Source organism: Xiphias gladius, chromosome 9 (assembly GCF_016859285.1).
Source record: "Xiphias gladius isolate SHS-SW01 ecotype Sanya breed wild chromosome 9, ASM1685928v1, whole genome shotgun sequence".
Taxonomy (NCBI): Eukaryota; Metazoa; Chordata; class Actinopteri; order Istiophoriformes; family Xiphiidae; genus Xiphias; species Xiphias gladius.
The window spans coordinates 4,767,280-5,054,830 of NC_053408.1; the positions used below are offsets into that span (position 1 = coordinate 4,767,280).

The 287,551-nt window shown below is 42.0% G+C and overlaps 12 protein-coding genes and 1 long non-coding RNA gene across 33 annotated transcripts; 6 read left to right on the top strand and 7 right to left on the bottom strand.

Annotated features, from left to right (window-relative positions):
* Window positions 1–15,119: 15,119 nt before the first annotated feature.
* Window positions 15,120–17,767, bottom strand: arl4d (ADP-ribosylation factor-like 4D). 2 transcript variants are annotated; one of them, XM_040136295.1, is made up of 2 exons: window positions 17,658–17,767; window positions 15,120–16,583 (listed from the first exon to the last, which is right to left on the bottom strand). In XM_040136295.1, exon 2 carries the CDS (start codon window positions 16,452–16,454, stop codon window positions 15,849–15,851), a length of 606 nt encoding a protein of 201 aa, XP_039992229.1. In that variant the 5' UTR covers window positions 16,455–16,583; window positions 17,658–17,767; the 3' UTR covers window positions 15,120–15,848. The 2 variants fall into 2 exon arrangements, with proteins under 2 accessions (XP_039992229.1, XP_039992230.1); XM_040136296.1 differs by lacking the exon at window positions 17,658–17,767 and adding an exon at window positions 17,044–17,624 and having other exon boundaries at window positions 15,120–16,479.
* Window positions 17,768–20,403: 2,636 nt separating this feature from the next.
* Window positions 20,404–27,217, bottom strand: tmem106a (transmembrane protein 106A). 7 transcript variants are annotated; one of them, XM_040135695.1, is made up of 9 exons: window positions 25,030–26,163; window positions 24,668–24,830; window positions 24,377–24,440; window positions 23,583–23,736; window positions 22,657–22,797; window positions 22,520–22,563; window positions 22,324–22,377; window positions 20,873–21,023; window positions 20,404–20,675 (listed from the first exon to the last, which is right to left on the bottom strand). In XM_040135695.1, the coding sequence occupies exons 1-8, from the start codon at window positions 25,138–25,140 to the stop codon at window positions 20,912–20,914; spliced, it is 843 nt and encodes a 280-aa protein (XP_039991629.1). In that variant the 5' UTR covers window positions 25,141–26,163; the 3' UTR covers window positions 20,404–20,675; window positions 20,873–20,911. The 7 variants fall into 7 exon arrangements, with proteins under 7 accessions (XP_039991629.1, XP_039991635.1, XP_039991632.1 ...); XM_040135701.1 differs by lacking the exon at window positions 25,030–26,163 and adding an exon at window positions 27,060–27,217 and having other exon boundaries at window positions 20,404–21,023; XM_040135698.1 differs by lacking the exon at window positions 25,030–26,163 and adding an exon at window positions 26,303–26,484 and having other exon boundaries at window positions 20,404–21,023.
* Window positions 27,218–28,891: 1,674 nt separating this feature from the next.
* nbr1a (NBR1 autophagy cargo receptor a) lies at window positions 28,892–41,106 on the bottom strand. 5 transcript variants are annotated; one of them, XM_040135692.1, is made up of 22 exons: window positions 40,997–41,106; window positions 39,921–39,983; window positions 39,780–39,798; window positions 38,848–38,870; window positions 38,137–38,319; window positions 37,654–37,731; window positions 37,339–37,562; window positions 36,887–37,006; window positions 36,342–36,641; window positions 35,841–36,000; window positions 35,153–35,449; window positions 34,442–34,543; window positions 34,162–34,237; window positions 33,861–33,971; window positions 33,509–33,688; window positions 33,187–33,357; window positions 32,808–32,962; window positions 31,539–31,966; window positions 30,951–31,036; window positions 30,442–30,529; window positions 30,176–30,275; window positions 28,892–29,361 (listed from the first exon to the last, which is right to left on the bottom strand). In XM_040135692.1, exons 5-22 carry the CDS (start codon window positions 38,287–38,289, stop codon window positions 29,173–29,175), a joined length of 3,018 nt encoding a protein of 1,005 aa, XP_039991626.1. In that variant the 5' UTR covers window positions 38,290–38,319; window positions 38,848–38,870; window positions 39,780–39,798; window positions 39,921–39,983; window positions 40,997–41,106; the 3' UTR covers window positions 28,892–29,172. The 5 variants fall into 5 exon arrangements, with proteins under 5 accessions (XP_039991626.1, XP_039991627.1, XP_039991624.1 ...); XM_040135693.1 differs by lacking the exon at window positions 40,997–41,106 and adding an exon at window positions 40,852–40,962; XM_040135690.1 differs by lacking the exon at window positions 40,997–41,106 and adding an exon at window positions 40,337–40,592 and having other exon boundaries at window positions 35,201–35,449.
* A 12-nt stretch (window positions 41,107–41,118) lies between these two features.
* On the top strand, window positions 41,119–46,930 carry psme3 (proteasome activator subunit 3). The gene is made up of 10 exons (XM_040135702.1): window positions 41,119–41,297; window positions 42,837–42,869; window positions 42,998–43,060; window positions 44,094–44,198; window positions 44,307–44,355; window positions 44,594–44,712; window positions 45,167–45,303; window positions 45,461–45,515; window positions 45,902–45,988; window positions 46,153–46,930. The coding sequence occupies exons 1-10, from the start codon at window positions 41,256–41,258 to the stop codon at window positions 46,231–46,233; spliced, it is 771 nt and encodes a 256-aa protein (XP_039991636.1). The 5' UTR covers window positions 41,119–41,255; the 3' UTR covers window positions 46,234–46,930.
* A 2,082-nt stretch (window positions 46,931–49,012) lies between these two features.
* On the bottom strand, window positions 49,013–53,697 carry LOC120794419 (glucose-6-phosphatase-like). Its single transcript, XM_040135497.1, is given in 6 exon segments — window positions 49,013–50,567; window positions 50,898–51,013; window positions 51,140–51,258; window positions 52,236–52,344; window positions 52,441–52,637; window positions 52,639–53,697. Coding segments are annotated over 6 exon segments (1,071 nt in total). The 5' UTR covers window positions 52,660–53,697; the 3' UTR covers window positions 49,013–50,058.
* On the top strand, window positions 50,483–57,239 carry g6pc1a.2 (glucose-6-phosphatase catalytic subunit 1a, tandem duplicate 2). Of its 5 annotated transcripts, none has more exons than XM_040135493.1 (7): window positions 50,483–50,651; window positions 50,892–51,329; window positions 52,217–54,211; window positions 54,329–54,438; window positions 54,900–55,020; window positions 55,416–55,531; window positions 56,297–57,239. In XM_040135493.1, exons 3-7 carry the CDS (start codon window positions 53,979–53,981, stop codon window positions 56,797–56,799), a joined length of 1,083 nt encoding a protein of 360 aa, XP_039991427.1. In that variant the 5' UTR covers window positions 50,483–50,651; window positions 50,892–51,329; window positions 52,217–53,978; the 3' UTR covers window positions 56,800–57,239. The 5 variants fall into 5 exon arrangements, with proteins under 5 accessions (XP_039991427.1, XP_039991429.1, XP_039991430.1 ...); XM_040135495.1 differs by having other exon boundaries at window positions 51,134–51,329; XM_040135496.1 differs by having other exon boundaries at window positions 51,177–51,329.
* Window positions 57,240–61,375: 4,136 nt separating this feature from the next.
* Window positions 61,376–67,927, top strand: LOC120793999 (zinc finger protein 2-like). Its single transcript, XM_040134503.1, has 3 exons — window positions 61,376–61,594; window positions 63,761–63,952; window positions 64,874–67,927. Exons 1-3 carry the CDS (start codon window positions 61,423–61,425, stop codon window positions 66,541–66,543), a joined length of 2,034 nt encoding a protein of 677 aa, XP_039990437.1. The 5' UTR covers window positions 61,376–61,422; the 3' UTR covers window positions 66,544–67,927.
* A 2,117-nt stretch (window positions 67,928–70,044) lies between these two features.
* Window positions 70,045–174,057, bottom strand: LOC120793998 (ankyrin-3-like). 2 transcript variants are annotated; one of them, XM_040134501.1, is made up of 45 exons: window positions 173,962–174,057; window positions 166,136–166,237; window positions 165,079–165,177; window positions 162,211–162,309; window positions 157,647–157,745; window positions 152,572–152,757; window positions 148,091–148,189; window positions 146,873–146,971; window positions 146,660–146,758; window positions 146,148–146,345; window positions 144,686–144,784; window positions 142,970–143,068; window positions 140,437–140,535; window positions 139,170–139,367; window positions 136,004–136,102; window positions 135,641–135,739; window positions 134,441–134,638; window positions 133,895–133,993; window positions 133,266–133,364; window positions 133,010–133,108; window positions 132,748–132,843; window positions 131,710–131,782; window positions 131,082–131,141; window positions 123,598–123,721; window positions 117,720–117,822; window positions 115,243–115,349; window positions 112,324–112,548; window positions 106,387–106,541; window positions 105,036–105,247; window positions 103,655–103,862; window positions 102,305–102,401; window positions 101,983–102,211; window positions 101,164–101,289; window positions 99,750–99,872; window positions 98,470–98,551; window positions 87,324–87,398; window positions 85,488–85,619; window positions 85,124–85,267; window positions 78,152–78,830; window positions 77,836–78,028; window positions 77,338–77,421; window positions 74,827–74,910; window positions 74,169–74,426; window positions 72,074–72,145; window positions 70,045–70,502 (listed from the first exon to the last, which is right to left on the bottom strand). In XM_040134501.1, exons 1-44 carry the CDS (start codon window positions 173,995–173,997, stop codon window positions 72,098–72,100), a joined length of 6,021 nt encoding a protein of 2,006 aa, XP_039990435.1. In that variant the 5' UTR covers window positions 173,998–174,057; the 3' UTR covers window positions 70,045–70,502; window positions 72,074–72,097. The 2 variants fall into 2 exon arrangements, with proteins under 2 accessions (XP_039990435.1, XP_039990436.1); XM_040134502.1 differs by lacking the exons at window positions 70,045–70,502; window positions 72,074–72,145; window positions 74,169–74,426; ... (3 more) ...; window positions 78,152–78,830; window positions 131,082–131,141 and adding exons at window positions 99,182–99,208; window positions 113,704–113,736 and having other exon boundaries at window positions 85,113–85,267.
* Window positions 113,704–118,726, top strand: LOC120794001. The gene is made up of 3 exons (XR_005708074.1): window positions 113,704–113,773; window positions 117,477–117,889; window positions 118,277–118,726. It is a non-coding gene; the product is annotated as an uncharacterized LOC120794001 (long non-coding RNA).
* A 1,738-nt stretch (window positions 174,058–175,795) lies between the features above and the next one.
* On the top strand, window positions 175,796–181,157 carry LOC120794000 (microfibril-associated glycoprotein 4-like). Of its 3 annotated transcripts, none has more exons than XM_040134505.1 (6): window positions 175,796–176,294; window positions 177,563–177,775; window positions 178,743–178,817; window positions 178,979–179,075; window positions 179,566–179,733; window positions 179,926–181,157. In XM_040134505.1, exons 1-6 carry the CDS (start codon window positions 176,289–176,291, stop codon window positions 180,174–180,176), a joined length of 810 nt encoding a protein of 269 aa, XP_039990439.1. In that variant the 5' UTR covers window positions 175,796–176,288; the 3' UTR covers window positions 180,177–181,157. The 3 variants fall into 3 exon arrangements, with proteins under 3 accessions (XP_039990439.1, XP_039990441.1, XP_039990440.1); XM_040134507.1 differs by having other exon boundaries at window positions 177,639–177,775; XM_040134506.1 differs by lacking the exon at window positions 178,743–178,817 and having other exon boundaries at window positions 175,797–176,294.
* A 73,485-nt stretch (window positions 181,158–254,642) lies between these two features.
* acsl5 (acyl-CoA synthetase long chain family member 5) lies at window positions 254,643–265,557 on the bottom strand. 3 transcript variants are annotated; one of them, XM_040135224.1, is made up of 22 exons: window positions 265,425–265,557; window positions 263,225–263,317; window positions 262,322–262,487; window positions 262,069–262,180; window positions 261,078–261,142; window positions 260,879–260,980; window positions 260,683–260,782; window positions 260,087–260,265; window positions 259,923–259,955; window positions 259,777–259,828; window positions 259,484–259,557; window positions 259,257–259,334; window positions 259,019–259,153; window positions 258,772–258,906; window positions 258,592–258,687; window positions 258,036–258,108; window positions 257,652–257,740; window positions 256,802–256,918; window positions 255,937–256,080; window positions 255,725–255,826; window positions 255,298–255,369; window positions 254,643–254,798 (listed from the first exon to the last, which is right to left on the bottom strand). In XM_040135224.1, exons 3-22 carry the CDS (start codon window positions 262,475–262,477, stop codon window positions 254,661–254,663), a joined length of 2,052 nt encoding a protein of 683 aa, XP_039991158.1. In that variant the 5' UTR covers window positions 262,478–262,487; window positions 263,225–263,317; window positions 265,425–265,557; the 3' UTR covers window positions 254,643–254,660. The 3 variants fall into 3 exon arrangements, with proteins under 3 accessions (XP_039991158.1, XP_039991157.1, XP_039991159.1); XM_040135223.1 differs by having other exon boundaries at window positions 262,322–262,490; XM_040135225.1 differs by lacking the exon at window positions 265,425–265,557 and adding an exon at window positions 264,994–265,012 and having other exon boundaries at window positions 262,322–262,490.
* A 1,215-nt stretch (window positions 265,558–266,772) lies between these two features.
* gucy2g (guanylate cyclase 2g) lies at window positions 266,773–281,583 on the top strand. The gene is made up of 22 exons (XM_040136274.1): window positions 266,773–267,114; window positions 268,860–269,208; window positions 269,336–269,445; window positions 270,301–270,483; window positions 270,609–270,753; window positions 271,266–271,401; window positions 271,488–271,591; window positions 271,742–271,908; window positions 272,038–272,178; window positions 273,234–273,317; window positions 273,588–273,692; window positions 273,931–274,002; window positions 274,594–274,750; window positions 274,874–275,029; window positions 276,156–276,333; window positions 276,528–276,668; window positions 276,869–277,061; window positions 277,811–277,985; window positions 278,370–278,468; window positions 279,113–279,204; window positions 279,309–279,416; window positions 279,575–281,583. Exons 1-22 carry the CDS (start codon window positions 266,773–266,775, stop codon window positions 279,668–279,670), a joined length of 3,333 nt encoding a protein of 1,110 aa, XP_039992208.1. The 3' UTR covers window positions 279,671–281,583.
* A 312-nt stretch (window positions 281,584–281,895) lies between these two features.
* tectb (tectorin beta) lies at window positions 281,896–285,810 on the bottom strand. Its single transcript, XM_040136003.1, has 9 exons — window positions 285,744–285,810; window positions 285,204–285,394; window positions 284,319–284,470; window positions 284,137–284,209; window positions 283,822–283,925; window positions 283,615–283,698; window positions 283,349–283,511; window positions 282,370–282,448; window positions 281,896–281,969 (listed from the first exon to the last, which is right to left on the bottom strand). The coding sequence occupies exons 1-9, from the start codon at window positions 285,808–285,810 to the stop codon at window positions 281,896–281,898; spliced, it is 987 nt and encodes a 328-aa protein (XP_039991937.1).
* Window positions 285,811–287,551: the final 1,741 nt, after the last annotated feature.

Consider the following 287,551-nt stretch of genomic DNA (forward strand, 5'->3'; position numbering starts at 1 on the left):
TAAACCACGAGCCTCTCAGGATACACATGTGTAATCTTATTGGCCAAAAATGGATTAAATTCAGTCAGTAGTACACTATTAGACCATAAACTATTAATGAATTTGCCCCAAACTAAACCGGGCTTACACCAATTATCATTCATCAGAGTGTAATGGCCCAGTGCCTCTGCTTCTTACAGTACATTCAAACTGCATATTATGCTATTGTTGCTAATGGTGTATAATGCATTAGGGTTGTTGACGCCCAGAGTTAAATTAGCCATTCAAATGCTGACACAGAGCTTGCTGATTTTGCAATACTATTGCCCACTTTTTTACTGTTTTCCGAGAGAGAAAAGCAGGTCTGATTTTACAGTAGACTCACTTTGGAAAAAGCGAAGGTAGCTCGTTGTAAGGGATTAATTACGACGACGCAGTCTCACGTTTCGAATCAAACAGGCCTGAAATAGCTTGGTCGATCAACTTGGTTAATCAGTGCTGCTCATTTTAAATGCTGCCATACTGAGGCTTAAGTGAGGGCAGTCAAACAGAAGCCTCTAATCCAATCAGGGAGGTTTGGACTGAAGGGCCAGTTCCCTTGAGGGTTTTTATTGTTTGTGAACATGCAGAAGCTCTTTCTCATGGTACATCTCCGTATGTTGAAAGCTATTTTGTGACGATAAATCATAGGATTTTTAAGATAAATGTCAATAATAGGTCAGATTAAGAGTGCAACAGATTCGAGTTTCCGTTAAAAAAATAATCTATTTTTTCACTTATATTATTGGACAATGTCTTTAAGTTTTTTTAAACTTATAATGTTAACTTTTTTGCTGAGAATATGTGAGTGAGTGGCTCATTCCGGTCTCTAGACAGTGGATCAAGAGGTTTATGATCTGTTTTCAAACTGAATAAAAAAAAAAGTAGAGATTCATTTTAGATAGATCACTTTTTAAAAAAAAATAGAACAAAATCTAGTTTCCTTTCATTGGTAATTTTGGGAGACATGCGATTTGGCTTTCTTTCCTACCACGGTCATACCTGTGCATTAAACATGGAGCTAAAGCCAGGACGTTGTTAGCTTAGCTTAGCATAAAGACTGGAAACAGGGGGAAACAGCTAGCCGACAGCCAGTCCACTTGCTGTTTTTACGCTAACAAGCTTATTTCCCAAAATGCCCCTAAGCACGATACCCTCTTTCGTTTAAGTCTCAACAACATATACATAAACTAGGTGAGAATGCCTGTTCTTCTTTTCACCCTTTTTGCTGCACATTGTTTGCATTGTCTTACAGTTGTTTTATTCTCTCGTTCCTTTCAATTCCCTATTTTGTTGCATTGTCCTACCCCCGTTTATCCCTGTGATACACGGCTGTGTGCTACGCTTACGCTCTGAGCACGGCGAGTCTGCGACTGTGTAATTTCGGTCTGCTTGCCCTTTTTTGCTGCTGTCGTCAGTTCTGTTTTGTTAATAGTGTGTCGTTGAAATGGGATAAACTCCTAAAGTATTAAAATATTTTTCGACTCTAATAGACTTTGTTTCCTATTGTGTCTACTCGTGGAGTCTACAATAAAATACTGTCTTAAAGGTATGTAGACTCAGATGGACTGCTTGGTGTGTCCCCCCTACCCCCTGTATAGCTTTAAGGTTGGAAAAATCATCTAACAGTAGTCCACACTATCTAACAGTATCACATATTCTATATTCTGTATAATCTTGTTCAAGCTGTTCATTGGAGCTAGAAATTTTTATACGGAGTAAAATACAATATTAACACCCCAAGACTTCACGTGTTTTATGGCTGCACCGCTTTTTTAAATAAAAATGTCCTTTGCATAGTTTTCAAAAAAATTTCCCCAAAATTTAGCCTGGCATATTTGTGAAACTTCGACGTGTTTACTATAATTGAATGCACAGCTCTGTGGACTTGAAGTTTGGCCGCACAAGCAACCTTGAGATTCTCGATGTTTTTTCCGCATGCGAATAAATGACGTGATCAATTTTAATGCCGTAATAGTCGTCGCACAGTACATCTACTTGTCATCATCTGAACAAGAACATCTCTTCCGCCAGCGTGTGGAAATTACCCGCGAACTACCCGCGTGTGCTTGGTATCCTTTCGGTCATGTCAGTGTGAGATTGTAAAATAATAGTCATTTTGCACCACGGAACGGGAGGTACTGGTGTCAGCGAGCACCTGTAATTGTATCCTCCTCTCTCTTGTACTCTCTGTTTCTTCTCTGCACCGCAGTGTCTGAAGCTGGCAAGCACGGTAGTGCGTAACACGAGACCGACTTTCTCTGCCCCCACCCCGCTTCACCTTCTGAGCTGTTGTCCCATGCCACACGCTGAGCTGTGAGCTTTACAGCTGCAGCTGACGGCGATGGGAAAGTTCTGCTCTTGCTCTGTGCTGCTTCTTTTGCTTCCAGGACCAGAAAATCAGATTCAAATAAGCAGTAAAAAGCAGTAAAAAATTATATTTATTCTCCTTCTTCTTAACAAACATTCAGTGTATTTTTCCTGCTAACCTCCTGCCGTTTTTCACCAAGCTGCTTCGTTTTATATATCTCAGTATGTGTGCTTTAACACACATAAAACACAGCTGGTGAATAATGAATGGAATGGCAAACTGTGGTCTCTACTGCCTTAATGGAGCTTCGGTGCGATGCAAAAGTCTGAGACTACTTTCCCATTCAAGTGAATGGTAAATTCCTACTCTGAAATCCTCTGCACTTCCCTAAAATTGCAGTGTGCCCTTGACAGAATGACAGGGTGTTTAGTCGCATTCACAACTAATGCCCGAGGTGCTTTTTTTTAGCTGTCGCACTCTACAAGTTTCTATTCAGGTTTAATAAGTTCCTAATGAGAGAGGACCAGCGGAAGCTGTTTAAGTCAATCTCCTCTGCACAGTTACAGATCATTGGATGCTCCATTTATGGCGATTTAAATGTGCCATGGGACATATTCCAAAGAGCATTCACACAATGGCTTTCCATTTACTTCCTCCCTTCTCCTCTCCTATTACAGTAATGGAAGCGGGGGTGTCTCAGGCAACAAACAAAGGAAATGCACAATAGTTACGGCCTCCCCCTCCTCCCCTTGAGAAATGGCATGATGGTTTCAAGCCTGTACCCTTGTGTCATTAGAAAATAAATAAATAAACTGCATGCTCAGTCGACAAAGACCAAAACAACTGGTGCCAACTCTCTGTATTTCACCACGTTGCACCATGTGAAAGAAATAATAATATAATTGGTAAACGGGTTATCGAAGGGTACCAAATAAAGGCAAGATGCCAGATAAAGATAAAAAAGTAGGAAAAGATGTGGAAATGTTATGAAGTTTTGAGGTACTGATAAGATGGAGTTCACTAGTACAGACCTGTGCAGACATCCACCCAAGACAGTCATCATGTAAACTGTGGTTACAGGGAAGGTCAGTTTACTGTGGACCCTGCAGCGAAGATGATAAAAACGTTTTAATTAATATATACAAACACAACAGTTTAATGTCAAAACAGGGGCTGCATCCAACAATTGTTTTCATTATTGATTAACCGGGTCATTATTTTTTCAATTAACAAAAGTAGAGAAAAATGGCCATCACAAGTTCCCATACCCCAAAGCCTTCAATTTTTTTGGTTGAGTCCAAAACAGTCCGAAACCCAAAAATATTTAATTTAGAATAACAAGAACTAAAAAAAAAAAAAGAGAGTACCAAATAATCAGATTTGAGACCAGAGAATATTGATCTATTAATGAACTAATCATTTCAATTAAATGGTAAAACAATAATAATATAAAAGTGTCAAAAAAAATGGTAACAGACAGACATCAAAAAGACAGCTATTTATCAAGCAACTGGTATCATATAATCAAAAAAAAAAAAATAAATAATAATAATAATATATATGATCAAATATACTTATAATGTGTTCAAGTTCACCCAAACTCCATCCATTCAATGCATCAAAATAGAAAAAGTATCATTCAAATCACTCCCATTCAAACTGCTAAAAAAAAAATCAAATATTAGCATAGGTCTGCTGCCGCTGCTGGGAAAATTAACATTTCAATAAATACCAACCTAATACTCTGAAAAACAGAGGAATTCACAAAGGTTCAAAACACAAAAAACACATCCTTGTGGAAAAAAAAAATTAATATAGTGATAGCTAGTCTGCAGCTGAGCTGCTGAGATTAGCCGTTAGCAAGATTCTTCCTAAATACCGTCCCATGAGATTCACAAATTCATTCAAAAACAAAAACACTCCCTGCTTTATGTAAAAATTGTGATATATAGTAGCGCTGCTGCTGCTGGGGAGAGGCACATTTAGCCGTTAGACCACCCCCCTAATAAATACCGGGAGATTCACAAAGGACGGTACAATTCAAAACACTCCCTGCTTTGCGTAAAATGGCGATATTGTGATAGCTAGTCTGCCGCTGCTGAGAGGGGCACATTAGCCCGTTAGCAAGGACCTTCCTAATACCGTCCAAGGAGATTCACAAAGGACGGTACAATTCAAAACACTCCCTGCTTTGCGTAAAATTATGACGCTGTGCCAGCAAGTCCGCTGCTAGCGAGAAGAAAAAAGCGGCGCGTTAGCATGTTAGCAAGGATCTCCGTAATGCTCTGATACTTCAAATCACTCACCGCTTTACATGCGGAGGCTGATAAACAACTACTTGTTTAATCACATGTGCTCTAGCAAACGAAGATAACCTTCGAAAAATGGATGGGGTTGTCTCATTTCACAATTTGTGTTTACATATTTGTGTGCACAGAGTGAGTTTTATAAGATGTCAAACTCAACTGATACTAAGAGCATAAAATGTTCCTATCCTACAAACCCGCAGAATTTTCTCCTGCTTGACTTATCATCCATTAGCTCTCCTGTCTAGACGGGACTTAAGGCTATTTGCGACCTGCTGGTCTCATTCCACTGGTGATCCCTGGCAACACTCCCAGTTGAAGGCCTGTCTAACAGGATTAAAGCAACGCTGGAGGACTTTGTGTATGTCACCTATGGACATGCGATTAAACACACAGCTACAACACCTGGGGTGCTTGATGTGAGGCAAGTTAATAAGATAGAGGTCTATATTAATGGTGTCAGTAATTTTTCAGTTTTATTATCAGCACACGGGAGAAACAATGACATGTTACACCACAAAAGTGTTCTCATTCTGTCAACATTCGTCTTTATGACATTTATTCTGTACAGAATATAATCGATATCATGAGATTAATATACATATAGGGTAGGAAACAAGCTGTTAGAGATATTAGAGATAAGGTTTTGCATTTGGAGAAATATAATAACTATTATTTGCTTTTTTGCGGAGAGTTAGACGAGAAGATCAATACCACCCTTGTGTCTGTACGGTAAATGGGGAGCCGGGAGATGGGTTAGCTTAGCTTAGCATAAAGACAGTGCAGAGGGAGAAACAGCTAGCCTGGCTATGTCCGAAGGTTCTTGTACAGACTGAACAAACGAGCTGTAAGGTTAGCCTTAGAGGCACTGGTATGTGGATTTTGTTACCGACAGAGCCAAGCTAGTTGTTTCCCGTGCTACCAGCCTTTATGCTACGCTAAGCTAACAGGCTCCTGGCTGCAGCTTCGTATTTAATGGACAGATCAGAGAGTGGTATCAATTTTCTCATCTAACCCCGGCAAAAATATAACATTCAGTTTTTGGAATCACTGTTTTATATTTTTCCGGTTTGATTCCTCTCATTGAATGAACTTGAATGAAAATAAATCACCTACCCCCCCTAAAAAAGGGTGAAAAATATTTATCTCCCAAAATGTCTAACTACGCCTTTAGGAGCATGATATTGAGAGACACCTTGATCCTACATAATGCTGGTAGATAATGAAGAAAAAGATTTTTCTATAAATTCTGTAATCACAGAAAGTGCCATACTGTATCTTGGCTTTTTGATTATTTGCAGTCTCATTTAGAATTAAGTGGTATACAGAATTACTTTGGGATGTGAGGGAAATAAGGATGAGACGATTGTATAAGAAAAAAATCATTTAAAAATCATTTTAAAGACATTGTTTTTGGCCTCTTTTGTTAATTGTCTACTTTTTGAGCACCAGGAATACAAACTAGGGCACCGGCCTCTCAAACGAGCTGACAAAGTGCAGACCAGGACAGTCCAGTCCAAAACATGAGCAAATGGTAACTATGCCAAACCATTTTACGGCCAGCTGCTCTTTGTGCATTAGAAACTCAGTTAGCGCCAGATTGATACAGATTTGAGTGAATGGCCACATCTTCTTTTGTCATATCAGCACTGATGGCTGGGTTGTCCTGTGGAGTCAAGGGCCCTGGAGGACTGGGATTTTAGGGCAGACCCTAAATAAAAAACCTCCATAGCACAGTACTGATCCAGCTACCCTGGTTTGGAGTGGTGGCCTGACATTCTGGCCAACTTCAGACCCTCGAACAGTGAAATCTTTGATAGAATAACATGAAAAAGCAACAAAAGGAATGCCGTGATGGCTTGTGAAAGACTGGAGCATGGCTGGGACGAACAAAAGGCCACTATGGGTGCCTCGTTTGGGAGAACAAGCCCCAAATACCAGATCTGATCCGCATGGGTTCCCCCTCACAGCCTTGGTCAAGATTCCTGGGTTCTTCTCTCCACAACACAGTTTCCAGTCCATTATACACTCACAATGAGAGTTACTAGCAGTCATAAGTGAGATATTCTTGAACTGAGTGACAAGTTTGACAAACAATTTAATCATGAACAAGATGAATAATTAGTAATTATGTTTAGCCTTTTGTTGTTAATGGATGGCCACTTTTCTGATTTAAAACTCACTCTATGTGACTAAAGGAATTAATAAAAAACTCCCCTCATCTGTTCACACTTCATACAGGAATCTGACATTTGGACTTAATTAAGCATATTAGCATATTTGCTATTTAGCACTCAACACTAAGTGTAGCTGAGGCTGATGGGAATGCCAATGGCTCTGCAGGTATTTGGTCATAAAATGAGGTGTTGGAAAGTGAATTTTTGGCCTGTTTTAATGGCAGTAGCAAAAAATTCAAAAATACAATTCATCCTTAGGGGGACATGAATGTCAGAACCAAACTTTCGGGACGTTGAGTTTAGATCATGTTGTTGATTTCTGTTTCCAACGTCAAAAATGATCTGTTAAGCTCAATATTAGAGAACTGGAGTAGTTAGTTAATCCCCTGCCGGGAGTCTTCTAAGCAGATCTGGAAGACCAGTATTTACATCTAAAGCTAGTTTTGAGCAAATATTTGTGAAATGTTTTACTTAAAAAAACATCTGTCCTCTTTTCACGTATGAACGTAAATGATTTAGTGAAGAAAGTAGGGAAGAAAGAAAGAAAGAGTGACACCCAACGCTGGATCACCAGCCAGGCAAAGCAGGCAACAGCCCCGGGGCCCAAGACCCCCAAAAAATATCTTGTTTGTCTCGAAGGTTTTCAGTTTGCTATCATAGATGTAAGAAAATTAGCAAATATTCACATTTAAGAAGCTGAAAATTTTCCACTTTTGCTTTAAAAAAAAAAAAAAAAAAAATTAAACGATTAGTACATCATTAAACTTGCCAATTAATTTTCTGTCAATCAACTATATCATTAATAGAATTGTCATTTTAGCTTTAATAGTGGGTGGTTTCTAAGTACCTGAGGAAATAATGAGCCTGCCATCTATCCTGAGGGTTGGATAGATGGGGGCACAACAGCAAGTTTTTGTCCCAGGGCCCCCCACAGGGTTAAGCCGGCCCTGGTGACACCAGAGAGTGCGAAAAGAGAGCTATGCATGGCCATCCACTCTTTGACAGTGTTCATTGCCATCCAACACAGGCAGAGAAAAAAAAAAAAAAAAAACCTCCCCAACACAATTGGTCAGATTTTTTTTTTTTTTTTTTTTTGCCACGAGCTCCGCAGCTCACGTGTAGTCTCGCTCCCACATGCCCTTCCTAGCTGTACAAGGCCGAACAAATCCCTGACGCCGGCCATTACAGCTGGTCCAGCACCCACGGGAGAGGCACAGCACAGGGGTCCCACACTCGGTGGAGCTCTAATCTTGATCGGCCAGGCAGGACGTAGTGTCAACAAAGGCCACGCGGGGTGAGACAGTAAGACCTCGAAGCTGGAGTGTGTGTTTGCAGGGGATTGAGTCATCATTTCCTCGGACACAGCTGTGGTTCACTGAATTTACAGAGAACAAAATTGTCCTTAATATGAGTTAAGGGAGACATTAGCCCTGACTGATATCACTCTCTCATTCAATATTCCCTGGATAATAAACATTCAGTTGTTTACCCCATAGCTGAGGTGGAATGCCACTAAGTACATTTACTCAAGTACTTTACTTAAGTACAGTTTTGAGATACTTGTACTTTGTACAGCACTATAGACTTTTGCTACACAACATTTCAGGGGGGAAGAATTGTACTTTTTACTACATTACATTGTTTTTACAGTTATAGTTACTTAGCAAATTGAGATTTTACATGCAAAACGCGTACATAAAGTGGTTAGAATTGGCTGTAACTTCAGCAGCTCTACCATTAAAATGCTGCTTACGCGTTAATGCATCAGTATTAATGATCAAATAATATAATATATGGTTATATAACACTGAGCGGTGCTATTCTGCTGTACTTTTTTGATACTTTTTTGATTGCTGATGATACATCTGCGAAAAAGATTTGGAATGCAGGAATTTAACTTGCATTGGTGTATTTTTCCAGTGTAGTATTGATACTCTTACTCCAGTAAAAGATCTGAATACTTCTTGCACTTCTGCTCTGCAGGGAGTAGTAAAATGATATTTAGGACACATTTTGCAGTGTAGTGTTAAGGTTAATTTACAAACCCAGCAAACATGAAGCATCGCATTTGTGGGAATTTGAAAACGACACTGTGAGAGTGGAGAACCAAAACAGTAAAGCTGCGGGACAGACAGCTAAACAGTGGGTAGAAACTCAATATAGAGCTCCATAAAGCCGAGGGGAGCCGCAGATTCATCTGATAATTCTCTGTCGGTTCTGCACAACGAGCGAGACCTTTCACATTGTCACGCTCTTTTCACATTGTCGTTATAAAAATATCGACTTTGGCTGCTTTAAATAAATATCTTCTACTTCAGTAGTCTCTATGTATTGTTGTAATCTATGCCTGGTGTCGCACCGAGTCACCGTTGTGATCTTCAAGACCATCTTTGACAATCGAAATTATTTATGTCTCCCGCTATCACATTAAATCATTCTATTGCATTAAATCAAGCACATAATTGGGAAAGTCAGCACATTCCCAGATGCGCACACTGGCAGGGTGACACAAATAAACAGCTCTGATCTTGGTGCAGCGCCTCACATCGTGACTGTTCCACAGCAGTCAGTCTGGGTTGCTGCTCGGAGAAGCCTGTCTGTCCTTAAACAGCAGTAATAGCCGGGATTAAAAAGAGCTGTTGGTTAGTGGGCACCCCGCTATCTGGCATGCGCCAGATGGGTCTCTGAGTAATCCTAGTGTGGGATCAGGGGTAGACCCACGGTGGCAGTGTGGGTGTACAGAATCTACACTGGATTAATCGCTGCCAAATTAAAACAACAGAAAAGACATCATAAAACCTTACATAGATGTAAAGAAGGTTCCCAGTCGCCAGATTAGTGGGTAGTAAGCAATTCCATGTAATCGTTCAAAACACAACAGTAGTGTGATTTGCCAGATGTTTAAAGGCGACACCATTTTGCATCGCTTCACAAGCGCCGCGCATCAAGAGGAGAGACGCACGGGTTGTTCTTGAAAATTGACTGATCCGAGCTCAACCCTTTGAGACTCTACGTGGAAGCATGAAATCATTCATGAAATCATATTTATACCCCCCCCCCTGCAGCGGAACACATTATGGAAAAGTTTGGCCATAAAGGTTAAATCACAGTAAATCTGTGGCCCTTATTTTTTTCTTTGCTCCCCTTGAGCAGTGACTCATCCCTACCTCTGAATCTGCAAGGAGAGACGCATATGTATGAATTTGAATAAATGTTGCCTGACCCCTGATGTGATATCCTTTATCCAATAATAAAATATAAATGATAACTGTCTTTTAGCCACTGGCAAAGGATGAATGAAAGAGACGATCATATCCATATGTTTTGGTGAAGGGTCCCCTCAGAGGTAAAGGCAATATGATACAAACCCAGGAGACCCACCCACCACCCACTTTGACATTGTCTTTTTCACGACTAAGAAATACGGCCTCGGTGTTTGTTCCTTCGTCTCTTATAGCCCAGAGGGAGAGAGACAGCCCTATGTGGTAAAGTCAGGCATCAGTTTCCCTTGCAATCCCTTCCTATCAATTCCATCCTGCAGGCTTGGCTTTAAAGGCCAAGTGGCAGTTTTACGACCTTTCGGAAATAAAAGCCACAGCAACTAATCCAGCCCTCCCACCAAACATTGCCCCCTTTGAACCCTAAAAAGATCTTCAGTCTGCACCGTGTCTAGTACTAACAACCAACTGTCCTCTGCAAACCCCCCCCCCCTCCCTTTCTCTGCATCCCCAGCAATGTCAACAAGGTCGATTTCCTAGAAAGGCCCTTGTTGGTGTGAAATTTTTCACACAAGACAGAGCAAAGGAGGGTGAAAGAGCAAACAAAACAGAGGTTGTAAACAACTTTAAAACCGGTGATTAAATACAGACAGAGAGAAGGAGATAAAGAAAAGAAAAAAGAAAAAGATGGAAAAAGACAGAGACACAAAAAGTGAGATGGTGATCTCAGGATTCCAGTATTGATCTGAGCATCTTTTTCTAATCTCCCTGCCCCCTCAGTAACCTCAGCTGGATTGGACATCCAGCCACAAAAAGCAATTTGACCCCCACTGATGCCCTCACAGGTCACCCTTTAGTGACTGCTGACTTCGGGTTGCTATGGTGACGAAAAATTATGTCTAGGCCCCGGTTGGACGGGTTTAGAGGCTTGGATGTGTGTCCAGCGCCCCGTTGCTTTTCATCATGGGGGCTATAAAAAGACTATAACAGAGCATTATTGCTCTGTTGTTATTTATCTGGATTTTTTTTTTTTTTAGTTTTTACAACTGATTCCCCACTGCAGTTCGTGTATTGTGATTTGGGGAGAAGAGGAGGAAACATTAGGGCCATTTACGCTCCTGTTTGTGGCCATGCTAGCAGAGCGTGGCTGTATGGATGGCACTGTTGGTTGGTTCATCAGTCCACCGTTTTGTTCCAGACTTCAATATCTCAACAACTACTCGATGGATTGCCGTGGAATTTTGTACAGATAAATATGGTCCACAGAGGATGAATCCTACTGACTTTAATGATCCCCTGAGTTTTCATAGTGCCACCAGCAGGTCAAACTTTTCACTTAGGGGTGCCCCGGTAGCAGAAAGGTAAAAACTCACCCTGCAACATCCTTGGTTCGATTCTAGCCGGAGACCTTTGTTGCATGTCAACTAGCAAATATAGAAAAAAATGCTTTAAAAAAAACACAAACTTTTCACTTTCCAGTGAAATATGACAACATCTATTTATTGGATTAGTTTAGAATTTTGAAAAATGATTCATGATCCCCAGAGCATCGATCTATTGCCACCATAAATCTTATGGACACTTTTTAGTGAACTGTCTTAACAACTTTAGAATGGTTTGTGATGAAATTTGTTACAGACACTTGTGTTCCCCTCGCGGGGAGCTGTAGTAACTTTAGTGATAATTTGACTTATCCTCTAGCACGATAAGCAAGTCAGGTTTGTCCAGTACTTTGGTTTATGCCTGCAAAACTAATGGCATTCCCATCCTCTGCTTTGTGTTTAGTGCTGTTAGCATTGTCATTGTGAGATAGTTAGCATGCCACTGTTGGCGTTTAGTTGAAAACACTGCTGCGCCAAAGTACAGCCACTATAGACATAGCCTTATTTAATATTATTTCATCCTTATTTAGCCATTCAATTTACATCTGAAAGAAAAATCTGTATACCACTGAGTAAGAATGAAAATGAGCTAATATATGATTTCTCTGTCATTGCAGAAATCTTATTCTCCATTCCCCAATTTATCCACGGTTCTTATGTAACACTGCAGTATACTCATCGAACTTTTTCTGCTAAACATTAGCATGATAGCACTGTCACCGGGGAACATGTTATCACGTGGATGTTAGCATTTGGCTCAAAGCATTTTGTCCAAATGCGGCCTCCACACCCGCTTGCGTAGCAGAGTTTGTATAGTGTGTGATTCCACTTGCCACAGTTTTCCGTAATTTCCAATTTCCCAAGGTTTATTGGCTCAAGGGCGCCACTGGTAATAAACGTTACCAGTTCATGAGAGACGCGCCGGTGGCGGGTTGCAAAGCTCAGCACTGTGTACAGATACAGTATGATGGATTAACATCAGTATGTCCTCTGCAGGGATACGTGTGCAGTGTGATATTGAAATGCTACCGAGAAGTTGCCTGAGGGAGCGTAATACACTATGCAACCAGCTAGCTAGTCATCCTGCTGAAACCATTTGTTCTTTTGTGGTGTGCTGTGTGCGACTGACCAGTACATGTATTACTGGCGAGTATATTTATCCTTTTCCTATCCACAGAATAAATGGCAGCACAGAAACAGAAGCGAGCCTCCCGTCCATCATTCATTCATGATTCGACACGATGCAGAGTCAAGGGGTTGTTTAGACAATTAGTCTTGTTTGTAGCTTTTTACGGTTAGTGCCCCTTTGCAGTCATTGCATTATCTTTTTTTGAGGAGAAAAGGAGGAGACAATAGGGTTGTTCGTGTCCTTTGTTTGACTTATGTAAAGTAGTGTTTCTGAAGCCCAGAGGTGAGCCTGTGTCTTATTTATGTGACACGATTCGAGGGATACACCTGTCTTGCATGTGACTCCACCATCGAAGCCCTGACACGTAATCCCCATGGCTTCCCTCTCCTGTGTGTTCCTTGTCAGCCACCATTACAGCCTGGAAGACAGGAGGCAAGAAAGAGACAGAATAACAGGGAGTCTGTACAGTTTGTGACAGAAACATGCAAAAAGAAAAGCAAAGAGAGAGAGTGCCAAAAATGCACACGCAGCTCACTCTCATTTTTCCCCCACTGGATGTATCAAGGCTCCGTTTCAGCAAGTTCGTCTAGAGTACAGTGTACTGTATGCACAGCAACACCTTTCCTTAGCTGCAATACAGTGTCTTTTACACCTTTTATTCTGGGCAGAGAATCTCAGACGCAGAATGCTTGGGTGTTTTTCTTTGGCTGAGTGATGCCTCCACATGCCCACAGAGTGTCTCAGCTGTTGAAAACACCACATCACGATGCTAATTTATTCAGGGACCAGCTGCTGTGTCAAGATGATTCTGCAAAAGACATCCTTGAAAGTTTTTAATTAGCTCACCGTTGTGAATAATGGGGACGTGAAGGTCACACAAGTCAGGATGTAAGTGCTGGCGTGTGCTTGGATGTGTGCGTGGGTGTGCAGGTTTCTTGCTATATTATATATGCATGTATTTATCTCTGAGTAGGCAACAAGTCATTATTTCATCATGTGGAGCAGGACAAATACGCAGTAGAAGCGTGAGCAGACAAGACACAAGCAGAAATTGACAGTATGCAGGTCAACACTGTGTGTGCTGTAGATTGGACCTTGTATTTGTTGCATAATATCATATTTGCATGGCAACTTAAAGAGATTTGTAGAAAAGCAAGAGGATTAACACCAGTTATGGACGACAGTTACAGAATTGCCCTGCATAGCTCTAACAGTTTCCTTCCGGTCATGAAATGTTTCAGCAATACTGATAACATGTAACGTGACGCGTCAGAAATCTGGCGTTCTCTTAACCTTCAAGGAATTTGAATGCAAAAACAAACACGGGGAAGTGTTTGCGACGGAATATTCTCAATATACATCATCCTGAAATGAAATAAAAGATTATGAAAAATCAACGGTTTCCTCTTTCATATATTCTCCTGGATGAAAAGTGTGCAAATGTATTTGGCATCCAACATTGCAGACGGCAGGAGACCGGGAGGTCATGTTGTGTTTGCTTGCACTTAAATCGCCAGGCATCCTTTACTGTTATTCTAGCTGCATATATACATGCGGTGACATTATTTCTTTGAAAAACTGCAACTTGGGAACACTTCCTTGATCAAAGTGGTGTCACAAAACACATAAGTATGACCACAAACTACTGCAAGCAGGAGTCGTTACTATCGGACATGGTGTTCATTGACTTACATAAAGTGGTCTCGACCCATAACAGCATAACTTCATCCCTTTTTTGGGTTGGATCAACAGTGTATCAGCCGCACAGTAAAGCAGAGCCTCTGCTGATGATGGTCTCAGGTGGTTCTGTCCAACTTGATAACACACGCAAGAGGACTCAACTGCCTAACCTCTGAACCACCTCACCACTAATTGATGCGGTTACACTGTCAGCAGCTGGCAGACTAGCAGGCCAGAATAAAAGTAAATGGATTGTTTTGGCTTGTGAGGGGGGAGGGGCATGGGGGAGGGGGGAGCTGCCCCCTTTGACAGCCCCATTTGCTGATTCAGCCATGATCAGGGAAAAGGATCACAACTCAGGACTTCAGAGTTTGGATGGAGGCTATCTTAAAATCCAATAAATGTCTATTTCAGATCGTACAAATATTTAAACGTGCAGTAACAGATCTTTTGGCCATTGGGGGCGCCAGAAGTTTTGAAAACAACACTATTGTGTTTTCTCCTTTTTATTTGGTGAATTTATTGCCGATTTACATACCTTACAAATACTCAGCGACATTGTCATTCTGTAAGTACAACATTCACTCTCTATTAGCTCTGTTTTGGGTCTCTACCAACTCCTGAAGAAAATATCTGGAACTTTAGCTGCTAAATGCTCCGCTATGTCCATCAGCTCGTCACTAACTTTGTCTTTTACAGAGCAAAATCAACACTAGAGCTGTGAAACTGAACCAAAACAGTAAAGTCGTGGACCAGAAAACCAAAAACATGAGCTTCATATAATTTGGTTAATAACTATATTTGATCAATTTCTTGGGCCCAGGCCTAAACCATAGGATGTTCATTCACTTAGCTCAATTAACTACAATATAGAAAGATAACAATGGATGTTCTGTACAGTGGTTCGATTTATTAAGTCTTCAGTGTTACAAAAATGTACAATTTGTATGAACACTATTGTTATAGTAAATGAAACTTAACCTCTGTGGCCACGGAGGGAATGCGCTTAGGATGTCCGTTCCATGGCAAAGAAATTTAATATCATTTGGTCCTCCATCACCAACGAACTCTGTTTCATTTCACATCATTTGCAAAAGACGTCTGTCAGTATAGCACAAACACAAAAATGTGGAATAAATATTCTGGGAAGCATCCATACATCGTGGAACAAAAACAGCTGTTTAGTGGAGTATAATCTGTGCAAGCTTGTGAAAGAATATAAAGACATTTTAAATTTTGTTTTAGATTTTTCTTCACCAAGTACCTGCCACATGTATGTTAATGTGTTCGTATATTAGTCCTACACTTAACAGGCAAATGTCTTACTAGAAATCTTCTTTGAAACAAGTGTAGAAAAGCACTTAGAGAAGACTAACTGCTACCAAGGTTTCCTTTAAATCGTTATCCTAAGTATTCAAAGGGGAGCTGCACGACTGCAGAACAAAGAACATGTCAATACTGCTTCAGTTATTATGAGCAAATCCATTTCTCCTGACCCCTAAGGCCGAGTGTAATTGTTGTTTTGTTGGCACCAATCGCTCTCCCATTAAATGGGACCATTAAGCTTGGAAGTGTCTCAATAGGGGATAAATCTCTTGGGGTAATGTCCACAGTGTGAACCGAGAGTTCATCTCTTTCTGTTCCTGTTGTGCTTCACCATCTTCTTCCTCTTCAGGATCATCTCGTACAGTTTCTCCAGGCCCGGCTGGAGTCCCTGACCGTTCACGGCACTGCAGCTCTGCACGTGATGCAGCGTGTACATGCTCAGTTCATGGACAGAAAGCAGCTTCTCCACCTCACTGACAGACAAGGCTGAGTCCAGGTCCTGTTTGTTGGCCAGGATCAGCACAGGGACCCCTTGGTTCTCTGAGGTGCGGGTGATCTTATGGAGCTCCACTTTGGCCTCCTCCATCCGCTCCAGCTCAGTGGAGTCCACCACAAACACCATCCCGTCCGTCCGCCGGGTGTAAGACTTCCAAAGCGGGCGCAGCTTCTCCTGCCCGCCCACATCCCACACCTGGAAGTTTATGGCCCGAGACGCCCCCACTGCCACCTTGATCTTCTCCGTGTTGAAGCCCTTGGTGGGGATCGTCTTCACAAACTCCTTCAGTTTGAGCCTGTACAGCAGAGAGGTTTTGCCGGCTGAGTCCAGGCCGATAACCACCACGTGCAGCGACTGGAAGTTTGGCAGGAACGGCGTGTTAGGAGCGATATCGGTCAGCTGGTTCCCCATGATTCCAGCCAGCGATTCACACCTACTTAAGTGAGGTGACGTGACAGACTCCTGATTTAATCCTTTTTCAGGAGATTGGCATTTGCCTCCCTGTCCTCGGAGGCAGATGGGATCAGATGGTGTGGAGGCCTTATCAAAAAACACGCAAACACACACACACGCACGCACACGCACGCACGCACACACACACACACACACACACACACGCACACACATATGCACACAGTGAGTTAACAGTCAATGAGAAGACAATGGGTGGTTAAGAAACGTGTGTTTGCGTTTCACAGTGTCCTACAGAAGAGACACTGACAATAGATAGTGGTAATCATCAGTGGAGACACATTGCAAATTACTTGATGCAATTTCATCCTATCAGCACGGCAGCTTCTGTTGTGTCCACAGCTGAGATTTAGTGCCTTACTTGTCCCCCCAAACTTGAGTCCGTTCAAATTCTCTTTTAATGATATAAAACAATAAATATCTGCGGGGGGTTTAGTGCCACATTACAGAGCCGAACAACAGTTAATTGGATGTCTGAGGTTATCTAGTTTCTTATTTGCTAAGGATAATCCTCTTAAGACCTCTAAACCTGAACGGCTTTTCTTGCGCGGGGCAGACCGATTTCAATGCAGCGGATGGATAATATGCATTCACTGGTTCACTCTGCCAACTGCCTACGAGGACTGCTGCAGCAGCACTAATCCGGTTGTTGTTGACATCCCGATACCCATCAAACAGCTGCCTTTGGACAGAGTACAGCCCCTGCATGTTCACAGGAAGATATTACTAACTTATGATCATCCTGCATCCTGTAAAAGCATCATTCTTCATGGAGGCAGAATGTACTGTCACGCTTCTGAATTGTTGATTTCATTACTTCACTGTATTTGAAATGATTCTATTGGGAATAAGCCCCCTTAGTTTTCCTCCTCTCCTGCACGAAACCTACCCATCTTAGTTTGGGTTGGACGGTTTAAAAAAATAAAAATAAAAATAAAAAAATGTCATTCATACAATTGAACTAAATAACTTTAAGATATTCTAGAGCCTGCAAGATCAACTTTAAGGGATTAACTATGAGATAAAATAAACGGTTCTAATAAGATGATTTTTAAAAATGCGTGCAGTTCACACAGCCCAGAAGAATTGGAAGCATTAAAAGGAGAAAATGTCCGCCTGCGTGCACATGGAAAACATTCATACCTTCTAAATGCGCGGTGAAAGCATCATCCACACCAAAATGAACGCAGCCATAGCCAACAGACGACGTCTGTCCCGGCGGTCACATTCGCTCCCGCTCCCGCTCCCGCTCCAGCAGCACTGAGGAGATCCGGAGGGACCCGAGTGCACGGTACCTAAAAGGTCTGGTTGACGTCACGGCCACCTGGACGGCTAAACCACGCCCCCTGCCGGTCGTCGGCTGCACACGCACCCCCCTCTACACCTGAGCGAGGACGAGCAAGGGCCGCGGCGTCTCACCGAGCTACCGCTGCTCCTGCAGGTCGACTGGCTTCATTAAAGCCTGGTGTTTGGACAAAACTGTCTCAGATATAAAGTCCTCAGTGGACACGAATGAATGCAAGAGCAGGAAGCTTCAGCTTGTGCTTCTTGAAGTGGCTCGTGGTGGATCCTGAGCCCCCCTTTCGCGCTTTCAATTCGCATCCGGAATTTGCCGATATTCGGTGGGGTCCATTCTCCCCTCCTGTGCCGCTGGCGGCCACGCAGTCTCAAAGCAGACCGTTTCCATCCCAACGCTTAACAGTTGGTGGGGGGGTTTACTAAGTACTGTCTACATTGTCTTCTAACAAAACCCTGTGTCTCTACCCTGTGTCCACCATCAAGAACTCGAAGAACGGGAGCAAAATATGGGCCTTGTAGAGCCTTCTGTAGATTTTATTTGTTTTTCTACACATTATATTGAGAAAACGTTGGTTGAAGACAAAAAAAAACCCATTTACATCTGTACTGATACTAATAATAATAATTATAAGGTCATTTTGAGCGTCTGCAACTCCAGGAATCTAAAGTTTCTCAGAATAAGATGTTTTTTGTTGTTTGTTTTTTTTATCAGAGTTGCAAACATGCAGTCTACCCACACAACAAAACTCTTTGATTGGATATCAGTCGTGAATCTGCACATGTCATACTTCCACTTTGCGGAAGAAGTACTCTCATCCTTTACTTAAGTAAAATACCACAATGTAGAAATACTCAATTGAAAGTAAAAGTCCTGCATTAAAAATGTTTTGTTAAGTACACACGTATCTGCCAAATTAAGGTATAAAAAGTAAAAGTGCTGCAGAATCACCCATTAATGTGATTATTATTAGTTTTCTTATAATATTGGATTATTATTTCTGATGCATAAACATTTGAGCAGTATTTTAGTGCTGTAGATTGGACCTTGTATTTGTTGCATAATATCATATTTGCATGGCAACTTAAAGAGATTTGTAGAAAAGCAAGAGGATTAACACCATTTACGGACGACAGTTACAGAATTGCCCTGCATAGCTCTAACAGTTTCCTTCCGGTCATGAAATGTTTCAGCAATACTGATAACATGTAACGTGACGCGTCAGAAATCTGGCGTTCTCTTAACCTTCAAGGAATTTGAATGCAAAAACAAACATGGGGATGTGTTTGTGATGGAATATTCTCAATATACATCATCCTGAAATGAAATAAAAGATTATGAAAAATCAACGGTCTCCCCTCTCATATATTCTCTTCTCCTGGATGAAAAGTGTGAAAATGTATTTGGCATCCAACACTGCAGACGGCAGGAGACCGGGAGGTCATGTTGTGTTTGCTTGCACTTAAATCGCCAGGCATCCTTTACTGTTATTCTAGCTGCATATATACATGCGGTGACATTATTTCTTTGAAAATCTGCAACTTCGGAACACTTCCTTGATCAAAGTGGTGTCACAAAACACATACGTGGGTTGGACGGTTTAAAAAAAAAAAAAAAAATGTCATTCATACAATTGAACTAAATAACTAAGATATTCCAGAGCCTGCAAAATCAACTTTAAAGGATTAACTATGACAAGATAAAATAAACGGTTCTAATTAAATGATTTTTAAAAATGCACTTGGTCGCCAGCAGGCCATTGTAACGACTTTCTAGTTTAACCTATTGCAATGGATCATATCAAATAAACTTATCACACATTTTATGTGACGATTTTATTCTCAGTCTGCTAAGAAGCAAATAACCACAGCTACAACATGAATGTTGTGGAGTAAAAAGTACAGTATTTCCCTCCGAAATGTAGCGGACTAGAAGTATGAGGTAGCATAAGATGGAAAGTACAAGTACGTCATAATTATGCTGAAGAGTACCTGAGTAAATGTACTTTGTTACTTTCCGCCACTGCTTAGCTGCATAGGCTAGAAAAAGCACTTGCTTTAATTGTTTGTGTGTGAAAGTGTGCAGCAGTATTGCAGCAGCAATAACAGTTTAAAGGGCCTCCACTTACCTTGGTATCCAGCTATTGAGAAACTGTTTGAGTCATTTAAAAAAAAAAAAAAAACCTTCCCCAAACACATCGTCGACAATTTTTATAGGGTCCAGTAGTGCAACAGGAAGTAGCTCTGGTCAGAGTGAGGTCTGAACACACAAAACCAAAATGATACGCATGGCCAGAAACCACCAGGGGTAAGTGAGAAGGTGCAGAATGTGAAGAAACTGCGAAATATGCTTGATGGTAGTGACTCTCGTGAGGTTATCGTGGATTAGGGTATATACCGGGAGGTGCATTGAGTGCGTGCACGCTGTTTTGACTGACCCTCCATCTGGCGGGGAAAGGCTCCTCTGGCACTGAATCCTCGTTGGGAACTAATTCAGTACCACCCAAACTCAATGGGGACCAAATCTATCATGCAGGGTCTAAGAAAGCACCAGCGAACAAAATGAAAAAAAGAAAAAGTCTAACATACGGAACTTTAAATGCCACTGTTTAATAAAGTGCAAACGACGACAGACAAGATCATCGGAGATCAACATCCTCTTTACACAATGTGTGGAATCCTGCCAAACAATTTAACTGTTTCCAAAAATGCTGTGAAATCTGCTAAAATTTGAACAAAATGACTTAAAATGAAAATACACAACTTTCACAGCTTGCATTTCAGAATTGTGCTTGTTTCACACAATTTTATGAGACAGCTTTGCCCATAATATAGATTTACAAGCAGCTCTCAAACGAACTGGAGCTAAAAAAAACAAAAAAACAAAACAACATTCATTCTAATTCATAAGAAGCATCTACAGTTTTAATTTACGACTTTGTAGTGATTGATTAAAGTCTTAAGGTATGCTAAAACAACATACAGAATAAGATAAGATATCATTCACACATTCACATCCCAAACAAAGGAGATAACGGTACGATTGCAGGGAGAATATTCACCATTTCACACCCGACACTTTGGTGTTTTTCATTCTGACGTCATCCGCTCACAGGATGTGGGATCGTTGAGTTGGTGCCACAGTCGATGTACTCAAAGCTGTTCAGAGACAGCTGCTCCGTGTGGGAGAGGTAGGAAATATTCATTGTCATTCTGGGGGAAAAAAGAATTTAAAAAAAACAGCGTGAGAGGCAGTTGGAGCCAGGGTCTTATCTGTCGGCTGCACTGATCAATAACTTTTTTTTGATATTAACGATGGATCAAATCACTGCGTGACACGTGAGAGGGGCGGCTCGTAGTGACGAACCCAAACGGCCTCTGCCGTTCCCCTGGACTCTATAGAGCGCTTCAGCATCTTTTAGCTCACTGTTCTTTGGATTGCGGGCCCGCAAACTCCACTCTCATTAAAACTGGTTTCCAGCCACTGCAAGCAGCTGTTTACATGGAAAAAAAAAAAAAAAGCTCTGCTAAACCCGCTGTACGCAACCCGCCCGGCACCAAACGTTGGCATTAAGCCGCTACAGAAGCCGATCTTTCCCTCAGGAGCCGGTGGAGACCAAAACCGAGCGGGAAAAGAGAGTGTGAATATGGGTTTTGCATTCACCGGGCGGACGCAAAAACAACTCCACATGAAGGCTCACGTGTCTGCTGGTGTGTTAATAACTGTCTGCTAACACGTTCACCACAACAACTTTATGAATTGATAATGCGTCAACATTTTTGTTTTCGGCTCGTTCTGCCGCCCGACAAGATGAATGCAGCTTTGAGTTTTATCTCAACAACACGGCTTAACTGTTCTTTTATCCCTGTTAACAAGAAATACAATGTTGTCCCAGGTGGCACGGCATATAAATAAATTAGACCGTGCAACTAAAAAAGAGGAAATGTCATATTGTGGCCAGTTTGTATGGTCACGTGCGTCGGAAATGACTAATATCTTGTTTTTCTGAGGCTTAACTTCCGTCGTGGCCTCTGGTGGGTTATGTACCGCCAGTTGGAGCTGAACAGAGGAAACCTCTGCAAATACTGGCAGTTTCGGATGCTATCACCAGTACTTATCACAAGTGGCTTTGCACAAAGGCCAGATTATTTCATGTACACGTAAATACTATGTCAGCCTCAGGAAAGGTTTGCTGCCATTTCTTTTGCATTTACCTGCATCTGGAGTTCACATGGGACCCATTCAGATCCTTGTAGGACACCCTTGACCACATTTTTTGGTTTCAGGTCTCCGCCGAAAAAGCGAAATTTTTCGTGTCTCTGTCATCTTGGCCTTTGTGTTATCTCAAGGGAACGTTTTAGAGTTGAATGATTTGACTTGGAGGGATAAGACCACTTTTTGAAACTATTTTGGGGTTGCGGTTTATGACCCGGCACTGCACAAAGCGGTGCCTTGAGACATGCTAGAGAGCCAGCCTCTTCCCCCAAGTCTCAGATGGAGATTGACACTTACTGCAACTCCAGAAATAACGTGTGAATCTTGATCGTGCTGGACTTGCAGTAACTGCTGAAAGAGACAAAACAGCTGATTTGTGGACGTGTGTTGAATTCCTATAAGCAAACAACAATGGTGGACGTAGTATTATATCATTCTCATAGAATTTTGTGTCAGAAACTTTTTTATGCGCTGTGGTTTATTTCAAACTTACTTTAAGCCTTTATCCACAATAGGCAGGTTAACTTGAATGGTGTACTGCAAAAGTTAAAGACGGCGATTTAAGAATGTTTCTGCATGACAAAATATATAAGCGTCATATTCTGATGCGAATCCTCCTGAAAAACTCACCGACTGCTGCGATCGGGACTGGATGGCGGTCAGATTGGATATCTTGGTATTACCCACAACTATGTTGGTGACCAGACTCTGCACGTTAAAGTCGACGATCTGAACGGGGACAAAGTTCTCGTTGGTGATGTTGATGAGATTCTGGAGGGGAAAAACACACACACACACACACACACACACACACACACACACACACACACAGCTGGTCAGGTGCACTCACCACACCTTCCCATCATTAAAAAGTCTCAGGGAACTTTGCCCGTCACATAACCGCCCCCGCTATCTGCGGTCTGTCATATGTGATTCAGGCGCCACCCCCCCCGTGGACGGTGTTTCGACACGTACGATAAAAAGACAGCGTAGGTTCAGGTACAGCGGTAGAAAGCACACAGTGTATCACGCTGTATTCATCTTACCTGTGTGGAATGATATACCCCGTCTGTCCCGTGTTGTACACATACACACTTAAATCTTTACACCGGGTTAGTTATAGAAAAGATTTTAAATTTCTGCTGCAAGTTTATAAACCACCTAAAAGCCTCAGTATGCTCGAAGAATATAAAAAAGGCCAGGGTAACTTATTACTCAACTACAACTGCATTGAAACTGTATTTCTTGTGTATTATTTTCTGTCATTCAAGTTCAAGTTCATTTTATTCTATCTCTGTGTGTATTCTATTTCGGTATCTATTTCCCTTAAAGCAACAGTCGCACATTTCGGAAAAACAAAATGCTTATTTCGCTTTCTCGCCGAGGATCTAGACGAGACGACCGATGCCACCCTCCAGTCTGCACGCTAAATGTGAAGGTCAGCCGGGAGCAGGTCAGCTTAGCTCAGCACAAATATTGGAAGCAGGGGGCAAACTAGGAGGCGGCACAGGTTTATGTGACACTGGCTGCACTCTCGAGGGGGACCCGTCACTCACCGAGACCTGCATGTCCACCGCATCTGGGCTGAAGTAGACCGTGACTGACAGCACGGACACCGGCGTCAGCGTGACGCTCCGGGGGAAGAGGAAGAAGAGGATCAGGCAGCAGAGGAGGAGACACACGGCCATGGAGACGAACACGTACATCTTCCTGAAATGCGATACGGACATGCAAAATTGTTGTAACACGGTGCCACATGTCTGTGTCGCGCGTGCGGGACAAAAACACACTCAGACTAATTCCGTTTTCAGGTACTTGCAGGGGGGCGAAAAATATATTCGGCTATATTTACACCTATTGCTCACTCACATGTTCGGGACTATAAAAGGCGCACACACACACACAGTGGTGAAGGGAGCATCCACCATCCTTTACTTAAGCAAAAGTAGCAAAACTGCAATATAAAAATACTCCATTAGAAGTAAATAGCCTGCATTGAATGTTAATACATATATATATATAAATGTCACTATTATTTGTTATATTATTATTATTATTATTAGCTATTTTCTATACAGTTAGGTAGTTTAATCTGTAGCGCTGTATTAGATCTTATTAAGAAGTCGTAATTTGTAAAGTAACCAGTAACTGAATCCATGTAGTGGAGCAGAAAAGAACAATATTTCCACCTGAAGTGTGGCGGAGTAGAAGCATAAAGCAGCATGAGATGGAAGTACTCAAGTGAAGTACAAGTACCTCGGATTTGTGCTTGAGCACAGCCACTGCACACACACACACACACACACACACACACACACACACACACACACACACACACAATGTTCCTTACGTGCGTCGGGGTTTCAGCCTAACATCGTTGCATGGTATTACAGCCACCAGCTGGTCTTCCTGGCCTGCCAACGCCGTGAGACAGTAGAAAAGACAGTCAGAAAAACGATGTGAAAGTGGACACGCAAGAGTCAGATGCACACACACACAGGCGAGTCTTTCAGTTGCGCTCGCTTCCCCTTTGCTGCCTGATGGGAAACGGAATAGCTGTATGAAAATGAGGAGTCAAAATAGCGGAAAAAAAATTTAAAAAATCGATCGTCCAGTCATTTTGTCACGGCAGAAAACCAACCTCTGGGAATTCGCCCGGTCCCACGACATGTGGGGCAGGTGTCGCCCGTCGAGTTTCCATTCATGGAGCCATAGGGAGGAAACTGCTTCAGCGTCTTCGCCTTCTCCGTCTCCTTTGGCAGCTCGGGACTCTCTTTGGCTCTGCTGGCAAGTCCCATGACACTCTGTCGAAATCAAAAGTCCCGTCAAATAAAAATAAATAAAGACAGAGAAGAGAGATCACATTGGCTGGAAACAAAAGCACCTAAAAGTCACGAAGCTTTACAGCGTGTAAACTCCGGTTTCCCACAGAAGCTCTTCCCCTCTCATCCCCTTTTTGCCCCCCCCGGCGGTCACCTTTGACACCGGCCCGCTCTCGCTCACCTTTAAAATGACCAATAAAAGCTCCATTCGTGCGCGGCACGTCGGGACGCCAGCAGGTGTGAGCAGGTGGTGCGGCGGCGGGAGAAAACAACGCTGCCCGGTCGCCCTCATCGGTGTCGGGCGTGTTTGCGCGCGGACGGCCTGGGTTTCCACAGAGGAAGAAGAGCAACGCTTGGTGTGGACTTTTCCCCACGTGATCAACAGATGTTGAGCCAGAGTTTCCGGCTTTCGGCTCTCAAGGCAAAGGAGAGCTCGACATCAGCTGTTCCCCGTCACCCATCTTGTCCGGTTGCCCGTTGGATAACACACATATATACACAGGCCTTCCACCAGCCTCTTCCTTGTAACGATGCCATTATTAGAACTGAGTGTGTAACGTGGTTATTTATCGGTTCTTCGGTCGACTGCTCCGAACAGTCGCATAAAAACTAAGAAATGTGTGTTTTCTGTTCTTTATCTTCTTTGAAAAACTACTCTTGCACGTAAAAGGTGCGATTTCCAAAGAAATAGCCTAACGATGAAATGTGCACACTAACGATGAATTTGCACTCCTTCCCTCTTCTCTATGAGGAAGCTACACCGCCGTGTTTTCTTTGTCGCCTGCACAAACACACAGACGTGCAAGGCTCCTGGAGAGCTCCACTTCATCCCGGCGCGGAGTGTTTGATCGTTGGAACGCGACTTGATCCCAATTCAGAGTTTTGTTTTTTCGGCCTGTCTGCAGTTCAACTTCCCCTGATGTCGGGAGGCAGGTGGGTTGTTGTAAAACTTAAAAAAATAAAAATAAAGATAAAACACAGACTGGAGTTTGGTGCCCAGGCCCGATCAGCGGCACCGTACGAACCCTCAGGTACATTCAGCCACCTGATAGAAAAATCTGGAAGTCGACTGGGTTCACACTTCACACACCGGAACCCCGAGTTGGACCCTTGTTATAACTAAGTACGTTTACTCCACCGCTGTGTTTTAGGCCACTTCTACTCCACTGCGACTCGGGGGGGCTACAGTACTTTTTCTCATTACATTTATTCTACAGCTTTATTTACTGGATATTCTGCAGATTAAGGTGTAACATACAAAAGACATCACGATTCTCTGACGTCTATGGATTAAACTAGTGAACAGTGTATACAAACTTTCCAATTAGCTCCACGTAGCTTGTGAAGTATACAAACCGTGGCTGTCAAGTCTGACGCCGCCGTCTCGATGTGGCCTACGGCGCTTTCGGGGTCTCGGCGCGCGGAAGGGGGGCTCTCCTCACCTGCGCACCTACCTCCCGACGCGACGCCACAGGTCCGAGTCTCGGCCAGTGCGGGGCTCCTTTGTTTGGACTCGGTTGGAGGTCTTTAAAGCGCTACATCGGCACTGGCGACAGGCCGGACCGTCCTCACGAAAGCCCAGAACCAGGTGGGAGGATCACTTCCTCCTTCCTGAACTCGGTGAAGGGCTGTCGTCAGTGGCAGGCGGGTCACGTGCGCCGCTTCTGATCGGTCCTGCCCTGCCCGGTGCAGTGTTGCGACACATGTTCAGGCACAAGACACTAGTTAAAATAAACTCGATTATCCAGATGTGAAGAAGCTTGTTTTTTTTTTTTTTTTATAACTCTGGAGTCTTATTTCAGCGCACGGCCGGATCAACCCTGTTGTGGGGCCATGGAGGGTTAAAAAAAAAAAAAACACACTGGCTTCTGGGGCCCTTATGACCGCGGCCCCTCACCTTGTGCCCTCCGTGCGTTGTACCGTATATGTGCCCCGTGATCGGACGACGCACCCGTCGAATACGCGGCACGCGGCAGGCGTTACCCGCAACTGACGCGCCCGACCGGCGCTGTCCGGCGAAGACGCACGATCGCATTCGTGGCCGTGGGAAAATCACGACTCTCGTCCGGAGCAAAGGAGAAAAACATTTGACGTGAAAGATTCTCCACATTGCGACATCGTTTCTGTTTGTTTGTTTGTTTAACGATGATCATAATCATTCCCCGGCCTCAAGGTAAAAAAGTCACCATTTTGGGAAACCTGCGTACTTGCCCCTGGTGGAGGGTCAGACGATGTCAGGTCGTGAATCCGATGGAATTCATTCACCCTGCGAAGAAGAAACTGAGCTCTGCGGGCCGGGGCGATGGCCGCCCGTCGTGTACCAACACCGGCCTTTCCTGCGGAGGTAACCGTAAAGCGACAGGATCCTGCCGCGGGTCAAAGCGATAAGCGTGTTTCGCAAAATGTCCAATTTTTGCTTTAATTAACTTTAACTCTAATTTACTTTAATTAAATGACACGCGACATGTCCGCACAATACAAACTAAATGAATTCAGTTCTTACAACTGGCTTTGGACTCAAGATTCAGTCTCGAGATTATGTTATTTGATATATTTGCACTTTAGCTTTTGCAAATTCTTAAACAAATGAGCAAATGATACTGTGCACAGCCAGTAATAAACAGAACCTGGGGCTTTTGGGGCCTCTTGGGGATCTGGGGCCTGCTCGGAGGGGGGGTTGTTGCCTGCTCAGTAATCCAGCCTTGAAGCACACAAAAGGTCATCGAAATACGTTAAAGCTCACTCTGTCAAATCAGTACCGTGTCGTTAACCTAGTACAGAACGGCGTGGCACGACCCACATCTGGACATTTCTCATTAACAGAGGAGCGGAGAGACAAGAGGGATGTGCAAATAGTTTATTGGCGGGTTGACAGTCGAAGGGGGTTTGATGTGTGCACTCTGTGGCAGAAGAATAATTTGACAAGCAGAGTAGATATATTCAGAATTATTCTCTAGAGCACGATTCTTCAAATCATGGGAAGCCGTCCACATAAGAAAGTAGGGTTCAAAAATCCTCAACCACACACACACCAGGGGAAACAGAAACATACAGTAACGTAAATCTACACACACACACACACACCACAAACAATGTCAAATCATCATATGTGTATTTCAGTAAACTAAGAATCCCCTTTCACGAAGGCAATTGAATGAAATAAAATATACTTCGTTCCACTACGAGATTATGGAATGTGTTGTTAGAGACACCTACGCTTGGATTAGTACTAAATGAAGGTTTTCCGTTGGTGGTGGAATGACGAGGCGTGAAAACGCAGGCAAGGGATTTAAACGATGACGCGAAGCGGACTTTTTTTTCCCCCCCACTGAGACTGTGCTAAGACACAAGAACACGACTCGTCTCTAAAGCCTCTACCTGTCATGCAGGTGTCTCCTAAAAAGCAGTAGAAAACATCGGGAGTCCGGACAGTGATCCGTTCGGACATTAGTATACATTCCACATGTCAACTTCTAAAATAACAGTACTCTGATACAGAAAAAGATTGCATTGTTTAGGCAGATTTCACTACGATAAACCGAGAAAAGTCGTAAATATCCGGTTGTTTTTCCTACTGCCGCGCTGCTGACTGTTAACACCCAGAATATCCGTGTAGCTCCAGTAGCGTCGTCCTCGACGAGAGCCGGCGTCTCCGAACATTTCTACCTTTTCGTGACGTTCAGCGACATTCACTTTCACGGCTCTGGTTCTGAGAGGAATCTAGACAAGCCCCGGCGAAAGACAATTACTTTTCAGCGCAGAGGAAGCAGCCACAACAGCCGTACAAACACTAAGATGAAGAGCTGAATTACACGGTTTTCGTCCATTCAGAACCACAGCTCCTACACTCCTTTCGACCGACACGATAAAGCTCTATGGCCCAGGTAAACAAGGCATGGCAAAGGTTAACCACTATCCGTAATAATTCACAAGTGTATATACGGTTAATTTCATCAAAATGTTGAAGCTAAATTAAAGGCAAAGGCAGGAGAAGCCGTTCATGGATGCTCGTTTCTTTCTAATCAACAGTGTTCAAAAATAAATGCTCCTATTTCTTTTTCTATTTCAACATTTGACATGGTTGTCTGTTTGGTCCAAATAAACTCTCCACCCTTTGAGAAATCAATCAGTTGCATGAATCATAAATAGGTTCTCTTTGTCTCTCCTTTAAGTAACTCAAAATAAATCCAGAGACTGGAAAGGGTGAGCCATTACACGGGTCATAATCTAAATATTCTCTTTATATTATGTTTAAAAGTCAAATAAAGTCCCTCCCACGACACTTTTACAGCCTTACAGTAGCTTTCTCACAGCTTTCCCTCCCTCAGTGCTGAGCGTCGACAGCTTCGTTCTGGCTGTCCTCGGCCATCTGCACCAGCTCGTTGACGGTGTGCAGCAGACTGTACCCGTGCTTCCTCAGCAGCTGCTGGTTGAGGCACTGGTCTCTGAAGCCCATCTCCAGCAGCATGGCCATCATGGAAGGGTCCTGTCTGGTGGCTGGGTCGATGCCTCGCTGGATGGCGGGCGAGAAAAACGCGTTAGGAGGAGAGCACTGAGCGGGAGAGTTGAGGTCAGTGGAGGGTAAATGGAGACGAGAAGGTGAGCGCTATTGTGGTCGTGTCTGTCCATCCCAGGTGCCTAAACGTGACACTGAATGTTGGTGTGATAGCAAGAATTAATTCAAATTCAACCCTGCTGCTGCATTACACTCCTTGTAACTACAGCGTAAAAAGACTTTGTTTACCCAGAACTTGTCTTGTCAGGCGGCATGCGCCCCCAAGGCTATGTACCTCTCTAACAAAGCTTCTCCAGCTTAACATTTATTGAACCACTTGTAATCATATACTTAAAAATGAACCACTGTGTTAAGGGAGCTTGTTGGCAAGCTCTGTACTGCATGGTGGGAAGGACCGTAAAACTAAAACAATGAGCTGAAAGACACCAAAACACTCCATAGAGCTGAGGGGAACTGCAGAGTTGGGTGATATTTCTTGTTGTCCCCACAACAAACATCTTTCATATTACGTAGAAAAATCGGATTCATTGTCAATATAAAAATATCGATTATAGCTACTTTAAATAGCTATAATCATTATTTTGGGGGAGAATACTTCCGTTATGTTAACTCAAAAAGCCCCCACAGGATCCTGAGATACTGGAAACGTGACATCTCACACACCAGCTCTACCCAATCAATTTTGGCATGTTTTGCTGTCATGTAATGAAGCTTTGAGTCACAACTCTTCCCCACTCTGGACGTCTTCCTCTGCACGTTGGCTATACTTTTTTTTTTAAAAGTGTGGACATAATAACGCTGTGTGATGTACCTGTATCGCACAGTTTGGTCCAGTGAAGAGGGCCTTATAAGCGGACGCTGCCACAGAAAGAGCCCCCTTGACAAGTCCCTCTGTGATGCCTCCTTGGCCCCTGGTACAAAGACAGAGATGTGGTTGCACTGGGTTATGTAACCGTACTACAAGGAACAACGTGTTCCAGTTTTCTTCATTGTCACAAAAAGGCACAAACAGTAGATATGACAATTTCCTTCACAAGAGCGAAGCGTCGTCAAGTTTTACTTTTTGATATATAGCACCTTGGCTGCAGCGCGTTGCTGGGTCTGGGGTTGTATGTCTCAAAGGCACTGGATGCTGAGCCTGCTGATCTGGACAGACCAGATGACACTGCAGAACAAATAACACACGCAAACACACATAACATTAGAGCCTTCTGCTGAAGCGACAAATCCTGAGAGCCTGCAGGCTGGCTTGCTTCCTGTCATAAAAACCAAGGGGCAAAATGTGTTTCCTTTCTGGCCTCAACCGAGCCAACAACTCTTCAAATGACAAAACCGCAAATTCAGGCCAACAGTGTGAGTCAAACAGTAGGATCTGAGGCAGCACTGTAGTTACACTATAAACTTTTCAATCCAGGAATATGTCTTATTTATGTTTTGCAATATAGCGGCACTGAGTGGAAGTTAAAATAAAAAACACTGGTAAAGATGTTATGCTGACGCTGTAGTGGCTTGTGTGCCATGCGTGCCAGTTCGCACTGTGACACTGTGATGTGCTTGTATCCAGCGATTCAAGTATTAAAACTCACCATTTAGGTGGACCCTTGGTTGGCACGGCTCATATGGTTCACAGGCTGGAGGACTGTGGTCCTCAGCCAGGTACAGTGCCTCAGACCTGAAAAGACAGTAAACGACCTACAATGAACCCATATAAGGCTGTAGCAGGGGGATAAAAATGACAATGGACAGAGCTCACTTTGGGGCTTTATTTAAAAACCTGAAACCAGGAATTAATATGCATCCATTTTAAATAGCAAAATTTGATTTTCCTTCTGTTCCCAGAGACATATTCCAAGCTTTTTTGTTCCCCTTGCAACTGGAGCCTGATCTGACCTTGACAGTTTCTTGCTAAACTTTAATTAACATTAATACTCGGCTTCCATATGGATGCTCGACCAGCTTCTGGCACATTTCACTATGTGTATTGGTAACTGACAATGTTAGCTGAAGACAGAACACATTTTTTAGCATGAGAACATAAAATTTGGCAGTAACTCAGTTTAAATTGCTCTATTTCTTTCATAATCAGATAGTATTTTTTGATGAAAATGCACGTTTTGTGTGTGTTAACAGACTTCTGAACTACAGAGGATCATTTGACTGAGCCCCCATCTGACCTGGGTGAGTAGAGGGCCGGTGGGGACAGCAGGAAGTCAGGCAGAATCGGCGGTGGCACCACTTCAGGGGTGAGCGTCACGGCGTCCAGCGTTTGGGAAGCGCACAGCATCTGGTTCACGCTGCTGTGGATGGGAGGGACGGGTGGAGGCCGGGTGTTCACTGGTGAATCCTCAGCGGCGACCACCTCCGTCCTCTCCTGCCTCTCTCTCAGCGGTGCCGCCCTGCCCGACTCAGAGTCGGAGTCGTCCTCTTTCTCCTGGTGTACGTCTGGATCGGCTGCGGTCGCGGCAGCAACGGCGGCGGTGTCAGGCTGAGACATGGCGGAGCTGTACATGGACTCCCCCAGGGGACGGCTGGTGTCAAAGCAGTCTGGGAGGACGATGATGTAGTCGTCGCATGAGGAGACTGAGGAGGTCTGGCTGCTGACCTGAGCCACGGGAGGAGAAGATGGTGACATTTACGGACGTCATTACATGAGAAGGACAACGCTAGCACCTCTTACAATATGTTTCTGAATATGTTTTTTTACTGGGATGAGAAAATTCTCCTACCACATATTCTAAAATAGAAAAAAAACTTTATTTGACCCATGCTTAAACTAGAGACAGGCCTTAATTTATAACGCCCCCTGTTCCCCAGTTAATGCAAACCCAAATCTTCCTCCATGTCTACCTTTGGTCTTAATAAATGCACTGTGATGCATTTATTATTATTCCATCAGTAGAGCAAGAGTCATGCCAGGCGTTCCATTTTGCCTTTTCCCCTGAACGACGTTGAGCTTGAGCGAATAAAGCTCAACCCTTCCTCCAGAATTTCCACCTTAAAAAATGTCTTGCAGCCTTCCATTATTTGATTATGATTAATATTTGAATACCGGCCTCGCATTAGAATTCACAACCTTTCTTAAGCTGACAAGCAGACAATCTAAAAACCTCTCTCAATGCGTGGTCACAAAGCTAAGAAAAGGGCTGTTTTTTTCCTTAAAACTCATAAAAAGGGAAAGTTTGGAGACAGAAGGTTTTCACAGAATGTGTTACCAGTGCATTAAAGAATCTCCTGCAAGCTTAAGAATTTCAGGATTTTATTATTAGTTTTACCGACAGGTGAAGGCAATGAACATGAATGCAGCGAGTATAAAATAAACTTAGTTTTAGGTTTTTGTCTTCTCTAGCAGTCTCCCTCTATAAATCTAAATCTTAATAATTTATGATCTGCTTTGTCCATCAAAACAAAATGCAAGTGTTAGTATAAAAAGATTGAATCCTCACCTCATCCCAGTCTTCTCCCTTGGTTCCACCCTCCTCTTTCTCTTCTTGAGTGTCCTTGATGTTTTGCATTTCTTCCAAAATCACGACTTCTTCATCCTCATAATCATGATGTGAACTGATATGCAGGTTTTCATTCGCTGGTTCCAGGAGAAGACCTTATAAAGTAAAAAAAAACAAAAAACAAAACACAAGCACCAAAATGAGCATCAAAATGTTGCAGGTGAAGCGCCATTAATTAATAACTACAAGAGATGTGATATTGAACGGTAATCACAAATGTTTTAAGATCAGTTAAGGCAAAGAAGTTTTTGAAATATCTGTCAAAAAAAAACAAAAACTGAAAAATATGACGCTAGAATCCTGGAAGCCATTGTCTAACCTGGCCTTGTCTCCTCTTCTTGGGTGGTCTGGTTGAGACCTGTGCTGGGAGGCAGAGCTGAACTCTCAAGTCTGACGGCACAGATCTCCTCATTTCCTTCGTCTACCCTCTCCTTCGTCTTCTCAGCCTCCACTGCTCTCTCAAAGCAAAAGCTCGTACCCCGGGAAACAACTGAGATATTTTACAGAAGAACAAACAGTGCTTAGTACCTCATTGTACAGAAACCTTTGAACACAAAACAAATACACTATACACGGGTTGGAGAGATGCTCTTGGAATAGAATAAGACGGCGTGATTAAGGACGGCGCAGTGGCTCCTCACCCTGTGGTTTGTGGCTGCTGTGATGAACTCTGCGCAGGGGTCTGTGGTCGGGGGCTTCCTCCAAGGTGAGGGAGCGGATGACAGTCTCACAGAGGAACTGGGCTCCACTGATCTCCTCCTCCCTCTCCTCCTCCTGGGTCACGGGCTCTGAAAGCTCCCTCTGCTGTCCCAGTTTCACTCCTGATCAAAATACAACAGACTCTAATTATTACATGCTGCCACATTTTGCCTGGGCTGACAGGACAACTTTTTACTTTAGTTGCATCCACTTATCCAGCAACCGTCTGCATCACAATTCCTACTATTAAACGCACACATCTCTTGGGGTTTTCTACTACTCAACTCATCTCACCGAAAAGTTTTTTGACCCCTGTGACCTCTGTGTCTTCTCTTATTTGTGAGGTTATGGCCTTCTCCAATACTGGTGCATCATGGGGCAGTGGGGATATGCAGGGCGTCAAATCTACAAAATTTAGGTAGAACAAACACAACACAGTTTTTACACCTATGTGTTAATGTTAAAGAGAGATGTAGCCACAGTTCCTCCTACAAAGGCGAAGGCAATTCTTGAAGGAAGGATGTTACACAGTAAACAGCAGAACTGTCTCACAGCTCACGTTAATCATGCCTTTAGAGCATCATATGTTGCTTACCGACGGGAGTGTTATTAGGAACCTTCTCCAACTCTTGCGCTATATTTATATCCAGCAACTCAAATGACAGTAGATCCTGAAAAAGAGCAGATGTAGATAGAATGTAAAATACTGCGTTTCACACCATTTTCACCCTATTTTCCCAGTTGAAATTTGGCTTGGTTTGATCAATTAGCCTATGCGCAACTTGAAGCTCAGGCAGTGCAAAGGGAGTATTGACTGAAACCACTTTAAAACCATGCTTTTTGGTTGATGAATGACAAGAGCTTTGAGTGTTCACCTGTGCAGTCAGCAGGTTGACCGAGGGGAAGTAATAGTCTTCACAGCTGAGGTCTACAGACCTCATCTCCTTCTCCTTCTCCACTGGCCTCGCCTCCTCCTTCTGAAGCACAAACAAGAATGGCGTCATTAGTGCCACTTCAGCGTTCATTCAACAATGGCCATTTCTATTATGATTAGGAGCGTTCCCACTATAAATTATTATTATTGGTGTTTCAGTGTTTGAAAATCTGTATTATCCAAACGCTCTTGAGATACATTCGTCACAAAAACCACTGTGTTCTTTATATTACATTTTTCCATTGTTACCCTGGAAACTGGACACAAAAGGTCACTAAGTATACTGCCTTATACCACCATGTTCATATTGCCATATTTAGGCCTGAAACTAACAATTCTTTTCATGACTGATTAATCTGTCAGTGTTTTCTCTAATCATTTAGTCCATAAAATGCTGGAGAACAGCACAAAAATGCCCATCACAACTTCCTGAAGCCCAAGTTGACATCTTCAAGCTACAACGAAACAGAAAACCCTCACATTTTGAGACCAGGAGACGGCAAATGTTTTGTCTTTTCCCTTGAAAAAATGATGTTGATGTTAATTAATCGATTATATACAAAATTGTTGATGATTAGTTTTCTGTCGATCAGCTAATCACTCATTTAACTGGACCTTACTTATCTCAAATAATAACATAATCTAGATTTACATGTAAACAGGCGTCGCTGTACAGGGTGTCACTGGTTAGCAGACTTGCCAGTCTTTTGCTCTGATGTCCGAGTGTGTTGCGGCTGTTGCCGGGGTCGACCACGATGCTGCACCACACACGCGGGCCGAACTGACACCCGCAGTGCGCCAGCCGCCAGTGGGAGGTGTACGTCCCCTCCATGACGGGAGCGACAAAGGCCACGCTGACCACCCCCACTTGCCCGGGCAGCAGCAAAGGGACCGGCACCTCCCTCCTCTTCTCCGACGCCAGGCCGAGGTTTCCCCACATGAACACTAGCTGGGTGCACGCACACACATACACAAAACACAAAATAGAAATACGCATGCGAAAAAGGCACAAAGACAAGAGCATGCAACCAAAGTCACACGACAGAAAAAAAATGCACACAGGCAAGTGAGGGACACGCACACACATACACACACACACACACATATATTCAAACAATGACAGAGACTTAAAAACTTAAAACCACACAGATTCAACCTAATTCAAATAATAAACATCTCAGACAAAAAAAGAGCATTAGTTGCTTTAGGCTGGGTAAGAAATCTTAGCTGGTGTTAGTGGATGAGAAGAAGCAATGAGCTGAGTGGGGGCTCAAAGTGGAAGTGAAGCGGGGGGGCAAAGAGAGAGTGGAACCTGTCCTCTCGGTGGGTGGGAGGGGTACCTTAGTCTCTGAGGTCCAGCTGATAGTGCCCGAGTTCCTCATCTTCCAGTATTTGATGAACTTGGTACCTGGCTCCAGACGGGTGCCGTCAGGCAGATTTTCATCCAGAAACAAGGCAGCCATTGTGGGCACCAAGGACGTGTGCGAGACCCCGGGACCCCTAGTTTCAAGTGTACAGAGCATTGTTGAAAATAGCCCTGGTTTCTTATAATACCCATCTCTTTTGTTCTCTACGAATCAAAAAAGCAGGACCCCAGATTTTTTTGCAGCTCAAAAGCACTTTTTCTTAGAAAATCTATGAAGCAGCAGCAGCAGTTTTCACATTGAGGTAGTTCCAACATTTTCCACCACCCCAGAGCAGCCAGCGATACACTTATACAGACTAGATTACAAAGATGGCATATTTTGATTTCTTTTCTTGGAAAAAAAAAGACTTTTTTGCATCCATGCTGGGTTCGAGGTACCCAGCACTGTCGGACGCCCTTCCGAAGTGGCGCTTACTCTGGACTGGAGGCCTGGGGATCAGGGACCGGGGCAGGGATGGGACCTTGGGCTGGGGCTGGACCTGAGGCTGTTTCTGAGGCAGCAGGAGGGGGCAGGGCTGGGACCTGGGTGGATGCGGAGGCCATGTTTGTCAAATTGGCTCTGCCTGAGGTAGAGGGCCCACTCCACTGCAGCCCCCTCTTCTCCAGTCTCAGTTTCTTCTTGATTTCCTTCACTTCGGCTCTTAGCTGCCTCCTTTCTGCTTTGAGGCGCTGTCGCTCGGCCTTGCGCACTGTCCTGTCTCCTCGCCTTGGGAACCTGGTTTGAAATGTCATCAGGAACACCTATTTGTTGACTATCAAATGTTTATTTTCCAAGAACAAAACGCATTCACACTCACAATTCATGAATTACAGTAATCTGTCTGATGAAACATTTTGTAATCCTGCTTTGCATCTAATTCTATTAATATTTTCCTCCATTAAAAGGGGCTAGCACTGTTGTAAGTAAAAATATCTGTTTCAAGAGGTAGGTAGGATTCATCCTCAGTCTTGGGGTTTTACCTTAACTCTCCAGACATTCCATGCTCAGGGATGGAGAGAGGTGTCTTGGTTCTTACGAGGTTGTGGCTGGGGTCATGGCTATGTCGGCACATCTCACACAGGATGCAGGACGGGCACACACTGGCAGGGAAAAAGCCAAAGAAAACGTCATTATCGATTCTCATAAGGCCGCTTAAAGAACACAGAACATGCAAAAAACGAAAAACATAAAAAAGCATGTCGTAGACAAAGGATAAACTCATAAAGGTGAAATGGTCTATAGGATCAACAACAGTAAAAAGTGACATGTTCAAAGTATCACCACTGTCACGTATTGATTCACCAGATGATACATTCTCTGAATTTGGGAAATGTGTTTTTCTATATGGGAATTGAATGTTCCAAAAGTGTCATAGTTAACCATTTTCTTCTAAATACTGCATATTATACTTTTTATACTCTTCCATGCCTACCTGCACTTGTAGGCCCCCTCAGAGGTGAGTTTGTTGCAGCTGCTGCAGTTTGGGGTGTAGCCGAGGGACCCACTTGAGGTGGAGGGACCTGGCCTGGGCCCTATAGGTCCACCACTAGCCCCACTGGCCTCATGGGGCCCATCAGAGGATTTGTGGGTACAGCACTGCCCAGAAAAGTCACTGCACATCCTTTCAACTACCTCTTTGACCACCTCGTCCTTAAACTATGAAAAAGACCAAAGTCAAAAACACAAAATAAAACAAAAAACAATCAAGCCTCGTACTTATAAAAAAAAAAGTTCAATAAAACTTTACCTTCTCCATGTATGATCTAAACCACATGGGAGGGGGCTCATCTTCCGATTTGTTCCCCTTGTTGTCTTTCGCTGTGACCTATAATCAAACACATGAAACTTTCATCAGTTAAGTTAGATTATATGAAATATGTAAGCTTGATTTAAATCAAATTCCCCTACATGCGTTCAGCAGTAGTGGCTCCCACAAACCCTGTAAATTTCCAGCACTGCCAGTTAAATGCATAGGCAATAAAAAAAGCGTTATTTTCCCTTAAGATAAACTGATTTGAGGCAACAACTACATTGAAATTATTTCAGAAACTATACACGGCTATTAAACTAACATTAAAACTAATGATGGAAATTTGTTAGAGGTGTGGTTCTAGAACAAAAGTTTACTGAAGGTCGTCAAAGCCAAAAACACCGTAAAACACTGCACATGTGAGAATCTATAAGGAGAAGAGAGGGGAGGAAGAGGAGGAGAATCCATTGGCTTCCTTACAGCTTCTCGCTCCGGTGTGACCTGTGTGCCCTTGTCCACAGTCTTGACCCTGGAGGGATAAGGAGGAGCAGGCCGGAGGTCTCCTTTCAGCTCCTTCACCTCCGTCTTCAGTGGGCCTCCGCAGGCCTGCCCTTTCATCTTGTACACGTTCATGTGTAACTGGTTCCCCTGCTTCTCTGCACTCTGGGCGGAAAATAAGCCGAAATCACATACCACAGGAGACTGACACAAAAATATGCAAAATGCAAATGCCACGTGTAACATATACAGGAATGTCTTATATTGCTATCACATGACTTTTGACAAAATAAGCTGTTTAGGATTCACTATATCAATGCACTGTAGTTGTGTTTGCCACGTTTGTCATTTATATATCCTTGCTATTTGTCTTCCTCTGTGTATTCTGTACAGCGGTAACTATGTGAATGCTCCTACACTAGAACTACTGCATAATTGTAATGTGTTTATGTCTTAAGCACAGTCATGTCTGTATGATGCATGAGGTCGTGTCATACTTTTGTCAAGTACATAGAGAGCAACAGTCATGTAAGGAGAAGTATTTTCTTTGACTGAATTTTGACTATTAAAATGTTCTAGATTCTGCATGATCTCTGCACTTATTCCTCTGTTAATGGCCAAGGCTTGTGTTATGTGCCGTTAAATTCAATCCTGTCTTCACTTTTCTACAGAAATCCCGCTCTGCCGCAGTACCTTGATGGCTTCTTCGTATTCATCTGAAATAAAATACAAAATAAATCAGCAGTAAGTTCCTTGTACAATTACCTAGTAACCAATTCAAGTTTTTATATTTTGTAATTACAGTTAAAGCCTCATATTAAACGTTTATCTCACAAATTTGTGTTTTAGTTTGTATCATATTCCCAGACATAAACAAAATTAGGGATGCAAGTAATGATTACTTGAAATTTTTTTCACAATTAATCGATTAATTGTTTGGTCTATAAAATGTCTTAAAACAGTGAAAAATGCCTATCACAATCCTCCACAAATCCAAAGTGACATCTTCAAATGTGTTTTTTGCCAAACCAGCAGACCAAAACCCAAAGATATTTAATTGATATAAAACAGAGAAAAGCAGAAAATCCCCACACATCATAAGCTGGAACGACATCACATTTGGCATCTTCGCTCGAAAAATTACTCAAATGATTATTCGATTATCAAAATTAGGGCTGCAACTCATTATCGAATAATATGCAGATGATGTCTCTGCTTAACTGATTGTTCAGTCTAGAAAATGGAAAAATAATGGAAAAAAAAAAAAACTTAACAATTTCCCAGAAACCAAAGTGACATCTTCAAAATTTAGTTTTGACCAACCAACTCTCCAAAGCCCAAAGATATTCAGTTACCTGTCATATAAAGCAAGGAAAAGCAGCAAATTCTCACATTTGAGAAGCTGGAATCAGCAAATATTTCTCATTTTTGCTCTTAAAATGATGGAAACGATGAATCAATTGTAAAAAAAATAGTTGCTGATTAATTTTCTTCCAAGCGATTAATTGTTGCAGCTCTAATTTATATGATCCTTCTATTAAATGTCAGAGTTAGTGTTTTGATAACTTCAGCTCTACTTTATAGGCAGACAGCTTGTGATAAAAAACACAGAAAAACAACCTCACCTTGACTGTTTATACAAATCTGAAAGAATGAATGAGATCAGAATGAGTCCGCGAACATACAGCCGGCCAAAACATCATGATAATTCTGCAATAAATGTAAAAAGACAACAGCAGTGCGCATAGTTATGTACACTCTCTTACCTCCTCATTGTCCTCATCAAAGTATTTCACTTGAAAGTGGTTGATCCCAAAAGACGCTTTGATCTGAGAAGTAAAATGTTATGAGACAGCACGTTATAAAACCAGAACTTTTTTTTTTCGCCTCACACGTATTATGAAAACATCAATAATGGCCCGTTGGGAAAAGAAATACCTCCACAGCCACCTACTGCACATGGATAAACAAAAGCAGTAAAGCAAACCGAGCAGATTTCCCTTTCCCTGCGTATTTTCCAGACGCGCTGGCCGGCTTAAAAATTAACTTATGTCCACGTTGTGTCGCAACAGTATCGACCGTCCTTCAGGTGGTCTATTGTTTACGTGTCTAGGCCATGTCTGGGCCTGCTTCTCGCCAAACTGCGCCAGCGTTTAGCCGACGCGCTCCGCTAGCAGCTTACCCAGGCTTCGACCGATTCCCACTCCAGCTTGTCCAAATCCTGAGCCAGAAACCTCTTCACATTCCCCCGGAAATTGACTTTGATAGTAACGGGGAGCCCCATGTCAGCCGTTCAGGAGCGGATAGTGGCTATCATTTGCGGTGACACCGGCCCGTGTGATCCCCGTTGCCCTCGACTGTCTTCTCTTGTTTACATCGTCAGCTGCGTCTAGAAAAATACGGTGACGTTTCCTCTGCTCCCTCGCGTGAGTTTATCGGCGGTCGGTAAACCAGATTAAAGGCGCATTACCGCCACCTAGCGTCTGATTCGGCGGGCCACAAGTAAAGTTGGGGCGAAGTTGGGTCGCGGCGTAGGACGTTCAGCGAGGTTCCGCCTCTTCTGCACCGCCCGTTGCTGCGAAACATTCTAGTCAAAGTCATCGTTTGGGATTCATGAAAATAAAAAAAAATAAAAATAAAAATAAAAAAGTCTACAAAAGACCAGGTCAAGCTTGAAATCCCTACACGTACACTTACCGATCCTGGACTTGATTAGAAAGTAGTTGACATGTTTAAAACACGGTCTCAGGTTTGTGTAACCTTTATTTCTATTTGTGAAAACACGCCAAAAAAAAAAAAAGGGTGATTTCACACCTTTTTGTCAAATCGGACAATAACACACCTAGAAACTAGGTCTATTGTAGACCAGGTCTAGCAGGTGGCGGTTTTCACGGTCCATCCACATCACCCGACGACCCGCATCCTCTACCGTTTGGTCTCAGTTTGCGCGCACGCGCAGTGAGAACAGCGCGTCATGTCGCGTGTCAACGTCGTCATCTTTAAGCTCCACACAAGTGTGGCTGACAAGTAGCAAGCCACACGTTCACAGGTGAGTTTGATGCTGTTGGGACAATCGCTATTCGCCTATCTGATCACATAAGATGTCTTCACTCCTCAAGGTGGACAATGAAATTAAAACCAAGGTAAGGCTTGACAGTTTGTACGACGTGTTGTTGTTGTTGTTGATGTTTCCATTTGCTCACTAGCCTGTTAGCCACAATTTGTAGCATGATCTGAGAGGCTAACGGCAGCTAACGGCTGCTAACCGGCCGGTTTCCCGCCTGTTACGGTACACCTGTCAACCTTTCTAACAGGTGCTGTGTCACAGTGACGTTAAGCTTCATGGGGAGTGAAAAGTTGAAAGTTAAACGTTACGGCGCTGTGTGTATAAGTAACAGCTGCTTTTGGTTGACCACATGCACAAAAGAAGGCCTTAGCTACCTAGTTAGCCAACTCTACCGGCATCAAGTCACCTCATTTTACAGCTTCTACCTTCTCATCATCATCATCATCATCATCATCATCATCATCATCATCATCATTATTATTTTTATGATTATTATTATTATTATTGTTATTGTTATTATTATTATCGACTAACAGTAAAGATTCAAGTCTTGCAGAAATTACACTTTAACTGTTAACATAAGATACTCACAAACATACAATTTAACCCTGCAAACACAAACGCATATTAACATATCAAAGCGACCAACATGATTGTAAATGAAAGTTACAAAAAATAGATGCGAGAAAGTAATAGAATAATTACTACAAATGAATAATAGATGCTAAAATTATATGTAAAGAGCAAAAATAAAACAACAATAATTAATAAAATGATAAGAGTTAGAGCAATTATTCTGAGAAAACAGTTTCAGGCTTCTCCAACACGGATAAACAAAGAAAGGGCCCCACACTTTATAAAACTTATTCACTGACTTTTGTGTGGAATAACAAACTTTTCAAAGTATTAAAAATAACCTCCCAGTTACCTGTGAGATTTAGAATTGACTATAATATTTTATTTTATTTTTTTCATTATTATTGAGTGGGAATGGGAGGGAGGTGCATACCTTGTTTGGTTTTAGTCAAAACCAGCTCTTGTCGGGGGGGGGTGCCAAATACAGAAGCCTGAGTGTTAGGCTCAGTTGGACATTGTAAGATTTCAGAGGATGTTTGGAATACTGATTTCCCCCCAAAAAAAAGGATTAATGAAATAAAAAAAGAAGTTAGGGATGGGCCTTAATATGACCAGAACAAATGAAAGAGTGACGCCGGGCACGTCTGCCTTTGTGACAGATAGGATCCACCACAGGGATAATTCTAGCACTGACGCACCAGCCACATTTATAGAGCCCATGGAAATAACCTAGACCACAATAATCCCACAGCAAGTCTAATGAAACTTGGAAAGCGTGTAAATAGGTTCATCCAGGTCAGTCGGCCAAGGCCCGATTACCAACTGGGCAACTGCCTAATGGGCCCCCAAAAGTTCAAATTGCTAAAAAGGTTTTAGCAATTTGATTAGTTACAAATGTATTAAGTTATCTGCACCAATAAAATGCAATATAAACTACAGTGGGTCATGCTTTATTAGCTATTTATCTAGGAGCCACAGGTTAATCTGGCCATGGTTTCAGTTTATCTGATATTTGGACTCTTGTCTTATGCGTTTGCAGGTTGATGCATTCAGGGAACGTATCACTGCAGAAGTAAGTATCGATTAACTTGTAAAAAAAAATGTTTTGTGAGCACTTTTACACACACATACACACAGTTATCAAAACTGTTTGGTCTTCAAACAATTAAATTAAATCAGTTAAATTTGTATTTCTTTCAGGCAGAGGATCTAGTTGCAAATTTTTTCCCAAAGAAGTTACTGGAACTTGATCATTTCCTTAAGGTCAGTAAAATGTTCATTCAGCTAAACAAACATTGTATAGACTAAGATTTGTGTACATATTGGTTAGGAGTGGGTGATATGGATTCAGTTCTCTTATCATGGTATGTAGTTTTATACACCGCAAACTTTGTGGGAAATCAGCTGAGAAACTGTTCATGGATAGTTGACAGTGAAAGTTCATTCTCGCCTGTGTTGGCTGAAAAGTTGTTATGTGGATGAGAAGTGCTCAGTATATCTACACTTTCATGACAACTTGAAAAACTCAATCTGCTGAGGAAGATCCTGTGATATGGTGCGACTGGTGGGCCAACTGTTAATTGGTAAAATATCTAAAGTGGCAGCGATTAGTTGTGTTTTAATCCATTAGTCAATCGATAGAAAATTAATCAGCAACTATTTTGATAACTGAATAATGTTGTTTTTTTCTTTTCATTTTTCAATTCCAAATTCCCAGCATTTTCTAGTAAAATAATCAAATGTGATGATTTGCTGTTTTTTTTTTTTTTAATCACACCTTATTGTAAACTGAATATTTTTGGATTTTGCAGTGTTAGTCAAATAAAACAAGCAATTTGCTTAAATCATCTTGGACTTTGTGAAAGTACAGCACGCACCTTTCAATATTTTTTTAAGATAATTAGAGCTACAACTAACTATTGTTTCCATTATCGATTAGTCTGCCGATGACTTATCCAGTTAATCGTTTTGTTTATAATCTACAGTAAACAGTGTAAAATGCTGATTATACTTTAATCAAATAACAGACCATGATGAAAAGCATCCAGTACTTATATTTGGGAAGCTAGAAATAGCAGATATTTGACATTTTTGCTTTGGAAAAAATAACTAAAATGATCATTTAATTATCGCAATACTTGCAGATTAATTTTAGGTCAGTCAAACGCAGTTCTGGTGTCGATGGTTTGGCAAAATATCTGACATTTGATGATTTTGTATAATCACATGGTAGATATCGTCATATTACCCAATCCTAATCTTGTCACGTCACAAAGTAATTTCCTTGTTGTTACAGGACCCAATCATAAACATCACTGAACTGAAGGAGATACACTCGGAGATAAACCTCACGGTGCCAGACCCCATCCTGCTCTCAAACCTGCACGATGGACTAGAAGCGGTGAGGCTCCATTTTTAGAGTTGAATTAAATCCTCAGTCCTTACAATAAGTGCTGTGTGTAGAGCAGAGATGAGACTGGTGTCTAATCCTGTTCTATATGTTTCGCAGCAAAATGCCAAAAAGAGAAAGCTCGAGGACGGAGGTGGGGAGGACATGGGTGAGTGTAAGACTATTAAGTGGATTAAATAGATTTAAAGGAATAGAATCTTTGTTGATGGATGATCACAATATTAACTAAATCCCAAAGTCAAAAATATTGATTTGAATGAGCCTTTTTCTTACACCTAAGGGAAGATTGTATGCCAGCCTCTATATATAATAAACATTCCCTGCCCCTTGTGTGTTCGAAAATGCAATCCTTTTACCATTCTTTCTCTGCTTCCCCTGTCTCCCAGTGACTGGCACCAAGGTCTTCGTCATGCCCGGTGGGATGATGAAGAGCAACGCAAACCTTGTTGATCTTATTGAAAAGGTCAAGCCAGAGATCAGGACACTCATAGAGAAATGTAACACAGTAAGTAATGTCTCTGACCACGGACCGTACTCCCGTCATGTTGCTTTCAGGACTGAGTGCCAAGTCACAAACTGGTGTTACAGCTGGAAGTGTGTCAAACAAGTGTAGGACTAACGAAGACTTTTTGATGAAACGGGGGGCGGGCGGGTTTAAGAGGAGAACAATTCTGATTTCTTTAGACCTGTCAGGTGATTCAAACCTTAATCCATAGAATGTCTTATTGGTCGAGACTAATACAGGGAATTTGATCGTAAATAACAGATGTGCTTACCTGTTGTTGAACAAGGTTTTTCTAGCTTCAAGCTTCAAACATGTGAATGCATGTAGAGCATTGCTGCTAGAAAAAGAAAAACGTCTCCTCCTTCCCAGACGATTGCTGTACATTTTGACGTGAACGATAGCATTCCAGATGTTGCTTTCTCCCTTTTCTCAGCAATTTTCTTTTCTTCTACAGGTCAAAATGTGGGTTCAGCTGCTCATTCCAAGGATAGAGGACGGCAACAACTTCGGAGTGTCGATCCAGGAGGAGACAGTAGCTGAACTCAGAACAGTTGAAGGGGAGGCAGCATCTTACCTCGACCAGATATCAAGGTTTGTAGAAAATGCGATTATATTGTACGTGATTCATTCTGAAGCATGAAACTGGTGCCAAACAAGGTCCCTTAGCAGCTACAGTTTGTTTGGTTTGTTTACTTTTCTGAGCCATTTAACAAGTTTAAGAGCCAAAATTTTGTCTGTCTTCTTCTAGATACTACATCACAAGGGCAAAGCTGGTTTCTAAAATAGCAAAATATCCACATGTGGTAAGTTCAGTTCAATTTTATTTACATAGCATCAAATCATAACAGAGGTTATCTCGGGGCACTTTTCATGTACAGCAGGTCTAGACCGTACTCTTTATAGTTATATTTACAGAGACCAACATGAATATTATTTAAAAATAATCAAAGCACAAAGCTGGAAAAGTACAAAACACAGAAAGCAGTAAAGTGTCTATACATCATTTTAATTTATTCTGGTTGCAATAAAAGTCCAAGAGGCTCATGTTGTTTATTAAATCTATAATACTCTTGCTGCAGTAAATGTGCATATTTATGTGCAATATGCCAGAGTACGATAAATAATAAAGACATCATCCATATACATCTGAATGAATATTAACGTAGAATCCACTGCGTTTTTTTAATAGGAGGACTATCGGCGCACAGTAACTGAGATTGATGAGAAGGAGTACATCAGTCTGAAGATCATCGTTTCGGAGCTCAGAAATCAATACGTATGTCATGATCTTTACTTCTCATCATTTTTATCCATTCAAGTTTATTTCATACCAACATACAGACGAAAAGTAATTAGAAATATTTCACTTTTTGCTGTATTTTCCCTCATGATCATACTGTCTTGTGTTTTTTTTTTTTTTTTTTATTTTCTTGAATGAAGGTAACGTTACACGACATGATCCTGAAGAATATTGAGAAGATCAAGAGGCCTCGAAGCAGTAATGCTGATGCATTGTACTGATGTTCATCCGGCCATCTCAGTCACCCCTACCCCCCCCTCTGCACCCGTTTCCCTGCCATGCCTGTTGAGCTACAGTAGTCAGCCTGGCCCTGGACCTCAGGCTTACAACTAGACATTCACCTACTTCAATACAATCAACACACAGCCCTGTACAAAAACATAGCTTCCATAGACGGACACAACGCACATGTTTTTGTTTTAATTGTAAAATATTTTTCTTGTTTTAAACCCTTTGAAAACATAAATATTCTCTCAGAAAAAAGGGGAGATAGATTATAGACAACAAAAAGCGCTATGTATTTTTTAATTTTAATTAAACATTTTGTCCTCAGATCTTTGTGAAATCGCTTCATTTATAGCTCTTGAGAAAAATTCAAAGCAGGGTGTTTTTTTTTTTTTCACGCCCACTGCTTCAGTGAATGTTGGTTACTTGCTTTTGGTTTTTTGTTTTTTAAATTCAAGTCTTTAATTAGACTGCATTTTCTTTATAGGAGATGCAACGAAAAAGCTGGGTTTTTTTTTTCTTTCTTTCTCGAATGTTGTACATTACACATTATAGTCATAACAAATATGATTATTGAGCAGGTTTTAGGTCCACAGGCTTATTGGTTTTCAGTGAAAATTCATAAGTCACCGAAGCATCGCTTATGTTGAGGCATTGATTCTATTGAATAAAGCATTTTTTGATAAAGATTTAGAACATCCTGGCATTTCTGTGGTTGCAAAGATTGTTTACTGAATATCAGATAAAAGTAGATGAGGTTCTTTATGCAGGTATCCAGAGGCTCATGCACAGGTTTGTGTTAAGGCACACAGTAACATACCTTATTAGAACTGAGGGAAACATTGGATAGCTGTGTGTCCTCTTCACCTGCAGGTGTCACCGTGGCACGTACCCACCACATCAGGAGACTTAACAGCTGGACAGGAGATGAAATTTAAGAAAGAAAAAAAAAAAAAACTGCAATTGCTACAATTTACAGATATATTTGATTGTGTTTAAATAGAGTTGTTAGTAATATGTGCAATTAGTTCTGACTTAAAATTTTGCAAATGTTTCAGTCGTTAAAACCCCAGAAAATCGCATTAAAATTGAATCTGCTGCCTGTCGGTGGCGTCACTGTGGTCATATATCAATATATGTCAAATGCTATCTTTGATGTGTGACCACACACACACAACTGCCCGGCAATTACATTTACGCAATTTATCTTATATGTTATGTCACACCAGTAAGAGCCAAGTCACAAAAACAAAACAAAACATTCAGTAACGTGAAAATACTCCATGACGAGTAAAGTAGTACAGAAGTATTATCAACCGAATGTACTAACAATATCCATAAGTACTTGATCCACAGAAAAATGGCCCCTGTGACTGATGTTTGAATAAATGTGATGTTATTAGATTGTTAATACAGGTGCACCAGTGTGTAGGTAGCATTTTACTGCTGTAGCTGGTTTATCTACTTGAGATACAGTAGTTCCCAACCCAGGGGCTGTGGCCCTCCCAAGGGTCACGAGGTAATTGTGAAGGGTCGTGAGATGATTAGCGGGAGAGGAAAGAAGTTCAGCTTCACAAATGTATTCATTTTTTCTAACTTCTTTCTGATATTCCTCTGTTTTTGTCAAATATTGGAGGGTTTTACCACCTTCAGAGGGGAAATGTGTGGAACTGCTAACAACTCATCTGAAACATGACGAGGAAGCCAAACCAGATGCTGTTTTTTTTTAGTTTTTTTTTAAGGGTCACAAGCCTCAAAGATTGGGAACCACTGGTTTAATCTTTAAGAACGTTTTGTTTTTTATAAGCTTATTGATTTTTTTAATGTAAAATCTGAAACTTGACTAGTAAGCTGTCAAATAAATGTAGCGGAATAAAAAATACAATATTTACAGCATATACGATCTTTTTTTTTGTAGTTACTTTTTGTCTCTTTTGGGGTTTTTTGCTTCTCCTTATGGTCAATTTGCATCTATTTGTAGTCGTTTGACTTACTCCCCCAACAAGAAATGTTATTTGTCATCTGAAACAGAGCTCAGTAATCTGTCCGTGAATGCAGAATGAATAATGTTACAAATGTATTTTAAGGTCAAACCTATCTGGGTGGACCTGAATAAATTCAAGATGGAAACACTGTATTACTAATGTTGACTACATGTGACAAACTTAAAGCGAGGTTGATTTTTGTATGCCGTTGTTTTTCCCGATGAGACCCCGCAGTGCACATTTCTGGTGCTTATCTCTCTACACGGTCACAGAGGAAAAACAATCAGTTTGAGCTCACTGTTGTCAGTGTGAGCTGATGTAAACAGTGTAGCGTTGCTCAATGTGGCTGACGGAGTTGTGGTGTGTGTCCGCTCCCGCCGACTCCCCCTGCGTCTGTCTCGCGCACCAACAAAGCAGCCTGCCCATATAGACCGGCACAATATAGATGTAGCTTCATGAGATAAGCACCGGAAGAAGAGTCAAGGGGCCCCCCCCTCGGAGATAAGACGGTTAAGAAGGAGACTTGGGATTCGCTGGTGGGAAATGTCGCACGGCCACGGTTATTATGTCATCCAACGGTCTCACCTCGACCCTGTCTCCTGTTCTGTGTCCACTTCAGATTAACCATGTTTTCATTTGTAAAATAAGGTGAAAAAATGTCAAAGTACGTACAAGTACGACGATGATCGCCAGCCGTTAGCCGTCATATTTCCTACTTTTCTAATGGCTACCTGAGTGACTTTGGGTGACCTGCAATTAATTAGCTGAGTTGCAGAGGTGTGTCTGTTATAACCCCGCTGACCTCAGCACCACACATCCGACGATCCTTCTGATATGTCGCCTGAACAATGTACTACCTTCAAAGCCTCAGGGGACACACGTGGTGACTGCAACGCTTTCTGCCCCTTGACCCTCCGTGTCTTTTTGGACGCTCATGGCTGTGGTGACGGGAGCGTGCTCGGGTTAATATTTGATGGTTTTTCCTGCCGGGGAATTAGTCAGTATCAGTCTGAGACATTCGGGGAAAACTGAAAGGGCAGCACCGCACATCTAAAATAATTACGACTCTTCTCTGGTTATAAAAGCAGATTTTATTTAAATTTATATAAATTTCTTTTCCTCAGCACTTTTGCTTGCTGAGGTGACCGTACGTTTGTGTAAGAACATTTTTTCACATGAAGTGCGTGCGAAGTGTGTACTCGTTGTACTCGTGTGTGTTGACGTGAAAGGAGCCTGCAACGTGTGCGGACCTTTTTTCTGAGAGAAAACACAGTTTGCCGTAGACAAATAGCCAACACTGGAAGACCTTGAAGGCCAAATACAGAAAAAAGTTAGGTTATAACAGTAAACAAACATTTAAAAATGTATTTGCTTTTTAAAGCAATTGTTCGCAATTTGAGGAAATACACTTCTCCCTTTTCTTGCTGAGAGTTAGATGAAAAGATTGATGCCACTTTCATGCCTATGCCTAAGCATGGAGCCTGAGCCAGGAGCCGCTTACAGCTTATCTTAGCATAGCTGGCTGTTTCTCCCGTTTAGTGCATACAGGCCTAAGCTAACTGGCTGCTCGAAGCAGTAGCTTCATATTCGGCACACAGACATCAAAGTGGTATCCGTCTTCTCGTCTAACTTTTGGCAAGAAAGTGAATAAGTATATTTAGCAAATTTGTGGAACTACAGTAGATAATCCTTTACATAACTGATGGCCAGGCCTGCACAATACCTCCAGGGACAGTGCCCAAAAATCTGAATGTCCTAGCGTCTAAAAACAGGATAAACAATCCTAGTAAATATAGAAAACTACTCTAATAATTGACTTTAAAGTACAGGTTGAAATCACAAGTTCTTGTCTTCTCTCTTTCCCTTGCAAATCCCATTGAGAGCCCAAGGCACCAGTGTGGTTGGGATTAAAAGTGCAACTGCACTCTTTCCGAAAGACAGGAAATAGAAAGTCGTATGGTTTTCCGAGGAAAAGGTGCATCCATCCAACAGTTGAAGCAGGAACAAAGACATAATGATACATCCCATCTTGGAAGCGGCACTTGTGTTTGTCCTCTTGGTCTCAGTGTAGAGCGGTGAGTGCAGGCCCAGGCCCAGGCCGAACAGGGTGCCCATGTTACGCAGGAGGTTGGCGAAGGGCGTGGTGTCCAGGTGGACCCACTCGGGCCTGACGCACAGCTTCTGGGCTTTCTCCAGGGTCCACAGCAGGTCCACGCCCAGAGCTTTGAGCAGGAGGTAGAAGCCGACGGCGAAGGAGGTCAAGAAGAGGGTGGTGTAGAAGTACTGCTTCATGCTGGCGCTGTAGATCCGTCTCTCCTTGGAGACCAGCTCAGTGACTAGTACACCTGACTCAAAAACAGAACAGGGTCCATCAGACTCCACGTTTATAAAGCCTGTTGGGCGAGTAGAGGTGGTGTATATGCTTTTAGGTGAGTGATGGTTTAATTGCATGTATGACTCAGTGAAACCTCATCCCCAAACAAACTCACAGTGATGGAAGAGGTAATCATGTCCTTTATTTAAGTAAAAACTTTTACCCAAGTAAAAATGTTTTTCCTGAAAGCTATCTGCATGAAAATGGAAGTCAAATTGCCCAAAAAAACCTCACAAAATCTGCTTTTTATTGGTATCAAAAGGATTCAGATAACAGTCTTGAATTGTTTAGGTAGACTAACCTGTAATGACTCCAGCAATAACCTGGTGTGGTAAGTGGGCAGCCATGTAGACCCTAGACATGCAGACCACCAGCTCCACCAGGCCCATTAGCATCCACAGGCCTATCTGCAAGAATCTGACAAGAGAGTGGGTACTGAACGTGGGCCCCAGAGGATCAGAGGACAGCAGAGTTGAGGGTTTTTATTTGACTCCCAAGAGCCATTTTTCAAATAAATGAATGATTGTATTACCACAGACTCACTTGTAGAGTAAAGGGGGGCATCGCTTCTCCGTTGCAGTAGAGAGCAGCGCTGTTACCATCACATACCAGACGCCGGCTGCACCCATGGCATGACCTGAAGGACTTCCTGCAAGAGCAGACTCATTCTTACTTAAACAGACTCAAGCAGGCTTATCCTCAGGCTTTATAGGCTCCAGTGTCATCTCCGGAGGTGAGTTTTCACAGGCAATGAAGTCGTCATCATTTGTTGTAAAGATTCATTGTACTTATAATGTCCAATTGTAGAGTGAACGTTGTTGAAGCGTATTAAGTAAAATCTTGACGAGCAGTATAAATTACCTACGTGGCTAACCTGTGCTCATAAATCTTAACCATGCACAGTCATCTGAGTTTATCTGTTTAAAATTAATTAAAATAATTACAAGGAAACGGACGGAAATTGTTCAGTTTGAGAAACTGTTAACTGGGCCAATAATGGAAGTAGTTGCCGGATAATTTTCCATCAGCTGACAAATTGATTAATCAACTAATTGTCTCAGCTTTAATTGTATACACTGTTGGGTAGTTTAATCTATAACAAAGCATCATACTGTATTTTATATGCTCTTCATATGTTTTATATGTAGAATCTAAATTTGAAAAGTAACTAATAATTATAGCAGTCAAATAAAAAGAGTGGAGTGAAAACTATAATGTTTCCCTCTGAACTGTAGTGACGTCGGGGGTATAAAGTGGCAGAAAGTACAAGTACTTGAGTAAATGTACTCAGTTACATTTCGCCACTGCATGTGTGCGCACAGAGAAGGAAAAACCGGAGCAAATGCAATCACTGAACCACTGACAAAAAAAGGAGCCATTACGCAGTTCAAGCCTAAGTTTCTCTATGCAGATTAAGAGATGAAAAAACGTTATAAAAGGCCAACGGTACTGGAGTTTATAATTCAAAGGGGAAGCCATGTACACAAACACCTCAGATATTATCGGAGAATTAATTAACCAGGGTAATGGTTCACTGCACCAGATAATTCTAATCATTCTAACAGACAAACTCAATCAGCTCCTCAAGAAAAGACAGTCATCGCATGTGATCCGCTGCAGGTCTGGTGTGAACTGTAACTGGTCCAGTCTCACACGTGATGGGGAACTGCTGCAGAGAAGGGGCCGGAGCTGCTCGGTAAAACTGGGTCTCGTGAACCCACCAGTAGGGTCTCTCCCCAAAAAGAACCCTGCCGTGGAGAGACCGAGGGACTCAAACTACAACTCTGTCTCTCTCTTCATGTGATTTTTCGACTTGACTTCACCGTCGCATTCGAGCGGATTACCATTTCAGCACCAAGTTGAGCCAGTCTCCGATGACAGCCACCCAGATGAGCCTGAGCCCCGTGTCCCCCCGCAGGTGGAACCAGACTGGGAACAACCAGAAGAACGCGGTGTGCAGATCGGCCACTGTGGACGCCAGGCTAAACAAGCCCTCGTACCTGCTGTATCTGGTCTGCAGATGGATCGCAAGCTCAACCCCCCCAGCTGTGGAGAAGATCCATGATATCACAGCCCAGACCTCTGATGATGGTGGATGATGAGGATGATGCACTGAGTCCGGGGTGTTTTGCCTTTTTTTTTTGTTGGTTAGGTTGCTGCCAGGTTCTTTCAGGCAGTCCTCTCTGCTCTGCCACTGTGTGATCGCCATTGGACTTTACTCAAGGCTAGCAAATTTGTTTCCCTTTGGGACAGTACAGACAGGTTCCTTAACCTTTACACCCCCCTGAGGCCCCTGAGAGTAAAATCCAACATCACAGACATCAGCTGCAGCCCCTCCGACGGATCACAGATTTCTAGGAGAACCTTATTTTTCCTTCGATCAATGAAAATAAAGTAGCTTCCGTTTTCACTCCAAACCATTTGCCAGTGAAATCCATTGATCTTGGCTGACAATTTATCTTCTGCGTCATGTGAATGGTGTTACAGTTAATCACATTTTTCCTCCTACTTGTGCTTGGGACCCACGACGTGAAAAATGATAACATTCTCACCACCGCCATGTCCCTCGAAAGAAGATAAGAATATGAGCTCATCTGCGGGGATGTCCCTGCCACTCACATTTGTCGCAACAGAGCAGAAACTTGAGCTCGACCTACAACCTGCCAATCTGCTCCTTCTGTTTTATCAGCGACTATCTCCTCAGCTTCTACTTGGTCCAAACCCAGTCATTTAATCATTGATCTCCTTATGTAACCTAGAAATGGGTTACTCCATCGTTCTGAGCGTTCTGAGATGTTTTCACCAAATCATCAAAAAAACAATTGCATAACCGAGAGATTATTACTCAGCGGCTGCGTGAATGTGGAAGAAATAACATGGAAAAAGTGTCCCTTACTGTCAGTTTTGGTCCAAACCTGAGCACTGTTGAGTACATTCTAAGAAATAAAGAAGACGTAGCTGATATTCAAAAAATACATTACAGCTCAATTAAAAGCAAATGTCACTCTGCAAACTGTTGGTTTGTATATGATTGGTTTAATTTAGGTCACAATTGTGAAACACAGCCACTGGTCAACTGACTTCCTCCCTCTACGTTACGTACAGTGGTTCAGTGAGAAAGATACCGATTGACGTTTTTTTTTTTCTCCTGCTATCTTTTCCACTTGTTTGTGTGACAAGCCTCCAAAACTCTCCTGACTCCCAGCGTTTTATTACACATGTGCAAGGTCCAAAGATCAGTGTGAGCATGCGTCTGGGTAGTGGGTCCCGCTGGTATAAAACTAACAAGCCGTGTCACTGACAGCAACAGTGCCTGGTTTTTCTTCGCTCTAACTCGCTCACTCTTCGCCAAAGTGAGAGTTCTCCCCTGCTCGAGGCCGAGATGCTCAACGCTGTCATGGACGCCTTGCAGGGTTTCGGGGTGAGCACCACCCACTACCTGCAGACCAACTATCAGGATGCCCAGGGCTTGTTTCTCTGGGTGTCCTGGGCGGCTGACCTCAGGAACACCTTCTTTATCTTGTTCCCACTTTGGTTTCACCTGCGGGCCTCAGTGGGCATCAAGCTCATCTGGGTGGCAGTGATCGGAGACTGGCTCAACTTGGTGTTTAAATGGTGAGTCGAGTGCATCTTTGAATTTGCGTTTGTGAGCAAAATCATGTGAAATCAAATGTTCTTGACAATTTTTCCTAAAGATTATGACAAAGTGCATGTTTCTGTTGCGTTCTTCAGGATTCTGTTTGGGGAGAGACCTTACTGGTGGGTCCATGAGACGGCTCATTATGCCAATACTGTCCCTCCTCACATTGAGCAGTACCCCATGACCTGTGAGACTGGGCCAGGTGAGAAATGCCACTGTACATGCATGGCTGGAGCAAAAATGAGCTGCTGTGTCTGAGAGCTTTAGAGGAGAAGTGGGGGTATTGTATCTTAATTGTATCTTGATTTGAAAAGTAACTGCCAGCTATAGCGGCCAGATGATTGTAGTGGAGTAAAAAGTAAAATATTTCCCTGCAAAATGTAACAGAGTAGAAGTATAAAGTAGAACAAAATGGAATAGTCTAGTAAAGTACGTCAAAAATTGCCCTTTAGTGCAATACTTGAGTAAATGTATTCAGTTACTCTCACCACCGTCTCTGATAGGAGTAAGAGAAAAACAAGATAAATGTTTGGTCCTTGTTCATTCATTCACACATTTAAGCAAAATGAATGAATGAAGGATGCAGCTTGCTGTGGTCCAAGATTAAGTTCTGCCTGCGTGAATCAGCCACTGACACCTATCCTCTGTGCTTGTGGTAACCAGGCAGCCCGTCTGGACACGCCATGGGAGCTGCAGGTGTCTACTACACCCTGGTGACCTCCATCCTCGCCATCACGACCAGCATGAAGAAACATGGCAGCAAGAAATCCAGCGACAAAGAATGGTGAGTCCGAGAGAATCTACAAAACCTACAGCTTTGCTCTGTTGTCCCCACTGATGTCAGGGTTGTTTACCATTTTCTTCCACTCAGAGCTTATCATTGTCGACACACTATCTGTCCTCACGCTGGTGGTTGATCATTGACTTCTGAGAACTATTGGGCGGAAAGCGGGGGTTGTGCATGGGTTGTTTTGACGTCCAGCCAGCTGAAGTTCTCATTATGAGCAGAGAATAACTGTGTTGGTTGTTATATTGCTTCAAAACGTTGACTTGCTGGTTGACCGGCAAAGGCCGGACTGATTTAAATCAAACACCCTCTGCGAATTCAGCCCGTCTTGTTTTGACGTTTGCATTTTCCGTAACAGAATTTGTAATTTGTTTAAATGTGAATTTTGACAGGTATCTGAACGCCATTCTGTGGACACTGTTTTGGGGAGTCCAGGTGTGTGTCTGTCTGTCCAGGGTCTTCATAGCTGCCCACTTTCCCCACCAGGTCATCGCTGGTGTCATCACAGGTCAGTATGGTCATGTTTTAATACACAATTTCAGTAGACGATTGAATAACTCATTAGGAATAGATTAAGAATAATCGTCAAGCGTGAAGGTTTGGTTTCAGAAGGGGGGCGTTTGGAGGGTTTGGGGTGTGTGGAGGTACAGTGAAGTGAAAAAAATTGTGTGTATAAATCGTGCACATCACAAATTATTATAAAAAGCTGGTGACTGTGATTTCCATAATAATGGTAGTATATCAAAATATAGAAATACTCTGTAAACCTCTGTATTTTAACCGTACTTAAAATAATTTTTTTTTTTTCTTATTGATACCTGATACTTTCTGATCTGATGTGAAATTCTAGCATCTTTTTGGGCAATATTAGTTGTCAATAAAAAAAAGATTCAGTGATTTTTTTTTAGTTGGCAGTGCCTTTTTTCAGCCCTCATTAGTGTTTGCAGGTATTCATAAAGTCCAGGAAGGTTGGGCAGCCTGTATGTAGCATGAGAGACAAACCCCAGGACAAAAAAGACCATTTAGTCTTTTAGAAACCATTTAGTGGCATCACTCTTATCAATATTGTTATCAACTGGGCGTTTCTTGCATTTGGACCGTGGTGGCTGGACAGTAAGAGAACAATATTCAGTGAGACTTCAGCAAGCAAATCAGCCTGCAACAATAAAAGTGGGGGGTGGGCGTTTCCCAAACCATCCCCAGAAATTACGCCCTTGGCTTAATATATAATACATGGTATTGACCTGGGTTTTTCAACGTGTTTTGTTCTTAGGTATGATCGTCGCTGAAGCCTTCAACAGAACTCAGTGGATCTACAGCGCCAGCATGAAGAAGTACTTCTACACCACCCTCTTCTTGACCTCCTTCGCCGTCGGCTTCTACCTCCTGCTCAAAGCTCTGGGCGTGGACCTGCTGTGGACCCTGGAGAAAGCCCAGATGTGGTGCGTCAGGCCCGAGTGGGTCCACCTGGACACCACGCCCTTCGCCAGCCTCCTGCGTAACATGGGCACCCTGTTCGGCCTGGGCCTGGGCCTGCACTCACCGCTCTACACCGAGACCAAGAGGAGCGGCAGCACGCTGGCCAGAGCAGGGTGCATCATCAGCTCTCTGCTCCTGCTGCACCTCTTCGACTCATTCAAGCCTCCCACGCACACCGCCGCTCTGTTCTACCTGCTGTCCTTCTGTAAGAGCGCCACCGTGCCTCTGGTCACCGTCAGTATCATCCCCTACTGTGTGAACGGAGCCCTGAGCCTGCAGAACAAAAAGGAACTGTGAGCAATGAACTCAGGTTATAAAGACTGATGAAATGGAGGTGCAGGGTCTCTTCCAGATCATAAAAAAAACTTTCCTCTGGTGCTTAGTGAATTCATATGTCTAACTGATCCTCAGGAGAAGCGGGAGAGGCCAGTGGGAAACTGTGACTGGTGGCATTTGGACTCTGAACTCTGTGAGTACTGTGTGGCGCTAAGTGAAAGCACTATCCAGGATGCCCAGCGGCACTTCCCAAGACCTATTCGGAATTTAGAAAAATATGATAATTACAATTGTTTCAGAGTCCTGGACAAGGACAAACAATGAAAATGAGTCTAGCAAGAGTCATTTTCAGGACCGTAACGGTGACTTACAGCTTTGATATGCTATTTCAAGTGTAATAGTAATGTTTTTTTTAAATGTTATAGAAAGTATTTTTGAAACAGTATTGAATATTTTTTAATAAAAATCTTAAAAACGTATTAAATGACTTGGTTCATATTTTACTGCACCACACAATTACACTGGACTGCATCATGATTATTTGGCCATTAATCAGCATTTACCTCCCCAATCACTAAACTAAAAACACTTCATCACGAGTAAAAGTCTTGCATTCAATATTTTACTCAGGTCAAATAACAGCTGTATCGTCAGCAGAATTATACGTCAAGTATCAAAAATAAAAGTTCTCATTAGGCAACATAATGGCCCTAAATTTGCGTTTTCAAATTGTTATAACTGATAAATTAATGTCTAAGCTGCGTTTTAATGTTGTAACTGGTTGAAGCTGTGCTATTTTTGACTAATATATATAAATATATATATAAATATATATATATAATCTATACATGCACTGCATATAAAATCTTTATCTTCATAGTAACTAGTAACTTCAGATCATTATACTGTAGCTTACAGGTTTTCCTCTGAAATATAGAAGAGTAGAAGTTTAAAGTGGCAGATAATGGAAATATTCAAATGAAGTACAAATACCTTAACACTGTACTTAAGAACAGTACTTAAGTAAATGTACTCAGTTATTTCCCACCACTGCCGCCCCTGTAATCCATTTAAATTCAATGATAAATTACCATATTTCCAGTTATTACAGAATTTAACATAGCTTTGAGCAATGGTGGAAAGTACTTAAGTACATTTACTAAAGTACTGCACATAATTATAATTTTGATGTACTCTAGCTTTACCTGGGTATTTCTTTATTCATTTGATTACTTTAGTTGGTTGTCAATTTGCAGATAACCAACCAATAAACGTGGTGATGAAATGGGCCATTCTGCACAACGAGCACTTTTACTTTTGGTACTTTAAGTTTTCGATGCCAGTACTTCTGCACATCACGTTGCCATGGAGTCGGTTAGCTAGCTCGCTGTGGGCTACAACTTGAGCCCCCTTTTGTTTTTTCGCGCCTCCGCGCCGGCCGGGGCCGGAGGCATAATGTTTCCAGCTTGTTCCCGTCCGCCGGTCCCAGTCTCGCGAACGCGATTTTCTCAGCAGGAGCAACTTGAGGGAGTTTCTTCATATTTGGCGCAAACTTTCACGTGGACTCAGGGATGAAATGATTAGATTTTGGTGGACAAAGGTCAAAGGTCAAGGTCACTGCGACCTCAGAAAAATCTTTTTTGGCAATAACTCTAGAATTCCTACAATAACTATCACAAAATACACATCATAACTTTTGTTAAATTCTTTCAAAGTCTTCACTTCATATAGTATATGAGTCCTGACAGACATGGATGTAAACTGCAACTGGTTCGCGGAGGTATAAAGCCATGAGGTGGTAATTCTAGTTTTCTGACTCTGACTGTAGTTAAACCCGTGACTACTGTAGTAAACCATTTTGTCCTGGACAATAAGTGAAGTAGATTTATTCCCAAATGGGTCATTTAACAGAAATACAAACACACACACACACACTTCCCCCCCTCACAGGCATCCCATGCTTGATAAAGATAAAATTTTTGCAAAGCCAGAATGAGATGTAAATCATTAACGCAGCACCAAAGCGCTGGCCTTTAGTCTGACCTGCAGCAGTGACTTAGACCCACACGTCATACAACTGTCTGTGTGTCAGCCAGTGCACATAAGGCAAACGGTGCAAGCCGAACATTCAATATTTGTCTATTTGCGTTTTTGCAGAGGGCACACATGACATCCCCTGATGAACCCCGAGTTTTGAGGAACGATTGCGTGTCACTTAGTTTATGGCCCAAAAAGCCTGATGTTTTTGCGAAGCGGCTTGACCTTTGGCGCTGACAAGGCCTTCCCATGTCAACGCAATTCATGGGAAGTGACACAGAAAAGCTTTCTGATCGATAGATAGAGGCAGGTTTGCAAAATAGTGTGATAAGGATAAAACAATATGTATAAACAGAGAATGCAGTTATTAACATTTATGAAGATAAGAGCTATCTCAAATATGTAAGTATATGAGCACTTTGTGAAGTTTATAGACACTAATGTAAAAGGATTTGCTGATCATCACGGTCTCTATGCTTCATGTAAATGGAAGTAAAGATTTAACAAAATATGCACGCAGATGTGACCATAGGTAACTACATGTGAGAATTACTGTGATTACTTTGATTATTACTGTAGTTAAAAGTAAACCAACATTAATTATCTACCTGTCTTGTTAGACACGAATATGAAACCTCGATTTAATCAGGTAATTTCATTGAGAAACATAATAGGGGAAAAAAAACAAAACACATGTGCAAACGAGGAACATAGCCAGACATAGCAAAGGCACACACAGCATCAGAGACATGAATTGAATGAATGAGGGATTTTTTAATTTTTTAAATTTTTTAAATTTTTCGTGTCATACCAATAAAATGGTCCATCCTAAATGGGTCCACATGTCAGAGAGTAATACCACATACAGTAAACACTTTTAGCAGCGGATTTTCAGACTCATGCTGCACCTGGTTCTTGAAAGAACAGAAAGTTAAAAAAAAATTCTGCACAGAAACACAATAGATAAGGAACATGGTTTAAAAAAAAAAAAGCTACCTTCACAGAACTTTTTTTTCTTGATTGACCAGGCACAGTGCAGGTCTTCTGACACAGCAAAAATGTTTTTGTTTCAAAATTTCAGCATCTTCCAACAGAAAGTAACTTTATTTTGTTTTTTTTTGTTTTATTGAATAATCCCTCTCTAAGAACGTGATATGAAGGATAATATAAAATGAAACGCATTTAATTCTCTATTTCGTTTAGCTCATGTAACTGACAAAGCAGATCCCATTCTCCGATACCAAGCAGTTGCGTATGAATTTAGACACATTAGGCGTATGAAAAGAGGAAAACAAAAACAAAACATAACTCCTCATTCACAGTTTAACTGCTGATCCTGCAGCTTTGTGCACAGATCAGAGTACATGACCACATGAGACCTGTGGGCTCCACCACACGTTAGCATTAATACCCGGCCACGATGTCAATACCCCGCTCTCTAAACTGCAAAAGAAGCAAACTACAGATTCTGCCGACAACAAGGGTTGACCCAAATTTATCTAGCAGATTCGAACTGTTTTGTAGTGCTGGTTAATCTTTTTAGAACTGCAACAATTAGCCAATTAATCAATTAGTCAATAAACAGCAATTTTGATAAGCTGATAAGGATTTTAAAGCAGAAATGCCAAACATTTGCATATTAATCAATGAATCAATGAAAATAAAACTTTTACTCTCTCTTTCTTGATCTCCTGTTGTTGTTTTGTATCACTGGGTTTCAAAATTTAGTAAATTAAAAAGTTCAAAATCTTCTGTGTGTAATAAAGTCTAGTATATTATTCTTTTACAAGACTGTGCAACTCTGTATTTTTCACATTGTAGGAAAGCAATTAATGAGCCAAGGGCAAATGTTATTTACAGGGGAAATTACAATAAGGACAGTAAAGAATACGTAGAAATACTATGCAATAAGTTGCAATTTGCAAGCTTTATACCATGCAATACCCAAGGCCGATGTACATAAATGTTTTTTATGTGCATTAATTTAATATTTGCGAAAAAAAACTCCCCAGAAGAGTGGGATAGTAATAAACACAATAGTAATAAAATAAACAGTAATATAATGCAGTAAAATACACTGTAATAAAATTTATGAAATGTATATGATATTATTATAAAAAATATAGTATATGCACATATATAATTCATAATATAAAATAATATATATAAATACAACTATATATGAAATAAAATTAAAATCTAAAAATGAAATAAAATAAATAATAATAATGCAAATAAAATTAACAAATAAAATAAAATAGAATAAAACTAAATAATTATTAAATGTTTTTGCAAAATAAATTCAAAAAATATATTTAAATATAAATATCAAAAATTAAATATAATGTATATTTTTGTTTCTGAAAAAACAGAAAAACAATTGAGATAAATATTTGGCCATAAAAACCCAAAACGCCATGATAAATGTTTTTTATTCCCTCACAAGGTAAAACACCTGAACTCTGACCTGCAGTGCGTGTGGGCGAACGGAGGGTGGCGGTGGAGCGCCGTCAGCCGAGAGACCGACAGGAGAAGAAGGAGGCGGCGGGCCGGCGGAAGCAGTACGACGCCTCCTTACCTGAGCTGTGAGTCCGTCGGCCGGAGTGGATGTGCGGGAGCAGCCCGGAGCCGCGGAGCGTTCCCAGGCCGGAGGAGAAACACCTTGGTCGGCGCGACATGTCGAAAATGCCGGTGGTGAGGGCGCTGGTCGCCGAGAGACTGGCGGCGGCCGCGGAGGAGATATTGGAGGCGGTCGAGGGGACCACGCTGCACGCAGCAGGTTTGTAAACACAAGAAGGGACTTGTTTTAGTGAGTCAACTTCTTACCTCCGAAGGCCATTTGCTTTCCCTATTACAGGGTATCTGATGCTCAAAAAAGTCTTAAAAAGCAACGAATTCATTGCCCTTAAAAAAAGGCCTGAGAAGGTATTAAAGTCATACATTTTAAGTCTTAAATTTCCTTTACAAGGCTCTTGAATAGGGCTGCAAATAACCATTATTATTATTATTATTATTATTATTTTTTTATTATTATTATTATCGATTCATGCCAGTTGTTTTCTCGATGAATCGACCAGTCGTATGTTCAGCACAGTGTCAGGAAACCGTGAGACATGTCCATCCCAGTTCCCCAAAGCCCAGTGTGGCGCCTTCGAAAGTCAGAAGCAGACTGGGAAAACCAGAGAACACTCACATTGAGAAGCTGACACCAGAGAGACAGAGAAAAAAAAGATGATTATAAATCATATATCGATTATTATTATTATTTTTCTGTCAACAGACTAATTTACTAATCCATTAATCCTCCTAATTGCTGCAGCTCTAGTCTTGAGTCTTTTTCTTTTTCTTTTTTTTTGCTAGTTACATTAGTTATAACTTTTGGCTGTCGGGGGACAGTAGCTGTAAACCTCAGTGTCGATTTGGGCTAAAAATGCAAATTAACCATTTATTTATTTAAATTTTTTTTTTTTTAAGTTGGTTAATCCCTCCACCTGTTTCTGTTGGTCCTCTGGGCCCAGGTATGGACAGTTTAGGAGACAGTGGGCCCCTGGGCATAGACAGGTGTGAGGCCCACAACCACAAACGACGCAGATGTGTTAGCTGTATTTGTTTTTGTTTTGTGCCTCTTTGTCGTTGTTTTGTGATTCTCTGTGTTCATTCGGCATCTCTTTGTGGTCGTCTTCCATTTCTTTTGGTTGTTTTGTGTCTCCTTTTAGTTACGTAGGTGTACCTAATAAACTGGGCAAACTTAGTTCATGTTTCAGCGTTTAGGAGGTTTGACATCACGATCAACTCTCTACATGTCGAGTGAAACTAGTCCGCTGAAACAGCCGTTTACCGTTAGCCATGTTCCTTGTATGTGCATTAACCCCCCCACTATGGTAGTTAACTGGGAATTTTCGCCTTGAAAATTACCAGTTAACTACAGTAGCGGGGGCGAACAGCACCAAAAAATGAATTGACTTAACCCACCTAACTGGCCCCAGTGCTGGGCAACTGTAACAGCACTGGGGCTAATGTCAAGAAATAATTCAGATTTCTGTCAAGTGTTTTGAGCAAACCATCCACTGGTATTAAAGGGTAAGTTCTTGCACAACAGATTAAATTTAAACAAACAAAAATCCGTTAAGACACTGGGAAGTAGACTGAGCAAAAACTAATGGGGTCTAATACACCAGTCTGTCAATAGATCCTCCTCCATGAAGGTTATAATGCTCAGTTTGTGTTGAAACCGTGTTAAAAGAAGTGTTGACGCAAAGAAATGCTCATTTTGGAGGCTGCAGTGTGTGGAGCCGTAGAATTGGTTTATGTTTAGATTAAGAGGTTGTTCCGTTTTGGTCTGCACTGAATGGGCATGCGTGGGGTGGACAAGTTATTAGGAACACCCGTCAGTATAAAATGAGACTGACCTTTGTTTGGGTGCATCCATTAGACTTGTCACGGAGTACATTTTCTCTCTTACCCCCACTGATGTCTGGCCATGCAGTTCTGATTTAACATGCACAAGTGTTTGAAACAATGTGTTTTTCCAGAAAAAACATGACCTGCAGATTTTATACATATATATAAAATAAATAAATATAAAATTTGCCTATTTGGCCCCCACTGTTTCAGAATCTCTCGTTAATGTCCCCAAAGAGGGTGACCAATAAAGTGTTGGCTTCAAATTCACAAATTGAATATAGCATATTAAAGCGCCATTCTATCAAACCAACCTGTATTTTTTTTTTTTTTAGCTTAATCTCCACACAAACCTTAGAAAGGAAGAAATAATAAGTACAGCAATACAAAACAATCTTGGGTGGGTGGGCAACTCAACCCAAATATAGACTGTATTTTGGTAAATGTGCTTGCAGCGGAATTATTTAGGCATTTGGGGAAGAGTGGCAGTGTGATTGTGTATTTTTATTTAGATTTTTTGATTTTTTTTCCTCCCTTCCTCCAGAAATGTCACCTGAGCAGCAGAGGGCAGCTGTGCACAAGCGACTGTCGGTTGTTGCTGACGAGATCTTTAGGATCCTGGAGGTAATGATGGGCGAATACGAGGAGGAGGTCTCCTGTTCCCGGGGGGACATCGGCCGGCAACGTCAACTGCTGGACATCACGTTGAAAACTGAGACAAATCTACACAGAACAGGTACACTGTACGTCAAATCGTGTTTATACGGCAAGAATTAGTAGCTCTCTTGCAGTTGGAATTGTTTATGTTTCTTGCTGGTACTATTAGCTTGTAGTTTATCGTTTGTGATAAGTTAATAAATGATTAGACACAGCAGAACAAATGAAAGTGAAATTAATGAAAGTATAGGGCGACACTTTAATGTAAGGATCCATTGTTTCCTGATCTTTTTTTGAAGGTTTCCTTGAAAGAAACATGTAGTTTGGTACTAATTCCAGGAAAACGCAGAGACGCTAATTTAGTTCAGTTAGTTGTGCTGTGTTTATTATTGACCTCCACATGAACGTCCGTGACAGAAATCGCTCCACATCGACCCCAGCGAATCGTTATTACTCATTCATTTATTGTTGGAAACGTCGCTATCACTGGATTTATGCTGAATTGTGTGTTTGTTTGCGGACACGTTTCACATCTTGCTTCTTTAGCTCACCCTCTGTCTTCTCTGAAAGAAAAAAGCCTCGGACTTACCAGGCGTAGTTGTAGATTCATTGCACCGAGGCCCCTGCTACACTGTCATTCTGCTCTTTGTGTGTAAATAATGAGTCTTTGACAATTAGCACTATCACTATTTTAGGCAACATGAACAGTGTGATATGAATCTTCAGTTGCTGACAAATGTTCTGCATTGTGTAGAATTGCATCTATTTATTCGTTCAGTCGTTTGTCATTTGGCTACAGTTTCTCGCAGGCAGTTGTGAACAGCTTCGCAGCCGCAAGTGTGACTGTGTAATTAGGTTCATTTGACTGAGGTAACTGCAGTTGTTGCTCACGCACACACACTTTTACAGGAAATACTATCATGGCCCCGGGTGCTGGTATTTATTGCCGTTTACAGTATTTGAATTCCAGGCTGAGTTTTCTCTTTGATCTCCCCTTCAGACAGGCCGCCGCTGTCTGGCTGGGACACTTCCTCTGAGCAGCAGAAGCGGGAGCAGAGCCGGAGCCCCGGCCGAGTCCAGAAAACATCAGGTCCACCACGGTTTAAAGACGCGTCGACGGAGACAGACTCTGAGTTCATCCACGGTGGGCCCCCGCGTCTTCACCGAGCGCGAAGAGCGGAAAAGGGCGCCCCAACTACGATGGAAACAGAGACTCGAGGAGAGCGCCGCGGGCTGCCACCTAGCGACCGCGAGGTTCTGTCTTCAAGAAATTCAGGAGCTGGGAGTGAGTGTAATGATAGTGATAAAGAGCCGAATGAGAAAACGCCGTCTTCAAACAGAAGAAGAGCATTTCAGGGACTGAGGCAAAGTCAGGGTGCAGACTGCTGCGAAATGTGTGGGAGGCCTTTCCACAAAGGTGCCGGTGGGAAGAAAATGAAAACGCGCGCAAGCAAAATCGCTGCGACAGACAAGAGCCAAACGACAGGACGGAGCTGTTGCAGGGTATGTGGAAAGTTTTTCCGGTACAAACGCTCTTTTCAGAAACATGTACTTAAGCACGGGCAGAGCACAGATCTGTGTGGAGTCTGCGGCAAAAATCTGGACTCTGACGAGAGCTTAAAGGTGCATTTACAAAGACACAACGAGGAAAACAGCTGCAGGGATCAAACGGAGGACAAAGAGTCAAAGGCCGAGCGCTCGGACGCTGAGAGTAAAGTGGGCGACAGTGACGAGGACTGGAGGGAAAGCGAGGGAACTGCGAGCGACGATGGAGACAGCGATAAGCATGAGACCAAGGAAGGACCTGGTTTACGAAAGACGGAGTCAAAAGCAAAAATTCAAGCATCAAACAAACCTAAGAGACCTAAGAGCAAGGACTGTAAGGATTTATCTCATCTGAAATACTGCTGCAAAGTGTGTGGCAGGTCTTTCTGCTACAGAGCCTCTTTCCTGAAACACGTGCAAGAGGACGAGAGGGATACAGATCTTTGCGGCGTCTGTGGGAGACATTTTGAGACCGAGGAGAGCTTGAGGCTTCACCTGCAAACTTACATCCGAACCAATGACTGTGAAGTTTGCGGCAAACATTTCGACGGCCACAAACAACTGGAGATGCACATGAGAACCCACACGGGAGAGAAACCGTACATCTGCAGCGTCTGCGGCAAAGCCTTCGCTCAAAACGGAAATCTGATGGGGCACATGAGAGTTCACACGGGGGAGAGGCCGTACGTTTGCAGCGTGTGCGGCCAGAGCTTCAGCTTCAAAGAGTACATGATGGCTCACATGAGAATCCACACCGGGGAGAAACCCTTCCTGTGCAGCGTCTGCGGGAAAGGGTTCAGGCAGAGGGGGACCCTGAAAACGCACATGATGATCCACACGGGGGAGTCCACGCACCGGTGCAGCATCTGCGACAAAAAGTTCTACAAGAGCGGGGCGCTGAAAATCCACATGCGGTCCCACACGGGAGAGAAGCCGTACCTGTGCAACGTTTGTGGGAAGAGCTTCACCGCGAGCAGCTCGCTCACCAAACACATGGGCGTCCACGAAGGGGAGCGGACACACTGCTGCGGCGTCTGCGGCAAAGGATTCTTGAGGAAAGAGGATCTGAGAAGGCACGTTCAGACTCACGGGGACGAATCCGCGCAGCTGACTTTAAGTCTTTAATGCTGGCGTTGGTGCGGCCTGTTTATAAAGGAATAGCTCAACGTTTTAGGACACACGCTTATTTGCTTTCTTTTCCGAGAGCGAGAGGAAAAGGTCGATATCAGTCTCAGGTGGAGCTGAAACAATTAGACGGAAAATTAATCGGCAACAAATTTGATAGTAGATCAATTTGATTGTTCAAGCAAAAACCTCACTGAGCTCCAGCTTCACAGTTGTGAGGAGTTGCTGTTTTTCTGTCATATCTGATAGAAAATTGATAATTTGGGGGTTTTGGACTGTTGATCTGACAAAACAAGACATTTGAAGACAGAAAGTTTTAGGAAATATGCATTTTTAGCTTATTTATGGGTGTATTTAATGCTTTTATTCTGTCAATCTCGCTTTTATGTGATCCTTAATTATTCTCTTCACATTTCAACGTAAGTCTGTTACATGTGTTTTGTAACCTCGAGACTTTATCTTCTGCCTGGTGCTGCTATCATGTCCAGGACACCACAGTAAAACAGATTTATAATCTCATTAAGGCCCTGTCCTGGTTAAACAATCGACTAGTCGATCAACAGATAATTAGTCAGCAACCGATTAATCCTTTAAATCCTTTTTCCAGCAGAAATGCTTGAAAAGATTTGACTGGTCCATCTTTTCAATGGGGAAAAAGCTAGTCTGGCTCTGTCCAACGTTCAGAAATAAACCTCAAAACCTGTCTTATTTGCACAATTGTCAGAAAGAAAGCAAATAAACAAATATCCCTAAATGTTGAACTGTTCCTTTTTAAATGACCATGATTAAAAATTGAAACAGCGAAAGGAAAAGTGTTGAACCAAGGCCGGTTTGACAGGCTTTCCTAATAGTTCTATGCACATGTCCTGCTATATTCAGTAGAAACATGCACATGAAGACTGACTTTGCCAAATCACATGTATGTACCACACAAGTCGAACAAGTCTTCGTACCTCGTGCCCCCTCAAGGTTTTTGCTGCACTCGCTGGACTCTAGAAGATCAGAACTGTTTGGTGCCTCGGTTGCCAATTGATCCACCTTTGAGTAGAATGCTTAACGATCTATGTATTGTTTATCATACCAGATATAACCAGTTATACGTCTTTGATAGATAAAACTAAATATCATACGTATGTGTCTTAGTCTGATCATTTACCAAAATTACTATGTTGAACATTAGTCTGGGGGGAGATGTTACACGAAAATGCACGTACAAAATATCAAATGTTTGTTTTAAGCCAGTTTTTTTCATCTTTTCCTCTACTCATGAAAGGAAATATAATGTCACAATTGAATAATTTCACAGCTTTTATTGTACTTTTCTTTTCCATAAAGTGTTGCTACAGTATATAGTTTAAAATCATAAATAAATACAGAAATCTTTCCTTTTGTTGTTGACTGTTTAATGTTACATTTTTTTTTTTTTTTTTTTTTAGATGCAACCTGAGATCAATTCCTCTCCTGCTCAGATGTAAATGAACTGCTTTAAAAAAAAAAAGACAGAAAACAGATACAATATAAGTCATGAGGCATTTACGCCATTTAGTCAATCAACAGAAAATTAATCTCCAATCATTTTGATCATTGATAATCATTGATAATTAAGTCATTTTATTAAAGCAAAAAAACCCAAAACATTCACCGGTTGTAGCTTTTCAAATGGGAATATTTGCTTGTTTTCTCAGATCTACACTAAACTAAACATCTCACGTTAATTTTGGGCTTAAGGAAATTGTGATGGCCCCAATCCAGTTCAGCCAATTTCCTTTTATTTCACCCCTATTTATATAATTCTACATTATAAATATATTAGATTGTTGTTCATTTCCCCTGAGCTATAAAGGATTTCACAAAACTAAAATGAACTTTTTACAAAGTGATAATTATTTATGTTCTTGCAGAGTAGCCACTAAAGTAAGGATTAAAAAAAAAGAATATATGTATGTATATGTGTGTATATATTCGTATGTGTGTGTATGTGTGTGTATGTATGTATATATATATATATATATACACACACGTGTGAATATACATATATATATATGTATGTATATCTATATGATAGATATGACACACACGTGATCAGTTACCTTTACACTTTGCTGTAAGTGGGAGTAAGTCTCTTGATAAATGTGTCTGCATTTTTGAGCGTCATTTGTAGAAGTTTGATAAATACGGACGCTGGTGTGGCTGTTTGAAAACCCCCCTCAGTTTTAGCTGAGGTTTGTCCCGGTTGAAACCACGAACCCGCAAAAGACAAGACAACAGGGAGAAACCAGCCTGACTCACAGACGTTCAGTTTAAACACAATTTATTTTTTTCTGCTTAAATAAGTACTTGGATCATCCAGTGTAGGCTATGTTGGTTCGTCATACATGTTGGTACCAGATTTATCATCAACAATGGATGCGTAGGGTGGTTTTGTATGAAAAAAGACAAATGGAAAAAAAAAAAAAAAAAAACAGATTTACACAGGAACAGAAAATCTGATTTTTAACGTGTAATCGATACTGTGATTTATTTTTGTGATTTTAGCCATTAATAAAAAGGACCAGATTTGGGCAATGGGGCTAAAAATTAAGTCCTCCGTTCTGATGAAATTACAACCAATTAAATAAAGATAAAAATCATCAAACTGTCAAATAAAAACAGTCCCCTTTTTTTTTTTAAAACCACAGCAGACCTAAAAGCCTAAACTTACACTTCTAGTATGCATGATGGTCGTACAGATAGACAGGATTTACTTGATGTAACACACACACATACACACACACACACACACGCACACGCACGCGGGGCTGCTAGCAGTTTGGAGATAATGCAATGTGCCAGTCTGCAGGTTACATTCAGGGACACTCAGTTACCACCCTGAAGCGTAAAAAATGAAGCTTTGTGATGTTGCTTGAGTGTGGAGTGTGTGTGAGTGTGTGTTTTTTGTAAAAAAAAAAAAAAAAGTAAATAAAATAAAAACAGTAATAGATGACAGATGGTTAGGTTATTATGAGTGCTCACACAGACAGAAGTACCATCAAACCCTCTCTAGGCGTATTACAGTGCTCTGAATTAGGAGAAACAAAAGAAAAGCGTTAAAATAAAGTGACGTCACATGCAGCAAAATATCGTTTCTCTGAAGACAATGTTCCACAGACAGAGCAGAAGTAGCTGTTGGCTTTAAAGTAACGTCCATTGTTTAAAATCAAGCGTGTTTTTTTTTTTTTTCTCCTCTCCATTCGTTTCTCATTTACATACAGCTTTATTTTTTATTTTTTTTATTTTATTTTTATTTTTTTTAAATATTCGTCTGGGAAGAGCATGTCAGGTCACACGCTCAAGGCTGCTCAAACAGTGTCGACCTCTCAATACAAATGCACCGACTCTGCAAAGCTTCAACAACTCAAATCAGTGCATAAACAATCTGTGAAGCTACTGATTTTTTTTTTTCAGATTTTTATACAGTGTCATTTATATACAACAAAATCACCCATTTATTATTATATTTCATTTTTTTTTTTTTTTTTTTTAAAAAAGAACCACATGGTGCACCCCAATACTGTGGGTCCAGGAGGAAAAAATAGACCATATAAGGCGAGTGTCTGAGTGAATCACAAGTCTTCCTTTTCTGTCAGCAGGTTTCTTCTTTTTTTTTTTTCTTTTTCTGTTTTTCTTTTTTCCTGTTTGCACCGTCTTTGGTCTCAGACGCCTTTCATTCATCCAAGATAAAAGAAAGTTCCAGCTCACGTCCATGCGTGTCCTTCGGTGTTGTGAGTTTGGTGACATGCTCATGCGAAATCAAAGAAAAAGTAACTTGTTTTGCGTTGTCTTGCTGAAAACCATGCGTTGTTAAGTGAAAGCGTCGGACACGTTTTGGCCGATTGACGAGGCTCCTTCGTTTTCAGAGGCTCCAGTCCGGTTTTCCCTCCCAGGGTGCGTCTGGTGCCGCAGGTGGACGTCTTGTGGACCTGGAGGGTAGAAAAGATCACAAACTGGTGGTCAGAATCGGAACCGTGCGACTGGACCGATGCTATAAATATTCAGCTGATACTATCCATAACAGTGCTGAAATGATTAATGATACTGGTTGGTCAACAATCATTGCATTAATTTTCCAAGCAAAAATGCGAAAAACATGCTGGTATCTGCTCTTTCTCTGTTTTATATCAGGTAAAAAACATGAAGATAATTGGAGTATCCTCAAAGTATTTGAGTTTTGGCCTGTTACTTGGACACAACAAACAATCTGAAGACGTCACCTTGAGCTGTGGGAAAACGTAATCGGGAATTTGAACTGTTTTCTGACACTTATATAAAATGATCGAAAACAATTTACCGATGAACCTACGGTGAACTTTTTTGCCTTCTTGGCGAGAGTTCGATGAGACGACTGATACCAATCTCCAAGCTAAAGCCAGCGGGTGATTAGCTCCAGGGTTTCTGCAGAATTCACCAGATTCAACTGAAGACTTTTTAAAGGCCTTTTCAACACCACATAGAATACAGGTTAAAGCGGGAGTTCGGGACTGTTACATATAAATGAACGTCCGTTACATTCATTCAAGCCCTTGCTGAACAAGTCCACATAGTACTGATTTAGCCTGTCGGCGCCATGCCCATCTCTCTGCATTTTGCAGTGTCCCAAACTTTTAAATCGGGTGTCTGTGGCCACATCCCCGAGCTGCGCGCCGGTAGCGATGCAGGAAATGGGAGGAAATGGTGATGGGTACGTTTTACTGTCTTCCAGTGTTTTATAAACCAGACGATTAACTGGTAATGAAAATAATCGTTAGCTGCAGCCCCATTAACAATGATGCCTAATAATAACATTGATTAATTATGAAACATGACCTGGACATTGATAAGCAGAAGAAATGCATGGATGGATTAGCAAATTAAAAAGTATAACTAATTAATAATCAAGGTCGGATTTGTTGAAAAATGCAAAGTTTTTGCTAAAGTCACATACAGGAACATTTTATCGCTAACGTTACTACCTGCAACGGGCTAGCAAAAATTAATTAACTTGAAACTGAAGACTTTTTAATACCTTCCCAGGCCTGTTTTGAGGAACCTGAAATAAGTGCTTTTAAAGACTTTTCAAGACCTGCAGATACCCTGGAGCTTAGCTTAGCATAAATCCCTACAAGGTGGGATTTTCCGGTAAAGCCCTAACTGCGCTGTTATTGAGGCTAGCTGCTAGCTACTCCCAGTCTTTGTGCTGAGCTAGAGGGACACTAATCTTCCCATCAAACTCTCAGCAAGAAAGGTAATAAAACGATTTCCCAGAATGTCAAACTATTGCTTAAAGCACTACTAACGAAGTGTGTTTTATTTTATTTTTTTCAAAAAGACCGTTTTTTTGAACAGGTTTAACACTCAGAGAAAAGACAGATTTGTTGCTTAATTAATCTTAGTGCCAAACTACATTGACATTTTCAGAGCAAAACTGGGAACCATTCCACTATTTGACGCTTTACAGATTAATATCTATTGACCTCATGAAAATATAACAGTCAGAATGTTATTAACCTCTTACCAGGTTCAGTGTAGAGCTCCACTGTTATGACTGACTCCTCTTCCCTTGTTTCTTGTTGGCGCCGTCTCCAGGCTTGAGGGGAAGCGGCGAGGTTCATCGGGGGGAGACAGGGAAATAAGAGTTAGTGTTGTGCTCAGGCTACATGTGACCCACGTGTGTTAATGAAGCAGGGTTCAGCTCAGCCACTCTACGGCGGGAGATCACAGGCATCATGCTGGAAGAGAGACGAGTTTTAAGGAGAGGAAAGAGGGTGTTAAAATGACTTCTTTTACACGTTTGCACACAAAACCACACGTGCTTGTATCAATACATGACAAAAAAAAAAAGAACTAATCATTTTTTCTACATTAGTTGAAACACTTGTGATATTAGTAGTTCTCAAGCCCAACCAACAACCTAAAAAGGCACAAAGGCTATTGTTTTGTGTTGTGACGCTAAGCGCTACTGATGCACTGCAGCACAGAGGAAACACACAAGCACGGTACAACCACCGCAAACGGCAGAACAACCCGACCGGACGCGAAGGGCCTCGGTAATGACCCCGGGTTGCCCATTACACAGCACCTGAACGAAAACTGCGATCCATTTTTATCCACACTAGCATAACCGCCAACAGCTCAGATTAATGCTGAGATCAGTCTACATAATGCCAGCCAGCGGGATCCCATGACTATGACTACCGGGAAAGACAGGTTCCCCACGTAGGGTGCCATGGTCTCGGATGCTTCATGAGGCCACGACAGAAAGACTTCCGTCTTGTCATTTTCTGCCTTTTTTTCTTTTCTCTTTCTGCTCTCGTCTAGTTTCATATTGTCAACGGTCAGCCGACATCCAAATGTGGCACAAATTTTAACCACATTTCCAGAAAATCTGCAAAGGAAGGAGCTGGTGCATTGAGATAAACAGCAGGTGGCGCTACTTCTCCAGTTGGGTTGGATTAAACTATTGGAGAGGGAGAGGGTGCGACAAGATGAGACAATTAAAAGAGTGTGAGTCAGACCGCAAACCAATGAAATCGATGTGGAAGACAAGCTGGAAATACGGCATTTCTGTTTGTTTCGTGCGTTAATTTGAGGAATGTTACAAACTCCTCATCACATCCGATGTCTTCGTCTCTTCAGTGGACGTTTTAGTCACATGCTTCACGTACGTCACGATCTATTCGCTAGGTCTGTTTCCATCACTTATTGTTGCGTTCTGCTTTTATCAATACACCAACTTTTCTACCTCAGCCAAGCGTAAAAAGTTATTTCTAATATTTCAACTTTTTTTTGGAACTTCCTGGGTTTCCAACCTGCATATTTATGCGCAAATTGAAAATGCGCATTAAAAAACAGGTGGACAGAAACGCATCTCTGGTCTCGGATGTCTCATGAAGCTAAAACGGCACCATGCTCACCGTGCAAACTATGACTGGTCAGGGATCGAGGTGTAGGCTGACATGTCCTGGCTAAGTGACGACAGGAAGTTTAGGCGGCATCTCCTATTTTGACATAGCAACCATCTCTCTCAAAAAAAAAAAAAAAAAAAGAAAGAAAAAGAGTAGCCTGATCTCAGCAGTACTCCGCTCCAGAGCATGATGAACTAGCCTGTAGCTGCGGCTGTGAAGTCTTTCACTACGGATAACCCAGCATCGAAAGAGCTCTACAGACGAAGATCAACTCAGAGAATACTTTAACTAATGAGCCTTGAATCAGAATAAAACGGCCCAATTCTCAGACTGTACAAGAGAAAGTGGGAAATGGGAGAAAAGGAAAATATCTGGGTATATCTAGTTTTCACCGTACTCGACTCTCTTCACCAGCCTCTAGTTTCTTTTGGCTCACTGCTGTTTTATGCCAGGCAGGTAGAGTACACTCTGCTGCTGTACCTGGCACTGACGAGTATTTGTGCTGAATCACACCAAAGCAATGAGCTAGAAGTGGCTAAAAGCTGTGGAGAGCTGCGGAGCTGGGAGGGTTTGGCTTTGACTGATTCTTTCACATTACTCTAAGTGATTTGATTGAGTGTTTACATATAATCGCAGCTTCATGCAGGTGCAAGTGGGCCAGGATAGCTCAGGTGACTAAGGTAGAGGGTTGGTTTTAACGCCAACCTCAGTTTTCGCTCTCTGGGCCTCCTCTCCAGACCTCTCAGCCTTGTGGCCCTGTCGGGAGCGCTTCCCTCTCCTCTTGCCCTTCCCCCCTGTGGCTCCTGCTGCTGCTCCTGCGGAAGAAGCAGCATCTGCTCCACCACCACCACCACCACCACCACCGCCGCCGCCGCCACCGGCTCCTTCTTCTGTAACAGTTTCGCCTTCACTTTCCCTCGTTTCCTCTGAGTTGACAATGCGGCGCACCACCTTTCTGATCACCTGCGGGGGGCAGAGGCATGTCAGGGAGAGGACGAGGGGGGGGAACGCAGGAAAGCATTTTGAGAGGAGAAATAATGGGAAGAAGGTTGGGGAAGGGGAAGTGTGTGTCTATAGGTGTATGAGATACAGTAGCATGTGTTAGAGTCTGTGTGTTACTGTGTCAAAGTGTGTGTTCTTGCGTTGGTGTGTCTGTCAGCATCCTGGTGGCACCTGTTTGAGATGATAGACTTTAAAACTATTTCAAAAAGCTCTGCCTTTTTCCATTTGAAACACTGGTGTGTGTTCTGCATGTATGTGTGTGTGTGTGTGTGTGTGTGTGTGTGTGTGTGTGTGTGTGTGTGTGTGTGCGCGCTGTGGGATAAGGATGCGACGGGTAATGGTGGAGGGTGAGGATGGTTACTTTTCTGGTGACCAGATTCCCCTCTTCATCTGTGAACTGCTCCTCCGTCACAGACTCTCCCGGAATGTTTCTGGCCTCCTCTCCCTGGGGGGAAGGTTTAAGTGTGGACAGAGGGAGATGAGAAACGCAGGGATGGGAGAGGCGGGTGGGAAGGATGGAGGGGTAAAGGTCCAGGGTGCGAAGAGTTTTGAGAGGTTAAGCGTAGGATTGTTATGCAGAAAATACAGCAACATTTCTAAACAGACGTCAGCCTGCCCGCCACAGCCGCTGGGTTTCCCGCGGTTCCAATCGAGAATAAAGATTTGAAAACCTCACAGCAGTATTCCTCGGACGTGACAGGTGCAAAACCAGCGTTAGCGGTGGTGAAGACTGGGGCAGTCTTTTTTTTTTAAGTGCAGTTTCCTTGTTAAAAATGCTCAGACAGACAAAAACATATCCTAAAACCAAATGCCCTTTCCTCCACTCTAATCAGTGACAAAACGGGACGTCTTAGGATACTGTGAAGCCGTTTGTGCTATTTTTTTTTTTTTTTTTTTTTAGCAGTGTAAGAGTTTTCTGAGGGGAGGGGCCCTTTGGAAAACCCAGCTGACGCTAGTGCATTACACAGGCTGACTCAACATGTTACTTGTGCTTTAGCAACCAAAACTTCAAGAAAAAACAAAAAAAAAAACCACAAGCCTGCAGTAATCAGAGACAGGCATTCATGCTACAGTAATGCGAAGTTGGATATCCAGATATTTTATCATCGTGGCAAATGCTTTTTCTTGGCAGAATCCAACAATTTCACGAGGATGTGTCCAGAGGGAGAAAAAAAAATAAAAAAAAAATCTATCACTTCAAACGAAAAAAAAAAAAGCTTCAAACTTTCAACAGCAAACCTGATCCAACTCTGCTATGATTGATGACCCTGAAACCTGTGTCATGCCCATGAAAGAATCTGGTAGCACCTCAGTCAACAACGCTAAAGGCCACACACATGTAACACACTGTCAGCTCAAAAACGAGGCTCAATTTACACAGAGACGTTTTAGACTTGCAACAATTCGTCGATCGCTCGATCGACTGAAAATTAATCAGCAACACTTCTGATCATCAATAAATCTTCCACGATTTTCTGGTTCCAGTTAGTCAAATGTAAATATTAGTTAGTCGCTAGTTTCTCTAGTTTTTCTACGATTATAAGTCGAATACAAGACATCACTTTGGCCTCTGTGAAACCAGGGTGGATATCTGTCCACGTTTGCTGACATTTTATAGACCCAGCGATTAATCACTTAATCAAGAAAATAGCTGTCAGATAAATCGATAATTTAAAGCAATCGTTTTAATCCGACATAAGTAATATGTTATTTGTTTTGTACGTTTCATATTAAGCTTCTACAAAACAGTAAAACATTTAACAACAAGGGCCACCTCCAGTATCTCTGCTAATCCATCAGAAGTGGGCTGATCATAGTTGGGCAGATTTTCAGCTCCTGTGGAAATCCAGCCTCAGAATTATGCTCACCAGTGGAATTTCATATATGGCAGCACATCCAACACTCCACCTGCCAGGTAGCAATGCCAAATACCAAACAGCATGGCAAGTAAAGTAGTGGCTCACACCAACAAGCAGTGAGTAGCACGTCATGATACAGCAAGGCTAAACATCAGCACTCTCTCTCTTAAACTCATACACACACACAAACACACACACACACGCACACACACACGGACACTCCCCACTGCAGCTACAGTCAGGTTTCCATCCAAATGCAGAGCAGTTTTTGACCCAATACTCGGAAAACTGGCAAAAGGAAACGCGGATTGGTATTTGTTTCCATCCATTAATGCCATCTGTATATTGAGAGCTGGGCTAATCCAGATAAACAGTAGGTTGTGCTCATTCTCCTGTCGGGTGCCATTAAACCATCGCAGAAAGAGAAAACCACGTTGGAGAGCATGTGGAATGCTTGATGGAAATATGGCATTTCTTTCTGTTTCATGTACTAAATTGAGGCAGTTACAGTGTTTCATGTGCACATGATTTATTCGCTAAATCTGTTTCCATTGCTCCTTGTAACATTTTGTTTTTATTAACGAGCAGAGTTTTGCACATCAGCCAATAATAAAAAACAATTTAGTGATATTTTGACTTTTTTTTTTAACTTTTCACTGTTTCCACTCAGGTTTTTATTGTGCAAATTGAAAATTCTCATATCAACATTTGGAGGTAAACCCACTCCATGATACATTCTCTTTCTGTCACACTTTCTTACTCTTAAAAAACACTATAGCTGCAAACATACACACTCATGTTACCAAGTATGTACAGAAACATACAAACTCATACTTTCTGTCTATAAAACACACCAATGCTGTCGAACACACCTGCACAGCAGGTAACTTTTGTTCAATCTTTCTATACATCTCTGTGACTCACTCTTCTTCACATACTTGCACAGAGTCATAGAGCTTATACTAGTGCACTGCACACTAACTCCAGCTCTCCACACACCGGGTCTCACACACCTTGAGTATGACCCGTCTGCGGTACACCCTGGTGGTGACAGTGGTCTCCTCGTCAGAGCCGGACTCTTCAGCTCTAACGCCCCCCTGACGAAGGCAGCCCAGCAGCAGTGTAACATTAATGACCCCAGTGTGTTTGTGAGTGTGTGACAACTCAATACTCTGTGATATCCTTTGAATGGTTAAGATTATTATGTTAAAAAATTAAACATTGGAGCAATTTTGCCACTGAAATGAATATGATCGAAAGAGACTGGAGTGCTGGTTCGTATTCCTGGTCTCTGCTTAAACGTTTTAAGCCCACTAATAACTTATTCCTTGAAAGCCTGTATATAAGAGAAAAAAAAAGATGAGGCCTTGAATTAAGGCAAAATAGATCTGAAGACTTTTTCAAGGCCTAGAGACACCACAGTGTGTCTTTGTGTTTGTGCATGGATTTAAATAAAAAAAAGAACAAAAAGAACAAGTAAAACAGAATCGGTCTTGAAGAACGACTCTCACCTGGACTTTGTGCTGGGACCTGTCACCTCCCTCCTCCTGGCCTCTGCTTGGTCCCGCTGTGCTGCTTTCATCCTGAGATCCTTTCCTCTTGGCCTCCTTTTCCTTTCCTTCCCTCGCTACGTCAGTTTGACCTCCATTCTGTCTGTCGGTCTGAGCCGAGGGCTGCTCCAGCAAATCAGCTAGATTTTCGGGGCTGGGGGAATAAAATATAGAGAGGAGATATATTGAGCTGCTACCACAAACCTGCTGGTGTGAGAGTAAACCTTGGTGTCTAAATCTTTGAATAGGAAAATGGTAGAATAAAACCAAATCCTACCTGCCCTCCTCAGTGCCAGGCAGTGATGAATCTATGATCATGTCGGACGTCGCACTTCTCCAACCTGAAACTGAACACACGACTTTTTCTGCTTGCCGTACTTGTTCAAGGATGGCATTCACCCTCTCCTCTGTCATCTCCACATCCTCGAAGCCTCCCTCCAGCTTGATATCCTCCAGCAGACTCTGCAGCCTCTCCTGGGTCATCTCCTCTTCTTCTTCTCCCTCTTCTTCCTGCCTTCCATTACCTTGACCAATGTCTGAGGCAGCATCTTCTTTTTGGTTTCTCTCCAAAGCAACATCTTGCCCTGCCTGCAGTTCTTCTATCCCCTTTCCTGACTTCTCGACTGCCCTTCTGTCATTATCTGGCCTCTCATAAGAAAACATCCCTGTCTTTTCTTCCACTCTCTCCCCAGTGGTCAAGGTTGTATCTTCTGCCCCAACAATGGGGGGCTCTGGGGCATAGGAGACAGCGCCTGGGGCGATTTTGAGGCGGTCACCGCTGGAGATACTGGTGGTCTGAGTGAGAGAGAGTTCGCTAGGTCTAGTAAGCGTGGTTTTGCTAGGGGAATCTACGCTAGCATCACCCTCGCCAAAGAAGTCGTCTGAGCGTAGCGGGGTGGGGGGCTCGTAGTTCAGGTCTGAGGGGGTTTGCAGCTCCAGATCTATATTGTGGTATCCTGGGTGGATGGCAGGAGTAAAGGATTAGAGGGGTAAGGGGATCAAAGAGGGAGGGAAAGAAAAAGGAGGGGAGGAAAGGAGGAAGGGAAGGAGAGGTAGAGTGGTGGAGGTGATGAAATGAAAAACACATCACATCTAAAGGTAGCATTTTTTTCAAAAGTCACGCAGATGTAACCCAAATAAACTTTAAAGCTGCATTAACTGTTTTTTTCTGGCCACTTGGGGGTAACGGAAACAAGCTGTGAACAGAACATTGACAAACTTTCACTTTATGAAGTTGTAATGGTAAATTTGCTAATAAACAGTGGCCTGTTTAGACATCCTGCAGACACGCAGCAACATTTGAACTCATTTGGAGTTGTGTTTGTGTTCACAATTTCAATATCCACTCTCCTTTTAGTTCTGTTTTTTTCTCGACCAACTTGAATTATGTGGTTCTTTAGCAGCTAAACGATCCACTATGTTCACAGGTAGTTGCTAACTGTGTGTACCTGTCTTCTGGTGCTGGGCAAGTATAAATTAATTCATTAATCCACTCCAATTTAGCTCTGATTTGGTCTCCACCAGCTCCTCAGAAAATATGTGGATCTTAAGATGCTTGTGTGGTACTGTTAAGGAAGCGTACAGTGGGTTTGTCAGTAATTTTTCAATAAATAACAGCCGCCTCATGTTGACGGAAGTTAGGTAGACTAGAGTTTGCAGGCTGAGATATCAAAACACAGAGCTTAAAGTGGCTAAAAACAACGTTAGCGACCAGCTGGTGAATATAGCGGCTCATTTAGCAGCTAAAAAGACAGATACTGCTCTAAGGAGTTGGTTGAGAGCAAAACAGAGCTAAAAGAGAGTGAATATTGGACTGCAATTCATCAGGTGGCCAGAAACAAAACTTAAAATGAATGCTAATGTTGCTTCATGTCTACTGGATGTCTAAATAGGCAACTGTTTCCTAACCTGTTAATCATATCAATTTCATTAGCTGATATGTCGGTGTTGTGTTTACAGCTTGTTCTGCTGCCCCTAAGTGGCCAGTACAAATCAATTTATACTGCTTTAAGGATTTCCCTTTTTCTCAAACAAATGGGAACTTGTGTGTGACTGATGAACCAGTACTGCAGAGTAGACACATGACCAGATCACAACGAGATGGAAACAGAGAAATGAAAGTACCAAAGACAGAATATAAAATGTCAGACAGAAACTTCACATATACTGGATCTATATAACATTTACTTGAACATTTAGTCACACTAATGTCATCTGCAAGGTTTCTCAGGAACTGTGAGAAACCTCATATTTCAAAGTGGCACTTAAGTCAGCCACGCCTTTTGTAAAAGCAATTAACTTCAGACCCAGAGTCACAACCAGACCTACTGATTCTTCAGTGGGTCTTCATTACAGCACTTCAAAACAAGCTTGACTTCAGCTTATCAGCCCAATACTTATTGCAGTTAATGAGCACAAGCTTGAGCAGAATCCAGGTTGATTTAAACAAAAGGCAGAGAGGAGCAAAGCAACCAACAGGCATCTAAATGTAGACCTCAGGAACAGAACGATCTCGTCTGAAGTAAGGAGGGACACCAGGAGGTAGGGGAGAGGGTGGAGGGGAGGTGGGAAGTGAAGGGGGAGAAGGTGAGTGGTGATGTAGGGGAGGAGAAGGGGAACGATGAGGTGGGATAGAGAGAGGGGAATTGAAGGATGAAGGGGAAGAAAAGGGCAGAAGCGTAGAAGTTGGAGGAAGAGAGGGGGGAGTAGAGGTAAAAGGGGAGGGGGAAGAGGGAGTAAGGGGAATGTAAACAGGAGAAGGTGACAGAGGAAGAGGAGATGGAAAAGGGGGAGAGGAAGGACCAGATAACAAGAGGGAAGGGCAAGAAGAGGGAAGAGGGGGAGGCGATTTAACAGGTGTAGGGGAGACAGAATGGGGAGGAGGGCGGAGAATGAGAGGAGGAATGGAGGGAGGAGGAGACGAGGGTAGACAGAGGGAAGAGGAGGGAAAGTGAGGGGGAGAGAAGAACGGGGAGCTGCTAAAAGGACTTTGAGGGGAAGAGGGAAGGGGCGGGGAGTAAGGCAGAGAGACAAAGTGAGGGAGGACAGGAGCGACAGGCAGGAGGTAAACAGCAGGCGTTGAGGGGGGAGACGGGAAGTGAAAAACAGAGGAAGGAGAAGGGACAGCAGGAGGGGAGGGGAAAGAAAAAGAGGTGATTTGGCTAAAATAAAAGGGAGGAGAGTAAGAGGAGACAGAGGTAATGGAGGGAGGAGTAGCATGGAGAGGGGTGACGGGCAGAGATGTTTGAGGATACAGGGGGAATGTGGGAGATCTGAGAGGTTTTGGAGCTATTTCAAATATCACAGAAAAAAACAAAGAACAACTGTTAGACAAGACTTGGATGAAAAGACAAACACAGCATGTAAAAAACCAAAGCAGTTAATGCACAGACAATGAACTGAACTTATGATTGATGGAGGTTAATGTTAAAGCTGCGGAAGCAAAGATATTGCGCACCAGAATCGTGGGATTGCTTAGCTCAGGCAAGAATAGGCTTCCTCGTCAAGAGCAGTAGCATCAAAATCCACCATTACAAGAGAGTAAAAAAATTAAAAAAATTAAAAAACATTTAAAAAGGGGGGGTGGGGTGGGGGCATAATTCACATTGTGGCTTTGTCTTGCATGATGACAAGCTTTGGGATCTAGGTGGTCTAGGGTTTGTTCAGCTGCCAGAAGGAAGATGTAGGATGGGAACTGGGAATATTGGGTCATTAGAACAAAGTCCCCCACACTCTAAGAATTTTTTGGCTACCTTCAAAGCGACTACTGAGTCCCAGTTTCATTCTACATACTAATTGCATACAGTATATACTATGTATCATTTACTTTTTTACTAACAACATCGTCACTCCTGGATGGTACCCAAAGAAAAGCTCAGGGAAGCAGCTGCGAGCTTCTCTTTTTAATGGAGGTGGGCCAGTTAACTAGATTCACATTTGCCAGAACAACCCGTTATTCTTCATCCTAGAAGTCAGTTCTCTCGTAAAAGTCAAAAGTACTGTTTCAAACTACTTCCAATAAAATGTAAATGTCACATCTGTGTGGCTTGTCCAATTCTGTTTTCGAGTGCCTTGTCTTCTTCGCCTCATGTGAAAACAAACTTCAACAAGCGTCACAAAGGTGAGATTTATTCTTTTATCAGAAGTGTTTTCAAACTGTATTTCTCAGTTTTACAACAGAAAGGAACTCGAGGATTCAAGTGGTCGCTTTGGCAAATGCATGTCTGGTTGACTTCAGCACCGCCGCTTGCTTTTCTTTTCAAACACCTTTTTGGAGCTGTGTCGCCACAATTGTGAAATTATTCAAATTTTTATCCACCGCAGTTCTTCTGTGCACTGCGTTTGGGGACAGCGTTGTACATCAACAGCCAACTCGGAAATTAAGTGTTCCCGTCCACATACTGACTGAGTATCGTTAATTTAGCCACTTTTCAACTGTAAACACACTCAAAACCTACTTAGAATTAGTATGGACTTGGGATGCAGCTGAGATTCTCCACACTACCAAGGGTACAATTCTTTTTGAAAAATACTGAATTCCTTTGTTTTTTTGAAATGTTAGCATTTTTTTTTTTGGGCCGACAGTTAAATTTAAGTATGTTGTTTCAAAAATAAAATCTGAATCAGCCTTTAAAAACCACATTAAGGTTCATTTTTGTGTAATTGTAGTACGTCAACTCCTCCTTAGGCCTGTAGAAGCCCCTACATGATCTTGGTGTCCTCAGTGGTAGCAGAGGTCGTGTTGAAAGGGCCTGGTGATTGGTGATGTAGTAATGCTGACGCTTGCTAAATAGCTGTTGGTGACATCCAAGTTTGTGCAGAGATAGGCATGAAAGATCCGCAACTTTTTGATTCCAAGTTCAAGTGGTGGGCAGTCGTTGCTGCTGACGGGGAGTGCTGTTGTGTTTCCAGTCTTACTCTAGTCAGCCTGAGCTAAGCAGTGAGGGATAAGGGCAGAATCTACAACTGGATCCAGAAGTAGTTGTAGTGAGCAAAAGTTAGCCGTTGGTGGAAATGAGCTGGTTAGTGATGCTTAGCGCTGACAAGGGAATTTGCTTTAGGAATCGGTCACTCAGAAGCAAGAGGAAGAGAGAGGAGGAGGAGGAGGAGGAGGAGGAGGAGGAGGCGGGGGGGTCTGCTGGTCTCAAAGCAGGAGAAGCTGCAGCGGAGCGTAGAGGCTGGGAGGCCTCGGAGGAACCCAGGAGATGACAGGTACAGTACAGCTAACAGCAGTGACACGCAGGCATAATTATACACAGCACACGTTTGGAAAAAGGTGTTTCATTTTCAACCCATGTGGAGAGTCATCTGGGGCAGAGCGCATCCTGATCGGCGCGTGCCACACAGAAACACTCGTGGATGTGTTGAAAAGGCTCCAGCCATTGGAAGGGTGTTAACAGTGTATTATTGTAAGTGACTGACATCAGAACAGGCAGCCTCTCACACAAAGCCATAGCCATGCATTTTGTTGATCTTTTTATCTATCAAATGTTGGTTTCACTTGAAATCATCTTAACAAAAGATCATCTTTGCCCCAGTTTTGGTCAAAGCAAAAAGCAACACTGATCCTTGTGTTCAGATGACTTTTGGAAACCTAATTAAGCACATTTGCAATGAGGCCCATTTCAGAATTTTGTCTTGAAGTGTGTCTTCAACACAAGTTACAACTATTGATTGCAGAAGAAAGACATTTTTATCTTTCCCTTGTTTTCTTGACCTACAAAGAAACTGCAATGGAAAAATGGAATGGAAAAACCAACATCTGTTTATATTCAGTGCACCCCTGGATGTACAGACAGTTATCACTGGATTATTCTGACACTGAATTAAACTTAAAAACGTGATGATTCTGTGGGCAAGTTCTGAAGTTTTAGAGTGTCTTTTTGCTTTGATTTATAAGCGGATTTATGGACATCAGAGATAATATATTCTTTGAAAGTGTAAGTCACTGAATCTAAAACGTGTATCATGTCTGTGATACACATACTATCTGTACGGATTGAGCTGTGACTGTGGGAAGGAGTATAATTTTTGTCAAACGGCAGCAATCGGGCACTAAGGGTTTTAAAGTACCTTATAAGTACCTTAACTGCTGTGTGTCACAGCCACTGCTGCAGTTCCAGTGGTTGACTGTGTTAATAAATGGCCTTTATTAGTGGGACAAACTACAATAATCGACTTCCTGTTGTTTTCAGAACACCTGCATGCACCTGCCCCCCGTTCCCTTCACGCACTGTCTTTGCCTCTCAGCCTTTAAGACCTCGTTCCAGAGTGATAAAAAGCCCCATTTCTTCATAAATTGTGTATTTTGTAATCTTCTCTAAGTAACAAAAGGCACATTTTCATCAGACTTCTGAAATGGCCCTCATTGGGTCTGTCAGAATCAGAGACAATTAGTGGCTGCCACATTCAATTTTCAATTAAGAAGAAAGAGAGAAATATAGAAAGAGGGATGAACAGACTTGTCATACTGCTTAAAGCAAGCATGCCATTACTATAAATTGGTTGTTTATAATTATGTTTTTATGTATCTTGATAGCCCTTCACACGAATCGATAAAAGGAACGAAATTTTAAACTTGTGACATACACATAAACATAACTATTGTTGAACCAAATTAAGAACCAACGCCCTGACCCAACTGAAAAATGTGCTTCATTCATTATCTTATCAACAAGACTGTCATTACATTTATCAGATGGGACAGAAACACCGATTCATTCACAGCTTACATTTTCTCGGGTCATGCTTTTGGACAACTTAACGAAAACAGTCACACACACTAAAAAAGTCTCATGCGCCCAAACTGGTACAGATTTCCCTGCACTAAATTAAAATCAATAATGTTTGAACAAGTAGGAACAAATTTTAGAGGTTTTCAAATATACTGATACTCGTCCAAATATCTATCGCTTGCCATTAATGTTCCAATGACTGAGTGCTAAAAAATTAATTGCACTGCCCAGTGTTGGAAAACTAACAAGCTGACTGGGGTGACTGCTTAATGAAGACGACTCTAATGCTATTACTACCTGCTGGTCCATTAACTAAGAGCTCAATGAACTTGCTGGAGCATTAAGTCTTTTTTATTAACTTCTAATAAACTGCAACTGTTTGGTCAAGCCTGATTGGTTCCGTATTTGTTTACACAGTCGGGTCTGACTATCTGGCCAAGAGAGGAGGTGAAGAAGGGTGAAGGGACAGACTGAGAGATAGACTGAGAGTTCAGCTAGGGTGGGCTACACTTTACCATCGGACTGATCCGGGAATACTGCGTTATCATCGGCAAAGCAGCGTGTGCCTGAAATGTTACCGTAGTCAAATATGGGCCCTTCCAGCAAAGTCACAATATCCAACCGATTGATCTTAGTCAGCACCGCGGTTAAAGCATCCGCTAGACGGGGAGAGAAACAGAGAAATTACACTGACAGGATCTTTTTTGCATGTCACATTTACATACCACAACACATTAATATTGTCTTAACATCTATACTGAGATATGACAATACCAGCTTGGAAGACTAGACCTGGATATGTACTTCGATGGCCATATACATTTCTCTCTGAAACGCACACATACAGTACAGGCACACGCAAAGACACACACTGCTTACTTGTGGCATTTTTACCGTCCCTGTGCACCCATTTCTTTAGGAGCATGAAGCTCTGTGCTGTCAGGGAATTGGGATTCTCCACTCTGATGAAGTTGATCTCTTCCACAGAGAAATCCAGCTCCCTGGCCAGCTCTGCAACAGCAACAAACACCACAAAAAATAGTTTTTTGTTCTTAAGGCATTCAAACCAAAATGAGGCATTTTCGTTGGTCACTGGGTGGGGTCTTGGCACTAAAACTGCAAGGCTTACGAGTCTTATTTCTAGTGAAGTCGCTTATGGTAAAAATTTCTGCTCTGACAGTGAGGCACTGTCATATATCACTCATCAGGTGACATGTTCTGTGTTTGTCAGCGGCTGACAGAATTTAAAAAAAAAAAAAAAAAAAATCGTAGAAATAAATCACAAAATTGCATAAAACGGAGGTAATAGTATTAAAATGTTTCCTCAAATGCAGCAACTTTAAAACACAGGCCACAGGAGAAATACTAACATGTGCAGCAATGGACAAAAACAGCACTGATAATTAGTCATAAAAAACATATGTGGAGAGGGTGACATTTTAAATTAGATTTCAAGTTTGCGGCATTATAATGACATTCACCTTGCAACTGATTAGTTCTTATGTTACAGGCTTCACCTGACTGCTTATGAAGCAAGAAGGTGATGGACGTATTGTTTAACTGATGAAACCGGGGCACTGAAAACATCACCTTGACATGTGTCAACTCTTTCATTTTCATTTTATTTCCTTAGTGCTCATTCACTAAATAACTGTAACAGCCAAACCCTGTGCCAAACACAGTCTAAAGGAAATGAAGGAGTGAAATGCTGCCTCTCTAGACAAGCACGCGGGCTACGAATCTAAAACCAGGAGGACATGATGTGCAGCAGATCTGCTTGTTCACTGCAGTGCTGCAACAGGAACCCACATTAAACATGGATTAGATTCCTTTCCTCTGCTGAGCACTCAGTCAGTCACTGGACAGAGAGGCACACAGCTACAGCTATTCGCACTCATAAACACTTCAGAGGATGACGGTGCACCCACTCACACAGGCGTGGGGCAGTGCTGCAGTGCAGGTGGTCGGGCTGGGACTAAACTGCAGAGGCCACACCCTTATCTCTGCTCAAGGATTATATATACGAAAATATCATCACGCCGTTCCACTAAAATACACTCAAACACAAAGCTGCATGACATGAAAAGAGTAAAAATATTGTTGCTATACTATCTTTTTAACATTAAAATTAATAATACATTTATTATAAAATGTATTATTTTTCAGCCTCCGCTCTTAATATGTCTCAACATGGGTTGAGTATGTTTAAATTTCACAAATGAAATTGAAAAGTTACAAATACAATTTGAGTTTATGTAATTTTTCTACTTAGATGTTGTATTGTGCGTGTACTGATGATGATGTACGTGACTATAAATGCCACTGCAGTACTGCTAAGTCATGATATTTTATACTATACGTCCACCAGATGGCAACAAACACTGTAAAACATGTGGTTTGAAAGCCGAACTCGGTCCAGCTGAATCATTCACACATGGGTGCTCTTTGAAATTCACATAATGAATCGTCTTTGTTGCGAGACTGGTGTCATATCCAGTGAACAGACTGAACACCATCCAAAGTGAACGAGTTTTAGTCTCGGCTTGGACAATAAACTGATTCGGATGAAACTGATTTACTTCCAACATTGCAGCTGTTTCTCCATGTCATATTGAATACCATAATAAATACAGTATCCATGCCTTGCTTCGTGCTTGTTTTTGGCTTTTGTGTTTTACAAAGTGTGAAGAAAAAGCGAGATGTGTGTAGACTCACCAGTCCAGCTGAGTCCAAGGTGGTCAGCTACTATTGCCATGCGGAGGTCTGTTCTCTCACAGGGACTCTGAGGGCCTGTGTGAGGAAGCAGTGTGGGGCAGGACACAAACAATTAACGTGTAGTATTGTGACAACAATCCCCGAATTCAATGACTTTATCATAAAATGGCTGCAGAGGGAATCAATGACATTTAATGAAAGAAAGAGATTGGGATTGTGAACTGAAGTCTGTTACAGACTGTTGACACTAACGTGGTTTAACCATAAGACCTACTAAATACCTAGTTAATGAATGCCTACTTAATTAAACTGATTTGCCCCCTTTTTTTTTTTTTTTTTGCCATTTTCTGTTGTGATATTCATATGAAACATAAACACCAACTTTAGCTCACCGTCCCATGTCTCACCTTTGGAAAAAAAAGATAGCTTTTCTGGCCAGACTCTCCTCAGTGATTCAGTTTAGATAATGGATTATCTTAGTATAAAGACAGAGGAATCAGAGGGAGACAGCTAAAGCTAAAATCAACACCTGCTTATTAGCACTTGTTTAATCCATAAAGAAAACCAGAGTTTAAAAATGATCACTCGTATTTTTACACTGGGATACATGTTGGACTATTTCTTGGCCTCGAGGCAACGCGCCCAATAAATAAGCTGATGAAGTGTAATTTCCCAAACTGTCAAACTATTCTTTCAAGTTTTACAATGGTCAGTCAATAGGGCTATATTCTGTTTCTTTCTCTTATTTATTAAGTCTCGTGCAATGCAGATGTGCCCTCTGGATGGGGAAAAAAAAAAAAAGTGCTGTCATAGTGGAGATTTCCATACCATCTTCACTAGACTCGCTTTCATACTCTGGCTAACAAGGACAACTAAATAAACATAAGGTAAACACGGAACATCAATTGAATTAGATTATTACAGTAACTACTTTTTTGGGGGCTAGCACTATTAGACAACACCAGTGAGACAGCTGGTAATACAAAATACAATCACAAGCATGAGGATCTGTGAGGCCAGAAAAGAAAAAAAACAAAAGTCACATTTTCACACTAAAATGTTTGATGTTCAGTAGTATTAGTATTAGTAGTAAGAGTTCAGAATTAAAGACTTTTGCATCACATCACTAAAAACAAACGATCTACCATCAGGCAACATTCCCTCCCACTGAAAAAGAGCAATTCGTGGCTTCAACTTGAAATCAAAGGTAATCCAGCTGCACAAGGCTCTCCACCAAGTTACAAATGACACCCTCCTGTGCGGCCGATACTCACGTGATTGTCAAGTTCAGCTGATGAATTGTTTTTCGCAGTGATTTCAGAGAGCAAAAGTACCACCAAATGATATCTACAAACCAGGCAAGCAAACCAAAACAAGCACAAGTTCATATTTTCCCCACACAATCATTTACGTTTAGGTCTTAATCATGTCTTGAGTGGAAGTGATTGGTGTGGTGTCATGTGGTGAGGTGCAAGGCTACCTTAATCTCAGTGTAAAATGAAACTGAGGATGCCCCACAGTAAAAGAAAGGAACGTATACTCACTCTTAACTTAGCCGCTGAAGTGCGCTTACTTGCAAACCGATATGGATACTGATTTTGAAATTGTAGTTCCTGTACCTGTTTTTCTTTACCATAGAGACATCACTATAGTCTGCTGTAAAGCTCTCATTAGCTGATTATTATTTCTATGAGGTAATTAATCCAGTGTCGTAGCACATTTACAGACTGCCATTTCCCTAACCTATCTTTAACATCTGACAGTATGAAATTAGGGAATCAAGGATGAAAAAAACTCACGCTTGATCCAGAGACAAATTCTGAGTATTGCTAATTGAGTCATCAACTCTCCGTGTTTAAGCCTTCACTTCTTTGTCTAAATCAGACAGCAAGGCACACAGATAACAAGAATGACAGGAGGAAGAAGTGACAGCTACATTTACAACATCACATCACAAAGCACCCACAACAGCTACATGCATCTCATAGAGAAAGGTAAAGTACAACAAGTGTTTAGAAAGAGGTTACAAACTAGTCTCGTTCTCCGTGACAGGAGCCGTGATTGGTTGATCAACCTGACTCCCTTCCTCCTTCTGCTCTTGCTCCTTCCCTCCAAGTGTCCGCCTACTCTTCCTCCTGCTCCTCCTCATCCTCTCACTGCTGGCCTGCTCAATCTCAGCTCTCACATCTCTAGTAGATGCTGTTGATGTGGTGGAGGTGGAGGTAGAGGTGCGTGAAGGGCAGGAACTTCTAGAAGCTCTAGATGGTTCTGACAGGGAAGTGTTCCTGGTAGTGCTGAGGCTGCAGCTCTCTTCGTCCTCAGTGGGCAGTGTTTTCCCCTCTAACTTTGTTTCAGCCTTCTTGGGAATTGTTTGGTCCAAAGTGTTTGCTAACTGGCTACAGATAGACCTTGTTTTAAAGTTGCTCATTTCACTGTTTTTTCTCCCTGTCTCATTTGTGCTACTTCTGCCTGGGGTTTTCACTGAACTGTATCTTTGGTAATTGCCAGATCTGCTCTTAGTTAGCTGTTTATTACCCCTGGTAGTTTTAGTGCTTCTATCACTAACTGCAGATTTGGTTCTAACCTGCTTCTGATCCCGAGAACAAGACGGGTATTTAATGGCTTTCATTACTGGGATTCTAGATTTAGGAAATAAATTCTCAAAAGGGTCCAATCTTACCCTGACTTTATGCATTTTATGTTTCCTGACTTGGAATTTATTAACATTTCCTTGTGCCTTGTCTTTCACTATTGGTTGACTTTGGCTGCATAGTTTGCCATTGGGCACCCTCACTGGTAACCTGGACTTGCATATCTGGGCTTTGATATCTTTGGCTGCTGTGTTTGTTATTGCTACATTAGGACAAGTCCTGCCTTCCCTGCTGTCCACCTCTAGCTGGTTAAAGGACGCTTCTATCCTGCTGATCTCCTGCAGTCCTGAAGAGGACAACAAGTTGAACACAATACTGCCAGCCTCAATGACATCTGAATGGATATAATGGGAGACTGGGATGTTGCTACTGGTATTGCTGCTCCATGTCTGGGGATTGCTTATCTGTTGTGAAGGTGCGGAAGAATAATCTTTACTTTGGTAATAAATGATCTGATTATCTGAGGTCCAATCCAAATGATCCGTATGTTTTGACATTCCTGAAGAAATTTTGTGATTTGAAAAATAATCTGTCATGCCTGATGTATTAAAATTAGAACAATCTATATAGTTTGAGGTTACGGAATAAGAACTATCTACAGATGATCCTGAGGTTATTTCATTAGAACAATCAAAGGTGCCCGTTATTTTACATTTAGAATTGCTATTTGAAGCATCAGAGGTTTTATGAGATGACGACTTGAATCCTGCTCTAAAAGTGGAGAATTTAGGCTCAGTGTTGGAAGTTGAGTCTATGCATATGCTGTAACTGCCAGCTGGCTTTGATATTTCTAGCTGGACAGTAGTAGTCTGAATGGAAACTTGAGAAACTGTTGCGGTATCTGCGGGATCCTGAGTACTAAATTGTTCCCTGTGTTGTGATGAGGCATCTACCTCTGAGTCCCTGACACTGTACCTGCCCGCCGAGTAGTAATGCTCACCAATCTGAAAAAACTGGAGCCTCTCCTCCACCATGTCCCTCTTGCTCATGTCAATCGCACCACTGCGTGTCATCTCAAACATCTTCCCTTCATGGAAGGGGAATGGATTTGGCTCGCTCGTCGGCGTGCTATCGTCTGTTGGTGTTCGGGCTGGGGTAGTGTCTGGTGTTGTGGCCTGAGACTGTTCGTCCACTGCTAGTCCAAAAGGCTTAGGCTCACCATTGCTTCCCCGTGTCCCTCCCATGTCAACGACTTCTTCTTCTCCACCTTTACTGGGCCAGGGGTCAAAGTCCAGCCCTTTAGTGGCCACTGTCTTAAAAGGAGAGTTAAACTCCTCCTCTAACTTATAACTGAAGTAAGTGTCTGAAAATCCCTCTTTATCTGAGGGTTTTTGTTCCTGACTTTTAACCCCATCTTTACTAACAGCATCAGGTTTTCCATCATTTGAGGGGGTATCTTTTTTGAAAGTGTCCTTTTGACATTCTTCTGGGGTTTTCTCCTCTTCAATTACTTCCAGTTTGGTCTGGGGAAAAGAGCGGTCAGAGTGCCTAAATGTGTCTGTTGCCCAGACGTCCCTTCGACTGTCTGGAAGACCAAATAGCCGTAAATCTGCCTGCTCACACAGGCCATCATCCTCATCCTGAAGTTCATATCCATCTAGGGAGTCTATTTCTGTTGCATCTGTGTCATGAGAAAATTCAGCTGTTGTGGCTAATGAACAGTCTGTTATTGACATGTCATTTCCATTTTGTTCATATTCATAGTCCTCTCCTTTGCCATTAGAACCTTTAGAGCCATTGGAACCACTGGAGCCATTGGTCCCACTATGAAGTTCTTTGTTGTTTCCATTTTTGTCAGGTTTAGGGGATTTAGATGTCTTTTCCTTCTCCTTCCTCTTCTCCTCTTCTTCAGGAACTTTGAAAGTGAATTTCTTACAAGGAATTGGTTGGAAGATTGACTCATCCTCCTCTTCTTCTGCCTCCTCACCATCTGACTGACTCTCATCTGACCCAGGAGGCACCGGGGAAGGGGGCTGGATTCGTATAATTGGCTCGGTCAGCAGATGCCTGTCATGTTCTTCCTGTAAGTTCACCTCCATCATTTCTGTCTCAGTCTCTGAAGAGGCACAGGAATCTTTCCTCTCTTGGTCTGAAATTTCTGAAGCTGAGTCCAGAGGAGGAGGGGGAGGGAACTCAATATAAGCGATACCTTTATCTTTTGAGATTTCTTGATGCCCCTGCCCTGTTATTTCATCATGCCTGCCATTGCATGTTGTTTCTCGCTGGTTGAAACTATTTACTAACTCCTGCTCATTATCATTCATTTCTGTTTCTGGCTTATTAGCATTAGCGAGGTCTGTTTCTTGGATGGCATGAATACCAGTTTTCCTTTCTGGTAGGGCCTCTTTAAAAGAGAAAACAACTTTGCCTTGGTCATATTCCTCTGATTCCTCAGATATCTCCATGATGGGACTGGGTTTCCCTGGCATGAATCCCATAAAGCCATTAGGGGTCCTTGTCGTGAGGTCATAGCTGACTTCCTCAGAGCTAGGGGTCTCTGGTGTAAGGGGGCTTTTCCCTGAGCTGTCTACGAAAGACACTTGTTCTAGTGTGTCATCATCTGGGCTTATGGGGCTGAGTGCTGAGTTTGATTTCTGTTTGACATTGTACAGTGTTCCTTTTGCCTCCCTCTCTGCCTGCCTGCCCACCTGGACACTGACATAAACAGGTAATGTTTTGATGCCCTTGAAGTTTTCTTTGGTTGTTATAGCAGCTGGAGGGGTTATGACATTCTCCAGCATTTCTCTAGTGCTAGGAAGATTATTGGAGTTGGAATCTTTGGGTGCATTATCTAGAATTTCAAAGGTTAGATTTTCATCTGTTTTTGCTGAGGTTGTCTCAAGACTCATCTGTACTTTGCTTTTAGATAGTGTAGGTATCTGTGAGGGTTTAGTTATTGTCTGTTTCTTTGTGAGGTCATTATCTAAAGTCAAGGATGTTGTTCTTATAGGAATTTGAGATTCTGTCTTTTTTCTGAGATTTTTGTTTAGTGGTTCCTCACCATCTTTTTTAGGCAGTTCAGCTACTACTTCTTTAGAAGCAGACTCACTTTTTGTGATTTGCTGGTATTTTTTATCATCACTATCTTTCTCTAGTTGTCTAGCAGTGTCATGAACAATAGGTGTCTGAACTTTCTGACCCTTATTGCTTTCTTTAATTTCCTGAGTAAAACTGGAATGGATATCTTTCCCTTTAGTAGTTAATATGTCAGTCTCAGTTTCACTAATTTGTCTTTGCAAGGAGGCCTCTGGGATGTTTTTGTTTACCAGTTTGTCTCCTGTATGTTTTGGGCCTTTAGATGTTGATAATATCAGAGCAGGTTTACTGCTGTCTGCGGGAGCACATTTGTCCGTCTCAACATCCTTTTTCAAGCTTTCTTCTTCTGATGTTTCAGATACTTTTGATTCTTTTCCTCCAACTAAAAACTGAAAAACGGGAAGTTTGCTCTCCTGTAATTTCTTTATTGAAGGTTTTGGCTGCACTGGAGGAGGAATTTTTGTTGGACTAAACTGACTTTGTTTCTGAGCCTCAGATTCAAACTTCATCCTCGCAGCACTGACTTTGGATGTTGATTTTACATGAGCAGGAGAAGAGGGTTCAGACTCACTGGTCTTAGTTTGTTGTTTAATCTTATCATCACTGGTATGAGAGAGCAGACTTTTCTGGGGGCTGCTTGGCAAGCTAGAGCTTTTCTTTTCAGTTGTTGTGGTCCTCCCAAACATTTTACCAACTGAAGGCTCCCTGAGTTTGCTTTTACTGAACCCCTCTTCTGCTGCCTTAGGTTTCTGCTGTGTTTTCTCAGGGCTACTGGAGGCTGAGCTAGGCCAGGATCTGGGTTCCTTTGGCTCTCGTCTCGCAGGCTTTCTCTCAGGGGACTGCAGCTCATCATTGAGCTTCTCTGTTTTGTCACGGAAGAACTGTGATACCTCACTGAGTTTTTCTTCAGCTTCCTTTACAGTTTGGTCGAGCCTATCCTCATAAAGGAGCTTATCCCTGCTTCTGTCTTGTTTATCCTCTGTAAATCGCATCCAAACAGCATGCTTGGGGCTGCCCTGTTCCTTGGAGTAATGGAGGACTGTCACTTTATCGAACTGCGATGGTTCATCTCTGTGCAAGAATTTACCAGATTTAGGGGACCCATCTTTTGATGACTTAGAGACAAACTCTCTTTTGGGGCTTCCTTGCTGCTGACTCATGCTCTCAGTGCTACGGATACCACTCTCCTCAGAAATTATGTGGCGGTTTTTATCGGTCACCATTGCTGGATCCTCTGTGTCAGAGTGAGACAGTGATGACACTTCAAGTTTCTCTGACAAAAGCATTTTCTCAGCAAACCTATATGACTCGCCTCTGATCTCTGACAGCTCATCATCACAGTATTCTATGGAGTGCTGGCTCAATAGTTTCAAGGCTTTATATGAATCATCTGCTATCAGTTGAGCAGAGTTAGGGCGACTGTCCTCCTCCTGTGATACTGGGGTGTTAACACGAGATGTTTCAAGGAAGGAGGGTAGGGATTCTTCGGCAGTAAGCTCCTCTTCTTCCTGCTGGGCCTCATCATAATCAGTAAGTTCCTTAATTCCACGGTCCCCTTTGTAGACGTAAAGCTCAGGGTGTTTCTTGGTTTCCCTGATGATAACCTCAGTTGGCTCTGCTGTGCTATGGCCCTTTTCAATATGAACTTCAATTATCCTTTCTACCTTGGGTTTGGATTTAATGTCTCTGTCTAGAAATCTAGGAGTCAGCTCATCACCTTTGACAGAATCCTGGCTAGCCTTGTGTTCAAAAAGGCCTGCAAATTCTTTAGATGGGTCCCTACCTGACTGGAAAGCTTTCATGAGATCTCTGACTGACATAGCCTCCTCTATCATCTCTGCGCCATCAGTCAGTTGGGGCTTGTGATAGACCATTCTAGTGGTAGTAGTAATATGAGTTTCCTCTTTAAGACACATGCTTTTGTTCATCATGGAGTCTTCTTCTGGCATTTTCATCTGTAAGGCTTTGGTGGAGCTTATTGAACCTGCCTCTGGCTCTATAGAGGGAGGGGCAGATGCAGCCTCCTCCGTGAGTAGAGGCTCAAAAGGATCATCAGGCTGCTCATAGCTCCTAAACTGGACCACTTCAGTCCTGGTCTCAGTTACGCAGGGAGGGATGGGTGAATCTGTGAATAAAGTATTAGGTCCTGTGCTCTCTGCACTCTGAGGAGCAGAGGGGGTCTTTTCACTCCTGGTCTCAAACCCGCTGTCTGACAGGGGACTCTTATCCTGCTCATGAGACAGGTCTTCGGGTGATTCCAAAATAGTGTCCGACCCCTGATATGACTCAGCAAGTTTGCTTAGGTCCTTCTCCGAAGGAGACCTAAGCATGCCTGAGACTGGAGGAGGCATTTTGAGTTTGTGCTCTTGTATCGAAATAGATGGTTTGAGAACACGCTTCTGTTTCTCTTCCCCTTCCTTTTTTGTCTCCTCCTCGTACCTACATTTCAACTCTGCCATTTTGGAGAGAGAGTTAGCGCCAATGTCATTTGTTAAAAAATCGACTACTTCAGCCAACTCCAAGTCTTTACTTGACATGGACTGGGGCTTGAGAAGGAGTGTGTTTTCATCAAAAGGAGGGTAATAGCCTGAGAGGGCACTTCTTTGTGCCTCCTCAATCTCATCTTTGGAAAATTCCTCCCATTCATCCTCTGAGGCTCTCTCTTTACCTGTAATGACCTTACCTTCACCCATGATATCTTTCTGTAATATCTCACTGACTTTCACTAAATCTTCTTTCACTTTCTCCACTAGAGTAAATGGCTCTTCTTCCTCTAACTTGGTCTCTTTAGGAGTCCCAATATGTGATGTTTGGACAGTTTTGGCTGCTGTCTGTGTGTCTGTCTGTAGGATAGCTGACATCCTGATCAGATCCTCTTTCATGTCTGCTACATCTTTTAGTATCTCCTGGTTCGAGGCTGCGGATGGATGGATGATAGGCGGTGTGATAAACGGGGGGGATTTCAATTGGGAGTTTATTTTTGATGCGGTAAGACAGGAAGACAAAGAGGAGGACGACGAGAATGACGCACGAGGGGAATCAGGCAGTGCCATTTTGAGAGACCCCGGCCCTGGTTTGACAGGGGTCTCTGGGATCATGTCGACAAATGAATACACAGGTACAGTAACTGTATTAGATGAAACTGCCAAGCTGGAGGGAGCAGCTACAGATCTCAAAGAACCGTAAGCAGGCCCTGCTGTTGCAGATCTACGTGAGGAGGACAGTGATTTAACAGTGCCATAGCCCGAGACAGAGTATGAGTCTATAGCTTCATTTATGGCTGCACTGACACCAGAGGTTGCTGCCTGGGTGGTGGCCTGGATCCTCTCCTGAAGGCTGCTACTCCTCTCAGAGAAAAGGCGAGAAGAAGGGGAGGATGGTGTGGAGGAGGAGGATGGATATTTAACAGGCGAGACGGATCCGTTCATCATGGACAATTCTGAGGAAGCAATAGTCGTCTGCCCAGTTGAGGGGAGAGACGAGAGGGATGATTTTCCTCCCCGGGATGAGAGTGTTGAATCTACAGAGGTTTTCAAAGAGGACAGGCTGGAGATGCTTTTAACAGAAGGAAGGTTAGGTGCCCCTGCATCTGTCACAACTGTGGACTCAAGGGCAGTTTTAAAAGGCAGATTAGCATTGTACATGTAAGGTGTCGATGCTGTAGCGGTAATAGGAACTGATGACCTCTCTGGCACAGAACCATTGGGTATTGTGTGAAGTGGGGAAGTCCTCGATGTGTATGCTGAAGCAAGGTTCTTGATAGATGCTGGATCTGTGGCAGGTGTACATGGGCTTCCAGAGGACACAAGGCTGGCAGATCCCTGGACAGGGTATTGACCCTGCTGGACAACGGTTTTAATGGGTGAAGTCATAGTCCTGTAAGATCTGATGGGGGATGAGGACACTATGTCACTAACTGATTTAACTGGGGAAGACAAGGTAGGTGCTGGTGGTGGAGCTCCCAGGGTGGCTTTGATAGTTGCAGGGCATGCAGGTGACGGGGATGAGAGAGGCCAGGTAGATTTCAATGGAGAAGCAGCTGGTGAGCCTGCCGGTGAATCGGTAGAGGTGAGGGAACCCCCCAATCCGATGGGCCTTGTTTGGCCAGGGACGGTAATAGGAGCAGTCGACCATGGTGGGTAAGATCTGGTTGGAAAGATAGGTTTGTGAGGGTAACCAGCAGGCAGTGTTCTTGCTGTTGTGTTTCGCTCAACTGCCGTTTCTTCAGATGAATTTGTAGAGATAATGGTGAGGAAGGAATGGAAAAAATAATCAAAAAAATGTGGAATAGTAAAGGTAACAGAAAATTATGTTGGGGAAAGGAAAGGAAGAAAAAAATGTGAAAGAAGAAGAGATCAGAGGAGGAAGAGTTGGTCAGTGACGCAGTCCTGGTATCAAGGAAGGAAAAACAGCAGTTTTCTGAGGTGCATGAAAAAGAAACATAACAAGTAACAGTTGTGTTCTCATGTGATTCAGGATTAGAAGATGACTCAAAGAACAACAACAGCAACAACAACATAATGAATAAACTGAATGAAGCATATTCAGCAGCAAAGTAAAATTCCAGAGACAATGGCATAGACTAACAACTGACAACAGAAAAATGGCACGACAAATGCACCAGGAGAAACACAAAACAACTTCTCTCTTTGGATTTCAGATGTTCTAAAATCATTGTATGGATTCTGGCTCTAATTTCAATCCGCTTTTCAAAGTGCCTTTTATCTGTTTGGTCCAAAAATTCGATAAAGACAGATTCCCTAAAGACAATTTAAACAGTGTGATACAATAGAGCCAAGGGCTGCAGAAGTTTCCATTTTCTGTTTATTACATAAAAAACAAAATATGACAAAATGTGTTTTCCAAGACTCAAGTTTTGGCCCATTTTGTCATGCAAGATCGATAAGAATTGGTGACAAGCAGAGAGTGTGGAAAACTGAAAAGACACACCTGAGAGAAAGTCAAACTCAAAAACTCCAAACATGCATTTTTTTTCCCACGAAGAAGCTGCTACATCATCACAAAGCCAAAAACAGCTTTCAACTCAGTGGGGACGAATGAAAAACAACTAAAATTTTACTCTGACCTCCTTCCATAATGCCTATTTGCATCGTGTAGGTAAGTCAAAGAAAAAGTTAGATGTTGCTGCATTTTGACTCCTAAAACTCAGCAGTGGAAACAAATTCAGAAAAAGTACAACACAACGTGGGCAAGCACAGCACAAAAACTTAAAAACCACTCATTGACCCATGCAAAAATATGCACCATGTTTTAAACAAGCATGTGGAAAGTGCAAGTTATGTAGGATGAGAAATATTCATTTATTACATTAATATAGTCACATCTATCTACATATTGATCACGCATTTTACAGGTTAATTAAAACTGTTAATACTGTAAACTAACTTATCCATTGTTATTTTCATCAGAGGGTTTGTTAGTGAAAATGTCAAACTCACTCAGTGCAGGCTCGGCCAGATAGCTGTAGCGCTTACGTAAGGCTAGGGATGCAAAGGTATGACGTCGCTCTGGCTTTTCAGTCTGCAACAATAGCAAACAACACAAAATCCTATCAGTTCTAGGTCACCCTACATTAGAGCTGCCAAATGAGCAACATTTGGACCTTATAATGTCAAATTAAAGCAAACCCAATAGCCCGCATTAGTTTGTATTAACATTAGAACAAAACCAATTTTCAACAGCGGCAGCAAATTCTCCTTTAAGAGTATTCACTGCACTTCAGTCTTCGATTTTTTTAAGTACTGATAGTGCTGCTTACAGTAAGTATTTCCAAGATAGTCAAATTAGCTTGAGTTGGTCATGATAAGGCTACAACCTCTAAATTGTAAGTACTTAAAAGTGCAAAAAAATAATTTTAACGCAATGTTAATAAATGTTAAATCTTGACTTAAGGACAAGGTAAGTATATCTAAACTAAAAAGCCACTTATATTACATACCGTGGAGCGCAAAGGATTGGACTGAACATAAAACAGATATCTTATCATATCTACAATATATCATGCAAAACTGAGCAGCTACAGGGTGCTTTGAACACGCATAGCTTTTACTGCCCTTGTAGAAGCGGAAAGAATAAGGCTATGATGAGCAGAGCAGGGCCACTATAGATCTAGCGCAGAGGACAGCACATGGTTGGGAGGGTGTGGTTTACCTCATCCTCGGCATCTGACTCCAATTCCTGGTTCCCAAGATGCATTGCAGAAACGGGGGGAGTAACATAACATGGAAAGCAGGGGGAAAAGAAACATCAGGGTGTGAAAAAGGAGTGAGTGACCGACGCTCCATCTCAGAAGAGAGGCCACTTTAGCAAACTCGGCAAATGAAAAAAATAAAACGCAGACCAGACAAACACCAAAAAAAAGAAAAAAGTATAAAGCGCCAACACTCAGTAGCAAAAACAGCAAAGGAACTCAAGCCACAAAAAGCCAGCCTAATAATCAAAAAAAGCCTTTTGCACAAAAGCCCTCAGCCAAAAGCATGTCATCCAAATCAAAAGATAGGTAGGAACATAATGAAACAGCCAATGACAAGAATCCACTGCATAGATAACCGATATACATAGAGAGAAGCTTTAAACAGATAAAAGACACAGTGGCGGCAGTTTGGCCAAAGTCTCCCTCTGTCTTTCATCTATAAGTGTTATTAGGGCCAAAACTACCCTAACCATGAGAATGGTTATGGAGATGACAACAGAGAATGGTGAGTTCATACTCCCTTACCTTTTTCACTGCAGGAAGTGTGATGTTCAGGTTGCACACAGCAGTGTGTGGAAGGCCCTTTGTGGTCTTACACTCTTTGAGGAAAGTGAGACGACCGCAGGGCTCCTGGCTGGGGTCTCTCACCTGGAAGGAGAACATTGCTTCCTTATGTACCTCATTCCTTTATAGGGCTGTAGTCGCAGCTTGTTAGTCGATCCACAGAAAATAATAACTAACTATTTTGATAAGCAATTAATCATTTCAGTCAATCGTTTCTATCACTGTAAACTGAATAAATGTGGGTTTGGACTTGTGCTCGAAGTAGACAAGACATTTGAAGAGGATTTTTTTTTTTTTTTTTGCTATTTCTGTTTGGACAATTTCACAGACTAATCCACTCGGCGAAAAAATGATCAGTAGATTAATCGATAATCAAAATAATCCTTAGTTACAACCCTAATGTGAACATGTATTTCAAGACTGTACCTTTGAGTCTTACTTTTTTTTTTTTTTGAACTTCTGCATTCATTACGTCAAACGTTTTGTGGCAATTTTTGCAATTTGTTCACTGAACGCAGTCACATATGTCAGCGCTATATAGCAGAGAGATCATGTATAGGAAGTGTCACATTTTTGGAGGTGATGTGTCATTGACGTGGATGAGGGTTATATGTAAAAACACGTTTTGATGCAGTGCTCGTAAAATTTGCTGGCACTGTGATCAAAGAATTAGCTCCTGTAAGATTAAACTTGCAGCATTTAGTACGGCTGAAAACTTGATTTCCACAAGATGCCACCAAAAAGCATGTGAGGCCATGCTAAGACTAATTTTCTGTGATTTCCTTTTGACATAATAGCTAGTGACATTTTTTTGCGAATTGAGCATTTGTTGAATAAAAAGTAATCAATGAGTCCCGTTAGTACGTTATGTTATAGACATGGCGCCCTGCTACTTTAGTCCTAATTAGCTGTGCTGTGATAAAGTGGTGCCTGATCTAGTTCACTGCAGCAAGGATGGTTTTCGCAGTAACAGAGCAGCCAAACGATGCACAAGGATTGATTATGGATAACATGAAGTGGATGGGTCAGTCAATGACATGAGGTTATTTAGCAGTGGCAAAGGGAACTAGGTCATACCCTGTGAAACGGCTTCACTGTATTGAAGGCTAGTGTGGGAAGAGTAGGGCAGCAAAGGGAAATAAAGCTAAAACAATCATGACTTGACATTGTAACAGCGACAAAATTACACTTGCCGGAGCTTTTGTCTAGAATGTTGTCTTGTCCCCTATTTTACTCCTTTTATGACAAACTTAGTGTAATTTTAGTGGCTTTCGGTGAGTTTTTTGCCACGTTGACATATAGGTCCTACTCCACGTTCCAGCCTGAGCAGGAGGTGTTGTAGGTGACTGTGATGATGGAGGGCATGTTGGATTACCTTGACACAGAAGGGCAAACGGTTCTCCTTGAAGGCGTAGAAGTTAAGAACTAACTGCTGACCGGCTTTAGTCAGAGGAGCCAAGTTTCCATAGCAGTCCACATAGATGGGCCTGCCCTCCAGAACCTGAGGGAGCACATCAACAGGGTAAGAACAACATTCACAGTCATCGACAAAATTAGTGTTTTTCAGAGTATTCATGATAAAGGTCTTGGTGTAGCACACAGCTGTAATGCAGGGTTTTGAGGCTGTATACTAGATAAGGACAAAGGGTTGAAACCCGCATCTAATCCTCAATAGTATGGAACCCTGACGCTGACTAAATGTAGTAAATAAATAAAAAATAAAATTGTTAGTTGATAATGATTTATACTAGCAAGAATCTTTTTATTTACTTTTTTCTTTACCACCATTCAGTCTAAATAAGAAAACTTGGTTTACTTTACAATTTAATTTATCTTTCACTAGCTCATTTTCCTGTTAAACTCTTTCACTTTCCTAATTTAAAATAAAAATGTTAGTAGCCTCCAGAAAGGCTGTAGATGATCAAAGTATTTATTATAGCATGAGAGTGGTTCTGCATTACCAATTCCTGGAAATAACTGGTAATCACTAATATAAAATAGAATAAGTAATGTATAAATGTTGAGAGAAACATTGTGATGTGTAAAAAAGTATTATTGAGAAAATCTAATATTGTCATAAGACGGGGCTTTGTAAGGATTAATTTTGGATTGTGCTTCAAAATCCCCAAACCTCGCATTTTGATAGGAATAGAATAGATATTGAATAGATAATAAACCACACATAAATATGTACCTCTATGTCTTTGCTCCTGGCCACCTCCTCAAAGTTTTCCTGCTGCTCTAGGGTCTTATCCACCTTGTCGTCCGTCATACAGAAGCACCTCAGTCTGGACTCCACCGGGTCATTCATCTTAGCAAACACCACAAACTTGGCCATGTAGGGCACGCAGATCAGCTCCCTGTACAGCTGCATGGCCAAACCCACCGTCTCTGGGATCTGGTGGCAGTCGGCCAACCAGAACCTGCACAAGTGACAAATAAAATGGTGAACATTTCAGACGCAGAGATGAATGCAACAGACTCAGTCGCGATCACTCGCTTGCTGTGTGTCTCACCTTGCAGAAACATTGGTGGTGAAGGAGACACAGTCCTTGACGAAGGTGAGAGGAGTTGTGCCTGTGATGTCTTCCCACTGTGCCGGGGACGTACCACCTGGTAGACAGTGATACAGGTAACATCAAGCATCCTCAAGCACATTTTCTTTTCAATGTCATCAGGCTTTCTACGTGTAATGTACAGGAAACATGGAATGACATTTTAGAGGAGACATGCTTGACTGAGGCCATCGTCATATTTTATTTTCTGCTCTAGTTATAGGTTAAATAATAAGAAATTGGGTAAGATTTGTGATTTCTTGACACATATAGTAAAATAAGGACAACTAACATTAGATTGATGTTGTGAATTTTTTTAAATAAAGGTCCCCTCCAGACATGTTTTGAGACATATTAAAATTATTCTGATTGGACTAATAATTAGGCTCAATGTGTTTTTTTGTTTTTTTTTCCCACAAAAAAGTTCAACTACCTAGTGAAAATGATAAAAATTACATATACTCTCTGAAATTACTCATTACCTCTTGTCCTGACACCACACAACTATATGATTTATGAACGGAAAGCAGCCTATACCACATTTAAAGCAGTTGATGTAAAGTATAACAAATTATTTTACAAAAAAATGCATATACATTGTCCTAATGTATCCCCTAGTCCGTAATCCTAACCCTAACCATCATAACTACGTGTCTAAGCGCAACCCTTGGCCTAATTTTAAACTAAGCGTAATTTGAATTCTAACCTTTAAAGTCCAACTGGAACCGATTTAATCTTCCCCTTCTGAAGTTTAAAGCATTGTCGCACTGTTTTTTGAATGTACGCTTAATAGTATTTTTTATTATTAAATGAAAGATATCAAAATATCAAAAATGTCATCTCAGCCAGCGGGAGAGGCGAGTTGTTGTCTGTGTTTAATTGACAGCAGCTGGCAGGCTGCCGGAGTGCCAGTGTTTCACCGCAGAGAGGAAGAGACGAAGTAAACAAATTTGCGCTGTGGGTACAAGTGATGGACAGACGGCACGTTGTTATTGTTGTGTTGTGTAGATGGCTTCTGTGTGGCTCAGTGTGTCCGTCTGTTCTGCTTTTGATACAAACAATATAAAATATAATTTTCTCTCTTTTGGTTTCTGATTTTTTTTTCTGTCAAAGCGGAACACAAGACACAGCAGATACGTGTGCTGGTCAGTAGCAGACGACAGAAATGCAATTTAATTTCAATTGGTTTTGAGACCAACATTTTAACCCCTTTGAAAGAAAAACCAAAATGTCCTCACTTTCCAAAAATGTCCTCACTCTCAAGCTCTAGGTCTGCCGAAATGCGCTACACTCTTAAACACACACACACACCTGTAATGCTACAGAGAAGCCGGAGGCAGGGAGTACAGTCTCCTTTGTAGCCGTTGGTAAGCCCCTCCCCCGAGAGGGGAGGGACTGGGATTGTCATGGTGATGGGTTTGTGGAACTTCCTTCTCCTGGGCTCCACGGTAACAATGGGGCTGAAGGTTGCTCGGTTTCCAAGGATTTTCTTCACAGTCTCATCAGGTACCGGCTGGGCCTGGGAGAGAAGAGGCAACATTCAATGAGCGATGTGTTTTTGTGCTAAATGATAACACTACTGCTACTACTACTTTTTTCTGCTATTATTACTAAAACTGACTAAAACTGCTTGTGGTATTACAGCTAATACTTCTCTAATCCTTCACTACTACAGAGATGTTATAAGAGAGGAGAATAACCACTTAAAGTGCTTTGAATAGAAAAGTCCGTAATGCCAAAGACGGCAGTTGCATGACACACATCCCGCCCCTTTCCCCCAACAGCCAATCGTCTGCTTTATAACAATCAAACAGGAAACATATCAAGCCAATCATGTTGCTGCACCGATGCAAGGCAAACCTTGCGCATGCATAGTAGAAGTCTAACCTGCGGAAGAAAAGCATTTTATACCTTATTTTGGGGCAAAGTCACCAAACTTTTTAAGTGTTTTTTTTTTTAACCAGATTTTTTAACCAGATAGATCATATACATGCAACTTTAGGTCCCAGTGACCATTTAAAGTTAAGTTAGGGCTCTTTCCCCATTCATTTAGATATGGGGGCCTGGTCTTGTTAGCATGAAATAAGTGCCCAAGGGCGTTGGCAAGATGGCTGCAGAGTGGAGAGACTTGCCTATAAGGACTTAACTACTACAACTAATTATGCTAATACAGCAAATAATGCTAATGCTACTACAATTACTTACTACTACTGCTACTAATGCTAATGCTAATACAACTAGAGCTAATAACTACAACTGCTTACTACTTCTGCAAACACCACAGCTACTAATGCTACTACTACTGCTAATAATGGTAATGCTACCACAACTACTAACTACTACTGCTAATATTGCTAAAACTACTATGATACTAACTACTTATGCTACTAATGCTAATACAACTCTGACTACTAAGTGATGCTCACGCAAATACTAATAGTAATGTCACTACTTTTGTTAATGCTAAAATGCTACTATTAATAATCCTAACGTTACACGTGCTACTACAGCATGTTAATGCCAATACCAATGCTAGTACTACTGCTAACACTTCTGCTACCAATGCTAGTACTAATACTACTATGACTACCAATTACTACTGTTAACACTACCTATCTAAAAGACTAACTTCTGACAGTTTATAGCATCAGACAGAAAGATAAGTGGAAAAAGCTTATATCCCGCAACTCACCTGCAGTCCAACTTTAATCTTCTTGGTTAACGCCCCCTCAGGAAAGGAGGCCTGAACCAATGGGACGCTCCGGCTGCACAGAGTCCCACCCTCAGGTCCCATCTGATTGGTCTCCTGTCGGATCCGAGACACCACGGCAAAGTACTGTGGAAAGTCCTTGGTTATGATGCGGCAGATCCTCTTCCTCTCCAGCTCATCAGGACTGTCCAGTTCTTCAGGGGAAGAAAATAGATTTATTATAGAGTTTTCTTTAAGCGATATTTTAAACGTTACTTAACACAGAAACAAGGGACTCTCCTGGATTCTGTAACGACCCTATTGTTTTATGTTATAGCCACCAGTTTTGATTATTCCAACTTTGTTTCTGAGAAATCAGGATTTGTCTTTCATTTTCGCAGGGCGGGCAGGTCTAAATACTAAAATACCCATGAGCCTCAGCTGCCGTTGCTATGAAGAAGAACCCAGTCAGAGGCGTGAATCAGAACAGCAGCGACGCAACGGCTTCGTCATTGCAGTTTCTAAGAAAATACTTTGCCACGTTTGCTGAATCGTATCAAACTGACCCAGAATTTAAAAGTTGACTGATTTAAGATGCATATTGTGTTTTTGGTTTTCTCAACAGCATTATCTTTAGCTCTCGCCTGCCGTCAGCGGCTCAATTGCAAGAATTTTAAGCTTGGCGAGTGGATGTTTTCTTGCCAAAATGCACCTTGGGAGATGTGGTTAACTTCTCCCCCCCTAAACTTTTATGAACACAAGCTTATACCTTTGACTTTTATCAAAGAACCAGATATTTTGTAATGCTTTTGTTAATTAATTGGACTGATAATTGAACCAGGAGAGCTTCATCAACTGTTAGTCATGTAACATTTTTTGTGGGAAAATGGAACCACAGGTGGCAATATTAATTTCCCAACTCAAATTATGAACCATAAATCACACCAATCAGATGTAAATTATAATTAGTTTGTTTTGCAAATGTGATAAATGTCATAGCTGTTACAAAAGTGAAATATCTGTTAAGTCACTATTGGTGATGCGTCTGTAAGGACCCAAGGTCCTGCAATGCATTGCCCTCCACCTACCAGGTGGTACAATGAAAATGAAGGGCTGAAAGCATTACAGTACATAAACTCCACCAGTTTTCTGTGCAAACCAAATTTTATGCCATCAGAATAATGTTAGAGATTCGATGATCACAAAAAATCTACAGACAGGGTCTTTGAAGACACGTTTAAGTCACAGGACGACAACTCTTTCGATGTTTCAACTTGCCGGTGTGCCGCTATAAGGCAAAATTTTGACCAAATAATTAATGGAAAAAAAAAGAAAATCAGAACACAGGCTTTACCTTCATCCATCCCGTTGAGAAGCTGATTGAGGTCATCAGTCTTATAGTCGTACAGATGTTCCTTCCAGGTTTCTCCGTTCTCGCTGCGCAGCAGGATCAGCTCTCTCTCCTGGCCCCGCATCGAGCCAAAATGAGGGATCTCCACGATCACAGGCCTGGTGAGGTACATGTCATGGGGAAATGGTTAGAGACATGTAAACCAAAACAAAAGAGTTCTACTTTACCATATGTCTTTAGAATCTGACCTTAGCAGGTAAGAGAACAGACAGTTTAGTTCGTCTTCAGAACAATGATTGTGGGAATTTTGTGAAAACTAATAGTCCCACTAGAGCTAGACCAATGCAAAATTAAAGCTGAGTTACAAATGATGACAGAAATATCACACAGCAGCTCGTTACACATATTCAGGGGATTAACACAAATAAAGATGGCATTAATCCTGTTCCTAAATTCTACAAAGACAAATGTGAATCAGGGACATTGAAGCACAAAGGTCTCGAGGACGTATTGTACAAGGTATGAATGCACTGTGGTTCTGCTGGTGACGGTGTTGCTTCATAATGAAAGCTGCGGCAGTGCTGCAGTTTGATGGGACATTCGGAGTGCTTGTCATGGCCTGGCATGACGTGACGTGACAAGACGGATGAAATGGAGTGAGCAGTGGGAGGAGAAAGCTGCATAGCCCTTACTTACACAAGGCATGATTGCAACACAAGAGAGAAGGATGAACATTCTCTATTCTGAGGACCGTTTGTTTTTAGGGTCGCTCAGAGTAGAATAGAACAGAATAAAATACCCACTGTGGAGGTGTCAGAGGAATTATATTCACTGATCATCCCATTGGGAAATCCTCTAACTATTTTCTGCACCTCAAATGTAAACCTGTGTATAACACTATAATGTACAATCAATGAGCACTTTATTAGGAACACCGTACTGATAGTGGGAAGGGCCTCCCTTTGCTCTCAAAACAGCCTCAGTTCTTCGTAGCCTGGATTCCACAAGAGATTGGAAACAGTCCTTTGAGACTCTCGTCCATGTTGACATGATTGCATCACACTGTTTCTGCAGATTTTTGCTGCCAGTCTCTTGTTCTACCACATCCCAAAGGTGTTCCACTGGATCCAGATCTGGCGACTGGGGAGGCCACTGACGTCCACTGAACTCGTTGTCATGATGATGAAACCAGTTTGAGACGACTTTTGCTTTGTGACATAGAGCAATATCATGTTGGAGGTAGCCATTAGATGATGGTAAACCGTGGCCATAAAGGGATGCACATGGTCAGCAACAATACTCAGATAGCTGTGGCATTCAAACCACGATCAGTTGGTATTAAGGGGCCCAAAGTGTGCCAAGAAAAAAATTCCCCACTCCATTACACCCCCACCACCATCCTGGAGTGTTGACACAAGGCAGGTTGGGTCCATGGATTCTTGCTGTTGATGCCAAATTCTGACCCTACCATCTGCTGCCTCAGCAGAAATCCAGCTTCATCAGACCAGACTACGTTTTTTCCAGTCTTCAGCTGTCCACTGTTGGTGAGCCTGTGTCCACTGCAGCCGCAGATTTCTGTTCTTGGCTGACAGGAGTGGAACCAGACGTGGTCTTCTGCTGCTGTAGCACATCCACCTCGAGGTTGGATGTGTTGTGCATTCTAAGATGCTTTTCTACTCAACACAGCTCTAAAGATTGGTTATCTGAGTTACCGTAGACTTTCTGTCAGCTCCAAACAGTCTGGCAATTCTCCTCTGACGTCTCGTCTTTTTTTCGTTTTTGCAGCATTCTGAGTAAACTCTGGAGACTGTTGTGTGTAAAAATCTTAGGAGATCAGCAGTTTCAGAAATACTCAGATCAGCCCATCTGGCACCAACAATCATGGTCAAAGTCACTGAGATCACATTTTTTCCCCATTTTCATGTTTGATGTGAAGATTAACTGAAGCTCCTGACCTGTATGTGCAGGATTTTATGCACTGCACTGCTGCCACATGATTGGCTGACTGGATAATTGCGTGAATAAGCAGGTGTGCAGGTGTTCCTAGAAAAGAGCTGTTAGTGTGTGTAAAAGATTTAATTTTTTGAGGGTTTTTGCCCTGAAATCTGCCCAGGAGATCCTCCACAAATGGTCATATGATGAAAAAACCTGTTAAAAACCTGTTTAAATGTCATTAAATGAATGTTATAATCCAAAAAACAAAGTTTTCAGTAACATTTTGTCCAGTTTTAACATCTTTCATACATTTTTTTTAAAATAGCACTTTTAAGAAAACATGTAACTTTTCTGTTCTGTGCGGTGATCAGCTGCTCTAAACAAACAAGCAGACAAACAAACAACTAAAAATAAAAGTCACAAGACTCTGCTCGATGACATCAGTTTTTACTTTCATGAATTTCCATTAAATCTTCATGTTTCAATAGTATTCTGATCAACGAAGGACTGACCAGGAACTGCTCAAGACCAAGCAATTTGCCTACATGGGGCAGACAATGAGCCGCCAGATTGGTACTCCCTAACGTTCCCTGGCCAAAATTCCACTTTTAAACTTCCATGTATTTCCATTTTGCATTTCCTCTGTGTACAATGCAAGAGGAGTTTGCCTGATAAAATCACAAGCTAGCAAATCATATCGGCTGCGTTTAATTAGCTACTCCACATGGAACTGTCACACCCAGACTTGGGAGGTCAGACAGAAGTCGAACATTACTGCTATTTTTTTCCCCAAAGCCTGTGTCGTAATAAGCAATTTCAGTGCTTTGAGGCTGTATAACCTCCACAGTCACAGTCTACCTTAAAAACCCAAACACCTCTGCTTCCACTGTCAGTGTGTGTAGTTCCACGCTGACACTGCATCAATAGTGGCGGGGTTTCAGAGCACTACATGTAAATCAGCTGCCAGATTCCTGTAAAATGAGTTATTAGTTATTTCAAAGAGAGATTTTAACATTAGTTTTTGTATTTTTGTCTGTGGTTTTCTCACTAGTTTGAAGTACGGATGTGTTATCATTATCGTTATTATTATTATCATCATCATCATCATCATTTTCGGCCGTTTGCTGACGTTGCAATGGAGACACCACTGTTAATCAGATGTGATCAAATCACATCTACACAGTCCAAATGAAGCACATTAGCTGAGTTTTTTTAGTGTCAAACTCTCATTAAATCATAACTATGTATATTTTTTCATTACTTAAATTTTCTTGTTGCTTATTCATTGATGAATGGCCACTTTATTAGGTACACTACAATCTAAGTAGTTATATTATGACATTATATTATTATTATTATTATTATTATTATATTATATTATGACATTTTAACAGTTTGAGAGCCATTTAGGTCTTTCAGATTATTTACAAGATTATATGTACACTCACTGGCCACTTTATTAGGTATAAGCCTGTACAATATAATGCAATCCAATACAACAGCTATGTCATAAATTCTACCTACAATAATATAAATTCTACCTATACAAAGTCTATAATGTTTTTGTTGGCATTGTAAATTCAATTATATGTTCACTGAGGTGATAGTTATAGTGGGTACTGTACTGGAATACATGCTAATGCTAAAACATATGCTAAAACATATAGGTGAATTACCACCTCTGTGACAGTGTCAATAGAAACTGAACATTATGGACATCATAAAAAAATAATTTATGGCAGAACGGTTGTGTTGGATTGCATTACATTGTACAGGTGTACCTAATAAAGTGGCCAATGAGTGTATAATGTTATATAGAAATAGTTTCATAGGTATTTCAAACTGTTCAAATCTAATAGTTTACATTTTTATGTAGAAAAGCCTGAGGGTCTCAGACAGTGGACATTTTATTGTGAATAACAGTCTGAATATAATCGAGATCATAAGGTAACGAACCACAATTAGTTCAATATCTATTGCGGCTTGGTGGCAGCAGAAACACATTGCCAACAGTATATCAGGTCAGTATAATGTAACCAAACTCTTTCCACAAATGCCTTTGGAAATTAATTACACAAAAAATACTGTGGGATGACATAAATCTGATCTTAAAGGTGAAGTAAAGTAACAGCGGTCATGGGAAGCAAGATGATGCTTGGCTTGAAGAGGAAAAGGCTCATGCCCAGCAAGCGCAGTCCAGACCAAACAGCCAATCAAAACCTTTACTTTCAGTGATGTCAGAAACCCACTGAAAGCCCCTGAAATAAAACCATACAATGGTCTCTATATGAAAGTGGCTGGAAAATAACTGTAATGGATTCAAAGCTATATTGTGTAGTTTTAGGAAGAATTTTACAATCTAAAACACAAATACTATATTCTGTGTCTCTCTCTGTAATGTTATTGAGGCTAAAACTAATCGACTTTGCTGTGGTGGACCCATCTCCCAGCTTACTTCAAATACAAGACATCATATTCTTGACTTGCTGTTGCTCGTCCTCCCTTCAAAATTATCAGTCATTGAGTTCTTCCCAAAACTACATGGTAACCATATAATATCAATGCTGTATCCTAACAAATCAAAGTCAACAGAGATGGGTAAAATTATCATATCCATCAGCATGAATCAGCCTCAGTCATGTCGTTTTCTTGGGGGGAGGTGGGAGGTACAGGAGGGAGAGGAGTGGGGTGGGTGGGGAGGTTGGGGGGGGGGGGGGTGGGTATGTTTGGTTCCTACCCAACAAATCTAGTTCCTCTGGGTCCCAGCTGTAGCACTGGACTAACCAGGCTCTCGCCTTCATTAAGGGCTGGCAGCTTTCTGGGAAGATGTAGTTTACTGCGTCCACAAAATAATAAAACACACATATACACAAAACACACACTCGCTAAGTCAGTAAAAGCACACACTACTGACTTATAGTTTTTTATCAGTAATAAGATAATTCCTACTACTTCTTTCCAGTACTCTCAGAGATATCAGTGCATTTAATGACAACAGTAATGGCAACTACTCACTCACAGGCGTACAGAGGTAGAGGTAGATATATTCATATCACGGCAACCGAGAATTCTTGATTCTGATTGGCTGGCAGGAGCGGATTTATTTTTTTGTAACTGCACAGCATAACCAAACACCTTTGATGCCGGTGCCCGTCTGCTGTCCTAAATTATTGTACCACTGTTAAACTGTAGGTAAAGACAGCAACAGTGAGGCTTAGCTAACAAACTTGGATCTAGGGTTATTTATTGAACCAAATGAAATAAGATAAAAAGCTGCTCAGGGAGAACCACTCGAATTTCATATAATTTCATTTCTGAAGTAAAGTTGGCTACGGTGAACCTGGTAGCCTGCAGGTCTGAGGAACGGCTGCAGGGGAAAAGAGAGAGGAAATCTGAGTGACCGAGAAAGAGACCAAATATAATTCTCAAATGTGAGCATCTGCTGCATTTCCTTGGATTTTATGATTGTAGATTGAATATCTCTGTGTTTTGGACTATTGGTCTGACATGACCTTGGGCCAAGTTATATAGACTGGACATTAAACGATTAACAGGTAATCAAAGCGTTGCCATTCACTTCAGTTTCTTTTGTTTTTAAAACACTTCCTGACATGAAGTACGAATGTTGCGTATAACCTGAATCATGATCACGTATTTTCTTTGCCTTTCTTTTTTTTTTTTTACAATCTACATTTGTACACAGTTTACATCAGATAGTGATGTTGCCTTTACTGTCAGAGGGAAACAAAGCTGGACAACTTGCTTGAGGGTGACCAAACTGTAACCATGACACTTGCAAATTAAACTGCAGGTATTACAACTCAGCATTTACACATAAACCCATTCACACTTCAAAAATATATAAACGCAGATGGTTGGAAATGGCAATGGCAAGAAGCAGGAGGAAGGAGATGTCAAGTCAACAAACTCAAAGTGCACAAAATAGGCAATTAGGCAAATAGCAACAACAATATCGGTGAGGTTTAAAAAAAAATTAAGTCTTACCCGAGGAACTGAGCTCCAGCCGGACCGACCTCCACCAGTCGGCTGGCCAGGCCTTCTCCTTCCACCATCGGAGGAGGCGAGGCTAGTTTGTGCCTCTTGACCAGTCGACAGGTGATCCTGGTGGGCGCTGTGCACTTTCTCGGCGGGATGATGATGCGCATGCCGTTGTGACGACTTCCTCTCATGGAGCCGCCCCTGGCGTCGACCATGAAGCTGACCAGGAACCTGACGGAGAGCGAAAAGGAAGGAAAAGGAGGAGAGGAGGGAGAGACAAAGAGTGAAAAGAGACAGAGAGAAACAGTGAAGCGAGGAGTGCAAAGACAGGAGATAAAACAGTGAAAGAGTAGCATGGGGGGAGAAAACGAGATAACCAGGGAGGGAGAGAGGAAAGGGTATAGAAAAGGAATGGAATAGGAAGTAAAATATAAAGTTTTATTAGTTTAACAGCAGTATTGATGGAGAGAGAGAAGAGCTTTAGTCGAGGTGATCGCTTCCCATGCTGTGATCCTCAAAACACAAAGTAAGTGTGATCAAAAGAGAGGAGAGATACAGAAAGAAGGAAGATACAGTATGTAAGGAGTTTTCTGTGTTGGCTACGACTGCGGTGGCACGAGTAGAAAAAAAACACCAACTTCATAAAGTAGATGTCACAATTTTGCTACTTCCATTTCCAGAAACATTTATATAATAATTAAATGAATGTTCTTCCATACTTCAGTAACACCTATTGATCGTTGCCACACACAACCTGCTGAACAAAAATGAGATTGAGTGCGCTATTATTTTGTGTGGATGACGTATGAATTAGACGGACAAGATGCCAACACAGGAGCCTCCAGTGCATCCTGTATTTTACCCATTTTAGAACGTAATGTAGATCTGTGCGTAACTCATTTGAACTCAAAGAAGGATATCACATAACTCACACACACAGAATCACACCATGCAATCTGGTAACTGAGATGTCATGTTAGTTTGTATGTAGCTGCTGAGCAAACTGCGCCTGAGTTGTTCCTTTGAAAAGTTTAATTAAGTCTAGAGCAAAGGTAAAAACTATAAAACACAAGAACCGACACTTAATGTGACCTGTTGTGATATATTCATCTAGAACAGGGCTGTATTTAACTGGCTACTGATTCATGACTGTTTGGATCTATTTTAACTGATCTGTCAAAGATGTTAGAGACTCAGAAAGGATTTCCGAATAAACACAAGGCCAAAAATCCAAAGCACTTTCTGTCAAATCTGTAACAACACAGTCCGTGTGTGAGCAGAGCAAACACTGATGTTATGAGTGAACGGAGAGGGGAGGGGGGGTGATGTCACCAGAAACAAGGTAGGGGTGGTGATAAAAGAGGGCAACCAATCACAGTCAATCACCTGCTGTCGTACTGCGGGAGCGGAGAGGAAAAACTGCAGGATGGACGACAAAGCAACGCAGGAGTCACAGGTCAACAACACAGATTTGTCACTGAAAATACCACTGAGAAGATGATTACCAACGAGTCCTTTAAAGGAATAGTTCGACGTTTTGGGAAAGACGCTCTTCTGGTTGAACCTTACATGAGGGGATTGATGCCACTCTCACGTCTGCGCGCTACATGACAGGCTAAAACCAGCAGCCGGTGAGCCAACCTTAGCACCAAGACCAGAATTGTTGTTTTTACACTTTGTACAGATTTAACAAAGGAGATTTAACATGTTAATTTGTGAGCTAGCAGTTTCCCTGCCAAGCTAAGCTAACCGGCTCCAGGCTGTAGCCACATTTTTTTTCTTCATCTTATTTACCGGACAGCCGCCAGAGTGGTATCACTCTTCTCCTCATACTCTCTGCCAGAAAGTAAATCAGTGTATTTCCCAAAATGCCAAACTTTTTAAAGCTTTAAATTGCAGCTCCTTCATTTCCACAATTAGGCGAGTCACTGGTGGGTCTGTTGATGCAAGGCCAATAATTTACCTGACCTTTAGCATCAGGTGAGCACTGGTCAGATTTCTGGATTTGGTTATACTGAGAGAGAAACCAGAGCCAACTTTCCCTCTAGCAGAAGCCTTGAGCGGTTTCTAGGATTACACAGTACTGTGCAAGTGTTTCAGGCACTGCAGATGTTTAGATTCTTATCCATCATGCAGTACCATTAAGGAGGTGTGATCGGTCCCAGATTCATTCTGCGGCACGACAACAACCCCAAACATACAGCCAGAGTCATGAAGAACTGTCTTCAGTGACAAGAAGAGCAAGGAGTCCTGCAACAGAATTTCTGGCCCCCATAGAGATCTGATCTCAACATCTTGGACTCAGTCTAGGAGTACATGCAGAGACAGAAGACACTGAGACAGCCTAAACCCACAGAAGAGCTGTGGCAAGTTCTCCGAGATGCTTGGAACAACCTACCTGCCAAGTACCTTGAAAACTGTGTGCAAGTGTACCGAGGAGAACCGGTGCTGTTTTAAAGGTAAAGGGTAGTCACAGCACATATTGATTCGATATAGGTTTTTTCTGTTTGCTGGACTTTGCATGAAGCTAATTGATCAACTATTCATGGCATCACTTTAATATCAGTGCCTACAACTTTTGCACAGTACTGTATGTTTTTACCACTTTATCATATTATTAAACATTAATTATGGAAATGACGGAAGTGTAACTTTTTCTAACAGATAAGCTTTACAGTTTGAAAATAGCAGACAATCAGAGAGAGTGACGAGAAACCGCTGTAGGTGGGAGCTGTTTTCTCGAGGGGACACAAAATTAGACAGAGAGAATTGGCAAGGAAGAAAGACAGAGAATACAAAACAGGTAGGCGGAAACAAGCCCATGTCTTGAATCCTTCCTCCCTCCTCCTTTTTCTCTAAAAGCTGAAAACAGTGTTCACATCGCCATAGTTTTCTTTAAGCATTCATCCTTTCAAACGTGCTCACCCGGAGTGTACTGGTGAGGAGACTAGGTTGACGTTGTCCAGAGCATCTGCAGTCCAGCTGTACCTCCTCAGAGAGTCGCTGTCAAAGTCCTTAGCCACCGCCAAATGCTGCGGAGGAGACAGCAAAGTCATTGCAAAGCGTGAGAAGTGTGTGTGTGAGCGCACGAGTGTTTCCGGGGAATCCCGCGTGTGCACAAGAAGAGGGTGGAGGAGTCAAATAAAAAGCTTTTTTTCAAGAAGCCATGCACTTAAATTTAAAAAAAAGAGAGAAAAATGAACAAACACTTTACTGGTGAACTGTGAAGTCATAACATCTGTGTCCTGTCAAAATATAGAGTCTAGAGTTTTCTGCTGGCAGAAATTAACATCACATCCAAAATGAGGAAGCATCACCAGGACACACAGATACTGACACATAAATCTGCTCTTGTAGAAGTTAGAGCTGGTTTTGTTACTGTCTTTATAACTAACGGTTTCCCTTGTTTCCCATTAAGGGCTAACTACGAGCGATGATATAATAAGATGACAACGCAGTTAGCTCATTTCAAGTAACGCCTCCTCTGGGGAAGGAGGGCATCACCACTAGTGCAACTAGCGGGATTTATGGCTGGATCAAAGAATGATTTCTACACGTAGGGGGGACCGCAGGAGCTGTCACCAAGAGTTAAAAAAAAAAAGAAAAAACACAACAAAAAACTGGCGATATGAAGTTTTACTGAGATACAAGCTCTGAAAAACATCTTGATGAAATTCAGAACATCGGGAAACATAAAGAGGATACTCGGCTTTCAAAAGAAAAATCACTACACTAGGATGCAGAGAAAGAGAGGAACCGACATCAGATCAGCCAAAAAAAGGAGCCACTGCCATGCTCACAGCAGATAGATTCAATCAGTGCGTGATCACTTCAAGTGTGTTGTCTTTTAGAGGATCACATGGTCGTGCATCAAGTAATATAGAAGCAGTTGTTTCCATTCCAGATGGGGCTCTGATGTGTTAATAGAGACACAGTTTGCTGACATGAAGAGAATTCAGCCCCCCCCCCAACAATATAAAAATTCTGAAGCCAATTCTTAAAAAAAAAAAAAAAAGATTATAACTAAAAACACTTTCAAGTATTTTTTTTTAAAAAATACTCTGCTAAAGTAAAGCTTCATGGAGAAAAAATACTTGAAATATTGACTAAAAGAATTCCACACTAACCGCACTGTCTGGACCACATAGAGTGGACACACGGATAAGGAAAGTTTCAGTCCACTATATAACGGGGATTGAAGAATGATGAACATATACAGTACATGCTCTGATATAAGCCGTCCATGGTAACAACTGAACATAACTGATGGCACAACTCAACCGAAAAAGAATATTATACGAGATATAACAAAATCTAAATGACATATTCTCGCATGCACTGAGGGAAGGAGTGGGACTTAAACATCTACCTTATTGTGTTGCTCTGCAATGAAAGACTTTTCCTTACAGAGCATCTGGAGCAGCATTAGGGGAGACAAGCGTTAAAAGATGCATGTGAATGCCTGTGAAAAGGTGTCCTGATTTCAAACGTCTTGTTTTGTCCGACCAACAGTGGAAAACCCCAGAAATATTAAATTTACTATAATGTGAGACGAGGAAAAGCAATTCTTCAATTTGCGAAACTGGGACAGTCAAATGTTTGGGATTTCTGCTTGAAAAATAACTTAAACGGGATCAATTAGAAAAACAAAAACCATTTAAATTTTCCAGGCAATGTCAGCCCTGTCTACACGCACGCGTTGATCTTTTCTTGTGCTTCCCACGCCGGGCACGTATGTATACCCGTTTGGATGGGCAAACCAGGTGGTCCAGCGACCCGCCTTTGGTCCCCAATTCAACATTTTGAGAAACCGAGGTACATCTTCACCCTTCATGTTAAATCATGCACTGAGACTGTACAGAAGAAATACATTTTTACTTTGAGGTTTATAAACGCAGCACATACAAAGTAATAAATTTGCGGTGTCGCTTATAAATCTGATTCACAAGGGTTTCCGCTAATGCAAAACTGAGTGTCCACTGATGGGACACTAGGTGGTAAAAGAGTCACGCTGTCATTTGGGTCGTGGGATATATTCTTCAATAAGTTTTCCTACTTCACCTTAAGTGCCATTTTGCTGCATCCTTAAAGTAAGCGGGCCATCACAGTAATACCTTTTATATAGCAGCACTAACACCTAATCTCATTTCCTCTTTCAGTAAAATGTAACGGGATTGGTCGTCTTTGTGTCAGCACCAACTCAGGTGTAAGAGGATTGGTGAATGGCCCGGCTTCTGGCACAGGACAAAGACAGCTCGGCACATTTGGAGACAGAACGGTGTCTCTTGTGAAGTTAATGACCAGCGGATTACCGACTGAGAGAGAGAGAGAAATACAGACACAGCGAGACAAAAAGAGACAGACCGGGTGCACCTTTAAATACCTCCAGACAGTGTACATACCATCTCCTTATTGGGTGCCAGCATCTCCTCTATCATCATGCTGTCCCGTGTGAACGAGCTCCGGTTCAGCGTGTTGGACCTATCAGAACTGAAGGAACGCAGGCTTGGTGTGGTTGCCGTAGCAGTCACGGATTACCAAGACAACAGTCACAATGATGGAGAGAGGGGAGGTGAGGAGGATTTGGGAGGGTTGTGGGTGTGAGGGGAATGTGAAAGTGAACAGAAAAAACAAACATAAACACATTAAATGCATGCAGCTTCCAGGAACCTGACTGTACAAAGCAAGAAAAGAACCTTCTAGAGGAGGGAGTTGGAGACAAAATCCAAGGATAGAAAAAAAAAAAATTGGTGTTTAGTGGCTACGAATATGTCTGAGGCAACAAAAAACATCTTAAGGAACTAGATAAACTTCAGAAATCCAGATGTACATCTGTGCTGGCTGATTTTGCAAATAATACCTCTTGGCTGGCGAATGTAGTGCTAAACAATAAAATGCTTTGTCGCAACAATCACTACATCGTCTTCAACTGTTCTGACAATTACAACTTCTTTTTTAGCCTCTTCAGTTTTGGCACCGGGGCTACTCACACCAAGCCAGCACACAATTTGATTGCCCCAAAGGCCTGAGTGAAGCAGGGCAGTTTGTGAAACAATTACGCAGATTACTGCATGATGGACTATGGACACAGTACTAGGACCGGAAGCTTGTTTTAGCCGTCACGATGTCAGCTGATGTAATTTTATCTCACACTCATCTTTTGACAGCAAACCCATATAAAACTGCAGATTGTTCAAAAGCTGAAGCTTCTGTCCCAGTGCGTTTTTCAGTGACTGTACGCTGGGATGTTGTTTGTGATGGGGTTCGGAGAAAGACTTTTTTATGAGGCAAATAAAGAGCATTCCTCCGCAGTGACATGTGATGACTGTTTTGCCTGCAACATCATCCACAATTACAACGGCTCTATTTAGCTCCACACAAGTAGAAATTAGTCGCCTGCTCAGAGGAAGTGCCCTGTGGCACAACATGGCAAAGACACACTCTAATTCTGAGATGACGGAAGCTGAGAGCCGCCATGGTTGCAACATAAATTTCTTTCTTCCTATTATCTCAAGGCGGTCAGTGTGCGCTGTCGTCCCGGGAAAAACGGTCCTCTCTCGGGCACGCCCTTTGGTAATTTACTGCCGGCTCTGTTGCCCGTAGCATTGTGACATATGTTACAATACCGGGTGGAAGATGAAATCTGGTCTCAGAGTTGAAATACAATATCTGTTGCTGCCATTTCGTCTGGAGGTGAAGCTGAATACATAATAAATACATGTTTTACTGGACAGTTTACCAACAGTGCTGCCTCAGTGGACTTTGGCGTTCTAATATGTACAGATATACCGACGCATTTCAGTAAGAATAAATATATATAAACGAAAATGAACAGAGGCAGCGCAGTCCTTATTAAACTTTGCTGTATTTTTTCAATATATATTACAGATTGGTATCTTTTACTGCACTCAGTGTCAATTAGACCCCCCCCCACCGAAACAGACTGCTTAGTCTGCTATTTGAGCCCGTCACTCCCCCCCCAGCGTCCTGGATGACTCCTGGTGTGGCAATTCTTGCGTGTTTTTTTTTTTTTACCGCTTTTGCTTTGTTGCATTTCTGGATTCGAAGCGCGTTTCCCCTTAACGTTTGCGCTCTTACTCTTGTATGTGCGTTGTGCTTAGGGGCCACCGTGTACACCTGCCTCGATAATGTAAAATAGATTTAAAAAAGCTTTGACAGAGATAGTGGCCAACTAGTCTTTCCTTCCAACTGGCATTAGCGTGAGCCACACGCGGTGAATGACTTAGTACCGCAACTCATTCGTGTAATTCCACTTTTACGCTTCCTTTACTGTTCTTGACTCTTTGTGTATATTTATGTTTTTAACTGTATGTGGCACGCCGTTACTCTATGTGTACTGTGGGAGCTCAGTCAAAGACACATTTCCATTCCATTTCCAATTTACATTGTTTGTTGGAAAAACGGCGTCTTGCTGTCAAGGGAACTTTGTGTTGTCACTTTTCAAAATAAATTTATAGTGTTTTTCCACTATTAAAACTGTACTTTTTGAACACGTGAAATTGTATGTTTTTGTATTAAAAGTACACATCCTTCTCAAGAGTAGCAGAGCTCGACACAAAGCACAGAGAGATCCAATCATGTTTGCACTGTCCGTTCTTTGTCGTAGACTACATGACACTAAACTGATGAAGGCAATAGCGTCACCATTGCCTACAGATATCAGTTCAGGTCCCTGGAAGCTCGATGAGGGAATACTCCACACAGAAACCAAAATGATGCAAAGCTCTACCTTGGTGGCAAACCCACAAAGACCCAGGCAAAAATGATACAGTCACCACAGTCACACACAAAAGCAAACACAACAGGCTGATAGCCTAGCTTAGCTTTTTCAACTGAAAGCAAGAAACTGGAGAAAGATCACACACGTGAACCACGGTACAAAACACAGTGCCTGATTTTCACATACAACAGTGTTATGCATAAAAACTGCTCAAAATCATTGAGTTAGTAGTCAAACATACGCAGTAAACATGTATTGCATTGGACCACAAAGTCATGATATTGATAGGGAAAGGGGTCCGGGGGTGTAGGAGTTGTAGGGGCAGGGATGGGTGTGAGATGAGCAGGGCAGGGAGGTGGTGGGGGAGGTGCGGGGAGGCCTCTTCATGCCTTCAGCCTTACCTGACTTTGGGACTAACATTAGGAACGGACATGAGGAGAGAATAAAAGATCATGAAACAAACAGAGGAGTGGAAAGAGAAATGCAGAGAGGAGAAAAGCCAGAGCAGAGATGCAGGTTGGTAGAGTGATGGCAGATGCTGCCGACTGAGTGGCTAACTGAGTGACCACCTGGCGTCCTCACTGGCATCCTCACAGCTCGCTGTCCGACTAACGTTGGAGCGTATGTCCAAATTATAAAATATTAACTCCAAACTTTTTCTTTCATACTTCATCTCAGCTTCACCACATTAATACTCAAGTATCTCAATTTCAATGGTACATTATAGAGTTGTGAGGAGGGAGGAGTTATTTCAGGTGTCTTTTGCACTTCCAAGGATTGAATGGTAAATGTAGTGATTCAATAAAAATAAATAAATAAAAAGTTACAGGCCTGTGTATTTAAAAAATTTAAAGCTGCATTAATTGATTTGTTTGGTCATGGCAGAAAAAAAACTATCAACATTGACATAATATCAGAGTCTCATGGCAAGAGTGATAGCAAACAAGTGCATATTTACAGCAGGTATGGAGAAACATTAGCATTCATTTGGAGTCGTGTCCCCGGCCACCTGGCAAATATAGACCAATATTCACTCTCCTTGGCTCTGTTTTGGTCTCCATATTTGCCTCCAGCTGCCAAATACTCCACTTTGTTCAACAGCTAGTTGCTAACTTTGTCTCTTTGTTGTTTGGTGCTGAGCAGGTAGTTCACTCTGCTGTAAGCAGCTGCCAACTGCTGCTGGAAACGAGGATGATGAGAGTGGCGAGACTGAACCAAAGCAGTAACGCTGCGGGCCATAAAACCAAAACAGTAAGTTAAAAGACGCTAAAGCGCTCCGTAGAGGCGGGTGAAAATTATCTGTGGGTTTGAAGAGCGACATCTTTTCACTTTAGACTTTGTCATTCGATCCATCTTTGATATAAAAATACTGACTAGTGAAGCTTTAAGAAGAGAATTAACTCAGACTCCCAAAGGGCATTTTCGTACGAAACATCCAATCGCAGAACTTAAAATTCTATTGCTGCTAATGTCAGGCTGAGCTCAAGATGTCGCTTACACTCAATGTTAGATTAGTTCAGGATCCAGGAAATGATCTGAAATCTGCTACACATCTCTTTCTGGCCTCTTTGCAGCTGAGGCTCATGGGTATTGTAGTCTTTGGGGCCCTTTCCCACACCAAACCGACAGAAAAAACGTGATAGCTCAGGAATGAAGCTGACATAATTCCAACCGTAACACAAAACCTACGGTATCATCAAATTATCCAGGACCCTCCTGTGTTTCTATGTTGTGGATATCATTGAAGGGAAACTTTGAAATGATATTTTACAGTGGCAAAAGTGCTTCCACAGCCTGCAGCCCCGCCCACCTCGCAACTCTGTCGGGTATGCATTTTGTAGTGTTAAAAAGGACGACGCTAGTGCAAAGACCTGATAATAATCACTGAGAAAAAAGAACGAACGTGACATTACCACTATTTTCTTTAAACTCACTAACCGGTCGGTAAAAACAATTGGAATGGATACAAAAACCCGGAAAATGATGTTCAATTTTTGATATTTTGTAGATAATTCCCTTCCCTAAATTGACTGAACTGTAAGCACTTTGAACCCACCCCTGCAGAGGACCAGGGGGGGTTGACCCCCCCCACTCAAACAGTGTGTGTGTTGACCTAACCCGTTGCTCAAGGCCATGCAATCAAACATGTTTCTAATTTCCTGTGGCTCGGTGTCCATGTGTGTCACTCCTCAGATATTCAATAACCCCGCCCTCTTCGGCGTGCTCCACAAGTGTCAATATTTACGTGGCCAGCAACAAGTTCAACAGCAACAGAGAACGAACTATGACCTCCCACCGGTGATGGGAAAATGTGTGTTTGTCTGTGTGTGTGTGTGTATGGTCAGGTAACAGAATAATGTAAGGCCTCACTGCCATCTTACTTCCTCTGGGTAATATCTGGACAATGAGACTTCACCAGAAGGTTTTGAAGGTATCGAACTCGTATCAAAACCTGCCGCTTCTGTGGGAACATGGTTTTCAGATCATGAGCTTCCACAAGTGGAGCTTTGAAAAAGACTTGTGTCACGTCTGGACGTCAGCGTAGCTATGAAACTAACTGTATTGCCTCGGTATGTATAATCAAAAACGAAGGCGACTGCAGTGGGAATGTCCGCGACACGTCAGCGATTAAAAAGACTACAATACGCCATTTTATATGCGAACTCCTGCGACCTCCACACACACTGTTAAATACTGTATGTGGTTGTAGACGAGGGGGGAAAAGATCTCTGAGCTGCCTCGCTTGCTATCTCTCACTAAAGCTTGTTAGCCCTGTTGCTAACAGGATAATGAGTTCACATAGGTTATTCGAAAGATCTATTTGCGCCACCAACCCCTCTGATCACTGTCTTCCCTTTAGCGCAGCAGTTTTATACCAGAAAGGAGGTTAAATGTTGTCTTATTTGGTCCGTATGTCTATTTACATTAATATTCCCCATTTCATTACTTTGTATGTCTTGTTTCTTGTTTTAAATAGTGCATGAAAATGTTGTACAGTAGTTGCCTGTTTGATATTTTTATTTACCGACATTAATGTTTTCTCTTTTTTAATTAATGCTCTGCATGCTTAGAAATGATCTCAATAACTTGTGATTTTTAATTTTTATATTCTGTTTTTAGGGTAATTTTGTAACATCTGTCCGGGGAGTACAGAAAACTGTGGCGTATTTACAGCAATGTTAATTAATGTTCACTGTCCTTGTTAAATAAACCAATAAATACAATAAATAAATACATAAAAAGTAAATGCGCAACACAGCTACAGCAGCCTCCTCTTTTTTTGGACTCTTCGGCTCTGTCAAGACAGTTTTTCTATATGTCCGTTTGCATGTCAAAGTTCCCCAAAGTACGTGAATTAGCTTCAAGCCTTTAGGATGACTAGATTTTTGGTTTGTGTTTTTTGCTGTTTTTACACATCTCAGAGGTCACTGACAATCTTCTCATTTTGTGACAGCTGTAATGTATGTTATAACGGCTGATATTAAAATGCTACGTGCAAGTTAACAAACGCATAAACAGTCATAACGCTGAAGTCTTACCTCTGTGACCGCGCACCCACGCTGAAGCCCATGTAGCCCTCCTGAGGGAGCGAGTCGTCCCCCAGCTCCCGCAGGTCCTGGGGGGCCAGATATTTGTCTGTGTCCCCCGTCATTGCATCGTCACCTGGGGGTTTGAAACACACAGGGCCAGAGAACGGTTACAGAAAGAAAGCACGAGTTGTCTTTCCCAGGGTGCGTGACCAAAACCTGCAGGTGGGGAGACAACTTTTCCAGAGAATGAATGAATAACACTCTGCCCTCCCTCAATAAATATCACATATCCTGCTTCTGAGATCCTCAGCGTTTAGCCGGGACAGACTGGCTTGACTACCTAGTGTAAAAGTGGGAGATTCTATGAATGGCTCCAGTGAGCGGTTCTTGTTTTTGCTGTCCATGCAGACCATTACAGAGCAGCCCTTTTAGACAGACAGATCAATGCAGCCTCTGCCCAGAGGCTGTTTTCCAGTTCAGCTTTGGTCCAACAAACACACACAAACAAAAGTCTTGCTGTCACTAAAAAGCTTTTTGTCTCAGTCCCCCCGATGACAAAACATGTCAACAGCAACCAGTAAAGCTCGCAAACAACAAATAGTGCTGCTGTCAATAACTTTTTATGTCACGTTAGTTGAGTGAGTTAAAAGTAACAGCAGTAACAGCACTTTAAAAGCTTTATGTATAAATAAAGTTAAGCTAATGTAGCTTTTGAGCAGGTTTCACTGGCCACAGGACAATATTTGCAGTGAAGGTGCATAAAAACACCTTCAACACAGCAGAGCTCAGTGTCATCTCAGCAAGTAGAAATCATCCAAGCTACAGAACGAGTGGTTGAAGAGCTGAAACATACGTTACAGGCCTAGCAGGAACACGGCCAGCAGCGTGTTATTCCCACCCAGAGGTACCGTAGACCCTAGACTACCGATGAACCGGTGACCACAGAGTTGAAGGAGAGAAGGGAGGAGAGGAGGAGTTAAAGAGGGAGAGGGGAGCAAGTGCATGCAGGCGGAGAAACGAAGGGAGAGAAAAGGAAGGCATTCCACCAGCCACAAAGCACCGGAGACCCCAGCACCACCCCACCCCTCCCTGTCCCCTCTCCCCCCTGCTGCTCCAGCACCCCTCCCCCCCTAAACTTTCTCTCTCTCACACACACATATTCATACACACACACACACACACACACACACACACTTTACAGACCCCATCTGGCAACATTCCAGCCCATTCTCCGGGAACCCTTCTCATCTGAGCTTCCGCGAAAAGCAAACCCCTCCTGAGCGAGCCACGACTCACCTCCTGCTTTAAAGCACTTCATTCAGCCGGCCGTCCAGTTTGCAGGATCTCACCCCGAACCAACTTTTCTTTGACTTGTAACCTCCCTTCAACTCCCCGTCGCTCACTCCTGCATACACACTGTCTATCTCTCTTTCACAGCCCGGCGCTCACACAAACAGATCGGCTTTCTCCCGCCTACCCACCCTGCTCTAGGATTATCCTCTGTGTGTGTGTGTGTTTGTGTGTGTGTGTGTGTGTGTGTGTGTGTGTGTGTGTGCGCACGAGAGAGAGAGAGAGAGAGAGAGAGAGAGAGAGAGAGTTCCTGAACAGACACCTAGATCTCACTGCAGGACAGAAATAGTAAGTGGGTGTGTGACTCAGACCGAGTTGTCTAACATCTAAACTCTACCTATGCGGCGTCTGTAGGAGTGTTTACGGGAGAGTATATATCCTCACTGCTCTCCTCAACTTTTATTTCTTGATCTTGTTTATATTTTGTGGATTGTGCACTGGTTTGTTTTTACATTGTCTGTGTCTTCCATTTCCTCCCTTGCCCTTGCTCTACCTGTCTGTCTGCTCATTTGTCTCGCCATCGACCAAATAGTACAAATTCTTTGCCGTCAAAATGCGAACACGTAACTCCATCCTCCTTCCTCCTGATCCCTGTATTTTCCACGCACTCCTCCAGCTGCTTCTGTGAGTCAACTCGCATGTCAAACAGCTTGTGTTTTTCGTCACCTCTCGGTGTGGTGGTGATTGCAGAAATTCATAACTCATGCATCCATCTAATAAGGGTTTTAAAAACAACTCCATCTGGGCCTGATGCACCAGTATTTGTCTGCTTGTCTTTGTATTGCTACGATTGCAGCTGCCAGACTCCGCTGTGTAAAATTATTTTCTAAAATCTCTTGTTGTTGATGATGTTTCTTGTTTTAAGTCTTTTAAGTTTCCAGGCTTTCCGAGTAGAGACCATTACACACGTTGCAATTTTAGACCGTCCCAGACCAAACTGTGAGAGAAAAGTGGTAAAATCTTTCGTCATCACTCCAAAATGGTGGACCTAGATCACACGGTGAGACACGTCCAACGACGGCTGGTTTAGAGCTCCGGCGATAAGTGTCAGAAATTTAGGTACAAAACCTCACAGTTTGATGACTGCTGCTGTACAACCAGGTCTACAAACAAAGCAGTCAGATTACAGCATGAAATGACGCAGAGTAAACTGGCTGATACTCTACCAGTAGATACAACATTTGCATGTATGTATCTTTGGCAAGCAGATTTCTGAATGAAGTTCAAGACCGTGTCTGTGGCCAAAGCTTGTTATTTGCTGCATTTAGAAAACAGGAGAGTGGCTAGATGGCTGATGCGAGTTGTTGAACTGTCTCTATTTGCAAAAGTATGTTTTTAATATTATCATTTTTTATAATACCTTATTATGTCTGAATAATGTAATTCTATTTATCTTGCCTAGACATTTTAGGAGAGGTCTTTGTATAACCTTTAGGTTCCTACCTCTCCTGCCCAAGTTCCTGTATTCTTTAAATTAATGTACATCTGAGTGTACGTAGGTAAAAGTGTTTGTATATAAGTGAACGTATTTGTGTACATGTATCTTTTTTAATAATTTAATTTGTTCAAATTTGCAAATAAATAAATAAATGAAATAAATAAAAATCAAACTCACTAGGTTTTCATTGCACAGTCTATTTTGTTTCTTATTTTTTCTAATCCATATATTTCACACTAGTCTAGGAGCCTGCCACACTGCATTTCACTACACAAATTACTAGCGTGTGTGACAAATAAACCTTTGAATCCACTGACATCGATGAGATAAGACTTTACCAGGCTAAGATTTTATTTTATTTTTTTTAGACCTCGCAGAGAACTTTTGAAGGAGTACTCCACCGATTTAGCGTTGCACTCCTATAGCACTACATTACCCACAATGCAACTCCCCTGCTAACAGTTCAGTCAGAGATTCCGGTGTATTACGCTGGTAGTGGCTGATGTAGCCTCTAGCCTGGAGCAGAGATGAGGAGCCGGCTACAGAGGTCTGGTAAGCTCACCTCTTTCTAACGCTTTTCAGACTTGCATTCTTCAGACCCAACCAACGCCGACTCAAGTGGCGTCACTTGAGGCAATTTGTCAGTTTTCGCGCATCTTCCTCCCGAGACACAAAAGGCTTTATGCAACTTTTTTCCCCCGCATGGACTAGAACTGTAAACAGACTTGAATGCGTTCCTCTTTAAAACTGCAGTTGGGCCTCGAGAATCAGGTCACGTCCTGATTCCTCCTCGCGAGGAAATTGCCAAGTCAAGATGCGAGCCTTTCAGGTCTGAATGCTGACCATTAAAACAACGTGACATCTATTTTCTGTCCAAAGCTGTACTGACAGTGTTTTCATACACAGCTGAGACCACCCAAGAATTAATATTAAAGGTGTGTGGCTATGCAAGGCCTGCCTGCTGCTGTTTTAATGATTTCGTAGGGTTCTTGAGACTTGAATGTTTTTGCTCTTGAGCCCTGAGCCGAGTCTTAAGTCAAGTACCAGAGCAGACTTAGTAGTTACAGAATATTGATCAGTTGCCATTTGACAAGAGAACAGGCTGTCTTCTTCTCAATGGTTCTGCTTCCACGCTTCCAATTTTTGCTATATTTAGAATATGAAATGCCGAAAACCAAAGACGAGCATGAAGGACCAAGGATGAAAACATACGACGGATTTTGGATCTACTCATTAAAAACAACACTGAAAACAGATGATTTAGCACTAGATCAATTATTGGAGCAAGTAGAAAAACTTTACTCAAATATAAGCCAAAATGTTGTAACTATGTTATTGCATTATAAATACTGAAGATGTCTCATGATTCAGATTTTATATCGGTGCTGACCAAATATTGATTAACTTTGCAACTGTGGAAAAACTCTTCAGAAAACCCATAATTGTTTACAAAATGCTTCACAGTGTGTGTGGGCTGTCCAGATTTAGATAATGGACCGTGTGTGTGGTGTGTTGATGTTAATCATCGCTGTTACTAAGCTGGTATCTGAGCGCGTGTGTATTACTGTGTGTATTTGTGTGCCTAGAATTACACGTGTTGTATTTTTAGATCAGAAATTAAAGACGGACACCCTCTACTAAAGCTCTACAACAAAAACAACAACTCGCACACAAGTTCAGTGTGAAGGCAAACATGCACATAATTACATATATAAAAACTGGCAACAAAAGCACACGCGCGCTGTTTAGTTCCATCAGTTTAGCCGTACAACTTCAGACTGGTTATTACAGTTAGTTGCAGTGAGATCACCTTTTTTTTTTTTTTTTAACTTACAGGAATAGCTGATGCAGATATTTCCAACATCCATCTCTGTTTAAACAAAGCAGAAAAAGACCTTCAACCATTTATTTTATGATTTTTGCTTTCTGGATTCACCCTTGGAAATGTCCTCCATATTTTTGAAATCATGCATGAAAGAATTTTAGTGACCGGGATATTAGGCTCTTCTCTTCAACTGAATGACTACGTATTGTACATATTCCTTTTTTAAAATCACATTACCTCTTTCTCCTTTCATTCCTCGGTTCTCGTTTTCTCATTTCATGTCTTTGCTCACCCTTTGCGCGTGAACCTACTGATTCTTTCTCACGAGACAGTGGATTCTGCTCTGACTGTCTCCCCTGTCACATCCGTTGCGCCAGATCACAACGTGCGATACCACTCTGTCCCCGTAACGTCGGTGCTGATGCATTTACCACTCAACACATTGGTACATCAACTTTCAACTTTCAACTTAAACAGCTCTGTCTTGTCTCCTCGATTCAGTTGCACCTCTTACCACCAAAACTACACGGTCAAAGAGGTCTACACTGTGGGTTACTGAAGAAATATGTGACCTTAAGCAAATGGCAAAAATCTAAACTGGGAGTCTTCTACCTCCAGTGACACGAGTGTGTACTGAATTACAAGCTGCTAGAGCAGCACATTTTTCTGGCTTACCCAGTAACAATAAACATAATCCTAGTTTTCCTTCTGACACTTTAACCAAACTTACTCAGATCCAGCTGTCTCTTAGTTGCTCGCACTTTATGGCTCATGATCTATTAGGCTTTTTCTGCAGAAAAATAGATGAGGTTAGATACAAAATTAGTTCCGCATCTCCAGCTTTATCTGCAGAACCAGTCAAGCATTACGCTGAATCCCAGATGGTCTGTTTTAACCTATTTTGAGACTACAGTTTATCTGGAATCACTGTCTAAGTTAGTGTTGACTTCGGAACCTACTACCTGTCTCCTCGACCCTCTGCCAGCTAAATTTCCAAATATCTCTGGCCAGTCTTAGGGCCAACATTCCTATATATAGTTACTTTATCACTTCATCTGGCATCGTCCCCGCTGGCTTTAAAACTGCTGTGGTTAAACCGTTGTTTAAGAAACCACATCTTGATCCATGGTCTCTTAATAATTATCTGTCTCTAAGCTTCCACTCTTTTCAAAAGCACGGAAAAGTTTGTGTCTCAGCAGCTTTCAGCCTGCATATCAAGCACTAATCTTTTTTAACCGTTTCAATCTGCTTTCAGGGCCTGTGACTCGACTAAAAGACTATGGATTCAGATTCCACCTCTGTGCTTCTCTTACTCGATCTCAGCGCAGACTTTGATACCATCGATCACTGCATACTCCTACACCTACTGGAGAACCAATTTGGCATCTCTGGCCTGGCTCTCACGTGGTTAAAGTCTTACTTGTCTGAAAGAACACAGTGCGTTTCCTACAATAATACTGCATTAATATTTTCTGATGTGAAATATGGAGTACCCCAAGGCTCTGTTCTTGGCCCTCAGCTTTTCTCTCTTTATATTTCACCTCCCAAATTATACACAATCATGGAATTAATTTCCACTGTTACGCTGATGATATTCAGATGTATATTCCTGTAAAAGCTGTTTTTCCTCGCATGTCGCACTAATGCCCCGACAATGAACCCTCTTTCAAAGTCACTTATATCTTTTCCTCTTGCCATCCGGATACAACATCAGAATTACCTGGTCCTGCTCAGCGTTGTTCTACATGCCATAGAGCATGATGGATTTTAAGGCTTAATAGTACCATGCAGTGCACCTGTGTGGAAGCATCCGCATTTGCTATGTTTCTCCACTCATTTATTCAGGTTTTTCCTTTAATTTGTCACCTGTCTGTATATTGTATTAAATATAAATAAAAGCTGCGGAGGTTTTCTCTCGCCGTTAGAAAACTATGGCACACCTGGTTACCTCGTGATATCTGTCCACACACATAGGAAAGTAAACTGTTTCAGTTGTGTTGAGGAAATGTGGATTTCTGCAGTCTGCTGACATTTGGCAGCTCTAAAAACTGGCAACTGCAGACAGCAAGAAGCATGTGACAACGGAAAAAAGAAAGCCTACCATTCTTTACCACCATTGCAGTCTGTAGACAAAAACGCTGGAGGGCAAGATGAGTCAAGCGAAAATAAAACAAATTATTGATTCAACAATCTAAATATATAAATTCCTAGTCTCTATCTCATTAGGGACAGTCAGTGAAAAGTTCAAATTCAGCCTCTTTTGAGCCAGAACAGGGAAAAACATACACACACACACACACACTCACTTCAGCAGCTGACACTACGTTTGCTTTGGCCCAAATGTGTGAGACTACAATAGAAGCGTCACCAACGAGCCTCCGAAGACAAAGGATCAAGTGTGTGTGCAGTCTACTCTCCATGGCGTGAAAAGAAACCTGTTACACGCTCCAAAACGCCATATGCAGACAGTTGGCATGGCAACCAGCACAGAGGCATATTCCTTGCATTTCGATGCATGAAAATACTGGAGGCTTTACAAAAACACAGCATGAGAGAGTCGAAGGGGAAGCAGCATCTGAAAGTACGCAAGTACAGTACGGTGTATCGCACATGTAGAGTATAGTGCAGGTGTGATACACAATAAAAGAAATCAGATAGAAGTAAAGGAGGAGAGAAAAGGCTACAATTTAAACACTGCCATGGTAATTTACTGCTTTTGATTAAAAAAAAAAAGCACATATAAATCTTGACACCACTAATGTAGGGTTAACTGAAAAATGAAAGAGAAACCAGGGATAGAGAACGTAAAGAACAAAGGACTGACATGCAGAAAGAGTTGTGAAAGAAGTGAGAAAAAAAGAAATGAAGAATTAAAAATACCTTCTTCCACATCAGATAAATAGTCCTCTGTGATCATTTCGGGGACATTGGCTTTATGGACTGTGTGATTGGGATGGAGGAGAGGGTTAGAGAGAAAAAGGAAATCAAAAAATATGGAAAATCATATCTATAACAAAATCATAGGCAAAGAAAGAATTGAAAACGGCACAGTGATTAATGCACATTGAAAACTATGTGTTTATATTAACACTGAGTAATATTTTAACTCAGTGGCTGGATATATCGCTTTGGGAATAAAAGCTTAAATCATACTCATGACTGAAACTAAAATGTCAAATGATGAAATAACATGAAATAAGATAATGATGGGGGAAAAAAAACCTTGGCTTGGTTTTTTTTTTTTTTTTTTTTTACCTGAATTACTCAGCAGCATCAACAAAATAACCGTTTCCTTGACAACGAAGGGAAAATTTGGCAACGAGGAGACGAGCACTGGGATCAGCCTAATCGCCAAAAGTGACTCAACCTGAGACTTTATAGATTTTGGCTCTCTCTCAAGGATTTTGCAGCTGAGGTCAGGTCATATGGAGATGGACTGATGGATTTAAAGTGATACAGATTTACACATTAATAAGCTGTAATATAAAGCTGTAAAGTGAATCCTTACCTTCATCATCGGACATGTCCAGCACCTCGTTCATGGTCTCTGGGACATTCATCTTATGCTTCTCCGTCACAGTCTGTCGGAACAGAGGCAAGCGCTTACTCAGGCGTTGATGCTGACTTACATGTGTGTATAACCCACTTGCAGAAATAGAAAATAACATGAACAATTTGGTTCACTTGTTTGAACTAGTCCAATTTTTTTTTTTACCACTGCCAAAATAGTCAATTATTACTGAAAACAGTCTTGTCACACTCAGCACTCTGCTGTTCTGAATTCTGTTTTAAAAACAAAATACTGTTTTTCACTCACTTCTTAATTTCAGTCGCTTCTACTTTGCCGTTTTTTTCTGCTGTTAAGCTACTTAATTACGCACTTCCTGCAGATGTTTCACAGTAAAAGGCTTTTTTAGATAACTATTTAATTTGGGTAGTCTGCTTGCCTGTGTGCGTTTGTGTGTGTATATATGGTTTACTGTCCAAATTTTGTATGTGCATATAACTTTGTGTATACTTTTTCAGCTCTTTTTTTTCCTTGTAAACCACTAATCTATGCCTTTACTAAGTGCTAAATAAATAAACTGAGAATTTATGGAAAGTACTTTCGGACATTTATTTACTGAGCTGTGTTTTGACTATGGCGAAAAGAAAAGAATGTATGAAGCGCCACATTTATCAAAGTCAGCACAGATGCCAGGAGGTGGTTGCGGGGAACGATGGGCGCACGAAGCCTACGACAGTAACACCAGAGACCAGGGTTCACATCCCCAGTGACGTCTGTGGTTATGTTTGGGCAACCAAAAGCACTTTGATCAAGATCAGGGAAAGATGGTGGTTTTGGTTAAAAATAAATGTATGTAGACATGTTGTATCTGAAATCACTGTGGACCTTTTCTGCATTAAACCAGACCACAGTCTATCTCTAACCTTAACCAAGTACTGTGAGCTTCCAAACAACCATACAAAAGCTTAATAATGCTGCAGTCACTACAAGTGGGTATTGTGCTGCGAGATCGGATATTTTGCAGAAACGCATACGCACCTGAGTGGTCAGGGTTTCCTCTGTGACCACTCTGAGTGTGTCAACTACAGAGATGTAGCCGAGCCTCCTGGCAATGGACAGAGCACTATTGCCATTCTGGACAAAAAACAAAACAAAAAGAAAGTAATGAAGGTGAGTCAGTTGTTTGAAACACTCAACAGTCTCAGGAAATTAAACGTCTTCGTCCTATTAGGGTGAACTTGACGTTACTGAGGGGTACAGTATAGTAATTCCCCGAGTGTGTGTGTGTGTGTTTACTAACAGTGGTGAGTTCGTTGGGCAGTGCTCCATGATGCAGCAGCAAGTTGATGATGTGTGTGTGTCCCTGCTGTGCAGCCTGATGGAGAGGGCTGTAACCGTTCTGCAGGGGGAGGTAAAGAGAGGCAAAGGTTAGCGTTTATGCCACACCCGCTGACTTGCACATGTAGTGACACAGAGTGAATATGCACAGTGGCTCAAGTCTCCTCTCCGTACGGCAAGAAGACATTAAATGGTAAAAACACACATTAAATGGTTACCTTGGTCTTAGCGTTGACCTTCGCCTGATTTTTCAACAGGAAGTTGACCATTTTCACGTTGCCATAGTGACAGGCCACATGCAGAGGAGTGTATCCCAGCTGATGGCACAGAAAATAATGGATAGAACGCTTTTAGCAAATAATTCGATGATTTGATTTGTAACTGTAATACTGCAAACTTGATTTTACTTATTTGTTCCAACAAATCGTCGGAGCTGGGTTGCGTTGTGTACACTATTTGGATTTGTGTGATAGACGGTGTAATGTAATCAGGTGTGTCCCTGTGAGCTCTGATAAGCCTCAACACGCCGGTGGTCTTAACGGCCTCTTGGGGACTGTGGCGAGTACCGGAAACACGCTACAAAAATATGCCCTAGACGACTTGTAAATACTGCGGGTGTGGTTATCGGGACAGATCCAACGGCTCTGGGTGGCGTCTTCAGACTGCTTGTTTGTTTGAGCAACAGCCCAAAACCCGAGGATATTAAATTCATAACAATATAAAACAGAAAAAAAGAACAAATCCTCACATTTGAGAAGTTGAAACCAGCGAATATTTGACATTTCTGCTCGATAAATGACTTAAACAATAATCACTTCAGCCCTCAAGAAGACACTAGTACCATTACCTTGGTCTCAGGGTCTATAGTTGCTCCCTGGTTCACTAATACCTCAGCAACGTTGACTTTATCCTCCTGGGCAGCCAGGTGGAGCGGAGTCAGACCAGACTGAAGACACAGACGGAGACAAAAGAGACAGTTAAATACAGAAAGACAGGGAGAGGGTTAAAGACACAAAAAGACAAAGTGATAGAAAGGTGCTTAATACAGTTTGATATAATAGAGGCGGGAAGGAATACAGCTTGTTTAGAACAAGATGAAAGGTTTGTGCATCATGGTGACGAATCACAAGAGACAGAAAACATTCAAAACTGAATGTGAAAGGAAATAATTCACAAAATAACAGTCTTGGATAAAGAGCACTGTCATTTTTTAATGAATTAATGAATTTAAAATTAAAGCCCTGGCCATCAAACACAAGTTTATAGTAGACACACAAACACACTGTAAGTATTACTTTCACGTTATAAGTACCACGTGTGCCTGTAAGACCCGCACACCGATACAGAGACAAACATCTGCAGCAATGGCAGTTTTCACACAAGGATCTTGCACCTTATTGCCCATGTTAATAGGAGCGTCTCGAGCCAGCAGCAGCGTCACTATGTCCACGTTGCCTTCCTGTGCTGCCAGGTGCAGAGGAGTGATTCCCTGGCGTGTGACTGTGTTGGTGGAGGCGCCGTACTCCAGCAACGTGGTGGTTATCTCCATCTGATTCTTCTTAGCCGCAATGTGGAGCGGCGTGTAACCGTTCTGGGTCCAGAGAAACAGACGAGATTGTTTATTTGTTCACGTTATTTCCTTTTGTTGTTTTTCGTGCACCATCATCCACTCGCAGTCGGCCGAGTCCAAAGAGGAATCAGTTAGACAAAATATATTCTGAATCTAAGTCAACAAAAACAAAACTTGCTTCCAAATTGATAAAGGAACCACGTGTTATGTGTATTTATATTTGTATACATTTAGGCAAACTGCCATTACACCATTTAAAGTAAGGTCTGAAGGTAACAAAATGTAACTCGTTGTTTGGTCTGTGCAAAAGCCAAAGTGTAAAAAAAAAAAAGGTGAACTATTCCTTTACATGAATTAGTCCATGAGAATTGTAATAAAACAAACAAAAAAACAAGTGGTTGAAGTTTTTTGTTCAAACATGTCGAATTGTTTTTCACAGTTCATTTAGGGTCAATCTGATTATATGATGTGTTACTTTGCATTAAGTTGCAGTATCATGATACATATAGATATCGGTAAAATTGATTGCTGTCAAGATTGTGAATCATTTCAATCACACCTCCCAGCCCGGGTCGCTGTGTTTACATTTTGCTGCTGTCCTTGGTTTGCTTGATGGAACCAGGTTCGGCTTCTTAAAATGTCTGTTATTAAGGTTTTCCCGGTTAACGTCCAGATATCTGATTAAAAAGCACGGACTAAAATCATGGTCTATTATTGAATATTCTATCAGGCAGGGAAAGTTACGGGAGCTTTGCTGATTTCAGCGGCAGCTCTTCCAGGATAGATGCTGTTTTACCAGCCGATCGCAGTGCATCGCTCCACTGTGTAATTGCATGTGGGTGACTGAAACTAGGTCAGCGTGCTTTCACCCTGTGCCAAAGAGAGGGAGAGGGAGGTTTTGGTGCATCAGTGCATTAAGGAAGATTCAATTTCTCCTCCTTCAAGACACACACACACACACACACACACACACACACACACACACACACACACACTCACACTCACACTTTGACCGACTCTTACCTTCGCAGCCGCATGCGGCGAGGCTCCCTGGTCGAGCAGGAGCAGCGCCACCTTCTGGTTATCATAGTGTGCTGCCACATGCAGTGGAGTTAGTCCACTCTGAACACACACACAGGCATCGTTAGACACATACAGTAGAGAGTGCAGTATGAGCGGAGGTGACAAAGAGAATACTGTGAAAGCTTTGGCTGTACAAAACAAATATGTGGACAGTTACTGTGAAGAATGAGGACACTGTTACTGTGTCCTGTTCCTAATGCAGAAGCTCAGACACACACACACACACACACACACACACTCTGTCTTCCTTTCTCGTAAACAGTCATTCCCTCAGGCACACGCCGCTGCGTAAACGCGCGTTACCTTCCCCGCGGCATCGGGCTGAGCATTCTTCTGCAGCAGCAGGTTGGCGACCTCGATCTTCCCGTACTTTGCTGCAACATGCAAAGGAGTGAAGCCCTTCTGGAGAGACACACACACCAACAGAAATAATGATTCAACCAAATCTAACACAAAATCTAATCTGAGTCACTCTATGAGGGTTTAAAGCGCTCCAGTTAATAGTTAGTTACAATTCTCCCATGGCTTATTTTCTATAAGATGGCTGCGCCACAGAGCCATATGCGTTTGATCACTTCAGACTGAGTCATTTGCGCTGGTACGTCATGACAACATGGAGAAACGATTACTTAAAAATGATGAAACACAATACGGGCCCAGGGTGTGGAAGTAGGACGCGTGTGTGTTGTGTGTGTCTGTGCGTGCGAGCGTGTTTGTGTGTGTGTGTGTGTGTGTGTGTGTGTTACATCAGATTCTTCAGCTATGAGTCAACACTGATTCGTGACCGTGACTCGGTGCAGACAGACCCAGGTCTGTGTGCGTATGCACACGCGTGTGTTGTATGTGCGCATCTGTGTCTACACGCAAAGCAAAAAACAGGGACTAGTTTTCCCAGGGGACTTGACAGACTCCAGACTGCCTTCCTGGTTCAAGGCCCTTGAACCTCTACGGTATGAATCCAAATCTACGGAGAAAAAGTTATGATCTAAAATCCCGCGTGTCTCGATAGATGAATCCTCTTGTTTTTTACGGTCACGACGTGATTGTATTAAACTCCACTGATATGTTAGGACACATTTGTGCTTCGTCTGTCCTTTAGCGGGACATTAATTTACAGGGTTTCTGCAGGGCTTACCAAGTTAAATTTGAGGTTTTTAGGAACTTTTTAATGCGAAGAATGCAATTTAATATTTAATTTTTTCGCCATAATACCGTCCACCGTATGAAAGTACGACAGAAAACCAGTAGGGGCCTAGAATCATTTATTATTATATCACATTTTTGCCAGTACTTCCCAGCAGTACATGACAATAATTTCTAGTAATATATCTAATTCAATTAACGTGACCGGGACCAGGATGAACGTAATTAAAAATGAGTCTTTCATTTAAGTTCATTCTTTTGCTGAAACTCACTGTTGTCCGTTATGAGTCGATAAGCCTCATAATGGACAAGAGAAAAAGGATTGAACAGCCTCCTGCAGCACAATCCACTGTGGAAGCAATCCCGCTTTTAATTTATAGGTGTGAAACCGTGACCACAAACAAAAACAGTTTACGACTAATATTACTGCCTGTGATATTAGAGAGAGTAACTTCAAAATCCAGCAGCTGTGAGTTTTTTTTTTTTTCCCCAAAAAACGGGAAAAATAGACTAAAATATGCCAGCGGCAGCAAGGGAATCATTCACACACACACACACACACACACACACACACACACACACACACACACACACACACACACACACACACACACACACACACACACACACAAAAAAACAACAACACTATAATTATTCTAAATATGTTGTGATCATTTTGTGTCATGTGGCAGTAAAAATCGTATCACGCAATCGAGCTCGAATACCTGCTCGCAGGGAAAGATTCAATCGAAACCCTGTCATAGAAGACGCTTGTGTGTATAACGCAAGATGGGTCGGGCGATTTCCAGTCGTAGTATATAAGCAGGACGAGCACACACACATTTTTTTTTCCTGCATTTTTCTTTTCATTAAATCATTAGCAACAGTCCACACAGCTGTTGTGAATTCAATGTACTTTTGTTCCTGGCTGGCAAAACCCTGAAAAATAACCTCAAGAGATTTAATATAAAGGCAACAAGCTGGGCCTGTTCTTCCCCTTGTCTCGCTATCCAGCCATGCAAAAATGACCTGGTACACCATATTTAAGGTTTTGGGACTTTCCTCAAAGTCCTGAAATCTGTGGCCGTAAAACGCCCCATTGCAGTTTATATTGATGTTTTGAAATGAGTAATGCACAATGAAAACTGAGCCAAACCTGGACAAATAACTCCTCCACGAACAGTGTTTTCAGACTCTAGACTTTTATTTTGGCCAAACATTATTATGACCCAACTCTTCCATTGGCAGGCAGTCAACTGTAAATCCTGTTTCCCAATCCCGTTTGACTTTAGTAGTTCAAAATATTGCAACATTTCTACGGAATTGATACATAAACATTTTTCCAAACTATTCCGGCTGTGGTGGAACAACAGCAGCTCAGCAGCAGCAGCAAACTATGAGTAAACACTTCACCTCCTCACCACCGAAATTCAATAATGGGGGTTCCATTATGTTTTTGGGCCGGTACGTGCATATGCACGTGTCGAATGAGGAAATATTGTACTTTTTACTTTCTACCCCTTTACATATATCTAATATAGAAACAATCTGCAAAATATGCATAAGTAACTAGTACTTATGCATATTTTGCAGATTGTTTCTAATGAAAGCTTCTAAAATATCACACATTTTCCCAAAAAAGGTGAAAATAATCTGACAGTCCAGACTTAATATTTCAACCCGCCTTCAAAGCAAATCAATTGGTTTCAAGATCCTTATAAAATCAACATTTTTATATAATTAAAGAAATCCACCTTATTCTTTCCTATTTCAAGACACAGATGTGAGTTTGAGAACACTGTTTAAACATTGAAATCAAAAACAGGTTGATTTTTAAGAATCAATTATAGACAGAACTGTCTTTATAAAATTGGAGGTTTTTGTAGATTAATCAATCCAACACTTTTAAAGTGGTTAAAATTAGTTCCACCTTGACCAACTAAAATATAAAATGCTGCCCACACATTAATGCATCATTGATAATAATCCTATAATATATAAAACACTATGGAGGAGACTGTTTTCTGCATAGTGAATACTTTTACTCTCCTAACTTTACTTACATGTGCTGGGGAATACTTTGGTGCTTTTAATTAAGGAACAGTTTGAGTGCAGGACTTTAACTTGCAACGGTAAAAGTATTTTTACTACTATTTCCAATTTCACTTAAGTAAACTAAGATCCGAGTTCTCCTTCCACCCCAGAGCTATAGTAGTAATCCCCTGGCCTACCAACTCTATGTTTGTATGTAACACAAACACATATTTTCTTGTGTATGTGTGTGTTTGTGTGTGTGTGTGTGTGTGTGTGTGTGTCTGACATTTACCTTAGTAGTAATTCCCAGACTAGCTCCTTGATCCAGCAGTGCCGCAGCCACGTCTCTGTGTCCCTCCCTGGCGGCCAAGTGTAAGGGTGTGTATCCTGAGCTGGTCGTGGCATCTGGGCATGCTCCGTTGGCCAGCAGCTGATGGACAATGTCTTGTTTACCAAGGCGGCTTGAGATGTGCAGCGGAGTCTGGTCGTCCTGGTTACAACAACATAACAAACAAACATAAACAACTGCTAATTGATAAAAAAATGTAAAACAATGTGATTATTTTGGCCATTTGGGGGCAGTGGTTGTGGACACAATATTGACATGCAGTATCATCAACTTTTAAGTTGATATCTCGAAGTTCTTTGCAAACAGTTGGTCATTGACACATGCAGTTATGTAGCATCATTATCATTCAGAGTTATGTTTGTGTCCACCTGATGAAGCTAAGCCCAATATCCCCTCTCTTTTAGCTCTCGTTTTGGTCTACACCATCTCCTGAGGGGAAATATCTGGCTCTTTAGCTGCTAAATGCTCCAGTATGTTCACCAGCTGTGTCTCTAATTGTGTCTGTTTGCTGCTGAGCAGCAGCTTTTTTTTAAATTTTTTTACTGAAAACAGTTGCTCCTGCTGCTGCCGTTGAAAACGACACTACGAGACTGGTGAGAGTGAACCAAAACTGTAAAGTTGTGGGCCGGGCAGCTGAACAACGAGCGATTAAGTTATGTAAAGCTGAGGGGCAACTGCAGATTCCGTTTCACACGGTCACCTTGTTTTCACATTGTCATTTCATACATTTTTATTACAAAAATATTGATTATAACCGTTTTAAGACAGAAAAGAAAGAAATCTTACTGGGTTTCTGTGTTCGTTTTTTAAATTACTCGGTTTGATTGCTTTGTTTGCTTTGATCTTTGTAGTTTTCGGGAATTTTTGTGTACAGTTTCAATTATGTCATGGCAGTTTCCCCACCAAAATGTTTTCTTTTTCTTACACTGAGAAAAAAAAAAGACAAACCCTCAAACTGGAAACAAGATGAATTGTTCTGCACTGTAATGACTCAGTCATTAGACACACGCAAAGACAAAAACCACAATTATGTACAAAAACACACACTCAGACTCACATTTCATAACTATAATGTACTGTGTCACAAGCAAGCATACATAAATACATTCACACACAAAACTGTTGTGGCTGACACTGAATGGGTTTAGTGTATTTTCCATTTAGAAGGATAACTGAGTTGGGCCGAAGTCAAATGTCACACGTGGTCTACCTTGGACTTGGCATCGACTCGAGCTCCGTTCTGGACCAGATATCGGACCACATTTGTCTGTCCCGCCCTCGCTGCCATGTGGAGCGCTGTCTCCCCCCTCTGCAACACACACACACACACACACACACACACACACACACACACACACACACACACACACACACACACGCGCGCGCACACACACACACAGACAAAAAATGGAAGGCATTAATTGCTATTCTGAAGTTTTGACCCTTGCCTCTCTCTGCCCTCCTTCCTCATGAAAATCTCTCTTTCTGTTAAGATGTACAGAGGGAAAGAGAGAGAGGGAGCATTGAAAGAAAGAAAGAGAGAGACCCCCCTCGCTCTCCACACCCAACTCACCATAATGACGTCCCATAATGCTCCGTTTCTACGGTAACCTGGCCACAGACACGGCGTGGGCGACCAAATACTTGGGGTTAAAGACTTTACTGAGCAGTATTCTTCCCCCTCTCGGTCTGCCTACTCTCTCAGCTCTTTCTCCCATCTATCTCTTTCCACCTCTTTATTTACCTATTTTCTCTTTCACCTTTCATGTGATTCAAGAGTTAACAGGGTCAGTAGTAGGGTTTGTAGCTCCTATAGAAGAGTGTTGGTGCATGGCGTTAATATATCAGTACTTTCTCTCCTCCTTCCTGAACCACAGAGGTTTCCTCCGCTGTCTGCTCCAATGACGGCTATTTGGAGGTTGTGGAAGAATTGCTCAGTTTTTTACGACATAATGCAGGGTAGCGATGATTCACTTGGCAGAAGTACTCAGATCGTTTAGTTAAGCCAAAAGTACCAGTACAGGAATGCAAAAATACTCCATTACAAGACGAGGTCCTTCATTCAACATCCTACTTAAGCCTGCAATAACTGATTTTTTAGCCACCTGGAGAAGGCTGAAACAAGTTCTGATTGACATATCATCACCAACATGTTGACACATAGTTGCTTATTTACAGCAGATATGAACAGTTATGAATTAGCTTTATTGGCAGTTTTTGTGAGCTGATGAACATAAATCTATTATTCCCTCTTCTTTTAGCTCTGTTTTTGGTCTCTACCGGCTCCTGAGGGAAATATCCTGCTCTTTAGCTGCTAAATGCTCCACTTTGTTTGTAGTGTGTCTATCCGTTGTTTGGTTGCTGAGCAGGTAGTCTACACAGGGTTTCAGAGCTTTTCCACTGAAATCAGCTGCTGCTGCTGCTGAAAACGACGCTATGAGAGTGGTGAGCGTGAACCAAAACAGTAAACGCATTCATACTTTATTTGAGTATTTGCATTTCGTGCTACTTTATACTTCTACTCTAGTACATTTACACTTTTGATACTTTAAACACAGTTTACTACTGATACTTGCGTACTTTCGATTTTTCTTTACATTTTCAATGCAGGAATTTTTACTTGTCATGGTGTATTTTCATATGGCAAATTTGCTAATTTTAACTAAAGTAAAGGATCTGAATACTTAAACTCAGTCAGTGGTGGAGGTTCGTCATTACACGCCACCTCTGTCCCATTGTCACACTTTTTTCGCATTGTCATTTCAAAATTATTGATCACGGCCACTGTAAGTAAAGCACAAAAGTATTGTCGGCAAAATGTACTTTAAGTATCAAATGGAAAGTAAACATGCTGCAGAAATATGATCCCAATCAACTGTTGTTGCTGTTCAAGGTGGATCTAGTTTTGACTACTTTATGCACAATCCGCTAGTTTCATTTAGTGGTTCCCAAATGTAAGAGCTGGGCCCCTCCAAGGAGTCACAAAATAAATCTGGGATGTCGTGAGATGATTAATGGGGTAGGAAAGGAGAAAAAACAATGTTTTCTTACACAAATCTGTCCACATTTTATTTTAGGTTTTCTCAGATCTTTGCTTATTTTTTGTGAAGTATTGGACAGTTTGACGTCTTTGGGCCTCGAGGAATTAATTTCAGTGAAACCACGTGAGAAGTTTGGAGGAGAAATCAAACCTCTGGTGGAACTGCTAACAACTCATAGACATCTTAAACATGACAAGTTGCCCCAACTAGACACTGCTTTTATTGAGAGGTCACAGGCCAAAAAGGTTGGGATCCACTGGTTTAATCCATAACAAAGTGTTGTAGTTTACATTGAAAATAAATGTGGTGGTGTACAAAGCTCGGAAACGTAGTGGAGAAGAAGTATAAAGTAACATAAAATGGAATTACTCAAGTAAAGTACAAGCAGCTCAAAATTATACTTAAGCACTGTACTTGTGTACATGTATTGTACTTAGCTGCTTTCAATCACTGCACATTACAGACGAGAAACAGTGAAAACGCCACCTCGTGTTGTCTCTCTCGGGTACAGAGGATGGACGATCAAACTTATATTTATTACCAACAAAATTTCTGTATATCTCTTATTCCTTAAACGAATTTTTCCACATGTGTAATGAGGAACTGCCATTTTCCATTTTGTCAATCCTTGGGGATGACAAGAAGTAAACGACAAAGAAAGAAAGAAAGAAGAAACAGAAATCAGGAACTTCCTGAACTCACCACATTGCTTGTGTTTGGCGAAGCACCGTGGCTGATCAGCTGGTGGACGATGTTTTCATGTCCCATAAATGCTGCAACGTGGATCGGAGTCAGACCAGACTGGAGAATCAGAACCAGAAGAATATTCTGTAAGTATGAATGTCTACACTCTTCAAAAGATTTCCATTCTCAGAAGGAAAGAATGGGCTTGGGCCTGACTGCTACACACAGGGCTGGGAAGACAGAACGTATTGAGACACGGACTAACACATCGTTCGCTTTGGTCTTTTCATGGGATATGTCAACACTAGGAAAAGCATAAAATATGTCCAGTCTCATCCTTCAGCTGAACCCATGCACCTCTTGTTTGCAGACAGCCGGCTGCAGAGTCAGAACCGACTTTTTATATAGATTTATTTCTATCTAAAAAGTAACCCAGCAGTTATTCTGCAACCAAACACTGACAAAGTATTAAACTATCATGCCTAGAAATAGAGGATGGAGGAAAAGAGTCCAATTATTTTAGGAAAACTGGGCAAAACAAAACAATTTTATTACACTTTGTGTTACATTTGAGTCTGTGATAGGTGAAAATACAATCTAGTTACTGATCAGTCCCTACATAGTTTTTAGCTAAACACGCTCTACCTACATTATGTACTTTATGACACTGGCAGCTCAATGCTTAAGTATTTATTGCTATCTTTTACTGTATGTAAGAAGAGATACTTTACTCCACTTTATCTATCAATAGCAAAGTGAGAAAATACTCAATTACAAGTAAAAGTCCTGCATTCAAACTGTTACTTAAGTAAAAGTACAGACCTATCATCGGTTTAATGTACTTAAAGCATCAGAAGTATAAGACATCATTATGCATAAATGCATGAATGACCCCTTTAATTTATTATCACCTACACATTAAAATGTAAGCAACATTTTTTTGGGCTCTACCAACTCCGGACTGAAATCCCTGCTCTCTTTAGCTGCTAAACGCTCCACTGTGTTCACCAGCTGGTCGCTAACTGCGTCTGTCTGCTGTTCGCCGCCGTGAACGACGCCATGAGAGTGAACCAGAACAGTAAGGTTGACCGCCAGACGGGCAAACAATGAGCTGGAACTCACTGTAAAGCTCTATCAAGCCGAGGAGAGCAGCAGATCCAGGTGGATAATTCTCGACTTCAACACTACAACACTTCCACTGTCATTTGATTCATAAATATCCAATATTGCCACTTTAAAACGGGCTGAAATGATCTCACCGCAAAGGCCGATGCTTTTTTTCTTAACTTGTTTTAAGAAAATAAGACGTTTAGGTCTCAATAATAAACAAAAATTACTTGGTAAAATGAAGATTTTTTTCTGTGTGTGCAGTATTTAAAATGTGGATCTACAAAGTAACTCTAACTGCCAGATAAATATAGTGGAATAAGAGCTTTCCCTCCGAAATGTCGTTCGAGTTAAAGTAGCAGAAAATTAAAATATACAAGTAAAGTACAGGTATGGTAAAACTGTACTGAAGTACAGCGCTTCTTGCCAGCGCTGTGAGGACAACTTTAACCCAGGTGAAATACTGCACAGACAGGAAAGTTTCCGACTCTCTCTTGTGATGCTCCAGGACGTTCATAGAGCACAAAAACTCTTTTACGCTTTTTTTTCACTGTAAAATCTGACTACAGAAAAAAAAAACAACTGATGCCGTAGTGCTTTCATGACACACGTTCTCCACACACATACCTCGGTGACCGCCTGTATAGATGCTCCATGCTTCAGAAGTAGCTCCATCACCTTGACTCTGTTCTTCTTGCAGGCAATGTGCAGGGGAGTGAAACCATTCTAAAACACAGAAAACAAAAATGAAGACATCTGAAAGTATGAAGATTGTCCAGAAACTGTGCGTGTGTGTCTGCAGGTCTTGCAGGACTGGCGGAAGACAAATCTGGAACTCCACATGGAAAATACAGTAAGAAGGGGCACCTTCTTTCCTTTTTCTCCCTCCTCTTCCCTCTTCCCCCTTTTCTTTCACTCTTTCTCTCAACCCCTCTGCATGCAACCCAGACAAGCATGTGTGGAAATAATTGACTTGACTGTAAGCTGTAAAAAAATAAAAAGTATGCTGCACTGAAATAGATACTTTTCTTTACAACTCACTCTTCTCTCGCCAGCTCGTACACTCTGCCCCCTCCCTCCCTCTCCTACTCTCCTGACTTTGAGGTTTCTGGCTAAATCCTATGACTTCATTTTCCTCTCCATGTCCTTTTTTTTTCCCCTTCTCACTCTCTCTGGCTATAAAGTCCCAGTGCTCTAACCACACCCAGACTTCTCCCATTACAGAGCAGAGATGGTTGTCTCAGCGCCAAAGACAGTGGCCGCAGTTATAAAGTCTCTTTTTGTCTCCTTGTCTGCCTCCTTCATTAATTTCATTAATGTTCTCCCTCCTGTGCCGCGTCTTTTCTTCTCCATTAAAGTCCCTTATTTCTCTCTTTGTGTTGTGAGCAAACAAAAAGTAGAGATAATGAGGGAGGTAAGGAGGAAAAGAAAAGAGGGGGAGAGGAAATGAGAGACTTGAAAGGAAGGAAGAAATCCTTGGTCGGTTGGGAGATGAAATCATCAAGACCTGATTGCAACACTTAAACATTCCACAGGCTCAACCTTGATCAACACTGCAGCTTCAATTCTCTGCAGAAAAGTCGCTGCAGAAATTCTTCTATTTTATACTTCAGTTTTGAAGAGAACAGCAACACTTTCCTATCACTTCTTCTCTGTAAAGTCCCTTTCAAACATGCGCCTCGTGACATGAACTTGGTGGCTACTTTACACGGCGTTCGCGTTTAAATAAGCCCCAAGTCACTTCTCGGTCAAAGCTGCGGCGGCTAATTCACAAGGACCGGGTAACATTTCCATCCAAGTCCTTGCACGTTTCCTGCTTCTGTATCCAGCAACAAAACCAGGAGTCCACAGCCACGCTGGCGACTCTGTGAGGCCGTACTTAGACGCAGCAGTGCGTTGCGCTGACGACGCTAACATGCTGATGTTAAGCAGGTGTAATCTTTTTTACACATGCGCAAACTCGTGCAGATTTATTTCCAAGGTTTGCAAAAGTTGATTCACAACTTTGGAGTTATTTGTGAACATCACTTTACGAGCTCAAAATCTCATTGATTCTAACTATGAGCCAATATATCCTCCCCATCCTCACCAGTGCCTTGGCGTTGGGGTTGGCCTTCTTGTCCACGATGACCTTTGCCACCTTGTAGTGTCCGCAGTGGGCGGCCACGTGCAGCGCCGTCAGGTAGTCATTGGTCACGTCGTCCACAGGCACCTCGTGGTGCAGCAGCAGCTGGACGCAGTTGAGGTGGTCGCCCTGCGTCGCCATGTGGAGGGGAGACAAACCGTTCTGGAGGGAAAACAGAGGAAACAGTGGCCGCTAAAGCTAACGTGTCAAACAGTCACGCGTCCTGTTGGCGTGAGCAAGACAGGGACAGAAATTCTTACCGCTTAAAGAGTATCGGTAAAAACGGATGAGGCAGAGTCAAAGAAAAATACAAAGAGAGATGGAGACACAGTTAAAAAAAAAAAATGAAGCGGAGAACTGAGAATAGAAAACAGCAAGACGTAGGGAGTGAGAAGACACAAAACAGAAAAGAAAGATTCAGGGGAAAGAGGAAAAACAACGCGCAGACAAAACAGATGGAAAAGCTGAAGGTGTACCTTGGTTTTTGAAAGTATTGGAGCTCCTCTGTCCAGCAGCATCTCCACCACCTGCTCATGACCACTCCTGGCTCCACAGTGGAGAGGGGTCAGACCATCCTGTGAAAACAAACAGTACATACATCATCGATGGAGAACCCCTTTAAATATCGCCATCAGTCAAAAATGTGCATTCCTTGGCTCAAAATACTGTGTGCGGGTGTGCATGTATACCTTGGTCCGTGCATCTATCTTGGCCCCTCTCTCCAGCAGCAGTCGCACCATGTTGCTGTTGCCGCGCTTGGATGCTACGTGCAGCGGCGTTATGTCATTCTGTGGCGAAAGAAAAGCATCGGAACTGTCATTCCAAGCCTCAATTCACCAGCCGGCCACAGAGCTGAGAAGACTGGGAGCTTTACCGCCCACTTATGAACAGTAATGTAATTAACACAGAAACTCCTCGCGCTGTCTGTCGGTCAGATACCGCCGAGTCACTGGTAAATGCCAACTCATGACATAACATTCCCTCTTATACAGGTAGTTCACCAAACAAGTCCCAGAGCTGTCAACTGCACACTGGCCTGTGCTCTCGCTCTCTTGGTCTTTTTCGTTTGTCTTTTCGGTGAAATTTTCCAGGAGCTGACCGATATCTAGTGACAGAGAGAGAGTCTTCACCAGAAGTTCCTCTACAGGGCTTTAACGGGACACTATGCGCCGTGACGCTGAACTTGCTGAGTGTTATGTATAGTCTACAAACTACTGTGTCATTACATGATCTGGTCTGAACACAGACTGTGGACTGCGTTGCTGTAAAATGTTCTTTACCATTATGTATTAGAAATAAACCCTAAACTGATGACAAGTTTGGACAGTAAATGTTAAATGAAGTCGTTTTTTTCTCAGGTGACCCTTTGTTTTTCGACATATTTTGCGAAATGACAAAACATTGAATACTTGAGAAAAAAAACCCAACACAAACATAAATATTATCTAATTTCAAAATGTCACACAAAAACAAACTCACCACTGGAAAGTGTGAGCAAATATATAAAAGCATGTGTTAAATTACAAGGTAGTTACATCCAACTTTGTGTTTGACTTTATTTTAATAAGGCATTGATTGACATTAATTATTTGAGACAACGCTTTCGTATACATTTACAAACACCCAGCATCCACTCCTACAGTCTACAGGATCATATGGCGCACAGACGACACGCCTTTCCTCCAGCAGAGTGACAAGCACAGCTGTAGGACTACATGTGTCAGTATTAGATTCCTGCAGACTCACACACTCAGACACACTCACAGATTCCTACATATCATCCAGCCCTCTAATATGAGAGTCTTGGAGTGCTTGCAGCAGCGCTCACTTCAAAAGGTCTGTGTGTGTGTGTGTGTGTGTGTGTGTGTGTGTGTGTGTGTGTGTGGTCTTTGAAGCAAAGCACCTACCCTCGCCTTGAAGTCCACAGCTGCCCCTCTGTTCAGCAGGAGTGTTGCTACGTTGATGTTGCCGTAGTGAGCCGCAATGTGAAGAGGAGTGAACCCGCTCTGAGAGGGACGAGAGACCAACCGGCAGACAGAAAGAAAAACAGGATCCATTAAAGAGGGAGGAAAGGAAGCAAAGATCGTCTCATGACGAGGCCGTGAGCAGAGCATGATGGGGCATTACATACATATAGTAGCGGGTTGGCCAAAAGCAGGCTAAACAGAGCACAGCAGACCAGGGCTAAGCATAAGTCACACATGCTTTGGAAAACTGACAAAATAAACGGAGTGCTGGATTTTACTTTATTAAACTTTATTACATACACCTGTACAATCTAACACAGTCCAGTACAACGGCTCCGCCACATATTCTACCTTGACAAAGCTTATAACATTCAGTTTAAGTTAAAACCTTCCGAGAGGTGAAAGATTAACTGCATGTTCATCTCTGACGTTGTAGTCTGCAGCGTTGGTGCACTGGACTGCATTATACTGGAATGTCTTTCTAATAGTTTACCCCCTCGGTAAAAAGCTACAACCTCAATAATAAACTGGTTAAATTAACACCTCTCTGACAGTGTCAGTCAAAACTGAACATAATTATCTTTGTACAGGTAGAATTTATGGCTGAGCTGTTGCGTTGGGTTGCATTAGGTTTTACAGGTGTACCTAATAGAGTGACCACTGAGTATACATTTCTATTTTCCCCGTGGAATAGCTGGGGCAAGTGCACCGCAACCAGACACTGTTCAGGTTTGGAGTGAATAAAATCACAGTATAAAAAAAAAAACATACGCACAATCAGCTCCTGTCAAATGAAAAACCAAGCGCGGGTAATGGATCTGGGAAATTTAAATACTGGGGGTCCAATCAAGTTTTTTGTTTTTTCACACTTCGGTGATCTGCTTTCATCTGACAGGACAAACACTGACAAACCAGACATGCAGGTGAGCATGCATCTGCATTAGCGAAAGGCAATCTAGATTTAATGGGCTGCTTCGAAGAAACCGTCAGTTCGCAGACCTGACCTAAACCAACCACTTTAAGACGTAAAGCATAACATGATGCTATGTAAATGACCTGGATCTGATAGTCTTCCGAAAAAGTATTAGTGAGAATCATATATCATTTATTTGTCTTAGATAATCCTTGTGAGCATGAGTTACATTTGTTCTTCTTTTCTTCACTTTTCCAAAGTGACAAACGGGTGAGGTCGACGTGCTACTGGATCACGTGATCAAAACTAAAATCACGGAGCTGTGGTATTGAAACCCGATGAAAGTGCTCTGTGAGCAAAGTGACAGTAATCAGCATTAGCCCAACGGACAGTCAGCACAATTTAAAAATGCAATTCAATTATATCTAATGGCCTGCTCAAGCCAAACTGAAGTTGCTGCTGTCACTTCAGCTCTCCAGTTATTCCTCTCACCGACAGCTGGATGAGAGCCCTCGTTTCTGGATCTTTGATAGACAGATGATCACACGCAGAGCCAAGTTTAAATTCAGGTAACTCTGACAATAGCACATACAACACCGACATGAATTTAAAATTCAGGAGTGTGCACACGACCAATGCAATCACCAGGGAACACAGAGAAATGCCACTGCGGATGGAGGAAGGGAGGTCAGGGTGGAGAGGATAAAAAAAAACCTCACAGCATATTCTGAAATTCATTAATACAACTGCCAAAGACAAGAAGGCTTAGCAGATGCAAATTAGATGTTCTGCATTGAGTTTTTATTTTGGGAAAAAAAAAAAAGAAATGCTCTGCAACTCGGCAAAGCTTGCATCATGTTTGCTGTTTCACTTGTTAGCCGGCTGCACAGTGATGGTCAATCATACACCATGCACAGAAACGCATGAATGCACTGAACATTTACAGGTGAAAAGAAGGACAAGAACCTAGAGGGTGAGGGTTGAATGATCAGGAGAAATACATGCCGGTCACTCAATGGCCAAATCGGAAAAAGAAAAATCACTTTCAATCATTTAAGATCCACCATTACAATATGTTAGTTCCTCTACTCCGCTTTCTTCCAGAGAGTTATGTCTGTACGCTAAATATGAAGCTTTTTCTACAAATTAAACAAGAGAGATATAAAGTGTTAATTAGTGAGCTTTAGCAGTGCTGGTAGGCGGATTTTGCTACCTTTTGACTGGCTAGCCCTTCACGCCCAAGAGGCTGATCTCGGCTAAGCAGAAAGTTGGGTTTAAAATATCTTTCAAAGACCAGAAGAACATCCAGGTCATGTACGCTGCAGCTTGACCAGAACGTAACAACTGAGATCAGCAGGAAAATGTACCAGGAGTGAAGTCCTAGATGTTCATTTCTGACACTAAATCAGTTCATGACCACGTTGTGTGCTTTCTGTATCAAGGCCTGGAACCAGGCCTTTATTTGGAACGGATTTACATTAAAGACGGGCTTTTATTCCCTATTTCACCTACTTTCCGGTTGATGCATATTCAAAACTTCCCCCATCTTTACCTGTTGTCTTGATAAATTCAGTGTTGTGTCTATTTACACAGCACTAGTTCCATCGTGCTCTCGGTTTCTCTTGCTGTTTGCATTCAACCAATTCATTCGAGTCCCCATCATTTTTCCTGATCAATGTTAAGCTACCGTGAATGGAACGCAGCACTCCTGGCAGACTCGTCACATTAAGCCTCCCGGTTATCGGGCGGGCTTTTAAACCGAAGAATCCACAGAAAGTGTTGTGCTTCATTGGTGGAAGCTTAATGTCGGTTGGGGCAAGACAGAGAAGTGGAAAAATCTAAATCAATACGTGGATGAGAGAGATTTTTCTGTTAAAAAAAAGAAAAACCAGAACGGTGAAGTGGCGGGTACAACATGACCTTATAGTTGCACCGATGGAATTAGCGCAGTGGAAATGTAATTTCACACCCCAATTTCACTTTTTTTTTTTTACCCGGCCTGTCTTAGCAACCAGCCTTTATTTGTTCATGCTGGCCACAGCCCCTGGCTTTTATATGAGAATTTACAGTACACTACTGACAAAAATCCTGGGTCTGCCTACAAATGAAATGGTCAAAATCTCTAGGTGTACGTAAGCTATCTGAAATTCGGCTGTTATTTACATTACATTTCTGCCCCAAAACGCAGCAAGGCACTGCACAGACACAAAGCAAAGTGGAAATGCGATGCAGGCTTGAAAAACAGGCAGGCAGGTGGGGCGCTGTCAGCAGCAAAAGCATTCATGCCAGCATTTAATGTTCATGCCAGCAGATAGAAGGCTTTGGCTTTGCAGCGGTGACCATGGGTGAACAATGAGAAGAGAAGAGAAGAGAAGAGAAGAGAAGAGAAGAGAAGAGAAGAGAAGAGAAGTGGTACCTCTGTTGTTCTATTCACCATCATCTAGAAGGGGAAAAGGGAAAAGGGGGGAGTGGTAGGGCAAGAAAAAGGAACGAATAGCGGGAGGAGGAGGAGGAGAGAATGGGGTGGTTAGTGCACCACAACAACTACAACCAAACAACACCAACACCATGGCTGCACCAAGCTGTAGGATGGGTATGTGAGAATGTGGCCGGAAATAATGAAAAGAACTGAAAGGCAACCACACAGAGGTACACACAAGTGGGTGAGGGACTGAGCTTCTCCCTTATAGTCTGTTATTTGTGCTGCATTATTATTTTCAGCTAAGAAAGACAAGGACAACACTGTTTCTTGGCCTGAGACTTTGACACAAAGAAAATATAAATGCTTGTTGCACTTTTGTCCCACAAAAAACAAGCTCGGGGACTTAAATGCTCTCTTAATAGGAACACAAAGCCCCATCAAGTTCACAATAAAAAAATCACAATAAGAGATAATGTCTATTCGTGTTCATGTCCTAGCTCCATGATATCTGTGTCTCTTGTGAATATTGGGCCCGACTTTCCGATTTTCAGTACTTCCATATTAATAAAGTCACCCTGCCATCTCCTGTTAGTAGCAGACAGATGTGCGCTCACATTATCCCCTTAAAAGAAAAAAGTTAGACATTTTGGTGAATATTCTTATTTGCTTTCTGCTGAGAATTCGATGGGAAGATGAACCGTATCTGTATAATAAAGATGAAGCTACGACCAGCAGCCCCTTAGCTTAGCTTAGCACAAAGTCTGGGAACGGGAAGGGAGGGGGGCAGCGAGCCTGGCTCTGCCCAAAGGTAAGAACATCCACCTACCAGCACTTCTAAAGCTCACTAATTAACATGTCATGTCTCATCATTTATTTCCCCAAAAAAAGGAAATACACCTGTAGAAAATGCTGGCCCAGTGAAAGGAATAACTGAAAGTGGCGCCCATAATTCATGCAAGGTATCATGGGGCTAGAAATGACGTGGGCAGAGTCTTAACCAGAACAAAAATACAAACAAAATCACTTCCTTTCTGACTGCAGGTCATGATGGGACCTGCAGTCCTGCCTGTGATACAGAGAGTGTACCTTGGACTCCACGTCAGCGTTGTGGTCGTTCTGGAGGAGGAGGGCGGCGGCCTTGGTGTCATCTTTCCGTGCGGCGATGTGCAGCGCCGGGAGGCGGACCTTCCCCTTGGTGTCATTTTCCAGTAGGAGGGAAACCACCTGGTCGTGGCCCTGCTGCAGCGCCACCGCCAGAGGAGTGAAACCATCCTGTGGACCAGCAGAAACGGTAATGGACATCGCTGACTGGAGTTTGTCTACGAGACGGATTTGCTACAGTACAAAGGGGCCGTGGAAACTTAACTTCAGCTGGCGGCTGATAGCAAGAGCTAAACAAATAAAGAAATCTTGCTTTGATTTACAGAATAAAAAAAAAAAAAATCTTCACACATTTGTTTCTCTTCTCTTATAGGCCTCACAAATTGTCCACTTACAAATTCATCAGCCTAAAACTGAGCAGCTACTGTTTGTCTACTCTACCTCTAACATGATAAATCACTCTAACGTAATGCTTTATTTTGTTTGGGGGAGTGTAGTTGCGAGCACAGCGCGTGTAGCTACACGGCTACTGAAAATAAATAAACCCCAAATTTGTGGTTTGACGTTAGTGTGCAGGCGCTACTTCTTCGTCAACTTTGCCAGCACTTGTAAGAAAAAATCCCTCCCGTGTGATGTCGCGTTACGTAAATCAGACAGCTGCCTTTGCCGTCTGCCTATTAAGCAGAGGAGGGTCAGCAGCGGCGCCGCGCCTCCAGAGGGACGTTAGCAGGCCTTTCTCATCGCCAGTACCGCAGCGTGTCACTTGAACACTCAAAAGGCAGACACACACACACACACACCCTCCTGTCCGGCGTCATTCGTCAACACGGGGGGGGGTGATTCGAATAAAAAGACATCAGCTGCCAGTATCACACTCCCATGCACAGGGCAATCTAATAGCCATCTTGCAACTTAGGCGTTTTAGCTAATGTTGGAAAGATACTTTAAGTGCATGAGGAGGAGTTCGGTGTCTCGCTCAAGGACAAATCGAAAGGTAATTTTGCCTCTAATGGGCACAAACCAAGAAGCAGACAAGATGAAAGTTACTGCATTAGAGCTGCAACCATTAGTCAATTAAATGATTCGCAGCATCAGAAAACTGATTTGCAACCATTTTGGGGATCAAATAATCCTTTTTAGCGATTTTTCGAGCAAAACCTCCAAACATCTGCTGTGTCCAGCTTCTCAAATATGAGGATTTGATGCTTTTCTTTGCCAAACGTGACGGTAAACTAAACATCTGAAGAGGTCGCCGTTGGCTCTGGGAAAATATGACGGGAATTTCTCACTATTTTCTGACATTCTATAGATAAACCGAATAATCGATTAATCGAGAAAATAATCTGCAAATGAATCGATAATGAAAATAATTGTTATTCGTATCCCCGAACGGCAAACTAATGTTAAAGCACACACGTGTGGGATGGTGTGCACATATGTAAATGAACACACACACACACACACACACTGATTTACACAGGCAATATGATAAATAAGTAACAAAGCAGAGGCTACTAGCAGCAGTATCTGTGAATCAACAAATAAAAAGAAAGATTTTTTACAAGTAAAACAACAAAGAGTTTATGTGTGTGTGTGTGTGTGTGTGTGTGTGTGTGTGTGTGTGCGCAAGGGCGTGTGTGTTTACACAGGACGCCGGCTGTCTGGATAAAAACCAACTCCGCATCAGTACACCCTCACATGAAAGCAGAGCCTCCCCGTGGAGAGCCTGCATAGCGCCCACACAAAACTGTAACAGACAGAACCTCTACACAAACAAGCAAACACACCCATGCTAACACACAACACACACACACACACGCTAACACACATTCATAATCCGATCCAGGAGCATGTCTGTAAGACACACACACACAAACACACAGGCACACAAACATATTCAAATGCATAAATTTAGCCTGTTTAAGAACTTCTAAAGTCATAAGCCATCCCAAAGCTACTCCATCCTCCTGTTTCATCTGCTTCATTAGGGATTCATGGGAAGACACAAATTCCGCTTAACGTCCCAAAAATACCTCGACGGTGGCGGCGGCGGCAAACAGAGAGGCACTAAAAGGGGGTTTTTGATCTCAATCTACAAGCTTGAAGACCTGGAATGACAAAAAACGTCAACAACAGGAGGCCATTAAAATGAATCAAAAATAAAACAATAGGACAAATGAAACTCTATCTTCATTCTTCTTCATTCATCTATCACGTTACCTTCATTGTAACTGGGCTTTTAACATGCGATAACATGCCTTGAAAACTGAAAATGAATTACGAAAAAGTCTGAAAGAGCGGCCTTAATACTAGCTTCAAATCATAAAGAATATAATCGAGGACAAACGTGGATATTACTGCAGGATGTTTTACAGTTTCTGCCACTGTAGTACATTGTGTAATCTATGTCATTTGATGCTCAAAAATTCAATATTTGCAATAACAAAAAGATCAAAAAGCAGACATATGATTACAAAAACAAAGGACTTTCTAATCTGTCCTGCCTCATGTTATGCTGAAATGGTTAAATATGAATTATTAAACACCGGGAGTGCTTCAAACAAGGATATATATTTCCCCAGATGAATAATTAATTCCGTCTCCCACTGGAGGAGACCGAGGAGGAGAACGGCGAGAGGAGGAAGGATGGAGGGGGAGAAGGAGAGAGGAGGAGAAAGAAAAAGAGATGAAAGGAAAGATGTGCAGGGAGAACGGTTGAGGTGGTGAAATGAGAGGAAGAAGAAGCAGTGCCGTGGAGTTGTTTGTGAACTGTCAAGGAGAGAGGTCTGTAAACACCACCCTGATGTGCAAATTGAGAAGGACGCAGCTCCCGTTGTATAATCAGAAAACGCAGGCAGGTGGGTCATCACTGCAGACTGAGACAATGAAAGACCCGTCCCGAAGTACACTCAAACTAAAGCTGAACTAGTTACCTCACTAATACACTGTATTACTCCTCTGTGCCATAGAACTCCATCGTTGGCTAACACAGTATATTATTAACCACACTGTCCCACTGGGCGACACGTTCCTTTATTTCCATGAACAACAGCACTATAGTTTATTTTGATTCAATCCCACATGCACTGTCCTGCTGCTGTGAATACTTACTAGAGCACCGAATGTGTGTTAATCCGCCGGTGAAAGTAGTCCCCAACAGATGTACTATTTATTCCCGTTTGATTGACATTTGTTAAAAACCACAGTGCCCAGCTCTTTTAGGAAATGACTGAGCCATTTTTAAAAAAAATTGAAACTATATCTTTGTGACCAATTCTTAAACATTTATGTCTTCAGTAGGAATTAAAAAAGGTTTGGACGCGAGTGCCACAGACTGGGCCTGGGAAGTCAAAACTATAGAGACGGATTAAAACTTTAAACTAAACTAAGTTTTGATCCAAGCACTGGATTTGTAATCGATAAGAAAAACTGTAGAAAAACTGTATAAACTTTTTCTTCAACTTAAATAATATACCTTCATCAGATTTAAATTTGCATTAAAGTGTGTTGCAAGTGCCTGCAAACTTTTTACTGACATTTTTGAGTCCGACACCCAAAAAAACCCACTTTATGGCCGATATATCTGCATACACATACTTTAGATTCAATCATTAACAGGCTCGGTTTGGTGGCTTATTTTTTAAACTTGGGACACATGGTTGCTGGCGGGGCTGGATAGAAAACCTCAGTACTTTTTGACATTAATCTGTCAAGTACTGAAAGTTGCAGTCTAATGTCTCGTTTACTTATTCTTTAATCAAATAGTGCACATAGGATCCACTGCAGCCTTCTTCACATGAGGCTTTTATTTTATTTATTTTTCAACTGTATTTATGTATTTTAAATGTATTTATTTATTTGGGTTATTCAACAGGGACCACACAGATAAACATAACTCAATGCAACAGATGTAATGTATACAGGACAGCCAGCTGTAGCTAATTTGCAGCCCCTCTGTTTCTGGTTAGGCTTTTAAATCATGTTCTTTGTTGATACTCTGTCCCTGTCGTTTTGTCCTCATCCTTGTCGTCTCTATCGTTTTTAATGTTATGTGGTGAAAAATAAATTTCCACAACAATAAAGTTCCCCCTAAACTAACAAATTAGTTCCTGATTTAAATCAAAATTTGACAAATTTCAGACTGTGCTCTATCTGGGGAACATTCTTGTGTGGCTGCTTGTGTTTAAACATTTCATATTTAAGAAGCTCGTCCTCTTTTGTGAAATGAAAAAAGGGGAAAAATATGTTCATACTTCTCCATTTTTCAACCACACAAAGCCCTTGGTGTTGGTTAATGGTTATTGAAACGATCAATCCTGTCACTTTGTTGTGACCTACAATTAGACCAGTACAGTGTGAAAATCTAACTGAGTAGAACAGAAACTGTACTTTGTAGTGGTGCTGCTGTTTTGACAGTGCTGGCAAAATCTTATAATCAAAGCCCTGACCTCATAAATGTGCTTTAGACAGATAGGTTTGACCGAAACGAAAATGCATTTGTCCCACTTTGGTCTTGCACGGGTGGCAGTTGGCCGGCTGCCGGTGCTCTCGCATGATGGATCGTCCCGACACACCCGCGAGCGTAGCGCTCGCTCACACCGCGGGTGACAGACTCCTGCAACGTCGCCGGTTCCTCCCTCCGTAGGCAGCTGAAGAGAGCCAAGGTCACTCTGAATGAATACGTCGCCACGCCGCTGCCGGCTCTCCACCTCCTTGGCTCTTATCGCTCTGTCTCCGAAATCTCTTGAGTGCCATTCACTCAACAGATTAATCTGCTACCTTTGATTATTTTGTACCCATTACCTACGGCTTCGTACTGTATGTTATTCAGCTTTTGTCTCCTAAATGAGCAACCGGTGGTAGGCACCTATTTACCTTTTGCAACATGGAATGTGTTGGTCATGACTCTGCAGTGTAATTACAGGGAGGCTAAATGAGGGCTGGGAGGAAGGGCAGCTATTAGAAGCTGTGAGGGGCTCACGAGTGTGTGCAAACAGGCGTTAAGTGTACTTGTACAGTACATTATCTGCCCGTGCTTTGGTGCGTGCGAGTTTATTTACCTCGGTGGCGATGCTCTGACTGGAGCCGTTGTCCAATAAAAACTGCACCACATCCAAGTGATTCTCCTGCGCCGCCATATACAGCGGAGTGAAGCCATTCTGCAAAAAAGAAGAGGAAACGCTGGATCAGACCTGCAGTCACCGCCGCCGTGTCTGGGCTTTTAAAAGGACCAAACCACCGTGTGCCCACATCTGAGACCAGGCAGCCTGAATCCAAACCTCTCCGGCCTGTTTTACTCACGGTGCTCCAACATTAGGTTAACGATTGAATCTCCGTTGAAAAGAGAAGGCCATCAAAACGTATGGGAGCCAATGCATTCAACAAAGGGGGAAAAAAAAATTAAAAAATTGGAGGCCTTGTCTCGTAATGATGACTTCCATTTTTCATGACTATGATTCACTATCACATAATTACGAGTCCCTGCTCTCGTACACACGAGAAAAGGTTAAGGTGATCAGCAAGCGTCGTCGTTTGAGTTGACTTCATTTTCTTTTATTTCCTCCTTGGCTGGAAACTACGGCGGCGTACTAGTGAGTCACTGATTGAGGTGGAAGGTGTTATTATTATTATTATTATTATTATTACCGTGGTACTCCAGTCAAATGTCATGGTGACATCATGCTGTTATGTAGATGAGGTCGATACGGTATATATTGACAGATGTGATGTAAAGATGTAGAGAAGAATCCTGCCCGTCATTGTTGGAGGGTTTATACATTGGACACTAAGAGTTATACAGTACAATAAGCATAGCAAGCAGTACAACTGGATTGCTCAGGCAGAAACCACACTCTGCTCGGCGGCGGCAAGAATTGCAGCGGCAACATAGCTGAAATTCCTACTCAGGGGACAGGATCTAACACATCACAGACTACGGTGTGACACCTGTAAAGAGACAGTCAGTCATAATTATCATAAAGAGAAGCCATCGCTACAAAATCCGGTCTCCGTTTTTTTTCCTTTGGTGAAAAACCATTATCTGTCAGTAACGTTTAGAATTGTTTTGAATTAATTTGTCTCATTTTATATTCCCTGTGTTTTTCCCATTGTTTTATTAAATATTAATCAATTCATTTATTTTTTCATTCCCATACTGTATTTTTGTATTTCAGACATTTTCAAATGGTTACAAGATTTTTTTTTTTTCAAATGAAGAAATTAAACTTCAAAAAGACAAAGCAAAAAATAAATATATATTCATATATACTACTTTCCAGGCCTTGTAAGTTCCTAATAATTTTCGAGCAAGTGTGTAAATGTGTAACTGTACTATTTTAAAGGGGAAAACAGAGACAATTCTGAGACAGTACACATAGCAAATAACCTTTCACTTATACTAGTTTTTAAGAATGAACCAGAATATGTTGTAAAAATCTACATATAAAAAAGACATTGAAAAATCTTAAAAACTGATAGAGATCCATTTAAACCCAAGTACTGGAAACTTCTCCACGTCTGATAAATTGTTTGCTGCACTGTTGACAAATTTCAGATTTTTGCTTTCCAGCTGACCTGCTATATACGGACTAAAAGTCTTTCTATGTTATGCTAGAAATGACTCATTATTAATTGATTTGAAGTGTACAGTTTGGAAACTGGTTACATTTCCCTAAAATTAGTAACAAATGACACTGTCTTAGGTGAATTTGCAGTTACGTATCAGTTCCCTTCTAGGATACTATTATTATTATTATTATTATTATTATTGTTGTTGTTTTACATTGTATTTATTCTGTTTTGAATATTTGTCAAACAAAAAAAACAAACAAAAAAGAAAAGAAAGGAAAAAACAAGGGGTTAGTATATATGTGCATGTGTTCACACAGACACATACAGTAAACGCATATACATGTCAAACGGCATTCAAGAAAAACTTAAGAGGTGAATAGTATTAAAGAAAAGATAAAAAAAAGGACTGATGCTGTACAATTCACCCAAACTGACTTAAATGGCAACTTTATACTTCAAGATAAATAAAATTCTGTTAAAAATCCTCCATGTGTCACCGTGTGTTTTCAAGTCTTTGGATTTTCCCTTAAACACAAATGTTAATTTTCCCACAGAGCATGGGCTTGAAAGTCCTTTTAGCCACTAGCTAAGGGTTGGCCTCGGTACAATTCTCCACCACACAGTAGCCGCATATCTGGCGTTACATACAGCAGGAAATATACCAAGTAAACATAACCTGGGGCACAAAGGAAGATCATAATTTTCAATATGAGAAACATAAAGTACCGGTGTTTTACACAGGTCTTTGATAGCAGGACGTTCTCACGAACAATGTCGTAGTGTCCCTTTTGTCTTCTTTACATTTAATGCACTTTGAAGAAGTCACGGCGACACTTTATCTTTAACAGAGAGTTTTTATAGGACATTATTAGGAAAAAAAATTAAAATACGGGACCCGTACAGTAAAATAAAGACTTTCCAAAAACTCTGAGACTCTGAGACTACAACCAACACAGTATGGACTTTATATTGTTGGAAAATCAAAAACCAAATGAAGAATAAATGTTAGGCTGACTTCAAAGTTGAGTTGAGTGATATGATGACCTGCCCCGTCAATATCCCTGCTTGCATCAGGGTCATTGCGGGCAGCGTTGAACCACTTTATGGCAAAGGTTGGATTTACAGGATTTTTGCATTGATGTGATGAAGTACCTTTATTTGTCAGGTACTTAATTTACTGGGGCGGCCAAAAAAACCAGACATCCCATCAGGGTTTTTGATCTATACATGGTCGATTAATTGAATTTCAAGAAAAATTTGCCGTATCATGATCCATTGCTAAGATTTCATCGTATCACCCCGTCCTCCTTTTGTTTTTTCTCCTGACCTCTACAACCGCACATGGACGTACCCATCATGAGGTACATAGTGTCACCTCCGTACATACCACACACCTGATAACAGCACAGATAAAGGCCGATCCGGAGCTGGAGCTGAAGAGGACTGTGTGTGTGTGTGTGTGTGTTTGTGTGTCTCTCTGTGTGCTGATCTCTATAGCAACACAAGGATCCAAAAATCAGTTCAGTATGCAGAGAGGCTCCTCCTCCTCCTCCTCCTCCTCCTCCTCCTCCTCCTCCGCTCCTCTCTGCATTTATTCTTGTGTCGCTGCACCAACAGCTTTTCTCTCGTAGTTCACTCCCTCATAACACATTTTCCCGGTCAAATCGCAGCCATGACCAAGGACACAGTGCGAGCCGAACTCGAAGAGGTGCCAATTCAGTCATATGTTTCAGCGTTGTAGTTAGTGGTGGCGTTGCGCCGGACGGCATTATCTTCAGAGGCGTTTCTAATGTTCTGCCCCCCTCATGTATGTATGCAAATGAGGAGGACAAACATTTACAGACACGTCTCAATATAAACGTAGCCCGCAACAACACCACCCCTTCACAATGGCCTAGCAATAGACATTTAGCCGAATTTACGCGCTAGAAACTCCACAAAGATCAACGTTGTGTAAGAGCTGTTGTTCTGGACTGCGTTCGATCGTACAGGTGCACCCAATAAAGTGGCCGCTGAGTGCAGATTGTGAGCATCGCAGGGTACTGAAGAGAAACAACTTCCCTTGTAGGATGCAGCTATAAACTCGAAGGAGGGCGCCGCACACGACTCCTCACTACAGCAATACAGTAATACACACTCAGAGGCCACTTTATTAGGTACACCAGTACGAGTTAATGCAACCCGACCGAAGAGCTCTGCCATAAGTTCTAGCTCTACAAAGTTTATGACGTTCAGTTTTTGTTGCACCGGACTACATTATATCGAGAGGTGTTTCTCATTTCTTGTCCTCCCTCTTTACAGACGTGACGAGGGGGCAGAATATCAGAAACCCCCTCGCAGTATAACGCAAACCACCTCCGACTATGACCGCAATGCTAAAACAGTGCGCAACTCACAGAGTGAGCGAGTTGACACCTCCACCACAGTGCCAGAAAAAGGGAGCGTTATGTGCATCACGGTAGCAGACAGCGCGGCAGAACAGTAGCGTTGAACCTCACCTTAATTTTATTCCTCTCTACAGCTCATCAGCCAAGGCTTTGACATTATTATGGTTGCTGTGGTGACCAGACTAGTGTGAGTGTGTGTATGTGTGTGTGTGTGTGTTTTGACTGCTGAATGCGGGCCAGGCAGCACTGCAGAGATGCTGACACAGCATCACACACACACACACACACACACACACACACACACACACACACACACACACACACACACACACACACACACATTTGTACTTCTATCTTTGTGAGGACACTCATTGACAAAATGCATTCCCTAGCCCCTTACCCTAACCTCAACCATCACAACTGCATGCCTAACCCCAACCCTGACCCTTACCCTAACCTAGACCTGATTCTAAAACCAGTTCTTGACCCTCGTAGATCCCTTTAAAAGGTGTGTCAGAAAGTGAGGATGGGGCAAAATGTCCTCACTTTCCCAAAATGTCTTCTCTCCGTAAGGTTTATGACTCAAACTCGTCCGCACGAAGATAGAAGTGCAGGTACACACAGTCGCATGTGTGTGTGTGTGTAAGTGTGTGTGTAAATGTGTTACCTGAGACTGTGCATTGATGTTGGCTCCGTGGGTGACGAGCTCCTTCACCACCTCCGTCTGCCCGGCAAGAGAAGCTATGTGGAGGGCTGTGTTTCCTTTCTGTTTTGAAAAAACAGCAAAAAACATTTTAATATTCCGAAATTACTGACGACTATTATCAGTATCAGTAAAACACACACAGACACACACACACACACACCTACAGTTTATTAGATGAATAAAGTACATTTGAAATTTATATCTTCTTTAACATCGGTCCCAACCATTTTCAATGGTTAGTAGCTAAGACCTGCTCAAAAAGTCATTAGAAGTTGCTACATTACAATTCAGTGATATCATAATGTAAATATTTACATAAAAAAAAAAAAAAATAAAAGTTAGAAAATGAAGTCAAATGTAACTTAACTGACTCTAACTAGTTTTTTTTCATTGGCTTTTATTGTTTTTCAAACTGATATCTAATCAATCTGAATCTAAATCTAAAAATTGTGAGGACTGTTGTATAGACTTTGGAAAGGAGGAGTCATGAATGGAGAGAATTCAGACGCTGGAATGAACTCTTTGTACTTAGAGAAAACATAAATCTTATACGGTCGAGTTAAATCTTTTAGAACAAAAACAAAAGGTGAAGGAGTTCCCCAGACGAAACAACGGGCATCAGTGATCGGTGGTTGTTGGCTTTCACACATTCACAGCTCATTTACGCTTTTGTCCGGCTGCTGATTGACCGCCTGAACATGCCTCATCACCGTCAGTCCAGAAAGCCAAAATGCCAGAGCGCAGTCACTGCGAAATACTGGCAGCTCTCGGCAAAGGGGGGCAGGAGTTAGGTCGGAACATAAAGCCGCTTTTTAACCACTAGACTTTTCTTTACGGTTGCTAAAGGGGTCTGAAAAGTTGCCAAATCTAGCGAGAAAAGTTGCTGTTGTTGGCGACGCTCCGTCCAGCTTGAAGGATAAGTACAGTATTCTAGTATTACATAACAGAAAATGCTTGCTACAATCGCCGATCACTTAATATAACAAAACTAAAGATGAATCAAAAACGAATGATGAGAAGGATTGAAAAAGTGAAGCCGAGTTTTTATGAGGCCCAGTCGCATGCAGGGGGCCTGTCATGGAGGCACCTGTTGTATTTGTGTCAGCTATAGCAACCAGCAGCTGTTGCCATGTTGTCATTCTTGCTGCCACTGGAACCTCCACACATGCACCTCCCCTCATTCCTGACTCTGAACTGCTGTATCTCCTTTTCCTCTCACGCTTCCCCTCCCCTACTTAACTCGGTTCACTTGAACTTGCCTTGAGGCTGCACTGCACGAGAACGAGAGAGCAAAACGTCTCGTAGAGATACGGAATGTAAATATACGAGCGATATGCTGTAGGAGAAAATGAGGAAATGGTTGACTGAACAAGCACTACACTTTGGACCAAACACTAATCCTATCGTGGGTGGAGTAAATGTGCCGCAGTAGCGCGCAGACAGGGGCTTCGACCTCTGATCGCTCGACAGTCGTCGTGTCCACGTGCACTCAAACCCGCGCTGACGACTTTTTGGCCACTTGAGCGGCGATGGAAACAAGCTGTACACGACAACGCTGACGTACAGTATTCTCACCCCATAAAGCTGATAAGGTGAATTTTTAGCTCTGCCCTGGTCTCCACGACTCCACTCCTGAGGGAAATAACCGGCGCTCTAGCTGCTGATTGCGCCGCTGTGCTCACCGGCTAGTCGCCGACTCGAAAACAGGTGCCGATGAGATGAGCGACACTGAACCAAAAAAGTAAAGTTGTGGGCAGTAAAACCAAGCCGGTGAAATCAAAAGAGGCGAAAAACGCTCTGTAGAGCTGAAAGGGACCCCAGTCGGGTGATATATCTGTTTGGTTTCGTCGCTACAGGAGACCACTTTCTCATCCAAGTAGTCTTGTGATCCTCTGTTAATGTAAAAATATTGAATATAGCTGCTTTTTCTGCAGTAATGCCATGTAGCAAGAGTCAGGGGGTAATCGGGATAATGGATCAGCAAAACCCTGTTTCCTCAGCCAGAGATCTCCTGGAGAACGCCCACTTCTTGGCCGCGTTTACACGTACTCAGGTTCCTAATCGGGATTAAACATGTAAACCATGATTCCAAAACGAGGCCGGGGGTAGGACGGAGATCTGATTACTGACCTGCTGCATGTAAATGGGAATCTTGCAGTTACTTACCGTGCAGGTAAAGGTGCGGTCAGATTTTGTTGCTGAGTTTAATTTATCCCTCTAACCTGGTTCTTGTTGTCATGTAAATGTAGTGTCTAAAAATCCGGTTTGATCATTTAAACGGATGAAACGTCTTGACTAATAAAGACATTGTCGGTTGCTAAAAACATTTGTAGCACCCTTTAAGCTTTAAAATATATTAACAGCCGATTCTTACTAAATGTAAATAATACTTTGTTTGATCTTTTTTATTATTTTTAGCATCTGTTTTGGTTTGTATTTACCTCTTTTCACACACAAAAAAAAAAGAAATTAAAAAAATATGCGATTAGCTCAGGGGTGGCCAAATTTTTGCCACTACCGGCTCCAGTACAGAGCTTCACTGTCACATCATTTAAATACTTACAACACCCAGTAAAGAAGTATTTATGTGGGAAACACCATCACGCACGCAACAGGACAGGTTATTTCCTTTCACTAAATCAGTTAACTCAACCCCTCTGCTAACACACAGCCATTCATCTCCTTTAGTGTTGCGTAAGCAAAGTGACTTTGAGAAGGAGCTGATGCAGCAAACTACAGTATGTGTGTGTATTCATGCATACACCGAGTGAGTGATTTTGTGTGTGTGTGTGTGTGTGTGTGTGCGCGCGACTCCTGGGTGGCACACACCTTGGTAGCTGCGTCCACATTGGCGCTCTGCTTGATGAGCTCAGCCACCACTTCCACATGGCCCTCCTTCGAGGCCAGATGGAGAGCGTTCAGACCATTCTGGACGGAGAGAAGAGAGAAGAGGGAGAGGGAGAGAGATATTGAAATCAAGAGGAAGGGAAAGATTAAACCCTTTATATAAAGTACTATTTCTTTAAATAGCCGAGGAGTTTTCATTTTCATTTTGAAAAAATTATTCAACAGCAACACTGAACATTATCAGGTTTTTAATCCAAATCTTTTGTGCACAAAATGACACTAGTCATTAAAGTGGTAGGCTAGCGTTGGTCTGCATTTTGGTTATCGTCGACAAAATCCCACGAAAAAAAACCACACCCTCTCAATCCTCTCTCTGCGCCTCTCAGCCCCAAGCTCATTCATTCCTACTGTGGACAAAAAATCCTTAAAAGGTTTCAACTAGTTGCATTTATAAAGAAGTAAGTAATTTCCATAAATAGCCTAAAAAATTTTTTTTAAAAATGCAGTTTTTTGCAAAGCGGAGGAATGAGTGTGTTTTATGGCTCATTGATTTCTTTGCTTTTTTGTTGGAAACTGTTGACAAGAGGAAAAATACAGAACAGCCTCATCCTTTAAAGAATTACTTCAAAACATGGTGGCCGCCCTGGCTGCTCCCCTCATTCACTGAAAACCAAAAAAATTCAGCCTCACGGTGGCGCTAGTGGAAAAGTCAGCATATGACAATAATGATTAAGACTCATCTTCAGTGGACCATGAATGTCTCTATAAAATATATCTATTATCTAATAGCTGTTGAGGTATCTCAATCTGGACTAAAGTGGTGGACCGACTGACGCTGTCATCCATTCAGCCATGCCGCTAGCACGGCTAAAAACTAATCATCATAAAACAATTTAGCCCGAATATGGATAATAAATTCTATAACACTCACATTTTTGGCTGAGTTTGGAACTCCAAATTAATCTTTACCGTGGGCCAAAATACAAAAGCAGAGTGTTAAAGGGGAGGTACACTCTTGTGCATATGTTGGCAAGCTTACCTGATTGCAGATGTTGATGTCGACTCCATTCTTCAGGTAGTCCAAAGCTTTCTCTAGGTTGCCGGCCCGAGCTGCTCGCAGGTAGCAGGCATTTACATCCGTCTGCAGGGAGACACAGAGCGGAACGGGATGGTTTGTCATCCTAACCTCGGTAACACAGTGTGCTGACGAGAAAGGTAACTGCGGGTGCACGAAAACCGTGAGAAAATTCAACCCGGTGGTCTGGAGTATTAATGAATACAGGAACAAAAAAATTCCAAAAGTCATTAAAAAGATACAAAATATATTCGAAAATAACAGCTTTTACTGCGTCTTTATGCAAATAAAAAAGTGTAGAATGATTTGAAAACAGCAGTTACATGTTTTTAATAACTTGGAGCTTCTTCCAGGCTATTTATTATTTTGGAAATTCGACACAATATTGCAGCATTAGTCAGAGGCCATTATTTATGTGCCATGGCACCCCTATGAATCCCTGCAACCAGAGATAAGTTGAATAAATCCCCTCGAGCTTTTTATGTTATTAGCTGAAAAAACGGGGTAAAGTTTACACGGCAAGCCGTCTGAGAGCTCACAGAAGCTGAACGAGAGCCAAAATTTAAAAAAAAAAGGAAAAAGATTTGAAATAGGTGGTTCGAGGCTAAAGGGAAGTGAGAATACACTGTCTTCGACAGGCCGAGAGTAAAAACACTAAGCCAAGAATAACCAGCCTGCCAAATGCAAGCCTGCAACCCGGGGATTTACTACCTCTGTTTGATAAGGTTTGACTGGTGCCAACATGTGTTTTCTATATAAAGTAGATACGATGAGGTCTCTGCATTTGGCTAGAAGTTGAAAATGCAAGGAAAATGTGAAGTGTACCAAGGGGTTGGTTTCGGAGGCGGGGTGCGTGAGCGCCACTTAAAACAAAGTCCTACTTAAAATGAAGTTTAGTTTCCCTGGTAGGAGATGACAGGTAATGTTGCATTTGCATCTTCACGACTGGGAGCTCTGAGTTTCAAGAATCTTTTTAGATCCTTTTCATTAACTGTGAGTAAAAATACAGATTCAATTATATCCTTCATGTTTTCATCTGAAGGACTTGCAGAGCAAGTCGAAGTCTCTTTGCAGCCCAGAAAAAAAATTCTGTTCACTATCATAGAGGACCGAGGAAACCAGAAGATATTCACAGACAATACTCACATTTGAGAAAACAGAGAAGCTTTACATTTTTCTTTCTTTCTATCCAACTAACCGCTTACAAAAACAGTTGCAGATTCATTTCAACCAATAGGTTAATCGTCAAATCACTGCAGCTCTAAAAGATATCAACATTTTTATCACCTCCTCACGTCTCTCATCTGGACTACGGTGACTGGACAGTGAGAGGGCAATGTTTAAAGGGGACTTTAGTAAGACAATTAAACGGAAACAGTACAGGGTCAAAAGCACAATTTGAAAATTACAACCTTGAGGTGTACAACCATTAGCACGAGATGAAAAGCTCGCCTACTGACAAAGTAAAGACAGTTTCTCTTTATGCTGAACGGACACTGGACCGACTCCTGACAATGGCTGGGGGCCGTCAGCATCCGAACTGAGTGTTTATGAACAGTGTGGTGCATTTTGTCCAAGAGGCAGAGTAACGGGGGCGAACACGCACATCCAATCCTGACAATCTCCTGCACGCAGCCAGCCAACCCGACTGAGCGCTAACTGTCTTTCTCAGGGGAGCGGCGGCAAATGAAACGGGGGGCGAATTTGCAATTAACCTGCAGTTATCAAGCCGAGCTAAGGACTTTGCAAGAGGGAGCTACGTATGCCGCGTGCGCGCTCAGGTACGCGTCCGCGTGAGGAGTTCGGTGTGCGGCCGAGCGCAGGCGTGGGTGAATGCAGCTGGGTTTGTGCGGAGAGAGAGAGAGAGACTGTAGATCAGTGGTGGAGTGGGATGCTGAAGCGGAGCGACAGACTGAAAGGCTCGGAAAACAGGGGGAAGACAGACAGGCAGGAGGGCAGAGGGTCAGCGCGCGTCTCTCTGATCTTCGGGATGGCAGTGCAGTGCTGCCGTCCGCCACACCCATGTAGTCAAGCACAGGATAACCACTCTCCAGTTACCCAGCGCATTAGAGAGTCGCTGACAGGCCGACGGTGCCATATCAGAGGTAGCACCCTCTTAGTCTTTGCATCCGTGTTTGATGCAGCGCAGTGAGCGCGCCTTCACTTTATTAAATCCACGACCAGCTAATTCACCAAACTGCAATCGCATTCAAGCATCACTGACATTACTAGGAACAGGATTTATGTTTTAAAGGGCTACAAGTTGATGCTAATATCTACCACAAGGTTATTATAATGAATAAGCCCTTAATAGTTCTGGAGTGACCAGATAGGAATACTTGTACTTTTATGCAAGACTGCGCGAGTTTTGCTGAACGTCAGCCTCTGTGTCCACAAGTCGGGATGACAGGATCTTGGTAAATGCCGAGAGCAGAGTCCGAGGGTGTAATTTCCACCCTTTTTACAGTTTCACAGTTACAGCGACGGTGCTGTGAGCAGTTAAGACGCAAGTGACTGCCTAACTTTTTATCTTTTATTTTTTTTGCCCCTGATTTTGCCCCGTCAGGCAACACACAAGTCGCCCTATACCATCGTGGCAGGAGCCGTCAGTGGCGTCTACAGCTTGTGAGGAAAAATGCAAAGAGTACTCAGGGCTGAGAGGAAAAAAAGAAAAGAAAAAGCTGTTATTATTCACAGGACAATTCTCCTGAAAAGAGAAGAAATGGTGTGGATTTATTAATACGACACTAATAATATTTATCTAGGTCATCAGGTCTCCATTATTAAAAACGGTGATTATTGGATTAGTGAATTATAATGAAACAATATATGTGGCTTTTTTGTAAACTAACATTATTATGGAAATCATGATAAACGATTTATTCATAATGTACTATTTTCTGGATGATACACATTTATATAAATGAGGAAAATAACATTTACATCACTTGTATGTACTGAACCTCTGACTTCATGTCTAAAACCAAACCTACTCCCCCTTGGAAGAGTCATCAAGTCCGTAAACTGACTCACAAACATCAGTTACACAGCGATATCTATATAGTAGTATTGAGCAGGGGTGTGTTTTATTCCTTATTAATTCAACTTGTCATTTGTAAGAGGAAGACTTTGTTATTCCCTCTGTCAAAAGTTCCATAGTCTTGCTTTACTACTGTAGACACCAGTGTCAGTTCTTTCAAATTAAAGCCGATGGGTCGGTCATCGCAATCTCCTGCTGTGCAGCCAGATGTTCAAACCTACAGAGCTTTTTCCGATTGAGCGATTGAACCGTCAGCTTTATAAAGCATCAAAAAATACCCATCAAAACTTCCCAGAGCCCAAGATGGATAGATGGATGGGTAGATAGATAGAGTACTTTATTCATCCCAAAGGGAAACTGCAGAAATAAAATCATGTCAAGTGGACAACTGATGGAAGAGGAAACTAAGAGTAATTTATGCTTTTGTTGTCTTGTGTCTTAACCTGCTCACTGCACCATGATCTTTGTTATTGCAGACAGATTGTGGCTAAAGCTGATCGCTGAGCTCACTTCCCACCCAGTGAATGGACGTTATCGCTGTTCATGATCACACATACACAAACACAGGGTGTGTTTTTGGTGTCAGCATCCACTCAGTGCGGCAGAGACTAGGGGGCTTACCGGACGTCAGGGCTGGTACCCTGAACATTAGACACACTCAAGTTTATTAAATAACTGCTACTGAGAATAATTTACAAACCTCTCAAATTACGTTTATTATTACTATTAAACGGCATAATGTCGTTGTAAGGAAATACAAGTGTTTATTCATGCATCTGTCAACAACTATAACTCCTCCTGTGAGCACGAGTGGAGTCTGCTGTATAAACAGACTATTAACGACAATATACTGTAGTAAAACATAGCCGTAACTCTTATTATTAATAATAATATTTATAAGACATATCTTTAGAGAAGTTATAATTTCTTACGAATACTGTACCTTAATAAATGTCCTTACATCTGCTTGTAACCAGATTAGCCTTAATTTGAGGGTTGCCATGAAGTCAGTGTGTTAACTGTGGCCTTACATTTTCGCAAACTGGCACCAAAAATATGCCGAATTAGCTATTGACAGTTCCCGTTTGCAATGTACCCGTGGATGTACACACAACTATCACTGGATTACCTTGATACTTAAGAAAACATAAAATCATGATTATCCTCAGGCAAGTTCTGAAGTTATAAAGATTTCTGTGATTTCTAATTGAATTTATGGACAGAGATAGTGATATCCTGGGAAGTGTAAATCCCACTGAATCTAAAAATATGTGTGTCATGTTATGAAGAAGAACGATTTTATCAGTCGGCCCCTAAAGTACCTTAATTGCCTCCGTGAGCTGCGCGTTGATAAAAGGACCAAACACAATAACTAACGTCGTGTTGTTTTTAAGAACATCAGCGCGCACGTGAACCTTTCAAAACATATCATTCAAGACTTTGTTTCTATCGCGCATGTAGAACCTCGGCCCTCCGATGAACAATGCTGAGAGAAGCATCACAACATCCCGCAGACGAACTACTACGAACTTCTGTGTCACATGACCCCGGGTAGCATCCCGCCACAGGAAAGCATCGACCACCGCAAAATTGCTGATCTGTTTACTTTAAAAATTCACATGATAATAAAGCATAATGTTTACCACAAGTAATACCAACACATTATAATTTTTTTATAGGTTATTGGATATTTTTTTAAGTGATTCTAGTGTTTCCCATTGGTCTGGAAGTGAAACCCTTCCACCCGATTGCATAATTATCCCCTGTCTCTATAAGTCAGATGCTAAATACACATGCAGCGGGAGTGAAATCTGAATGAAAGGTGCAGCTCAGGTATGTGCTGCACGTAAAGCCAGCCCTCAATATCAATGAGCAAATTCAAACTCACAGTTCATATGGTAATTAAGCCGGTCTTTGTTAACTATGTTCTTTGCCCGCTGTTCACAAGCTTTACAGCCTGCTGCAACACAGGTGGCGGAAAAAAGAAATTATTATTGTAAACAAAACATTTATTGAGAACTGTTTCTGCCACTTTTAAAAAAATAAAAAATAAATAAGAGCAGCACTAGAGAGGCCGTTTCCCGAGGAGGTATTTTAAACCCAGAGGAGCGTTGTAAGGCACAGGGCCAAGCCTTTTAAGTTACGCGGGGCACCAGGCTTGGCTGCTCATAATTCAGAGCATTATCAGAATTCCAGTTCAAAGTATCAGCATCTTAGAAAGTACTCCGGCCAAAGAGCACTGAGTATTTCCCAGTTTTGTAAGCGTCACACTAATAGCACGACAATGGAAACAGGTCTTGCCAGACCACAACTGGTCACAGCCTTTATATTTTCACTACTTGACACACAATCAGACTGAAGATAGAACTGACAATATCTCTGCGCCAATTCCTCTTGACGATATTTGTTATTTGAGCTGTTCATAAATAATTCCAAAAGTCTCGGAAGGTTTTTCCCTCATCAAACCAAGTTTCTGGCTGCATTTACAGGACAAAATGCACAGCTTGACGTTCTAAAAAAGGTTCCAAAGATGTAAAAGGCGGACATACGTTGGCACGTTTGTACTGGATTCCTACATCCAGAGATAAAACTGAGTCGTGGATCTTCGGTGCTTCACAACAATAAAAAAAAAAGAACAATGAGCAAAGACAACATTTCGATATGAGTAGATAAAGACGTCAGCAGAGAGAAAAACAGAGGGCCTATTACATGAGTGTAGGGAGGCTTTTGAGTAACGACAGACAGTGCAGTGCGTGTATTTACATGTGCAAACAGGAATGTCAGCGATAAGAATCCATGTCAGCCATTCCAATACAAAAATAGAACCAATAACGATGTCTTCCATATTCAAAGGAACGCTCATGCCTGCAATTCCTGCCGTCAACTTCCACTGTGTTCGCTATCCTCAACTCTGGTGCAGTGTGGGTCAGGAGTGCAGTTGTCACTTTAGGTCTGAAACAACGAATCGACTTGTTTGGAATCGTTTGGACGATCATTCGGGATCAACGATGAATGATGATGAAATAAATTAAAAAAATAAGTAAATCTGTCAAACATTCACTGGTTCAAAGCTTGTGTGGCAAACAAGCAATTTGAAGACATTAAACTGGGACTTTGCACCAACTTCTGACACTGTTTAGACCAAGCAATTCAGCGATCAATCAAGAAAATAAGAGGATTCATCAAAAAAGAAAAAAAAATCGTCAGTTGAGTCCACATTATGGCCTGATGCAAAGTAGCAAAAAGGCTTGTGGTCTGAAAATATGTGGATAGGACTGAAGTTTGGAACGTAAATTTGTGGAACGTATACGTGGATTTTGTGGCAGCAGCCGGATTCAAAGGAATTAAGCGAAAGGATATTTTGTAAGTTTTGTAACCGATGAGTTTCTCTTGTAATTTTGCAAAACAGATCATATTTATAATCATCTGTATATAATAATATTAATATAATCTGTTTGACTGTGTATTTAAAAAACATGGTCAGATGTGAATGAAATTTGATGGACGTGCAGGATTTTGGCCAACTAACATTTAAATGACTTTGTTGGAGAAAGAAAAGAGCCTGGCTACCGTAACAAACTCCATATTCAAAATCCTAAACCCTATTTTTTTGGCGATCGGGAAATCAGTGAAACCTCGAACTGATGTTGCACTGAAGTTTAAGGCAAACAGCAGGAGACCTTTTTTTAGCGTTGGCTAAGTGTCACTCCAGCGAAACTTTATTTATCCACGAGAGATATGCAAAGAATGCTACAGTTGCTCTTTTTCCACAACACGCTGCTTCACACACACACACTTAACGCGCATTCCAACATGGGAGCTGCCCCCTGCAACCAATGACAACGCTGAGGGACCACGGAGTGTTAGTCAAACATAACACCAGCTGAGTAATATTCAGCCGAAAGACCTTTTTACGCCGTAGGCAGTATTTTGGGCCTTTAAACTTTTCCATTTTAAACACCACAGTGCGTTAAGATTTGCAGCCTCCTACTGGGTTTTCTTCGCAGGTCAGACAAATGCAGCGAAATCCCTGCTCACGTCTGAGTTGATACGTCTTGAACTACGATTCAACTGCAGCTTGGGCTCTATGGTAAGCGAATGATGAGCTAAGAAAGCACATACTGCATACAGTATATCACGTATCACCACGGTTAAGGGAGACCTTTTCTTATTGCAAGGGCTTTCCACCTCACTTAGTGGGTTGGTGAAAATCCACTAATTAAAAAAGGCAGTTTATAACAGAAATATCTCTCCTCTTGCTCTGTTTTTAAATTTTTAAGCTCTCTTTTTGCTCTTTTATCCCCCTTTTTCTACCAATCTACAGGGCATGCGCCACCGGCCAAGGTCAGGTGCTTCCAGTCACATCCCTGCAACATGAAACTGAAGCCGCAGAACACTGTATGTGCAGGCTCACATGTTCATAACCAGCAGGACTTTGTAAATGTACCATCACAGTGAGGCAGTCAGCAAGGCAAGCACACACAGGCGTATATCCACACAAGCATACAAACGCACACTGCAGCAGAGTGGTGCAGCAGAGTTGCCACTGCTAGAGCCCATAACCTCCCACCTCATCCGACAATGTCCCACCTCTGGACCGGTAACCGCCACTCCGGCATCACTAAATCCTAATGGCTATAAATGCTCCACTCTTGTTAGAATCAATGCAGCGAAGCAGGAGAGAGGAGGTTACGTCTGTTTGCGGTCAGTGAGCTCAGTGACTTGGTAGTAAAGTACAGTAAAGACTTACTTCTGCCAAATAGTCTGCTGCCTCCTCCACTGCCATGTTTCTCAGCCCTGCAGCCGAAAGTGTGAAACCTGAGCACTCAATAACTGTGGCAGCTAGCCCTAGCCTGGAAGCTAGGGAGAGAGGGATGGGGGCAAGGGAGGAGAGGGAGAGGTGAGGGGGAGGGACAGTCTGTGCGGGAGGGAGGGAGAGGGGGTGAGGGAAAGACTGTGAGTGAGAGAGAGGGATAGGGGCATTATGTCACAGCTAAAAATACCTGGCTTGCAGTGAGAAAGTCCAGAGCATGGAGGAGGAGGAGGGGGGAGGACGGGGGAGGATGGGGCTGGGGGGCAATGAGTTCCGGCGTTAATCTCAAACCAACTCTCACTGGAGCAACACGGGATCAGAAGACAATGCACTGCTCTGAGTGTGTCAGCGCGTACGAGTGTGCGCGCAGCCGACTGCCACATGTCTGAAGCAGAATATGAAAAGGAAAATTTCTCCCAAGTTTTACTTCACTACATTTAACAGGGAAGTATTAGCAGCTGTACTAGTTACTTTCCAGATTATGACTTTGCCCATGAAAACATCTGACGACCTGGAAAACTACTAAACATAATGCCAATTATTTTCAAGTAAATGAGTAAATAATGTCCGTTAGGTTAGCGTAATTGGATCGTTCCCTCTCAATCTTAACTATACGAATAATACTAACTGAAATTTTTCCACGTATGCAGACATAAAACAAAGTCATACCGACATTTACAGAAGATTTTCACATCTAAAACTCTCATTTTTGGAAGTAGTGCTAGTGACTTTCTGTTTACATACTTCATTGCATTGGACTGTGCTCTGGATGTTTCATAGCAAAAGTTTTAATGGTGCAACATGACGTAGTAAATCACTAGTTTGAAACTGGTTTGTACTTACTAGGGACTTTTATGTCCAATCTTTTGGACTTACGGATTCAAGAATAGCTGGTGCAGCCCACTCCAGTGGTTCCCAACCTGTTTGGCTTCCGAAAAAAGCAGCGGGTGGTTCAGGTCATTCGTCGCGTTTCAGATGTCTACGAGTAGTTAGCAGCTCTACCAAAAAAGGTCATTTCCTCTCTAAACCTCTCAGCTGGTTTCATTTAAGTAAGTGTTTGAAGCTCAAACGGGACAAATTATTGTTTATTTCACATAAAAGCAAAGATTAAAGGAAAGTCCAAAAAAACGAATAGTTTAGTGTTGCATAACATTGTTTTTTCTTTGCTCCTACTCCATCAATCATCTCACAACCCCTCAGGTTTATCTGTTTATCTATTTATTATTCTTTGGCATCAAACAATTTGTATGTTAAAACAGATGTCAGATCTGGTCTCGATCAGTATCAAAAATCCAATAATGTCAAATATAATAATATACCAGCCACATTTTTCCTTCCCTGCACCACCGAGGAGCTGGAATGGGAGAATTTACATTTGAAAAATGACTTAAATGATGAATCAGCTATCAAATAGATGCCGGTCGAGTAACTGATTGACCAACCGGTCACCTCAGCTCTAAAACAGCAATCTGACAATTTCCTAATTCAACTTTTACATTTAGCTGTTAGCGAGTTACAACAATAGAAGCGAAGTAATGCTATAATACTGTTAGACCTGTCAGCAATTTTTCATAATTGATTAATTCTTAATTATTTTACACCGCAAAAATGCCAAAGATTCACTGCTCGAAGCTTCTCAAAGGTGAGGATTTGCTGCTTTTTCTCTGTTTTACAATATTGTAAACTGAAAATTTGGGGGATCTGGACTTTTGATTGGACAAAACAAAAAAGAAATATGAAGAAAGCGTGATGGGTATTTTTTCAAAATCTATTTTCTGACACTTTTCAGTGAAAAAAAAGACACATAAATCAATTTTGACAATAATCGAAACACAGGTTATTTTAAAATGCCGTAATAACAAACTAAAAGAAGAACTGTTTTGAAATACTACCATAACGGTTGCCTTATATTTGATTTACTAACGCTGACTGCTGAGAGAGAGATAAAGACAGAGAGAGGCAGAAAAACACAGAGAAAAACAAACATTACGTTACTTATTGCAATAAGGGAAAACACAGAGAAAATACTGGTTGTTGCAACAGGCAAATCTGCGCCCATATAAAGGGATCCGCTTAGAACACGTCTTGGTGTGAACACCTCTCTTTCCAGTAAGTTCATACACGAACCCATCGGACTTTAAGCTGCTCTCCTTTTAATGATCATCACTGATACTGTTGAATGATACAAATGTCTTCGCCTTCATTGCAGGATTGCCACTCTGCCTTATCTTGGCCATCCACTCAATAGTCAAGCTGATTCAAGAATGATGGTATGTACTACCTTGGCCTAAACTAGCTCCTTATGGAATAATTCATATCGTATAAGGTATACTTTAATAAACAACTTTACTCAAAAGATTTGATTTACTTAGATTACTCAGCTGTTTTTAGCAAGTTAATCAGCAAGTATTTTGATAATCGTTTTAATAATTTTTCGGGGAAAAATTTCTAAATATTTGCCGGTTAAAGCTTCAGGAGCTTCTCCTCGAGGAATGAGGTCATTATTGAATGAATAAAAGTAAGAAGTATAACAATACTTTTGTATTACAGTTCAAATCATTCAAAGACGTGATTGGATATTTGTCGGATACTTTCCGCTATTTTCTTAGATTTTATAGACTAAACGATTAATTGCAAAATAACTAATAGATCAGTGAAAACGATACTGTAAAGGATAATGAAAATGACTGTGAGCTGCAGCCCTATTATAGTTGTATGGTTATTGCTCACTATGCTGCAGTGAAAATGTGTTTTTGTAATGAAGATAATCAGTTTTTCGGTCTTTCAGATGTTTTCTCTGTACCTGTATGACTCCTCCTTTAGCTTTTTTTTTTTTAAATCGACATTCAATTTTGCTTGTGACTGTCAGCTATTAACAGATAAGTTACCCATGCTCAGACTCTATTCTCTGACAGTCTTCGAATGGAGATTATAACGACTCGGATCATCATCAAATTGCACCTCCGCCACTCTCTTCCTTGCAATGAGAAAGGACAGAGTGGTAAAGTACCATCAACATAGAATGAGTGCCGATCTGAGTTTACTACAGGACATGACCACTCATTACCAGAGAGTCTCAAAATAGGCAAAGGACAGATTTATTCATCACCACCTGATAGCCAAGAATGAACATTGGACTATCAAACACGGTGATACCAGAGCCGGACCCGTGACTGTTGCCGTTACCAGATTACAGGGTCAACCCCGGCTACAGCCCCTTGTTCGGTTAAAGTCTCCTTTGGCTTGACACTGAAACCCCACCTAAATCACTTAAGGGTCTGTCAACTGTGCTAGTAGGACATGGAACATAAGTATACACGCACTACTGCCTTTAGAGGCTTGAATATAATACTCGTGCATTCAGGAAATCAGTTCCAGAAGAACCTTTCACTACTGTGATACCCACGTCTGGAACAAAAGCAATTTTAACACACGGATAACTTTCCTGATATGAATAAGTATTATGCTAAAGGTAAAATGTGAAATGGTGCAGGTTGTTTGTACGTGCATTTTTCTTTACAAACCTTATCTCTGACAGAAATGTTTGCCACTGCTGAGAGTTGCGCTAGCAGTGCTGCTGCCAGTAGCAGCTTATCAGTCCCCTCTGCCCACAGACTGTAGTGACATCTACAGAGCCGGTTCAGGCCAGGACGGGGTGTACACCATCTATCCAGCGGGGCCCACCTCTCCTGTGCAGGTTTACTGTGACATGAGCAAAGATGGCATCGACAATTCTGCAGAGAAGTGGACGGTGAGGACCTAGTTCATCCCTCTTTATCACAGCCTCAGACACATGGGCCTTAGCTCATTCTGATCCAGACAAAACAGCTAGCCAGTCTCAGCAATAACATGGAGTTTTGGCCAGAAGTCTTCCCGCCCATTTCACTCCATGAGTTGTTTCTCTCGAATCAGAGCGGCAGCAGTTAGTCCATTAATTAGTTAGTCAATCGACAGAAATATAATAAGCAACTATTTTGATAATCGATTAATCATTTTGAGTCATTTTTTAAAGAAAATTTAAAAACTGTCTGGTTTCAGCTTCTCAAATGTGATTATTTTCTGGTTTTCATAGTCTTCTATCATAATAAACTGAACATTTTTGGACTGTTTATTTGACAAAATAACACATTTGTAGACATCACTTTGGGAACTGGGAAACTGGGATTTTTCACATTTTATTGACCAATCGACTAATCGATTAGTCTAGAAAATAAGTAACAGATTAATAGATAACAAAAATAATAATTAGTTGCAGCCCTAGCTTTAACAGATCCTGACTCAAATGCTCATATTAACCGCGATGAAATTTTTAAAAACAGCTATTTGAAATTTTTTTTTTTAACTTATTTCATTTAAAGGTAACACCTAAAGCCAGGAAAAGACATGCTTTTTTAGTTAAAGCAGTATTAGCTGACTTTTTTGGCCACTTGGAGGCAGCAGAAAAAGCTGTAAACACAACAAAAAGACAAGGAGCAAAAGACAAGGAGCAACAGTAGCATTTATTTGGAGTCGTGTTTGCGTCTAATTAATTTAAACACAATAGTCACTCTCCTTTAACTCTGTTTTGGTCTCCACCAGCTCCTGAGGGATATATCTGGTTCTTAAGCTGCTAGATGCTTCACCCTGTTGACCACCCAGCTGCTAGCTTTTAATGTCTGCCGTTTAGTGCTGGGCAGGTAGCGCACATCTGTTTATCAGCCCTTTTCTTCTGAAAACAGCTTCTCGAAAGGATGTTGATGAGAGCAGTAAGACTGAACCAAAACTGTAAAGCTGCCAGCTGTAAAGCCAAAACAGTGAGCTGAAAGATGCTGCAACACTGCGCAGAGCAGAAGGCAACTAGAGAGTCATAGATTGATCAGCTGTTAATGTAAAAATATTCATTAGTGAAGCTTTAATTTGTCTTTCCCTGACAGTCTCCTTTCCTTTGTTTGGCGAACTTCTACCCTAAAACCAGGTCATTCAGAGAAGACAAGATGGCACGGTGAACTTCTTCATGAAGTGGGATCACTACAAAACTGGATTTGGCAGCGCTACTGGAGAGTACTGGCTGGGTACGAAAGAAATTGTTTCGTTTTCTAACCAGAGTAAAAAAAATTCAACTTTGTAAAATTCATTCTCACTTCTTTTATGTATGCATCTCAGCTCAGCAGTTCTTTGAATTACGATAAACTTTCACTCAAAAAATTTAAAGATGTGTGGTACATAAAGATCTAAATTACTTCACCACTGTATAATTTGACAGATTTGAGGTAACAAGTCTAAAGCTACAACTAAGATTAACTGGCCATCAAACTAGTTGGCGATTAATTTTCTGTCAATGAAAAAATAATTTAATTGATAAAGTGTTTCAGCTTTACTTTACTTAGTGTCGAGCAAAAATTAAAATGATGCCACTTTTATCAAAACAAAAAATGTGTTCAGTAAAACAAGATGGTTGTTATGGGCCTCTAAACAGATAACGGGCACTCACACAATCTCCTTACATGGTTTCAGCCAGTTTAGTTCAGATTATCACCGTTGCCTCACTGTTTGTTCTTCCAGGCCTGGAAACAATGCACCTGCTGACCCAGGCCAAGAACTACGAGCTGAGGGTGGACATGGAAGACTTTGAGGGCCAGAAGGTCTTCGCCGAGTACTCTTCTTTCTCTGTTGGTCCAGAGTCAGAGGGATACATGCTAAATCTGGGACGTTTCACCAGAGGAGCAGCAGGTGGGACACCTTTTCCGCCTCTTTTATGAGCAGATTTTTACAATGTACTTATAAACTTAAATCTAAAATGTTAGGACAGGTACTTAGATTTTGACCTGAGTAAACTGTACTGCTAACAGCAGTGTTAGCAGTTTTTTTTTTAGCATTTGTTTAGTTTGTGTTGGTCAATAGTTTCTGTGTTTTTTCCATTAGGAGACTCTCTAAGTCTTCACAATGGGCAGAAATTCACCACCACTGACAAAGATCAAGATACGCATGGTCAAAACTGTGCCAGGCTTTGCTATGGAGGATTCTGGTACTCAGGCTGCTTTGGTGCTAACCCCAACGGGGTCTACACCTGGGGACCGTCACCCCGTGCAGCTGGTGTACAGTGGAACACTTTCAAAGGGCTCGAATACTCCCTAAAAACCATGGTAATGAAGATCAGACCAGCTGCTGCATAAAAACGGAACTGGGTCGAGAGTCACCGCACTCAGCTTTGATTAAGTTGTGCATTACAACATTCAAAGCAAACAAGAGTTTCTATTGTATTTATTCGTTGAGGACGGAGAAGAAAAACATTTCAGCTCAGACAGTTTAACCCCTATTAGATAGGCAGGATCGGGAAAGCGAAACTATCAGCTGATCCATCAGCTGGAACGAGGTCATCAGCTGAGTAGCCCCGCTTCCCGACACGTGCCGCTTGACAACCGCTGCATCTCGGGGAATCGTGGAATCAGCACCGAACTACTTCGGATCCAAACGAAGGAGGCTCGGAGTAGGCTAAACATCGACTCTGCTTTCCGGGACAAGAGTTGATGTCAGATAGTGCTCTGAATTATTGATATTATCAGTTCTAGAGATATGATTCATTCCCATAACATTCCTACTTTCCTGATAATGCTAATTCACAGACTTTATTTCACTATTTCCAAAGTAAAGTGATCCATTTCATTGTATCATTCAAAAATCAATCTGTTTGATTCTGACCTGATTACCTTGTGTTTGTTATCAATTCTGCAGTTATTCAGTTGCTTATAGACATTTAGTGACAATAAATAATACTATAATTATATAATAATTAATATAAATATTGTTAAGTCGTTGTCTGGATATTCGTTTTTGGGGAGAAACAATAGATCACTGAACTGAGAGTTTAACTCATTTGGATTAAAGACTGATTAATTTTATTAATTTAACAGCTGGTTATATTTTATATTTTTCTCTTCAATGCAAAAAACAAAACAATGCATCGATCCTAGTGCCGAGGATTGTTTGATATATCTTATTCCTCTGTGACCATAGAGCTCCATTTCTGTCCAAAAGCAATTAAAAACCAATCAATGAGCAACACTGCTGCAGTGGGTGACGTGTTTCTTCATTACCATAAACTTGGGCCCTGTCATTTAATTTGACTCAATCACACACACACACACACACACACACACACACACACAAACACACACCATCCTACTGACGTTAATACTCAGAAGAGCAGCAAATGTGTGTTAATCCGCAGCTAAACATAGGCCCCAGACATATGCATTATTTACTCCTGTTTGAGTAACATTTGCTGAAAACTACATTGCTCAGCTGTTTAAGGAAATTATTGAGATTTTTATAAAAATTAAACTATTAATTTGTTACTTTTCTTTTCTTTTCTTCCCAGGGCTGCAACTCAGGATTATTTTCAGTATCCATTAATCTTCCAATTATTTTCAAAAATAACCAATCATATGTTTTTCTCTGACAAATGGCTGAAAATAATGAAAAATTCCTTTTGTGGTTTGCCAGAGCCACATGGGCGGTAACATCCCTCAAACATCATTTTTTTAGTCCAACCAACAGTCCAAAGCCCAAAGACATTCAAGTTTATAGTGATTTACAAATAAAGGAAAAGAAAAGTGTGAGGAGAAGCTGGAACCAGCAAATTTTTGGCATCTTTGCTTGAAAAATTAAACAATTAACCGATTATCATAGTAACTGAAATAAAACAGACTCAGCAGGTTTCAACAGAAAATGTGTCGCAATGCACAGAGTCAGAGATACAGAAGATACCTATGACAACGAAGGAAAAATATCCAAAGCAAGAAACTTGAGGACCCGGTCTTCAATGTACAAAACCAGGATCTTGTGCTATAATAAAGAACAGAACACTGATGTGGATGAAGCGTTGAGTACTTCACCTACAGGCCACTCCACGTTAATGCTCCCACTCCTCTGCAGTCCCCTCATTCCTCCGCAGATAAAGCCTCCTCGACAGTCCCCGGTCTGCACATCGGCTGATCAGCCGTGCCCAGATAATATACAGGATTATTTATCTCACTGTTTGCCTTCGCATGTCCGTTTTTTACAGGACACATAAAAAAAGAAATACATCTGACATTATATTCATCCGGCTCTGCTTTCCTCTCACTCTCTGGTTTCCTCAAGAACCAATAAAAGAACTGACCTTAAAAGTGGTCCTGGCTCTTAATAATTTAGAATCCGCTCCAATTTAGAACCGGGTTTCATGGGTCATCCTTAGCTGCAACTAACAGTTATTTTCATTTTCGAATTAATTCGATTATTTTTTTTAATTAATGACTAATTGTTTTCTTTGATAAAATGTTTGTGTAAAAGTAACAAGGTGACATTTTCACGTTGCTTGTTTTGGCAAACCAACAGTTTGAAACACAAAGATTTTGAATTTACAAGGGTATAAAGTTGAGAAAACTAGCAAATCATCACAACTGAGAAGCTAAAACAAGCAACGGTTTGGCGTTTTTGCTTAATAAATGACCATAACAAGTTATCGATAATTAAAAAACGGTTGCAGATTATTTGTTTGTTGACCGACGAATCGATTAAGTCCTTCAGCTGTAACAGAGAGTCATAGGGAATGGTCTCTTTTTTCGCAGCAGGTAGGAAAGGGGGCTGGCAAATATCCCACAGCATCAGAGTTGACCGTAAAGTACACGCTCTCATATCACTCCCCCACACACAGACACACACACACACACACACACACACACCAGTTTAACGATCTGTCTTCGGTGTTTTATGACGTCTGTAAAGGGAGGGAGAAAGGATTGGGGGGTGGGGGGTGTTGCCATGGCAACTGAAGGTCCTAAATTTGCAGCGATTCACTGGGTTCGTTGTGGGATGGATGGAAGCTTCTGGTGCTAAATCTACAATCACTGACATTTGGAATAACCTATACAGTACAAATGTGACGCTCACATCTGGAACTTCTGTATACAGATGTTAAGGGGGTGCTAAGCGACATTAGAGACAAACCAGCAGATTTCTGAAAGAAATGTTTCATGGTCTACAGACATCAGCTTTTCTCCACATTGGTATATAAATAAAGTTATGGTATTATAACTAAAACATGCGCCGTGCATTCACCACTGAATAACTCAAAAAAAGGTTAAAAAAAATTCAACTCTACCTTCTGAATGACTGCTGTTTTCATTACATTTCGCTTTTCTCTCATCTGTCCATGTTCTCTTACAAGTTCTATTTTATCTGGAAGACTGTGCTGACGAGTAGTATTACACATCAGTCAGTCACAGTTTTGATCAGAGGAGAAACAGATTAACGAAACTAAATTATTAAGTATCTGACCAATCTTCCCAAGACTGTCAAAATACGGAACATTTACCCGAGTATGCTTGTTTGGTTATCTACATATCTGTTTAGTTATTTACTTTACTCTATTTTCTTCTATATTTTTTTGTATTCGCCCAGAGCTCGAATTCAGTCACTGCACAATTGGTCTCGCTGTTCACCTTATTTCTGTTTCTTTCTTGTGTTTTCATGCATTTGTTCATACACCCCGAGGAGTCGTTTTGGAATAGGGATGCAACTAAGTGTATAGATTATCGATCAATCTTCCACTTATTTGCTCAATTCATTGTTTATAGCGACAAAATGACACTGACAACATCTTAGAGCCCACAGTAACGTTTTCAATGTGTTTAAGACCTTGAGATGTTCAGTTTGCTGTTATATAAGAAGAAGGAAAGCAGCACATTGCAGCTCTATTGTAGAATAATAGAAAGTCTTAAGTCTAAAACCAATAGTGTTATTATTTGGGACATTCAGCTATTCTCTAACTATATGCACTATACTTCAGTATATGTGTGTGTGAAGGACAAAGCAAACAAACTGGTTGAGACGTTGACAAGTGATGCAAGTTTCAAGTATTTTACCACAACGTTAGAGTATCCACACACACACAGACACCTCACCGACACCCACTTGAGTTAAACACACACACACACACACACACACACACACACACACACACACACACACACACACACACACACACACACACACACACACAAAGACACACACACACAAAGACACACAAAGCTCTCAGGCCACCTGGTCATTAATTTCCAAGTCCTATATCAGTCCCTAGTGGTCCCTCAGTAGCACTGCATCAACTGCAGCACGAGAGAAAAGCCTCTTCAGTGTGGTCAGTTACCTTAAATGTGAAAAGTAGGAACTGTCTGTCCCGCTGTGTTGTAAAGAAAAGTGATAAACTAAACTCATTTTCGATACCGTCGTTAATGCTGTATCAAGGACTGGTTACATACGACTGCATTCCCCCTCCGAAAAAGTCCTGTATCATTTTTTATTGTATACATAATGAATTCAACAGGGAATGGGCAGATAAATTCAACCTGTGTGTGCGTTGTGTGTGTGTGTGTGTGTGTGTGCATGAGTTTGGGTGTGTGTATTTCTTGTCCTGCCTCTGAGTGGCTGTTGAGTGCCGCAATCTGATTGGCCGCCCGGCCTCTGCAGTCTCCGTATTCTCACATCGCTCGAGATACAGATGGAGGAGGATAGAAACACAGCGCACAAACTCTTCACCTCCTTTTTTTCTCCCTATGCCTCATTTCGCATTTCATCGCAGCTGAATGTGCGAGACTCCAAATCTGTGATCTTTTATAGACGCTTCCAGCGCTCAATCACAAATTGGCCATGATTTTATTCTCTTTTTAAGATGTTCAAACTCCAGACATCAGACACAGTGCGCGTCAGGAAGCCCTCCCTTTAACTGTTTCTCATTGTCAGCTGCAAGCTCTGTCCCTCAATACATCTCCCTGCGATTGGCTAACAGATCTGCTCCACCATCTCCTCATTGGATGACGTCAGGTGACGTTGCTGCTGCTGCTGCTGCTGCTGCTGCTGCTGGATTACACCCACTGTGCTGATGTAAGGCTGTGTGCGCGTCTATATATGTGTGTGTATGGTGACTGATAAGCAGGTAGACGCTCCGGCCCGCCCAGAGGGGAAACAGGGAATCGGGATGGAGCACGTAAAGACAGACAATCGATCCCGTCGGCTCTGCCTCGACTGCATGTGCTCAGATCAGGGCGTCAAAAAGAGAAGGAAAACATGTAAGGAAGAAGGAAAAGCATCCTCCACTGTACAACAACTCAGTTAATCTCCTCTGACAGGGAAGAGCACTGGTCATGAATAAATTAACATCTGCCCTGGACCACAAGCACACACGGTGCACCAACAGGGACGCGCAGTGATGTGTGTGGCACGTTCGAACAGGCCGACTGCCTCTGCACGCACACGCCAGAGCCCCTTTTTCCCCCCACATCATCTGCGACATCTACCGTCCCTCATTATACAGACAAGTGACACAGACAGACACGTAAACGTAAACGAGGAAAATCCCATCTGATAGCTGTTGAGATATTTCAGTCTGGACCAGATCGGTGGACCAACCCACAGGCCGACACACAGACGCTGTCGTCCCTGGGGACACATCACTAGCGTGGCTAAAAATCATGCGACGCTACACTGGCCAACATTCCTTTTTTATGCCTAACATAAAAACTTTTTTTTTTGGTAAGGATCTTTCAGATTTGGTTATTAAATTAACTTTGCCGGAGAAATATACTGGAAACAGGGAAGTTTACAGTTGAAATATGCACTTTTTAGTGTCTACTAGTGGACAAACTGTGTCATGGAGCCACTGTTTCTAAATTACTGCAAACGTATCTTTGGCATTCCTGTACTGCAGATACTGGTTACTAACCGGCCCACACAGTACAGCGCGCAGAGCGATATGGATCTTCTCTGCTGGGCAAATACCGGCTGATAGTATTGGCCCAGTTGGAATCCACATTCTGGAAATATATAATTTATTTACAGATTTGAATAAATTTCAATGCTGCAATTCTTCTGAATTGAAGTCAGTTATTAAGAAAGAAATGCCCAATATACAGTAGTTTCAGCACCTAAAATGTGAGGATTTGCTGCTTTTTTGGATTTTTATTTTAGCATGGTTTTACATTGAATGTTTTGGGGGTTTTTGAGTGTTGAGCAGGAAAGAAAACAAGCAATTTAAAGATGGAACCTGTCGATGAACATGTTTCTGTATTTCTAACTTTTACGACACTAAACGTTTATCTATGGAAAAATCTGCTCAGTAAATTAACAGAGCACTTTAGATGCATGTACAACATCAGCACGGCTGTCTCCCCCCTCCGCTGACTCTCAGACACTGAGCTGTGGTTGCCATTTTAACATCCTATATTCGGTATTTATTCTTCTTCTCTCAGCTGTGGATAACTCGTACAGAGAGCCAAAGTGAAACCGAAACCCCCAGGTTCTGTTCCAGAAGAAAGAAAACTTCATTTCACTGACATTTGCAGCCACGCTAACAACTAGAAATCCAGTCTCGAAACAGAGCATTTCTCAACAGTATGTCGCGTCGTTCAGTCTATATTTTTAGACAAGAACCGTCATTTTCCAAATACAAAACAAATACCATTGTTTATTTAATATTTCTGTTTATCGTGGCCTCTAACGAACACCATTTTCCATAAGCCTTAGACCAGGGGTCATTTATTAGATTCAACTGTGGTGAGTGTTTTATTTCTCCCAAGAATAAAAGATGTTTATTAAACTTGTTTTGGGGTTGTATGCAAGGGAAATTTCAGTTGCAGCTTACGTTAAAGCAAAACTCATTTGGCAAAAAATAAATACATTTGTTTATGAGTATCATATACACAAATCCGTCTATTAGACTGCTACCTGTCTGGGACCGAGGTGCAAATCACTGATTATATTTGCTGTAATAAGGTCATGTTCACGGGGACTTATGCAAGCCCGTTATTTATACTGTTAACAGCAGTAAATTTTGGAAATAAATAAATAAAACTGCCAAAGTGTTGATGCAAACTGTGAAAGGGAAAACTGGAGCATTCGTTGGGGGGCAGACACTACTTTTGCGGGCCAGATTTAGCCTACGCCCACCGATTGCCTATCCCCCAGAGTCGAGGGGTCGTGGTCGGTCCAAACAGCAGGGCAGAGAGGACCGAACGCTGGAGAAGTTTTTAGACAGCAGATTTTAACTAAGGAGTTATAAGACTGTAAATTTGTTATGATTGGGGATGCCTTTATGTATGTTGATTTATCTGCCCCTTTTGAGTGTGGCATTTTAAAAAACATACTCACTGTACATCCCCCAACTCTAACAACGTGCGGACATTTCCAGCACATGTGGACACTTCTGTCCCGGCAGCTATGGACACCGGCGATGCTGCATATCTGGGCATGCGTGGATAATTATTTGCTACTTATTTGCAACCTTTTTGGCTATTTTGTTTGTATGTGCTTGTTCTGAAAGTCCAAAACAGAATAAAAAAAATAAAAAAATCCCGAGGGTTTTTTACTTCTAAGAGCGAGCGCTGAAATGGATGCCAATTTGCCCTTGACTATGGAAAGTAAACCCCAGAAACACATTAGCATGGATTTGACATTATGACTTTGGCTCTCTGTTTGACAGCTCTTTTCTCATTTGCATTTAAAAACTTGGAAGTCAGTTGTTACAAACTGTTTCAATTGCATTGCCTCTTCAATCCCAGAAGTGCCACATCCAGTATATGGTATGGAGAGAGAGAGGGAGTTGTATAAATGAGGACAGTGTTTTTGGCTCACACCAAATACTCGGCGATTCCTGAGCGGTCTCAGCTGCTGCACGTCTCTGCACAATGTTAGTCGGCCAGGGCGTGACTAAACTGAGAAACCCTTAAAACCTCTCAACACGAAGCAAGAACAATGCATTAGCTCACCAGAATCATACAGCAGCCTAAATTCAATCATGTACAGCCAAATGATTTAAGCACAAGACACATTTGGAAAACCATTAATAAATTATTCTGAGTATCACAAATGCTCTGAAATGACTCGCCAGCAGCAAGTCATGCAGCTCTGCCAGAGAAGGACTCTGAATGCTTTGCAGGCCCGAAAACAAGGTCGGTGAGACTCCTAGTGGAATGAGCGGGATGTTATCTTGGAAACGGAATTCAGTTTTGTTAGTACACCCATGCCATGGACAGGGTGGTAGTCTAGCACAGGGGAGACAGGGCAAACACACAGACAGACATTTGCATTCACATTCTTAGGGCAATTCACCTCTGTCACCGCATGTCTCTGATGTGTAGGAGGAAAAAAAACGAACTCCTTACAAATCTGAAAGTAAAGGGAGAGATGTTGTATTTGGCCAACGCAGCTAATGGAGCCAATTAGCTAAGATACTTTAAAACACTTAGTCCCCGACTGCTGCAATTTGCTTCAAAATTCGTATCGTAACAGTCAAATCTGAACACACAGACGTGATACACACATTTTTAGATCCAGTGTGACTTATACTCTCAGAGAATATCATTATCTCTGATGTCCACCCTGAAGAAATATCCATAAATCTGCTAAGATTTCCTGAAAAAGACTTTACGTACAACTGCAGAACTTGCCTGAGAATCATCACGTTTTTAGGTTTTTCTTCACTATCGGAGTAATCCAGTGATAGTTATCTGTACATCCATGGGTACGCTGCAAGCAGGAACAGCTAATAGCTAATTCGGCGTAATTCTAACGGTCCCAGTTTGCTAAAAATGTGAACCCCCTGATCCAGAGTAATTCGGCCATTGTTAATGAAAAGACACATTGCTGTCAAGTTTTTCAAATTTTTTTTTAGTGCTCTGCAGCAACACAAAGCTAAATTCCAGCCACCTTCACTGTATATGTATAATGCCTAATACTTATGGCTTTTTTGGCACCTCATTTCGCCCCCCCCCCCGTGCCGCTGCTGTTGCCGCGGAGTTAAGAGGCAAAGCTGCAGTTAGTTTTCCCTTAAATATGAAGAGGTGGTACTTGCTACCTCAGCCTTAAGTGGGCAAATGTCTTCTCTCCTGCTATTGTCTCAGTGAACAGTCACTGTCAAGAAACAGACTTAGCACGATGGGAAAAAAAAAGCTTAGCGAGAAGGATTTACAAAGGCTCACTGCTTTTATGAAACGCCCACAGGAGTTTCTGATATACTGTATGGCCTCAAGCTTCACGTTGTCATAAGAGGGATTCAGATGAGTGGAGGACGCTGTTAAAATAGTCATTAGCCCCTCATCCTATCATGTACTGCAGGAGGACATGAAATCTACAGTAGTTTCCATCGTGATTTTCTTGTCATTATCAGTTAATTTGCTGTTTATGTTTCATTCTTTTTTTGTAATTAATTGAGTAATTGTGAAGTCTTTATACTATCAAAAATATAATGTAGCTGTTTCTGGAGCTTTATACCACATCTCACAATCTGACGATCGCCCCGTCATATATTAAGCTCCATACTTACCACGGGTCACATCATGGCAGCTGATCCATCTCCGTGACAACAAAAGAAAGACTCCATCTGCTAACGAAGACCCTGAGATGTGGTTGAAAGCTCCGGAAAAACCAAGGAGGTGGGCCTCGAAGTTAATGCTTTTTTGCCAAACCACTATTTCCGAGGTGAAGAACTTTCAACATAGTCCTCTGCTCTTCTGCGTAGCGTCTGAGCGGTGAAAAATGTTTGGCATTTTTTTCCCCCCAAATGTTGAGGACTCTAATCATCAGTTGAGAAACCCGTCAGTCGAATCTCCTTTTCTCAGTTGAATCCCTGAGATTTTAAGGAGTAGTTAGTTTGGAGTAGTATTTTACATGTTGTAGCTAAAACTGTAGTCTTGAGACAAGCTGTGACATAAAACTTGATTTCGCTGCAGAACAGTCAGATCAGACTGTTCTGCATCTTCCAGCCAACGCTGGCTCCGTATTTTTCTTTCCATTCATCGTAAGACTGCACGCTTCATTTCTCTCTTTTCGTCAGCATTGTTGAGGATGTGGCCGTCTTGTTTCAACAGACTTTACCGGAATAGTCAGTGGGCAAAACCGGGGGTCCCGTGCTTGCGTTTGGTGCGAGCGCCACGTCGAGGCCGGTCAAATGAACCGTACAGTGCGAATATAAAAGTCGCAGGTTCTGGCCGCGCAGAAAGGCTGATTAAAACATAAAGCGTGAGTTAAGGCAACATTGACGTCTGGGCAATAAAAGTACAACACATCTCCTTTGTAGTGTCCATGTTGTTTCCACATTCCAACGTAAAAGCACACGAACACACCAAAGTTGGAAGAACCACTCAAACTCAGGAAACGGGGCCGTCCGAGGAGCACGTGAATGCGACATAAGATACTCCAGAAAGCTGTGTGTTAGTGTGCAAGCCTCCGTCTGGCTGTCTGTTTCTGTCTGTCTGAGCCAGGCAGGTCTCCTCCCTGCTGGTCACCTTCAAAATGTCCGCCACACCCCGAGAATACAGCAGAGAGCAGCGGGGAAGACTGTTTTTTTTTTTTTTTTTTCCTCTGTTACACAAACACACACAGACTCACATCCCGCCTATGTCGTGACTCCGTGCTGGACCTGCGCCATGGATCAACACTTCACCCACTGCGAGCAAACCGTGGGTTGAAACATAGAAATAATCCCGCCCCCCTGTTTTTCCTCCTTTTTAACATGATATGCCAGTGTTTCCCTGACAGTGGGGTCAGGGTCACTGTCACTATTTTACCCTAACTGCCACCCGAGGGCTAAACAACACTCAGTTTCTTTCCTTTCACACATGACGTCCCGATATTTCTCCAACAACCACACAGCGGTGATCACCAAGTCCTGTCCTATCCTTTCATCCATCCATGTTCCGAATTCACTCATCCCTCTGTATCCCTCAAAACTCACACACTCTGTGCAAGGTCACATGTCCTTTGCACACCTCTCAGGGCGGTGCCTGGGCAGGTTAGTGGTTCGACGCAGCAGGAGCTGCTGCTAGCGTAACACAACTGCATCGCCGACCCACCTGTTAGCGGTCAAGCTGCCAGGGTTTTTAAAAGGTGACTGTGTGGAATATAAAAGAGGATATCTCTGATTCTGGTTTCTTTTTGCCGTAACCGGTCCATATTGGGTCCAACAACAACCGCACAGACCCAAAAATGAAACTGGCTATAAGAACCAAAGGCTAATAATAATAATAATAAAAATAAGAATATGAATACAAGCCTTTATTGGTAATAGTTATAGACATTAGAGCTCCAGCGATTAGTTGATTAATCAATTAGTTGGCCAACAGAAAATTAATTTGCAAATATTTTTGATAATTGAATAACCCTTTAAGTTATATTTTTAAGCAAAAATGGTAAACTTTCTCTGGTTCCAGGGTCTCATCTTGGTTTTTGATGTGTTGGTTGGACAAAACAAGCCATTTCAAGACATAACCTTCCTAGCCTTAGGAAACTGCAACATTTTTAACACTTACATAATATAGACCAAACAATTAATCAGTTAATCGAGAAAATAATCTGCAGATTAACCAGTAATTAAAATAATAGGTTGTTGCAGCCCTAATAGATATTAACGCCACCCTGGGCAATTTCTTTTCCTTTGAACTTGTAATTTTTTTAAACACCTGCAACAGGTTTTTGCAAGGAAAAATTTTTAGTTCATCCCGACAAAAGTAACCACAACAGAACTCTGCAAGAGCCCGGCGGGTCTGCCACGGACGACATCAACTCGGCCCATTAAAGCTGCATTCAGTACGTTCGAACAAGGAGGCGACTAATTCTGGTCAGATTGATTCAATATACTGTGATGTCGCTGTGCTAAATACTCATGTGGCTGTAGAAAAGGGAAAAAAACAAAAGCAGAGGTGTGTTTAGTGAAAAGAAAAGGCAAGACTGGCTAAATCTGCTGAGATGCAATTCTCTCTGTGTGTGTGTGTGTGTGTGTGTGTGTGTGTGTAAGTAAGTAAGTAAATGAATGGACTGTCCCAGTTCTCAGTGTCGATCTTCCACTGCTCAGGGGGGGAAAAGAGAACTGCGGGGAAGCGGAGGATAAAAAGCCTAACTAACAACATCCTCATCTTCTCTGTCATTCTCTCCCTCTCTCTGTCAGCCCCCTCACTTCATCAATCACCCTCCTTGATCTAACTCCAGCTCCCTCCGTATGCCTTCTCTAATTCCCCTTCAATCTAATTTGATTTCATCCTTTTTTCCCCATCCTATCTCTCTTTTGCAGTATGTTGTAGATGTGTTACCTCTCCCCCACATCCCCTTACAACCCCTCCTCGCCTTCCCCATCCACCAATCACGATGCATGGCAGGCTCTGCACCAATCCTCTGGCCCAGCAACCCCCTCTACAGCCTTGTTTGAGTGAACACTGTAGCCTGCTGCCGCAAGGGGGGCATAAAACATGTTAATCTTCCTATAGTGTGCCTCTCCAACACCTCTTCTCGATCTCCACAGTCTCCTCTCTCCTCCTCTAACCCTCCTTCATCCCTCTGCTTTCCTTTCAGATCTCATCTTGGCTCTCCACTCTGTCTTCTCTCTACTCCAGCTGTCGTTTCTCCCCTGCTCTGTAATGGAGTCATTGTATAATTCATAATGTTCTTTCCTCAGTCAGGTTACTTGTTTCCCCACTTCGTCATCTTTGCTGACTGCTGTCAGAGCGTCAGTGTTGGCGTCTGGTGCTCGCACTGTGTCTCAAAGTCTTAAAAAGAAAGGAAAAACATGATCAAATGACTGTGCATTCTTCTGATCATGACAGAAATAAGTTCATGTTTTTAGCTTGTCGCTGTGTGACGAGTGAGAAAAACAAACCGCGTTGCTGTTTCAACTCAGCAAAAAGCTGCAACAATGGAGAGAGGGAAGGAGAAAGAAGAGAACACGATGGCTAAGTTTCGTGTTGACAGGACCATGATGAGGCTGTTTTACAGATGTTCTATTGAGTCGGTTCTCACATTTTCTTTTATCTGCTACTATGCTTCTCTCACTGTCAGACAAAAAGACGTGGTGGCATGTGTCTGCAGCAAAATCACCGGTAGTCAACAGAAGCTAAAGTTGCACTCATCATTCATTTTAACCACGGAAGAACGACTACATGTATTGTGAATGGAACCACTTTTACTAATTGGCCCACCCTTCACAGAGCGTTATCACCCGACTCTGCAGATCCCCTCAGCTCTACAGAACATTTCGGTGTCTTTTTGACTCATTGTTGCAGCAGCGAGAAACACCCCGATAACCCCGCTGTGTGTTACCGGGGGCAGCACGAAACGGCAGACGTGCAACGTTAGCGACTACCTGGTGAAAAGCCCGATATTTTCTTGACGAGACCAAGAGCAGCGCTAAAAGGAGAGTGAACACAGACCTGACCCCAATAACCCAAACATAACATTTTTATTGGTTTGTTTATGTTTTTATATTACTCACAATTAAATGTTAATATTTCTATGATGTGTTTATATCACCTCAGTATTTCATCCTGTGTTTCTGCTTAACTGCTGCGTCACCAATTGCCTTTTGGGGACAAAGTGATTGGTCAGTTGACGGATTGAAGAGTGGACTGGACTTGAATAGAAGCAGGGGAATGTAAGAATGAGGCAATGAAAGCAGCTGAGGGGTTCAACTAATGATTGTTTCCATTGCTGATTCATCTCCCAATTTTTTTTTCACAATTTATCAATCAATTATCTGATTTATAATGTGAGAAAGCCGTGTCTTGCTTGTTTGACTGTTTACTGTTAACAGTCCAAAACCCAAAGATATTCAGTTTTCTATCATTAAAGATGAAGAAACGCAACAAAGTTTTGCATTTGAGAAGCTGGGAACAGTGAATTTTTAACTTTTGCTTGAAAAATTACTTTTTAATTGTTGCAGGTTTTACACCGACTCATCATTTCGATGTAAAAAATGTAGTACAAATACACTAGCTTGCTACATCAGTGCATAAATTACAATATGTCGCACTGAGGACACAGTATTATAACTGTTTATTGTAAATTGCAAACACGTACATGCTACGTACATGTAAAGTCTATCTATACAGATAAGACAGAAAAGAAAAGAATTGTAATCAGTGAATATTTTAATGGGCAGCAGGTCTAGTGGAGCGGAGGACAAAGAGATATGTACCCTCTGGTTGTAGAGCAGGGAAAATTAGTTGGCCTCAAATATGAATCTTGGCTTAAATAAGTGTCAGGGGATTAATGTGGTACAATGCCTGGTCACAAAGGGCCTCCATGTGTGTGCGACTGTCTTTGTGTGTGTGTGTGTGTGTGTGTCTGTGTACTATGCCCCCCCCCCCCGGTCCCAGAAGCAGAAGTGTGGCAGAACAATACTGCCTTCTGCCAGCTGACAGAGATGCAGGGAGGGAGGGAGGCATGTGAAGGGAGGGGCAGATGAGGTTAGAGGAGGGGAGGAGAGGAGGGAGGAGAGGAGAGGAGAGGAGAGGAGAGAGGAGAGGAGGGTGTAGATGAAAAACGCCAGAATTGAGTCCTTCCCAAAAATAAACCTCAGAAGAAGAAGCAGCGTTTCCATCCCCCCTCGCTAATTCTCCTCTCACTTCAAAATAATAGACGTCTCAGCCAGCCTTGCATACGACCTTTGTACCTTCTTGTATGCACACGATACAATTCAGAGAGGGAAACCTCCCCTGATTATTCAACCCTGGACGCAGTTGCTATCTGGGTATATCTGTGTACTGGGCTGGTCTCGTAGGGCGCTGGTCGGGGCGGATGTTGGGGCGTACAAAGCACTGGACCCTGACTCCCGTCCGTTGGTAGGTTTAGGCAGCGAAAGCACTCTGGTTTCGGTCGGGGGGAAAGCTTTCGTTTAATTGTTAATAATCGCATTGCGTCTAGTTCTCCAAGTCACCATAATCTTTCCCTAACTTTAACCAAAGTGCTTTTTGTTACCTAAACAAAACCATAAAGAAGTTTAGCAATGCTGTAGTCACAAGCAGATATTGTACTGCAAGAGCAGATATTTTTGACTAAAAACCAATGGAACACATTGTTAGAGAACACTTTACTAGTCCGTTCAGTATCCACATTTTGGGATTCATTATTTAACAACAAGACGTATTTTCTATTACAAATTAGGATTATTTCACGTTTATTCTCTAACTAATTCCCAGATTTACTCAATTTGACAATAATCTAATCTTCATCTTCTCAAACATCATAATTATGCATCTTTTTTTTTTTTTTTTACACAGTATTCTAAGAAAATATTTGTTTCATGTATTTTTGTCTTTCTTTCAGCTGTATATTATTTAGGCAGAGTTCATGAATATCCCATTTTGGTTTACTCCACTCCCCCCAGACATTGTTATCTTTATGTCCTTTTGACCTTGTTTTTAATTTCAACATTCCCTAAGTAAAACTCAAACCCATGTGTGAGTCCTTCTATCAATACCAAATAATTAAAGAAAAAACAGCTCTGCCATAAATTCTGACTCTATGACACTTATGCATTTTCAGTTTTTGCTGACACTGTCAGGAAGGTTTTTGTTTCTAGGAGGGTGGTGGTGTTGTATACTAAGAGTTGTTTCTCATATTTGGTGCACTCCAGTTACATACACGAGATGGGCAGAATATTAGGAACAATAATAAAGTGGCCAGTGATGTTATTTACATTTTAAGGTGACCACTTTAAACCCACTGCCCTTACTGTAAATCTAACCTGCTTTTTGTTGTCTTTATGTCTGAGTGTGTGCATGTACTTGTGTGAGTGTCCGTCTGTTTGTGCGTTATTTAAGACAAAGGATAGAGTAGAGGTCAGGTGAAGCCGCCACCGTCTGGACTCCAATCACTAAAAGCATGAGGTCCAAAATGATAAAGAAAACAAGTGGGAGAAGGGAAAATGATGCCAGCAATTCGGACCGAGGAGTGTTTTCATTTCACTTCTCTGCCTTGAAGCCCATTTGGTTACACACACTGATTTGCCAATTCGTTGCCAATTTCAGTCCCCGCTGAAAGCAATGTTACCCTCTTCCACTGCCTTGGAAGGTCAGCCCCACAGATGGCTTGTTGCAGAAGAAAAAGAAAAAAAAAAATCAATATTTGTGTTATAGTATTCAAAATGAATGATGCTTCAAGATAAAAAAAAAAAAAATGTAGCAGAGCAGTTAACCAGTCAGTCAGCCATCCGGCCAGTCACCCTCACAATCAGACAGACGGCCTCTTAATGACTGAGTCAATCAGCCAACCAACAACACACCCGCCGGCCAACCAATCTGAAAAGCCTGACTGACTGCAGTGCAACAAGAGACACAACTTGTTCATGCCGTGCAGCCTAAAAGCATAACATGGCTTGTAGTTCAGCAGCATGTTTATTTGGAGCATATAGCTGATAGCGGTAATGGCAGCCGCACTGAGCACTGGTCTGAGTGGTGCTCGTAATGCATGGCTTTCGTTTTTCAGCGTCCCGTAAGAACCATAAACACACTCATAAACGATGTACGCATTACCGGCCGCTGGATGTTTTACCAAATCAATTTCAAATACAAGGTACACGTCAAAGGAAGGATATTTCATGCAGAGCTGCATACAGTGTCAAGGGAAGGAATCGAGAAACAGTGGCGGCTCAAAACTTGTGCTCCTAATACCGCAACGTTTTTATTTTACGTTTTTAGTTTCCGCAAGGAGTAAAGCAAACACAATACAAAAAACTTAGCAAGCCGTAGAGGTGCTGGTGCTGGTAAACTTTGGACAGAGCCAGGCTAGCCAGCTTTCCACAGGCTTCCAGTCTTCACGCTGAGCTAAACACTTCTCGGCTGCTAGCTCCATACTTAACGCTCACACACGAGAGCGGTATCGATCAAACCCTCGGCTAGAGAGCGGATAAGCGTACGTGGCAAAATGTCAAACAATTCCTCTACCTAAAGATGGAGTGACTGGCTAGCTTAGTTTAGCCTAAAGACTAGAGTTCAAACATTTCCACCACCAACTCTAAAGTCTGACTGTAATTGACATTGTGTCTCGTTTTATTTAATGCACACATAAACAGAAATGTATAACTGACAATTGGTAATTTCATGTGTTATTCTATGCTGAACTTATTCCTGGTAATCAACAGACGCGCCGCGCCTGTACAGAGACCAAAGCTGACCACTGACATTTTAAAATGTAGAAACACTGTTTATGAGAGATAAAAAATTAATACCTGTAACATCCCCCAAAAGACTTGTACCAGCTCAGTTCAAAGAGGCCAGGCTGGAGAAACACCCTATAATGTTCTCTATTAATCAATGAATTGCTTCGTCCATAAAATGCAAGAACATATTAAAAAATTCCTCTTAGAACTTCCACCAGCCTGATGTGACATCTTTAAATGTCTTGTTTTATTTGACCAACAGTCCGAAACTCGACAATATCCAGTGTGCTATCATGTACAGCAAAAAAAATGCATCATATCCTCATATTATATATATTACATATCATATATTTATCCTCATATCTGGAACCTGCAAATATATGGCAGTTTTTCTTAAATACATAGGATTTGGCTTATGTAACAGATGACGTGACATAGTTAATAGTCCTGTATGCTGTACTAATGTGTATGTATTTTTTTTTGATAAACTCTGATTTTTAGATGTTATTGTTTTTCATTGGTGAAATCTCCTTATAAGACCTTTTTGCGGTTTTCTAACGTCCACAGCACAAATCCCTTTTTACAGTTCTTGTTATGTAATATGTCGTTTTTATTACTTTTGCAAATAGCTAAACTGAAAATAAAAAAAACGACAAATGATTTATCGATTATCAAAATAGTTGTGGCCCTTGTCCTGCTGTAGCTTGAGATCAAACTGTTGCCATTTAACAAAATACTTCCATCGCGCAGCAGTCCCGAGGATGCAGTTTCCACCGGCCTCCAGTCTTTAAGCTAAGCTACGCTAACACGTCCCGACTCCGACACCGTACGTGAGCTTGACCTCGTGATACTCCTTCAGGAGAGCGCGAGTGAGAGAAGGAGGACGCAGAAAAGGTAATGGGAGAGAATTCTGGAGAGACTTTGGCTTTGACACAGAAATCTAGTGTCTGTTGAATCTACATTGCCTGAGAGGGAGAAGAAGAAGCCAGGCCAGGTGTATAGACAATATAAAAGAGAGACGGAGAGAGGGAGAGAGAGAGAGAGAAGTGGGATGAGGTAAAGCGAGGCGAGGAAAAGAAAAGAAAGGTAATTGAGGTGACATGATCCGAGGAGGGAGAGGATATTTTTTGCACCCTGGTGCCAAGAATTGGCCCAGGGCAGACAGCGTTATAGATTTACCTTGAATGAGGCCAGGATAGCTGATACCCCCTCTACAACGTTACGCTACAAACACCGGGAAACTGCTGATGTCACCCTGCACACACACATTACTACAGCAAACACGTCTCCCTCACCTGTTGCCTTCACAGGGAAACCTTAAATCTGCGATCACACAGGATCTAATTTAGGATTTCGCCGTCGAGGTCAGGCCTCCCGCCTCCATTTCTCGTCACATCCATGCTATTCTGATAACTCAGAGTCAAAATACAAAGAGTTCTGCCTTGAATTCCTTTCACAGTGTTGGGCGAAAGGTCGTCATGATGGAGTAGACTTCTTGCAGACATTTGGACACGCCGTGGGCTGTTCTACAGGGGACGATGAACATTGTCGGTTGTCAGTACGATACGGAGATCTCATTGGGAGAATCCAACATGGTGAAGAGGATTAATACACTCTGATTCCTTTACACTGATATTGGTGCCAACTTTTAAGTGAAACTGAGGAGATGCTTTCAATGTTATTTACAGTAAAATTGTGGCAGATCTGAATAAGATTAATTACATTCTGATCTATGGAAAAAAAAAAAAAAAACACTACGCCACAATGGTTGTTTATTCAAATGCCTTAAACAACCTATGTTTACAAATTATAACTATTGTATCTCTGGAGCAATTGTGGAAGTAGTGTGACATTACAGCAGTGCAAAACCTGAAATGCATTTAAGAAACCCGAGGAGAAATGTCGGTGGGGCCTCCTTGAAAACCAAAACTAGTCCATGGGTCATCTGCACAAGAAGCTTAGTATGTACCCGTAGTTTCATTTTATTGTTAGGCAACCCCAAGTGGCCGCAGTAGTAATGACGAGCCCAAAGGAGGAAGTCGGGTGACGTAGAGCGACAAAATCCGATGGGTCGACAAAACACTGGACTTTCACACAGGAGGCCGATGTTTGTTTCCTTTTTGAAAACAGTGGTTGATGTTTCTTTCTTCCCTGACCAGACGACGGAGGTCCTGCAACCTTAATGAAGTACCTATTTTAACCCAAACCACAATCTTTTTCCAAACCTAACACAGTGGGTTTTGTACCTATAACTAACCAAACCACGATCGTTCCATAAGCTCCAACCGCCATTTCTACTTCACTGAGGGTAGGGACAAACAACCTATTTGGTCGTTCAGGTTGGAGGACTTGTTGTATAAAATACATGATCCAGGAAGGCCAGTTGGAGAAACAGATCCTGGGGAACAGGAACGTTTTGAAGAGCTCAGTTCCCCTCCCTGTGTTTCCACCGGAGGAACCAGGGTATAAATTAAATTCCGGGGGAAAAGTTTTGCCCTCACAAAAGTCTTTACTTTCCGAAGGTTCAGAACTTTCTGGGTGGGGCTTGCAGCGATGGGACCTCGCTGATTAGTCAAGGACGCTAGCATTTTCCGCAGCATTGTTGTAGACCTGGCAATTTTACAAAAACCCACAACTGCAAACACGTTGTTTTGCTTTGAGTTTGTGAAAATACGCAGGAGAGAGCAGCCCAAGAAATTTTACGACCGATGGACTGAGTCCAGCCTTCTTGTCCAATTTTGCAGAGGACTACATTACACGTGTGCAAACGATGTGAATGGCGTCGTCCGTTGAGTTTTTCATTCGTCAGCAGCCTGACTTGCTTAATCTTTCCGGGGCTTGGCTCAGCTGCGGAATCGCAAATCACAATGTGCTGGAGGAATCGTTGCTTTTTTGAAATATAGGATCATTTTTCATCTCTTTGGGCCTCAAACAGTTGTTTAAATTAAGACATGTGAGAAGTTTAGAGGTTAAATTGCCCTTTGGTGTAACTAACTGCTCATAGACAAAGTGACAAAGGGGCATAACCAGAAACCACTTCTTCAAAAACAACTGTATTCCATTTTAAAAGCTTATCATATGTCTCCTAATGTAAAATCTTAATCTGTTTGAAAAGTAACTAGTAACTACAGCTGTCAAATAAATGTAGTGGAGTAAAAATTACAATATTTCCCTCAGAAATTTGGAGTAGAAATATAAAGTAGCATCAAATGGAAATACTCGAATAAAGTAATTTCATTACAGTACTTCAGAAATTTTACTATCACAGAGCAAGAGAGCATTCAGATCAAAATTTAAAAAAATACCGTTTTGGTTTCTGTGTTTGCGTGACGGTAACCACAGGAAGTCAGCTCTCTATCCGTTTTGACCTTGATGCAAATGAGGTCTCTGGTGTTGACTCTTTGTGACAGGTGGCTAACCCTGGAGTAATGATGGCCTCGGGCTGGTCAACATACACACACACACACACACACAGAGGCACACACTAATGATTTTAAGCACAGGCCCAATCACAGTTAGACCAATAAACACACACACACACACACGGGTCAACAAAGTTATTTAAACACTGAACTGTACATCAGTGTCGGCTGAAATGTTTATATTTTGCTGAAGCTGTCACTGCAGTGAGGATGGTTATTGATTTGAAGTCAGACCTATTGATCACCTTACGGATGTTTGTGTGTGTCCGCAATCAAGTCTTAACTTTGTCCTTGTCCACAGCGATGCACACACACACACACGCACACGCACAGGCACACGCACGCAAACGCGCACGCACAAAAACAACCCACACCTAACCGCAGGGTGTGACTGCCGATGCTTTTTTGCTCCACTCCTCCCCTGAATTCACACAACTTTCGCACCAAAATATCCATGTTGAATCACAGCACACACACACACACACACACACACACACACAGTTTTCAGCAGAGGGAGATGGGATGTATGGTGTGATGGCATGAAGGAGGAAAAAAAAAATTAGTAGAAAAATGTTTTTTTTTGCGAGAAAGTTAACATGGAAATGGGGCAGGGTGAATGAGGACAAGTCTCACACACACACACACACACACACATAATCCAGCATCCTATATATACAGTGTACATTATATATAATGAAGTTTTATTACACAACATAGAACATGAGAGTGTGTGAGTACAAGTGTGTGTGAGAGAGAAGTTTTTATTTGGTTACGGTGCATTTTTTTCTTATTTTTGCAAATTTTTTTAAAGAACTAAAGACTTTTTTTTTTAACTCAGCAGTACTACTGCACATCTCTGTCTTTTACACACACACACACACACACAACGTATTAATAGCAACACCGCTGCCTAAAATACCAATCTGTCCTCCATAGCTGATTCCTGTTATCTTTTCTTTTCCCTGTCTGCACTCTCTACTCATCCATCTTTCTCTGTCCTTTTCACCCCCCCCCCTCAGTATTCCCAGTGGGACCACCCCTCTTATCCCGCTGAGTGCGTGTGTGTGTGCGTGTGCGTGCGTGCGGAGGCTGCATCATGACAAAGGAGAACCTCCTAGACTCCCCTGTGTCAGCTCTATGCTCTCATTCCTCCTTTACTTTCCTACTTTTTCTATTTCAGCTGCCTTCCCTCCTCCTCTTCCTCCCCCTCCACCTCTTTCTCTACCTTTTTCTTCACTTCACGGGGACGCTTCCTCGCCTTCTTCCTCTCCTTCTCCTTCTCTTCCTCTGCAGCATTGAGGTTCTCATCCGCCTTTTTCTTCAGCTGTGAGGCGGCATGTGCCATCCTTCTCCGGTCCAATTAATCCTCACAGGTGGGAAACAGGAGAAGGAAGGGATGGAGGGATGAATGGAGGGATGGAGCGTGGAACCGAAGTCTCCCCTTTAGCCTTTTTCTTCTTAGCTCCTAATTATCTTTTTTGTTCCTCCTCTTCTCGGCTGTGCTTTTGTCAGAGAGGGAGCCCTCACGGATACGTGAGAGGGAGACTGTCTAGGAAGGATTTCCCTCACCTTGTTTTCAAGATTTCCCTCTTTTTCTTTTATTCCTCAGCAGTTTTTCTTCCGCAGCAGCTATCCACACTCTGCAGATGCAAAGGCAGGACAGGAAATACTCCTCTGTTTCACCTCCTCAAAATCCACCGCTGAGGCAGCTGCTTCCACTGCTCAGTGCTCAAAGTGCAAAATAAGTGCCAATGATAGCAAATACAAAAACAATATATATATATATATGATCCACAATCTGGTGAAATTGTCCTATTGATGAAGAATAATGTATAAAACAGCTCAGTTACAGGTATATTAAAAAAGCTCCAGGGCTAGAGGTCCAAGAAGGGGCTCAAGCTCCAGCCCCTATCCCAGCAGAGAGCTCTGTCGTCTGGGTAAATAGACTGGTCCTGTTGCCTGCTTGACTGGTTCCCCGAGCCGACCGCCTGCACCTGAGCACTGAGCCATTCTCTATGTACACAGACACACACCCACCGTTTCGTCTCGCCGGGACATATGAACAGGAGGGAAATGACAGTGGAAAGGAGGTTGAGATAGGATGAGGAGGAGGAGGAGGAGGAGGTGGAGGGGGAGGAGGTAGGGAGGGAGGGAGGGGTGAGAAAGGAGGGGGCAGAGAGAGAGAGAGGTAGAGAAAAAAGCAGGAAAAGGAGGGAGTAGGGATGGATGAATACCCCTGCTCAGGAGTAGCTGGCTATGGCCCGCAGACAAAGAGAGAGAAAGGGAGGATGAGACTTCTCACAGGGCGCCCAAAGGGTGCTCAGCACAGCACAGTGTGCAGCCATGATGCTCCCGTTATGAAACTTACTCCACTCAGCCTCTTCACTGTTTTGAGCCACTGCTCTTCCTTCCTGTCATACCCATCACACCAAATAAAAAAGAGCTGATAAATAAATCAAATTTATCAAATTACAGACACGGTAAATCTCTTACCAACTTAAATTTACTTTCATCATAGTTTTTAATTAAAAAAAAAACAAAAACCTGAATTTTTGAGTTTACACTCTACCTATAATTTTGTCATCCTGATTGTCCATATTGTACTTTTAACGTGTTGGTCATTTCTGTCCAGACGACATATATTGTTTTTGTCTGTCAAAGGGTTTTTGGGGCAGTTTTTCCTTATTGGAATCGAGGGTCTAAGGATAAAAGTTGTCCGATTGTAAAGCCGCTTGGGACAAATTTGTAACTTGTGATATTAGGTCACATAAATAAGTCCCATGTAGCTGAACTGCGTAAAAGCTATTACAATGAATGAGAACTAACCAACCAAACGTTCAACCAACCAATAGCCATAACGTCGAGTCCGCAAGTCCAGAATCTTGAACTGATAACAGTATAATAAACCCAGAGAAGCATAAAAAATAAGACAGCATAAGAAACAAAATGTCATGTACTGATTTATAAAAAAAAAATAGATGTTTGGTTACAATTCCTGTCAAGGCAATAAATTTAATTTATCGTGATAGAGATTTTAGATCGGAAGACCCAGATCTAGTCTAACTTAACAGGCTTGATTTTGATTTTACAGCAACTATACCACATTTTAGCCGTGCCAGTGGCACGACTCCAGGGCTGGCAAATTCAGTTTGTCGGTCCGCCGCTTTTGGTCCAGGTGGACAGCCATACAAGTTTGAGAGCGACGCTCCCTGGGGAGTGAATCCTGGAGACCTTGCCTCTAGCACCACCATGAGGCGGACATTCGTGGTTCCGAGTGGAACACCACGACAAATATGGGGGGACGTTTGGTTCAGACACTCATGTTCCCCCTCAGGATGAACTGTAATGTGACCGAGCCTTTGACGTTTCACGTATCACCATCATCACGTCAACGTTTTAATCTGTCCAACACTTTGGTTTAGAAAAATGTTAGCATACAAAAGAGACTAAAACTGAGAGGATGAACGCGGTAAACATTATACCTGCATGTTAGTGTGTGTTATTGTCAGCATCTGGCTCAAAGCACAGCTGGGCCTAAGTGCAGCCTCACAGGGCAGCCAGCACAGCTGTCGACTCTCGGTTTTGTTTAAGGTTACACAACGTTTCTATATATTTCTCCATTGCCACTTTTGTGGGAGCTTTTTTAAGAATAAAAAAATTTAAAAATAAGACCTGTCTAACATGATGTGATACCGTCGGACGGAGGTGCAACCACTGTAACGGGATTAAAATCTTTAAAATCGAGCAAAGTACGGTTAATGGACACGATGTTACTAAATAAAACAAGCAATAGATGAAAACATAGATGAAAACAATCACAGATACTCATTGAGCTATCAAACAAAAAGTCACATCTTTCATTCATAGATTTCACTTGGGTTTTAGAAACAAATGACAAAGGTTCATGTAGGCTGCTGTGCACTAATGGATGCAATTATTAAGATACTACAGTATTATTCATAATAAATATATATACGCAGATATGGGGGGGATCATGCCTGGAGGGGATGTGATTTCTGTGCAATCAGCTGCTTTCAAGGAAATCATCATTTTTAAATGAATGGGAAGCTCTCAAATTCTGATGAACTAATACCAGACCACAATTTGAATTCTTAGAAGAAGAAAGGCTGAGGCCATTTTAAACCTCACGGCCAGCGTGTTCAGGATGACACACTGCAGCTATCAACTCCGCTCTGCGTGTTTCTAGGACGTGCGTGTGAGACGAGTGCTGGCATGAGCTCATGTCGGTACACTGCGGCACCTTTGAATATTGACGACGTGGGAGCGGGGATGGGATTGCAGCCCGTGACAAGGACATGTGACGGCAGAGCGGGCCTTGCTATTGGCCGCCTGGGATGAGAGGGAGATGTAACTGGCTACTCGGGAAGGGAGGTCTCACCCACAAAATGACAATAACAAAGGGGAGAGGATGATTCAATACAAACAACCAGCATTTTATGACGATTAACTTCACCTCTTTTTTTATGTTTCTGAAACTACAGTTTGCAGGTTAAATAGGTTGTGAGCCTGTTTCTTTTTTTGAGTGTGAGATGACAAGACCTAACGAGACCCGACATATTTTATTTACTGTGTGCAGTATGCTTGTGGATGACTTATGAACGCCATCACAGGAAATGTGGCAATATCAAGTGTTTTTGCATGTTATACTGTGTTTACATAACCTCTGAGTGTAACAGCCACATATAGCCATATAGGGGGGACTGTGTGTGTGTGTGTGTGTCCTGGAAAGAAAATGCGACTCTACGTGTGATTAAGTTGATTAAGATAATATTCTCATTCAGAAGATGGATCCTGTTGCCCCAACGTCAGGTCAAAGTTTTACCTTGTCCAAAACTCCAAGTCCAAGTCCAAGTCCAAGTCAGAACTGCAACTAACCAATGTCAAAAAACTGTTAAAAAAAAAATGCCCATCACAGTTTCTCAGAGTCCAGGGTGGCGTCTTCAAATTGCTTGTCTTGTCTGATCAACAGTCCATAACCCAAAGATATTCAGTTGTTAAATGACATAAAATAGAGAAAGGCAGCAAAACCAAAAGTGAAAGTAAGGTATTTAAAAAGCATTGTTTTGGTATTAGTGGGGAAACTTAGGCATAGTATCGGCACTATAGCATAATAAATGGAGGGATTGGAATCAGACCACTGGCTACAGACATGTGCAGCCCCAGACTTTACAGCTGCACACTGCAGCTGTGGTAAGAGCAGCGGGTCAAAGGTTAGAGTAACGCCCAAAGCGTAGGTTCAGACACCTTTAATCTTTTCAAAACTGCCGGGATTTTGCTGAATGAAATGTATTAGGGATCCAGCTTGGTCGGTTGTCAATCCTGTCGCCATTGCTCACTCACTGTAAGGCTCTTTTTAACAGTGTTAGCTGGGCGTCTAAAGTGCGCGTTTTTGCCAGACAGCCTTAAAAACGCATTTAGAGTGAAACGCTCCATACAGTAGAAAATTCCAGGCCCCCCCCCTACGTCTGAGGCTAATCGCGGGGCAAACTTCACTTACTGCACCAATAATAAGTCATCTGTCAGAGACTGACTTCAGATAGGATTTTTTGGACTAATCCTTCATTATCTCCAACTGTGAGAGGAGCTTATGAAGTAGACGTTCCAGCCCTTAAAGGCCTTCTGTCCGTGCTGAAACAGGGATTAATAGCAGGTGATTTCTCTCTACATGGATCAGAAATTCAAAACTAGTCCAACAAAAGACGATGATGTCTGAGGGTTTAAGAGTCTGGACTGCCGTCTCCAGTGACACGACTCCACTTTCATTTCATTTCACATCCTACTTTGCCGTCTCCCTACCCCTCCCTAAACAGCCAGTGTATGTGCTCGGGGTGGAAACAGCATATTCAGGAGAAATGTCAGGCTCTAGATGTGGGTCAGCGGCAAAGACGCCAGTCAGCTGCTTTATTTCCTGCTTTACTCTTTCATCACCTGCCCCTTTTTTCCACACACACACTCTCTAGTCCCTTCTCCATCGCCGCTGTGTTATTCTTTTAGCAATCTTTCTGGCACCGTGCTGCTGATCTAACCACTGCTAATGCTAACAGCCGCCTGCAGCCAAACTGCTTCGTGCACACGACCATGAAGCTGCAGTTAATCAAGTCATGAGCAAGCGTGTGTTAGTGGCTTCCGCGGTGTAGGAACGATATTGCGCTGTTGACGCTTGAACAACGCATGACCTTGTGGGGTCATTATTTCATATATGACCGCATGTTTATAACAACACCAATATTTTAAAAAAAACAAAAAAAAACCAAACAAAATCATAATGAATTTTCCAAGGTCAACTGTTAACCTGCAAACATAATCAAAACCAAAGTCCTTTGGAATTTGTCTGAATTACAGCTAATTTAACTATTGATGAATCTGTTTGGGGTTTTTTTGCAATTGGTTGTTATAAAAGGTCAGAAGTAAGTGAAAAATGCCCATCATAAAATCCCACAGCCCAAGGTGATGTATGCAAGATGCTTGTTTTATTCAGTAACAGGCAGTTTGAAAGCCCAAAACTCAGAGATCTTCAGTTTACTGTCACATTTTACCAAGAAAAGCATCAAATCCTCACATCTGAGTGGTTGGAACCAGCAAATGTTCTGCGTTTTTTGCTTGAAAAATGACTAAGGCGATTAATCGATTATCAAAAATTCTAATTTTCTGTCCTTTCAAGAATCAATTAAATCTTATAGTCTAGAAAAGAAGTAGAGTTGATCAAATTGTCGGGCAACAAGAAAGACTCCTGTTTCACCTCCACGCTCAGACTGTACACAGACTCCATCTCATATGCAGGCATGAATCCAAATGTGGCAAGTTGGCTGTGTTTCTTTGCCTAATGGATCAGGGAGGGGCCGTAAGAGCTCGAAGACAAGAGGGGAAGAGCGGAAGCAGACAGGGAATGGAAAGAAACACAATTATGGATTACTCTGCTGATTATTTTCTCAATCGATCAATCACTCAGGCTAATAAAATGTGAGAGGAAAGTGAAAAACACCATTCACAATTTCCTAGAATGCAATCTGACCCCTTTGCTTGCTTGGCTGATGTTCTGCTTTTCTATCATAGAATATGAAGAGAAGCATCACATTTTGCAAGGGGATGGAAATTTTTGGCATTTTTGCCCGAAAAGTTACCCAAACAGTTTATCGTTTCAGCTCGACAGTAAATATAAAAATGTAACAAGGGTGCTCACACTAACCTACTTAATCAGTGCAGAATTTACAGTGTGTAGCAACAAAGACGTAGTATTAGAACTGTGTAACTGTAAAATTGCGTAATTGAGATTTGAAGCTATGTTACATCACATTATAAAGAGTTTTAATTATTATTATTATTACATTTTCTTTTTTAGTAATGATCTAGGCATAAAATGTAGAGCTTGACGAGTCAAACACTTTTATCTTTCTTAAAACTTTGAAACATGGATACACTAGATAAATGATCAAAAAGAGCACCCGTGTATTCAGACAGAGAAGACTGAGAGAAAACAAATAGAAATGTAAGGCTTGGATATTTTTAATGGGCAGCAGTGCGTAGGAGCAAATGTTTGATTTGTCCCCCGCGAGTGGCTGCCAGTTGTCCAGCCCATAACTACATCAGTGACCTGGGTGAGGTTTACCTCCGTCCCAGGAAACGTGGTGAGAGGTGAACGACTAGGCGGTTGACAATCAAGCGACTACAGAAAAATGAAATAATGTCGGCGGTTATATTGTTCAAAAACAAAACAAAAAATGAACTCAAAATCTTAGAAAGAAAAGAAACTTTGATTCTGCATTTACATGCACAAAAATCTGATGTTTACAATGATTTTTCCCGCGGTGTCTGGCTCCCTCTAGTGGCAATCGAGGACTTCCACAGCTTTTTCCGTTGCCTCGGACAAAAAACATGTTAAACCTTTCAGGTGTTCACAAGCCCAATTAATTATTTATCTGTAAATGATGGGAAGCTGGGTGCAGAGACCAATTCACAATGATGTGAGTTCCCTGCCTCTGAGCCGGAGTCGGTGCAAAACAAGGGGACATGGAGGGATGATTTTGGTCCAAACAGATCAAAGCTGGGTGTTCTGTGTGTGTGTGTGTGTGTGTGTGTGTGTGTGTGGGGAGTGATAGATATGGTGCGTCACCGAAACTAAACACATACCCTCTTTCTAAACAGCTCAATATGTACTAGATGCAGTTCTTTTTTCTGACCACCGAGAGGCAGAATCACACAGAGGAAAAAAAAGTGAACCTTTCATGCACAATCCCTGGGAGCAGCTCCTCACTGGTGTACCGTAGGCAGATTTAAATTTCAACGGGGGGTCGAAATTTAATATGGCCTAGTCGTGCAGTTTTGTGCTTAATTCAGAATATGGAGCGCGGACCTGCACCGATAAAGTCTCCGCACAGCAGTCAGGGAGCAGGAAAGCTCAGCCATCTCTTCTAGGGTCAGAGTTCGTGTGCACCGGCGCTCCAACGGTGCACGACTGGTCACGGCAAGGGTTTGGTTCTTCCTTGCTATAATAGTTCACTCTTCATCATATCGTCTCTTGCCCTGAAGCTGTGTATACGAGCAGCTTTCTTGGCCGTTCACTTGAATTGACACTGATCCCTTTGCCTGTAAACTGGCTTTATGGAGCTTAATAATAACGATGATAATAATAGCACATTTTATTTATAGCGCACCTTTCAAGAGACACTGATACGCTTTACACGACAAGTTAAATCAAGGAGGCGGGTGAAGGGGCAAGGGAGCACAGGGCATTAAATTAAACATTAAAAGCTGCCGTAGAAGTTGAGTTTAATTTAGTAACTGTATCCTGGTTTGACATTAAAGTTACATTTTGGTTTGTGATTACTTACACAAACACACTGTGAGGTCATCATGTCTATATAAGTATATTTTACCCTTTAGCATAACACAGCGATTACACAAAACAGGACGTTATTTTTATGTATGGTTGAGCTCACTGTACTCCAGTACAGCTCTGAGGTACTCGTACTTGAGTATTTCTACTTTATGCTACCTCATACTTCAACTCCACAACATTTCGGACAGAAATATTGTACTTTTTACTCCACTACACTGATTTGACAGTGACAGTTACCTTTCAGACTGCGTATTCAATATTATTTCATGGAAACAGCTGCTGGGAGGCCCAAAGTGGTAGAAATACCCAGAAAAAATTTATAAATGTCCCAAAAAAATGACATGAAATTTGTGTCTTTTTTTTTTTTTTTTTTATTTTGATAATTTAAGGATATTTTGCTGTTACTTTAAGTACTTTAAGATACCTAAAGTACATTATTTTGTACTTTTACTTAAGGGATTTTGGAAGCAGGACATTTTACTTGTAATTGAGTATTGGCACTTTTTACTTAAGCGAGGATCTGAATACTTCTTCCACCCCCGGTCGCGCTGGGGAATTTGACCCTTCTCAAAGGTTTTTAGGTTTTAGAGTTCCACAGGGGGAGAGTTCAAAAAGGGCAAATAGTCTAAGAATTCGAATGAAAAATGTTTAATTGTTTTGTTGTGGCTGCAGCTAATATTTGTTTCTTTACCAATCAATCTGCCGATTGTTTTCTCAATTAATCTTTTAATCTATAAAATGTTTAAAAACTGTCATATTTCCCTAACCCCAAGGTAATGAAGATGTCTCATTTTGTTGGCCAACCGTCCAAAACACCGAAGATATTCAGTTTGCTTTGATATAAGACAAAGAACAGAAGCAAATCGTCACTCCTGAGAAGGTGGAAGCATCAAATATTTCGCATTTTTGCTTGAAAAGTGACTAAAACGATTATTTGTTTATCAAAATAGTCGCAAATTAATTTTTTTCGGATCGACTAATCGATTAATCGACTAATCGTTGCAGGTCCGGTTTTGTTTGCTGCACGCTGTATCTGTTATTCTGTTTTGGTCGTATGTTTGTGTCCTTGTGTACATGTCATATTTAAACAAACAGGCTCTCTCCAGCCAGGCTCCAGCACCGCTTTCCCACAATAAGTTGCGTTAAAAACGCCGCCGGTTCCTTGTAAGCGTCTGTGTGTGTGTGTGCGCGTATGTGATTAACTGTAGCTAATCATGTTAGCATTCTGTTCCACTGAAACCCTGTATCCTCCTGTCTAATTAAACCAGGCCTCCCCTGCTATACTGGGACATTCACCTCTATAGATCGACATTATTCACACGCACAAACTTATGTTAACCTGCTTGAAAACATGGACATACATGGACGTAAGGAAACACAAAGAAATGCAAGTGTTTACGCACTGAACCTGGATCACAGTTATTGTTAGAATTTGTCTCGCCCTGCACGCAGCACCAGGTGGGTGAGGATTACAACATCAGGACATTGGCGTCACATAATTTGCTGTTCCATTAAAGTATACCTCACGGGATTACTTTCAGAGAGTTCCAGGGACTCGTTGAACGGTCCTGTGCGGTGCCCCTTAATCCATTTGGAGCTCAGCGAAGTTAAAAACAACGTTTTCATCCTGCCGACTAAAATTTCAGTCACTCCACAACTGATATCCCACTCCTTTACCCCTGCATTACATCCCACCACAATGTGCCATTTCAACAGGAAATGACACCCAATTGGACCCAATTAGGATCCTCTCAACATGCGGTTACATTGTGACTCCAAGCTCCACTTAGAAACAATGCACAGCGCCAGAAAAACAGAGCAACGAGTAGCTCAAGTTTGAGGACTTCAATACCCAGAAATCATATAGCTTTGCGACAGTAATTATCTAAATAACTGATCCAGATTCCCAAAACAGCCTGAACAACATATGGGATTTCTGAGTTTCTGACCGACAGAATTCTTTATCAAAAGACCATAATAACATATTATATTTAAAAATAAAGTAAACTGTTTTTATCTTAAAGTAAAATACCCATAAAATGCCTTTTTTGCATGCATGCCAAAACAGGGTAATCATGATTCATATGAAATGTCCCGGTCCATTTTTTTAAATCACTTTACTTAAGGGGTCCTTATCAAAAATGTTTATGTGTTACGTGTACGTGTTTATGTGTCTATGTATATATATCATTATCAGATTTTTTTTAACTCTCAAATATCAATACTGGTATCGGTCTCAAAAATGCAGTATCGGTCAGGCTCTAATAAATACTCGAATAAATTATACAGTTCAGCCCTTGAGGGGACTCTCAGCTGTCAAGTCTAAGAAATCCTCTTATTGTTTAGACATAACACGGCCCCTGTCTTCCCTGGCTGTCCCACAGTCTCTTACTCTCTCTTACTCTCTTACTGTCTGTGTCAGTCTCACACACTTTACCGCTTCCTCTCTCCCTCTCTCCGCACCGACAAAGCAGAATCCGGATATCTGAAAGGGTATACAGTAATGAAAATGGACTTAAGAACTAGATGAGGAAACATGTAGAGCATGCGTAACACACTCGGCCGCGTTCAAGTGGGTGTTAAGACGATGGCTGAAGGCCGCCGGCCTGCAGGATCAGTCAGGCAGATCAGATCGCGTTAGGATCGCAAGGGAGTTTGGGTGTGGCTGGCCCAGACAGTCCGTAAAAAAAAAAAGATTGATGTCCATTACGAACACGGTTGAGTTCATGCTGGAAGATTGCTGTGATGGTAGCCCACATAGCTCTACCCTGCCTTGATCTTCCATTAGTCCTGCAGCCCGTCCCTACTCAAATGTCAAAGCAGAACCGAATAATCGCATCTGAACCCGAAACTCCTGCTTCTCAAAATTACCTTTGGCCAAGACCCCGGCTTGTGACGCGAGACGTGGTGTTGGAGGAGGTAGAACAGGCGGCACGGCAGTTAATACTGCTGTGAATCTTGTTTATCTGTCCAGCCTGCAACTTCACTGTTTTGGTTCACTCTCGCCGCTCTCATGGCATCGCTTTCAGCTGTTGCTGGCAGCTGTTTTCAGTTGAGAAACCTTTAAAAAAACCCAGTGTAGACTACCTGCTCAGCACAGAGAGACACACTACAAACATAGTGGAGCATTTAGCAGCCAAAGAGCCAGATATTTCCCTCAGGAGCCGGTAGGGACCAAAAACAGAGGTAAAAGAAGAGGGAATAATAGATTTACATTCACCACATGACCAGAGTCATGACTTCAAATGATTGACAATGTTGCTACACAACTGCTGGATGTGGAAAAATAAGCAACCGTTTGCCGACCTTATCGACTTAAAAGGTGATGATAGTTAAATCTAGTGTTCACAACTTGTTTCCAAAAGTAGGTAATCTGATTACAGTCCTGGAAACCTTATCTGGCAAACGCCATCTCACACTGAGATCCTCCAAACTGTTTCTAACTGGACCTGAAACACAGCAGGACCAATCAAGGGAGGCGCTAAAGGAGGCTGACTGCAGGATTACAAGTGAGCCGGAGATAAATGTGGCAGAAGGATGGAGGAGCACAACGCTTACGTGATGCGATGTGCAAGGACAACCGAGGACATTTCATTGCCAACATTTAATCACATATTTCACCTCTACAACACACATTCACCCCCTCTTCTCTTACTCTGTGATGGTGGTTTGGCCCAGGGCTGCAGCCCAACGCAGCCAGCGCGTGAACATAATGCGGTCCCCGGCAGGGATGTCTCAAAACCCTAACTTTACCAGTACAGTAGTATACCATAGGTGCCAATAACAGTGCTACACAAGCCGATATATCAAAGCAGCAGTGTCAGAAATAGCACTGATGTGTTTTCATGTGGGATAAATATATTCTTATCCTGAACAAAAAAATGTAAATAAACTAAGTCTTTTGAAACGAATTACTTCTCCAGGTAGCCACAACGGGACTGTATCATCCATTCAGTGGTATCATGGCGTCATCTCCTCTGCATAGTAATGCTGAATATAATCCTATATGGCTGGTTCAGATGAGCCATTATGGCACAGCTTTATTAACGTAGCATTCGATAGCTAGGGTGAGTGACAAATGGGCCGACGTCAACACGTAGCCAAAGCTAGTTACTTGACTTCCCCTGCTCACCACTGTCCCTCTCCTCTACCCTGGCAAACGTCCTCAGATCCGTCTGCCACAAAATAACTTTTCATTTTCTGCATTCAGAAGCATCGCTCTTCAGTGCTTTCACGTTTTTTTCCGCTCAACGTTTCTCTCTTTTTTTGCTTTCTCTCCATGATGTTATATATATATATATATATATATATATATATATATATATATATATATATATATATCCCAGCATGCAATGGAAGCAAGACTTAATAATGCCAAAAACTACAAAGCCTAGCAATAAATCACAGTCACTAAATTATTTAACTTAGCAGTTTAAACCCCATTTTCTATAGATAATGCATTAAAATCTGAGTTTTACAATACTCAATAACATTTAGTCATAAAGAATAATGTAGGAAAGGCGATAATTGGCAGTGTGAGGATGTCTCAGAAGGAGTATAAGAAGCTTTGGGACAGGTAATATCATTAGAAATGCCTGTTATTACTCAGCCAAACACTGACACTGGTATTTAGGCCAGTGGCCGAAGCATAACCAACCGACTGCTCCGGACCAGACTGCCGGTCCCCCTCCGCTTCAGATCTGCTTTTACCTGCTGGCTTCCCAAGTCAAAATAGTACAGGACACAACCTTCAGGCCGAGTACGGGAGACGAATGAGGGTTTACTGAGGGGCTGAGAAACCACAGTCAGAGGGAGAGAGACCATTACAGCCCCTACCTTGAGGGGAGAGAGAGAGAGAGAGATAATAGAAATCCTAAGTGAACAGAGAAGATGACACAAGACTCCGCCTGTAATGTTTACATCTGCGTTTTTGGGTATGTGGGTTTTTTGGGGTTTTTTTTTTTTTTTCTGTAACCGTCTGAGGTCAACCTCGGTCTCCTGCTGGCGCTCTGCCAGCTGTCTCCTAGGCAACCGGATACACGAGCCACAAATAGCACTCCGAGCAGAGTATCCCTTCGCCGCGCCGGGGCCATGTCAAACCGCATCCTTCACGTTTCACATCCCTCCACGGCGACAGATAGGTCTCATTAAGGAACGCAGGAGAGGCCCACCGCGTGCTGTTTTGAACTCTACTTCGCCTGAATTCAGAGTATTTGTTTTTAATTTTTGAACATTTTCAGTACTATACATTTGACTAAAAAAAAGTGAACATTGCAGCTCCCTGCAGTTGAACGTAAAGTAACACACAAGATCAATAAGAACAGCGGAGCCACCGTGGGGGCAACGTTTCAAAAGCAGTGAGTAGCAAGCGACCAAAGAAAGAAAAAAAAACACAAAACAAACAAAAGACAGCGTCAGGAACATGTTACACGTGTGCAACTACTGATATACACATACAATCGTACACGAAACCAGATAAAACAAAATAAAAGCACAGAGTTTGAAGAGTTTTCCTCTGTGCTCATCACATGTAAAAACTTCGTCTGCTATAACAAGTCATAGGGACGACGTAGTCAACCCAACAACAGCAGGGTCTGACAAACATCTTGTGATACCTGACAGCAGAATTTTTTTCATTTTCTGACGAACACTATTTGTTTACTCTGCATTTATATTTATCACAGAAAGACCATTTTAGAGTGATGTTAGTGTGAAGGGTTTTTTTCTTTTACATTTTAGCAAGCGTAAGAGTAGTCAATACAAATACAAATACAACTGATTAATCAGTCAAGTGATTCAGCAAAAACGGCAAACAGGATTTTTCTTCTTTTCGCTGTAGTGTTTAGTCGTAAAGTGAGTATCCTCTGGTTTTGATCAGTTGGTTGAACAAAACAGGAAATGTGAAGAAATCAGCTTTAGTGCCTGAGAATTTCATTTTTATTTATTGTTTTGTTATTTTCATACATTTTTTCAGACTTTCTTTTCCACATGGGAAATGTGATTTCTTACACTTCAGATGTAAAATATCTGAAAATTTCTTGTGCCTATATTTTCACATTAAACGGTGTTTTAATGTCGTATAACGATCTCAGGCAATGTGGAAACCACTATTATTTGCAATTTATCACTTTAAGTCACAGAGTTGTCAAATGTACAGTCATTTCTGTATTACATGGTTGAGCAGTGGTTTATTTATTTGGACCCCAATTAGCTGCTACCTGAACAACACCGACTCTTCCTGGGGTCCACAGAAAAAAAGCAGAGTGATTTTCCCCTTCGCAGACCCTTTCACTTGGAAATAATCTCGTGACCCCTTGCGATTTATCTCTCCACCCCTGGTGGGGGTACTGCTGCCCCCCCCCCTCCCTCCAGGCTGGGAACAGCTGACAGAGTGTAAAGCTGATTGTGATCTATGTAGAGCTGCAGAAATTGAATAGGCAACTATTTTGATATTCGATTAAATCATGTTTGTAATTTTTCAAAGAAAAATACCAAACATTCTCTGGTTCCAGCTTCTCAAATGTCAGGATTTGATGCTTTTCGTTTTCATATATGATGGTAGACTGAATGCCTTTGGATGTTTTGACTGATGGTCACTTCGGGAAGGTAATTTTATCACTATTTTTGCATATTTTATGGGCAAAACGTTTAACCAAGAAAATAATCGGCACGTTAATCACTAAGGAAAATAACTGCAAGTTGCAGCCCTAGATCTATGTATGAAATACTTGTGGAGGCAAAAAATGTTATTTTTATTTCTTGTTTTACAACCACAGCCATTCCTCTACCAAAGAAATGATGCAAGTTTCATAACTTCTGGGTCAGTATCCAGAAGGCGTGTCTACTGGGTCTCCCCATTTTTTTTTTTTTTTTTTTTTTTTGCCTGGTAACAAGATGAGACGACATGTAATAAATTTTTCAGGCTCAACAACAGAAAACGCCCTTCTTCACTTGCTGAACCTCAAGAAATCTCCTTACGGATGACCTGAAATTACACTGGATTTGAATAGTACATTACACTTTCAGCTGGTCGTCTTTGGAGAACAAATCTTAATATATCCATCACTCTCTTCCTTTCTGTGTGTGTGTGTCTTGAAGCTGTACTCTAATCCTTGTGGAATGATAACCCTCCCTGACATTATAAATTGTAATTAGACAAGGACTTTCCATTATAGATACTGATTGCTCATCCTAATCCATGCAGTCAGACACACACACACACACACACACACACACACACACACACACACACACACACACACACACACACACACACACACACACACACAGACAGACAGACAGACAGACAGCAAGTATTTTCCATACAGACAAACAAGCACACACACAGAGCTCAGCAGGATGCAGCCACTTCGGGATGGGTATCCTGACCCAAGTCTGGTGGGCATGCTCAGTAGAGCTATGCAAACGACCCTGCCGATGACACCTTGGCAGGCTGTCATGGCAACACGTCGAGTAGCGGGCGTGTGGCCACCGGCAGGGTACAGAGGGCGGAGGAGGAGGGAGAGGAGGGAAGGGATGGAGGGGAGAGGAAAGAGGAGTAGTAGGAGGTAAAATAAAAAGAGCGAGAAATGGGGGAGCAGAGGGGAAAACGGAGGCGCTGGTGAGGAGAAAAACGATAAACGAGACAGGAAAATGGCAGAGTGAGGGAGGATGAGAGGTTGATGGAGGAGTGAGTACAGAGGGAAAAAAACCTAATGATCTTGTGAACTAGGCCACTGGGTCCCCAGGTGTCGGCCAGCATCTTTTTACCTGTCTGTTAGGGATGGGTGCGAGTAATAAATGAAGCAATCAGCCACTAATTGAACGCAAACCTGGATCAATCTTTTTTCCCCTTTTCCACCTTTTTTTCTAGGGATCTAGTCAGAGTGAGTCAGCCCCCAGAACTGTTTTGGACCCGGCTGAACCTACAGGAGTTTTCTAACGGCTAGGGTCATACGGCCAGAGAGGAAACTAATTCATGATGAGTTAAAAACTCCCAACGTCAACTGCAGACATACACCAGGGACCAAATCATCTGTTAAGCAGCCAAGAGCTGCCGGTGTCACAGATGATGACAGGCTCAGACGGTCCGTCTGAAAAGTGTGAGTATGTGACTGATACACAAGCTACTAATACGTGGGATTTATATTGCGCTCTCATTGAAGTATTCCACGTTCTACGTTACTTTCACGTTCAGTTCCTTCTTTTTTTAAATTACGCGCAGGAAATTTAAAAACATCTCAGGGTCTACAGTGCCGTCAAATCACGAGCAGAGGGGATGAGGGTCACTGGAGTTTACACAAGGTCACATTTATACACACACTGATACTATTAGGGGTGGTATTAATCTTGTGGGTTTTTTTGAGGTGTAGTCAGCTCAGAGACTTGGTGTTTGCACATATTTGTGCTTGAACTACGTAATGAAACCAATTCTTTTATGCTACATGTGCTGTTTTTTGTGCTGAATTTACATATTCGATATTGGTGTGTGTGTGTGTGTGTGTGTGTGTGTGTGTGTGTGTGTGTGTGTGTGTGTGTGTGTGTGTGAGTGCCTAAGCGACCAGTAGACTGAAGCGGTAAGAGAAAGAGTGCATATTTGCTTCTTTGATGCTGTTGAGGTTTGTTAAGAGGACGCTGTACACAAGCAGATTGTGTGTGTCTGCGTGTTTGCTTCCTGTACCCTCAGCTGTAGCGGTGTAACATGACATGATTGATGATGGCACGATTAACTGTAAGCATGGTCTCCACTAGTAGCACACACACACACACAAAAGCACGCACGCACACACACACACACACACACACACGCAAATGCGGACAGCGATGACGTACATCTCAGTGTGTGTGAGGAACAGCCTGGGTATTTCCAGCAGGCGACCTGCCAGTACTCTCAATGTTCTAGTCCAGAAACCCCTCTGCCGTCTGCCTTTCCTCATCCTCCGCACATCACTGCTGCGCTGGTTGCTCTTCCTTTCTGCTTATATCTGTCATTTGTACTCTTATATCTGCCTTTAATGCACGAGGCAGATAACCCTCACAGTGGCAGCCTATTGATGCACGTTGTGTCAGAAACCCCCCCCGGTTAGAATCATAAGTCAGTCAAACTGGAAGGCAAAAAAGAAAACCAACAAGGGGGACAAAATCCATGAGAATAAGCTATCAGTACATTTTGTACTGATAGCTGAACAGAAGCATTCCACGGCAGCCTAATAATCTGGATAACCTGAAAACAACAAATGGGTCACCTAGCTGAGAGATGCAGCAACCACACCACAAGTCTGTAAAGAAAGGGAGTGAAAACTGAGCAAAAACAGATGTGGGTTCAAAGCGTTGAGGAGGATATATCCGTCTCTGCCAGTTTACTTCCCACTGTCTATTTTTTGCCTCTGTCTGTCTGTCCTTTCTACTGTAATGGAGGTAAAAAAAAAACTAAAAAAAACAAGCAGCAGTCGGCTTCTCGGCAACCTCAAAAATTCAGAGAAAGCTGCGAGGACACTCTCTCTTGTGAGACGTGAAAAGAGGCAGGGAACGACTGGGAGGGGAGGAGATAATGGTGGACGCAGGGAGCAGGGAGGGAGCTGGACAAAGGATGAGAAAGAAAAGAGATGATAACACAGATGCGTGGGAGAGAACAGAAGGGGGAGAAAGGAGAGGAACGGCAAAAGAAAGTGAGGGAAAGACGTGAATGATGTACAGTGACAAATATGAGGGAAAAGAGATGGATGTTTCCCCTAAAACCATTACATCACCCTCTGCACACCCCTGTTGCCATGGCTACAGCCACATTAGCCTAATCGCACCACCGTCTGACACCTTAACTTAGCCTTCATCCGAGCGCCGTCCCTGAACTCCGGGCCTTGTACATTTGACTGTGTCAGACTCGTCTGGTCTGCCTCCTCCTGCCATTTTACTTGAATAAAAAGGCGTGTTCTCCGACCACGGCGCCCCGCATTTTTTTACCTAATGCCTGATGCGAGACTGCTTCAAAGACATGACGGTGAATGAGGATGAGGGCATTTTGGAGGCTGAGTCGGCCAATTAGCTCTGCTGGGCAAGCTTCAGCGCAGGACCACGGCCTGGTAAGAGGCCGGCGTTGTAACGCACAGGACTGTGCGCCTGTCCGACACTTTCTCTAAACAGGTCCCCTTTTTGTTTCCGTAAAATCAGCGGGGGGTCGTGCTCATCAGCTGCACCAATCTCCAAACAATGAAAAGAACTGACACGGACAACTCGCTGTCATGTCGATGATGACATTGTTCCTCTTGCGACTGGACCGGAGTGAACATGCATGCAGCAGAAACACGAAAAGGCCCGCACACACACTAGCCTCTCACTGGGTGTCACAGAAGGCACACGGCGCCGCTAACGTAACGCAAGTGAACTTAGCCGCTGAAGTGTGTGTGCATGTTCACTCACACTGGCGTCGCTCAAGCAAAAGATATCGATACATAACATTAACGTATTGGGTGACAAATTGTCTGCAGCGGATCGATTTGCTCTCTGGTCCATATCCAGACCTTGGTCCAGGATTTGAAAAAGTCTGACCTTAGACCATTTTTCCCCACCTTTTTTTGGCTTGTGAAGAACACAAATCAATGTCAATTAGCAGTCCTTTGTCACTGGTTGTATACTTAATGCCTCTGAGCTGCAGCCAACTGGCTAGCCTTATTCTTCTTCCTCAGATCAGTCTATCAGAGTAATCTTCAGAGGCCTTTGGATGTACATTTATCGAGTCATTCTGAGAAAAAGTCACCGTCTTATGACCCCAGAGATTTCTCTGGTGAGCCCTTTGGAGAATCCTTACCCCTGGGGTGGGAACCATACACCATATAGAGAAGGGATGAATTTGGATAGAGCTGCTGTATTGCCAGTGTAGGTACTGAAGAGTGATCGACATAGCTGACACTCCGCCGGCTCTTCTGCAAACCCCGGCTCCTTCTGCGACCAACGCTGCTTATTCAGTCGCTCTCACATTAAGCTAATTCACCAGCTACATGGTATTTGTGCACATTTTACATTTCCCTACGGTCTTTGACATAAAGTCATACGAGAGGATCCCCTCTCTCAGCAATAACCTCATTCAGCGAAGGGATTTATGACAATTACACCTACCACACTAGCTCCGAACATCAAATAAAGATCAAAATTGAAGCTGTGTGTTTGTTTTTAATACACTGAAATAAGCCTTAGGAATAAGCTATAAAAATGACAACTAGCTCAATGTGTTCACCACTGTGCAGAATCGTAGTCACATAAAAACGCGCCTTACCTTTCCATTGTACGGTGACATAACTTAACCCCCTCTAGCCCTGACTGAAACCACTATCTGCAAGATTCCAAATTATTTTCAGGCAATTTGCTCTAATAGCGGACGCTGATACACATTCTTGCGTGAAAACTGTCACGAAACAAACGGCATATCGGCCGCCAATATCGAGTATCGGTCGGGCTATATTATAGAGAAGCCGCTCTCTAATATCCAATGGGCCCTATAGGACAAATAAAATAAATAAAATAAACAAAATATACTGTGTTTGTCCAGCACCGTCAGAACCCCCATTATATTTACTGTGAAAACATTCTCATTTCTTTTGTTAAATGTATTTAATTTGCAAAACAGCAGACCGACAGGACAACACGGTAAAAAACAAAACAATAAATACAGGACAGGACAACTAATAAGATAAGAGTCCGGCCAGGACATAAGAAAGCAAAGTGACATTTGTTGTCGGGTGTTGTGTTGATGTGCTGTGTGCGTTTGTGTTCCTGCTTTGTAACGACGTGACATAATTGTACCAGAAGTAATGTGAACTTAGTTGTGCTGTAATTACTTCAGGGTAGTTTAACACAGAGGCCAATAGAGCCGAATAATTAAAATACAACCAGTGGTTAGTTGACCTCACATTCATCTGCAGTTGAGCGAATAAATGATCGCGTAAGATCTGCGTAAGTACAAATGGATGTTGTACAGACATCCTTTCTTGCTGAGCATTTAGGGGGTTGATCAGCAATCAGGGGTCTGCAGGCCCAGTCAACTGCTGAGAAAGGCGAACGCGGCCATGTACGTTTGGAACCCAACCAACGGGGCCATTATGTGGTACCATCTCACTTTGTTTCTCCCTTGTTGTCTCCAATGAACTCCTCTTTGCCTATGTATGTGTGTGTGTGTGTGTGTGTGTGTGAGAAAAGAGAGAGGCGGCTAGAAAAGAAAGGCCTGCACGTTGAACAAGCCATGCTAAGTGAGCAGGGCTTCATCCTGTTCCCGTGAAGTGTGAGAGAAACAGAGCCAAGCGCGGCATCCTGCTCCACGGCTGCCTCAGCAAAAACACAATATGTTGGCGCTGGAGGACCTCGCTGGCAGGAACTCTCGCCTCGAAGAATATCATCAGCGCTATCGTACTGTTACGCTGCTTCTTTGGCTAGAACATCTACCCCAAACAACAGACAGGGGAGCGGGTGAAAATCCCTGCACGATGAACAGGAAGAACTTGAGCTGTGTCTATAACGCTACATGTGTACTTTTCTTATCATCACTTCATCCAAATCCACTGGTTGCTGAAAAACCACAATGAAACTGCGCCTATGAGTTTTCTGTGTTCATCCCAAAGTTTCTGTTGTTTTTTTATTTATTTAATTTTTTTTGAATGCGACATGGGATTCAAGGACACTCAGCTGACTCAGCAGGCTAAACTAGAAAACTAGACACTTACAATGCAGAGTGAGCGCTTGAATTAGGCTCTTGACCTTTTCGTGTGTATCCAGCTACTGCAAACTTTTCCACAAAAAAGAGTCATTAACCGTTAAAACAATCTTCTGAAAAGGTAGCAAATGGTAACCTCATATTTAGACCGGATGGTCACTTTGTTACCACTGCTTCATTGTTCCCATTACAGCTCTAATATCGCCGATTTTTCTCTCAAGTGCATCGATGTGTGTGGTGGCCAACTAACGGACACCGCCCTTTGCTTTTATTTGTACATATCATTATTGTCAATTATAAATCCATGCACGCTGTACAAACGTTACACAGACATGTTTACATGCATGTACAGTATATAAATAACCAATCTGCACCCTTGCATTTTATTCTTGTTTGTATTGTTGCTTTTCATATATATTTATATATGCATCTATTTTTTCACCTGCTGTATGTAAATAATGGTCATATGTTTATGTTTACCTATCTTTTTTCACCTTTGTTGTCCTTGTTTTTAGCTGTACATCTACTTCTATTCTGAAAAAAGTGCTCTTGTAAGTACACTGAGAAAAAGTGAGTCAAATTCCTTGTACGTATGCACATACTGGGCCAATAAAGGTAAACTGATTCGGATTCTAGAAAGGGTTATTTTCAGTGATCACTTTCATACAGAAATTCAACCATATAAGCCTTTTTTATTCAAGTCTTATATGTATGAGAATCTATAAGATTTGTAAAGCAGCCAATGTCGGTAGTAGTTTCTAGTATAGCTAAAAGTATAAGCATTAGCTCACTAGCTAATGTAGTAGTTTCATGTTGTTGTTCTAAATTATGAACGGGGCATTATGACCTGTAGAACCCTACATGGATTGGGCAGGGACAGTTAATCGATAAACTGACTAATCGTTTACAACACCAGCGTTACATTTTTTAATGTTCCTACATTTCCTAAAGTGATGTCAATGTATTTTTAGGGCAGTAAATATGTTTTCCATGTAGAGTTAAGGTATTTTAAATCAATATAAAGTGAATGTCTTGATATTTTTATATTTTGAAGCTGAAGTTTTTATTTTTATTTTGAGGCATAAATCTGTCGATTCGAAGTTAAGTCTGTCGAGGTATGTGAGTGGCAGGGCTGCCGTGTCGCTTGCGACACTGGAGTGTCGTCTTGTGACACTCTTGGCCGGTCCGGAGCATTTTGTGACTCAGTGTATGCTACGAGCACGAGCGCCGAGAGAAAACCCTGTGAATGGTGCCCTGATCCAAAGTCCTGAAAGGCAGCTCTGGTTCAGCTCTGAATAACCCAGATATTTCCGCAACTGGGAAAACGGCCTGCAAAATAGCCATGTAAGGGTTTGGTTAACTCACACTCTTTCGTAAAGCAAAAGCATGGGGGATAAATCCCTGTCAGCCTTAGCATACACACAGCACACAGAGAAAGTTGTGAATAACGTCAAGTTTTCTCTTACTACATGTTTGCGGTGGTGATGAACATCAGCAGGTTTTCCCCATTGGGTTTTTAATAGCAGGAGGGGGCCACCTCAGCCTGAAACAAAGACCACCTCTACTATCGTCATAAAAAGCCAATGCATTCTATGAAGTAAAACATTAACTTTGGGGGACAAAGACGCACAGAAAATATCATGTATTTAACGAGTGTGACTGCTGTTTAGTCTACTGATGAGAAGACAAGACACTGTGTCATGCACGTGAGTTGGTCTGGTCCGAGAAGACGCACCAGGCCCCTCAAAAGTCAAAAACTGATACGCTTCCCATACTCATTTCAGTAATAATGATAATGAAAACTTCCCTGGTGGCCGCAGTGACCCCTGGTGCTGCTGAGTGGTTCCCCTGTTTTCGCTCCACTGGTACTTTAATGCCAGGGGGGGGGTCGAAGCCAGCAGAATTTTAGAATGGGCATCTCATCAGTTAATGTTACGCTTGCCTGCCAACACTTCCTGCTTCCAGAGAAGGGCCTTCAACACAGCACCCATAGCGCAACCTGGCCAAACCCCTCGTAATAGTGCCTGAGGGGTTATCACATTTCCCCGGCAGTTTCTGCCTCAATGGGAATGGATGAGCCGTGCAGGCGGGCATCCGGCTCCGTGCTCGCAAAACGCTGCGCACCGGGCATTCCAGCTGGGATTACCCCCTGGTATAGAGTAACCCGTCTGGCTCCACCCAGCGCCACCCTCCGGAAGAGGAGGAAACTGAGTCCAAAGTGGAAATAATCTCACGTCGCCGGGAACCATCATGGACGAGCACACGGTACGGTTCAACCGAAGGTCTACGAGATAAGTCTTATGCTGTTAACGTTCTTAATGTGTTTCCACCGGCATGATGCGAAGAGACGCTGTCGTTCCTATGAGACGTACAGGATGGACGTCTATTGCGCAGAGGTGGGACCGAATCATTGTTTTGCAAGACGCAAGCAAGTCTCAAGTCTTGAATATAAAGTCACATGTCAAGTCCCGAGTCAAGACCAACAGGTCCCGAGTCGAGTCCAGGCCCTAAACTTTATGTTTCGACTCCTAAACAAGTCATCAGGAGTTCCACAAAGTTATGGGGATTTTAAATTTTTAAACAGAAAAATCATGATAGTAAAAATTAACAGTAAAATAATATAACAGTAAAAATTATAATAAATTAGTACAGAAATGATGAAAGCCTATTAAAATTAGTTTTTTATTTTTTTCAAAAGACATTTATAAAAAATAATTAAACGCATTCCTTATTCCTGTGACTAAAGATTATGGAGGTTAAACAGCATTTTATGAAAACTTGCTATTGAATCCTTTTGTCTTCAGATTTCAACATTTGTTCCAAAAGTTAAAAAAATAACCAAAACTCCAAGATGTAACAGGGAACTGCACTTTCAGTTGGCTGAGAGGGCAGCAACACCGTGTTATTGAGCGGCAGCATCATCACTGATCAGACCAGAAAAGGGTGAAGAGATGAAAAGCAAACGTAAGATGCCGACTAAATACGTAGGTGACATTAAAATAACAGCTGTAGCCGACTGACCTATAAACCTTATTTTGATTTTATTTGTCCCGATTCTCAAATACTAAGCTGATCAGCTTGGAATACCAATAGGATGTCTATCAAAGATGAACTGTCCTTTGAATAATACTTAAATAGAAATGACCCTGCATGAATGAAATCAAAAATTAAATGGGCCGTACATTATGACACTGAGTGAATTTGAAGAGGCCATGTGACCATGAAAATAAATACATGTTGTTTAGAGTATTTGCTGTTTAATATTTTCCGTTGTTAACGTAGAGGCTGTCACCTCACCACGCCGACGCACCAACAGGTGGCAGCGGCGTTTAAATGCTTATTCTATAGTAAAATACCCGAGGGAGATGTTTATCATTTGCATTCCTCTTCTTTGTGACGTTTTTGTAACTGGTGGATTTGATGCTGGTTACGTTTTGAAGAGCCACTGTGCTTTTCTTTCATCTGTTCCTGTTCCATCAAGACAAAATGCTGAGTCTGTTTTTATTTATTTTTAATTTATTCATGTTTTTTTTTTTTTTTTTGGTTCTTAACGTTGCAGGCTGTGTTTCCTCGGTGGGAAGAGGTTCGTCACCTTGCAGTTTGCCGCAGTGTTTTCGAAGGCAGGCTAAGCTATTCGGGGCAGCTTGAATGTCTGCGCCAAATTTCATGGCAATCCAACAGTTTTTACTCGAAAACCACAAACGTCCAACCTCACGGTGGCGCTAAAGGAAAACTCAGTGGATCACCAAAGCGGTTGGGCCACATAAGACTCCTGTATCGATCTGAAATGACCAAGTGTCATTTCAGCGAACAACTCTATTTTCTTACACTGCACTTTGCATAAATCAGATTGCCAGTGTGCCGAAGCTACCGCCTCATGCCTATTGAAAGCATTGACAGTATTGACACTGGAGAGGGTGTGGGCTGGAAATGACTGAACGTGGGCAGTCATGTTACATAAGCAATAGTCCACTACACTCACCGAACCAGCACAAAAACACAGATGCACCATGCATATATGCGCTGCTCACCTCCGTCTAACAGATCGGATGTTTTATTAGAAGCGGGGCTGTCGTTATTAGAACCCAGAGGGCTGCTCCCGTTCGCTGGTTACTGTAGTAAAAACTGTTAAACGCATCAGAAATGACCCCACATCATTATGTTGATTATATCATATTACATTCAATTTGAATTATTAGCACAAAAGGGTTCCTCTGCAGCTGTTAAAATAAAGTTTTCATCCATTTTTAGACAAGCAAGCGACAATTTTGAACATGCTGAGCAGATAATTTGGCGTTTGGGCGGCATCTACGCCGCTGCGCTCCGCTGAGGTATTTCACAGTACGTGCTGCTCGCCAGACAGGATCCTCCGTCACCGGCCTCCGGCCCCCCTCCTCAGTTGCAAGACTCAACCAGACGAGCTTTAAGTTACATAGTAAAAAAAAATGTAAAATGCATACCAGGCCTGTGTGTAAGCGTGTATATTGGACAAACACACACGCACAGACCATGTGCAGGGTGCGACAGCCCGTATCAATTTGTTTTCATCCTCTCAGACTCGAGTTCATGCAGTGCAGTCAGAGACTGGCTCACTCTGAGGGTGTTCACATGAACCGCACCACTCCTGTCCCCACTTCGATTTCCAGGTCTAAAACCGACTTGATAGCTAATGCTGAAGCTGTATGCCATCTCCTCCACCTGATGGCCAACTTCCACAGCCACGCACCGGCTCTCTCACTTCCCTCCATCTCCCGGCGGGTCCCTGGTTGTCATAGTTACATCCATTAACACACCTGCTAAGCTCCTGGGTCCCCCATGTCTCCTTTCTCCTTACCTCCCTCCCATTTCTGATGTAGTCACAGACCTGGCATGTAATTTACCAGCTAGAGTAGACGGACGAGAACAAAAATATAGTGTCAAGAAAGTAAACACAGATTCAAATATGGAGGACGTCTGACTCTGGGTGGGTTTCCATCCACCTTTTTTTAAGGCACATTTTCAACTGGTGCAGTGGAAACGCTGAAAATCAAAGCTCTTTTAACTACGTCATCTCGTTGCCACATCCTGTTCTGCCGTGCAACACTTTCACGGCATCGACTGGCGAATTAGCGCCACCAACTGATTGGCTCACCAAACCAACTCCAAATATTCCAGTAACGGAAATAAGTCAGTCAACTGTCCCTTATTTTTGTGGTTAAGTTTCCGACTTGTTAGCTTCATCAAAAAAGTAAAATACCAGTAATTTAAGAGGATTGAAAACATTTGGTATTCCTCAGAAAGCCCTCCAACATATGGCCCCACCAAGGCTAACCAATCCTACTCATCAGTTATTTTAATTATCGGATACAAAGAACAGATTTTGCACAAGAATATTGTCACACTTCATTTTAGTACAATAATTATTGTAGTTGATCACCTTTTGAAATTTGTCATCGGCTTCCGGGTAAGCATCTATGTATCCTTTTTTTTTTTTTTTTTTTTTTACCACTTATTACTCATTGAGTGCGTAATTCATGAAAAATGAATACAAAAAAAGATTAAAAACATGATTTACACTTTAGAGAAATCCTTGAAGGGGCATTCATTCATGGCCCAGCTTTCCAGCAAATTTTCTATTAAAAACTCTCGACAAGTTTTGGAATGGGACCAAAAACACAACATTTCTGGGGCGAAAGTAATGAAAGACAGATTGATCTTCTATATTGTTTGCAGTAGTGGTGTGTGGTTTTTTTTTTCCTTTTATTATCACAGTGCTAACAAACAGTTACTTACTTGAAAAAAAGGGCACATGCAAACATTTTTTTTTTTAAAAACCTCTGACTAAAGGTTTGTTATTAAAACAATGCTGCCTATCTTCCCACCCATTTAACTGGCTTGCCTAATTTCCACTCAGCCGGGACAGCGGTATATTGGCGCGTGGGCCTCGTCCGCGGGCCCCCGACTAAAGCCTATCGGCATTTCTTTCACTGAAAACTCTTCACTCCTCACGCAGTTCTCACCTACAGCACACCCACATCCAGGCATTCAGTTGTTCTCTTAGTGGTACGTGATGTTCCCCAGCTACTCACACACAAGGTGCGTGTTGTCATCCACATCAGTGCCCCCGTTTTTACCCTGTGTCCCTAGCAACAGGTGGAAAATGGAGGCAGCACTTTTCTCATTGAAGCACAAACGTGTTCCTCTCCTTTTTTTCAGCTTACTTTCTGTTCTCCTGATCCCTCCACTTATCTTGTCTACTCATTCTTTTAATAGCCTTCCTTCCTTCTTTATTTATCTATTTTCCTCCTCTTCACTCTCTGCCTACCCCTCTCTGCATCTGCCCTCTCTCTTCTTCCAGAAAAAAACAAACAAACCAGAGCCATCAAGCTCCTTTTCCCCGACTTTACGTCACTCCGCACCCTTCTTTTTCATCTGCTTTTGCCGCCCTCTCTCCTCTTCTCTCCCATTTCCTTCCATTACTCCCCGACTGTCCCTTCTCCACAGGATCACAGCGACACAACAGTCATCTCTCATCAGTCGAGACGCCGTCTCACAACACAATCGTGAGCTTATCATTCCAGCTCCTGTCTCTCTCCACTTTACCATTTCCTCCCCCTCTCTTTGCTCCCCCTCACCTCCTTTCTTCCTCCATCCTGACTCTCTCTTCTCTTTGGCATTTTCTTCTGCTCCATCTCTTCCTCCCCACCCTATTTGACTCCTCCTCTACTTTTCTGGTCCTTTCTCTCCAGCTCCCTTTCCCTCTTTCCTCTCTATGTGCATTCTTTGACTACAAAAAGAATCGTTCATCTCAGCACTAATACGGACAGCCCGACACATACAGATATAAACTCTGAAAGCCCCGTCCCTTCCAAAGGACACGGCATCAATTTTAAACGCAGCACTAAATCATAAACACTGTGTGTTGCCCTCTTCGTCCACTGGGAGAGCCAAAAGCACCTGTTACACAGAATAAACAGAGAAGACTGTGGTGTGGGTGTGTACAGGGAGACAATTAGGTCCAGCTGACTAAACATAAGGCAGAATCTTATAGAATAAAGGGGCTTAGCCAGCAGCCTTTTATCATGGCAGTAGGCTCTGCAAAGAAAACACCCATAATGTACACACAGGTGTATCGATGCATAGAAACGCACAACAACACTTTGGACCACACATTAGAGGACAGCAAATTACACACTAAATAGGGCCGGGTGTCAAACTTAAATTCTTTTTTGCTGACTGAAATCCGTCAGGAAATGGAGTAACTGCGATTGGTGTACGGCAGGGGCCGAGTGAATCCGCTCTAACATATTCAGTTACGCGGCCAATGGAACGCCTTCGATCGACAGAGAGCCAGGGTCCTGGCGTCCAGCCAGAAGTTCTGGTTTTCGCGGCGGCTCACTTTAGCAATCCGTCCTGACAGTGTTGACCTTTGAGGGGACGGGAGAGCTGGAGAGCCCGGAACGGAGGAGGCTATCGGAGCTTGTTAGCCATGTCGCACCATCACCGCTTGTCTAACTTAGTCTGTCGGAGTATAAACTGCTCCACAGAAGACACATGGTTTGAAGACAGTTATAACTACATAATATAGAGTATATATTATAACTATAGCTATCGTTAACACTGGGAAAGCTTGTTAGCTTGGAAATTATGTACAATCCTGAGAAGAAAAGGGCAAATATTTAGGCAAAGTTCTTGTGTTGCTGCTTGTGTTTGGGCAATATTTAAAATTGAATGAATTAAATGTCAAATAAATGGCAGGATTTTGTAGAAAAACATGTTCATACTTCTCCGAGTAAGGTTTAGGAGGCGTATCGTTTCGGTTTGGGACCCAACTCATTCTCACAATGTAAAGCTTTTCTCAGCACCGAACGGGAAATCCCTGTTGAAAAATCAGGAAAGTCCGGTGACTATTCCTCAACACTGACGACTTTTCTAGATTTTCTTTTCCTGTTGGGATTTATGTTTTGGTGGCATAAACAAAGGATACACACAAAAACTGGCTCACATTGGCATAATCCAGTCACAACACGCTCACAAAACACACAGACACACACACACACAAAACTCCACCCACTCAGACAGACAGCCAGCTAATGTAGAACCATCAAACCTAATGTCTTAGCTACACACAAGAAAAACCCATTTTAATCATTGAACGAGCAATGAGGAGGCATTTTCTGCATTACATCACAACAAATTACTGCCATATTGGCTCATTCGTGTTGACAGGATGCAAGATGGACCTACCGCAGCTGGTACTCAAAGAAAAACTAAATAATTAGTCTGCGAGAGAAATGTCCGTGGTATAACGTAGTTCTTTGGTGAAAGGTGTTGATTCATACACAGACATTGTTTCACAGACTAGCTCCATCTCCTGCACCTCCCGTTCTCCCCATTTTCGTCTCTAATCGTCACCTCCCATCTTTTCTCCCACTTCTTTTCACTTTCACCTCCTGTCCCACTTCTTTTTCTTTTATTCCCTATTCTCCCCATTTCTCCTTCTTACCCTTTTCTTGCTTTGTCATCTTTTACCTTTTACCTCCGTCCTCCCTTGATTACCCCCCCCCCTAAATCTCTCCATCTCTCATCCTTTCATTTCCCCTTTTGGATATCAACTCTCTATATTTCATGTCTTATCCTCTGCTCTCACTGAGAATATTAAAAACGTGCTAACAGGTGCTAATCTCTGTCTGTGGTGCAAAAACAAAAATTGTGTTCAATTTTAAGTGAAATAGAAGAAGGAAATAGGTTGGAAAAGAGGCAGGGTTACTACAAAAAATGACTGCATATAACAGAATGTAGCTATTAATTTACACAATCTCCTACAATCCAACACGTCTGACAAACAAATCCAAACACACGGAAGAATCCCAGCAACATCAGCACATCACACGTTTTTCTTCTGCATGAGTTACTTCAATAGGAAACCTGTGCACAATAAACACAACAGCATACAGTATTATGTTCGGAATGAATAAATTGCCCTTTTCGCTGAATGACTGAAGAACAAAAAAACCCCAACTAACCATTAGAGTCCCTGCTATGCAAAGATAGTGCTCTGTCATCAAATCACCAGTTAACAAAGGCTGACAGCGACCACAACAAAAGAGCTGCTCTCCATCCACAAAATCCAGAAATATACAACTTCCAAAGGTAAAATGTGTAAAAAATAATGCGTCAAACGAATCAAATGTTCATCCTTTAATGTCAAATCAGACATTTATTTGGAAAAACATTACCTAACTTTTATGGTGTAATAAAGAAAGCAAGTAAAAGCACAGCCCTTATTTCCTGTCTGGATGACTAAGAATGAATTTCTTTCAACTGAAGCAGCCACACCATGTTTACAAATCCAAGTCCGACTCAATGTTTCGTTTTACCTTCTTTCCTTTCTTCTTGCGATGAGCCGACTTCCCCGCAGCCTTCTCTTTACCTTCCTCGCTCATGTCAGCAGCTGTGACAGTCTGTGTGTGTCCCAAACAGCTGCGTGTACCAGTCCAAAAAGGGATTTTTTAATCCAGCATGGATGAGCGGAGAAGAGTGGAGTGGCGGCCACTCTCAACGTGCACAGCGACCAACTCGCTCAGTTGCTCACACCCACTTTCACACACACACACACACACACACACACACACACACGCACACACGCACACACACACGCACACACACACACACACACACACACACAGTCCGCGAGGAGAGGAGCCAACAAGGCTGCCCGGCTGGAGCGATGGAGAGACCCACATTCTCGCTCTTTCTCTCTGTCTCTCTCTCTCTCACACACACACACACACACACGCACACACAAACACAAACACACATAGAAACAAACACACACAGACACACTCGCGCACTTCACTTCTACCTGTCCGTGGCTGTGGTTGCCTCCCACACACTCCACAAGTGAGAGCAGAGCAGCAACAAGCTACGGGGGCTTGAGTATTAATAGCAATCAATACCAGCTCATTGGCAGTTGTGTGTGTGTGTGTGTGTGTGTGTGTGTGTGTGTGTGTGTGTGTGCGCGCGCCTGTTTTTGTGTTAAGAAGAGAGACAGAGACAGAGAGAGAGAAGATTTCTTCAACGAGTTAAAGAGGAGACAGAAAATATGTTTGTCTATAATGAAAGAAAACTTGACTTGGATTGGAAAACAGTTTCTTTCCCTCTCTTTTAATCTCACAGTTACAGCTATGATCAAGTCATTGTTTGGATGTCAAAATCACAGTTTAAAAGAGTTCAATTTTCAAACGCCGGATCCGTGATTTCAGTCATAACATCATTAAGGGTGTCGTGCAGGCTGCTTCAGTCGTCGACTCCCCCAGAAATGACAACAGTCGCTGGCGAATGTAGTTAACCGCAGCTAACTGACGTTAGTGTTGTGAGATCGTCGAGCTGATCCTAATGGTTGGTTCAGGGGTCGATACCAAGAAAATCGATCAAAATCAAATCCATTTTTTTTTTTTTTTTTACTGTACTCTAGTGTGATTTGTCCACCCTCAGCCTGCTGGCGTTGCAGCGCTGCTCTCCTGCATCACAGCCTACAGTCCAAGCATTTCACAGAATAAAAGTTAGAGTGAGCGCGTGAAATATTATTTGGTCGCACCGGTGACGCCTGGGTTGGCAAAATACACGGATCCGCCGAGCTCAGACGCTAACGGATCTGTTATCTCTCCTCTCTTATTAGCAGATAGCGGTGCAGAAAACATTCAGCTAGCAGCTTTCATACAAGGAGAAGATGACTTGGCTTAAACGCTCCTGGCGGATCACTGGATTCCCCCTCAGCCTGCGTTGAAGGGAGGGAGTCTGACATCGAGCCGTCTCTTCTTTGAGAGCTGTCAAACAAACATTTTCTGAGGAGGGAAATGAAGACGGACGGAGACAAACGAGTCTAGGTGTTTATTGGTGAGAGTAACGGTAGAAGAAGGAGGCGGAAAAGAGAGAGGGAGAAGCGAAGGAGTTCCCACTGGCCGACCAGGATAAACATGCTTCAACAGCCCAGCCACCATCTCCTCCTTATCAATAGTGAACAAATAGAGAAAAACCCCTGGTGGCAGATCACTGTGGATTATGGCTGTGTGTGTGTGTGCGTGCGTGCGTGTGTGTGTGTGTGTGTGCGTGTGTGTGTGTGTGTGTGTGTGTGTGTGTGTCTGTGTGTTTAATTTGTGAGCGTGTTGTGACTGGATTATGCCAATGTGAGCCACTTTGCCCGGTACAATTATAACTGCACGATCCGTTGAGAAGCATGAGCATTTGGTGATTGTACTCAGGGCTATTCATTATTGTTCTTCTCTATGGAGAAGGGCACACACACGCGCGCGCGCACACACACTGCAAAGCAGCCTACACACACATAAAGTTTGTGTAGGTGTTCTCTTTAGCTGTCGCTCTCTCACAAACCAAAACGGGAGTAAGCTGTAACATTATGCAAACATATGCCTGCCTAAGCAAAACAGGCTGCAGAAGAACGTGCCCGGTTTCACCCTGGGTCTGGTGGAGTCAAGGTTCATCACTGACTTTGTGTGTTTTTTTTTGTGTGACTTGTTAAATGGAGAGACAGAGACAAGCTTTCAAGCTTTACTGTAACACTTCCTGTTTGAACTGAAGAACTCAGTCTGACATCTAGTGGCCGCCGCTCGCTACGACAACAACAACCAACCGTGCGGTCTCTCTGACTCCACACCCCCACTCCTATAGCATTCTCAAACTTATAGTCTCCAGCCTCAACCCCCCCCACGCACGGAGCAGTGCTCCGCAAGACCCGGTGTGTGAAAACTAGGCACATTTCCCCTTTAAACCCGTGGCTTTTCCAGTGTGAACACAGTACGCACTGAGAGAGCCTGATTACTGAACTGTGGCCCAGCTGAACAATTTAATTTCCTGCAAAGCTGTCTCTTCCTGGAAATTAATCTTTAACGAAGCCCTCATCCTGCACTGCCAGGCGTGAGCATGAAATTAAACCAATAAAGCCATCGCGCCTTTTTGAGTAATCCTGCCCTTCTGCCGCGTCCCATCGCATCAAAAGCGCCTTTCTCTGCTGTAACTGGCATTGTGTCGTATTAAAGCGGTAAAGAGGCAAAAGGTTGTAATTTGCAAAGAGATATGAAGCCAAATGTGTGAGCTGTATCTCAGCTTGTGCATGGTCAACAGACACGGGAGCTTCGCTCCGCTTACATCCGCCTCTTTTCCTAGCCCCGTCTCTCTCCACCGTGTCTCCCCGTTGCCGAGCCTGAATTCAATACGATGGCCCCGAACGCACGCACAAACACAATAATGTGCCTCTGAGTGGCTGCATCCGTGCGCCCAGAGGTAACACAATACTTTTATGGCTAATATTCGCTTTCAGTCAGCCATTAAAGGCCTACGAGAAAAAGGGAGTGGCTTTATAACCCCACAGTAAGTGTTCCATAACTCTGAATTATAATAGGCAGGGAGAGCCGGTGGTTAGGAGGAGATAGCGGTTGGTAATCGCCAGTGAGCGGCTAATGGGACCAGAACAGTCAGCTCAGTAGTAGATATACAGTGCACCTAGGTAGGGATTCAAATGATTATGGAAATCTTAAGTGTGAGAGAGACGCAGACAGAAGAGATAATTGTGGTTTTTTTTTTTTTTTTTCACCCCAGCTATGGCTCATGTAATTTCACAGAGTGAGAGGAGACAGATGGGAGGTATAAAAGAGGAGAGACAGTATAGATAAAGGCCGCCCGTCCATATTTAGCCACATGTTTACACTGTGAGGTTTGCATGTTACATTCCTCATCGCAGCGACGACTATCATGTGCGCCTTTGCAGCAGACATAACAGTGATGTTCTCATGTGCTGATTGGATGGTCTTTGTCGGAGAGAGTGTGAACTTTGACCTCAGAGGCGTTTGACAGATGACTGGGGTGTGTGTGTGTGTGTGTGTGTGTGTGTGTGTGTGTGTGTGTGTGCGGATGTAAGTGAGCACAGTAAGTGGGCTTTAACTCTTGTGGCGAGGAGACACGTGGTTCTTGTGCGAGTGTCTGGAGATTTTCCCCAAAATATTCACAGAATCAATGCTGTTCGATTGGTACTCTGATTCACTTCACTTCACTTGTTTTTGTTTTTTTTTGCACATTTATATATTATTTTCATAAATAGAAATTGAACCGTAACATCTGAAATCTGAAGACACACACACACAAAAAAAAAACAATCAGCTAAATGTTGAATGTTCGAGTTAATTCTTGATTTTAGAAGCAGTAGTTTGACTCAAGATTCACTTACTAGCCTTTTCCATTTCAGTGGACTGAGCTCACGTGGAGATGGCTCAGTCGTCACCATTGTATGGATATGGTTAGGTGATAAGGGGGAAATACCATGAGATGGGGTCTACAAGCTCGGGAGAGCTACACAAAGCTACGAGCTTGGCTAAGGTAGAAAACAAAACACGCAGAATTCTGGACCGGCCTCTAGCGAGACTCCTCACTGGTACCAAGAAGAGAGACCACGGGTCCCCTTGTTCTGGCCTCCCTCCACTGGTTACCAATCAAGTACAGCTTTGATTTTAAGATGCTCATATTTGTGTTCAAAGCTCTGCATGGTTTGGCACCAGCCTACGCTTCCGATCTCCTCAGTCCGCGTTCTGCATGCAGACCCCTCAGATCCTCTTATCGGTCGCTTCTCTCTGGTTCCTTGCTCCCGCCTAAAGACCCGCCTTCATAAAAGTGTTTTCTAAGTTTTCTTAAATTTTGAATCGCGCAGTGGACAGAGAGAAACACATCGATTCATTGCAGTGACGTACAAGAAGTTCGATCCTAGGTGGAATTTAAGCGATGAAAACGCCATGATGTTGGTTACGTGAGTCACATTTTCGCAAATTCAGGCGGAAAAACACTCTTCTTGAAAAATACCACGTTGATACAGTTTCTTAAAACTGCATCGACCCCTTCTCCCCGTTGAAAAATCAGAAATCTATGAATATGCAAATTTATTTGAAAACCGCCCTCTATTGTCAGACACCACATCATTCTGCACAGATGAACCTCAAACCTCCAAGTGAAGTAACAACAAACGCGGGACTTTAAAAATGTGCTCAACATGTCGGTGGAGACAACCGTTCGCTTTCATCCGTGCTAGTATGATGGGGGCCAAGTCCACAGGTTTATCATGTTTGTGGCAATGTTTTATCACATAACAATGTCGCATCGAACATCCTCAAGGAAATCAATCATCTTATTCACCGTGGGATATTTACTGTTGAATTCAAAGTGACTGACAGCAACAAAATGACTCGACAGTTTGTGCAACTAATGGGCTTGTTTCTGCTTGTCTGAGTGGGTATTATCAAGACCAAATCACTCCTTTATCACTGCTAGTAAAAGGCAGACTCTGATAGAGGATAAAGGCCCTTTACACGAACGGGTATATACCGTGCCAGCGCCACATGGAGGGTTTATGGGTTTGATTCTCTCCAATGTGAAAGTCTAAAACTGACACCTCCCCGTCTCCGTTTCCAGATCTCTGTCCGTTTACATGCTTTCGTTCCGGCTGTTACAATTCAAAGGGATCTGCTGTAAATTTGTCGCCCATTTGGACTTCTGCTGAACAACAGCACACACACACACACACACACACACACACACACACACACACACACACACACACACACACACACACACACACACACACACACGCATGCAAGTGATACAACGGCGGTGAAAAGAGTAAAATAGCAGAAAAGGGAGAATCTCCCATTGCGGGGTCATCGGTGGGACAATCTCAGGCCAACATCTGTCCCCAACAGCGGTTGATTTAGTGGATAACGAGTTATTTCATTCGTGTGAAAGTGTTTGCTTCCATATTTTTTCGGCAGGAGTCACTTTCCTGCCTACAGAGCTTCAGTTAACTGCAGACATGGACAAAACGTTTTTGTGAATACTGGAGGTTGGTACGTGTGTGTGTGTGTGAGAGAGAGAGAGAGAGAGCCTGCAAACATGTCAGGTGCTGTTCTGCAGTGAAGCCTGTGATTAGCGTGCGAGTGTTTCTGAGAGGGAAAGTGCAAGAGTTGTAACTGGCCGTGGGTTTGCGTTGACATAGATGCTGATGTGAGCGAAGGAGCCACTGGCTGCGACTGCACGAGGAGAAGTTCAGACTTGTATCCTGTTAAACTGTGAATCACCACTCTGTGAGGTTCTTTGTGTTCTAGGAAGTACCGTATTGTGTGACTCTGATTTCATTTATGGCCTATGCACTTTCCCCTCCTTCTACTTCAGTGTTTGATCCAGCTCATCCTATTTTCCAAGAGGCCTCTTGCGCACAGGTGTGAACATGTTGCGTGCAGCCGCGCGTTACGCGTGCAGATTGTGAAATTACAGCAGTGAAAACAAGCTAATTTCAGTTAGATTTTTTCCCACCCCACTCACTCAATACGAATACAATGTCAGCTGTGAGTGTTAAAATAATTCAGTGTACGGTACCTTGGCTCCAGATGAAGTGTTTTTCAGATTTGCTGTTTTTTTAAAGTTTGAAAAGTTTAAAAAAGACACAAAGAAAGCAGGAATATCACATGGGCAAAACAAAATTTGACTTTCTGAAAGATTTGTTTCTTGTTTCTCCATTTCCTGTGATGTCTCTGTTTAACTGATATCTAGGAATGTCAATCTAGCCACAGCCACCTGATAAGATCAGTGTTTCATGTCAGCGATGCCAAGAAAAACACAGCGTCTCCATGTCTTCTCCTTTGCTCACATCAAGTATCTGTCTTTTCTGGGATTGGTTTGTCCCTGAACTTCTGTTTTTTTTCTTTCCTCTCACTTCTTTTCTCCGCTCCTCTCCTCTCTCCTTGCCCACGTCCTTTACCTCTTCTCCTCCCTTCTCCTCCCTTCCCTCCTTTTCCTCCGCTCCCAAAGGAAACAGTTGCTTTACACTACAGTCCCGACGGTACGGACCTCGAATGTCCAAACATTTCAGCACGAGAAATGGAAACGCCTGTATTGCAACTGTACCCCGTTCAAACCATCAGTGATACTCTCTGCATATTAATGACATCTTTGGATAGAGTTGTGATAACGACCAGCCAGGAGGAAATTAGTCTGAATTCATACTCGGTTGCCAAGGCATTGCCATGGCAGTAGACGAGTCCCCATGGTAACAACCATAACGTGGCATGATTTCTCCATGACAACCCCATAAACCTTGAGAATCCTGCTGGACCGGAGGGGAAGTTTGGCATGACCGCCGTCATGTCACGATCAAGAGAGCCTCCAGTTTGTCTTTGTGTCTCAGTCTCTTTCTCACACACACACAAACAGACTCATTCAGAGCGTTTGACCCGCTTTCTCAATGAGTCATGTGAATTTCAAGGTGGACACAGATGTCCTGAAACAGGCTTGTTTTTTTGCAGCAGCAAATTCCTTTTGAGTGAAACGGTTTCTATTAACGTAATGAGGGCATTTAGCAGTTCATTTCCGTATTTGGCGTGTCACAAATATGGAGATAAGTATCCGTCCACTTTCAGCGACTACAGCATTATTGAACTTTTTCAGGGTTATGTTCAGCCACTCGCAGCACAAGTCCGCTGCGGCTTGAGACGCAACATGGTTGACTACTGTATGTATATGTCGTGGGCGTGGGCGGGGGGTGGCGGTGGCGGTGGCGGTGGCGGTGAACGTGGCGTCGCCTCGTACTTTGCAGGAGGAGCGTCCCAGGATGCGTCACAGATTTTTAGATTTTGGACAGCGCTGATTGGATTTTCTCTTGAGAAAGGAAAATAACTTCTGTTACAATAAACCCAGCTCAATAAATAGTGTAATAAAGTGACTGTACGTGTAACATAGCAACTGCAAAACGTATATTTAGTGTTAAGTTACTCTTTAAGTTCTCTGTTCATATTCTGTGGTGAGCTAATACGAAATCCTCACTTCCTGCATGGGATTCACAATTAAAGTCTCTCAAATCAATAAACATTCAGCGCAATACGTTTAAAATTTGAAGAAGAATGATCCGAACCAGTTCTCCACACTCAGGGTTGCAGATTTCAAATTTCAGAAAAAAAAAGATCCCTAATCTGAAGCCTCAGTGAACATAGTGTCCAAAGCAAGACGCCTCGAAGCTAGAGTATGAGTAACAGTAACATCACAAACTATGGGGGGGGGGGTACGTACCTGGGCGATAAATGGATATGATCCATTCTGACCTGCGGTTTCGCAAGACCAGTTTTTTACTTTTCCCGTATCGCCCAGGCCTATGCCAACGTAAAATGAACCAGCTGGCGACACCCCGTGTTAAGTTGGCGGCGTGCGCCAAACCGAAGTGCTTGTCAAATGGTTGAGAAGCGTCTGCTGTCAACACCCCTTCTGGGCACGTGCCAAAGACTGCGGTGCATATAGGAAGAGAGCGTTCAGAATATTTCCAACTATTTCTAACCTGGGGCGACTACTGTGGGAGTCAGACGGGTCTCTCTCTCTCTCTGCAACACCCAAAAGAAACACAACTGTCAGATGAAAAGGAAAAAAAACAACACTTGTAAAGTGAAAAAGGGTTCATTTAACCGGAGGAGAAGAAATCCCTCTCACGCACACACACACACACACACGGCTACTGAGAAAGAGCAGACACACAAACAGCCAGTCACACAGAGACGGACTTTCCATCCTCCCCTGATTTACAATCCATCTTTGTCTTGGCTGCAAAAAGGACACAGTTCCACGCCTAAAATGGTCTCGTCGCCAACCCCAGTCAGCTGCGCCGTGATAGGACCAGAGCTGGGAATTTGGATCGTGACTCACTCTTTACCAACAAGCTGCTTTCCCTGCCCCCCACTTAAATTTTTACTCCCATCCAATCACACGTTCACTGTTTCATCCCAGAGCCATCTATCCTTTACGCCTCAAATTATTTAGGCCTCTTCTGCAGCTGCTAGGAAAAATACACGATGCCCACACTGGCTTTGTGGCCCGGTAACATCAGTTTTATTAAACAGCTTTGGAAGCAGCTGGGGCCTTGATGATTTCTTTGTTGTTAATTCCAGATAAGAGCCACGGATGTTTAATTTGGCGTTTTGAAATCATTAGCTAACAACCATGGCGCAAGTTGTGTAATGCTTCTGTAATGTCCACCCACGTCCTGTTATTCCTGCTTCAACAATTTGTTAAAAAGGTAGGCGGCTTGTTGGTGGGGTTTTGTGGCCTCCATGACCCTTATGCCCACCAGTTGGAAGGCTTCATATAAACACAGCATACAACATTATCCCAAAATGAAATTATCGTAACCGCGCACCTGGAATGGGAACATTTTCAAGGGATCCACTGCTACCTCGCAGCATATATGTATCACACCACATGTACTGTGGTTAGAGCCCCACTAATGCTGATTTTTTTTTTTTTTTTTTTGTTGGGCCAACTGGACAGAACATTTTGTGTCACCGTGACAGCAACAAATGTCTTTCTGACCAACAGTCCAAAACTCAAAGATATTTAGTCTACAGGCATATAAAACAGAGAAAAGAAAAAAAAAAAAAAACAGCCAATCCTCACATCACAGAAGCTGGAACCAGAACTTTTTTTTTTTGCCATTTTTGCCCAGAATACAGACCGAAACGATTAATCGATTATCAAAATTGTTGACAATTTAATTTTCTGGTGATCGACCAGATGTTGCAGCTCTAGTAAACATATTTCATGGCTGAATAATAATAATAAGGTTCCTCTGTGGTGCATTCGACCTCCAGTAGCGCTATGGAGCTGTTTTTTATTTTTTATTTTTTACTCTTTTTTCTATGAGATATTCTGCAATGCGCCGGCAAAGACAGAGAAAAGGAAGACTACAAGCGAGTAAACACAGATGTGAGCGATTCTGGAATTTAAAATACCTTAAAAATCCGCTTTGCAAATGTTTTATGTGGAAGGAAATGCACTCGATGAGTCTGTTAGCACCCCAGGATATATACAGGATGAGTTCTGGTAAGTTACACTGAACGTAAACATAATTCTCATGCTCCTTTACTATCGCCGACGGCAGGAACACTAAATATTCACCCAGCTGGCCGTTTATTAGGTACGCCTAGTTAAAACGAATGCAGCCCTGCAATAAATCCCACCTTCATGAAGGTTGTCACGTGCAGTTTTTACTGAAACTGTTTTAGAGATGGTTCTGATTGAGAGGCGCCTCTGCTACCAAGCCTGTCCTCACCGATTTGACAGGGGTCTGGACAAAATAATAGAAACACCCGTTGGTACAACAGCACCACCACCACAAGCTGCAGCCTCCAAAATTACCATAAAGTTGGTTTCAAAACAGTTTCAACGAAAAAACTGAACATTGTAATGTTCGTGAAGGTTGGATTTATCGCAGGACTGTTGTGTTAAGACTCCTTTCGTTTTAGCTGGGTGTACCTAATAAAGTCCCAGCTGAGCGCATGTCAAGCAAAATATCATTGAAACGTAAATTACTTTAAATAATAATCACAAATACGATCACCTGAAACTATTGCCGACACATCGGCCGATTATATCCCCCCTGTTGATGCATCGGTCGGGTTCTAACTCTGATAGGAACGAAAAGCAACGACTCCTGCATCCTTCCGCATTTTGATGGAACTACATAAGAGAGCGTGCAGAGTAATGGTGGAGAACGCGGCGATGAATCGGACCGCGTGCATGACATCGAAACGGCGGCATCAAAATGTTGGCTTTTTAGAATGAAATAGCCATGCGGGCGTACCTTATCAACACTAAACCACACCTCAGCTAACGAGTAGCCAGGTCTGTGACAACAGTTCAGTTAAACAAAAGTACGCACTGCGCACACATGGTGTTTTATTAAGTTTAACTTCACCTGTAACCATCACTGTAAATTATAAGCATAAACGCAGGACAGATCTCTTACACGCACGGGGACAGACAAAATAATGAGAGCTACATATCGTTTTCTCCATCTGGAATGATGGCTCAGAGAAAAACTGGTGCGTCTGTGGTTAACACGGGGCTCTAATGACCCTGCTGTCACTTCTTCATGTGTTGTCGCATCTGACAGCACCACGAGGACACATCCGGGACATTCAGGCTGTAAACCTATCGTTCATCCTAACATTTTTATTCAAAGTCAGGCAGAAAGCTGGAGCAGCAGCACATCAGAAGGAGGAGGAAAGACTGAGGGGGGGGGGCACATGGAAATCTCGCCTCAGGCGGTGGTTGAGCCTCAGATACAGTAAGTGCCGCCCACTACAACCGAGAAGCAGCACTGGGGGAGAATAAGGGAGAACGAAGGCCTGGTCACACCAGCATTTAATGATCAGAATCAACTCCGTGTAATGGAATCGCTGCGATCAGTGAATTCTGAACGGTCACACTGATAAATGACCAGTTTCCAGTAGCGGAATGGAATTAATGACATTTACTCACGTACTGTACATGAGTACAAATTTGAGGGTACTTGTACTTGACTTCAGTGATTTCAATTCATGCTATTTTATACTTCTACCAAAACAAATATTACACTTTTGACACCGCTACATTTATGTGACGGCTGCAGTCACTAGTTACCCTACCAATTAAGATTTTACATATAAAACACATGGACAGCTTTTAAAACACGATGCATTGCTGTAGATTAAAATATCCAAGCATATATAAAATGATGGCTGATTTAATAATTCAAGTCATTTTTCACGACACAAAACAATCAACATAATAACATCGGCGAAAAACACACACGTAGGTTCACACTGCCGGACAAAGTATGTTATGTTACGTCAAAGTACGGCGTCTACCTATAGACTACAAAGATTCAAAAAGAAGGTAAATACATTTTATTTATTTTTTTAAAAAGAGTACATTTGAGGTAAACAAGCAAAGAAATCCCGAAGCCATGAAAAGAAGTAACAGATCTGAATGAGGCAAACTGTGATGGTGCTTTAAATTTAAAAGCACCTCTCCCAATTTCTTTACAAGTTATAGGCACAACGATTATCCTTACATACTTTTACTTAAATAACATTTGCAATGCAGGAGTTTTACTTGTAATGGAGTACTTTTACGGTGTGGTATTAGTACTCTTTACTTAAGTCAGAGATCTGTATACTTCCTCCACCGCTGCCAGTTTCGCTCCCGCTCACTCGTCCCCATCACGTCCATGCTCTCTGCCAAACCATTTTTAAACGACAGCATCGGCAAATCGATTTCCGTCCCCGGTATCTGTAGTAAAGGGGGTCGGTTACGTCACACCTCACGTTACGATCGGTCAGGTTCCCAGATGGCAACCCGCACTGAGGACACCATTCATGGGAAGGAACGCTGAGCCCCACGTCCGTCCCAGCGGGGGGGGAGGGTCAGCTGATGCACTGTCATGCAGTCAGATAGATACTGTATTGAACAGGCACAGAATACACCTCCCTATACTGTATAACACACTAGTGTCAGTCAGTGCTATGACCCCGTATGCAGTGTTTGAGTGCAGTCCTTTCTGCTGACACACTGGCACTCATTCATTCATTCATTCATCCATCCATCCATCCATTCATTCCTTCATCCATCCATCCTTTCTTTCAGTGTGCAGATGTTCGGTCAGTAACAGATCTTTTGTCAGTCCCTGCACTGCTAAACCACAGCGTCATTTCCACCTAATAAACTATTTATTTCAAACCAGGAATCCGACTGCACCTGGAGCTGAAACGACTAATCGATTAATCCATCAGCTGAAAATCTTTCAGTTCACTCGTTTGTGTCATTTTTTAAGCAAAAATTCACTGGCTCCAGCTTCTTACATAGAAATTTACTGGTTTTCTATGATAATAAATTGACTATAGTTGGGGTTTTTCCGGGGGAGTTGGTTGGACAAAACCAGACATTTGAAGACGTCACCTTGGACTCTGGGAAACTGTGACTGACATTTGTCAGTATTTTAAGACATTGTACCGACGAAAGGAAAATAATCCACAGAATAATCAATAATGAAAATAAGGATTTGTTGCTTTTTTCATCCCTGCAATATAATTTTATTTGCTCATGAAATGAGTTGAAACCAAAAAAAACGGCCTTCGTTTTTTTTTGGTTTTATCTGTTTTTAAATGGTCAACATTAGTTAAGTTAACGAGCTGAAACATACAAGTTCAGTGTCACGTTCCTCTTTAAACCCTTCACACTTGAGACACGGCGTCACGACACTTGTCCACCATCTGAACATCTGTACTACTACAACCAAACCATGTCTGATAACCTACCTGGAGATTTGCCTACACTCACATGACAAATGTACATCAGTGTCTTTTTTTTTGTGTCCTTGCGATCATACATTCAAAACAGAGTTGAGGGGTTTGGATATGCCACGTACCTGGGGGTGGGCCTATCCATTCAATTCTCACATCAAGCGATTACATAACATGTCATTAATCATAAATTATTGTATGACTTAATTCACGGCATCATACATTGTTACATTGCTTAAAACCTTTACTTGAATGATTATGGCACAACTGAATGCAGCTGTCCACCTTTTTGTATTAATAAACCAAATCGCTGTTATGTTACTGTGATAAAACGCCTTCTTTAGAATGTAAACCTTCCTTATTGTGTCAGTGTTTAACAGCTGAAGTTGGGCTTTTGTGCAGCCAGTAAATTAAACAAAGCAGGTTAATCATTACTGTCTGGTCTTCGGTGGCATATTCCATATCCACATTGATTGCGGCTGTGACTTTTACACATTCGATTCTGAAGTAACTTATTTATATTAAGGTATTCATCGAGTGTCTTGCCGTCGTTATTCAGAGTCTGTCAAAGCCTGTTGTTGTAAAGAGGCTTTTCAAAGAGCTTTTTCAATATAATCCGGTCAACAGCCCCGAGTCTTGTCAAGTATCAATGCTGAACATTAAAACCATTATTCCCTCCTGTCATCTAACTGGACAAACATACAAGAGGGACCTTTTTTAGGCCTGTCGGAAATTAACAAGATTTTGCATCATTACAATTTTTAATTTTAGCAGGGTAGGACTACAGATGTAAATGAGCCCGACTGCAGTTCGTCTGATTTGCACAGAGTTCTGCTGAATAAGATCTGACGCCAGGCTGCTTTGAGGAGCTTTTGGAAAGTAAAGCTTTATGACAAACCCGAAGATTAGCTGAAACCACACATAAAGGTTGTTTCCACCAACTTGCACGGATATTTATTTTCAGTCTTTGCTCGTCGGGAAGAAACATAAACCTTACGGCTGAGTAAATACACGAGACAACACACTGAACCACCGGAGTTCTGGTGACAGATGGCCCTGCAAATCCCGCGACAACACCAGCCGCCTCGCCTTCTTGTACCAAAGCAAACACGGACGGCGACCAGCAGCTCGCGTTATTCATATGCAGTGAAAATTTGTGCCGAAAAGGTCAACAAAGGAGGAAGAAAGGCGCAGGGTTTGGGTGAGATCCTGGATGGACTGGCATCCGCAACGTGGACTATATCACTGACAGAGGGAATCAGGGGGCAGTGAACTTTGTTCACCAGTAGGTCTCCCTTGGGCGACACACCAGTGGCGTCACTGGACCCAGTCCAAGTTGGTTCGATAAGTCGTCAAACCCAAACCAAATTCACAATCAACTCAACAGACGTAATGCGTCTCCCCACCTTAAGGGAACACACAGAAAAAAAAAAGGATTTCTGCTGCCGAACTCTGAATTCTTGTTGAGGGGAAAACACTTTGGGAACTGCAGCTGCGAATCCTGCGAGAGTGAGGACGTATTAGTCAAATATCCTGACGTCAGCCCAACAAAAAGATCGGTGTTTGAACGGCTTTTGTTAAAACTGTGAGGCTTCTTTGACTGGATCATTTATGAAAACAGATGAAAAAAAAGACATACACACTGTACTGGAGCTGTTGTGAGCCACTATAAGTGAGGCAACTGCAGGAAACAGAAAGGTCAAGACGTGTGAAAATATTGCAGGTTGCTGCACCGTTGCTCTTTTGTCTTGTGTTGTGGTGCTGAGTGGAGAGCTCCAGTAATGTGACTTCGCGAGGCGTCATTTCATGTGCGTCTCTCTCTCTCTCGCCCTTTCCATCCCGCCCGCCGTTTCTCTCCCTCTGCGTGTCGGTCCGATAATGGCACTGCGGACACCTGCTTTTTCTCAGATGTTTTGTATACACTTCAATTTCCGCATCTTTTTGCTTCTGAACAGGATCTCTCTCCCTTCTAGAAAATAGGTTTGTACGCTTTGCCCCGACCACTTTCCAATGAGTCCAGCGCGCAATGTATTGCTTAATTCACTCCAAAAAAGTTGCCTCTGAACACAATCTAGGCAGCAACTACGTTTGTCGCCACATCAGAATTGGAAAAACCAATTCAGCAATACATAAATGGAATTTTTAGCTGACAGGGTTGCTTAAAATACACACTGCGTGAGCCCAAACACGCAATTTTCAGCAGTACTGTTTTTCTTCCAGTTTACAAAACCTCGGTACGTTACTTAAATGAGGAGAAACACAATTTCACTGTTTGGCACCTAAAAAAACAAAAGGGGGCTGCGAATCATTAGTAAATATCCCCATAAGACTTCAGACCCTGGCATCTTTCCTCCGTCTGTGAGTCCTCATCAATAGCTGCCATTCACAGGCTCTGGTCTGTCTGACCACGGCCTACTGTGTGTCTGGCTCAGCTAGTCACAGACTAGCACACACACACACACACACACACACACACACGGGTGTCGACATTGAAGTATTCTCAGAATACACCCACATATGTGCAACACACTAATAGAGATGTACGCACTCAACTATTAGCGCAAATAAACACTAATAAAACGAACCCCACATTTATCCACTGCTACACTGTCACGTTTGTTTGAGGCTGTGCTATAATATTCATTATAAATATTATAATACATATTACATGTTATAATATCCATCACGATACAGTATGTGACACACAACTGCTGCCCGGCTTGTTAGGCAGTGTTTCCAAAACAACAGGTCATCTCTTCCACAAACAAACACTGATTCAGTGACTTGACATGACCTCACCGCAACTGAGGTCATGTTTACCCTTTTCATTACAATACCCTGCACCGAAAGCCAGAGTGGGTGAATCAGTAAGCCGCGCCCCCGGCCCGCGTGCAGCACGCTGAGTCAGCTGAACTGGACTTTTCTAATTACAATGAAAAGGCTCATGTGGTATAAATTCATACAAAAACTATCACCCGACTAAGCTAACCTTTAGTGGCCTCGTGACCTTCATCACATAACTACGCCGGCTACGTGGCTACTTTGGTGTACTGCCGAGTCTAGCTGTAAGTGATGCATCATAATTCATAATGATGATCATAGTAGTCGTATTAGTTTACAATTTGAAAAGAAGCGATAGTGAAAATAACTGCAGCCCTAGGTGCCAGTAGCCACCAGCCACATGTTGCATAGGAGCCACAGCTGGAAGTGGTGACAACTTTATCACCTCATGTCACAGTCGACATTGAATGAATGAATCATTCCAAGTGTGAGGTTTTGCCCACGTACCAAGTCGGGCTCGCCAAACTCCGTTAACTGGACAAACTGGTTGTCAATCGCTCGTTTCAGCCGGATGAACGCTGCCTGTTCACGAGGAGGTGCCCGCTCATGAGATCGCATCATTAGCATAATCTACCAAACCCCTAAAAGTCCCATTTAAAGCTTCCTGTTCCTGAAACGGTTACAAAACGCTGACAGTCCCGCTGACAATGACATGTCATCAGAGCAGAAGTAAAGCGGGAACGTTCTGACATGAAGCTAGATGCTAAAAAGCGTCTTTCTAAGGCAACTAAAACGATGATTTACTGCTGGAGGGTGCAGCGGAGGAAGACAGAGATCCCGAATCAGCTGTCGGACTGAGAGTCTTCCTACAACTTCTGAAATGTAGAAGCTGATTTGCCAATAAACAGGACATGAACATTTTGCATTAATTTGGGGGTGGTATATATTCTAGTTTAGGTCATTTCAGTCGTTCCGCTCTGCAGAGAGGCAGACAATCTGCACAGGGGTCCTACAGCAGGTCCAGACCACTCGCGAATGTGGATCCTACCAAAGACTGAACCTGCTGGCGTGACTGGTTCTTGCGTGAGGCCCACTGCTTGTGTTTTACTTCCTAGATCTTGTTGAGCTTCACCCATCAAATGCGGCCATCCTTAGCTCTAGCAGAAGGCCAACATGGTCAAGGTCCCATTTATTCATGTAGAAAAGTCGCAGGCATCACAGCGCTCCTCTGCTCTGATTACCGATTACAAAACGGGAGACATGAATACCCAGAAAGATGCGGACAACTGCGCAACGACTTTAGCTCTCATAGCATCTATTATGCTATGAGAGTCACAAGCGTTCTGCCGATCTGGCCGTTTCATGAGGGAACACAAAAATAAGCCGAGAAAAGAAGAGAAGAAAAAGGAAGGACTCATAGAAACACAAGACCTACAATTTGTCAGAGTTAATGACAGACACCTGAGCAGAAAGACAGGTGCTTTTATATTTGGAGACTGGTTGTTACATGTTATCGATTCTTTGTAAACACTGATAACGGAGGTAGACACGTTGACGCCCGCTCGTATATTCTTCCTGCTATAAAACTGATTCTCACAGCGGGTCAAGGCTGAGGTTCGGGGGTTTTCAGACAGACGGGGGCGGTGGACTTGTCCGACAGAGGGGATTTATGTTCAGCGGGCCGCAGACGATTGACAGCGGTCACCTCAGATGCACCAGCAATGGACAGCATGACCAAAAGACGCACGCCGGATTAAGAAAAAACCACAAAGACAACTTCCAGTGTGCACCGTAGAATTTCACTCTCATCTTTACGTACAGTTACAGGCACACAGCAAGAAAATGACCCTATGTCAGCGCATTTTTATCAGAAAATGCAACAGGCAACATTTGTATTTTCTTTATTTTGATCCAGTCCAGATGAACAAGGTCCAAATCTCTCATGAGGACGTAAGATTATGAGCCACCACAATCAAATATAAAGTCATTAAAAAGACAGTACCAGCAGCTTTGCATTGTTTTAGCCCATTTACTACAAATCGTATTGTATCGTATACTTTAAGTCCCAGCTAACTTATTCTCATTTGTGTGTTTTAGAAATTTGGATCCACTTCCCTTACGGTTTCTGGCAGCCACTGGTTTCCACTCTTATCTTGGTGTGAAAATTAAGATGCAGACTCTTAGAACTTATTCAAGCTGTGGAGTCCTTTGCAGTGAACATCAACGATTAATTACCAAAAAAAACAAAAAAAAAAAACTTGCATTATGAATATTAGGTAATTCACTGCAGATGTTTCAAAGCAGTCTACTGAGCCAGAAGGGCTACGTCTAATGATTTTTTAAATTATTGGATATTCTGCGAAATATCTTCTCTAGAGCGGCAATGATTAGCTGATTAATCGATTAGCTATCAACAGAAAAATAATTGGCGAACAATTTTGGTAATCGACTATTCATTTTCAGAATTTTTCAAGTAACAATTCCAAACATTTGCTAGTAGAAGCTTCTCAAATGTGATAATTTAATGTTTTTCTTGGTCGGATGTGGTTGTGAACTTCATACGTTTGGGTTTTGAACTGTCGGTCAAATAAAACAAGCAATTTGAAAGTATCACCTTATACACTGGGAAGTTATAGCGGGAAGCTTTCAATATTTTCTGACATTTTATAGACAAAGCGATTATAATTGAGAAAATAATGGTTTGTTGCAGCCCCAGTTTTCTCAGTTAATCAATTAATTGTTTAGTCTATATAAAGGTCATAAAAAAAGTGAAAAACGCCCATCACAATTTCCTAGAGCCCATTTTGACATATTTTATTTGCTTATTTTGTCTGACCAACAGTCCAAAACACAAAGATACTCAATATACTGTAAAAGAAGACTAGCAAAACCACATTTGAGGGTGGAACCAGTGGCAAAAAACTCAGACTCGATACATTACACAAGTCAAGTTTCAACAGTCTGCTGATAAATTTTGATACCATTCAGTAAGGAATGGAAATCAATGGCTGCATGGGACCGTCAAACAAACAAATCCTCCAAATATTTAAAACTGTTAAAAAGTGTTCTGCAAAAATGTTACTATAATTGCAATTTAGGATTATTTTCATTAGAAATTAATCATCAGATTATATACTGGATTGATCGATTAACTTTTTTGTCCACGAAATGCCATAAAATTGCAAAAACAACCGATACCAATGTCCCGCTAACAGTCCAAAAGGCAAACATATTCAATGTACTGTCTCTGAAGACAACGAGAACTAGCAACATTTTCACATTCGGGAATATGGTAAAAAATAGTAGAATAATAATAAATAAATAAATGCACATCACATCACACGCCCTTCCCAGAGCCTAACTTGACACATTCATACTGTCAACTTAGGATCATAATACTTGCTCTGTCCAACTAACACTCCAAAACTGAAAGATGCTCAATTTACTGTAACAGAAGATTAAGAAAACCAGACAAAAAATAATAAAATGTTGCCCCGTATTTGATGGACTAATCCATTAATCAACTAATAACAGCAGCTCTAAATGCCTGGCAACAATAAATCCTACTTTGACCGAATTAATGAATCAATGAATCAACGAATCAATCAATAAGATCAGACCAATTACACATCTCTACTTTTTTTCTCAAAGCCTTTCATACAGTGCAGAAATTAATGGAAATCAATGGCTGCCTGGAAGGATTTGGGGGGAGGGGGGGGGGGGTCATCCAAAAATCTAGAAATGTATAACATCCGTTCAAAAATGATGAGCAAAGACGTTAAATTTACATAATCTGTAGCGAAGAGGCTGATGAAAACACAGTTATATGGTCCTTTAACGACAACAGTCTACGTAATGAATAACTGGCGTCGACATGGGACATAACAGTAATTTGGGCGAAGACAGATGTGTCCAGGTGCAGCTCAACGGAGTGATATCGGCAGAGAGCGCGGAGGAAAAGTTAAGCCGCTGACTCGGTGTTCACATGTAGGTTGTTACGGGATGGGAATCGTTGGGATAAACCGCTGAGGAGTTAATATCGCAACAGAAAGCAGCTGTCTCTCCACAGCAGCTGGCTAAGGGGGGGGGCGTTCGCATACCCGACTAAATGAGCCATATAGACAGACTTGTAATGAGATACTTTGCTAGATTTTAAGGTTATACCCCCCCCCCAATGGAGTAAAATAAAGCCACCAGTCAGGAACTTGCTGCTTCATGGGGGGGAAACTAGATAACGAGCTCCACCGCGTTTGTATTTCAGTCTCGACAAACTGCAACAAACCCGAGCAGGTGACAGACCCTCACGTTAAGCTGGAAAACTGTGCCCCTGTAACGGCAGGACGCGTCGAGGTGAGTCCGCCTACCTGCTCTTCGCGGTCACCTGTGGCGGAAGAGGCCATGTTGGAGGAGAGGCGCGCCGTGCTGCGGCTCCGGTTCACAGGTAAGCCTGATCCACGGGACCCGCGGGGCAACGAGCCAAGTCCACGCACCGACGGCACAGTAGTCGCTGGAAAGAATTAAACAAAAAGCAAAGAACGAGGAGGTGGCATCTGCTTACGGCTTCGCCTGCGGAAGCACTCGCGCCTTCAGGGCTCCCGAAGCAGCCGCCCCGGGGGAGAGCGGTGAAAGCGTGGGCTCGTCCCGCTGGGAAACTCCAGGTGAAGCGGGGCGGTATCCGGCCGAGGCCCCTTGAGCGACTCCCAGTGAAACCACCGAGGAAACCCAACGCAAGGTGGCAGCATGACACACACACCCCCCGCCCCCCGGTCGTCCTCCACTTAGTGTGTGTTGTATTCATTCACACAACACACCAGCAGCTTCAGTATTTCCACTGACACTGAAACGATTAGTTGATTCATCAATTAGTCGCCAGGCAGAACATTAATTTGGATCATTTATTAATCATTTGAGTCATTTTTGGAGAAAAAAAAATTGTTTTTAAAGATTAAAAACCACTGGTAACAGCATTTCAAATGTCAATATTTGCTACTTTCCCAGTTTTATATTATAATAAACTCAACATCATTGGGCTCTGGACTGTCGTTCAGACAAAAAAAGAAAAAAAAAAAAGCGATTTAAAGATGTTATTGTGTTGTTTTTCACTCATTTCAGACATTTTTACACTGAACAGTCAATTGATTATTAAAGAAAAGAAATGTCAGATGTACTGATACAGGAAATAATCATTGGTTGCAACCGTACACTGACTCTAAAATTGAATGATACAACCTTGCCCCAGGTTTTTTGGGTTTTCAAGGACTTGAAAGACAGAAAGTTGATAAAACAACTTTACAAGTCGGGACAGTACACACTAAAACAAGTAAGGTCTTTTTAAACTAGATTTTTTACACAGGGTCCTTCTTCAAGACCCCAGGACCACGAGGTGAAGGATGGAGGACACGCCATTGTTGAATAATCAGCGGTGAGAATTTCAGACATATTTGCGATTAATCAAATTATGCAGACTCAAATAATATGAAGTAAATCTGGCGTGTGGGATCCCTGAGGCTCTGGGGGGGCCCCTGGGCAGTTGCTCGCTTTGGCAGCTACTCATAGCGACAAGTCAGTGGATCAAAACGCCAAAGCAGTAATGATTATTCAACTTACTTATAAGTTACATAAATATATAACCATGTACAAATATGTGAGATGGCAGCGGTAGTTCGTGTCTTAGATGAATTAGTCTACAGGGAATGACAAGCACACTGCCGGGGAGGGAGGGGAGGTGAAATAAAAACAACATGCGACGGAAAGCGAAGTGGAGGCAAGAGGGGAAAATGATAAATCCATGGATAGCAGACATCAAGGGCAGCTGTAAGAGTAAATGGAGAAAAGGCACTGGCAAAAAGAGGTGTTATTACAGCTAGAACCTTAGATTCATTCATTAAATGGTCTCGATTTTCATTTCATCTGTTCTTAATGAAACGTGGATGAAATTCAAATTGAACATATTTGAATAAATATTTTGTACTGTTTGCTCACATGCGTGATCAGTTTTTAAGTGTCCCACTCAACCTTAGCGACAGACAGAGTCTATGATGATCCTGTTTTCAAATTGTCTCCTTGGTTTGATTTCACTGCAGCCATGTTGATGAGGACCAGTTTTAAAAGGGGGAAAAGGAAAAAGGTTGGACTGGACAAACTTCTACAGTCTAAAGAGATTTACCCAAAAACTCTGCCACTTTACCTGAAATCACCCTAGTTTGGTGATAACCACAAAGAAAACACACAAACCTTTATTTTTTTTTGTCTTGTATTGCGTTTGGTGTGTGGAGTTTATGAGATTTGCTTTATTTCTAGGAGGAATTTCCATGAAATATCTGCTCGGTTTAAATAATCCATTCATCATTGGAAACTTTATTCACCATGTATCCTGAATTGTGCACTTGCCTGTTGACAAAAGATCAGTCTCTCACCTCATGTTGACTATTTGTATGTAATTATATTTCTAAACGCCATAAGCAGACGCAAGTGTTAAAGTCCTTTGTTCAGCAGAGATTCAGACATATGATGGGTTTTTTATTTTATTTTAGTTTTTATTTAATTTCAGTTTCTGCTGAGCAGGAAATATCCGAGGGTTATGTTTCAAAACCACTGCTGGACAAGCCAAATAAAGCCAGGAGAAACTACGTGTCCATACATCTGTGTAGCACCAAGTAAAGCAGCAGCTACACAATTTTAGTGGATTTGATTTTCGTGTTCCTGGGTCATTCCAAGGGAAAGGGCAAATAGAAGTCTATCCCAGCATGCCGAGGGAGGAGGGCAGAGTCCCCGGGATAGATTGCAGGGTGAGAATTTGCCACCAGTTCAACTCTTAAAATGAATGTTTATAGTCTGGATCGACGGTTTGAATAAATCAGTAACCCGGGTAAACATGCCCTTTGTGATCTGAGGTGGCGTTTCACGGGGGAAACCATCACTAACAACCCTCGTAGTCATATTTCCCAACCCCCCGAAATTCAAGCCTCCGGGTGCTGAAATGACGCTGCCGTGTTCGTTTGGTAACGCACGAGGGCAGTGTCGACTCAGAGCGCCGCGTCCAGGTGCAACACCTGCGGCCGATGTTCGAGGCGGACGCGCGCTCCGGACCGCGGGAGAGCGACGGCTCCTCGGCTTTCTGCGACGCCGGCCACGCCACCGGTTCTGCGTGTGGAGGGATCGGGCTCGCCCGCCACCACTCGGCCTGTACGATACGAGACGAGACGAGTCAACGGCGCCACGAAGTGCAGCCCCCGAAACGTCCGCGCAGCTGGATCAACAGCCCCTCGGAAACCGCCTCAACGCAGAGTGAACATCCGTGACGCTAGGGCTGCCGTTTTAGCTGAGGTGTACCTCAAACCGGCAACTGACCGTAAAAGTCCTCCATTTCTTCTTCTGTGGCTCCGAGAGTCTGACAAAACAACCCCGATGATGTAACGAGGATTACCACGGCATCCCCCGGGTGACAGTTTGACTTCTCACCGCCATCCGAGGTGCGGTTACGACTAAACGGCTGCCGTCTCCCGCCGCCCTGCACCACATCTGCTCGGTAACTTTTACTTCGCAGAGTCGGATTAACGAGAACAGCGACGCGACCGGCTCCTCGTCGACTTGAGAGAGTGTAGCTCCCAGTCCTCAGGTGGAGCTGCTTAGAAAATAAAATAAAAATAAATCTGGTTCCCTCGGGTTGTAGCCAGGGAGTCTGCCCAGCCCCCCCTCCCTCCCCTTTTAGCCTCTTGGCTACCTTCACCTTTAAAAATCACGGGAAAAAAGCTGTGGGGGGGGAAAGTACGACCAGAGTAGGTAAGTTGGGTCATTCCTTTTATTGCATGTCAGCGTATAGTTCGTCGATCCGTGGCTGGAAGAGGGCTCGGAGCTCAGCCCTCTTGGCCTTGAGCGTGGGAGTTAACAGGCCGTTTTCAATGGTGAACTGCTCGGGATGGAGGTACACATCTTTCACCTGCAGCGGGTGGGAAGAGAAAAGAAAAGAAAAAGAAAGTGCAGACAATCATGAAATGTCTAGATACGACATTCTGTTAAAAAGATGCAAACTGAGTAAAATAAAGCTTGTGCGTCAAAATACTTCGAGGGTGACTTTGTCTCAAAAAGGTGTTACCGGACTAATCTGAAAAGGTGAAGTGGGCATGAAAGAAGGGACGGGGGACCTGGGGTTTGGGGGGGGAAGGTCTGCGATCTGCACCGTCTGGATGCTTGTTTGGAGACATTTCTTTTCAACAAAACGCTGCTCATCTTAACCACCAGAGGGGGAACTTAAGCCAGCTTCAGTGAAAATGTGTGACACCAGAAAATCCGTGCTCAAAGATTTACAACCTCCTTAAGTTTCAGTTTTTCCCCCCTTCTTTTCCCTCTTTAAAAATTTGTCAAACCTGAGAATCAGTTCTTTTAAAAAAAGATTATACTCAGTTGTTTCAGCTGGAGAATTGATGAGGAGCCGTTACCTGCTCAAAGGACTTGAGACCCGCTTCTTTGCCCAGTTTGGTCATGTCCGAAATAATGGCTCTCTTAATGTCCTGTAAAACATGAAGGTCGTCACTGTTAGAACGCTGTTGCAATAAATAATCCTTTAGCTGAAAAACAACAAACACTGCTCTACTTTTTTTTTTTTAAAATAAATCAATTAGATCTGCAGATATCGAGCCTAATGGGTTTTACAGCAAGCGCGCTAGACTCGTCCAACTGGCTTCTTTCAGTGTTAATGACTGCGTTCCCTGCAGATATTGTTTCTGCTGCAGCTTGGGTAGAAAAATAAGCCTGAACATACACTCAAGTGACCCCAGACTCTCCGTCTCAAGAGTTAGAAAGGGAGAGAAGGAAAAAGGCCCCCTCTACGAACATGTGCAAGAGGGGACAAGACAGAGACATTACGGGGTTTTTGCAGAGGTCTTCAATGGAGCCTTGGCACCCCAGGCTTTTGGCAAAACCGGGCAGCACCTCAGGATCAGGGACCACAATGCCAACCAGGCAAGACTACAGACAGGAAAAAAGGAGTTTTATCATCAGAGGGCCAGAGAGAGTATGAGCTTTTTTTTTTTTTTTTTTTAAACATGCACAGACCACAAAGACGGTGGGTTTAATACCTGTAGACTGTCTCCATGCACGAATACTTGGGCCACAGGTCCACTGCGTACATACACATTCTCAATCTTCTCTGGTGCTATGTACTCCCCCTGAGCCAGCTTGAAGATGTTTTTCTTCCGGTCGATAATCTTCAGAACGCCGCTCTGTCAATAAAACAGGCAGATTGCAGGAAATAACTTAAGCCTTTGTATCTTTGCAGTATAAACATGAATGATTTCCACTTTGTGTGTGTCCAGTGGCGAAATCCAGCACCTTTGACCATAACGACCAAAACATCTGTTATCTCATTAGATGTTTGATATTGTGTTAACATGTCTCACTGAATTAATCTTAACTTTCACTGTGCTTTTGTTTAGACCAATTAAATCAGGGTCAAGTTCAGAGCCTAGCCATATAGTTTGCCATTTTGGGAACTGCACTTGTTTCCTTTCCTGCCAGAAGCTGTTTGAAAAGATTTCTACCACTATCGTGTCTGTGTCAACACCTCTAAAGCTCAAATTTACAGATCTTGTTTAATTAATGCAAAAAGCCAAAATGTAAAAAACAGGGCAAGATGTGGTTGATCTCAAAGAAAGATAAAATTCAGTCTTCCAAAACTTTTCAATTATTAAAAAAAAAAAAAAAAAACTGATTCCACTTGATATCCCTTTCTTCAAGCACTGAACTTGAATATATACACACACACACACACACACACACACACACCATGACTTAAGGGCTCCAACCACAAACATGCATTTGGTGCAGAAGAGCTTGTGGTTGTGCATATTCAGTCGGTAATGTTGAACCAAATCGCTTAACTCATTTATATTTAGTGGTGGGGGATTTTTTTTTTTTAAATAAAAATGCACTGGCTTTTCTTACTGGAAGCCATTTTCCAATGTCCCCAGTGTGGAGCCAACCGTCTTTGTCCAAGGCCTCTGCGGTCTTCTCTGGATCTTTCAAGTAACCCCTGAACACATTTCTACCCTTGATGCAGACCTGGAATAGACCAGAAGAGAGTTTAAACAAAGTATTAAGACCATTAAATCCGTTTTACTTAAACCCTCTGAGCATTGCGTATTCCTAAAGCTTTGAAGAGTAAGAATGTGTAATCTATGGATCTAACCCTTCATTAAACGCAACTAGGAATCTAAACAGCGATGGTCTGTTAAGATAAACTGTTTCTATGGTTCAATTTCATTCAAAAAAAAAGTTCGTTATACCTCCAAAACTTGCCTGAGAAATCGCCACATTTAAGTTTTCTGCACCATCTAAATTATCCAGTAATAGTTGTCTATAAATCCATTGGTACACTGCAAACAGGAATTGCTAATAGCTAATTCGGCATACTTTTATGGTGCCAGTTTGCTGTTTAAAGCCTCCAAAGTATGGAAACTTTAGGCACAAATATTAAAAGCATTTTATAATCATTTCCTAAAAGAAAAAGAATGAACAGTATCAGAGTTTGAAAACTACTGCAATAAACCATAAATCTCTCACAATTCCTACACTGGTTACCTCAAAAACAAAAACTCAACATGTCCAAACAACATTAAAAAGGTTGCATGAAATAATGAGGATGTTTAACTTAATTTAGAAATAAACTACACATGAGATGTGTGGTTTATTGGAGATGTGAATTGTCCACTGGGTTCGATCCTGTTGTGTGACTTATCTAGTTGTAACTACTTCAGTGTCCCAAACTCAACCTGCTGAAATTGCACAAACTTACCTCCCCTTCTCCATTTGAAGCAAAATAGTTCATTTCCTCGACATCCACCAGCTTCACAACATTACAAGGCAGTGGCACCCCAACATGCCCTGTGTTTAAATATAAATAAAAAATTAATGTGTGAAGGATTGCTTTTGGTCACTATTATCTGAGCCATGTTTCATTAAAATACTGTATAAATTCACAGAGCATTTTTAAGAATACATGAAGCAAGGTGTGTTTATTTAATACCAAACTAATGAATTATCTGCATAATTATTTGCAAAAACTGAAATTAATTTCAGTTCAAAACTTGTCAACACCGTTAAAAAAAAAAAAAAAAAAAAAAAAAGGAATATAAAAAAAAAGTTGAGGTTGAACTCAGGTTGCCTCTGAACTACGTACCCGAAGTGGCATCTCCTGGCATGGTGAAGGTGCAGCCGGCTGTGCACTCCGTCTGGCCATATGCCTCAAAGATCTAGGAGCACCAGTCAAAATCAGAGCGGAGTAAGAGCAGTGCGACCAGGTTATCATGACAACATGGAGGGATCAGTGCCAGCTGGACACCGTTGTGCAAACTCTACTCCCCAAAAAACAAACATTACTGTATCAGTGTCAGTTTGTTAAACACCCGAGTTTAACAAGGTTCAGACGTCTCACAAACTGGGTCAACGCCGTCTTCCTTCAAAACCTTCCAAAATTATTTAAAAATCAAGAAGCAAAATGTCATCTCAGAAAATACTGAGGGTGAAGAAGTCCTAAACTGATATAAGAAAACGAAAAAAAAAAAAAAAAAAAAAAAAAAAAAAAAATTCCCTGAAGTGTGATTCAAGGTCAAGTAAACATGAGCCTCTAACAACACATTTCCATGTCAACAGATTAACTGGATTCAAAAAAAACAAAAACAAAAAAAAAAAAAGTGTGAAGACACATTACAGAGGGAGGATTAAGTGTTTATTACCTGACAGCCCAGAGCAGCCCTGAGGAAGCTGAGAACAGAGGGTGATATGGGAGCTGCTCCGGTCACCATGACCCGCACACGTCCCCCTAGAGACTCCTACAGTCGAGGTTAAGCACATTGAATTGCGGTGAATTCGCATTTCTGTCAAATAATCTGCAATTGTTCGAATGGAAGTAGTACCTGGACTTTGTGGAAGATGAGCTTGTCCCATATGCTGTTGTTCCTGATGATGCCCTCCTTGACTTCAGCATATTTCCTCTCAACAGCATAGTTCAGAAGCCATTTCTTGAAAGGCGACTTGGCTCCACTCTGGATCTAGTTACCAAAAAATAAAGTAGGGAAAATCCTGCATTTGAGATGAAGAAACTGGAAGTTTTGGGTTGATGCTTAAAAGCGGAATGAGGGGGCTGTTGTTGTGTGTACCAACTTTGTCATAGACACGGTTGAGAAGTCGAGGAACTACTGGGAAAATGGTGGGCTGCAGGGTTTTCATGTCATCCGGCAACAGTCTGATGTCACCCTGGAAGAATCCCACCCTAGCCCCAGCACCATACACCACCGTCTGCAAGATAAGACAAAAAGTTACTAGAGCGGCCCTCAATGTGTGTTTCATTTATAGATACAAGGATTGTAAACACGCTTTTATGACTTCATCAAGCTCTCACCTGTACAACTCTCTCAAACATGTGTGCCAAAGGCAGGAATGAAATGCTGACATCCTGGGTATTTGGAACAACTGACGTCTGTGGGACACACAGAGACTGTTAGCGGGAGGTTTATTTACAAAAACGGAATATATGCTAAAAATATTTATAGAAAAAGTGCCCACTTCAGACGATTAAAATGGCATGAGGATTCATATCCATAATTGTACCACTTCTATCATAAATACCTCAAAGCTTTTGATGACGCCTGCGGCATCAGAGACCACATTCTCATGGGTCAACATTGCTCCCTTGGGGTCTCCTGAGAAAGAAACGCTAAAATATATTTTGCGCTTTAAAAAAAAAAAAAAAAGACTTACAAGTGTCATTTCAGGTACTACCTTGGAAACACACAAGTATTTTTATATAAGTAATATAAATACAGCATTTAACAAGAATACAACCATGCTAGCAGTTCTTTTTCATACCCTGCATCATACACTGCAGATGAAATAAATCCAAGGAAATGCAAAATGATCACCTGTTGTGCCACTGGTGAAGCAAACAATACAGAGGTCCTCTGGCTTTGGAGGCTGTTGGGGCGTGAAATCAGCACATCAGAACAGCACGCAGCTTGTTAAAGCTCATAAAAATTGAAATCAATTACATAAAATATCAGAAACTTACAATTGGAGTTTGAAGATTACTTTTCCCCAGAGCCTGGGGAACAAAGAAAAACAACATGTTTCCAATAATGTTTGTGCTGCATCGAACAGTAGGTTCATTCTCAAAATGAAGCCAGTGAGCAGTGAGTCACCAGGAACCACTTATTTGTGTTCTGCATGCATTACCTCCACATCCTGTATGGACACGATGTCCACCCCACACTTGGCTCCCCTCTCGACCAACGCTGAGTTGAAAGGGTCCATGATGATGATAGTTTTGAGAACGGGACTCTGGCCTCTCTCCCGGTTCTGCAGCAGTGTTTCTGCTTTGTTCTGATTGTCACAAAGCACTGTTGAGATCTCCGCTGAAAGAAGAACACTTGAGCCATATTACCACTAAAATTTACAGTACAAATAGTGGCAAAAGTTGACACCGGTGCCGTTATGAGGCAAGTATGTCAACACTGTAGTGTTGCAGTTTCAGGCATGATTCAGGAGTAAAACAAAAAACAAAACAGGATTTATAAAAGCAAGACAAGCAGTATTATTACAGCCGACTTAATGTAATAGTCATGCTCTTTGTTTTGTGATAAATTGTCCAGAAGTGATCAGATAAATCAAAAGCAAAATGAAGCAGAGATTGAAGGAGGGGGTACGATAAATAAGTGAGAAGAGATTAGAGCACACTCGATACAAATCCCTGTGGGGACAAGCAAGTTACCGGACTCAGACCCGGCTCTGTAATTAGCGGCATTAAGAGTGCAGGGAGAAGCTCCAATTACCTCGGTCGATAATGAACACAAGAGCCTCAGGACCCAGGGTGTCGTACAGGGGAACCGCTACCATGGAGTAGGTGTAACAGGCCAGTTCACCAATAATCCACTGCGAATGACCCATGAAACAGCAAAGTTACGGCATGTAGGTCAAACTGAAAATTACCTCTTCACAATATAAAAAAAACACCAAGACTACACTTACCTCAGGTCTATTCACAGCAAAGATGCCAATAAAAGTGTCCTGGTTTGGCCTCAAACCCCTATGAAGAAGCCCTGACCCCAGGTGCTCCGCTCTATCAGACACCTTCACATCGAGGGGAAGTGGGGGAAAAAGCTCAGCTGAAATTCGCAGCAGGTCATTTTCACCATATTTTCCCAGTGTTGATGGATGATGATTTTACCTGTTTGTACTTTAGCCACTGGTATGGCCTTCCAGGTTTTCTGTAGCCCAAACACGGACCATTACCTGCAAAACGAGACATGGGGCCAGCGTCAAACTACGTGTACTGTCCTAGAATAGTTTAACTGCAAAGCTCCACGACCGGACACTTGGACCTTTTAACTAACGACGAGGACCTTAATTCGAAAGAATAGTTTGAGATCTTGCTATCTTGCCGAGAGTTCGAACAGAAGATCTATACCATATCTGTCCATCGAATATGAAGCTACAGCCAAGAGCTGGTTCACTTAACATACCGTAAATCCAACTCTAAAGCTTACCATTTACCATCTTATATCTCGTTTGTGGTATATGTACAGGAACCGTGCTGTAAGTTTGCAAATCACTGTGCCGATTGGAATCTGAATTGCGGCAACGTTCAAATGCTCCACGGTAGGAACAGTACGTCCTGAACGCACCACCCATTCTCAGTGTCTTCAGTTCAGTAGTATGTCCGGTCTGCTGCTGGTTCAAGGTGCTACGTTCAGTTTGGCCTATGCAAGCACTGCACATAATAGCTCTGCAGCAAGCTATTTGCAACAGTAATCACATTATGCACGTTTCTGTGGCTTTCACAGTCTCTTCCTAAGCTGATAAAGTAGTAGTGATGTGCTGTTTTATCCACTGCTAAAAGCTAGTGACAATGGTGATTCAGTGTGGTCAGTTGATTATAAAGATTTGGTCTGAAATGTAATCTAGTTTTTACTTGAGGTCCATTTGCCAGACTATCACTTGGAGGGGCGCAGTGACTTCAGTATCCTAATGACATTTAGGTTGAAACCTTAATGTTAAGGACAGAAGTTTGCGAATACTCACTGATTTAAATGGAATGGCTTAGAAGGGATAAAGGAGAAGTTTCATGAACTGCTAGCGTACCAGAGAAAAACTAATAGGAGGCTGGTAGCACAAAGGCCCATCCGTCAGTAAGAGTAAGCACAGAAGGTTTTCATCACCTGAAACTCTCAACCCCCTCTTGAAAACCTCATAGATGGTCTTGGCGTCGTCATAGCAGTATGACATCAGGTTGTTGTTGCCCTCAAGCAAAGCAGTCTTTCTGGCTCCATCCTGAGGACGTCAAGCAGAAGCACTTCACTGAGAAACCGTTCAATATGCTATGCTGTTCAAAGAGTACACTGAGCCTCCATAAAAACGCTCATCCACAATTCCTGTCAGCGCTAAAACCTGTGGCAGCTCGGCACTGGTTACCTTGATCCCGAGAGTTTGGCGGTTGAGGTCGGCGGGGGTGCGGAGGGGACTGGGCCGTGTGTTTAGGTAAACCAGGGTGGCAGCTGCCACGGCAAACAGGGAGATGATGGCTGGCGTTGGGAGCGGGGAGAACAACAACTGGAAAAGGAAATCCATGATGCCAAGTCTGCTGGGTATGGAGTGAAACGTTGACGAATTAGGATTCACAGATATAAGTGATTTCAGTCTGAAACCACGCCATATTTACGATGTAGTTCTATTATGCAATTCTTTTTAGTTCCTTGACACTGCTCCTGATGTCTCCACAATAACTTGAGGTCAAAGTCGACGTGACTTGTGCAACAGTTATTCCTAATCACTACGAGATAGAGTCCCACCCATGTAAGCTTAGAATATCACCACAGTCCATACATGCAGTGAAAGTAGCCTTAAAGCGATATTTGAATATTTACATACACTGGCAATGAGTGGTACAACTGTTAAACTGAATCTGCATGAGATTAAGACATGTCTGAAGGTATAACAAATATAATATTTTCCCACATTCTTCTTAATAAGCAGTAAAAGTTGTCTTGACCTTTGGAGGCATTTTGGGTCATATGTCAAAATTGTGAACCACACCAAGGTCATGGTCAATTATTTCATTATAAACAGAGTCTTATTGGGAAGAAGCAGGTTTTATGGCATTTTCCATGGCCATTAATAGCATTTAAAATTTAAACATGGTAATTAAACAATGTTGAACTGGTGGATAAATGAGAACACTACCCACCAAACCAATTTATTACAATGTCAATATTTTGGCTGCCATACAACACTCATCTGACAAATCCATTGTTAGTTTGTAAGAATGGACCCGGCTCACACGACGGCAGACGCCCTACGTTACAATGGCTCTCCTACCTGCTGTTGGACCGCTCAGGTGTTCCTCTCAGCTCCCGGCTGACGGGCAGGTGTGTGGCGGGGTGTGTGCACGGCAAATGATCTTCTGCTGCTCTGAAGGGCAATACACAGAATGAAAACTCATTAAAAAAATTAAAAAACAGTCAGAGTTAAAAAAGGAACCTTTGAACCTTGGCCACTATCACTTCCCACTGATAAAAGAACATGAGCAAAGACGAACTGTGTCATAATATTAAAGTGTGTATTGTGCAACTTAATAAGCTGCTCAAGAGGTCTAAACTGTCAGTTCCACCAACCAATAAATGACTTTGATTTCCGACAGTAAGGCCGAGATGCTGCAGCCGTTGAAAGGTCAATATTCTTATCTGCTGTTTATCATGTTCAAAGTTGAAAATTCTCTTTAAGATATTTGAAGAATGAACTAGTTAAATAACCATCAGGTAAACTTGTGGAGTGTCAGAGTACATCTGTATTTTTTCCAAAAAGTTGTATTAGATTACTTAGAGTTTTTGCCAATTTAACGTCAGATCTAGGCCCCAGACAAAGCCTGCCTTTGTGAAACTGTATGCTTAGTTATAGTCAAACTTAAGATTGAGGTCTAAATTCATCTGTCGCACAAAGCTGTCTTAGGTAGGACATATTTGCAGTGAATTCTGGATAAGTTAAGACCTCTCTCAAAACTAAAAAGACATGGCTGACCGAGCAACTGCGGCAGAATGCTCAGCTCCGATCGCTCCGGCAGAAATCTTTTGCCCTGTGTAAATTCTGACCTGCTGACGAAGTCCTCTCTGCTGTATAGCTCGGTTGCCAGTTTTTGGTTTGTTTTTTTTTTTTTAAACAACAGGTAAACCCAACTAAAACCTAATACAACAGTGGTGCGATAAATCCTCCCTTCATGTGGGTTATAATGTTCATTTTGTTGATTTAACTATGATCATCGGAGGACGTACATTTCTTATTTGGCGTTCACTCATTGATGTAAATGGGGTGGACCAAATAATAAAAGACACCAGTCCGTTGAATCACCACCTCTCAGTTTCAACCTAAACTGAGCCTCATAACCGTCATGCATAAAATAAGTCAGTCTTTACTTTTCATGAAACTGTTTTAACTTGTATCAGACTAATCTAAGACTAAATAAAAATGTTTTGTTTTTTTTCTGGAAAAGGCCCCTGGGGTCCGTTTGAGACTGGTCTGTAGTTTTACAGTTTTATGCCAGTCTTAATTTCTGCCCTTCTTGCCCTTAACACTCTTTGCTTTATGCAATGGATGAATTTAGACTTTGAATCTGAATGGAAAACGTTACCTTACCATCCTTGGTAATACCATTACCAATAATATTTTAGCCCGATTTAAAAAAACAAAACAAAACCAAACACACACACAAAAAACAAAAACACCTCTAAATATACAGGGGGTCTGAAAGTCCAGACCACTTTCCCATTGACTTGTATTTACTTTTGTTTAGGGTCTGGACAGCCTCTCTGTGTCTGTTATTTGATGCTCAACACTAAACTAAGAAAAATCATTTGAAATGACGCCACCTAACGACGCCAATTAAAGTGAGACGATGCAAAACATTTGCTGTAACAACAAAACTGCCCAGTGTACTGATTTGACTAATGGTGCATTTTCTTGCTTGTGAATTCAGCTTTTCATTTGTAAGAAAAAAATAAATAATAAACAAACTGTAGTTTGTGTTTCTTGCCAGCACTTATAACATTAACACCTCTAAGCACTTGTACTATAGCACTGAAAGGAGTACTCACCCAGTTCTGGTTGATATCTAGCGCTTGAATTAACTAACTAAAATTTGATCTTTTTGCTTAGTTTCATTTTTTGAAAAAAAAAGGTGGGTAAAACTTGACTGATCCCTTCAGGCCTTAAGGGGAAAGAAAAAAAACAAACAAAAACATTGTTTTAAAGTTGATAGATGCGATTTTTTTTCCAAATCTAAATTATCTAAAGACAACTTTGAGTGCAAGACAGTTTGATAGATTACATTTTGACCAAAAAAAAAAAAAAAACAAACAAAAAAAACAAAAAAAAAAAACTTCTCCTCCCTAAGCTTTATATATTAATTTACCAGCGTACAAACACAATGCTGAACTTCCAACATGTTTGCTTGTGTAAATGATTTGATTCTGCTGGACGGTGAGCTGAAGGTAAAGGTTCATTAGGAGAAGCTTTGAAAGGTTACCTGGTGGGATTAGCAGAGGCAGTGTGGGGCCAGGCTGAGCAGGGATCCCCTGAGAAAAAGCAGCTGAAGCCAGCAACACCACTAATGTACAATCTGCCCACCTGTCGTCATTAGCTCCTTAAACTGCACACAGGTGTGAGAAACTTCTCTGCACCGAGCAAGGCTGAGCCTGCCGGCCTCATCTGGTGTCTGCAGCCCCTGTACCTGTAGATAACACCCCCCAGGAGATCTACAACACAGTTTTCACTTTGCGTTTTTCGCTGTATTGAATTTAAAAAAAAAAAAAAAAAAATCTTCTTAATCAAATTAGCACACATTCTTTAAATCAAACAGTCTACAGTCAGTTTCCACTCCCCTCCTCTGTGTTTGCCTTACATGAGTGTCCCTGTTAAAGATAAATGATCAAGATGAACTTTGACACTGGATTTACGAGTGATAACTAAGGGCAGACTGGATGTGGTACCTTTGAAATTTAATGATCTATACCTGATACAATCTAATCAGAGGCTTATCTTGACAAATCTGTCTTAATTATATCCGGTGAGTGTTACTAAATAAAATCAAAGGTTTACCCTCAAACAGAAATTACACGTTTTTTTTTTATTTTAGACAGCTCACTCAGTTTTTGCCGAGAGTTTGCTGAGTAACAAATGCGAGCCATCAAAGCACACATATTAGAGCTGCAATGACTAGAGTCAATATTTTAATGATTAATCGTAAATTTTAGGCAAAAATGGCATTAAAAAAAAGCCTCTTTAATGTGAATATTTCCTTCTTTTTTTCAGTTTTATATCATATTAAACTGAATATCTTTGGGTTTGGGACTGGAGCTCGGACAAAATAAGACATTTACAGACGTCATCTTGGAAAAGAAAAAGAAACTGAGATTTTCACTATACTCTGACATTTTTTTAGATTATAGGATTAAGCGACTAATCGAGAAAAGAATCATTAGTTGCAGCCCTAATACAGATGTAATTCTCCTCTTTACTGTAAACGCTATATGCATCAAGACTCATTTTAATCATCATCTACTTTAAGAGTACTGTTTTTTTGGGGGGGGGTTCCTCCTTGATTGCTACAAAGAGATCCACTGAGAGTGGACTGAATCTTACGTGACAGGGGTTCACAAGAACATACTGTCCAGTGGAAGAATTACACCGCAGAAAAGAATAGAAAATGATGGACTTAATGCCTCTTTGTACCTCCCACTCTCTTTGCACATATTTACATTGTCTCCTCCCCAACCAACTGCCAAGCATCACCAGGGAAGTTGGGTATTTAAGCCCTGTAGCATCAAGCAACTAATAGGATGAGAGGGATGTCGAGGGCGGTATGTTGCTCTGGCATGAGCCACATATTGGTGCTTCTCTTCACACTTGCGTTGACTGCTGCTGCTGGTGTCATTAACAACAGCACAAATGGGTCTCAGCCCCACAGGCTGCTCATAGGCTTCCAGGCTCCCTGGAACATGTCCTTCCCCTTCAGCGCCCTGCGGCTGGGCTCGGCCATACAGATAGCCGTGGAGAAGGTGAACACAAATCCCTCCTTCCTGGGGAACTACAGTCTGAATTTTGTGTACACAGATACAGACTGTAATCCCAAAGTTTCCCTGGGAGGATTCATTCAGCAGGTGTGGGAAGAAAACGTGTCCGCACTCTTTGGTCCAGCGTGTCCCGGAGAGGCCGAGGTAGGGATTGTTGTGCTGTGATGTGATGCGTGTAAACACGGAAACTGATAATTGATGCACTGGACTTGTCTTTTGTGTCGCTTTTTTAGAGAGTAAAACAAGAATTCCCCAGGTTTCTGTCTTTAGTCCACTTCTCTTCAGTTTTTCTAATGCTATGAATCCTACCCTCACGAAGGTTATAAGTTATAAGGTTATTCCGTTTTTGTTTTTGTAATTAATAGATGTATTTATGGGTAATACATCATTTACCAATGTTTTATAAATCAGTTACAAGCCATTAATAAGAACAATTGTTCGGTTGCCAGACTGTGGAAAATCCTCCTATACCACAGCACTTTTCTTGTCTATTTTAGCTCTTTATTTAATAAGGGAGACCTCTACAATGAACGACTGCCTAACCCCTAGACAAGGCCTGAAGGACATCTGGACCAAAATCCATTTATAAACAGATCAATAACATTTGCTACAACAGACTTGATCGACCACGGAACCTGTGATTTCTTAACCTTTATAATTGCATGCGACCTATGCTAATGGCTCATTAGAAACGGAGAAACCCAGGACCCTTTATTAACGTCATACTAAAATTTGTAACTGCAAACCTGATGATGTGTTAGAAAAAAACACTAAGTCCTTATTAGTGGTTTAACAAAATTCATAACAGAAACACAGTCAGTTAAACAGGGCACACTGATGCCATTTCTCAACTTAAAACTGCAATAGAAACAGCTCTTAACCATCAATTAAATTCATACTTACTGTATTGTTTTCTCTATGCTGATAATATTTTAAGGTTTAAAGGAAATAAATGGCTATCCAGTAATAAGTCTGCAGTTGTAAATGTTAAAAAGCAGTTTATAGGTGGGTTCTAATCCTGGTGTCCTGTAGCCCTCCCCCGGAAGATGAGTGGTCAAAGAGTCCATTGGAGAGGTCTCCCTGATGAATTAAAGAGCTAAAATACACAAGCAAAGTGTCCCGCTGGGGCAGGATTTTTCCACGATCTGGCAACCCAAAAGTTGTTCTAATTAAGGCCTTATTAGAGGCTGTACAAAGCATTAGTAAATGATGTGTTAACGATGAATAAATCCTTTAATTCACCTCTGTGATCATTTTGGAGGCTGTAGTTTGCGTTGCTGTCGACCTGTACTGCATTCTACGGAGAGGTGTTTCTGGGATTCATCATGTGGCGGACAGAAAGACAGAAACGCCTCTCAGAAGGTGATCGGGTGCCTTTCACAGAGCTGTTATCGTGTTTTTATTGTTTCGCTGTGTGTTCCGGTTGAGTTGCGATGGTGGAAAGTGGATCTATTCAAGTACTGTACTTAAGCACAGATTAACACTTCAGTACATAACAGAGGGAAATATTGTACCTTTATTCCACTACATTTATCAGACACTCATAGTTACCAGTTACTTTGAAACCCACGTGGAGTTGTGTGTATTTATATAAAGGGCCATTTAGGAACGGGCACTGAAAGCTGGCTTATGCTATAAATGCTGTGGTATGGAGCATTAGCTCATGTTATTTCCTTGTCCCTGTCATAATAGAAAATAAAAACTTAAACAGAATTCATTTAAAGGACATCTAAATTTGAGGCACTGACCCCTGCACTTTTTGCACCTGAAATATAAGTAAACGCTGCTACTGCTTGTGGAAATTTCTGTGCCCCTTTCTAATAAACCGAACTTCATTGTGATTTATGGGATTGTTTTAATGGTTATTTCACATTGCTACCGCTTCTCAGGTTACTGGTCTCATTGCATCAACATGGAACATCCCTATGTTCGGGTTTGTGGGACAATCCTCCAAGATGGACAACAGCGATATCTACAACTCCTACATCAAAGTTGTGCCCCCTCTTAAAAGAAGCTCAGAGGTCCTGGTGAAGACACTGGAGTTCTTCGGGTGGAGTCACGTGGCGATGATCGGAGGGGGACTAGACTCAAACACCTGGGACAAAGTGGACGCTTTGTGGAAAACGATTGAGAATCCGCTGAGAGCTAAATTCAAACTGACTGCGGCCGTCCAGTTTGACACCAGCAACCCTCATCTCATTTATCGAAATGTTAAGTACATCTCAACAGTCGCCAGAGGTGAGAAAAGTATTTCTACGAGCACTCTGGGGCAAACTGCAACTTCTTTGACTCTGTAAAAACAACATGTAACCACACTTTTTTTAACCTGTGATCTGGCTACTGTTTGTGACCCTCCGTCCTCCAGTGATTGTGGTGCTAACAAACCGAGAGGACTCGATGGCTCTGTTGCTGGAGGCCGAGCGACAGGGTCTGATGAATGGCGACTACGTCTTCTTCCTGGTGCAGCATTTTGAAGTCAGTGGCGGCATGGTTAGTAAAACTTTTAAAACATAGTTACCCAGGGGTGGGAATTTACAATGGCTGTGACGTTTGTTGTCATTTTGTGGTCATTTTGTAGCTCCTTATAGTCGTTTTACATCATTCTGTGGTCATTTTGCATCATTTTGTGGTCGTTCTTCTGTCTCTATGTAGTTGTTGGTCTCTCTGTAGTCATTGTGCGTCATTTTGTGGTCATTATTGAATGTTGTCTTACTGAAACATCTTAATTATCATATTTTATTGCTATTATATCTTATTTTACTGTTTATATCCTTATTTAATTTCAAATGTCATGATTATTTGCTTTTTCTTTAATCATTCTTTTGTATGAAAACCATTTACGCATGATTTTGTTGGCTAAAATGACAACTGTTGCTGGCGGATTTTTTTCAGCTGTAGCCAGCGAGCTAATTAAACTACCTTTAGCTCCATTAGGTTGGTTGAAAAGGACATCTCCAGTAGACTTTTTACATTTTCCAGCTGACTCGTTTTGGATCGATAATCTTGTAAGAGGGGTCTTAAAACACTCGGGTGAAAGCTAACGGGTCCCAGGGAAAAAAGCAGCACCCTCACCAGCTGATCCATGTAGAAGACTTAGAAATGAAGAAGTAACTTTGTTCCTGTACTGCAGAGTAGAGATAGTCAGTGTGATAGTCAGATAGTGACTTACTATACCACACATTTACAGCCTGAAGTTATCGGTGTGTTTTAGCATCATCTTCCCAAGACTCAGTTAAATCTTTCCTATCAAATTATCAAACTCATCATCCTCCATATCTCTTTACTAACCTACGTTGCATGTGTGTCATATTAATCTTTTTCCCGAAACAGGATAACTTGTGGAAATATGCCCTGAACAGCACGGAAAGCCAAGAGTCCATGAGAGCTTTCGACATGGCCTTTATCATTGGGCAGAAATCCTACAATGGCTACGAGTATTACGACTTCTTTGAGCAAGTTTTTAAAAGGCTGAAAGGGCACCCGTTTAGGAGCAACCTGACATCTGAAAGAGAGGTGAGCACCCATGATAATCCCACATGCGAAAAAAATATTATCAAGATGTTGGAATGGAAACACTCACATTCTTTCTGCTTGAAAGAAAAATCACAGATACTATGAGTTTATTTCTGTTAGTTCAGGTGAGCCCCTACTCTGCCTACCTGCATGACGCGGTGCTTCTTTACGCAATGGGGCTGAAGGAGGTCCTCAAAGATGGGAAAGACCCTCACGATGGATGGGAGGTGCTACAGAGGCTGAAAAATAAAAACAACATTCGATTTCATGGTTGGTAGCTTCTTTAATCAGTGTATCTGGATATCCGTCTAAACTGCAATGCCAAGTATGCAACGTGCTCAAAACCCTTTCACACTAAACACGCTGCTTTGCTTATCTAAGCGCAGATTTTTTTGTTATTAGCTTGTGTTGTGCTTGTATCAGTTAAAAATGCACAAGTAGCCAGCCAATCATCACATTACATAGTGTGCGTAATCCTCATTGCCTAGTTGCATCACATTTTGTTACGAAAAAAGCGTCCATTCACATGCTTAATTTGGGAGCTGGTCCTGGGGCCAGTTTATGCCGGTTTTCTGGTGGCAGACATCTATCTACAACCAAAAACTATCTGCAGTCAGATAAGTAACACAGTATGTTTTGGGGTGAAGTGACTTTTTAAACAGGTTGTAGTTTCACTCACTCATGGGCTCCTCACACCCCAACCCTCTACCCAAACACCGAGACGCAAGGCTGGCACATCATTTTCGGAGAGAGTCTGATGCAGTAATGGCTTGTCATCACAGGTGCCTCTGGACTAGTCCACTTTGACCAGGAGGGGGAGAGAAATCTGGACTATTCCATTTTTGACCTGCAGCATTCGGGAGACAACACCAAGTTCGTGCCCATTCTCCATTTTGACAGTCACAGCAAAGCTATCCGGTAAAAAACTGTTTTTTGATATACTTTTTGATAACACATGAAAAGTTTTCCATCACCAAATTCATTACAGAAAAATGTATTTTCAGGCCAACATCTATGTTTGCTTCTGTGGTTTGGCCCAGAGGACAACCTCCTTCTGATAAACCAGAATGTGGTTTCAACAACGAACTCTGTGAATGGCTGATCAATGGTAAACCAAACAACTAACAACTGACTGACTTGCCAGAAATGTTTCCTTTTAAACCAACACTGCCCATAAAACCTGCTTGTATATCAGTATATACTGCACGCTCAGGCCAAGCTAACCACCTTCATTACTTACTGTCTTGATGGGACGCAGACATCGCCCTGCTGGCCCTGCTTGTGACCTTCCCCGTCGTTGGTGTGCTTGCAGTTTTGTGCATCGGGGTCCTCATTCTGCAGAAGTTCCGACTCCAGACGAGGCTCGATGACTCCTGCTGGTGGCTCATCAACTACAGCGACATCACCATCATCAGGGAGCCCTCAGTACGACCACTAAAGCAAGATGTGCTGTCCGGTCGAAAAATAAAGAGCGCGCGGGCGCGCCTGTGTGAATGTGCAGTACGTGTGTGTTTGTGTTCACATGCGCGTTCGGTGTGTCTGTGTCTCATCCAGGGAATTCAGGGCTTATCTATAAGCACCACGGGCAGTCAGAGTGGGAGCGGGGGCTCTCAGTCCACTTTCTCTAACAACAGCTATGGCCTGAGGGACAAGACAGGGAGAGAAAACGTCTACACCACCATAGGTCTCTACCAGGTACCAGTTTTATTTGAAGTTTAAAGTGACTCTGTGTAACTTATGTGTGAACAGTGGCCGAAAGCGGCAATTACAGGTTTAAAGTAGAAAAGAGTCTAATAGGCCTTTAGCACTACAGGAACTTAAAGACCTGTAACTTAAGGTGTAGCCACTGGTCCTGCTTTTGTTCCCTCTGTAATTCCCCTGCTGTGAGGACAAGTTCCTGAACCTAAATTTCGGCACTGGTCAGAAGATAGTACTAAATCTAAGTTCGTGTACTCTCGAGGGGGAAGAAATGCAACAGCTGGCTTGAAACACAGCAAACACCACAGTTTATAATCCAGGAAATGTTTTTCGATAAGCACTGATTGAAGAACGGATAAGTTCCTACGATGGAAAAGGCCTGGTAAGAGTCAGCAAACTGACTCAGTATTGTCAGATTCATCAAGACTGCAAATGTTAGACCAGCAAAAGCTATTAGTCATACCAGACCAGTAGCAGCACACGTAGCAACAAAACCCCTGAACTGAGCAAGGAGTTGATTGCTTATGAATTCAAGTTTTTACCAGCAAAAGCTATTAGTCATACCAGACCAGTAGCAGCACACGTAGCAACAAAACCCCTGAACTGAGCAAGGAGTTGATTGCTTATGAATTCAAGTTTTTATTTGTAAGAGGAAGCTTGAGTCATTTCTTATTTCAAAAGTCACTTTCAGTCACAATTTTTAGTATTTTCATCTGGCGTTACGAATAACTCGCATCAAATATTCTCTCTTTAGTTTTTTCATTAAACTGTGTGTTATGGGTGCAGACTTTGTTTACACATTGCTGCTTGTCTGTGGAGTCCTCAGATATCTAATGCATCAAGCAGACAGACTTGAGTGTGTCTGCACTTGAATCCACAAAATGACAAAAGTCAGCATAGGTCAAGAGAAATAAAAGTGTACTTTCGGTTAAAATGAATGAAATTATTATTATTATTATTATTTTAAATTGTACATTTCTTACATTGCAGGTTTTGTTTTCATGTGCCACAATATGTCCTTTTGGCTAATGTACTGTTTAATTTCAATACAGGGCAATCAAGTGGCCATCAAGTACATCAAGAACTATGTTAGCTGTAATTTCCAGAAGCCTTCAATTATCACAGAGTTCAGTAAGGTAAAGTTCCTCACGTTGTTCTAGACCAAAGGTTTTTTTTTGAGTTTTTAATTCATCTGCTTTTTGTATTTACTGATAAATGTAACAATAGTAAAAATCCAGCTACAGTATATCTAATTAAACAGAGTCATATGTATGACTCACATGATGCCGGAGAGGAAACAAATCTTTAGCTCAAAAACTATTGTGCAGATCTTTTTTTTTGCCCTTTGTTCTTCACCCATGAAGTGGTTTATTGTGTGCCTAACCATCTTAACCTCTTTAAGACAGATGAAAGAGATGAAACATGAGAACTTGGTGCAGTTCTTTGGTGTGTGCATCGAGCCACCAAATGTGTGTTTGGTCATCCAGTACTGCAAGAAAGGCAGTCTGAAGGTCAGTGTCAAAACCTGCACTGCATGAGATGCAGATACGTTTTCTTCATGCTGTGAAGCATCGTTGTAGAACTGCCACTGTGAAATGTTTGCTTGCACTTACATTATAAATTGCTATTCTACCCGATTATAAATTGTATGAAAAACCTCATTTTGCAAGACAGATGGCAGGGAAATTCCTGTTCTTCTTTCATAATCAGAATCATAATGTTATTTACTCTGTGGTATTTTTCCTGCAGGATGTTTTAAAGGCTTCAGATGTTGAGCTGGATGGGATGTTTAAACTCTCTTTTGCTTATGACATTGTAAATGTGAGTCAGTTCATTTATGCAGCATGTTTAAGTTATTACCATCAGTTAGTTGTTGAATAAAAGTTTTACAAACCTACACAGGGCTGTAACCAGGACCTTAGAAATAAAGGGTCAAATAGAAATAATGATAAATGAATAAATGATGGTACAAGCACAAATAAAAACAAAATTGTATAAATGAATAAAATAAGTAACTAAAATAAAATAATACAAAATACTGAGTCCAGACCCACCCAACGCATACCCCAAATAAATTCTCAAAAATGTTATTTAGATTTCATTGATTTCATTTAAAAAAAAAAAAAAAAATCGAGAAATATAATACAGAAATTAACCCAGAGATTTGTCAATATAAGCCACAATATGTCCTTGAATGTACCTTAAATTTGGAGCATAAAAGATAATGTAAAACAAAAATACAACGAATAGGTCAAAAAATAAAACTGAAATTTGGTTATTGACCCTTAAACCACACAAACTACATGTATTCCACAGACTATGACTGATCTTTTACGTTAATGTGGCAAAATTATGAAAATATATTATAATTTGGAACTTTTCCTGGTTTAAATCTGTTCATTTGTGATCCAGGGAATGGAGTTCATTCACAAGAGTAGCCTGAAATTCCATGGGAACCTGAAGCCCAGCACATGTCTGGTGGATAGTCGACTCCAGATCAAACTCTCTGGCTTCGGACTGTGGGAGTTTAAAAACAAGGTCATCCCACTGGAAAACCCCAATTATGAAGGTCAGTGGGTCGACCCACAGAGTGAGTTAAGTTTCATCGTAAATATATTTGCATTTATGATCATCACAACATAAATAAGTAAAATGTTCGAGGTGATTTGAACCTAACTGTTCCTTGTTGTAGAGATGTACTGGACAGCCCCCGAACTCTTGAGACAAGTCGGTCTCCGGGTCACTGGGACGGCCAAAGGTGATGTCTACAGCTTTGCCATCATCATGTGGGAGCTCATGTACAACTTTAAAGCTGGCCCATACCATGACATCGACCTGGAGCCCAAAGGTGAGGCAGAAATACTCAAGACAGGTCAACGGTCTATCACATTTACATTCACCCCTCTGGACAGTTAGTGTCTCCAACCTATCCGACTGACATATTTGAAAGGAAACTCGTCCAATCAAAGGCAAGACACAAAATGAACAACAAGAGGCTGGATATTAAACCACGTTAAACTGAAAATGGAAATAACAAGACTATAGGTGTGTTCACATAGAAAGCAAAGTGACTTTCCTGTTAGCTATGGCAACATAGCTGTTAGCTAGTTAGCAACAGATGCACTGGACGTGTCTGTAGGAATGTGCTTGTGCTGCGTTGTGTTGTCCTTCAGCTAAGACTCTGACTGAACTCATGGGAAACGCCATTTTTTCTTCAGTTAAACCCCCCGAGTCTATCTCTACGTTTTTGAAGCAGATTCATGAAGCACCGAGATACGCAAAAGTTTTTCCCCAAGATGAAACATTTTCATCTCGTCACATCACATCACATGGGGATGTGGAGTCCCAACTTCCCTCTAAAATTGGCCTCGTGCTCAGTCTCAATTTAACAGTAATAGTATAAGCTAAGCCTTTCGAGAACCAGCAAATGGCTGCACTACGTGAGAAAAAAAGACTAGGAGTCTAAAGCCATGCTAGCACCATGGTGCTTTGAATTAAATGCTCACAATGACAGTGCAAACACTATGAATAGCAGGCATAATGTTTACCATGTTCACAGTCTTACTTTAGCATGTTAGCATGCTAATATTTGCTAATTAGTACTAAACTAAACTAAACTAAAAAGTACAGCTCACGCTGATGGGAATGTCATTAGTTTTCCCAGCATTTTTTTTGTAGGCATTTGCTCATGAACCAAAGTGTTGGACAAATTAAAATTTTGACCTGATGAAGCCGATCGATGAAAAAGTCAGGGCATGACCAAAGTTATTACAATTCATCTGGTGACCGTGAATGTATGAAAACCAAATTTCATGGCAATCCATCCAGTGTTTGCTGAGATATTTCAGTCTGGACCAAAGTGTTGGACTGACCAATCAGGGAGGCTGACAGTCCAACATTACCACAGAACATGAATAAAAAATCCCCAAATTCTAATGCTAGAATTCCTGCTTCCTGCTGTATGTTTTCTCCAGAGATTATCATGCAGTTGCGGATGCCTTTCCAAGGGGAACCCCTCCGACCAGTGCTGTGTGAGCAGCAGTGTGATGATAACATCAACTCACTGCTGAGGGCCTGCTGGAGTGAAAACCCTGACCACCGACCACCGTTTGGGTCAATACGGAGACAGCTGAAGGACACCAGCCCAGACAGGTCAGGCCTCTGACAGTGTTTTTTTTTCTTACCCATAATACGCCCCAAAATACTGTGAGAAATACTGGCCCGTAGATTTACTTTCCACTGAATTTCACTGAAATCTCTTGAGCAAAATTTTGAGATTTCCTGCAAAATAACAAATTCGACCGGAAACTCCTTAACGGGGGTGATCATGATTTTCTGTACTGTAGCCATGCAAATATACTGGATAATATGGTGGATAAGTTGGAGAAATATGCAAATCACTTGGAGGAGGTGGTGGAGGAGAGGACCAATCAGCTCACAGCAGAGAAGGCCCGTGCAGACAAGCTTCTCTCCAGCATGTTACCAAGGTACCACCTGATGTAACTGCATCAAAATGATCAATGTTATATTTTTTCTTTATGCTGTGTCAATCATGAAAATGGATGGTAACCCATTCAAAAAATATGACCACAGTGCCACCAGTTGAATGGGCTTCCATGACTACATCAACAAGTGAGTAGACTCCGTCACCCTCACCTTTTCAGTGCTGTTGTTTCAATGGTTGTAGGTACATTGCAGATCAGCTGATGGCAGGGAAGTCGGTGGAGCCGCGGAGCTACGAGATGGTGACCATTTTCTTCTCCGACATCGTGGGTTTCACCTCCATGTGCTCTGTTAGCTCTGCGATGGAGGTGGTCACATTCCTCAATGACCTCTACAGTCTCTTTGACGACATAATCAAGCTGTACGATGTCTACAAAGTAAGTCAAAACAGCATCATTTGTTTCTCTTTCAGCACTATTCACTATAGATGAGACATTAGTTTGTTGGTGACTTGAATATATCTTTTATGTGCCTCAATAAAACCAGGCAGTGTGAATGTACAGTAGTACATTATTGGATTTCTTTTCAAGTTAGATGAGAAAATCTGTCACTCAGCAGTCAATTAGCCTAGCTTAGCATAAAGCCGGGAAACAGCCAGCATGGCTCTATCCAAAGGTAACAAAATCTGTAAAGAAAATCCGCCTATCAACATCTTTAAAACTCATATAATAACATGTTGAATACTGTCTGTTTAATTTGTACAAAAACTGAAAGTGACCGGCCAAGAAATAGTCTGGCATATAACTACCCATGTTAATGTGTCAGTCAGTGAGCTGTAGAGGTGCTGGTAGGTGGTGTGTGTTACTTTTGGGCAGAAACAGGCTGGCTGTGTCCTCCTGTTTCCGGGCTTTATGCAAAACTAAGATAACCACCTCCTGGTGGTAGCTTTACATTAACGTACAGACACGAGGGTGGTTTCAATCTTCTCATCTAACTCTCGGCAAATAAGCAAACAATCGCATTTCCAGAAAATAGTCCGTTTAAATTTTGAGATTTTTTTATTTTATTGAACATTGCACCTTTTACATAGTTTTCATTTAGTTGTGCTGCTTTGTATACAAAAAATCTTCCATTCGTAACTTTAAAAATAGTCAGTACAGCTTTGTTGCTTTTGCATCTTTACCAGGTGGAGACAATTGGAGATGCATATATGGTAGCCAGTGGTCTACCCATCAGCAACGGCAATAAGCACGCTTTGGAGATATCCACAATGGCTCTGCATTTCCTGAGTGCCATTAAGGTCTTCAGAATCCGCCATATGCCTACTGAGAGTCTTGCAATTCGCATCGGGATACACTCTGGTAAAAGACAGCACCAACCGACTAAACCAATTTAATCTCATCAAAAGATTATCGTTTGTTCATTTGTTCATATTTTAGGAGGAACCAGAAATCCTGCACAGTGTCAGCTGGTTGTATTCAGTTTATTTAATTACAACAACATCAGTCAGTATGACTGTCATCATGTTAGATCAGTTAATGAATGAAGGTAATAATGACCCAAAAAAATGTAATTAAATAAATAAAGTACAAGCAACAAACTAGTATGCAGGATTTCTTGGAGTTTCAGGTCCTTCACACCTGTCACTTTGACTTAATGGTGGGCAAGAGCTTTGTTGAAGTTTGTACGTTAAACATTTGAGATATTCAAAAATGTGTATACACAGTGTGTTATGGGTGTTGTAGGTCCAGTGGTCGCTGGAGTAGTGGGCACCACTATGCCTCGCTACTGTCTGTTTGGAGACACGGTGAACATGGCCTCTCGGATGGAAAGTAACAGCCTACGTGAGTGAACTTAAGTAACACCTTTGCAGTGTTTTTTCACAAAGACCATCAGCATTGCAATTTCATTTTTTAAACCTTCTGGATAAGACTCTAGATGAATATAGTTTTCTTATGAGTGTAAGTGTGAATGTGCCGTATGTGCAAAAGTGATTATTGTCAATGTGGGATACCTTTAATTCTAGAAAAGTAATGGTGCATTCTTTAAATGGACGATCGGTCCACCATTTTTGGTCCAGAGTGAAATATCTCTGCACCTATTGAATAGATTGCCACGAAATACTGTACAGACACTTATGGTCCCCAGAGGATGAATCCTAAAGACTTTGGTGATCCTCTGACTTTTTATCTTGCACTACCATGAGGTTGATATTTTCAGTTTTGACTGAAATATCCTTACAACTATGGGATGGATTTTGATGAAATTTGGTACATATATTCAAGGTTCCTAAAGGATAAATTTTACTAACTTTGGTAATCCCTTAACTTTTTACTTACTGCCGCCATCAGGTAAAAATTTCAGTTTGTCAGATACTTTTGTTTGTGACCACACACCTGCAAAACCACAGACATCCTCCTCAACTACAGTTGTACTATGTGTTTAATGCTTTAAAATTTCAAAAAGCACTTCTGTGTATTTAACACAGCCCTGAAGATTCACATATCTCAGAGCACTGCAGACATCCTTGTCCAGGCTGGATCATTTGAACTGGAGGAAAGAGGAGAAATCGAAATGAAGGTGACATACTGTAAAAGTCTTCATGCCCCCCCCAATAAAATAAACAGCCAATGTGTTTGATGTTTGACATGTTTTTGACCAGTGTGTGTTTGTGTCCATGACAGGGTAAAGGGTGTCATAAGACCTACTGGTTGCTGAGCAAAAATGTATTTAATCCTCCTCTTATTGCTCACAGCTCTCCGCCAGCTGACGGTCTCAAACTGCAAGCAGAGGTACAGTTAGAAATAAAACACACATCACAGCCCCTGTTTTGTTTAAGACAGGAAGCACAGACAAGTCCAGAACTCTATATCCAAGCACAGTCAATATACTGTTTATAGTATTGTATGTAAACCAGTGTTTTGACCTGCATTTGCAATCTTTCCTCAAGAAACCAGGAGTGGCCAGAGCTTCTGAGAAAAAGGCCCATCAAACCCAGACCAAAGCTAACACGAGTGATGCCATGATTACTACAGTGAACATTTAAAGAACAAGTGGATATTCTGACCATGTTTTGGATAAATTAGCGGGAATATCTGGAAATGACAATTCCATAGGTCTCACAGAAAAGCCATGTAAAACAAGTTTGTTTCTCCGCTTGTGAAGAGGAGGAGTGGAGACAAAGTGTGGACCAAGACTGGAGTGAAAATGCAAACTGACGATGTGAGAATCATTTACAGCCTGGATTACAACATTTGTGCTTTCAAACTCCTGATAAAGGAGGCTGAAGATACTTTTTAATCTTAATTCTTTGTGATTTGACCACGAACGAGATGCACCCTGTCGCAAACTGTTCATTGTAGCATATTTTTTTGTGCAATGACTTGACTAAATGATTTTTAATGACATTTTATGTTAGGTAACCCAAAAGCACAGACCTTCAAGCAATTTTGATGGCGCTTGTGATAACATCCATCATCTAGCTGATCACAGTTTGGAAACCATAAACAAGGAATTGACGTGTTTTTATTATTGTGTCATATAATTATGGCCAAAACGCCACAAATTCATATAAGCCAGAACCAAAGCCAGATAGATACATTTACATTCTTCAACCAATACTATTAAAAAAAAAAACTTCTAAAAGTAGAAAACCAACTTTCACAATTATGTGTTTGGTTTGGGACAAAATTCATTCAGGAAAAATCACTGACTATATTACTCTGGACAATTCAGAGAAAGTGAAATTGTCCATCTTGCCTTCAATTCCAGGCTTTTGAGACAAAGTTAGCAAACATAAACACCTCAAAATTAAATAACCATTCCCCCTTTTTTATGTTCTTTACACCAGTATGTTTTTTTTCTCAACAACTGTCCTCTATGATAACCTCCACACCTCCCTGACCTATGTTGTTAGATCGAGGGGTATAAGGGTGAAATTAATCAGACTTCAACCACTTAAATCCAAACAAACCCCTCCTACTGCAATGTTGTCCTGCTGGCTTCAAGTGCCGTTTTATTTGATGAGCAGCTGGACACATTTATGTAAGAGATGAGAGGAGTTTTTTTTTAATATAAAAATATAAAAAATATATACAATACTCAAAAATGATTGTTTTGGCACATCTTAAGCATGTAACAAGAGATGAATGAATAATGAGCACAGGAACGCAGGATTAGAGGTTTAAATATGTATTTTTCATTTCATTTCACTGCCTTTAAACCAGCAACCACATAATACTGTATTCACCTGCCCCTGATTTCCAAGAAAATATTTTGCAAAACTGTTTTTCTTGCACTTTGTATTTAAGTCAGAGATCAGACAGCCTCAATCACGGCTTTATATTTTGAAATAAAAATAATTGACCTGATAAAAATGTACGAAAATCTGTTACTCCGGTGAATTGGTAACAACGGCATTTATAATGTGTTTTCATTTCGTTTTCAGGGCCGATCACTGCTTTTAATCCCAATATGGCTTGAGGAGTGAATAAAGCAAATATTTTCAAAAATGGTTATCTATATATTACCATATATCCATAAACACTATTGTCACACATTCACAATTGTTCTAGGTAGTATCATTGGAATAGAAGAAATATCAAAGTACGTTAAGCTTACTTTGTTATGTTTATTGTGTTGCTGTCATGTCGAGACTTTGGTTTTAGCTTTTTGACTGAATAAAACAGTTTATTTATTTACTACATTGCGAGTGTAGCAGAATTTACTGAAATGTATGTGTGAAATTTCTGAATCACTGTTAAACTGGATTTTGTGAGAGGTCATGAAGGTCAATGCAGCCTCTGATGCCGCCAACTGATAAGCGGATTCTTTGATGTGTAGAGTCCTTTTCCTGGGCCCAGAATAAATAAATTCATTAGGACAACGCAGACTGACCAGATAGTGTGTTTCTTTATTCATCTGCGAGGACTCCCGGAAGTTTTTTTAAAGGTTTGTGCATAATTTAAAGCAAAAGTGATCAAATAAGGATCATATTGTTTTAATTTTCAATTAATCTTTATTGGAGAAAGCAATGAAATAATGTATGTAACGTTAATAAGATCATCCAAAGTGTCAATATAGGTGCTAATAAAAAACAATAACTGTGAGATAATGAGAAAATAATTCATTTGAGTGGGGGGGGGTGTAATCATACACTCCCTGAATCCTGGGTGACACTCTCCTCAGTGTGTGTTTGCATGTGTGTCAGTGTGTGTGTGTGTATGTAAATGAATAACGCATGAATGAGAGTGACTGAAAATCAAGTTTTTACTACATTCTTGATCCATTTACTAAATCACAACATGCGTTTATCAGGACCACCAGCAGGATGAACAGTGAGGTGCCTGCGTGGATAAGGAAAAAAAAAAACAAGCCACCACTGAGGGAACTGACGTCATGTCATCAATGCTGCTCTAGGAAACTAATGAAATTTAAGAAACAAACAATGTTCGTTTACAGGAAAGCTTACAGAAAATACAGTATGCGGGACAGCTGAACTGAACAACATCTGAAGAAATGAAATATCAATCATGGGGGGACCTGGACTCGTGACCTCAATCTCTCTATCAACCTGAGTTAAAATACATTTTTATCACAGTTATTTCATCACGTTTTTTACCTGTTATGTGTCCGTTATTGGAAGATCCATCACCTGTTGAGACATGAAGACAATACTGTAAATCATACGAAAATATCAAAGCATCCCTGTCTCACGGCATGTATAGGTAACGTGTTGGACTGCACCTTTAATGTGAAACTCAGCAGTAAGGATCCCCCCACTTGGATCTGCCTCAGATGACAGACTTCTCACAGAGCAGGGGCTCTTCAGGAAGAAAATGAAGGAAAAAAAAAGTTATAACAAAGGGAACATGGCTTCTTGGGTCTGAATGCAGACTACCCGCATTTCGTAAAAACAGAAATAAGTGGCGGGAAAAAAAAATCTCTCTGCCGCTCCCTTCCAAAGTGACGGAGCAGCTTTTGTAGAGCACAGTCATCAGCTACAATCAAGAGCTACTTGGATCGCCTTATGTCCCGCCACCGTCTCCATAACAAGGGAACGTGTGTGCTCACAGTACTAGCAGTTTGTAGTCGGTCATCAAGAATGCTAACATAGGTTTTTTTGTTTTTTTTTAAAATCAGTTTTACCTTATTAATATATAAACATATGCAGCAAGGTGCTCCAAAATTTAACCGCACAAAATTTAATTCTACTCTTTATCACTCTTAAGTTATCGTGTTCACAGTAATGTGTCTACAGAGACACAGACCAGCAACATAATGTCCCGGCATTGATCGAGGGAGTTAAAAAATGTACGTGGGGTAGTGAAACTTGCAGAACACAGAATAATCGCGTGATATGTGATATTTGTAATGTCATGGTTCCAAAGGACAACACATGGATTGGAATGGGCCTTTTGATGGACGACGTTTTGACGGCAGAGCGGGAAAAGCACAGGTGTAAATAATAAAATCAGTGGCAGCTGAATTGCATTTAGCTGCTGCGGTTTCAGGGTCCTGGTGCTGTGCACGCTGGCTCGCCGTCATGTCTTACTGGGACACTTGAATAGAACAGAGCCACTGCTAAGGCTCCTTGTACCACCTGTGCTTTTCCAACCGTGGCCAGTCAAAATGCCCGTTTTTGAAAAAGGCCCGTTGGAAAAGAGGAACGGGTAAATGGGAATGAGAACACTCTACGGTGCCGTTTAAAAGGTTTTGTACTCACTGGCTGACAGACAAGCCTCTCTCCATCACACACCTGGACCTCACAGTGAAGCCAGACGGTCGACACCTTCTCCAGTCGCTGGAAGCGGAAAGAGTTGAACTTGAACATGGAGCGGCTGTCTTTGGCGTTCTCAAAAATAATCACAGTGTTGTCAGAGGAGCAGCTGTTGGAAAAAAAATCAATTATTTCAACTATTACTATAGAGGAAGTGGAATATAATACTAGATATGTCTTTAAATTTCATGTATCCTTTTACATTTAACTACCTGTTAATGATGAGACTCCACCTCTTCCTGTCTGTTGAGTAAGGAGTAGGAGTGGCCCAGCAGTTGTTTATTACAACTTTGAATCTGGGAGGTAAATGATGGAACATGGATCAGAAATCTGGGAACATCTCACCCTCAGAATTCTAAATTTATACATATAAACATAATCTTTAAACACCAGGGAAATTTTGAAATGATTTAATATACCTGTTACTTAGTCCTTTGGCCTCGATCCCAATGAAAACTTCAGAGCCGATCTCCGAAGTGTCAATCACATAGGGAGCATCCTTGGCATACAGGAACTTTGAATTCTAGAAAATATGTTCATTTTTTTTGTTGTTTTTTTTTTTTTGTTTTTCCTCATCTGACTGAGCATCTCATGACCATAAAACATGTTTCTCCTACACCAAATACCTGTTAATTGCACTTTATTATAAAAAGCATCTAAAAATAGCATCGCTGCATTAAAAATGTGGCAAAAGGCCTCCACTGGAGAAAGTGAATCTCTGAGCAGCTACTCACCGTGAACACGTTCATAGACAACTGTGATCTAAAAGAGCCTAAACTCCCGTTGTTGACAAAAACTGTAGCCACTCTGGAAAAAGCATAGGGTTTAGTAAAAACGCTGCCAGTCAATGGGGTCAGGATGCACACGTCATCCACACAGTAACTGCGGTCGCCTCGCGTCCCGGACTGATGCTTACCTTTGGCTGAAGACTGCGTTATTTACAAGGTAGGCTGCCCGGTACATGCAGCTGAAGGTGTAGTTGACCGGCTGGTTTCTGACCGTGAGCAAAGTGTCGTTGGACACAATGGAGCTATAGAAGACGTACTTGGGGTCTTTGCCGGGCATGTACTGTGGAGAGCAATGGATGTCAGCATCGGAAAAGAACATCCGATTTCCGTCATTTTGTAATTAAAGGCCGGTTCAACCTTGTATCTAGTCATGCCGTTCGTTTCGATTTCACTTCTGAGATGGCAGCCTGTGAGATTTGTGCCTCCCTCTCAACATTATGGAGGTAAATGGAATTTAGTTTGTGGTGCTCCTAGCATTGAAAAATTAGATTTCAAAAAACTTAAGCAGCAACATGTCTACAAAATCCGTGTTCCGGTTACACTGGATAATCCACAGACCTTATTGTGAAGAGATGTTATTGGAACTAGTTTCAGTGGAAGAAATATTTCCCTCTGAAAACTACTGGCAGTGTGATCTTTCGAGTATCCAGAGTAACAAGGGAAAGGGTCACAGCCAGCATTTTAGAAATACTGAGATCAAAACCCTGCTAGGTTCTGCCATTAAGCCTACCACAGTGATCCACAGTTCGCCATTTGGATTCAAAATGTGTGGGAACCTTATGGCATGGAGCAAACCGCATAGGGATTAAGGCTCCAAAATTCCCATATTCACAATGAGCATGTATGTCCATTTGGAATGTGCTTACCGCTGGATAAATGTCATCTTACATGTTAAAGGGTAAAGCTGCATCAGTATTGTACTGCACTCTATGAGATGCTGAAATTTAGTTTAAAAGCCGAAAAGAAACGCTGGGGGGGGGGACTGGCCCCTCCGTACCCGCTTGGTGTCTCACCTCAGACTGTGTGCCGCAGTACGAGTGGTTTTTCGGCGTTAGGTCTGGGATGATGAAGCGGTAGTATCCCGGGCTGTGTATTCCTGTGTAACAGACACCACCCAGGGATAACTGGTCAATCTCCCAGCCGTAGGGACACTCTGGGACATTGGCAATGATGGCGTTGGGGAAACATGACACCATAACATAGTCTGGAATAAGATGCAAATATTGAGACAGAATTTAGAAATTACTTTTCCATGTTTCTACACTTTCCTGACACTCACTTCTTAAACTTTGTATTTACTTAGTATTATACTTAAATATTTGTACTTAATTTACTTAATATTGTCATTCTTTTTCTCCATATTGCAATTCTACTGCTTCTGCTTCTGCTTCTGTTTATACGAAAACTATTGCATGTTTTGTCCTGGGAAGACAGATCTGCAAGACAGATCTACTCGAAATGTTTGGGATCTGCATGATGTCCGATCTTTTTTGATGCTAATGCGACACACGCATGTAAAGTGCCTACTAATCTTCGTAGCACAGAGTTGTTACCTGCTTTTTGGGGAGAGCAGGTCCGTGCGACAGGCAACAGCATTAACAGTGGACCAAGAAAGGCCATTGTGTGCAGCTGCAGAGAGATTAGAGAACTGGCAATGTGAGAATATGATGTAAATCATAATATTCATATCCTAATATTTAATACTGTGTAATACTGTAGTGATGTAAATCTGTCATAAACACGACTCACCCGTGGGGAAGAAACACCTCGGTCTAGTCTGATATCAGAGGATCCTCATGGCCCTTCAACAGGTTACCAGCATCAGTGACTCTACCACTAACATCTTGACAACTTGAGGAGGCATTTTATACCATCACAGGTAAGGGTAATCACCCCCCACCCCCCACCCCGTCTCCACTTCTGCCCCTGGCTGGACTGCTTTAAGAGCTCTATTGTGGGGCTGCTCACAAAAGCCCTCTGTGCTGCCCAGGCATTGACTTTCAAATGACCAGCGTCTCACAGGATTAGCACTCAGGGTGCTTAAACTCACCTTTTTCTAGAGATGTGCATACAGAAAATGATCAGTTTTATGCAGTGAGCACCGTACAGTTATGACTTGTCGGTCGATGTATTTCATTAGCAACATCCTCTTGGAAGAGGAAGATGAGACAGAAGTTTCCGCAGCTTTTGGCTCAATATCGAGCTCTGAGACTCACATTGTGTAACATTTCTAACTTTGCCAACAAAGGCGGGAAAAAGACTGATTCTTCGAATAGATTTGTAGCCTCTTTTCTTTCCACCCAGGTACAGTTTTTATCTAATTAGAATTAACAATAAATTCCTATCTTCCAGATTTGTACGTATTAGTTTAATCTCTGACCAGTCTCAAAATACTGCAGGATCCGGTATGGTCAGAGATTTTAGCACTGTTTCTTGTCCTTTATTCAAAACAGAGATTTGAACATTTTCGGAAAATACGCTTCTGATAAAGAGTTGATGAGAAGATCAATATCACTTTCATATCCGTTTGTTAATTATACAGCTAGCAGCTGCTTAGCATTAAGACCGGAAACGGGGGGGAAACCGCTAACCTGGCACTGTCTGAATGTAACAAAATCCACCTCCCGGCACCTCAAAAACTCGTTCATTTATATGTCATATCTTGTTTGTTTAATCCATACAGAGCTGCTGGCTGTGGCCTTATACTTAACGGACAAACATGAACGTGGTATTAATCTTCTCATCTAGCTCTCTGCCAGAAAGCGAATAAGCATATTTTCCCAACAAGTCAAAATATTCCTTTAGCCAATAAATCTCTTGAGATGCATCACTTTTACAAAAGACACATGTAAATGTGTTGAACATTTTGTCAATATCACATACACATTTTGAGGACAGAGCCTGAGGCAGACAGAAAAAAACAGACAGCCCTGTCCTTTCTCTTTGTCCTCTTGGCCAAACAGGAGAAAATGTTCAGGAGCAGAAAACCATTTAGGGAGCCTAAATAGTGCAAACAGACATGTATGGATTCCTTCAAAATGTGACGCTAGCTCAGATAAGAGCATGCATACACTAGTAACTAGTGTTCTGAAGTGGAGATGCTGGGCCTCTGTTTTGCAGAGTTCAGTAATATAAGGTTTCTCACGGTCTTGTGCTATTGGATGTCGCTTTTGTCTTTCTTATGTGTGTTCTCATCGGCGCGTCTACGTCATTTTTATTGGTTTACGTCATGCTGCCTAAAGCCTTAGTAGCTGTAGCGATGACGTGATGATTGAAAGTATTTCTGATGTGAATTCAGCTGATGAGCATGTCATATTTTTTTTTCTGTTCTAAATCAAATTAGTCAAGAACTTCACATGGG

Excerpts from the sequence above, each read along its gene's own strand:
- arl4d (XM_040136296.1), bottom strand. The coding sequence starts at position 17,222 with ATGCAGGGGCTGTACTCTGTCCAAAGGCAGCTGTTTGATGGGTATCGG. Across the intron at positions 16,480-17,043 it reads GCGCAAGAAAAGCCGTTCAG|TAGGTGTGAATCGCTGGCTG; the intron begins GTTTAGAGGTCT and ends ACCTCACTTAAG.
- tmem106a (XM_040135695.1), bottom strand. The coding sequence starts at position 25,140 with ATGAGGGCGACCGGGCAGCGTTGTTTTCTCCCGCCGCCGCACCACCTG. Across the intron at positions 22,798-23,582 it reads CGGTGGACATGCAGGTCTCG|AATCTCATCAACATCACCAA; the intron begins GTGAGTGACGGG and ends TTTCCCCTCCAG. Across the intron at positions 22,378-22,519 it reads ATTGTGGATAAAGGCTTAAA|CAGTTACTGCAAGTCCAGCA; the intron begins GTAAGTTTGAAA and ends TGTCTCTTTCAG.
- nbr1a (XM_040135688.1), bottom strand. The coding sequence starts at position 40,438 with ATGGGGCTCCCCGTTACTATCAAAGTCAATTTCCGGGGGAATGTGAAG. Across the intron at positions 37,007-37,338 it reads GAGGGGGCCTACAAGTGCAG|TGTGTGCCCGTCCTGCATCC; the intron begins GTAGGCATGGAA and ends TTTCCCTGCCAG. Across the intron at positions 32,963-33,186 it reads AGAAGAGGAGACAAGGCCAG|GTCTTCTCCTGGAACCAGCG; the intron begins GTTAGACAATGG and ends TTACTTTATAAG.
- psme3 (XM_040135702.1), top strand. The coding sequence starts at position 41,256 with ATGTCTTCACTCCTCAAGGTGGACAATGAAATTAAAACCAAG. Across the intron at positions 45,304-45,460 it reads TACCTCGACCAGATATCAAG|ATACTACATCACAAGGGCAA; the intron begins GTTTGTAGAAAA and ends GTCTTCTTCTAG. Across the intron at positions 45,516-45,901 it reads TAGCAAAATATCCACATGTG|GAGGACTATCGGCGCACAGT; the intron begins GTAAGTTCAGTT and ends TTTTTTTAATAG.
- g6pc1a.2 (XM_040135493.1), top strand. The coding sequence starts at position 53,979 with ATGCTCAACGCTGTCATGGACGCCTTGCAGGGTTTCGGGGTGAGCACC. Across the intron at positions 54,439-54,899 it reads GACCTGTGAGACTGGGCCAG|GCAGCCCGTCTGGACACGCC; the intron begins GTGAGAAATGCC and ends TGTGGTAACCAG. Across the intron at positions 55,021-55,415 it reads AAATCCAGCGACAAAGAATG|GTATCTGAACGCCATTCTGT; the intron begins GTGAGTCCGAGA and ends GAATTTTGACAG.
- LOC120793999 (XM_040134503.1), top strand. The coding sequence starts at position 61,423 with ATGTGCGGGAGCAGCCCGGAGCCGCGGAGCGTTCCCAGGCCGGAGGAG. Across the intron at positions 61,595-63,760 it reads GACCACGCTGCACGCAGCAG|AAATGTCACCTGAGCAGCAG; the intron begins GTTTGTAAACAC and ends CCCTTCCTCCAG. Across the intron at positions 63,953-64,873 it reads GACAAATCTACACAGAACAG|ACAGGCCGCCGCTGTCTGGC; the intron begins GTACACTGTACG and ends TCTCCCCTTCAG.
- LOC120793998 (XM_040134501.1), bottom strand. The coding sequence starts at position 173,997 with ATGGCAGTGGAGGAGGCAGCAGACTATTTGGCAGAA. Across the intron at positions 112,549-115,242 it reads TCCTCACCAGTACACTCCGG|GTTCCTGGTCAGCTTCATGG; the intron begins GTGAGCACGTTT and ends GCTCTCCGTCAG. Across the intron at positions 85,268-85,487 it reads GGACGGTAAAAATGCCACAA|CGGATGCTTTAACCGCGGTG; the intron begins GTAAGCAGTGTG and ends CTCCCCGTCTAG.
- LOC120794000 (XM_040134505.1), top strand. Across the intron at positions 179,076-179,565 it reads TACTGGAGAGTACTGGCTGG|GCCTGGAAACAATGCACCTG; the intron begins GTACGAAAGAAA and ends TTGTTCTTCCAG. Across the intron at positions 179,734-179,925 it reads TTTCACCAGAGGAGCAGCAG|GAGACTCTCTAAGTCTTCAC; the intron begins GTGGGACACCTT and ends TTTTTCCATTAG.
- acsl5 (XM_040135224.1), bottom strand. The coding sequence starts at position 262,477 with ATGGATTTCCTTTTCCAGTTGTTGTTCTCCCCGCTCCCAACGCCAGCC. Across the intron at positions 260,266-260,682 it reads TGTGTTCATTATCGACCGAG|CGGAGATCTCAACAGTGCTT; the intron begins GTAATTGGAGCT and ends TTCTTCTTTCAG. Across the intron at positions 259,956-260,086 it reads TGTCCATACAGGATGTGGAG|GCTCTGGGGAAAAGTAATCT; the intron begins GTAATGCATGCA and ends TTTGTTCCCCAG.
- gucy2g (XM_040136274.1), top strand. The coding sequence starts at position 266,773 with ATGAGCCACATATTGGTGCTTCTCTTCACACTTGCGTTGACTGCTGCT. Across the intron at positions 269,209-269,335 it reads CATCTCAACAGTCGCCAGAG|TGATTGTGGTGCTAACAAAC; the intron begins GTGAGAAAAGTA and ends TCCGTCCTCCAG. Across the intron at positions 279,205-279,308 it reads GAGGAGAAATCGAAATGAAG|GGTAAAGGGTGTCATAAGAC; the intron begins GTGACATACTGT and ends TGTCCATGACAG.
- tectb (XM_040136003.1), bottom strand. The coding sequence starts at position 285,810 with ATGGCCTTTCTTGGTCCACTGTTAATGCTGTTGCCTGTCGCACGGACC. Across the intron at positions 285,395-285,743 it reads CTGCTCTCCCCAAAAAGCAG|ACTATGTTATGGTGTCATGT; the intron begins GTAACAACTCTG and ends ATCTTATTCCAG. Across the intron at positions 284,210-284,318 it reads AACGCAGTCTTCAGCCAAAG|AGTGGCTACAGTTTTTGTCA; the intron begins GTAAGCATCAGT and ends TGCTTTTTCCAG.